Source organism: Pholis gunnellus, assembly GCF_910591455.1.
Source record: "Pholis gunnellus genome assembly, chromosome: 18".
Taxonomy (NCBI): domain Eukaryota; kingdom Metazoa; phylum Chordata; class Actinopteri; order Perciformes; family Pholidae; genus Pholis; species Pholis gunnellus.
This window is the reverse complement of record NC_136545.1, coordinates 7,572,402-7,860,759: the sequence shown is the minus strand read 5'-3', so window position 1 is coordinate 7,860,759 and position 288,358 is coordinate 7,572,402. Positions and strand designations below refer to the sequence as shown.

The 288,358-nt window shown below is 42.5% G+C and overlaps 2 protein-coding genes across 2 annotated transcripts; both read left to right on the top strand.

Moving 5' to 3' along the window:
• The first annotated feature begins 67,518 nt into the window (after positions 1 to 67,518).
• cntfr (ciliary neurotrophic factor receptor) lies at positions 67,519 to 267,997 on the top strand. The gene is made up of 11 exons (XM_079179221.1): positions 67,519 to 67,746; positions 102,254 to 102,294; positions 151,749 to 151,830; positions 185,726 to 185,959; positions 236,788 to 236,905; positions 237,922 to 238,088; positions 244,644 to 244,807; positions 257,868 to 257,936; positions 258,204 to 258,318; positions 264,882 to 265,008; positions 266,430 to 267,997. Coding segments are annotated over exons 3-11 (1,077 nt in total). The 5' UTR covers positions 67,519 to 67,746; positions 102,254 to 102,294; the 3' UTR covers positions 266,431 to 267,997.
• Positions 267,998 to 274,124: 6,127 nt separating this feature from the next.
• tmem267 (transmembrane protein 267) lies at positions 274,125 to 277,040 on the top strand. The gene is made up of 2 exons (XM_079179588.1): positions 274,125 to 274,569; positions 274,672 to 277,040. Exons 1-2 carry the CDS (start codon positions 274,162 to 274,164, stop codon positions 275,005 to 275,007), a joined length of 744 nt encoding a protein of 247 aa, XP_079035714.1. The 5' UTR covers positions 274,125 to 274,161; the 3' UTR covers positions 275,008 to 277,040.
• Positions 277,041 to 288,358: the final 11,318 nt, after the last annotated feature.

Below are 288,358 nucleotides of genomic sequence, written 5' to 3'. Positions count from 1 at the left end.
ATGCGCCAGCCTCTATAAATAATGTATTGTCAGCATATATTGATGCGGAACAAGATGTAACTTGGTAATTTATAAACATTTACTGGATTATTAAGGTTTCTGACCAATGTCTGCTTTGTATGCATGTATCCCTTTGGATCCTAAGCATCCCAGTGAGACCCATCAATCCCTAATTATGAGCAGTTATCTTGACAGTTGTTTGTTTCATTTTGCCAGACATTAGTAAAAAGCTATCAGCATACGACTTTCAATAACATGTAGATAATCATATCATTTGTCATCGTATTGTGTGTGTCTGTTGAACAAATGCATCAATGGAATGCAAATACACCAAAGAATGTTGTGTGTCTTTACTTCTACTTGTCACATTACAACATTACTGCCATCAAAGAGGGACTCGTCACGATACACTTTCACCTACAGAGGAAAGTAACTCGCAAGAGGAATGAATTTGCTCAGGCAGCGTCCCATCCACGCTACGAGTCGTGGGGATTTTCATTAATGATCTCACGGAAAGATGGAAACTCTACAGTTGCTATTGGTAACATCTCCTCCTCCACCATGTGAACAGTTTTAAAGCTAGTTCATTTCTCTTGGAGTGACATCAGAAAGCACCGTTGTCTTCCTCAATGTCCCATTATCCCCCGAGCACGATAAGCATTTCACTGTGATGTTCTTGAAAAAGGATTGCAACCTAATAATATAAACATAACATAATTGATTACCTCATGTTCCTCGGTAAAACAACAAAAAAGAAACCCCACAACACTGATAACCATTATAAGCATTTACAAGTCGTAGCATTACCCGTCCATCCATCCCAGTGTGTCTCCTCGAGATGACATTTATATACAACTAATGTGCAACAGCTAAAGGTTTTCTAAGAAACTAGGGACCATAATGCTGCTGGATTACATTTTCTAATAATATGTTAATGTTCAATACAGGGAAAGTCTGCAGTGAATTGAAGCACAGGACCCAACGTGTTTACTTAATTAGCATTTCCAATGAAACCGTGACCTGTCCCCAACCTGAACTAAAGTACTGTTGTTGCCTAAACCGAACCACACACAGGGAGCGAATGCTTGGCTTCCCTGTCACTTTTCTTTCCACATCAGCCTTTAAATCTTTATACAAAATCTGACAAGTTGATCTCAGCTTTTCAAGAAACGTACTTCACTGACACCTGCTTCACCACCTTTTATATGTTACAGATGAAAAGATGATGAAAAGGAAGCAGAGGATATAGTTGGTTCTTTTTCTTTGTAATTAATAAGAAGTTTTTGATACAGTGAACATTTAAAAAGCCAACTGGGCTTCAGAGTTCATATTTAAAGGGCAGGATACAAGTTATGGATTTTGTGATTCTCTATCTCAGCTGAAATATATGAAAAATGAGGCCCAACTACAGGGTAGATAAAGGGTCACTTCTTTCGTTTTACAGTTCAATCCGAAATTAGTACGACAGCAACACATTTGTCTTTGTTTTGGCTCAGGACTCCAGCACACAGGATATGAAATGAAACAGTGACTGAGGTTAAAAGACTGACTTTATTGCTGACTGCAGCTTTTAGGATGTTCACATCCATATTGAGTGAACAGTGTAGAAATTGTAGCCATAGTCCTCCAATTGTATGGTCAAATATAAAACTATAGATATAAACTGGCCAAGTCACTACTTTCTGGATAGATTATTGCTGAAAACAGGCTTTAGATTAAAATAAGTGGGTCTTTCTACAACAAACATTCATGAAGGATTTAGTGCCGTGATGTTGCTCCATATTACACTTGCATTAGATTTGGCAACAGCAGGTGGACCTAATAATCTGGCAACTGAGTTTACTTTGTTTGAATATGTTTCATGCTGTTATTACACTTCTTACACTTCCCTAAGCTCGCTCAAAAACAACACATTTTGAAAATGACAACAGTCAACTGCCATATTAATGATAATACAAAACAGCATGCTTTGGCATTTCTGGAAGCAAGTAATCTGATAATGAGTCTGATAGGATGCCTACAGGGACTGCAGTGTGCTGATCAGGGAGGATTTTGTCCAGCGTCACTTCATTTTGGGTACTTTTGTGAGCAGATGGTTGCATCTTTCAGAGCAACATGAATGTACAATTTGTTTTTATGCATACCAAATGACCATACAGCAGCACAACAAATACTCTTTTTTTTTCCCCCCTTCATTCTACCATTTGTAATTAAATATGTTAATATTTATATTTACTTAATACTGCATCCTGTCATACATCACCTCAACAGGTGTTGCAGTAATACAAGTTTTTTTTGCCATTTCTGGTCCAAATCTAACATGATAAACATTTTGAAAACATGCCGACACAAGTTACCTTTTGGCTTGTGGGAGCAAAGTCAGTTTAAACTCAAACCTTCAGGGGGTAATATTATTACCTCCTATGCTTACGAGGATGAAAATGCCTTCGTCTTTCCATTTAGGGATGACTCAAAGGTAAATTTGTTTCGGTAACAGTGTGCTGCCTTCTCACCAGGAAAGGAGAACAAAACTGAAGCTTCAAGCTGTCGGCCTAACTTTGCTCTGGGGCAGTGTGCCTTTGAAACTAGCAGGTTGTGCCTCGTCATCAGCTTTTGAGCCCTTGCATATGGCATTCATGCCATGACAAATTTGACTGACACCCAAAAAGAGCTTGTCCCTAGAATGACATTGCAACTTCAATGCTTGCCTCGGACAACAACGCCTTACTGTATATGTGTTTTATTTCTTGTGCATAGACATTCTGTGTATTGTGCTGTTTTGAACCTTTTTACCTGCATTGATGTGATTACACATTTGTGTCATTCATCACCACACCTGGCATTTCTTGCAGATTGTTGTGAGATCAAGAGTTAGATATGAACTGATTAAATTGCCCTTTTCAGCTAGTTGATGCAGTCACGATGATTTTTGAATGTCATTCCTAATGCTCGCTCTCTCTCTCTCTCAACAACTCCTGGTGTTATCATTCAAAATATCTGACTTCAACATCTCCCAAAGCCATCTGATCTATGAATCCAAACAATTAGTCATAGGGTGAATAACCTTTTCAGCCTAGCTCTGTTTGCTCCCGGGGGTGCATTTCGTTTGTTCGCTGGCTGGCTGTGCGTCTGTTGCCAATTAGCAACAAGTCTTGCTGAAGTTTTGTGTTTAGCAGCAATGGACCTTTTGATTCTTATGATTCAAAAGGCAAAAAGGCCTTTACACACTGGGCAAAATACTGGCATGCAAATGTTTTGCAAGAAAACCACCGTCATACCGGCAGAGATGCAAAGCTGCAAACTGCAGCACTTTTAAAATAAATAATTCCAACAATGTAGATTGATTAAAAAAAGAAAGAAAATGATTTGTTGCTCATCTTTACAAGCAGAATATTGTGATGAGCATCCCTGGCAGCCTGCACTTGACCGAGACGATTATTTCACTGCAGTTGAATATGCCACCCTGAGTACACGGAGCACATTCATATCATTGAGCTGCTGGGTAATCTCCACATGCATCTCTTTATCCCCCTCTATGTCCATAACTCAGAAAAGCTGTGGTTCAGACACACTGACGGTATCAACACTGTGACTAGCAAAGAAAGGCCTAATTAAGGTCTAAAACATAACTTTTTCATGGCAATGGTTTAATTTTTCATGCGAGCTGGCACAAAATGAGGTAAATTACATCAGCAAAGACAGCTCATTAGTCTCAGAGAATGATGAGTGCACTGCTCAGGGCTACAGCTTAAGACAAGGCTCTGCTAAGTGATGTGCAATATTGAAACCAAGTGAAAATAGTCCCTTCATAAGCCACTTGATAGCTGGTGACATTAACAACCGGTACATTTCACAGTGGTTACGTTTCCTCAGCGACGCACAAACATGTTGTAGGGCTGATCCATATTTCATATCCACAAGTGCATTTGCAGCCCACGTTACCCGTGTAGCTTCTGTCTGATTTAAGCATATTTTCTTTGACAGATAGCAAACTACAGATTCGTCATATAGCTCAAAAGTCCCCATATCAATTTGAGATTAACATGTTTTTTTTTTATTATAAAGCAGATTTAGGTGTTATATATAAATACTGTGAAAGTATGAAAATGCTCAATCCAAGGAGAAAAGCATGCAGATCATATTCAGAAAGCGTGCCTTTAAACAAACTGTCAGGACTCAGGTTGTGATGTCACAACGTCACAGTTACCGGTAGAAGTTCTGCTAAGCTCGGTGTAGTTGACACACACAGTGAGTCCCCAGCTGCAGTGACGCTGAGAAGGCTCGACAGCGAGATGCGGAGGAAGTGTTGACCAATCAGAGCAGACCCGGCTTTATCGAATACAGGTATATTGAGAAAAGGGAGTTGAGTTGGAGGGGAAAACTTGATGATTTTAACATTTCATCACATTAGAATGTTAGGCATTTGATTGCTGTGATCCTGCATGACGAACCGTGGAAGTTTGGCACAGACTGTCTGGCTTGATGCCACTTCAACAGAACACTTAGCTGTCAAACATGTTTGCTGTTGGTTATTAAACGCTACATGCTAATGACATGGTTTCTATCGTTGATTATTTCTCCTTTTGTTTCCAGTGACGGGATAGATGGGAGGAAAATAACTGCATATAGCATACTGTCACTGTCAAGAATGAAAAGGGAGCAGACTAAATGCAAAACTAAAGACTGCAATCAGCCCAAAGGGCACCCATCAATTAACAAATGAATACAGGTGAATTGGAACCAAATGTATTTAAATTTATTCACCGAGCGTAATTGCATGTACCAGGACTTTGACATGGCGGCTGGTGCACACGATATTCCCTCACAAAAGGGTGCTACAGAACATTAGCTGGTGTCAGTCACTCAATTTTGTGCCTGCACTGTGCATTCATGTCTTTTGTGGACACTGTCATCCATCTCCTGTTCTCATTTTGTCACTTGCACCAAAAATCCTTTTCATCTACCTGTGCAATCTAATTTTTTGTTAAGAGATGCAAACGATAAGGCATGAAGTGCACAATGAAAGATGGAGGAAAACAGTGACTGAATGAAAGCAGGACTACATGAAAGAGATAAAGAGAGGGTAAGAGTGGGTAAAAGACGGCAGGAGCAAAAAGTGATTTAAAGGGTTAATATCTATGGAGGTGCAAGCTGAACAGTGACATCGAGGAAGGTAATGGGGGGAAACAGATGGAGGGAATGAGGACAGTTAAATTAGGAAGAGGAAGAAGAGGGACAAGGATGTAAAGAGGAAAAGACAAGAAGAAGGAATGAGACAGGAAGAGGTGCATGAAAGAGGACACTAAGCGAGGGACTAGGAAGGAGAAGGCAAAACAGAACCAATAAGCAATAGAGTAGAAGCGAAGAAGAGCAAGAACATCTTCCACACAGGATAGGAAAGGTGTAATATACCACAGTCTGCTGTTAAGTAGCCATATAGCTGTACCCAGTTGCAAACTCGTTAGCGTTAATTGGGCCGAGTCTATCACCTACACAGAAGGGCTTGGACACAGCCATCGCCTGGACATATGGCCAGCAGCATGACACAGAACGCTGCCAAAAAGAGGGATTACTTTCACAGTGATATGGGTAATGAGCGAGGATTCTTTCATAATAACAGTACGGACATCCGAAGGACTTACCAGCACAGGGAAATGTGCATTGCCTAATATGTAAAATAAATGTAACTATATAAATAAATATATTTTGAAAATATTGCCGCAGAATAAAGTCAAAACAGAGAATAAGCAACGGCGGCAGGCAACCTGTGAAGGCAAATCTGTTAAAGAAAAGTGTTGCAACAATTGCTGAATTGAATATTTAAAAGAAACAAAGAAACTGCGCCATACAGGGCATTTGAGGTTAAAGCAATAGTTTGACATTTTGGTGTCTCCGCTGGTCGTCTGGCATCCTCACAAGATTCAAGGAAGTCGCCGTGCCTGGCGAAGAAATAGTCCTGCAGATAACCCCCGGTGAAGCCACAACTTGTCCTTTTTACTTGGCTAGCTGTTCATCCCTTTTTCTAATCCTACTGCGAAGCTAAGACAGCTCACGGCGGAATATAGCTTTGTGTCAAACAGTTTAAACTTCATCGTATTGCAATGCAGTTTAATTTGAACGGTCAGATAAAATGGGGTTTTAAAACTCATCTATATTAACTGTGGAACAAGTGACTATGTGTGTCATGTCAAAGGGCCTGTATTCAATTGACTGCACACTGCCCTCCCAGAACCAAACGACATAACTAGCTGGTGAACATACAGCAGTAGCACACTCAGCTGCTAAAGAGACAGATATTAGGAGATGACAGGGAGCAATAAAAGAAGAAGAAATATTCCTTCCTTACAAACACAAAGCACTAAATATTTCTTTTGTATGTCACATAAAGACATCACTCCCATTGCATTTCTTTGACCTGGTTTAGGGGCCACCCAACGCTTTCTTCTCTTGCTCCATGCTGCTTCAATGTCAAACTCCTGCCGGTGTCTGGCTGCATCTCCTCCACATAACTCTTGGTGTGTGTTATTATCAGGGCAGGAAATATCACTTTTGGAGTTTATAGTTTGTGGCATTCTGTACTTTTTATAGCACAATGACTGTTTTATATACCGCCTGAGCTTTTGTCTTTTCGCTTTTTTCAACAAACCTACAAGACCAGCAGCCTATTGATTCTATTTTTTTAATTGTTAACATAATAACAGTTCCATATTGTTCTGGCCTGTTCTCACTACTTTCATCATGTGGACTAACTACGCCAAAAATAAGAGCTTCTTGATTACAGAGAATGGAAATGGCCTCTTTCAAATAAAGATCTTAATCTACAGGAAAATGCAGATGTAGTCACTAAATGAAACGGTACTTTTTTTTTTTTTTGGCAAAAGGAGTGGAGGTTTCCATGGTCGCTCCTATTTCTACGTTTAGATTTGGGTTTCTGGAAGAAGCATTGAGGGAATATCATGACACACACACACACCACAGTGGGAGAGTTATGGAGAAGAGGTGGTTTATTTACAAACAGATGCTACTCCATAATGACTGTGGTGGTCCTTGGCGGTCGTGGGTCCAGCCTGTGGTTCTCTTACTTTGTAGGCTGCATACTGGAGTCGGCTGTCATTGATTGCTAGGTTAGAAAACCATGGACCACACAGGATCAGATGGCAAGTGTGTGTTTGTGCTATGCTGCGTATACGGTACATTTGCGTGCGTGCTCAATATACCAACACTATATTAAACAACTGTTAAATGACCACTGCATTAATTCAAACGCTGAATAAAGGCTTCACCTCCATTATTTTCACTGACTGCTGTTGACTGTTGACACGTTGAAAATAACTTAAACTTGGCAAGCATTTTTTTTTTCCCTCTACAAAGCCTTTAAAAGAATGAGTGAAACAGGCTGTTTTTTTTTTCTGCGTTTCAGCAGGTGTCAAGCAGGCACTCTGGTATCAGCTCATTATTTCTGCTGAGCTTTGAAGAAAGACAGAAAGACTGAGCATGAGAGGGGAGAGCGAGAAAAGAGGGAATTTTGGTTTCGCAAGCTATTTTCCCAGCTAATGAATTTTGACCTTTTGAATGTTTACTCGTCCCTTATTTTTATTTTTTTTCAAATGAGCTGTGTTTTGAATAGAGAAAAAAAAACTGAGAAAGAAGTAGGGATGGAAAAAGTGGAAATAAGTTGTGTTTTGGGGTTCTTGCTGAAAACCTATCATTAGCCAGGAGAGGGGTTTTTTTCTGCATTCATCTCTCTTTTCACTCTCCCTCTTTTATCTCTCTCTTCTCAATCTATCCTCTTCATCTTTTCATTAGCTCGCTCAACTTTTTGTTCCACTTTTTTTTTTCCTGAGCCTGGCTAACAGATGGGAGACATTGTGATTTATCTATCTGGCAAAGATTTAAAGAAAGCACTCTAAACACATATGCCGCACATACTGTTATACACAAACCAGACTAACTACTTTTAGCACTATCTAATCACCTCTCCCCGAAAGATAATTTCCTCTTAATGACCTCGACTCACTCAGTATCAGTAGCGCTTTTCCCTTAATTTACCGTTTTAATTCACACTTAATGTTCTTAGCTCACCTTGATGTTAACCTGCAATTATGTGTTTCAGATCGTATGTGTTACATAAGATCTGCAATTAGCTGTAAACTACTTTTTCTGTTGAAAGCTTTCGTCTATGTTTTGATGCAGGTTCAACCCTTAATGAGAGGAACACTACAAGTTACTTTTGGCTCTTTCTAATGATGAGTTCTGCCCCCAGGTGTAAAAAGAAAAACAACCAAACTATTATACTAAAAAGGCAGCTGATTTACTGTTAAACTCAATAGGTGGAAGTGGTCCAATCTTAATGGAATAACTCTGTTCTGAGTACCAGAATATAAATGAGGAGGTGCATACTGTTTTACGCTTGGATCTTTAAAAGCTTTGTGGGCTGTCAATGTGTGTGGCAGTAACGTTTAAACTGCCCACTCAGGTAAACACAACATCCACACTAAGCGGATGCCCTTTCTGTCTGAGCACACAGTAACTTATCAAGCTGTCTTGGCATAATATCCAACAACAGAAGTATATTGTAAACATAAAGTGCAGGTTCAAGGCCAAACAGCCTCTCAGTCTCTGGTGGTGGATCAGATGGAAGACTCTTTTTGAACTTCCTCAACGCTCGCCTGCGTACAATGCCTGCATCAAATGCCTGCATCAAATGGAAACGACTTCTATCGGTGTCATCACTCAATGGTAAGAATGTCTCTCTGCCCGACATGTGTTTGTGTGTGAGGATCAAACGCCATCCCGAGGAAGGGCTGGTGGTGAGGAACAGTAAGACAATTGATCTGCACGCATCCCATTTCCAGTCGTGCACTGTTGTTTTATCCCCACACCGCATCACTTTCTCCATTCAGAACTTTGACTGCGGTGTTGCTGAAGTGAATGTGTGCTGTCCTGTGCATGTCGTTTTCTGAGGGTGTTTCTGAAGACCAATTAGTAAAGAAAAAAAATAAGAAAAATGTTTTAATTGAATTCTGAGGGTGTCTGTTAACATCTGCTCAGGGACTAGATGAAAATGAAAACGGCTAGGCTAACTCTGGCTCATTCACAGTTGTACTGTTGATCAATGGGTATACTCTCTGAGAAATAATTAACAGAAAGAGAATCACAGCGGCTTGACTGTCGTATGCATGGATACAAATAGGGTTGGAATAATGTTCTTATTGGTGATAAATGCTTCCCAGTGTTGTGCTTCGGTGTAAATGTCATTGACTTAAGCGATGCCCACATGTCCTACAGTGGGCACATGTTTTTTGGACCGCACAAATCACTTCTACACGAGAGCTTTCATGGCCCGCGACCAGACAGGAGAAGCTTCTCTGGCGTACCTCGGCGGGCCGACCCCTCCCCGACATACAGCAGGTGCAGGGGGTTGATGGTACATGTGTCCTGCTGAGATCGAGAAAAGCATCCGAATGAGCTCTGCTCCTCCCCCGGGGTGAGTTTGAGCCTGCAGGTTGCATTCTGACTGAAGCCGTCCCGCTCATCCTCACAGATGGAGGGGCTTGTTTCCTGCGCCAAAGTGCCAGAGCATGTTCATGTGGTCCGCGAGGTGGATGGCGCGCCAGCTCTTAAGGTAGTGATGCCATACAGCCCATGGCCTCAAATTCTGCCTGCTTGTGTGTGAGTAAACAAAAGGAACAGATAGAAACTATGCGCATTGATCGTTACATAACCATGTGTTTGTTGTTGTCTAGCACCGTCTCATTCTCATGGAGCTAAAACCTAATATGACCCCATATACATGTATGACACATTCGCTGATAAATGAGCACTGGGTGGCTAGTTAGCACTAGCTCGGACTAGAAGTAGTTGACAAATGAAAGGCAACGGACATCAATCATTAGGCATCACTCATAGGGAGAATTTCATCCAAATCCAACTGGTAAACATGGTCCGCACTAAACGTGGAATTAGCTAATCCAATGAAACTAAACAGAATGCATACCTGTGCTTTGGACATGGTATGCAAGAAAAAGCTAAGATATTAATAACAATGGTAACATTGCAGACACATCTCTACAATGCATTGTTGCCTTTACATATCAGCATACACGCACCCAAACTGACACTCTGCCATCGTTTGTCGTTCTTGTGTCTGTAAGGGTCAAGTGTGAAGGTACTGAAGGCCTCTATTTCCCACAATATTTTGCGCATGCTGTGCAGCTTCAGTTCACCGTAAAATATGCCGTGGTGTGAAACTGGCACTACCAGATCACGCTGAGTACAGCTTAGTCTCACTTCGCCAACTCAAAGCCCCGCCATCTGCCACGCTCTGTCACATTAATGTCAGAGCCCATTAACATTTCTTCCTTTTGTTCGGTCCTATTTCTATTTGTGCACGAGTGTTGTCCTTCACAAGTCACCACGAGGCTGTTGTTTATCCTCAGATGTATACATTTCGGGCCATCACTTCATCTTTTTCTTTTAAATCCAGCGTGATCTCAAAGCTTTGTTTGTTGACCGGTGTGGCGCCAGGGAAACGCCTGCAGGCTGTGTATACCAAGCAGGTGTGTTCCAAGTTAAGAAAAAAAAAGGATAACCTTCCTATTTGATGCAAGATCAAGCACAAGCCAGTCAGACAGTCAGTCTGCCAGACAGACATGTGGGGCATGGGGGTGTCAATGGAAGAAAAACAAAGAGAAAAGGAGCTGCTGTTTCAGCTTTTCCCTAAAAGCTCGTTAATCCCAATTTAGCTGTCACAGAGATGAGGCAGGTGTGAGTTTGTGTGGCTGTGCGTGTGTGTGAGAGACAGAGAGAGAATGTGTAGCAGAGAATAACGTCTTCTTGCAGTCTCACACCTCGCTTCGTAAGCCGTCACATCAGCCGGCCAATTAGCCTGATGGCCAATGAAAAGTTGATTTCCTGCGGTCTAGCAGTGCCGTGTGTTCGCTGGGGCTAATAAGACTTTGAGGCACACTTTTAAAAGTGTTCATTTTCATTCTCTGGGACAGTGGTTCTAGATGTTAAATCTTAGAGAGCATGATTCCTAATTTATGTCAAGTGGATCGCCAGATATGACCAAGTCATGTGTGAAAGTGAGAATGTCTACTTGCTGTGTGTAGAAATCATTCAATAAGTGGACTGTTGCTTAGTTTCAACTCACCCTGAAATTACAAAATGGACTTTTCTACATTTCTGTTCATGTTTGTGTTAAACAAAATTATATATATAGCTTTAAAGGGTGAAGGGAGGAATTTATTTTATTTTTACATACTGAGCCAGGCCAGTTATTGTCTCCTTAGACCCTTTTCCACTGGACAAAAAAAATCACCTACACGGGGCATTTTTCTTTCCTTTAAGGTTACAATAGACGTTTATTCCAGAGAAAATTTGACTCCAGTAGCTGCGGGTATGTTATTGACGTTGAAAGTGATACACTAGAAAGAAAAATATACCTATTTGTCTACTGGCAATGGGAAAAGAGTCTGTTGGCTACATTTATGAGCTAATTCTGCTGGAAAAGAGGCATTGGTCTCAAAACTCTGTGCTGAGCTCGGCTATATTGGCTAACATTTTGTCTTGTTACCATGATCCGGCTGCAGTTAGGTATAGGCAACAACACCACTTAATAAATTAAGAAAAACATTATGGTTGGGCTTAAAATAAGTACGTAAACTAACACATAAAGAATGTAGCATAAGCAAGGAAAACCAACCCAAACATCATTAACATGACGTCAAAGTAACTCAACGACCCGATCCCAATGTCGCCCCTAAAGCCTTAAACCTTGAACCCTCAGGGACTTACTGACGTCACCTGAGTGTGAGAGACTGTGAGGGCTTGAAATGGTGTAAATACAAATGGGACAGTCCTTTGCCTCAACATATCACATAACCATGATATAATCAAAATATATGACGTACAATTATGGGTATTTATGTTATAATTTTTACTACCAAATTGGAAAATCTTCCATTTTTTTTTTACGTCTCTATGTTTCCACTGGTTACCCCTTGTTGAACGTCCCATTGCAATGAATTGTGGGTAATTCCCTTGGGCAAAGTCTGCATCTAATGCTGACCTACGGAGAGGGTTCATAGAGGGCTCAAAACGTCTGCCAGAGAGCCCTCAAAACACTCAACGATGTTGACGGTGGGACAGCCCTAAACCCTCACGGACTTTGCAAAAGCGCGCCTCAAAAGTCTGTGAGTCCGTGAATGTGGAGATTGGGATTGGGCCGACAACTCTTTTGGACAAACACCGGTTGCTAGATTGACCCACTCACCATGGGTAGTCTCTCACTTTGTATACCACGTCACGTAGCGTAGCATATCCACAGGTACGCATTTGCATTGTAGTCAGCACAGATGGGCACGCTGTAAAACAGAGGGACCGGGCTGGAGTGGAGATAGACAGTTGAAGCTGCCTGTCAGTACCAAGATGGCGGTATAGATTACTGTTCTCCCATTGCACAGGCCAAAGTATCAATCAAGCTGCAGTGTCTTCTTAATGCCGAGACCAATTATCCTCCTTCTGCGAGAGCCTGCATATGCTTTATGCACGTCTGTCTCAGTGAGCGAGAGAGACTCTGCTTCCTCCTCTCAGCTCCTAATTGGAGCTGAATGTAAGGGGACTCAAACATTGTGAAGCATGCACACACGCGCACACCTGCAACGGTTTAATCTTTGAGATGCACCTGGAGGGCTGCCAGGAGCAGGACGACCTCTTTTACACTCATCACCTGTGTCGGAAGCGCACACACATACACACACATTCATGCACTCTCTCCAGTTTTCCAAGAAGTAGCTCGCGCTTTTAATTTTTTAAAAGGAGAGTGTACTCATTTTAAAAAGGCTTCTCCCTCACTACCCCAATGTCACATGAAGGGAAAGGAGAACAAAAGTTTAACACGCAACAGTTGAGAATTTAATCTGTGCTGACTGCGTATGGATAAGGATTACTGTGTGTGAGGTGCGGGAGAAGACAGTCTATGAGTCTATAATGAGTCGGAGAAACCACCAATTGCACTTAATTCCTCTTCATCTGCCTCTTGCAGTCACACGACTCGCAGAAGTTCACATCAAGTCCCACCATTGTCAGCTATCCTTGTACAACCCGCTCTGCTATGAATAACTTCCGCTATACTCTGCATTAATGATTTACATTCGGCTGTGGTGCTCAGTGCCAGAGCAGGAAAGACTGTGATGTTCATGGGTGAGAGAAATGCAAGACGTTCAGTGACACGTTGGTCATTTTATTTAACTATGACAACAATGTTTCCAGAGTATAAAGTCAAGCCCTCGCCGTCCCTCCTAGTTCTTTGACATAGGTGTTGGATCAATGATGTGATAAGTGAGAAAGGTTTGTGGTAAAAGAGAACTGTACTATTCTGGAAAATAGCAGCTCAGTGTGGTATGCTAATGCGGTTTTACAGTGTTCCACAAATGTTTTAATAATGTGTCATAACCAATGTCAGCTTTCAAGCCCGACTGCATTCAGATACATGTTTTGTATACTTCCTTCACAGTCAGCCTTCAACACAATACCCAGATTAAAGTAACCTCACTCAGATTGAATTTTCCCCATAAAGTCAACATATGGATCAGTCATGACTTTTTTTTTTTGTTGTTCTCTAACTGCTGTAGTAATTCAGTAAGTCACTTTAAAACCTTTTTCCATCGGAGACTTGCAAGAAGACGTTGAGTAGGTGTCACGGGAGGTCAAGATGAGGACCCAATAGCAAGACCACAGGAGACAGAGTCTGGCAAAACAGATTTTATTGTACCAGTATTTAAAAAGGAGGATGTGTGGAGCCCGTGGTCCGACACAGGTAGCCAAATCGACGATGTGTGTCCCGTGGCACGACACCGGAGGGCAGGCAGATCGACGGTGTGAGATCCCGTGGTTCGACACCGGAGGCAGGCAGATCGACGGTGTGAGGTCCCATGGTTCGACACCGGAGGCCAGGCAGAACAGCGAATATTCTACAACGTAGTGGAGAGGAAAGAAGTTAGTCCAGGGAAACATCAACAGATAAATCACGGAACAGAGGTAAGACTACCGAGGCAGAAGACGAAACGGACTGACAACCCAGGCCTGCAGGGCCAGGGTTGATAAGCAGCCAGGCGGTGATCAGTGGAATCAGGATCAGCTGGTAACGATCCAGATTGTCCGCAGCTGAGTGCCAATCAGGGGTGTGGCCATGGAAATTGTCTGGAGGCAGGTCCAAGAAAACAAACACCGAGCACATGACGTACAATAACAAACAGGGGAATGACAGACACATGAGGAGAGGATATTGGGGAAAAACAGAGGTTAACACACAATGGTTCAGACAGGAATCCTGACAGTAGGCAACGACTAAACACAGCAACATATTGACTAAACACAGCAACATATTGACTAAACTTGTTCCTGACTCAGAATTGCTTACCTCTGACTGATATTCACTCCATTCAACAAGGGTATAAAACACCACAGTTAAGACTGTAAAGGTTGATTAAATGCGACGAGGTTTGTGAGAAATCAGCTTTTGGGTCGCAACAGAGAAAAACAAGTTTTATGTCCTTTTTGAGATTTAAAAAAAATCAATACAGAGAACCGTATTCAACTCTCAATCAATGGTCTTTTATTTTTCACATTATTAGCAAGTAAAATGCTCCTCGCAATGGGGCTTCTTCAGTCCATGCCAGTTTATTCTGTCTATTTATTTTTCTTTTGTATGGCTTCACACCTTTCTTCCCTGCTTTTCAAATTCTATTGCTTTTTTTCCTTTCAGCACATATGCCTTCCTTATCGCATTTGGATTCAGTCACCTCCCAGAAGCCGAATGCTTAGCGGTTCCACTAATAATTCCATCAGTCATTAAATATTAACATTATGAAACGAGTGTCCCGAGCCGTGAAAAGTGATAAAGGAGTGAAGTGGAGAAGCTGTAGGGTGACTAATGAAAATGAAATATTTCTGTAATAGTGTTTTGAGTGATATTTTCATTATTCCATAATGACACTGGAAAGTCCCAGTGGTTGGTAATTAGCCCCCTACCCATATAATCATTCGGTCTTTTTTTTTTCGTTTTTTCTGTCTCTTTATTCTATCAAATGTCATAATTAAGCTCATCAGTCTTACTTTGGGAAATTAAAACCCCTTTGAGCTGTTATTTTACTACAGCATTTGTGGTTTTTTGGCAAGCCGTGTGCCGTATGTGCTGACGATCAGCCAGCTGCCAGTGTTCCCTGATCTGACTATACCTGGATATAAAGTGTCCCACGAAACAGAAAGCACACATTCCTGGAGCAGGCGCTGCCAGAGGTTTAACGTTCATCGAGTCATGTCAAGGTGAGCCTGCCACAAAATGAAAATGCCAACGTGGGGTTTGAGCTCAGAGCGTTCAGTTTATCAGATTTGAACTGCAATGGAATATTTTCCGCCGAGAGAGATACTGTTAAATATCACGTTTGATATGCATCACCACCCTATAATTAAGAGCCACTTCACTCTTATTTTCAAAATGACTCCAATAAATGGAGTATTCAACCTGGTAATTTTAGAAAACGGTATGAAAGAGGGAGTCTACAATATATAAATATTTGTATTTTTTTGTTAACCTAAATCACTTACAAGACTGATGAGCTTTGCCCTGACAAGCCCAAAGCCTACAACAAAATAAATCCCATAAAGATCTCCAGGCAGCTCAAGTAGGAGCTGGACGATGGGCATCGGAGCTACGGAATAGAATCACATTATCTGTTTCAGATAAAACTCGAGCATCAGTGTAAATGAACTGACAATCATAGCCAGCTCACCTCAAGATGAGTCAGACTTGTGCATAGGCTATATATATATATATATATAGATAGATGGATGACACATCACCATTCCCTCTGACTGTACAGAAGTGAGGCCAAAATATCCACGACAAAGGGGCCGTCATCTTGAGATATTGATGTTATTTGGAAACAGTGTCGGCACAGAAGTGATCGGGCAGCACATTTTTGAGAATCTTGGAAAAAAAATCTACTGTGTTTTGTTTAGTATAGCCCGAGTCCCATCGGCTAACATGGAGGGGGTTTATGACCTTTAATGCGGGGATATTGTGGGTCACTAGGTTTGATGGACCGTTTTACACCAAACCGGGTTCACGCCTGTGGGATATCACCAATTACTAGGAATCCCCCCCCCCCCCCCCCCTTGCTCAAAAGATCCCCAGGTGAAAAACAACCTGATAGAGCTGAGGCTCTGCAGGCCGTGTCCAGTCCTTCCCATCCCACTTCACACTTCACCTCCAGCCATCTGCCCGCACCCAGCGTCTGGATCTGTCAACACATCTGTGTCCCAACACGCAAATCCTCAGTCACTTACATAAATGTACGTATAAGCAGGTTACTGTTAGGTTGCAGTAGTAACCTGATTTTGTAAAATGTCACGGCAGCAACAACCCTAGTTGCTGTCATTGAAATGAATAATTAGGGATTAGAGAAACCAGATTAGCACGGCGAGATTTCTGATGAAGTAACCCCAGTTTCTGAAATGTTTTTCACACGTGTGCACGACAAAGACTTCAAACAGTACCACAGTGTCTTACTTCAGTGTAATTATGCTTAATGAAACTAAACCATTGTCGAAATATGTCTGGGATAAGACATGTGATCGCTGACCTGCTGCAGATTTCCCACATAACATCATGTCTCCGAGAACCCTGATGTCTGAAGTCCATGTAAAGATGTTGAAGCCGATGCTACACATGCTGTCCCGACCCTGTCTGCTTTCAAATTAGGAAGAAAACGGGAAAGCCTCATCGCCCTGACATCTCTAATCTTTGAACGGCTTTTGCTGGATCGTCTCAAAACCCCCCTCAGCTGGACCACCTGCATCGCGCCAGCCACGCTTAACAGCCAGTGGATGATGCAGCCAGCAGGAGACTGCACTTCACCCTCCAGCATGTAGAGCATTTGAGGATTCAGTTTGTGGAAGCTCTGACACAAGCTTCCTCAGTTGATAGTACCAGTATCTCTCCGGTGGTGGATCTGCACTCCCTGACAGACGGAAAACACAGCGCGATGCCACAAGAGCTCCTCTCTGACTCACTGACTCTCAGCACAGATGTAAGGGTGGCTCAGCTTGAAATAACTGAAGAGATGTTCGAGTGGAGCTATGTACAGAATTGGTGTGCTTGAGTATGTGTTTGGGGGACAGGTTGGAGTGGTGGTGCAATGTTTCATGCACTTTTCCTTCCCGTGGGACTAAAATAGTAATGTACATTCAGTTGCCACTTCATCAGGTGCGCCTGTCCAATAGAACTCAATACAATGCAACAGCTCTGCCATGAATTTGACCTTTGTGAAGCTCATAATGCAGTGATATTGGTGACAGCATGGTGTTTCTATTGTTCAAATCGTTTTGAATACGTGAAGCGTGACTCACACGCACATGGATACACCTTTCTTAACAGGTAGAGAATACTTTATTGTGCGCTAGATTATGTATTTCGCATATTTCAAACAAGAACATTGGGAATACATGCATTGAAAATGGTATTTGAGGAAAGAAAAAAAGATCTCGAATTCCTGCTATGAGGCGACATGCTGCTGGCATAATTCTGTATCCTCAAACTGTGATTAAAGACAGATGCTTTTCTAATTGCTCGCACTAAGGATGGTGATGTTATTTGCGGCTTCGCGATCCACTGCTTGTAATTATCGACAATGCAACCTCTCCTCGTCCTTCACGGAGAGTCGATGGATGCAGTCTGGCATATTGGAGAGGGGATGTTAAAGCTGTGGAGTGCGGGCGGGACGTGGCGCGGGGTCGTTGACATGGATTGACTAACAGTTCGGTGTTGGCAATATTATGATGTAATCAACACACATGCATTCACCCAGTGAGGTAGAAGATTGAAAAGGTGAAAGGAGTTTCGCCATGATGGCGTGTATTTTCATTCTCATTGTGTCGATTCAGAGTGGGATCCATCTTTATTTTCATAATTACCTTACTCATAGTCATTTGTTCACTTGCTGATTTTGGAAGTTTAACTTCACAACCTAGATGGTTTGTTCCGTAGAAACTTTCATTTGAAACGGTTTAAAAATACACTTGCAGAAAAATACTTGGATGATTGGACGTCATCAGTGCCATTCTTTGCCATGCTTTTCATGAAGAAATACTCTCAAGTTCTGATATAACTGATGCTATTGCAGCATCTACGCTAACGCCATTGTCGTTTTGAACAGTCACTTGAGAAACTTATTTTATCCCAAAAGCATGTTCCTCATCTCCGTCCGCAGAAGTCCGCATCAGGAGGAGGTCAAAGTGGATGTGTAATTTATGTAATTTACGTCCGTGACTCAAATAAACCATGTAAACCTAACACTTCTGTTGCGTTTTTGTTTTGTTTCAATTTACAATGTTAACACACGTGTTTTAAAAGTGCCAGCCGTGATCTGGCGAAAATACAAACATAATTCTGTTGGAGAAAGGGTTGCCACATCACATCCTGTCTGTAGCTGTTCATCTGTGATAAAACCCAATGACAATGCATCGTTACGAAGCGACAGGATTGTGTTGCGATGCGGCAGTGATTAGTGTCATCCATCCATCTCTCTGTAACTGGCAATATATCAGCCAAAATAATGATGTGAGTGTCGTTGTGCATGTCTGCGCTAAATGGCCGTGCATGCGCATGTCTGCGCGCGTCAACAGCTTGACCCTCAGTACATTAATGGCATCAATTAGAAGAGCTTTTAATTACTGCTGCCTCAATTACGCCGGCCTCAACAGGGCTGTCTGCTTGACCCCACGCAATACACACACGCAGGAAAGCAGACATACAAACCAGGCAAAGACGCACACACATAAATGCTGGTCTCCTGTCTACCTAATGAGCCTTTCAAAGCCTCAGAGGGCCTGATAATGATCATGACGCCGGCTTCGTGAGCTATTATGACATACAAATCTTAGGTCTGTGTGTGTGTTTGTCTCTTGATTTTCCAGTCATATCCTGAGAGGCAATGTGAAATGCTTTCACTTCCTCCTTCGTACCGCAAAAGCAGTCAACCGGTGCATGTGCACGCTTGCATTTGTTCGTTACTGTGGAAGTGAAAGCGTCAATTTTGTTTCTACCTGGAGATCTCTTGGTTTGCATTTTGAACGCTTTTGTGTGTGCGCGTGTGATAATGTAAACTCATATTACATTTTCTTCCTCAGTCTATCTACATCAAACAAGGTGTGATTACAGCAATCTTTGGTTCACTGAAGCCTGTGTTGTACCACTGAGGAAGCCCCCCCCCCCCCCAAAAAAAAGTCGTATCCCGACTCCGTCATTATACTTTTATTTTATTTCTGTGCATTCTGAAAAGCTTTAGAAAAAAAAAAAAACGTTTCTAAGAAGTTGTAGCTTCTGGCAGTAAACAGAGAAGAAGAAGCTGCGGTTTGCGTACGGGGAACAAAACAAGTTTGCTCGGCCGTATCCGAGAAGACACCAAAAGCAGACAAAAGCTGATCAGTTATGTGAGCTAAATGTTCGCTACATCAGCATTAATTTGGTAAAGGCATTTCCGTATCCCATTAAGCGCATCATTTCTTTTTCATTAAAGGCAAAAGAAAAAAAACTCAAGTGAGCGTAATAAAAAAAAAATGTCACATTTGAGGATGTTTTATCACATTTTGCCATTTCCATGCAGCGTTTCCAATGCGACACTTCTGCATCAATATGCGTGAAAGCTCTTGTCGGCCATGATGACAGATAGGAGGAGACGGACTTTTAACTTTGTTTCTATATCGGGAAGTACTTGTCCATGTCTGTGAAGGTTAACAGTTAAGCATCAGTGCGTTTGAAAAGCTCCTTTTAATCTCGGCATTCACACAACAATGAGACGCAGGTCTGCTTTTTCAATTTCCTCCACTTGACAGGAGGTCTGTGAAAACGTCAACCGCATAAATGTGGACACGGCCTCAAATAACAAGCCGATAAGCCAATGTGCAATCCTCTATCCATAGCTCTCCCTCTTTTATTTTAATGAAAATGAACACCATCTATCTCTGTCCGCCACTCCCTCCTTCTCTCGGCTCTCTTCCCTCAAACCATTTGTCCCTCAGCCAGGGACGATTACTTCTCCTCCCTTGCTATAAAGAGAAAATACTTCCTCTCCCTTATCTGCATCTCTTCTCTCTCCTCCATATTTTGCTCCCGTCCTAATCTCCCCCCCCCCCCCCCCCCCATTCCTGAGTTGCTCTCAGAGTTGTTCTCCCCGTTTCTGGAAAGGCGCCACATTCCCTCCCCGGCCCAAACCCGCAGCTATTAATTCTGCTAATGACGGATAAATGACGCATGGAGATGAGGAGGCTAGTGCAGAGCCTAACGCACACAGAGACACGCACACTTCAATGCACACGAGCACAAGTGTTACGCATACAGAATATACATGCAAGTGTAAACACACACACACACACATACACGGACACACAGAGAGTTCACTCTTTTCGCCGCTAATTGACTTTGATTGAGGACCATCTCTATTTTTCCTCCCGACCATATCAGGATGAGAGGCTCATCTGTACACAGTGTGCCACGTGTGTGTATGTTGTCCAAGAGTGAATGGGAGACTGATGAGAGAGACACAATTTGGGGTTTCGAGTTACTATATAAGAGGATTATCTGACAGCCAGGGAAAAGGGAATCCAACCCGTGTTGTGATTAAGCTCGTACTGGCGGAGAGAGTAGCTGAGAAACAGCTGGCATTGTTGCAGCATCCTGAAACATGAAGCATCAGCAGTTATTTTTGAAAAGAGTACAAGTAAACTAAAGAAATAAAGGAAACGTTACAAAGGGAACAGCATTTTGGAAAAGGGATTATAGAGAAGAGTGGAATACAACTAGATACAATAGCAAATTAGTGTAATAAAATTGTAGAGACTTAAGGACATTTTCTTCAGACGGTATAATATGACTAAAAAGACTGCAGGGTTCAACAATCCTAACTATTTACTCTCTTCTTAAGCCTTTAAGGGAATAATTTACATCCTTACAGCCTCATTTGAACAGATGTTAGCTCTTCAAGTACTTTGTTTAAAAAGATATATACATTATTTAACATTCACAGCTCACATAAATCAAGCAGTACTTTTTTTTTGTTCCTCTCATTACCATACATTACGATAATGAAGTATATTACAGCGCTGAGTGTTTTGCATATAATGGGGATGTTCTTAATTGGGCTAATGACTGTTTCACTAAAGTAGATGAAAAGGTCAACACTCCATTTTGACTTCAAAACTCTGCATAGCAATTTCAAACCGCCGCCTGGCTAACTGTGAAATATATTCCGCCTGTAGATTATCATTTTAATTAATCTTGCTTACTTGGTCGTGTAATTTAAACATTTGCCGAGTGGAGAGAGGAGGAGGAGGGTGATAGAGGATGGTGGGATGCGGGCTGTGACAGGGAGAAGAAGGAGGGAAGCTTTGTGTCAGTGGGTCTGTGTGTGTGTGTATGCAGGCGGGCAACTTGCAAATTAGTATCACCTTCACAGAAATGATGCTATTCTCTGCCTGTAAATGCCAACGAATTTAGACCCATATGCTTTGAGGAGTAAATGGGTAAACTTAACATTTAACAGGATAACAATTACCAGTTGTTGCAAAGAACTGATTTCACTCCCCTTTTTTACAAGTGTTGCTTTTTACAAGATCTACCCATGGCAACTACAGTATGGTTTATGTCAGGGAAACAAATACTCTATGGATAAGGTATAAGGAACTTGTGTTGCGGTTCGAGACAGATCATGGGCATGGCCAATAGAAACCTGAATTTGAATTGATCCTATCCTCTAGCCTGACCTTGTTTTCCACCTTGCTACAAATATGGCACACTATGACCTCCACTGGCACTGAAATGTCGGCAGTTGAAGCTTGAGTTGCAGAAATTGTGAATTGGAGCCTATCTTTATTCAAGAGCGCGTTCTTTCAATTTGGGTGAATTACTTATTGATTTCACTTGAGATTTTGTAATGCTCTCCTTCAACACCCTGTCCTCTCACTCAAATAGCCCCCCGCTTGTGCTTGGACTTCTGCTCAACCGGTATGCTTGCACTCAGATATCATTGCCCGCACAGGTTTCCTGCCCTCCAGCTTCAGCCCTTCTCCTCACACTTGGGTTGCTTCCGTGTGCTCGCGAAACATCTGCTCTCCGATTTCTCTTCTGCTCTTGTCAAAATCCAAGAATGCCAGGTCTTGTGTTGACCAATGAAATGATCTGTGCCATTGTTGCGGGTGCGTTCGCTTTATTAAAGCGTCTTTGACGAGCAGTTTCACTCGGCCCTGACAGGCTTTATTATGTCCTCCCTTGCTTTCTTTACAACTTTTGCGACCTTTCGCTACACTAGATTGAATCGTACCTAAGTGGTATGATTGACAACAGTGTGTGCAGATAAAAAGTAAATGATCACCCCTAAAAACCTTCACACAAGGAGAATATATATATATATATATATATATATATATATATATATAGTCCACTCATTTCATTGGGCCCAAATGTATATTGGACGAGCTACCTGCCTGTCTACCTACTAGCCTGCCTGCCTGAGCATATTTTGCCCATGAAAGCTGTCAGTTCCAACAATAGACATGTTCGTTGTTCACGTTCATGATGATAAGTTTACATTCAAAAGGATAATTTTGGGGGAGTGGATTCGGAGGGAGGCCTGTAGAGACTGGCTATCAGGGTAGTCAATTTGGCGACTTTCTTGTTAAATTTTCAGTTGGATAATTGAACAATCTAGTGTGATCTTGTTAGTTTTGTTAAGATTACGATTACTTCCTATTTGCGTCCTTCTTCTTCTGTTTTAAATAATACAAGTAAAAAAAAAAATAAGCTCACACAATTAAATAGCAAATTATACAAAATTAGATTCTGTACTGTGCCTTTCACTGGCCTAAAAAACATGATGTATATATATATATATATATACATCATGTTTTTTATTCATGGGTTGTTGAACGAGCAAGGACAATGAACACACAATCCCTCATGCATATTAATTAAGTCTGTAAGATACACTTTTAGCCTTGCTGTGTGATTCCCTTGAGGTCCCTTCTTGCGCGCTGCTGTTGCCTCCCTACACTCCTTTGCCTGAAATCTTGAGTTAACCAGCAGCCCCGCTTGTTATAGGCCCTTTTTACAGCAGACAGTTTTACATGCCAAAGACGGGTAAACACAGGTGTGATTGATACAATTAATTATAGGCCCATTCTATTAAATGTGTTACAGTCATTCCAGTGAGCCAGCATGCCCAATCCCAAGGCCTTGGCCCACCTAAATGAAACTGGTCCATAATTAATGTTATTGCGTTTACCCTGCAATGACATGTCAACGTGGCTGCTGTGAAAAGGGCCTATAGTATTTTTTCATCAAAAGTCTAACCAATCTAAAGATGATTGACTAACCAATGTTGGAGATACAATGAAGTTGCATGCAGAGGGTTTCACACACACAATTTACACAGTATAATGTCACTCACATATATCATTTAACTGGCAAAATGGCGTATTGCAGTTCTGAAAAAACAGTCAAAAGACTGTTGGTGAGCAGTACCGTCTCTCTTCCAAATGTATTTGTCCTTTTGTATCAAACCTGTCCTCACATATCTGGTATTAATCACAAAATAGTCAGATTTTTAGCGCTCCTGCTGTTTTTCATTACAATCCTGACATGTTTTGAAAGCCTGCTGTGAGCCTTATTTGTCAGAATTTTGTAAACGCCGAAAGTGGCAATTACATGACCCGGTGACAGTTGAGTCATTTCCTCTCTCTCTCTTTCTTGCCAGGTAGCTACTAAATGAAGCATAGTTATGCCAGTAGCATGAAATAATCTCATATTGAGGTGGAGGCTAATAAGAAAATACTAAAATGTTTTCAGCGCACTTCAGAAAACAATGCTATCTTACCCTGAAGCTGTGAATATCGTGTTTGTCTTCAAAATAGTATCCCTCACCCCCACCCTTGGCTTCTGTCCATTTCTGAATTGTTGTTTTCACCTTCACAGCAGGGCTGAGATAGAAAAGAGAACATTTGTTTTCCCATTGCTGGGTAGGTGCCACCATTGATACAGGACTACCCTGCAGTGTATTAGCATATACAACCTCATGCCAGACAAATCCTATATATAATTGACATCCCCTCCATCCCCCCCATATGTATCGAATAGGTCTAAAGGCAAAACATTTTGCCAAAAAACAACACACTGGGGGTATTTGACAGATGCTGCAATATACCTGTTGCCATGCAGCTTTGATCAGCCCATGCTCTCTGAGTCCTGCTGTGGATGTTGCTGCTGTCTGACAGCAAATACGTCCCAGTTGGAAGTGACGGCGGGGGGGGGGTGGGCAGACCATGACTGACGCCTTACATCCAAGCACTGTTGGGACCTCGGATAAATTATCCAATCTGTTCTCACTCCCAACGTGTCAAATAATACATGATATCTGGTCAGTTTTCTGTCAGTCTGACACCCAACGCTCGTTTAGCGCGTCTATGCGACACACACACACACACACACCTGCAGCAGCAGGAGGCCGCTGCTCTTGGCTTGTCCCGTGCAATACTAAAAGTACATTTTGTCACGCCTGTCGTTAGTCACGTGAGTCATTAGTCACTCACTAATTACGAGACTCGCGTTAAGTCGCTAGTAATGTGAGTCGTTCGTCAAGTTAACGCCGACCTAGCGCTTTTCCTAATCATAACTAAGTGGATTTGTTGCCTGAACCTAATTTTCTTGGAAGATTTGATCTGAAGGTTACTTACCAAGCTGCGTATCTGTCGAATTGGTGTGAGCAAGGTGTTGAAATTATCACATGACATTTTTTTTTTGCTATTTGTACGCTGAGATGTATTCGCTTTTCCATTTCAGATTAATTTTGGTCACACATACAGTCCTTGTCCTTGTTACTCACGTCGAGATGTACAGCATCCCTCGAGCCACTTGTGTTCTTTCGCCATGGGTTTGTACAAACAAGAACAGGCAACAATCGATACTTGCTGAAGGAAGGGTCAATCCCATCTTCTCTCATGAATGCAGTTTATGGATGTGCAAGGGCAGCTAGTGTCAGTAATTTCAAAGGCCGTGTGTACAATTTCAGCCATCTGATTTTCCTCCTGGGCCACAGAGCTCCTGAACCTGCGAGGATCTATAAAGCCGAGTATGAATTAAATTACACATCATGATGAAACACTGTGAAAAGCCGCACAACTACTTAAATACTAATATAATTTGATCACTGCTACGTGTGGGTTAAACGGTCAGAGTGCTTGAATTTTCAATGCAGATGCATTAGTAGATAGATATATAGGCTATAAAGCCTACTTCTGGTAGTTGTCTTCTCATTGTGGCACCTATACTACATCTATTTTCCAACGGTCATTTCTGCCTGCGAGACATTGAAAGGACTTCTAAAGAACATTCATTTTTCAACCGCTTTTATAAAGAAACCTCTTGTGCATTTTGACCAAATTAACACCAGAGCTAAAACGGCAAGTCTGTCCAATCCACACCAATCTTGACCTTCAGCAGCACAGACAGAAACCAGTCATATTAAAGAAAATGACTCTGATGGATTAATACAATAAGTGGAATGATACAATGTTCAAGTAACATTTCCAAAAATGTGATCTAATTGTCTAAAGGATTTCTACTCCTCAGTTTTACTCAATAAAATCAACATCTGAACATATGACAGAATTCACCAGTTTCCCTTCTTGCTCTGAGGCACAAATACAATATCTTATGCCTTCCAATTGCCTGGGATTTATTACGGTAACCTGGTTTATCACGTGTATATAAATACCCAGTAAAAGTATTGCAATATTCTATATTACATATACTTGAAGCTGGATGCAGTGTTAAATATGTTTCAAAGCATTGCATTACAGTCACCTTTATCAAGTCATACATATGTGAAAGACAGGTTTGATTAAAAGGGCATTTCACTATTTTATCATTTTATCATTCAGAGCCATTATTCCGCTTGATTAATACCTTTTCCAGTCCTTAAATCATTGTTTCTTCCTTTAATCCTTACACTGATATTTGTTTGGCACAAAGTAATATAAGATATAAATGCTTATTATTTTTGGAGGGTGGTGCTAATGATGATCACTTAAAAATCCTCCATGCTGATAGGATTTAAGAAAAATAACTTAATATTAATAACTAATAGTATTAATATCTCTGTATATATATATCTACTTTTTATAATAAAAACGGGTTGCTGACTTGGATTGCTGCAGAAAAAAAAGACATTTTATCTCATGGGGCTACCTTGTCTGGATTGAGATGGAATTAAAATTAAATTTAGTGTGCAATCCATTATTGGGAGACCTTGTGAGCCAGACAGTCTTGCAAGTAGATCACGTCCGTGCACCGGGTCTGATAGCAGACTTGGGATGGAGCCACTTTGGGTCAGTCGGCTTAAAGGCAGGGCACAATCTCCTTGGCATTTTTCCATTTTCATCATTTCCCCTTTCACTCTGCTTTTGACAGACATTAGATTAACCTCAATAATTTGAAGTAATATGTTTCAGCGAATGGTACAAGGAAGCGCCAGCCATCTTCTGCAAACTGCTATATTATTACAACCACCGCACACTATTGCGTTCCCAACACAACCCTGTCAATTATTTTGAATCAACGTTAAATCTGAAATGCAGATTAGGTTTTGTGGACACACTGTGAAGATGACGCTTTACCACAGAGAAAAGAAATTCTGAATTTCAAGGTTTCCTCCTCCACAAAACAATTGTCTCACAGCAAAGCACATTCTCAGTTTTTATACAATGTTATGTATAACAATGAATCATTCCTGTACCTGCTTAACCTATCCGAGTACAACCATTCGCATTATATCTTATTAAAAGTTATTTGTTATTTTTTGTGCATTCTTCAAACGAATATCCAACAACTCGAGCATTCGGCGCGCCTGTTTACGTCACAAAACTGCTTGATTGGATTTACTTAAAGATCATGCTACGTGACAAAAGTAAATTAAGATAAGGAAACGCTCACTTTTGGTTTCGCCCGGGGGACATCAACAGCAGCCGCCTGGGTGAAAGCCCTGTGTTTGTTTCACCCATCCACCGACCCCGACCTCCTCCCGACGTGAACTTCGCTGTTCTTCTTACTACATCACCTGACTTCTTTAGTGGCAGTCCTGCACGTTTGCATGGGTTATCTACAAATGATAGCGCGTTACTAAGTACAAACAGTGAGGGAGGACAGTCTGACCCTCAAGCCTGTGATACATGCCCTAAAATGAAACCCCAGAAGTGTATCTCTACACAACACCATGTAACATCACAAAGCCTGGGTCAACAACACGGGTCAAAGCAGTGAGCTGATTTCATGCCACAAAGATGCTCTTCAGGGGGACGGGGATTTTCCATTCTACAAACATATGTTTTTACTTGCAAGCTTTAGACAACGTGAAGGAATCGTTCACCTATTCCTCCGTCTAATGTCTGAAAAGGGAACAAGATATAGGCCTCATGTTAACACAGTAGTGGAACAACAGTTCGGCAGTCGGGCAGCAAGCAATCAAGACATGTGAGATCTCAACATTGGCTCTCATAATTAATCACGGACAGGTGGGAACTGCACAAAAACAAGGAGTCCTATAAGTTGTATTATGGGTTGTGGTGTTGGTGTGTGGTTGCCATGTTTCACTCACTTTATAATGAGAAACTGACAAAGGGTACATGGAGTAGCACAAAAGCGCGACACACTCTCATAAACGGGGCTGTAAGTACTGTCATAATGCTGTATATGTCAAATAAAAGATGTTGGGTTATAATTATTGATACATTTCAAATCTGCTGTCAGACCAGCCTAAACGAACCAAATGGGCACACACATGCGATAGTTTGACACACCATACAGGTTGGATGATGTATGAGATTGATATAATAAATCCCAAGTAACGATTCCCTTTTTCCAAATGCAAACAGAAAAGTGTGTCATGGTTCAAATAAGAAGACAGAAGTAAAACAGTAATTTGTCAAACTCTGCTGCTTGCCTCACTGTCATTCATCAAACGGGAACTAATAGTTTGGAAACCTGATTTTGACAGGATAATACCTTTGAAACTGATGCTGAATGGCAGAAGACATTCTGTGGAAATTACAGTCTTTTCATTTGTGATTTTGATCTGGATTTGGCAAGATATTTAGGGCGATGAGAAGCATATGAAATGTGTTACATAGCCCCGAAGTCCCTCTCCCTGTAGACGTGAAGCTGAGTAGACTCCCTGTCTCTTACACACACACACACAAACTTAAATACGCGTTCAAAGCAAACACACAACACCACGCTCACAACTTTATCGCTCACTTTCACAAACACAACTGTGTCTCTTCTGCTTCCTCTCTTTCTCTAATCATATTCATGACTCGGTGAGGAAAAAAATCACAAGAGCATTTTCCTCACTGCGTGTCCTTTTCAAATGCAAACCATCTCTCCCCCATTCAAGGCATGTTTATGATGAGATAAGTCAGAGCACACACCAGCACGGAACGCAAAACCCCAAAAAAAGTCCTTCCCCCATCTGTGCTCATTTCATAGTAAATACAAATTGGCCAAAGAGTCCACCAGTGGAAGCATTTGTGGTGTCTGCTGGGCCGGGCTATTTGATTTGGACGCGAGCTCTTGGCAGCCCAGAGTTTATACTGTAAATGAGAGTTTTGGCTGCAGCGGCCAGCAAAAGAAAATTGGATGAGTTTCCTTCTTCTCCCTCATTCTCTCCCTCTTGGCACCCTGGCTAATGGTGGGTTTAGTTTTCAGAACAGGTTTCATCTTGTTTTGGGGACATGTTGACTCTTGAGGCAGTGAGAAAGCAAAGCAAAGCAGAATGATAAGAAAGCAAAAGACATCATTAAATTCATCATTGGCACTAGGTCCACGACCGCATTAATTAGCATGGCAAACCGCATGCACATTCTGAAACAGGTGACACGGTCAACCTTTTTTTTAACAACAATTTGATAGGATTGACAGTAGTGCAGGACCGTATAGAAAGCTCATTTTGTGCTTCTTCTTTAGATAAAATCCAAACTGTTTTCAATGTTTTGAGACAAAGTATCTGATGGAAGAAAAACTTTCATATTTTATTTTGTCTAAATACTAAGAGAGATTATAATCTGATCCATCTGTCCAAACTATCAAACAAAGAAAAAACACTTTTGTGATTTAGGGCTATATAGATACAATTAGTATAAATTAACTTAATCTGGAATTGACCAGATTGTCGATGACAATAATAACTGTATATGTTATCGGCACCAGGCCTAGGGGAAATCTGGACCGGCAGCAAAGGTTACACAGGCTAGGAAGCACTGTAGCCAACTGATCTCACTGTGGATTAATACAGAGACGGGATCGATGTTAGCGTCACGCTCAGGCCAGAGCTAGTTTTATTCTCAGCTGCATTGCAGATCATAACATTTCACAATTTACTTCAACATGGTGTGAACAAATACAAATATATTCCACCTCCAGTCCTACTAACATTTAACAACTGCGGTGTAACACTGAAGTTCACGGACGGAACTAGCTAGGTAGCATTACAACGTTCGTCAGAACAATTAGCTACAAAATATAGCTAACTACATTCATCACACATCTCTAATCAGGTTACAACATTACAAAACATTTAACTGTATTTACATTCGATCACAACCCAAGTTACAGACAGAAACAAGTTTAGCATACCTGTGGATTAATACAGAGACGGGATCGATGTTAGCTTCACGCTCAGGCCAGAGCTAGTTTTATTCTGAGCTGCGCATGAGCGGAGCCTGTAGCTACGTTCGTCTCTAATGGATCCACAGCAGCACCAAAGCGCTATTAAATCTACTGACGTGATCGTGTATTACCTTGATATACCTTGATATAAAGTCTGAAGAGTTAGAATAGTTCAATTATTAACAAAACGTGTGTGGGGGGGGTCTGTTTTAATACAAATTAAACCTGTAGCATTTCCAACCTACTACATATACAGCACAAGACAATGCATAGATCAGATTGAAATAAAGTCATTAGTTTATTCAATGATTTAATGTCAAACCGCAATAAAAGAATAGAGAGAAAGTTATTGTTTCTTAAAGGTGCAATGTACGAGATTGGGAGCCTTTCTTCTGCCTCTCGACGGCTGTCTACATGGTGACGGCTGAGCCGGCGGCTTGCAGCTAACGATGCTAACAGTGTAAACTACAGAAAAGTGCTGACGGAGCAGACTAGAACCCTGCCCTTTCTCGTCCGTCTCTCAACAATCTAAAAGGATTGCTGAGAAGCTAATCTAGCGCAGCCTTTTTAATTTGCTTTGATTGTAATGCCACTGTGTCTCATTAACCTTCTATCAGCTTTTTCGCGGCACAAACACCCTTCCTATCATCTTGTGGTTCAACATTAGTTCACTGACTTCGGGCTATACTCTTACCCTCTTTGCTGCAGTTAGGGCCATATTTTGGGCCATTCTGATTAGAAATGTGCCAGTGGAAAGGTTTAGTTACTGTTGAGACGTGCTATAGCCAGGGATCGTTTGACTTTTTCTTTTCTCACACTTTTGAAGATTTGTCTAAAAAAAACTTCTACTTTCTGCATTCACTCAGGAAACAGCGGCCACAGCTCTTCCCAATTGTCCAGTTTAAACATAGTGATTACTGTTGTGCAACGCAAAATAGCTGCATACGCAGCATCAGCAAAAACTTTGGCATCGGTCAACTGGCTCGCACCAGCCAGTTATTAGTGGAGAAACAGGCATTGACTGTCCTCAGCTGGGTTTTTTTTTTTCTTTTAGTACAACTGCAAACTCATTTAAGGTTGCCGTAGACTAGAGCAACCGGAGTGACAGCATGCTGGATTTCTCCAATTAATACTTCTAAAGCCATAAATAGAGAATTTAGTGTGTGACGAATCCAAATTCTGATTTACTGGATCAGTCATTTTCTGACGATTAGATTGACACACTTCTAACGTATCTGCTTCAAAGCTTTGTTGTTGTTCTTTTGCCTCGTTGATCATTTATAGACTCGTGTATCTGCAGTGAACTCACTGCTGATTCACACGCTGGCTTATGTAATATGAATAGTGCTGGTGTTACATGATATTTTAAATCATTAAACTTTGCTTTCCTTTCTTTGATCATGGTAATCTTTATGACACAAGGCACGCCCTGAGGACAGCGGTTTTTCAAAAACTTAATCCGGATATCACATTTTCAAACCTTCCAATTTCCTTCTGTTGACAAGGCCCACAGGGTAAATTATATTTGTAAGTGGAATGGTAATAAGCTTTATTCATCATTTTGTATTTTGAAATACATTCTCTGGGATTGGGCCACAAACACATGTGAAATCATCTTGCTTTAGGACCCGCAACACAGTCTGACAGACAATTTGGGTTTTTATTATGCAAATAACTCTGTTAGAATAAAATAAACAAGCCTTCAGGCCCACTGCTTTTCCTAAATGTGTGTTTTTGAAGTTGTCTGAAGCCCAGAAGGTACAAAGATAAAACACGCAATATTTCTGAACATTTTGTCTTCTGACCGCAGTCATATAGACCACAGCTGCCATATTATACATTATCACTATCTGAAGTCCATTTTCAATCTCAAATTACTCCTTTAGTACCATGCGTTTGAGATCAGAGCTGCCACACAGCTAACACAGCCCCTGATTGGTCGACAGACTCAACCAAAGGCATCAGGAATTTCTAGCGGACGGCTAACAAAAACAATAACACACATATGGATGAACAATCACTGAAAACATTCAGCGTTGGATTTGTTGTTGTGGATTTCTCAAAAAGAACCTGTTCTCCCTCCCAGTGTACACACTTTGAGGACATTTGATTCTAAATTGCATTAATTATTATCATGGTGTTGACGACAATCATGATGACTTTCTTACAGGCTACAGAATGTAATGAGAATTCCAATCCATCGATTTTCTTCCGCTGGCAGCAGGCTATAAAGTAGGTGGTCCAGACGTCCCTCAGCAACGTTGGAGAATTCATCAGAGAAGATTCAAAGATGCTTGTCTCAGGGCCAATTAAAACATTAGAGGCAAGGCAGGATTACATTAACCTCACTTAAATCAACAACCGTGGTGCTTGGAGAAAATGCTAAATGTACATGTGTGCTTCAACATGAATTTCCAAAAGTCAACCGCCCTAGGAGGAGAGGTAGGAGAGCCAAGATGCCGAAACAAATTTCGAAACAAATTTCTCCAAAAAATGCACTACAGGAATGCATTACTGTTTGTGTTTTGTTTTGTCATGTTTTTTCTTTTGTAGCAAATGGGCATTTTGTTGTGAAACTATGATGCATAATGACAATAAATCACCCTTAAACTTACGATATTCTGTTTAATTTATCATTTGTTTAGGTGTAAACAAATCGATGCAGCAGAATCAGAGATATCATGTCATGTGTGTTGTACAAATAGTAGCTAATATGCTAATAGTGGATATAATATAGCCACGAGCCTCAAGCAGGGATGACGAGTGGTTACAAAGGTTCGTTAGCTAACTTCTTTTTAGCTCCGTTTTTTTCATTTCCAGACTTGTAGTCTTCAGTCCCAACCGACATTGTTGTGACATCACTTGAAGGAAGCCATTTATCACATTTTGCACAGCTGACACAAAAAGTTTTAAATACAACTTTTTTTTTTTTTTTGACACATATGAAGTGGTACTCCCGTAAAGCTGTAAAGGCATTTATGTTTAACATTGGTGGACTTCCCCTTTTAGAGACTGGGACTGTTTGGTTTGTAGCTGTCACGCAGTTTGAGAGGAAAGTCCCAGTACAACTATTACGTATCTTAAATGAATCATGCAAATGACTCTGCGGATTTCCTTCACACAATATTGACTTAATTACAGATATACTGTAATTATGCACATGCATCCCTGCATTTTCATCACAGCATGATTGGTGAACTTTAATGTGTAGGTCTGGATTTTATTTTTCCTCAAAGTCTTTCAGTGTCGTTTTTGTGTGTTTTTTGGTTTCTCACACTAAATCAAATAAAAGGTCTAAATGTCCGCTTGTTTGCTGATTTTATTTTGGTTCCACCCAACTCCTCCTAGCAACACAACTGAGTATTAAAAGCTAAAAGTGGAGCCATAAACATATGGCACTGGTTTCCAAGTGCGACATAACCAACAGTTTAAAACACTTTTTTTCTTAGAAGGCCACTTCAGTGCTAAATCTAATCCAGCTAACATGTGGCCAGGAATGTGTTTCGGGGGCCAAGCTATATGTAATGACACACATGTGTGAAAGGGCAAATCTAACCATGGGGAGCTAAACGAGCAAGCTTTAGGTGGCTTGACCTTTGAACCAAACCAAAGGCTGGTGTGAGGGAGCCACCTCTAATGAAGGGCTTCAGAGTGGAAACCGCTCTACCTCCTGTCATTTACAGAAATCACACTCAAAATGAAAAACTGTCCTTTTCAGCTTTTATTTAGTCAACGGAAGTTGTTTGAACGCACATGCTCCTTCTTATTGAAAGAGCTGACCGGTTTTCTTCTATTGGCCATCAAACAAATCCACTGAGGCAGTTGGAGGTGAAGGACCTCATTTTAGGTTGAGTTGTTGCAAGTTAGCATTATCTAGCATACATATTTTAGTTAACAGCAAAAGCCAAACATAATCAAATTCCTATTTTGATCCCGTCAACTGGAAACCAGACCTGTATTGATGATAGATGGTTGAATTCCAAAATGGGATGACTGGGTGTTATGGCTGATGGATCACGTGACAGGGGGACCAATGCATGGATGGATGGATGGATGGATTGACCAACAGTATAATGCATGAGTTGAGTGCATAGAAAAGCAGCAATCTGAATGACTGCTGGCTATTGGTGAAGTGACTGTGAGCTATTGGATAAAGGGCTGGATGTGGGATTATAGCAACGAATAGATTGGACTGGAATGGACAGAATCGACTGATGCATCCAAAAAAAAAAAAAGTTGAAATATTGCTCTGTCTCTGAAAAAAGTAAGAAGCCCTTTCAAAGCGAGGCGCAATCTGAATTGCTCAAAAATCTATTTCACTGCTGCGATTCTTGTTGAGAAAAGATAAGTGAGACGTGGTTCAGTGAGATGAAAGCTACTGCAGAGACATCTTATTTGTACCTGCACACACACTGTCGCTGTGCAATCAAATGTAAAGGTAGATGCAAGGACAATCTAACCTTAAAGGGACTGCTCACAGATATAAATCCAATTTCATTACAATATTTGAAAACGCTCAACAGCTATGTGTCTTTCCTATCCCAGATCAATGGTCAACTCTCGACTCATCACGCTGTGGATAAGGAGACAGTGAGACACTTGTTTTCTTAACTCAGGAGCACACTGCATCGACACAGAGTTCCAGTACAATCCATCATCTCTTCTGCCTTTGTGCTCTCTGATCCAGCAAGGGCAGGAAAGAGACTCAGACTCTTCTGAGTACCGGCATGCTAACAGTGTGTCTGTGTGTGTTTAATCTTAATCACATGTGCAGTTAATATCATACCAACCAGTTCACATAACCATTTTCACTCGACTAGTTTGGAAATAGAAGTAAATATAGCCCGTCATTTGATTTAATTAACATTTGCTAACCTTTTGTATGTAACCTTTTTGATGGAATCATTGATGCAGAGTAACACATATCAGGTGACATTTTTTGTTGTTGTTGTTTTCCCAAAATGACACATTTCCAATTGAAAAGTAAGGTTCTGCCATCTGCTCACTACAGGAACGGTTGCCTCTGGCTCTTTGAGTCCTGCTGAACTCGGAGGACTCCACCTGTGTAATTAGTGGTAGGAGTATAAGTCTGCCTCGGCCTGTCACACCGACATTTCAGTCAGTTTAACAGCTTTATTTTAAGGTAGAGAAAGAAAGTTTCACTGTAAGTTAGTTCATGAAGGTCACTGAAATGAATAGCTAAAGGCATTGACAGATCAGACCACTACCTGTATTCTCCTCTATAGTCTATGGACGTTGAACAATCTGTAGAGAAATGTTCACGTGATGAAGTCTCCAAATCAAATTAAAAGAAAAACTTAAAGCATCTACATTTTTCCTTAAATTTGCCTAGAGGGTGTTTAGGGTTCAGTCTGTTCCCAATCACGACACAATGACATGATGACACTCTTGATGTGTGTGAAGTTCTGCTTGTGTAGGTGTGTGTGTGTGTGTGTGTGTGTGTGTGTGTGTGTGTGTGTGTGTGTGTGTGTGTGTGTGTGTGTGTGTGTGTGTGTTTGAGAGAGAGTGGGTGACTCAACTCTTTCCCAATGGTCTCGTTCTTTCACCTGATGTGAAACCAACAAAACCGATTGTTCCTTTTCCCAGAATTCCTTGGAGAATTGGCAGCAGGAGAGCCAGAGAAGGAAAAAAGGATTCATTAGGCGATGGAGATCAGAACAGGGAGACAAAGGTAGAGAGGAAAAGGGAAGAAGAATAAGACTTAACATGCGACTGAACTAGAGCGAAGGGATGTGAAGGGTTTTTTGTTTATCACAGAGAGTGGGAGAAATATTAGGTTAAAGAGAGTTTTTAAGAGCATTTGATGTGGGAGTTTAACACAGTGGGTGAGATCTAATAATCAATACAAAAGTATGATCTCTCGCTCGTCTCTTGGCCTTTTCCTCCTCTCTTTGTGTGTTCCATCCAACTCGTTTGACTTTAAAGGATAATTCACATGATTAGCTCTTACCATAGAGAAAATCAGACTGAAGGTATCTCAAATTGCCAGGAGGTGAGACCCTTGTTTAAAATACATTAACCACATCAAACTATCCACAATACATTGTCTGAAACGTGTGCATTATGATACTGTAATTTTGAAAAAAGCTGGAAAAAGAAACCCTCCCAGTTAAAAAACACTACTTTAGGTCCAGTGTACATAAGATATCATGTACACCTGCTATAATGAAAAGGCATATATTGCAAATGCCAGAGGTTCAGATGGAGGCAAGGGAGGTCAACCGAAAAAATAAACAAAATAAACAATCAACTCAAAAACTGATGTTTACAGAGAAACACAATTTTACAATGTCTGACACCCAATTCGCAAAAATAAGAAATGAAACGCATCGTGCAATATTTATAATGCAACCCACAACTCTCTCTGGTGAAAATCCCTCCAAGAGAAAAGTTTCATCGCCTGCGCCCTCCAGGCACAGCTTTCTCCAAGATATCCAACTAATGTGCACATTGTGTTCGATGTGGTTTTTACGACTAAATGCATCCGATCCTCCCCCGACAGTTGATCGAGATCAAAGGGGTCATCTGCTCCAATCCCATGCATATGGTCTACATGATGACGTGGCCGTGTGGAAAAGCATAACTAGTTAAAAATCTGAAAATGTCTGAAAACAGAAGCTGCATCCTCAATGACTTTTGTATGAATCTAGTCGCAGCAGAAGTCTTGTGATGTGACACCCAAGGAACACTAGTCCTGAAGATTGTCTGATACAATCAATGTATATATAACCTTTACTTTTATCAGTTTAGCATCCTGTTCCTATTCATCTTGCAAAGCATTCTCATACAAAGTATGTCTGTAAAAGTATGTTTCCTCCCTTCATGTCCATTGGGTCTACTGTAGGGGTTGCAAGGACATCAAAAGAGATCAGAAGGATCCGGTCAGGTGAACTACACCCAAGAGATCACACATTCAGGAGCCAAGACAGAGTCTTGCCATCTTGTAACTTTGCTTATTCGCCTTCACCCCTTTGTTTTAAAACTCCTTCACAAGGGGTGAAGGACAAATGCCACCTGGTAAATTCAAATGTCACAGGCTGGGTTTGTTACAGTGTTAGAGGCGTGGTTAAAAAAACTATATATATTTTCTTACATATCCAACCAAGCGGCAACCTCCAGGTCTGAAAAGTGAAGCCAATGCAGAAACCTGCATTATTTGTAATAGCCATCAGGGGGCGACTCCTCTTTTTGCAAAAGAAGTCTATGAGATAATATCCATACTTCTCACTTGATTCATTGCAAACATTGTAAACATGAGTTAATGGTATATTCTTCTTCAACACAGCATGATGTTCATTTGTAAATTATGATCCCATTTAGAGTAAAATAGATGATAAAGCAGGGTTAGCGTTATCCAGTCTGCTAGATGTTTTCGTCTTACAACTTTAACAACTTGTATGCAGCTCCCCTCTCTCATGTCACTTCTGGTTCCAAAAAAACAAGATGGCAAAGATCAATAACCAAGATGGCAACGGTCAAAATGTCACCTCTTGTTTGCAGTCTATGCATCCAAAATGTGCGTAATGTTGATTGAAAGTCTAAGAAATGCAGATGCATGTCTTTTAATTCAGTTTGAGTCCTATTTTCCATATTATATAAACTCCTATGAGTAATCTCTTACTTTTAGACTGTGTACAGTGTAGGCAGTGAGCAAACTCTCCTCTCCCTTCCTCTTTCCTATGACGAAACACTAAAGCCAGTCCACCTCCATATCTTCCTCCTCCTCAGAAGGTGCAGTGCATGTTTATCTGACTCCCTGCTCCTCCATCTGGCTTGCATTCTTTCTGTCTACATGTGTCAGCATCTCTTTTTCTTATTTTCACCCTACTTCACTTTTCCTGTCTTCTGTCATATAAACTATCGACAAGTCTAAATTGGTTATCCTCTTTGTACCTCTCCCTCATAAAATGAATGTCTCTTTTCTATGTCATTATGCCTCACAATCTATCCTCTCACTCAAGGCCATGCTGGGTCTTTCCTATTAACAATAACCCATTTCTTTCAATACAAAAAGTGAGGGTTCCATCGCCTTGTTAGTAAGACCTTGTGAAATGACCCTCTTTGCTCAAATGAAATTTATTGCTGCTGTTTGAAATAACCAAAGACAGGAAGCTCATTTTACATAATTCCTGTGATTGATTCATGTAAATTTGAACGACTGAATAATCAATCATTGTTAATGTAGATTCCAGTTCTGTGGTGTAATGCAAATGGCCATTATTAGCCAATCGATAAACTTCCTGTCCGGATTCCAGGCTTCAAGAACGGGTTTTCAATGGGAGTCATTAATGTTGAACTTTAAAAAATCTGCTGTATGCATGACTTGCTTATGTTCTGAGAGGCTGTACATCATAGAGAAACACTTAAAGATACAATGTAAAATATAAACCACCTGCCGTCCAGCCAGCTGAGATGAAAAGGAGGATAATTTGATTTCCTCAAAGACCGGTTTTTCTTCCTTTTATTAAAAACTCAAAAAAATCCCTAACCCATAAAAATAAAAAAACCTGGACATTATAAATGACTACAAAAATAATCGACTAAATATGATTTCAGATGAGCTTTAAGTAAAACGTTGTTGATAAACCTGTGGAGACCGTGCTCATCAGAAAACAAGAGTCTACGGACACTTTTGTGGTGCTCATTGGAAAGAATACTGTTTAAAAGATATAACAAATTATTGGACACATTGACATTTTTATCTGATAAAAGGGATCACCAAAGTTGAGAAAACCTGTGATTGTCTGCCCCAATGTCTGCCCCAATTCATCCACAAACGTGAACTTGTGGGGGTGCTGGACACTATGGATCACCATTAGGATTCATCCTCTGAGGAACATTATTGTCGACCAACTTAGCAACACATCCTGTAGTAGTTGAGATATTTCATTCCGGGCCCAAGTGGTGGACTGATGGATATTGCCATCTCAAGTGCCAAGCCGCTAGCATGGCTAATAATAACAGCTTTGGTCAATAATGAGTGCTTTTTTGTGGATGCTTGGCAGTACATAGCAACACAGACCATTATTCCCCTACCCTTCATATTAGTGAATATTGGTTTATTTGAATGGCAACTGCAATATTTTCCTAACCTTGACAAAGTACATTTTGAAGTTCAGATTGGTTAACTCAACCAAGTCTATTCTGGACCTGGCACATCTACAAACACCCATTTGGAGAGCACTGACAAACAACATTATTCTTTAATTAGGTTGGAGAATTTCTTGAATCCGTCTGTTTCCAAGTTTGCAAAGTTATCCATCGGGGAGTCAAACAGCAGCACAAATACATGACTGGGAATTAAATCAAGCCCAAAAACTCACATTCAGTCTCCAGTGAATGCAATTTTTGGGGAAAGAGTGTCCTCTTTTATTCCGCGCTCAGCAGCCAATAGCTACGATCTACCGAGACAGTTGGTGCTCAGCGGGAGTCTGAGGAGAAGAAGAGCGCCAAGCAGAGCTCAACCACTCTTTAAAGTCTGTATGTAGCTTCAAGATTCACAACCAACCGCAAAAAAATATTTGGTAGAAAATCAGGTTGGAGTGGTGACAATTCTCACAAACAACTTTCCAATTTCTTAAAAGTTTTGGTTCACGTGCCGGTGGGCATTTCCTGCTTTACCACTGATTACATTTTTCTTTCTTCCATTTGGGTCACAGCAGAGGTAGAACTTTAAGGGGGATTTCAAAAAGCCACATCTCTCCTCTCAGTCACACCTTTCAAAATAAATAGACTCCAAATCATCAGTGAGAAAAGGGAAAAGAGGTACTATGCATCAGCCCTTGGCCTATTTCTTTTGGCTTCCTGCTGATGTGAAAAGATTCAGGAGTGACAAACAGAGTTAATTCAGCAACTCAAACATCACTAACAACAATCTGCCTTTAATTAAAATAAAATGGGGGAAATCGTTGTGACAACTAGACAGGGTAAAACATCATTTAGATGAATATTTAATGGTGAGACACAGAGAGAATAAAATGGCATTTGTATTTTACTTTCCTTTTTAATGATTTCACTCTATTTTTTAGGCTTTTTAGTGTCTGGCAAGATAAATTATGTGTATCTCAAGCACATTCAAAGAATGATTTCTTCGTGACAGGATCAGCTTTTTTGTCAAATGATGAAAGTGTTCCCTGAAAAGGATCCAGCCAAGACGTGAGCACTTAGTTCAGACAAACAGATTTGCTGCCTCTGCAGCAGTTGTCCTTTTGCAGTATTTTTTTATCTGAGGTAAACTGAATCCTGTGGGAAGACGCTTTCAAAAGATAATTATGTTTGAGTAATATGTACATTCAGACGGTGAGTTTAATACAAACATTCTTCAAACTTTACGACTGTCACTACATTTGCTGAGAAAGAAGATAGTGTTTTTATTTGTCTGCTACTCCTAAACATATTTTATGTAACGTCGGTGGATTACTGCTGAAAATATATTCTAACAAGTGCATCCCTTCCTTTAAAAGTGGCAAGTAGGAGATCTGGCCAGAATTTGGGTTTAAAAAATAAACATTATCTGCAGAATGTGAAGAGGTTACAGTGTTGAGGTTATGTCAAAGATGTATACTTGAGTTGCAGAGATATCTACTGAAATGAGCATGCTAACCGGCTAGCCTCGGCCCTTCCTGTCTTGTAATGCCACTCGTTCCTATCATGGCATGTCACAGTAATATATTTTAACACATTCCAAAAGAAGAGTACAATTAATATATTGAAATAATAGTATGAATAAGTTTACTTACTAATTACACTCAAATACTACTTAAAATAAACCGAAAAATCGGTATATTTAAAATCTGTATTTATAAAATGTGCTTTAAATACATTGTTTCAATGGTAATTTAGAGCATACATTTTGAAATATACAAAAAATATGTTTGAAAACAAAGAAGTATGTTTAAGTAATTGCACAGAACTTACACTTAAAGTATATTTTTCTTATAATATATTTTTTGAAAGTATACTAGAGTACAATTATTTTTAAAGTGTGTTTAAAGTAGATTTTTGAAAATAGGTGAAAGCGTGACTTTTGTATACTTTTTATATATTTTCAGAAATTCTTTGAAAGTATATTTGAAGTGTACTATTGAAAATGTTAGTATATTTTAAGTACAAAAAAGTACACTTATTTTTCACCTGGGATACTACACATTGCACCTTTTTAAACCACTCTGAATTATGTATGTACCTCAGGGCAGAAATATCTAGGTGGGTTTTTTTGTACAAAAGTAGCAGGGTGTAATGTGTAGCCCTGGGAGATGGAAGCTTATTAGCTACCAATGAAAACATTCTGTTAGAAAGAAAAAGCTGGCAGTATCTGATCTGTTACCCTGCCAGCACAGAGAAAGACAAATAATCAGGTTTGCACCATCGTAAAATGCACACAGACATAAAATAAAATTGCACAGGATGTGCCATCGTTTCTGCTGAACATGTACACGCTGTATTTGTAAGGAAGGGGCGGAGAGGGTCAAGAGGGAATCCAAGCCAGCAGGAGAAAATAAGACGCAGGAAGCATAGATGAAAGGGGTGAGAGGGGAGAGAAACAAGGGCAGAGTGTGCACCCCCTTAGTGGTTTATGTTGAGTTTCTTTATTTACATTTCAGACATGTGGTCAGATCTCACATCAGTGTGACCTACCGTCCTGCATACTGTTTCTTCTTGAGAAGGTGTGACCTTATCTTGGCAAAAGCTAGGAACTTTGTTTTCACAAGCGTGTGCCCAGAAAGGTTCCGGTCCGATTCCTGGACTTGCAGAATAAAAGAGCAGCAACCTCACTGTCACCACTCAGGCCCTTAAACATGCACTCCTTTAGCTCAGTGGGCATCTTCCTAATGTGACCATTTAACAGACCCAAGAGGATGGTGAAGCAGAGTGTTATTTTGAACGAAACCTCAATAGACGTGCTGTCACTGGCCGCCACATCTCAAGTGGAGACGTCAGGAAGTTAAGTACCCTTCGAACAGCGCTCGTTTTAAATTCAGATGGCGACCGCCTTGTGTCCGCCTTGTGTTCAGATACAGGATAATCAACACTCAGGGCCAATGCAGGAAGTAGTGTTCTGGAAGGGTGTGTAGCAAATCGGATTTTCATGCAGGAGACAAGTGTCTAATCACACACCTGCCATCAGCGTTCATCTTTTGATTAACTGTGACCACGAATTTTCCCTAACTTTAACCTGAAAGTGTTTTAGTTGCCTAATTTGAACCATATTTTATCTGCCACAGTCATGATATCTCTCCATGTAAAAAAAAAAAAAAGCATTGCCACTCAACGTTCTCAATGGTTAGCTCTACCTATCCTGTGCATCTCATTACAAGCACTTCATTACATGGAGAATACAGTGTGAAGAATCAGATCAAGCTGAACATCTGCTGTGTGTACCGCTGGTGCAGGTATTTGCGAATGTCAGCTTGGACCTCAGAAATGTTGACCGTCACCGGCTTCCCGTCTGGACCCACTAGAATCTTTTCAAAGTTCCACTTGATGTCCCAAATTGATGTCCTTCTCTGGCCATTAAGTTGTGTATTATACAGTTAACAACACATTAGAAGGTATAAATAAAGCAGAGCTAAAAACAGCAGCAACTGACTTACTCAATACAGTCTCAAAATCGAATGTCTAAACAAGGCGTCCCTCAAAATGAATTAATAAATGAATAGAATATATATATATATATGTTTTTATATATATATATACCTTCCAATTCTGTCCCTCAATTGGAAGGTATGTTGGTGATGCAAGACTGAGCAACGATTCTGTCACATAAGGTAATGTTAAAAGCATCTATAGGTCACAGTGAGTTGGCACATGTCCGCGAAGAAAAGGATGAGCTGTGCTCTATTATCTCTGACATTTATAAACCGTTATTCACCAGGCCTTCTTCTGCGCCGGGTAATCGAAGTTGGTGGGTGGAGTTGGAGATGCTTCACCCAGGGGATCTACCCAACCACAGCATCATAAAACTAAAACACACTAAAGGCATTTTCTACAGATCATAAACAAAACTTTTCAGCTGAATCCCTAATGCCATCTAATGCCTTCTTCCTCGTCACTCTTCTGCTCTCCTCCTCCTCCTCCTCCCGCTGGCTCTGATCCTCTCCCTCACCTCCAACCCCCCTTTCCCCGTCCTCTCCCTGTGCTCTGCGATCGGGAAACTTGAATAAAACCATTGCAGTTGGAAACCGCTGCCAAATAAAAAAAACCTCAACGTGTTACTCTTAGAGGGTTTTAGCTCCTGCCAAATAAAAAGCCCCTGCTCACAGGCCTGTAGGCAGTAAAATGTGGTCACAGAAAACCGAGGCTTGTAAATTACATCTTGATTGAAGGCTATGAATGGGATGTGACGCACTCAAAACACCGTCCCACTACTCTCTGCCCAGTCTTATTTTTCTACTTTTATGTTTTAGATTTTCACTTTTTCTGTCTTCTATCTGCTGCTGTCCTTTCTGCTTGGTCACTCCTCTCCAATGCAGTTGTCTCATCTACCCTCTGATATCTCATCTCTCTATGTTTCTCTGTCTCAGAATCCATATTCCTTAACACTAGGACCGCCAAGCTGGTCTGACAGACCCTTTGGGTTTTTATAAAGCAAATAACTCTATAAAACTATAGGCCTTTCAGCCCACAACTTTTTATAAATGCGTGCTTTTGATGCTTTCTGAAGCCCAGAAGGTACTAAAATAAAACACACAAGATTCCTGAAAATTCCTCTGACCGCCAGCGCACTCATGTAGACCGCAGTTGCCATATTTTACATTGCTATCATGTAAGGTCACTCTCCGATCTCATGTTATTCCTTTCCGCAATGCATTTGAGATCAGAGCTACCGCACAGTTGGGAACACTGCCTCTGATTGGTCGACAGGCTCAACCAGAGGCTTCGGGAATTTCTAGTAGACAGCTAACAAAAAACTCGATGGGTGCACTTAGTAAGGTGCAGATCTCTGCCAGGTGTGTCTGCAACGACCACCGCTGTAATATTTGATGGAATGAACATAACCGACAAATCCATAACGCCCCGTCTAGAAACACAACACACCGTTTCCCCCCCCCCTCTGTGTCTCTGTCTGACAGAGCAGCATCGGGGGCGGCCGTGCACTCAGTTGTGTGATCCCTTTGCCTGGTTAAGAGTAGTGAGCGAGGAGTCAACAGGCAATCAATGGCAGAATAAAACAGACGAAGAAAGGTGTTTTGAGAAAGTGTGAATCACTGCAAACCACGAAATGTCCTTGAGCATACTCACCCACGATATTATCCAGCTTGCTGCAGCAGTATGCTATGGACGGACACGCAGATGCTCACGCACGCAGACACACACACACACCTGACCAATCTCATGATCCTTGCGGAGATAACAAGCGTTTTCAACACATAAAAATAGCCAATAATCACAGAAAACATTCTGTGTTGGATTTAGATTAGATAAGAAAACTTGATTAATCCCCAGTGGAAACTCATTTGCCACCAAAAGCTCATACAGACAACAATAGACACAGTGCACAGCAGACAAAAAACACATTACAAAGAATAAATAACGCCAGAAAATGCCATATAAAACATGATTGACATTTCTGAGGTCTGATCATTTATCGTTATGGATTTATTTTTCTCCAAAAAGACATTACAGTTGCAGGCTGGATTATATTGCTCCTGAGAGAAATACATTTGCACCAAAACGAATAGCTTCTCAGCTAAAAGTAAGTCTCTCACATGCAGCGTCTCAGAGATATTAAGTGCATTATATACGACATACTTTCACCTGAAGCCTGCATTATAGTATTACAGGTTACATATTAGTGTAATAGTATTCAAGATAATATTGGAGATATTGAACAAGTTTCTGATTTAACTCACAGCCTCTCAAAATGTTCAAATGGAGTGAGGAACGGCATGTTCTTCCAATCAGGTGCCGGGAAGGTTTACATTATGTCCCAGCACAAGGAGAGCACATGTCAATCATTTATTCTCCAGGCTGTTTGAAATTAGACCTGTCTCTACAAGGCCTGTTGAGCCTTGCCAGACCACAATGAGCATTTGTGGGTTTGGCTTTGCAAGGGTACGAAGAAAAAAAGATGGTGGATGTGGGCCACAGGATGCTAAAGCACATGCCATGTAACGGAGTACTGTACACCACTGAGAGTTTGGCTCATGTCTGACACGGCGCCGTTCATTCTGGTTGGAGTCTGACAGCTAACAGTATTAGAGATCAGCTGTTTCAGATCTGCATGCTCACCATTCCAAAAATTGTACCTATTTAAGGTATAAAGGTATGATTTTTTTATCAGATAGCACAACACGTCTCAGATTTGAGTGTGAAGGACACACATCAATTGTTTAAAAGTATGGCGCTCTCTTTCTCATGTGTGTGATGCCCCATCTTGGCCTTGTCCCCCCAATGTTAGCACATTTAAAATTGACTTTTGAATTTGTCTCTCCATGTTCTACGTCTCTCTTCGCTCTCTCTCTCTCAGACACACACGGCTGGTCAAGGCATATATTGATTGGGAAGGACTGGTGAGAGAAAATGGCTCATTTTCACTGTCACTGTTTCCAATCCTTTAGGGGAATCAGGGAGAGAGAAAGGGAGAGAGAGAGAGCTCTCTTCTGTCATTTTACCAGTGAGCTGCTCTTGAGGGAAGTGCTTAATCCCTAATGCTCCAAGTGGAACCATTCAGAGCCAACTGTGTAATGCTGTGGTTGTACTCGGTAGCTCCCAGGTGTGAAAAGTGTGTAACTGAGTGATTTTGAAGGAGCTGCTGAAAAGAGGCATATGGACACTCAGCTCATCTTCTCTGGGTGAAGAGAAGTGAACAAAAAAGGAAAGTCACTTACACTTACCAGTCTTCTCCCTTTAACTGGCAAACGCATCCACGGGCACACTTTCTTTTTTCTTCGCTCTGTCCCACCACCGTCCACTGATCGTTATCTCTATAAAGGCCGATCGGTCGAGTCGATCAAGGCAATTCATTTTTGTGTGGCAGTGATTGTTTAGGAACCAAAGTGTGAGCCAAAGAAGGCTCCCATGCATCTTCCGCTCCATTCTCCTCCCCTTCCGCTATCTGCATTTTCTATTTTTGCGAGGGCACTGTTGCTGCTTTCTGTGCTCAGCACCACCAAGATGATTGTGATTGGTTTAAAGAAGAAAAAGTGTCTCCGCTATAGCAGAAAGGTAATGTGTGGAGTTAGATCTTTCTTTTTTTAGCGCTGACACAGCGCTGTGGAGAACGGTCTGGCAATGTGAGGACCAAATGGGAAAAAGGTGCCTTTTTTTTTTATTATTCTGACCCACAAGTGATGGGTCTTTCAAGCTAACTGAGACTCTTGCTCATGTACAGTTGTTGTTTTTCTCTGCCCACCAGTGAGCACTATCCCTGTAAGAAAAAATAAATAAGAATTAAATCAAATTGTTTTTGCGCGGAAATGTTACAGGGTAGCACCCTATAGCATTGTCATAGCACATGTGCACACCCATCTGAAACATGACTGCAAAACACAATATAATTAGACTAGGAAGGCAAAAAATCTGTCTTACCACACAAACATTTCTACTGTAACAACAGCAGTATACAGTGAGGTGTCCCATCCATGTCAGCAGGTTTTGCACCTCACTTGCCGATGTAGACAACAGTGTCATATAACAAGTGAACATAATCCAGGGCTGTGGAGTTGTTCTATACAGATGGTCTTGTCTGCTGATAGGGATGGTGTATTTACATTCTCAGCAAGGTCTCTTAGACGTGAGGATATGTCTTAATATGAAATATTTAATGGATATTCTTATTTCCCCAAGAACTATGAGCGCATATTGCAGTTGTACTTGTGAGTGAATTTTACAGAGATAGGAGACCTGTTTATTATTTTGTTAAATAAATGTATTTAGCAGAACAAAAAGAACAGGACCACAGAAGTCCTTAAAATGTCACCTATTTGAAATGAGTTTTCCTTTTGTTGATATCAAGCCCACACTTTACTTCACCTGAGTTTTGAAGTTCTGAATTGATGCAGTTTAATCACTCAAATTGATTTGAAAAAATGTTTCGCAAAACCTTTGCTGGAATTTAAATGAAAGCCCTCAACAATAACCCAGCCATTGGCTCAACTTCCATTAATCATGGCGATGGCGAGATTGAAAATTCCCGCGGTCATTCTATTGTACAATGACCGAACCCTTTTCCATCAAAGACTCACACACGCGAGCACACACCCGAGCACACACTCCTTTCAGCGCTCTCGCCCTAACCAAGGCTCCCTTTTTACGTCCTGGTCGCTCTAACCAAAATATTGACGTTCATTAGTCAGATGCATGTCAAAGGAAGCCAAAGGATTAGATTCAGATGGTGGATGGGAAGCCAGAGGGCTGCTGATGAAATCTGGACCGCAGAACCAAGGCAGAGGGATCCGAGGGAGGGGAGTGTGCTGAGACGCACGCACACACACACACACACACACACACACACACACTTCACACACGCTTCTTTCACGTATTACATGAAAGAATCCACAGGCGTTTGAACACACATGCTTAAGGACTCGTTCCTATCCCCAGACAAGAGGACCGGTGCATGCACATGGACTCGCACATACATGCACACATTGAGATCGCCGGGACAAATGTGTTGACACACACACACATAGTGAGGCAGAAGACCGCAAGGCTCTGTGGTGAGGTTAGGCTTCGTTTCATCTCTGGCTGAGGCCTAAATCTCCTCAGACAGGGGCCTCGCTTTGACACATCCCCGCCAGCAGCCGAGCTCTCACCCTGGCATGTGTGAAGCTCTGAAGTTGCGGTTGACTCTGGGCTTTCTCTGCATTTTACTATTTTCTTTCTCCATCCATTCTTTTCTTTTTATCCTCTTTTCTCTAATAAAAGGGCTCTTTTTTTCCCTTTAAGCGTTTCATCTGCGTGTCTCTGGTGTATCTCATTGTTAGTCTTTATGTGTGTTTGAAGGGGGCTGTGTGCGTGAATCTGTACATGTGTGTGTGTGCGTGTGTGTGCCTGTTTATGCGAGCAGTGTATGTCTAACATGTATCTCTCTCATTGTTCTTTTGTGTTCTCTTAGTCTCTCTCTCGGCCCTAAACACACAGCAGGATATTGAACTGTGGCGCTGGCTTAGAGAGCAGGCAAACTGATATTCATCTGGGATAAATATAGAAAACAGACACTTTCTGAGGCCGCAAACTATGAAAGTTTATGAGAACAAGAGGGCTTTGAAGCGGATGGGCTTTGATTTTGACAGCTGATAGCGGTGTGCTGTCGTGTTTTCTTCATAGCTTAATAATGTGGCTCCTTTCATTTTGCATTTTGCTGATAATTGGAATATGAGTCACCCCAATTGCCGTAGTTTGGGATAAAAATTCAGATTATGTTGCCATTTTGTACACACAGCGTTTTTCGGTTTAGTAATCAGTCACTTGAGAACGATGTTACTCCGCTGAACTCTGTTAGAAGGTCGGACTTAAAGGGTTAGCTCATGCAAATTATAACAAGACACAAAACTCGAGCATCTTTTGTGAGCAAGCATGGCATCATTGGGGGGGGGACAAGATTTCAAGACTGTCAAGGGGACAAGGACAAAAGTGAATGTGATGGCCTAAAGATATTCATGGGATGAATTCGGTATCTGAAGCGGCTCTATGCCAAAACACAACAGCTGGCCTGCAGGTAACACTCTGGGTGCTCTCAGGGTCATCATCCCCAGCCGACGGGAGAAGCTTTGTCAAACACAGAGTGTCAAACATTGGACTATTTTTTTTCACTCGAACGTATTTCTTCTGAAAACTGTTCACAGTGAGGTTTCTGAATTTCTCCGATTAATGAGGACGGTGTCTCTGGAAAGACACACCGTGAGATCTCTCCGTTCGATTAAAAACCTGGGCAAATACAACTCAAATGATCTGCATAATGTGACAAAACGTGTCTTTTGTAATTTGGGTGAGCAAATCCTTTGATAGCGCAGTTCTAGCCTTTTGTAAGTTACCTCATACGTAAGCAAAACACCAGCTTTAACGTGCTGAAAAGACAGCTTGTAAGAAAATGCAAGTATTCACATTCTTTATCCGATTAGTTATCAATGGCAGATAATGAGATGAAAATGAATTTTGCAGTGATTGCTTTGCTATCTAAAATATGCTAATGCAATCATCCTTATCCAATTACTTCATTTAGGAAATCAGTGTACCCTTATTTATCCAACATTGTGCCACTAATAGGCTATTGCATATGCATTGAGCACTTTATATTCCGAGATGATTCCCGCAGCTATTGCACACAGCGCTTTACTGTATGTCCTCCTACTGCGACTGTGTGTTGACACTGCATGCGGTAGGCCAACATTTACCAAGCCCCGTCTGGATGTTTTTGGATGCTTTTTGTTTTTTTTCCAATTCTAATTGGAATTTTAATTGCAACGAGGATTAAGTCTGAGTGTTATGGATAATTGAAGCTGACAAACAGAGCACGCGGCAGGCGACGCTCGCCGGACTAATCTTGTTCTCTGTTTTGCTTCAACTTCAGCGGGCCCGCTTTGTGGTGACACATTGAGTGTTTAGGGCTAATAAGAGGTTTTGATCTTTAGTGGTTCGGCGGCGGTAGGCATGGAGATTGTGGAGAGGCTCCTCGTTAGATTGCCGGTTCAAAGTGGGACCGCACTTTGAGTTCTCTCGTGATACAGGAATAATTAGGAGTGCGGAGGATATTGTGGTGAAACGGGGATGACGAATCGATGGAACAGAGTCGCAAGTTCAGCCTCAAAGATGGTTTGGTTTCAAGCGCTCGTCATTAGGCTTTCTGCAAATCTGGAATGTGTTCAAGAGAGAGAAAATGTCATGCTTCATTTGACATGGCGCACTGAAACCAAATGTCTTTCTCTCCGCCTGCTGTCTCATTGGAGAATGGGTTCCTATTACTGTATTTTTTGAACACTTGCATCATCCAGTGATACCTGCGACTGTTACCAAATTGAGACGATGTCTGTAATAGCACGGTTAGCTGACGAGTGTGTTCACTTTACTGGATAAGACGTGAGACTGGCTGTTAAAACAAACAAGTATATTTGCAGGAAATACATTGTGTGAGTTCAGGCCGAGCGCTGAAGTCGCACTAGCACGGCTGGTATCATCTGCTTCATTCATGCTTCGAAAATCAGTGTGCTCATTCATCTGTTGCTTGGCGACTAGCTGACATCGAATCATATTCATACAGAGCAGCCATTATAACCGGACACCTCATACCAATACCACCATCCCATCTTCCTTCTTGTGTGTTCAGCTTTTGGTTTTGCTGAGTTTACTGAGATCTAATGCTTTTATATATGTGTTTAAGGTGGAATGGTTTCTCCCTGCAGAATCTTTGTTGCTGCTAGGATTCTTGGAGAACTCCTTCAAAGAGCTGACCTTTTTCCACAAAGTGTATGATTACTTGCTAACAATAGCACTAAAAATACATATTTATGCTGTAATGCTCATCGTATTGAGTGTTTAACACTGTAACTCTGTCAGTGGGTCCACGAAATAATTTGCTTTGAATTATAAAACTGTGCTGTGTCAATAAAAAGTGCATATCTACAGATATGCACCAATAAAACAACAAGTGCATTACTCCCACCCACATTAGCTTCGGGCCAATAGAGACTGTGATATTATTGTGACAGCAATAAATGTATTTCTTTTAAGTTCAAGCATTCACTTAAAGTCAGCTTTAGACTAGTACGTTTAAATGTAATATCTTGATTTATTTTGAATGCAGTCTTGCTAAGCTGAAATATAGGCTATAAATGCTATCAAGTCCAAATGCAATTTGAATAAAGTCCCTCTCTGTTTATTTTAAAGGTATATAAAGGGTATTACCAATATATAACGTGTACTTTATTTAGATTAAATCTCTTTTATAAGGGGGCCCTGGTCAAGTTGCAGCATACCTTCAAAACACATAAAAATACATAAAGTTGAAAACTACAAAAAATAGCATTGAATATTAATGTAAAGAAATAACTTACAAGACTTAAAACAACTTCTGTTTTAAAGCTCAGATGGGCGGACATCACAGAGCCACTGTTACATGTTGCAAACCAACACGTTTTGGCACTCGCTTGATACTTAAAATACCCATGAACTAATCTGCTGTAAGACATCTATTCAGAGAGTAAGCATATCCCATAAACAAGCAAAAAGAAAACATTCTGCAGCCAGCTGGCATCCAACTTAGTCACTTTTAAAGAATGGTGTCACATCATCTGTTCTTCCGGAGCTTGTTATGCTGCTGGACAGGTGGTCAGGGTGATCATAACTGAGCTGTTGCTTTTATATTTTCCGTGTAATAAAAAATGACTCAGTGAGGAGCAAAATAACAGAGCAGTTATTTGACGCAATGCAGCTGAAGCCACGGTATTTAAGTACATTGTCATCGGGGACGTATCTTCAATGGCATTGCAGAAAGGTCACCGTTGCCTGGAAAGCCCATTTTGAAAATGTCCCAAATTTCCAGTCTTTTTCACTCTTTTGAAGCTTGATGTGTAATGCCAGTTAGATGAGATGAGTGACATCAGTCTATTAATTAATAATGGCAGCTGTGATATACGTCTCTCAGGTTTTATAACAAGAGAAAAAAGAAACTGGGCACCTGCCTCCCCTTTGATTGGCAGTAATCATCTTAGTCATCAAAAGGAGTCTAGAGAAAATCTTCCGCCAGGAATAATTGTCAGCTCGAGGCGCAATTTATCGACGCTCCAGCGTTTGTATCATTCAAATCAAGGTTGCAAAAGACGTCAGTAGTTAAGTCAAAGCTGTCTGCCCTGTTAGTGCCTCGCTCATTCAACAGACACTCGGCAGGGTGCCTGCTATGCTCCCAAAGTGCACAGCGTCACATGAAGTGATTTGTCTTACGTGACGGTTTTCATTTTACTGATACGCATACACAAATCTGAACTTTCTGTTGTAATGTACACGACTGGTGCTGTCAGCGGAGAGACAACTTGATTGCATGTAAATCCCCTTGATGACATTTGGGTTAGAATCAAATCATGTTGCTGGGTGTGCAGGGTGAAAGCAAAAAAAAAAACACCCTTAATCCGGTTAGTATTTAACGGGATGATTAGACTGGTGTCAAATTAGGAACATCACTGCGTGTGGCCGTCGGAAGGCACATGCCAACGCTCACCACGGCAAAGAGAGGAGCCTTGGCAGAAAAGCCTATAAGAAGGCTGCTTTGCTGTAAAAACTACAGAGGAGCTTTTTTTTTTTTTGACATAGGTTCGCCCTTTACCTTCATCAGTGTGTGTGCGCTCTTGTTCTGCTATCTTTGTGAGGACCAGGGGTTTAGATCTTGAGAGCAAGGACATATTTTTCAAAGTGAGGACCCTTTGCCAATCTTCCAAACGGCAGTTTTAGGGTTAAGATCGCAATAAAACCTGTTTGTACAATAATGTTATGGGGTCTCACCTCACATCAGGACACCAGGAAAATACAAGGTTCACCTTGTATTTAAGGATGAAGATAAGAATCAGGTTTAGGTCAAGGTTAGGACAAGGGCTGATGATGGGCATGCCCTTGTGATGGTCAAGGATGGGGTTAGTTATTTGGTTAAGTTCATGGTATTGACATGTTGGATTGTAAGTGAGTAAAGTTTCTATATCACTCTTCTGCAGTAGATGTCACAGAATACTTCACAATAAAAGCAAGAGACATGAAATAGATACAAAGGGTGGGAAGACAAAGTCTAAAGGGATTGGTCTTGAGCTGCCTTTTAAGGGTGTCCACAATGTCTACAGATCTCAAAACCAAAGGCGCTGAGTTCCAAAGTTTAGAAGCCAAAATCTCAAAGGCACAGTCTGCTTTAGTTTCTAACCTGAAGTGAGGTACAACCACAATGCCCGTAGTTTCCTGGCCATACAGGACTCCTAAATTGGATCCTGAATTAGTTTGGAAGCCAAGATGACGAGACATTTAGAATGAAAAGTGTTTCTGTTCCTTTGTCCACTTTGTGTATACCTGCGAGCCCAGTTGTTTCCCTCCTTTTCCTCCATGTAGCTACAATGAGCGCTGAGCCTGTCGGATATATCAACCACATTAGAATATGGGAGGACATAAAAACATCCAGAGGGCCAGATTTGTCTCCGATGCCTTTTAACATTTTTATATTTTGACAATATTTGTATCATATAAGACTTGTTTTGGGGTGGAAAAATCATCCTGCTTCTTTTGTCTACAGGGAGCAACAGCGAGACTAACAGAGAGCGGAGGAGACGGAGCAAGAGAGACCAAATAATGAGTGTCATAGACAAAGGGAGGGAAATAATGATGAGGACCAGGGAGATAGCAATAAAGAGAGCAGGTGAGAGAGAAAGGGAAGGAAAGAATATAAAGAGGGCGGTGAGGAGGGGTGATGAGACCGTAAAAAAAAGAAATGAGACGACAAGAGGACCAGACAAAAAGACACAGACTCAACAAAAAGCATTAAAGTGTCACGTTAAATATATTTTTGGTGCATTCAATATATTTACTAGCCCAAATGGAAAATGTCAAGCATGCCACATTGTGAGGATACCATTTTTGCTTTATTTATGTAAAAAAGAAAAGTAAAGTTTTATTAGAACTTTTAAATGACACATCTCGGCACGGATCGACTGGGTTGACAGAGAGAAGGATATAAAACCTTCTGTACCGTGGTTAAGTTAAGTAGCAGTAACGAGTAATGCACATACTTATTTTAACCCATTTCACCTTATCCTTAACCAAACCATGTAAAGCTTAAAATCTAAGTAAACCTACGTTGGAAGTTTTTCCATCACTCCATCAGTGGTTCCTTCCATTTAAAGCTGCACATCAGTAATTCATTTTGCATATGAAACCAGTTTACTTCTCAGTAGATTTTGATCGATCGTGGTGTTTTTGATTTTAAATCCAATTACATTTACTCAATGGGATAATGGATTTTTAATGAGTTTTGACCCACAAGGTTTAAAATCAACATGTTGGTTTTATGAAAAGAAAAGAAATAAAAACACGAATCCCCCATCTTCAGGTTAAGTTGTAAGTCAATAGGAAGATGCAGACAGAGGTTTGACATAATGACACCCGGTGCACAGCGTGCTGCAATATCACTGCTAAAGACTTCCAATTTTCGGAAGGCAAACAGTCCGACAGGCAAACAATGACATTTTGTGTTCGTTTTATCAGAGCAAATAAATATTGGCTTAGCGCCGATGGAGACTTGCGGGCTGGATGCTGTTTGTGATTCAGGGAATCAAGTGCTACGGGGCCCAAACGCGTGTTGTTGCATTCCATCCGCAGTCTCCCAACGAGGGGGAATCTATCTCCCTGACCTCAGCTAACACCCCGAGACATGCTGATAAACACTGAATATTTATCATACACTCTCTCACACACACACTGTCTCCCTCTATCTCTCCCAAGGAAATCCAAATACACATGTGTGCTCAGTCTCACCCTCACACGCTCTTTGACTCGAACACATTTTGTCGAAGAAAAGACACATAAACAATGTGAAATGTCAAACATGAAACCACATGCGCGCTCTCCCTACACACACACACACACGGACACAACAGCAGGGAAATGTAATATTTAGCGAAAGATGATGCAAGTCTGTTCAAGGACTGCAACAAAAGATGGACATTTGTTTTTTTTTGTTTTTTTGGGGGGGGGGACTTTCCAGAACAATATGTTGCAAGGAGTTGTGCACTGAGGAAATGACACAGACATATGAGTGATTTCAGTTGATGCTCACACACATTCTAATTGTTAATGTGACTACAAGAAAGTGTGAAACAAATAAATCATACCTGTAACATCTAGACGAACATTTTTCGTCTAGATTGTATTCGTTGTAGAGCAGCGACTCCCTTCTCAGAAACTTTGACCAAGTTCCAATCAGTCAAAATGCTTTCATGTAATTCCAAACCAAAGAGTGATTGTTTGGACTACATATCTGCTCAAGGGAAACAGCTCTACATTCCTCAGGGTGAGAAAAAACTCACGAGGGCTGTTTTTCATGTTCATAAAATCTCATAATTTTGCACAGAAATGTAAGGGTTGGCCGCTCCGAGTCTGAGGCCGTGGTTCTCTGTCAGAAGACGATGGATTGCTCCCTCTGGGTTGGGAATGAGTTGCTGCCCCAAGTGAAGATAAGGATAAGGAGCACAGACGCCCGGAGGAGTTGAGCCGCTGGGCGCTCGCCGGTAGAGTTGGTCGGGTCATCTGATCGGGACGCCTCCCGCCCACCTCTCGTTGGATGATTGATAATGTTGCTCCAGGGCTAGCGGATGTGCAAATAAGCAACCCTCTGCTGAGTTCGCCGTATCAACTTAAAAGGTTATCATGTCTCAATGTTGCCATATACAATACAGACTTGTTTGAAACACTTGTGATGCACGTCAATGTGCTTTCTGACGTTTTCAGACTTGAGACTCAGATTTGAGAACCAGCTGGAGATGAGAAACAAAAGGAGAGGCTGACATATTTTCCTGTTATGTCCTTGTCGGGGATGCATCAGAATGCATCAGAATAGTGTGTTTACACTACAAAACATATGTGGCCAAATGCATCCCAGACCGCTTCGGGAAGTGGTTTAAATGATCGGATCACAGTGTGTCTCGTGGGCTTTACACTCGTATTGAGAGCTGTCCAAATTGTGATCAGATCAACCAAGACACATGTTTATGCCGGGTGTAAACAAGGTCTCAATATATTTAGTGTTAGTGTGCGTGTAAACTATAATGACTTATAATTATTATTGACGACATAAATCATCTTCTTTTTCTAGTCCTGTTTCTTCTTCTTATCCCCGAAAGGAGTCCTTTAACTGCATGTACATAGCGTGATAAGAATAATGATTTCAGTCGCCACAATCAATACCTTGTTCACACCGACTTTTCTGTGCAGGTCTGCAGTCGTATATTGTCCGGTGTGTCTCCCTACAAGGCGATGGGTTAATTAAGTGATAGCGTGGAGAGACTTCCCCTTTGTTGAGTTAAAAGAGCTTTGTCCCCGGGTCAGTTGTCCTGTTCAAGCTTCCAGTTCTACTTCTCTCTGCCTCTCACTGGGAATTGGTGTGTCACAGGCTTTTCCATGCAGCACGTTTAAATGTAGGGACCTGAGAGGTGCCATATCTACAAAGTTCATTGATGGAAATGAAGAGATTATTAAAACTGTGTAATGCAGAGTCTCAGATTTCACTGTGCAGAAATGGAAAAGCGAGGGTTTAAGCCTGAGGAACCTCCCCCACTGGCTCCATATTTGATTGTAGAGCTGGTGTTACAATGTGTGACCTTTTGATTTTAATAATTTTGTATGTTCGCAAGGTGAGATTTTATATTGTGCATAATGTTTTACCTTTTATTTTAATGCCAGTAGTCATTTTGTCAGATTTCTTTTTTTGTGTGTTTTCCATCCACTCCAACAATCACCTTCACTAAGCCTATTTTAAGGTCATAATTTATTCACATTTTAGCATCCACAATGCTCTCATTAAGGTGATTATATTCAATGAGACACCCATCCCGAGGCAGAGTTTGGCATCTGCTGAGAATTAAAGCCATACAAAGAAAGACGGAATCAGTTTTGCTCAAACATTCATTTTACTCTGTTATCTCCAGGTAGGATTAGCACACGGCAGAGAATAAACTCATGACCTGAAATTCACATTGTTTAATTTTAAACTCAAGTTTACCCCACAATAGTCCGGGGGACTTTGTTCAATGTGAATTAGTTACTTAATTTCAGCTTAAATATATTAGGATGACATTTCGGGACTGAGGGCAAGATTAGCATTCATCTGATGTTCAGCTTTCATGTGTCGTCCACAGAAGGGACGTGTACACTTTATTGTAGCTAATATTGTTAACAATCATTTTTGTGTTATCATTGCAAGAAAATGTGGCAGGGATTGCAATTTAGAGGACTTTGCACGGCTCGAAGGTGACTGCCATTTTGAAAACTCTGTTTATCAGTGGGGAGCAGGCCGTTACTAATCCCTCGACCTGACCGGTCAGTTTTCCTTTTATTATTTTTGAACTGTTTTGGTATGCAGATGTCAACATGACAAACTGTTCAAAAGAAATTAGCAAAATTGCATGAGTCATATTAAAATAAAGTAGCCTTGTAACAATTCAAGTTAAGTTGATGGTAGATGAAGCATATGGGCACAAGATTCGACTTTAATTTGTCATTTGCTCAGGTAGTAGTGTACAAGGACATTAAAATGTTTGTGGATGTCTCAGTCAATTAAAAAAAATATGTTAAATACAATAATAAAATATTTACATTATATTACATAGACATTGGTCAATGTAGTTTTTACGGTTACATTTTAAAACCAACTTGCAGCAGTCAAATAGAAACATACATTATTTTTGTAACACAGGTTGCTGCTTTTGGCAGCTTTTAACTCCTTTATATTTATTGTTGTCTCGTATCAGTCCATATGGGCAACTCCAAGTGCCTCTGCAAGTGTGATTTAGAGCAGTGATTCTCAACTGGTGGGACCCGTTTGCCTGAAAAAAAAAGAAATCATGCGCTTTTATTTTGAGGGGGATTTTTTTATGCAGCGGAGTTTTTCACACTCCTTCACAGTATTTCAATCAGGAGAGACTTGTTTTATAGTTTAACAATGATTTATTACACATGCATCAAATATGAAAAGTGCAAAGTCTTTGGCGATTGGTCCTCCATCCTGAAGTACTATCACCGAGGGTATACTGAGGTCCAACAGGCCTAATCCCCCCTGGAGTCCAGACACTGGTGGTGGTGGTGAAGCGAGTTGCTGCAATCTGATGATGAATCAGGAGCATGGCTGTGATGCTGACTGGAGGTGACTGGGGTGGAGGAGGGTCGCGTCTGCTTAGCTGAAATGACAACTGACAGCAGCAGAGAGAACACGTTTAAAGTTGACAGCAACGATACGATTGGCTGAAGGAACCCGTGTGCAGAATCTGGTTGGATACTTAAAAGTGCACGCCCCCAATCAGCTGATAGAGTAATCCCAAGGAGAGGAGAGACAGAGATTACGAGTGAGTGTCTTCCTGACTGAACTTGCACTTGAGCTTCATTTGGCGTTAATGCCTTGTAATGCTAATATACACCCGCCATTTCACAGTATAGAAGAACACCCACAAAGTTTGTTTTCATGTGCTAATTGAGCGAAACGCAAGGACACCAACTACATGAGATATGAATTTTCTTACATTGAGGACAAAAGAGGGCAAAAACCTCAGTGTGTTTTGTGTTCTCCGACACCCTTGGAGGGGGAGGGGTGAGCGGAGGGTCACGTTGTCTGCAACGTCACCACTAGATGGCACTAAATCTCACACACTGTCCCTTTAAACTTACAAATGCAAACAAACACGCACCAGTTAAAACAGGTACCTTCCCAGCCTCCATTTTCAGGTACACCTGGCACGATGTATCAAGCCAAATATTATGTTGCTGAGATATAAGGATGACTAAACCACACCCATAAATTATTTATTTTGCAAACAGTGGAGAGGGTTACCAGAGGGTGACATTCCTCACTGACTTTATGAGATATCATTAAGAATATGAGTGCCTGCTGCTGCCTTGCTTTGTCCCAACTTGCCACATGTAAAACAAGGTTACATTTCTCACTGAATGATGCAGTCATGAACCTATATATACTGTATATATATATATATTGTACACCTAAATGTACTGCAGCACCTCAACTGCAGTACTTTAACGTGTTCTCAAAGGCTTTCATAGGCTCAATTAGGAAAGCAGTTTCCTCAGTCAGCTTCCTGAGTACCACCATTAAAAATACCCTCAAAACAGAGGAGAATATCTACAGAATAATCAATACTGCCTATCAGAGGAAGGTTTTTCATCCAGACACCAAGGACAGTCAATATTTCACAGCAAATTTATGGGTTATTTTCATCGATCAATAGAAAAAGAGAATCACATCTCCCATCGGAGCTCTGGCCTCAACACTGTCTAAAAGCGGATGAAAAGACTGATCCAGCAAAGCCCTGATGCACAACCACTGTGGCGATCAGGTCTGTTGTGGATGGGCAAAGAATTTTGATTTATTTTTTGTCACTTCTGCAATCTATCTGGAGGTTTTACGTAAGCATTACTGCTTGATGGCCCGGTGTGCTATCAAGGGACATCACAATCCTTGTTTAATAATGTTATTAACGTACGATGAGTTTTCTTTGCATTCATAATGTGAAAATGTGTTTGTGAGTGTGGACTCCAGCTGCAAAATCAGCTAGGAAATAAAAAACAGACGATCTGATAACAACCCCTCTCTCGGCCTCAGAGGATATCAAATAATGCAATTTGAAATTGCTCCCACAGCTTTTTATACTTCCTGATTTCAGAGTGGATTCTCGTGCCACATAGTGAACAGTAGGTGGGCAGCTTTATTTAGCTGATAATAACTGGCATGGGCAAACTTTGACACGTTTTTGGAGGGTTTTTTTTCCGCAGACACTCCTCATCGCTGCCGTCAGCTCACATCTTCTTGTATACAAGATAAAAACCGAGTTGCAGCTCCTGGCAGTACAGCGCGATGTCTTTAAGACCAATTCGCCTGAAACCCGAGCAGCTTCTCTCGAGAGCCACTGCCCGACATTCAGGCAGCTGATACAACTGCAGACATTCCAACGTCCTTTTATGCAGTTCATCAAACCTTTTCTCACATTATACCGATGTGTCTATTTCAATGCTCGACGTCAAAGCGGTGTGAATAACTGTTATGCCCTTGCAACAATGTCACACATCTTTATGTATCTATTCCATACCATAATGTCATGTTATGAGTGAGTATAATGACGGACACAGCTGTAGCATCGTTTTTCTTTGTCTTTTTTATTATATCTCTCCTCCAAAACTCGGGGAGAGGTCTGTAACAGGGTCAACCGAGAGCATTTCGGATTCATAAGGAATTGCATGTCATGGAGGCCGCCAGAGCGCACGTGAACGCTGTGATCATATCGCACCCAACCTACGGTTTAACAAGCTGGTCACAGGCAAGTAGTTCAACCTTGAGGCCGCTAGAATAATTGCGTACACAAACCATGAAAACCCTCGATAAGAAAACTAATACCTTTCAACGCCGTGTCATACCTGAAAGAATATAACCCTCTGAGCTGTGAAAAACCTGATCAAACATGCAAATATGTGTGTCATCTGTAAAATTGTTGGTGGCATGGCCCCTCCCCCTCCTCTGTGGCTTTGTTAAGCAACTGGTAAACACAAATCACATTACAAGAGGAGTCACAAGAGGAACCTGCTTTATATCCCACGAAGGAAATCTGCTTTGAGTGAATCTGCATTTTCAATTAAAGCAGCACATGAATGGAATGCTACGCCGTCCCACATGTGGGAACTCACCACTTATAGGTCCTTTAGTTCAGAACATGGCTAACGAGCCACCAAATCTGTCAGCACTAGTCTGGATGCCTTCCCATGTTGGACGTCAATGTCTGCCAATACACAATTTGTATGCTGCTGAAATGCCCAGCTTACGTGACTTATCTGTCTGTCATTGATGTTTTAGCTTTCTTGATTTTGGGCTGATTTTAGGCTGCCGACTTCACACCTGACCAGGGACTACGGATGAAAACCATAGCCTTCTGGCTAATTCTGGCATAGTAAGGTTTATTAGCATGTCCCTGAGAAAGAAATTAAATAAATAAAACAGTACACGTTGCTTTGGGAACAGCTACTTTGCCTGTGGAAGAAAAATATATATTTCACAGTGCCTTGGAAAGAGTGTTTTGAATTTTCTTTTTCTTTTCAAACCCAATTTGGGACTTCAAACTAGACATTCAGCAGTTCAAGAGGCCAATGACTCTTCCATTCGGGTCAATCAACCCAGCACAAGTCAGGTCCTGATCCTGGCTGGAGGCAAGTGTGTGCAGCTCAGCCGTGATGCCTCTGCTTCCCACCACACAATTCAGTCTCACACTACTGCCTTTTTCTCCATGCAATCCCTAAGGTTTTGTGCCACCATTATTTTTGGTGAAAGAAGAAGATGTGCAGGCCAGAGCAGGCTGTGGTGTGATGGCGCTAATGATGGTTTGATAATAAGACATTTATTTTTTTGCTGGGAGGTCAGGGTCAGTGAAAGAACAGCAACCTCTGAAAATGTTAAGGAAACGGTATCGGCCTCAAGAACACGCTATTCTGACATATCAGGATTTAGACAGCCTTCTCTTTCCTGGTGGGAAAATGTTGCCCGTGCAATAAATCAAGACGCCAAAGAGCAAAACACAGTAAAATGCACAAGTCGACTTGAACCAAATTAGTTTTGACTGTGTTTTCACAAGAGGAGAGTAACTAACATTTAAACTGCTTTACAGTCCTGGAATATGGCACATGGTCTGCCTGGTATTTAGAGATGGGTCTGCAGAGACTATCTGACCTACTTGCTCTAAATGGACCCTGACGGTGGCAACTTTCATTAGATGCCTTCCATCGGCCCTTGCAGTGCTGAGCCAAGGATACTTTTCAAAATTGAGCGATGGTGTTTGTCTGTCAGGTAGGACGTATGGTAATTTGTTGTTGTTCACCTTTGGAAGCATTTCAAGTCAGTCAAACCACTTTGGCTTGGCCTGGAGGCAGAGCTGTATAGTTTCATGTCTGGGATCAAAGGAGCAAAACTCTCCCCTGTATTTACTGCCACTCTGTTCGATCTGACAGATGGGTTCGATGGGTTGCTCTCACAGCAACTGTAAATTGTAATTTACAAAACACGAGCCTCCAGCTCAGCAAATGTCGTAAATTCTGCCTTGGAATATGCTTGTTTCCCCGAGTCACACTCTGGATATGTAGCCTACTATAGCGGCAGCAGTGATCATAGCTTTCACTGGCTGATAAGTGTAAAAAGTAAAAGTCTAAGTTTAGCCTGTATTTTGACTATAATGGAGGAAGACTATTCAATTGTGGTACTCTGTAACAGCCCTGCGGGGGTAGGGCCCATAAGGTAATGGCCCTATTGCGAAGTTATTGCTAAATAAAGTGAAAGCTGCCACATTTTATATGCTCAAATAGTTAAAAAAATAATGCAATTTTTAAATTTTATGTTCATTGATGTTCATTATGTGCAGTAGGGTCGGGCCAAAGTGGTACCCGTTGGACCCTAGCATACTAAAAAGACTGTAATTCTGTAACTACAAGGTCTATTTTAATACATTTGTTGATGTTATATTAAAGGGAACACTTGTGAGATCTGTTCAGATGTGTACATATTGTGTATATGTTACTGGTTAATAGTAAATGAAGATGGCACACAGCTCAAATTGAAAATTGTCAGGTTCGCCTGAAAAGAAAAGCACTGAAAGCATGAATATCTTTTTTTAATGATGCATCTGAAAGTTTAAACCTCTCCCAAATCATAGCACAACACATCAGCAGTCTCTCTGCACATTTTTACTTTGAAAAAGTGAAGAATGTTAGAGAGGTTTCAGTATCAGAGAGGTCAGGCGAGGTCATCATTTTGGAACCAGATGTTCCAGCTGTTCCAGCTGTTGCAGCTGTTCCATTGTACTTTTATATACTATATAACTATATATTTCACTTGTTTTATCACTAATAGTGTTCAATCTATCCAAATACAGCAGTTTGGCATCATTTTGAGAGCCTGAATCCTCTCTCAGGCTGTAAACCATGGATGATTCTAGTCTGAGCTCCAGTCTTCATGTGTGTATTGGAAGCTCAGCCAGCCTTATGATTGGTCAATTTTAGAAAATGACACATTTTTAGACTGTCAGAGACATAGGAATGTGGTAGTAAATCCATGGTGTTGATTGACAGAGTCTTTAGCCAGTAAAAATCGAAAAAACACCTTTCACCCCTGTGCGTAAAATTCCATTCGCCAAAAGTCTGACCCCTCCCCCGGGGTCCCACAGGTTAGGTTGACTGCCCCATTCTCCAGGAAAGAGATGAGAAAGACACAGGACATGCATAGGAGCAGTATTTAGCAGGCAAACGGGGAATTATGCCGGTCTTTTCGTGATTCAACTGCAGGTGAGGTGCTGGCTGTGATTTGTTTTCGGTGAAGCGGTTTGTTGTTCTGGCGTTTGTTTGCTTGCAGCTCTGTACTGGTTTCACGGAGATAAATTCTGAAGATATCGCTGGATTCGTTGCAGCGTGCTTTCTGGTATGTTGGTTGGCGGCGTTAGCCATTAGCTTTTTGTCAGTAGAGCTTGCCGGAGTGCGTAGCTCGCTGAGTCATGGCGAAAAATACGTGATATTGTGGTACATCTTCTTGTATATAGTATTAGTTTGTGTATAATTGTGTTTGCAGTGTGTAACATGGTTATGTTGCCCAGACTTTTTTCTTTAACTGAGTATATAACATGTGTGTAACATCATTATATTCGTTTCTGAAAAGTGCTTTGTATGCTGTAAGCTAAACTTTTCTCCATGGCCCCCCACCGGGGGCTCTCGGGTCAGGAAGGGTATAAGATTCAATTAGCTTGCAAACTTTTTTCCCCCTAGTGACCGGAAGCCTGCGCGAGAACTACGACCATGGACTGTGACTACAACGCGGCACCTGAGACAAACATGTCAGCATGTGTGACGTACAACAGCAAGTGAGGAAAACCATGCGAACAGCTGACGTCGCGGCCAAACACTTGGCGAGGTGCAGCCCCCCCCCCCCCCCCCCACCCCACAGGTGTCTTTAATAATGCAGCTCCGCGAGGACCGCAGGTAGGACTGACCGCCACCACTGCCCCTGTCAAACCGTAGTCGACCTGTTCATAATGCCACAGACGTTTTTAAACAGTCCAATTTATTATTGCGTAGTGCGAGAACTAGTAGGGAAACAGCATGAAGGCGGACGCTGCGGTTGGTGTTTGCTGATAGTTAGCCTCGGCCCCGGGCGTCAATTAAGTGGACCCAGCCTTCACTGCGTTAACACGCTTCCTGACTTTGGTTTCCCCCTATTTAGGAACATGTTAACGGAAGATGGGGACCCACGCAGGCGTAAGCGGAGCCGAGAAACTGGAAGGATATTATCCTGAGAAACGCCAACTTCGGTTATTACAATGGTGAGTTAACAGTTAACGGCTTTTTTGTGTTTTTGTTGCGCCTTAACGTTACAGGAACTTGCAGGCTGCCTCGTGCACACCTGCAGCTGTCATTATCGCGGTCTGTGCTGTTGAATGTACGCTGGAACTACACAGTCTTGTCATAGGTATACACTCAAACACACGCACACACACACACACATCTTTCATTTTATCGCGTTTTTGCCGTTTTGTCGTTGTCTTTTTGGTTCCTCCACTTAATGTCCATCTCCACTTGTTATGCTTGTCCCCAAACCAGCTTTGTTGACATTTAAAAGGCGGGACCACCTTCCAGCTTCTTAATGTCAGTCTCCCTGTTGACCCTTAAGATGGCAAAGGTCTAAAGAGTGTACCACAGACACATGTTGTTTATTTATGTATTCATTCATTATTCAGGGTGTATCTCTTTTGCACAATAGAACGCTCTTAATCCAAGGTTTGTGCTCATGCTTTCTGCAGCAACAGGTTAGAATGTGGACCGGATCAAAATGTGTATCGTGATGATAAAGTCCCAGTGGCTGTATTATCCAGATGTATGTTTGAAAGACACCACAGATTTTGGCAAAAAAAAAAATCCATATTGTGCCAACATCCTGTGATTGATTAAGAAATAATTGTTTTATTAAAAACTAGGATACGAGTATACAACCACCTACGAATACAGGTGCTATCAGTCGTAAGTGATTTGAGGGACACGGTACATTCCGTTTAATACTAAATGGCCAAGCAGGCGTATTCATCTCAGGCTTATTCATTTCATGGTGTGTGAAGCACATCCTGCAGTTGTGTGTAATGGAGATTCATTTGTGGGAGCATATGATAATAAAATGCATTGGCGTTCTAATAGAAAACGGGTTATTGAAGTTAAACATTTAGCCTATATTTTCTACAGATGATAATCTATGATTGTTACTCTTTTTTTTTTAAACAAATTACCTTTGATTTTTTTCTGTGCTATAATATTTGTCTTTTTAGAGTGGGTTGAATTGGCCTGCATCGGGTCACCAGACTAAATGATACGTGAACAAACCGGTGGGTGGACCATGGGTATGTAGGACCTTTACACACATCACCAGTATGTCTACTAACGCGATCATGAGGACATTATTCATTATTTTTGATGCTGATATACTTATCCTCAGGGGTGGGATTATTTATGAATGTTTCTCATGTGTTATTGTTGTTGTTTTGTTTGCAGTCATTTCCCGTACGGACATGTGGGGAAAACTTCATAACATAATGCATAAACATGTTGGAGAGGAGAGTGGGCAAAGTATTCGTTTTGACTTTCACTACCAGAGGGTGAGTGAACAGTAGGCAGACAGCTTCTGACAGGGTTACACACAACACATGGGACTCATTGGAGTGCATTCTTTAGACGAGGAGACATGAGGAGGCGTTGCTGGTCGTGCTGGGTGATATGGCAACGAGAGATTTGTCAAGGAAAACGTAATAGTTCCGGCCACAATCTCCATCAGTTATGAGAAAAGCTATACTCGCCGGCGTAATCGTTAAGATTTGGGAGGCGCCGCTATAACTACAGCAACGTGTCACGAAACCTGAGCGGTGAGATAATTAGTTTAGCCAAATTGTTTCAACCTCTTCGTTATTATTTATTATTAATCAGTAATCACATTAAGGATATTGACTGGGAAAACTACAACTCCGGGAAGTATTGAAGTCAGTGCATGAACTGTGATGGAAGTTCACAACAGACAGTTTGGGTGATAACTCGACTGTCACATTTACACACAAATCAAGTGACGATTTTACGGAGCACAAATCGTGGCACAGACATTAACACCACTACCACACACACACACACACACATACACACACACACACAGCATGCACTTAACACACAGTGGCAGCTGCGGCATCATGTCGTCAGTGTGGAAGATCTTCCGCGTGAGTGAAGAAGACATAAAGCTCTGAAATTGTAACACCTGCGAGATCAAAATCTGCCTGGGAGGAGGTGACATTAAGTGTGATGTTTATAGAGATATCGCAGGTGTCGCACCTGTTGTCTCCTGGGAGAGTAAAACTTGTTCCATAAAGTGGCATATACTGCAATTAGTTTTCAGTTGGGCTTCATACATTAACCTGGAGCACTTTTATTTTTGAGATTTCTTTGAGTGAGAGAACTTCATGTCACAAGGTGCAACAAAACGATGGATTCTTATTTTCTTTGAAAGAAAAGTTACACAATGTTTCGGTACGCTGTCAAGTTATAGTTCTTTAGAAAGAAAGAGGATCAGAATTGGCACGTGAGACTTTAGAAGAAATTGGAGATATAGGCCAACACAATTGCATATCTAGTCTTCACTTCGGTAATGTTGCCGCATTCCCAGATCGCAGCAATAAAACGTGTAAGACATGTTATCTTCACCGATAGTAATGATGGCTCACACTACCAAAAATACGATTCAGTATTTTTTTTAAATGTGCCTACGCCAGGTAGACAAACCAGGTAGTGGAGTGGGAAAAAAGAGATTACGGGGGGGGAGCTGCCGGTTAACCATGCAGCTCACATAGCCAGTTGAGATTAAACCACTGAGTCAAATAGCTTTGTATGGGCTCTGGCACACGGCCGCCCCCGGGCCTGGATGTGTCGACATCAGGAGACGCCCTGTTAAACTGGTGCTCCCAATGGCGCCTGTAATCACAGAAAAGACTGCCCTCTTGGGTATTATTGCGATAATAAATGACTTTCAGGAGCCATTTATTTCAGTTCAAGGTCCTGAAATGTGGCGCTGAAAGTTCCTGAACATTAAATGATAAATGTGTCAGGAGCTGATCAACTATCCATTGCACAAGCAGCCTGAATGCCATATCGGCCGCATTTGTTAGAAAGAATAATGGTGCACCTGTGGTGTTTCGTGGCCTTGGCGAAGTGTGTGCCCGAGAATATTTTCCCGAGAGACAATCCATCATCTTCTCAATTCCCACTGTCATGTTGTGCGCTGGCTTTAAATATTTGAGAGTGCGCGTGCGGCTTTTCGGAAAAGAAAGTTATTTCTCCGCGGCTGCCGACATATATTTCACTTGAAAACACTTCGTCTGTGGCATTTCCCATTGTTTTTCCTTAAAGTGTAATAGCTGTAATGCAATGGTATCAGCTCGCAGCAGAAGGTCAACTTTAAAAGGTTTTTCATTACTGTAAAGGTCAGCGCTTCCAGGTGTGAAGCATTGCCGCGGCAGAGAAGAAGCTGGGAAAGTCAAACACAACACAAACAACAACATTTAATTGAATGAATTGTCTCCAACTGTATTAGACGTATTTATTTCTTTGTTGTCTTTAAGTTTGGCTAAAGGTGTGCACACATTTATCGTAAGAACACCCATTGTTGCTATACTTCCTCTTGTATGGGAATGTGTGTGTACATGCTGTATTTGTATGTATGTGTGTGTGTGTGAGCGCATGCTGTTCCTTCCACTACCCTGAGCGGTGGCTAGGGGGTGCACTGTGGACACGGTGTGTGTATGGGCAAGAGAGGGAGAGATGGGGAGAAAGAGAGGGAGAGAGAGAGTGTGTGTGTGTGTGTGTGTGTGTGTGTGTCTCAGTAATGTATTCCTGCCTGTGGCTGTGCTGGTCACATGGGGAGAGCAGCCTGTTTAAAACAGCCTCAGCTCGCTCACTCAGAGCAGTGCGAGACACAGAGACAGGCGCACACGTTCTCTCCCTCTCTCCCTCTCTATCTCTTTTACGCACGCATACACACACACACACACACACACACACATGCTCATGCACGCAGACGGCAACTTTCCTCTATCGGACTGATACAACACACACGCCGGGATAGACGCACTCCCCTTGCTACGGTGGAGAAGAGGATAAGGAGTGACAGATCAGAAAAAAACAGAGATACAGGAAAGAAAAAGAGAGGAGGTTCCCCTGTGAGTAACCCATTTATTTTTCTTTTCTTCTCATATTTGTGTTATTTAGATTTTTTTTTTTTTTTGGGACTTCTTCAGCGCTGTCTGACCGGGAACTCAGAGAGGGGAAAAGAGAGTTGGATGGAAGGGACTGTGAGGGTACTGGGGAGGGGGGGGGGTTAAAAGGAGGAAAGGTGACAGAAGAGAAGCGGGGATGGGGGTGCTAGTGCAACGCCCGGCTGCCTCTCCATCAATATGTCCCTCTGTCTGCGGGATCTAATGCTGTTAATTAGCAGCGTGCGCTTGGAATGAGAGGAATGCTGGCGGCGCGCGGAGCTGGAGTGGAGGTTTTTCTTTGCTTTGGGACTCTTGCGCTCTCCTGTGCGAGCGTCTGTGCATGTCCTCTCTGTTTTTTTGTTTTTTTCTTGTTGTGTTTTGCATGCCGGCTGCATCGTTGTTGAGCAGATTCCCGCGGAGACGCACGCCGCTCTGGCTGTGACTTATAGAAAGTCATTGATATGCAGATGGCAGGGTGGGGGGGGGCGTAGAACGCTCCGCTCCGGCGATATGAGTGATGTCTCGCAGTGGACAGTCTCTCCTCCTCCTTATCTCCTCCGTCCACCCGTATCTGTCCCTCACTGTCCTACCGACTCGCTGTCTCCTTTCTCTTTCATCCTCCCTTCTCTCTTCCCTCCCTGCTCCTCTTCTTGTTGCCGCCGCTGATCTGTTTCTCCCACGCACTCTCACTATCCTTCCCCGTCTCTGTCTTTTCATTAACTTTTCTCTCCCCGTCCGCAGCACCCCTCTTGTTTTTTTTCCTACGGCTCCTAAGCCCTACATGCTCTTTTTTTTCTCCCCCCCCTGCTCTCTTTCCCATTTTCTCCCCCACGCTGGTACATGCCGGTATACATAGTGGATTCCTCGGTTGCATAGAAAGAGAGAGGATCGCAGCGTTGTGAGGAGGGAGAAGGGGGTAAGAAGGAGAGAGGAATGAAGTGGAGAGTGGAAGGAGGGTAGGGGTAAGGGGGGGGGGGGGGGGTTGGGGGGGGCATTGAAAAGGCTGACACTGGCTCGGACAATTAGCCCGGGGAGTCTGTCCTGGGGTGCTATTCTGAGAGAGGCTTTGGGCCCTGGGCGCTGGGTCATGGGATGCCTTGACCCCTCCAGTCGACAGCTAGGCATGGGAGCCATTATCACGGGCCTGATTGATTAGCACTGAGCGGAAATCCCTTTTCTCTTCCCTCCTTGGGAGAAAAAGATGGGAGCTTTTTGTCCTTTTGCTGCTGCTGGTTTAGTATCTGCCCGCCTGAATGTGGAAGGCTCTGGCTCTTCTTTTTTTTTTTTTTTACTGTTGTCAGTTAAGGAGGTCTGGTCTCTATATATCTTCTCTCTCTCTGGGCTTGTCTTTTTCTCTCTTAGGCTTTTTTCTTCTTCTCCTAGACAGCACGTGTGTGTGTGTGTGTTGGAGTGGATACTATACTTATTGAACTAACAAGACAGCCAAGTTGCCCTCTGTGAAAGACGCTGCAAAGATTTGTGGGGGGGGGGGGGGATTTCCAAATACACAGACCTGATTGTGTTTTCACATTTACTTTTTTTCTGTTTCATATTATGCACCTGCAGAGATTGTTAGTGGTGCACATTAGAGGCTACCTGGAGGTTAAAAGGAGAGAGAGAGAGAGAGAGAGAGAGAGAGAGAGAGAGAGAGAGAGAGAGAGAGAGAGAGAGAGAGAGAGAGAAAACTAGGTGACAAAAAAAAAAGATTTGAAGAAAAATGTGATAAAAGACGAGTGGTTGGGCAGCTCGGGAAATCAAGCTCCTCTCTTCAGTTTGTACGTTGCCCTTTTTACGGTGTCTCCATCTCGTTGCACTGTTTTGACCCCCCCCCCCCCCCCCCCCCCCGGTCCCATGTCTCGCTAACTCTCGCTACTTACGCTCTCCCTCAACACCCCCCCTCCTCAGACTGGGAGTTTAGCGGGGTGTTTAGCCCGGCTCACGGCTGATCAAAGCGGTGTGTGTCAGACCGAGCTTAGCCCAGGCACTCCTAATGGAGCACCGTTTTCATGCCTAGTTGGTGGTGGAGCGGGAGGGAGAGGTCGGGAGGAGGAGAAGAGGTGAAAGGGGGGTGCAAATAGAAACACTGACATAAAGAGTTCAAGGGAGGGAAAGACAGACAGACAGGCAGGCAGACAGACAGATGGAGAAGAGGGGGTACAAATAAGCTAAGAGCGGCACAGGCAAGCAGATGAGGGCAGACAGGCTAAAAGGGGAAATAGTGAAAAAGAAAGTTAAAAAAGAATACCGGAGGCAAAGACACTTGTTGTCAAAAGCACACAGAGAGGCGCAAAGCCCGAGACGGGCGCATAGCGAGACAGAGACAGGCAGTAAATGTCTCTCCATTTTTTAATGGAGGGACCTTGCACCAGTGCATACAGTTAAGGCCAGCACAGGATAGCTCCCACACATGGTTTGGTTTTAGGCTGGAAGCAACAGCAGACGGGAAGAGGCCTGTGTGTGTGTGTGTGTGTGTGTGTGTGTGTGTGTGTGTGTGTGTGTGAGAGAGATAGAGAGAGAGAGAGAGAGAGATAACGAGACAAAGAGAGACGTGTGTGTGTGTGTGTGTGTGTGTAGGTGTTTGTGTATGTGTGTCTGTGTGCATGGCAAGCATCTGTGTGCCCGTCTGTGTCCGCTCATAACCCACCAGACAGGCATGCATGTAAACCGTATATATTGATTTTTAACTGACCATAAAAAGCCGCCCGGGCTTCTTGGACAATGACCCTGAATGTTAACGTTTTTACGTGTTCTTATTAAGACATTTTTTTCCTGAAGAGGAAAGTAATTTCATTTCTCAGTGGACTAAGGAGGGGTGAAAAAAGTGAGAATCATAACCTTGAGAACGGAAAAGTCCGTACACTGGAGAATGGGACTTCCGTCTTATCAAGGGGCCGGTGATGATTGAGAAAAAGACGGTGGTGACATTATAAAGTGATTCTCAAGGAACTGTGGGGCACAAATTGATTGAGAAGTGATGTCGGGGTTGATTAACTGTCACTTAAAAGGCTGCCACTCAAAGCGTGCGTGCATTCCTGTTTCTACTGTCGATACTTCTGAACTTGTATTCTTCTCTCCCCCCGACATTCTTTCTCTTCTATTTCTTCCTTTCCCTTTTCGTCCACATAATCCATTCTTTTACTCATTTCTCTGTCTCCTCTCCTTCTCTCATCATCCTTCCAACTTTCCGTTCCCTTTTCTATCCCTCCCTCCCTTGCTCACCCTCCCTCTCTATTGCAGGCTTCCCACCCTGCATCCTTCTCTTTTACTCTCTCAGGTCCACTCTGTTTTACCTTCTCTTCACCCCCCCCCTCTCTCCTTGCCTCTCCTCTCCTATCCCCACCTTGCAATGCTGGTGTTTATGCTTCAGACAGAAGAAAGGTAAGGTAAAACTAGGATAATATTTCCCCTAACATACTTACTGCCTGGGTAAACATCCTCGGACAGATGTCCGAGCGTGGGCCTGATCAGAGGGGGCGGGTGGTGCGAATCTCACTGCTGTAAAGTACACAAAGGCAACAAATTGGAAGCCGGTGTGGAGAGGGAGGGAGGGAGGGAGGGAGGTGAGGGGAGGGATGAAAAAGTTTTTTGAGGGCACAGGGAAGGTTGGGTTCTGAAGCTTTTTTTTTATAAGCAAAGAGCAATGTAGGAAACCTTCACGGGAAGTTCGCAGGCTTCTTCCTTTTAGCAGCCACTGACCATCGCTATCGAATGACAAACGTCCCTTTATTATAAACAATATGAGCTTTTGGCTGGTGTCTCTGCGAGCAGGTGTCTGTACTGGGCCAAAGATTGCATGCTGGCGAAAGAACAACTAATCTACAATCGCAGGTGGACTGTGAGGTGGACTGTGAGCGTTCGTCAAGTTGATAGCGCTCAATTTGGATCTCCAGCAAGTAGCTCTATAAAGTAAAGTGTGAAAAACTAAGTGGGCTAAACCTGCGTTCACTTTGTCAGACACATTTAATCAACATTTCATAATTCATGCTGCTCATCTAAGTTGCAGTTTCATTCAGCTGCCACTAAAAACTGTTACGTCTTTGCCGCCTCAACCAGCTAAAAGGAGATGACAGATGTCAACTGAATCTTTGAGTTTGAGATAATTATTACTTTAGATACTTGTAGATGTTAGAAGCTGAACCGTATTACATCTGATAAAGGATTTGGATTTCATAAGGCTGCTTCACTTAATTTGTGTTTTAACGAAATATTTTCGAACCCCATCCCAAGGATAGGGAGAGAAGGCTAGAGGGGTGAGGAAGGGAATAAATGAATATGTGGTTATGGTTAAGTGTACTTGTGTACAGTATTACTAGCACACACAAAAAACTAATTTGCATGTCTGTGGATGGACTTCAAACATTTAACTTACGACTTGTAAGATTTAAGACTGGTGTCAATGCTGTAATGTAATTGGCTAACCCCCCCCCCCGTCTAGACTGCAAGTGTATCAGACATATTTTTCACATATGTATGACTCACACAATGCCCTTTAAAAATGGCACGGAATAACTGTCTCGGGCTGCAAAGCAGCGGCTGAGCGGCGATAATGCAGTCAGATGTATGTGCAGTTCTTTTAAAGCTGTTAGCCAAACACACCGTCCAAAACAATAAAAGTGGGGTAAACTGCTTTCCCCACTGTGTCTCTGGCTGCAGTGCAGCGGCTGGGGGGTTGGCGATGCACTCAGCTGTGTTATTCCTACCGGCGGCGGGGCGGTTAAGAGAAGTGCAGTGAGGAGTCAGCGGGCAGTCACAGTAGCAGTATAAAACTGAAATGAAAGGTGTTTTGAGGAAGTGTGAGTCACTGCATCCACAAGAGGTCCTCGAGCATGCAGGTGTGACTTGGCTCCTAAAATAGTATGCAGTCTTCTGCGGCAGAATACAAGATAAGCCGTGGACAGACACAGAGGTGCACACTCACTCACGGGCACACGCACGCACGCACGTGATCGTATTAGTCTCCTGGCAGAGATTATAATTATTAAAAATTGTTTCGGTTTTATATGTAACGAAAACGTACTAAACCGTGAACCCAAAACCAAGTACTGAATTTAGGCCGCCCTAACAGGCACACATATTACCTCAGTGGAACAAATCTCTGTAGGCAACGAGCCTCCAAACGGCAGCGAAGACATGAGGAAGCCAGTGCTCCCGTTCAGCAAACGCACAACTCCCACACTTTCTCCGTCTACCCTCTCTCTCTCTCTCTCTCTCTCTCTCTCTCCCTCTCTCTCTCTCTCTCTCTCTCTCTCTCTCTCTCTCTCTCTCTCTCTCTTTAGTCAGATATGCCACTTGCTGTGTGCTTTTATCTGAACGCACCTAAGGGTTGAAGACATGACAAGATTTTGTTGAGATTCGGTCCCAATTAAGCCGCCTCAAATGTATTTCAGAGAACCGCATTTTGCAACGGTTTCCTCTCTGCACCCTGAGCTGGAAGATTTGGCTCGGAGGGGGGGGGCTCGTTGTGTAATTATTTTGGTAATACGAGAGAACTCTTGTGCTTTCTTTCTGCATTTTTAATACGGGGAGGACATAAAACACCCTCTAATGCCATAACTCATACTATACCCTCTTATTAAGCACCAGGACCTCCAATTATGGAAACCTATGAAATGGGTTTTTTGGTTGCAACTTGTACATTTGTGCTCTTTTTTTTGCCGTCTTCGTGTTCTATTTGTGAAAGTGCCTGTTTCTCAGCTTGTGAGTCAGCCTCTATCAGTCTGCCTTTATGTCCGTCAACTTACTGTGTGTTCTAGCGGGTCAGCTCGCGTGTTTATCTGCTTGCCTCGGCTGCATTTCCATCCTTAGACAGCTCTCCTCAGTCAGGCCCTGTAGCAGTCTTGCAGCCAAATAGCCGAATAGAAGAGTACGACTCCTCTTAACTTTTCTTGATCAAAGCAAATGAGGGATGAAAGGAGGGAAATGGATAAACCCTATTATGAATATGCATCCCCCACTCAAACTATCCGTTACTCCTCTACACACATGCACACCCACACGAACGCACAAAAAAAGCTGCCCCGTCCAGTAGGGGGCGCTTCACCTCCTAAGTTGTATTGTAATATCATATTTGTAGTGGATACCCCCCACACACAGCGATTGGACATCAAATTAATTTACATTATTTTAACAAACCGATGCAGCAGCAGGCCGCTCACTTTGATCTATCTAATGTAATACTACAAACACACTTGCTTTTATATTAATTTGACACATGCAAGACTTATTGCTTGCTCAGTACATGTGAAGCTATGCTGCATTCAATAATGCCATGTAAGCACGATATAGGAAGAATGGGGAAAACCTACTTTTTTTCCGATTTGCGAACATTCATATTTTTCCGTGGTAACAAAAAAAAGGCCAGGTTTCATTATGTCACATTTGTATAGCTGTCTGCTTACCGTTTGTAACTGATACAAGCCATGTATTGGCTGAATCGTGTGAATCTGTGTTTATTTAGATGTAACTACCAGTCGCATTATTTTTTTTAACCAATTTTCTCAGTAACTTTATATGTTAGTGCTCATAAATAACCAATACCTCTTACTTTTCCCCACACAGCAGCTCATCTGTATGAAAGGAAGTGAATGTGACATTAGCCTGTACGAAAATCAATTATTCCCGCAATCATCTGCTCCTTTTGAAGAAATGCATGGCCGCACAGTATGACTGTAAAAGAGCAGAGGTTTTATGGTTTGATCCATACATTAATCATTTAAATATCCTTTGATCCTTGAGGTGCTATTTTCTTTTAAACTATGCACAACTTTTTGTTAATACGTCTATGGCTCTCGTTTTTTGTGAAATGTTCATAATCTTAAATTAATTAATCAAAATAAAGTTATGTAGGTGGCGGTCTCATCGTCGTCCGTTCATCCGCGGCATCTATTGCTGGTCATGCTGCGGTTCTTCTATTTATTTGGAAATAACAAGAAATACATCACTGCCAGTGTAGGAGGGAAAAGGTATTTTGGAATATGACGTCCTCATTGTGAAATTACCCGGTGCTGTGAAATGTTGCCTGCTTTCTGCATCCTAAGACAAGGTGTGAAAGGGGGACAGGCAAGACTGTGGCCACTCTCGAGGGAGCGGAGAGACCCAGAGGTCAGGAGAAGTGACAGCAAAAGTTGAGTCGAACAACAGGGCGAGAATGCTTTTACCTGAGGGAGAATGGGGGGGGGGGGGATACAACGGACACAGAAGACCTGAAAGGACAGAGGAGAGGCATAGATTGCAACATATGTGACTTGTTGAGGGAAGGATTTAAAGAGACAGGAGGACTGGAGAGATGACTCGAGAGGTTAGGGGGAGGCTGACAACAAAAGTGATTGTGTTGTGCAGAAGAGAGCATGAAAGTAGAAGAACACAGGAGATTAAATTACGGAGCAGGAGACAGTTTTACTGAAGGATACCATCAGGCGTGATTGGGACTAGAAGGATAGTGGCACAAGACTGGAGGCAATGAGAGGGCTGGACAGACCCGGTCGAGGCTAACAGCAAACATGATTGCGGTCAAATATGGTAGAAGAGGACTCGAAGCAATGGGAAGGGGTGTGGAAGAGAAGGGAGGAAATTAGCGGTTTGGAAAAAACTATCAACAGACAGACTGTGATCAGTGTGCAGCAAGAGAAGAGCATAAGAAAAGGATGGGCCCTAAACGAAGGAAGGTTGGTGAGCACACGGGGAAGCCCTGACACCATTAGGGCCGCTTGCGTGATTGAGGTCAGAGAAGAGGAAGAGGTGCGGTGATTAGAGAAAATGAAAAGGGAGGGGACAGGTTTGGGGTCGAGGTGATGCTCGGGGATCAGTGGTCGCTGTGCGCAATACAACCGGAAGGAGAGGTGGGAGATCAAACGCGGTGAGGGGAGACGGGACACCACAGTACAGCAGTAGAGACGGCAGGTCTCCTACAATCACACGCCGTCTTCTCCGGACACAAGTGTGTGAAAGGCGGTCGCCGGTACAGTTTGGAACGGACAAAATAACCTGGAAACATTAGTTAATTGGATTTCTTTTGTTTTTTTCCTGTTGCTGTATGTGCTGTTTAGGTCTGCTCTCGAAGTACATCCCCAGTGGGATGCTGAAACACAGCCACCCTCATTTATGTTCATGTTTACTTCTCATTTTAAACTCAAATCGAGACCTGACACCCCCGCCCGTGTAGGAAATGTTCTGGGATGGAGACGCATTATTAATAATGCAATACGTTCAAAATTATTGGATTCTTTTGAAGAGAATATGCAGAGATATCTCTATCTATTTTGCGGGGGATACTTCAGATCTATTTATTTATCTCAGCTATGAAATATATATAGGCTGTTGAAAGGCTCAGGGCTCTGCCGCTGGCACTGCTGGCTGTGTGTGTGTGTGTGTGTGTGTGTGTGTGTGTGTGTGTGTTTGCGTAACTTTATGGACAGTCAATCCAAATAGTGCGTGAAGTTGCTGTCTGTACATGAGTGTTACTGCTTATGTGCATCTCTTTCCACATCCGTCCATATATTTGCTGGTTGATGTGTATATAAGCTCGACTTTATGCACAACCGTGTGCGTGTGTGAGAGAGTGAGTGCCTCTCTCTGAGCCGGGGGCTTTTAATCTATTAAAGCCTGATCCTTAAACACTAATCAATGCACCCTTTTACATTTCCATTACAGTGCAGATGCAAAGGGATAAATAAAGCATGACAGTGGAACTCAGTTGAGGTCACACAACGCTGGAATATCCCGATGGTCGTCCAAACGCGCAGGCTTAACTTACCACGCGATAGACCTATCTGTGTCAAAAACAGGTTGCAGCGCTGCAAGCAACTCGTTTCATACCAGATTTGGCATCGAAATAATGATGGCGGCACGGCGGTGCAGTGGTCGGCAAGTGCTGTTTTCTCACAGTAAGAAGTTTCTGTGCTTTGGTTTCCTCCCACGGTCCAAAGCCGTGCAGGTTCGATCAGTTGGCCGCTCTATTGCCCATATGTGTGAATGTGAGCTGAGTGGTTGTCCGTCTCTATGAGTCAGCCCTGTAATTCAGTGGGGACCGGTCCAGGGTGCAGCCCACCTCTCGCCTTCTGGTTGACCTTCAATATTTTAGGGACGGTGTGTAGGATTTAGCGGCATCTGGCAGTGTTGTTGCAGATCCCAGACCCCCCCCCCCTCCGCTCACTCCTCCCTTTCCAAGTATGCGGTTATGTAACCGAGTGCAAAACCGCGGCAGCGCCGTCGGTCTCGCTCAGAGGCCATCCTTGCCATGATATCACTACTTTTTGAGCAACGGATGCCAGATACCAACTGGCGGTCCCATCAGTTTGGCACTCTGTGGCTCTTGTTGCCGCAGTTTTTGCAAGAGTGTCAAAGAACGGTTGTCCTACAGATAACGTTAAAACGCCCGCTCTAGAGCCACTCTTTGGTTTGTCTGTTCTGGGCAACTGTAGAAACATGGCGGTGCAACATGGCAAACTCTGTGAAGAGGACCCGCTCCCTATGTAGATATGAAGGGCTCGTTCTATATATTATGATATTCCATCTCTGCTAAAAGATCCCAAGCATACTCAACCAGTAAATTAAATGATCTGTATTTGTTTGCGTCTAAAATGTGGCATCTACAACCGGGACCATCTCATCTGTGTCCCCGCATTTAAAAGGATGATGTTGCGTGCACTTGACACTTCCTCTTTTCATTAAGACGGATAATTGCCTGTGCGTGCATGAGAATCTGTGTCTTTTGTGCAGCGTGCTCTGTTCGCAGCCTCATGTCGTCGTCCTCCCACCCCTCTCTTTCTTCTTTAAACGTAGTGCTCCTCGCTCACTGCATTGCATCACGTATTCCCTTTGGACCGCGTTTAACTGGTGATATATGCACTGTAGCATTCAGCTGTCAGGAGAGAACACTTTCAAGCTATGCAGCCGACAACATGCGCTCCCGTTTTAGGGATGATTTACAGCAAATGACTGCGGGGCATTTAAACCCACTGAACTGACAGTATTCGCCTCTTCACAGAGCACACTTTATTAGCTACGTCTGCTTGTGTACGTTTCCCTCAACCCCAATTAATTTAGTGTACTTAAGTGGCAGATTTGCCTTAGACTGCGCTAGCCCTTGGAGTCTACTTTATTAGTGTTGTCTGGGTAACCCCCGCCCCCCCCCGCCCCCTGCAAACCCCACCCATCCCCTCAGCTCCAACATGCACACGCACACATTTATTTTGCCACACTTAGCATACACACTAACATCTTTTTTTTTTTTTTTTCTTCCTTCGCCGGAGAGTGTACGTGTGTGTTTTTCCCGCTCCGCTGTGGTAGTTTATTAGCGATGTCTCCTTTGATAGTTAGGGTGCACGCTTGATTATGGCTGAAAGGGAGTGGGCCGGGCGCTGGGCCGGAGGAAGTCTGCCTAATGATATTAACAACATCCTTTATTGGGTGGCTACTGCTGGGAGAGGGAGGGAGAGGAGTAAAGAGGAGGGAGGGAGTGGGGAATAGAGTGAAAGAGTGGGGAGTTGGAGAGGGAAAAAAAGGGAAATGGGGGAGAGAATATTTTTGGTGAATCAAAGAGACAGTGTGTGGAGGGCAGGGGGGGGGGGGGGGGGGGGGGGGGGACTTTGTCACGGGATTTAGCCAGAACAAAATAAGGAAAAGGTCGATAGAGAGAAGGCAGAATTATGAGGGAGGGATAATCTCGACACTGACCCACAACGCTATGGTGGTAGATGTTCTCACTCCATCCTGATATATTTCACAAAACTGTTACTGCCTCTCTGCGCCACTAATAGAAACTTGGCAGTCGTATCAAAAATCGCCTAGAATCCCCATCCGGCTCCATCATGGAGGCCCACTGGGGGGTGAGCTGTGTGTAAATAATGGCTGGGTGTGTAACAGCTGCGCAGGACAAAACAGAGATACCTGGGAAAGAGATTGTTGCGATGCCGATTGTAGTCACAATCTCGTGCAAAACGCTTGGGACTGGTTTCTATGAAATGAAGTAAAGTCTAGTTTTAATTAAAGAAGGAACAAAAGTCAAACTTGGGAGGCCAGAAAGTCGTAGCCGATTTAACCCGACAGCTGAGTCTGAATGAGGAGCATCTGTGGGTTGCATCAGGGAATATGAGGTCGGTTGTTTTTCGCTGTCAGCGGTGGCTTTTAAAATTCAATTCCATTGTAAATTAGCTTTTCATTTGAGCCAGTATCTTTTGCATTGTCTCGTTTACAGTCATCACTTCCGTTAATTATCGTCGCCATATCCGTGTATTTGTTCGCAAACGCACGAAGAAAATACGCACATTGTTCCTCTACTGCATCATCCACACATGGTCTGCGGTGTTACTTTCCAACACACATTCACACATGCACACGCTAGATCCACTGCCGCGCACAAAAGACACAGAGCGAATGGAGCGGGATTATTTACATAACCGGTTTATGTGCTTTTGTGTTGCTGAAAGACATCAACAGACACAAAATGAGATTGAGGTGTCTTTTGTTAAACCAGCATTGTGTGGTAGAGAGAGCTGAATGCACATGCACTTACAGAGTGATGCACGCTATTACCGCATGGAAGTTTATTCAAGACAAAACTACCTAAGTAGCGATAAACAGAATTTACAGTCTGCAAATCGAATTCACACAAGAGATACATTTTTTTTCCCAGATTCGTCAGAGCACTTGAGATTCCCTCGAAAAAGACACACAAGGTCAAGGGAGGTAACCCGAATCTCGCAGGATAATGCTGTACTCTAAGGTCAAATGAAATGGATCTGATTCTGCTTGTTCCTTTTTTAGTTTAGATACAAAGGCTACAAACGCTTTGAACATAGTGTGCAGAAGAAGCCTTACTGCGCTCTTAAAATCCAGAGGCGTCACCCAGCATGAACGGAAAGGACAATCTGCGTCTTTGTCAAACTTCAGCCACTTCTACAAAGAAATAGCAATGGCGCAGCTTTTTTGGAGAAAGCCATGCACGAAACGCCATATGTTACCGCGGATGCAATCAAAAGACAATGATCTACCCTGTCTAAACGCAACCACCGACACTCGCATAAACACGCACACACACACACATGCGCAGACAGCAAAAGACAGTGTGTTGATTGTTAAGCAGCACCATTCCACATCTCCCACAAACACCCAGAGAAAGCTGTCACCTTGAGAAGCCACACCAAAAAAAAAGTCAGGGCTGGCAATTTCCTCTGTTTACTTTGGCGAGGTGCCCAAGGTCCCATACTCCTCCCAGATGTGTGTGTGTGTGTGTGTGTGTGTGTGTGTGTGTGACTGTGCAGGCATATTTGCGGGCATGTCAGTCCCTGCAAGAGTGTGTGTCAGCTATCTGGCATTTTTGTTTGTTTGTCTCAGATCCTGTGTGTGTGTGTGTGTGAGAGAGAGAGAGAACGAGACAAAGCGAGAAAGATAAACTCATTCTCTTGCACCGTGTCTCTCACTGCAAGCGGCGTCAGCATCTTTCTGCACCTGTGGCTAAGGGGACATAACAAACGCGCCCAAGTCAACAGTCACACTCTATCACACGGCACACAAGCAAACACGGACGGATGCTCGGGCGCGAGCCAAATGCACCGACGACATTTCTGAAATCCACACATCCTCAGTTTGCAATAATGGGTGTCAGCGCGTAGACGTGTCACCCGCGCGCTGTCTGTCGGAGTATAGGTGACATTTGAATTTTCCCACGATCCTCACGCTGGTAGAACGTGAATGCCCTCAATTTCTACGTGTGTGTGTGTGTGTGTGTGTGTGTGTGTGTGTGTGTGTGTGTGAGAGAGATGGCACTCGCCCATGTAGAGTTCAAAATAGTGCCTTATCGGGAAGGAGTAGAAAAGCAAAACACACTCACGAACTTTAAATGAAGTCTTTTGACCTGATTTGCAGGCGTGTGATAGTTGCCTTTTTAATTAGCCTCGCCGCTTAAATCAAATACCGTTTTCAACATTAGAAACTTGGAATGCTCTTACATTGGTAGCGTCCAAGTGAAATTGCCTGTAGGTTTGCCTTGGAGAAGCAGTTTCCCTCACATCGATGTCCTCCAGCGAACCGACACTGTCAATACAGAAACAACCCTGGCAAAGACAAAAAGCGGACAGAGCGTGCAAACTGGCGGCTCGAAGCGCCACAGTTCTCCGGCCAACGAATTGATGTTTGGTGGATAAAAACCCTGGTCCAAACAACAGCTGAGCACACCATCTGTTTCCCCATGATGCCACTCTTTAGGGATACCTATTTTGATTCATTTTTATTCCCCATGTCCTTTCATGGCCAATGCTATCATCCTGCGTTTTACTACCGCCTTGTTGTCATTGTCATTGCATTTGTGTTATTGGGTGCAGTTTTGTCAGAGCTGGCCATCTTGTTGGTGCTTATTTTGAGGTGAGAATTCTTTTCTTTTTTTTTTATTGTAAAAGCTCTTGCGCTTTTTTTGTTTTTGTGTTGAATGCATCTCCTCTGCTTTTGTCAGCACAGCATTTAGTCCTTTTAAATAAAGGTAGTGGTAGTGGTGTAACGGATCCCCAGCAGCAATATACAATACATAATAGAGAGGGACTTAGGACCCGTTAACCTCCTAACGCTAGCTCTGAGCAGCCTATGATACCTAAGAAAAAATACTAATGCCAAGAGTTTTTTTTTTTAAATCAATAAAAAATAAAAATTTCAATTAACCACGATAGATGACTGTGTCAAAGCAAGATGATAACATTTAGAATTGTTTATGGATTACACTGACTTTGGGGTGGTTGAAATTATTTTTCAGGACGTTGTTGACGAAAAATAGTCTGGAGCCTTGTATGCAGGCTGTTATAATAAAACAACAGAACAACAAAAACGATCTATATCGGCCAGTGTGCTGAACAAAATGCTGAATTATACCCGTGGGTATAATTCAGCATTTTGTTTGTTGTGATTTCTGCCACTGTTGTGTTCATTATGGTTTTCAAATGTGACTTCTCCAAAAACAAAAAACGTAATGAACACAGCGGCGGCAGAATTGTGCACCAGCAACCTTCAGGTGCTTTCTCTGCCACTGCTGTGTTCAGTATGGTTTTATGGACCGGGCCACATTTGGAAACCGACGGAGCCGTCAGCAGAGAGCCCAGGGGCGTCAGTCCTGCTAGCCTTCTGCCATCTTTCCCTCCAGATGCAACCTTTACATGCTCCATCTGTGGCTCTGTGATCGCTCTCAACAGCCACCTGCAGCGCTGCCATCGCTGACAGGCACCACCACAATTGGTCTCATCCAACCCAATTTCAATGACATTGTCTTTGTTAATGACAAGCCTTTGTCTGTTTGAAAGACTGTTTCTGTTTTTATTTTTCCAAACCTGCAAACACAGTTTTCTCTTCTTGTGATCGTGTACAAGGTAATTGAAAATTCATAGTGAATCTGCCCATTAGGAGGAGGGGTGACGCGTTGAAATAAACATATGGCGTGTGCTCTTTGCACACTTTGCATGGTGTGTAAATGTACGAGCGTGGGGTCTGTACCGGCTCGTGAGCGAGAGAACTGGTGCGCTTGGATACGTGCTCGCGCGTGTGAGAAGTGGATTTGATTTCACTGCGAAGGCATGTTGAACATGACGGTCAATTTCCTGCCGCACGTTCAGCCCCCCCACCCCGATGACAAATTCCTCGATTTCCTCACAACACATTCCCGATGCATTATTGGTCGTGGACATTATAATGTCCCAGATGTTCTGCCTCTCGGAGTCTGGGGAAGTATCGAATTGCCTGTGCGTCTTGTGTGAGCGAGTGAAAGACGGAGTCACATGTGAGCCAACAGTGTTTAATCCCCCATTTGGAGAAGATTTAGTGTCTTGTTAATGGAGTTTTCAAAGAAGTAAGAATTTTGGCTGGCTTTATTTGAATTTCATGGCTTTTTGTTAATCGTCTGTTTCTAGATCAATTAGACAGAGTCAGGTTTACTTTGCTGCTACTGTTAAAATAAGATAAGGAAAACGTTCCTGCAAACAAAAGATCCGTTGGCACTGTGAGCCCGTACTTTTCAACATTGTGGGTCTGAAGGTAGCTTGTGAAAAGATGTCGTGCCATTTCCTGTCTGAATCCATTAAAGCGAGATACACGATGCCACATAATGACGGTAAAATATTCCTCAGACCTTTCATAAACAATGTGCTAAGCAGGAGGGAGAATGTGCGTCTGTGGAGCATAAGCGAACGTTTGTAGTGGCAGTGGGGGAACTGACATGGCTCGAGGCGTCCATATTGTTGAGGAAAGTTAAGGAGGTTTAGCTCAAGTGTGAAATCCATATTGAAGCCCTTCGGTTATGCTCGACTTGACGGGTTGCGTGTGTCTGTGTGAAGGCGTGGGGGTGTTTTCACATCTGTCCGCCTGTGTGTGTGTGTGTGTGTGTGTGTGTGCACACGCGCGCACGTCTACTTCCATGCTTCCCTTCGTCCTTGTGTGCGCTATGCTATAGAATACATGGCTCTGTGCATTGGTGTGAGCGTATCGCACCGGTATTTCCATTTAGATGTCTGTGTGGTTTAATTCATGACCCTCCACTATAGCTTCAATCCATCGACTGGTAGCTCAAAAATGTCAGGAAAAAAAGTCCACATGGTACTCATCATAAGCAGCCATATTTCTCCATTACTAGAAGCAATTTGTTTTAATTGCCTACTTAGAAGTAATAAGGCCTCAAACTAGCTTTTATTTTTCATATAAACCCAAATGAAATATGAGAATGCCTATTAACTGCCACGATTATGTTATAATAATCAGAAAATTGAGTTGGAAATCCTCTTTAAGTAGTTACAAAGCATATGCTACGTTTGTCTGTATGTGTGTGTGTGTGTGTTGGGGAGTCAAGCTGTGGTTACATGCTGGATTCTGTATGAAATCATGCCACTTAAAATCTAAAACACAAAGAATGAGGACATGTTGCCACTGCATGGTACGTCACTACTCAACTGTTTCTGTTTTTCCATTAGCAGAAGTTGTGTATAGTAGTTCAGTTCGACCTCGGTCGAGGTTCCAAGAGAGCTGAGCTGAAACCTGCACAAATCTTTTTTTTTTTTTTAAATAGCCAAGTTACCATCAATAGCGACCACAAAAGGGAGGCGAGTTGAGCAGAACGTGTATTGGAAGTTAGGCTTTTTACAAAAAAAAAGTTGATTGTTTACACAGAAATCTATTTGTAAACTTAAAGGAATCATCATATACGCTGCAGAATGGTACATGGCTGCCCCTGCTTGCATTACTACCATATTCACAGTGAAGAACATCCTCTCAGGGATGATTCCTAAACAGCACCGTGACCTCTGTGTGCACTCCCCCCTGACTGGCTGCAGGGCTGTTAATTAGTTTGAAATAATCCCCAATGTTCGGTGCAGTGGTTTAAATATATAAAACTTCACAGAGGTGGACAAATTCTGCTGCTTCAGAGTTCACAAGTGACTTACGCTGGGACTCAATCTCCCTGACAAATCACTGAGAGTTAAGCTTATTGTGCAGAACTGAATTGACTGAGCATGAGTTCCACATTTTTTGCATGGTCATCACCACGTCATCACTCCTTTGATGTCCATCTCTGTTGCCTTTTAAAGGCGTCACGAGCCGAGTAGTGTCAACCGCTTCGACATCACCGGTCTCAACACATGAATAAATTTGCTTCGCTATCGAGACAAGCCAGTCTTGGATCAGCATTTCAAGATCATTTGTGCGACGAGCGACGGCGAAAAGAATGGAGAAATGAAAAGCTAAACCCCAGAAGAAAAGGAAAGACCTTTGAAATCAACAGTCAGATAAAGAAAAGAAGGAAACGCTAAGCACATTCTGCTTTCAGTGGGTTGACATTGTTCATATTAAACTGCTAATGCACCAAAGGCTCCAGCTATTTCCTTTCGATGTACAGTACACGATAGCGTTGTTTAAATACAACGTTGTGCACACACACACACACACTACAGATAACCCCAGTCTGGGAGGATTATGAATATTATTGCAATGAAAACACATCTTTTCTTTTTCTAAAAATGATTCCCACTTTGTGCTCGGGGCTGTGCTTGACTTGGCTCTTCCAATCGTTTTTCATGTGCATGAGGCTTTTAGAAAGCTTTATGTTCAAAAGACAGGCATAAGGGATTCTCATGGGGCTGTGACACTCCCATTAGGAATACGATTCCCACAATGCAGCACACACATTAACTCAGAAACACACACCGGCTCTGTAGTCCCCGCCTGCAGCAGCGTACACACAGATTGTGCTTACATTGTACCCCAACATGTCGAGGGAGCTCTGACTCAGCGTCGCTCTTGTAGTCTGAACATCGAAACTGGATTTGGCGTCACGGCTTCTCGGGGTAGAAAAAAAAACCAACTTGTGGTGATTAAGCGGTCGAGGAAACGGCTAAGAGTCTTTCTCATTTTCGAATGCAAATGCCAGGTGATTCTTCGAGTTCTTCGAGCTCGCTTTCTGCTTGCCTCGATTTACATGGATCGGTAAAGCTGCGTATCTGCACTGTTTTGGAGCTTCCGGTACCATGCTGCAGTATGTAAAGTTGGTTTTAAATAGATTTTCAAGGGCATAATGGTCTGCGCTCTGACATATTTTCATGCTTCTTGAGTCCTGGCCATCATCGTAATCTCATTAGACAAACTACGAGACCTACATGGGGGATGTAGGGAACTGTTTTCATTATTTAAGGAGCAGAATACACCTGTGGCACGTCTGGAAACACATCTGCAGTGTGCATAAATCATGGCCAATCAAATCAGCTCCTCTAATTCCCTTCAAAAGCAGCGCTCCCCCTGCCATGAGGCACTGACTTTCACTTTGGGGAGTCCAGAGCGTCTGGACGGGACATACTTGTCTTGTTGCAAGTCGCAAATGTATAATACCCTAGATATGAATATTATGTATGTATATTGTGGTATATGAATATATGGTGCTGTAAATACAAGACAATGTGACGATGTGTCTTGTTGTAAGTTGAAACTCTGAAAGACTCAGTAAATATTAAAACATTGAGTCCGTGGCATTAAGCGCTAGTCATTTGAAACCATGATAACTCCATGTTGATATGTATTATTCATGTATCCACAAGAATTTAAGAATTACACCATCCCCTGTTGAGACAAAAGCCCCTCATTTCATTATGAAAACACACCCTCGAACACACAAAACATTTCATTTAGCTATAAACAACCTTTTTTATGATAATGAAAGCCTGACATGTTGGTGATGCTGCTGATTTGAGATGAATCCACTTCATTTCATTTCCACGAGGCATCGCACAGGAAATATTTAATTGCAACATAAATGTGAAAATATCCCTCTTGGCCTTTTGTTTGAATGGGACAGACTTTCTTATAGTCATACATCCTCGCTCTCTCACCACAGAGGTGCCTGTAAGCAAGGCAGTTAACCCTTATTGGCCTCTGCAGGGTTCCCTTGTGTCGATGCATTTAAAGCCAGGAACACATAGAAGATGCTGCCAAAAAGTAGCCTTTGTGTTCAGTTGCCTTTCCCCTGGATTACTTAAAAGTAAGTTATTAAGGCATGGCAGTGTGGCCTGACAAAGCCAGAGTACCAGAGTATAAATAGCCTCATGTGGATGCTGGACTGTTGTCTTGATTGAATGTGCACTGCAATGAAGAAATACAACTTTGTATATAGTGTTCATTTTGATAAAACTGTGCATATGTAAGTATTTTGATGAAGACAGTCTGCATCTGCTTGTTGCCTTTTAAAGTAACATCTGATACGTCTGTTAGAAAAGACTGCCGTGGCCCTTCTAGTGAAACGGACTCTGTTGTGTTTGGACCTGACAGAAGCAGATAGACAAGATTCTTCCTGCTGTCTCAGAGGTGAATGGACTGTGGATGGAGATTACACCAACCTTTTGTCTGCTATAGATTTTGCCGATAAAAGCAAAAGGGAAGAACAATTTTCCTGCCCACAGTCGGAAATTGCCCTCTCTGTTGATTCTAGCCCTGCATCGAGTTACACATATTGAGTCTTTCTATGGTAATGGGGCAATCTTTGTTTTTTTTTCCAGGGGGGTGGGATCGACATCACTTTATTTGAGAAAGTGAGCAATCCGCCGTCTCCTTAGAGAAAAGCTGCGACACGGAAGTATCTCAATTGTGAAAGCACAAGTTAATTTGGGCCCTTTTGACTTCGCTTGTTGGACTTTTCCAAGCGTCAGTAGGAGTCACGAGGGCTTTTGGGATTGATCGTGAGAGGGTTCAAAGAGCAAATTATAAATTCAGAGGCAATGACAGCAATCAATTATCACAGATAAATATATGCTGACAGTTCAAAACAGATCATGCTCTACCCTCCGTATTTCCTGCAGAAAATAGCAGATATAATGTGAAATTACATACATTTCTTAATACACTGACGCTGAAGCACTTCTTCACCGTGCACATATTGTGTGTGTGTGTCTGTGTGTGTGTGTGACGTTACTGTCTGCACCACTATGTGCCGAAGTAAAACTAACACATGTTTGTAAATGTAACTTTACATTTTTTGGGTGCAAACATGAGACTGATTGGCCGGTCAGCAGCCATTGCCGGTCAGCTGAATACCAGCAGGTCTCGATCGGTAGCCGATCAATCCGTGCATCTCTAATTGAGATGCAGAGAAAGTCTGTGAAAGATGGGTTTTTTTTGTGACAAGCCAGACGAGCTTGTTACATCGTATTGATTCATTCAGAGATAGAGAGAGAGAGCTTGTGCACACCTTCTTAAGCTATGTCTGTACAATTGTGTGTGTATTCATACATATAATGTGGGTTTGCATTGTGTATGGACCCAGCTCCCATGTTGCTGAGATATAGCTGGCTGATTTTCTTCTTTAAACAGGTGTTTTCACACGAGTGGTTTTAGACCTCTGTTAATCACGGAACTGTACATTAAATGGGACTCGGATCTCGGGTACAACATCTCCCTTGGATGATTAAATTGAAGGCATCATTACATTCACAGTTATTGTGACGGCTTGCCTTAGCTTCAAGCAAAGGCAAATGAAGTCACTTAACGAGACACATACGTCAGTGGCATTTTTCAAACGCCTAGTTGTCATTCGGGACATGAGGAGAATGTTAATGTTAGTCCTCTGTTCTTACCATATTAATGCCTTGCCTATGTGCTAACCAGTGTTAATAAAAATGCATTTTTTAATTGTGCTGGAAGGTCAGCTTCAATCCAACATTGGCGTTTTGCATGCGTGTCCACACACGACCGCCAATGCAACTCGCCTGATCGGATAGTTTGTGAATATATTTCATAGTCAAAGGAGCAGCTGTAAAACGGTAGATAAACACATTTTATTTCCTATTAATTCTTCACAATAAAATCCCCTGTTATTTTGTGCTGCTCGTTCATCCTCCCCTGCATTATTAGAAGACTTGTTTTTATAGAAGAAAAACAAGTTTGCGCAATTTCATTTCCTGTACATTCTTCACAATAAAAGTCACCCGGTATTTTGTTATTTAAAAGCTTTTATTCTGAAGCTGAAATAATCTGGACATTTCTGAAAACAGGGCTCAGACATCAGGTCTCAGCGGTGCTCCAGTCCCGGTGTTCCTCCTCTCGTCCCTTGGCTTTCCTCGAGAGATGGGTTCACATGTGGGCGGGAGATGATGCGATGCAGATCGCGCCCACATGCTGTCCTCACCTCACTTAGATCCAAACGCAATGCGAGCTGGGTCACCTCTGCATGTGGTCTGGCTCATCGGATCCCAATGCAATCAAGATCCCATCTCGGAGCGTACAGACTGTAACCACGGCCAAAGTACGAGAAAGCTCAAAGATGCCGTGTGCATCATAACACCTGCAAATGTTTCAATAGGCCTTATTTACAGAGGGTTAATGCAAGGACATCTTTAGCAGCATTTGTGAAATTCTGAGTATTTGGATGAAACCCTTTGTGATAATTACAGCAGCGGTGAAGCTTTAATTTAGAGGGATGTTGACCCCTCCATAAATGAGACTCCATATCTCTCCAATTAACATATTGGAGCACCAAAATGGCTGCATACATCAATGTGTTTGATGGATGACTTGGCCACGGGCAACAGGCTGTGAGGGGTGGCAAGAGGACGAGAGTGAATGGAAAAAAAAAACCCCAGTAAGGGTAAAGATGGAGATCCACTGAGACGAATATGCAGAGAAATAGAGAGGCATGGACTGAGCAGCACAAGGTGGCAGACAGGCAGATATGGAAGATAGAGACAGACACATGAGAGGAGTCAGGCCACCAGATGGTCTAATGACCATAGGAAATATTACAGCTGGCAACCGCACTCCAACATTAATGACACCATCATTTAAGAGCCCTGAGAAGACTGTGTGTGTGTGCGTGTGTGTCTTCCTAAGGGTGTATATGTGTGGTACATTTGACTGTATTTGCAAGGAGTGGTCCTAATTATCTTATAATTACTAAAAGGGAATTTTAACCTTGCGTTGTGGGACGAGGCAGCTGTGGGTTAGGCTTCGGGCGGGGCTAAGTTTAATTTAGGTGAACGTTGACCTGCAAATTTGTGCCACTGACCAATAGCACGCCTAATGACGGTCAGCTGCATTCGTAGTGCATCATCTCTGTGGCAACGTGCACTTTAATTTAACCCTTCGTTGTCGTCGGGTTCTACAAAAGACGAATGGCTTGCAGACAGTTACGAGACAGGAGTCGATGGTTCAAAGGCAAAAGCTGGTGAAAAAAATCATTTCCAGCTTGCATGAAACGCTGGGGCGCATGCTCTGTGAAGCTCTTTTGTAATGGCGCAATTGAGATACGGTTGAAAGGAGGAGATGTTTGCATCAGCAGGAAAACACTGATGATCAGCGCACGACGTGAAAGTACACAAATGTGGTGTTTTTGATAGCTTACAGGCTACTGACTCCTCCCCTCATGGTAGCATCGGTTACAATCACCTCAGGTGAAAACCAAGATAGCAACGACTGAATGGAAAACATGTTTGTGAACAATGTAAGACGTAAATCCAATTTATTCAAGAAAATGTCACTGATTACACACCTTAGTTCTACACATACCTCCACATCTTTCTTTCTGTATACTGTTAGCATCTCTTCATCCACTCTCTGTTTGCGTCTCTATCTCTTCATTGCCTCTCTGTTTCTCCCTTCCTCATTCCTTCCATCCTACCATCCTATCTCTCCTATGGGTCTATATGAAAAATTCTGACCAGGCTCCTACAGTGAACACATAATTAGAAACCACTGAACCTTGACTCCAACATGGGGGCTTTTCTCGTATCTGTTTTGGGAAGGCGGCGAGGAGGGTTGAAGAGCAGGATGAGGAGGGGAGGCAGGGTTAGCCTGTAAAACATCTTCATGGTCAGAATATTACGCCGGCCTGAAATGGTGGAGTCCTTCAATACAGATAAGAGGAGAAAGACAGGGAGAGAGATGGACTTGAGGATGAGGCAGCATGGATAAATGGATTGATAGATGGGGCATGGGGGAGAAGGGAGAGGAGGATGGGAGGCGTCGACAGTGAGATGGAAACCCAGAGTTATGGCTCGCCTCCATTAGCTCTGTTTTCCACAGCCGGGGCGAACACTGGCACGGATCATTGTTTGGGTTTTATCTTCATTAATTAGCCAGCGACATCAAACAACACTTCAATTTTAAAACAACATGACGCGTGCAAGTACAGCCCAAATAAAAATTACACTACCAGGTGGTAACATGCGCGGTACAACCATTACAAATAATGCTTTCATTTTGATGCCCACAATGATAATTCTGTCATTAGCCATGTGGAGACAGAAATAAAACCATTACACCATTGCGCTGTATGAGAAATAGGACTGGGTATCGGCACTCTTTACCAATGTCGACCGAAATGACCCAGTACCAAGTAGTATCCACACTTCTCCAGTCAAACATTACCGGCAATCGACCATTTTTGTGCCCAGATCTTGAACAAAACGACAAATAGTTTGGTTTGGCTCGCAGCCAATCACCGCTAAGGGTCTTCGATTTAATGCGACGTGCAATTGGTCCACTACCGCAGCACCTACAACCCAGGATTGCCTGCCTGCACACGCCTCTCAACATGGGAAGTTAACGGTGCTAGCAGCTAACGGTGCTAACAGCGCGAACAACGGCAACAGTGCTGTCAAACTTGGACTGCTTTTTTTTCAATTAATTTTCTGTCAGTTAGTATCTCAACACCTACTGCTACCATAATATAACTTCATAATGCTGATTTTACCTTTAAACAGCTCTATTGTGAAACTGTTTGTTGAATTATAGCCCTCACACAGCTGTGACATGATGTTTGCCATGATGTCACTGTGAAACCTTCACTTTATTGTGTACTGGATCATACAATAACTCGGCTTACTGTGGTCAAGTATGCAGTATTATATGACAGTGTAACCTTTGTCTCCATTTGGTCATGTGCAGCAGCATTACAATGTCCCAGAGCTGCAATGTGATTCCATAGGGCCGTTGTTACTTTTCCTGCGTCCTTTGCTGCTCTTTGCGATGTCACAGTGCGCCTCTCTCCCGACATAGTGTGTGTGTGTACACCTCTAATTTGTGGCCTCGGCGTGTGACTTTTACCTGACTTTGTCCCTGTATAGCTTTATTATGTTGTCATGGTGTGACTAGCTAGTTATGTTTTTTTGTGCTGACGGCTTATTGCCGTATTAGAAAAGGACAGAGGAGCCTTTGGGACAGTTTTCATCATTGCGTGTCCTTGGAACACGCAGACGTTCACACATTGTCACACATGATGCTGCGCACACACACACACACACACACACGGACGGACAGACACTCACTCACCCTCGCGTCCACACATGAGGACATGCACGCGGTAATGTGCTCACACACCCACATGACACACCCCACGCGCACCCTATTTTTTTTTAATGGGCCCTCCCTTTCGGCTATAGCAGGAAATGAATGTCCAGCAGCTGAGGCTGTTAATTAGCATTTATGGCTGGAGATGACCGTTGAATCGTTAGACTGGCTCTCACAGCCTTCACGTCAAAGCAACCGGGGTATAAAAATCCAATCTCTGTCCCCGACTCTCTGCCAAAGTAATGATGGCGGATCATGATGTTGATTTGTTTTATAATAGGGACCTAAACGACACTGATCTCCTTCGGGGGTAAAGTATATGTTGGATTATTTGGTCGCAGCGTTGAGTGGCTCGGTTCTGACACCCAGGTTGCCGAAATTTGCAAAGCTCCAAAAAGTTGTTCAGTTTAGTTGAATTGGAAAGTCTGTCTTCGCCAGTGTTTCTTGATTATACAGCGTATAATGCAATCAGTCACCAGCTTTTTCCTCATCTCTTTGATTCTGTCATAATGTTCTTGCTTCTTTTCTCTTTTCTGCCTCTCTTCCTATTATTTCTCAATTTCTCTCACCCCAATCTTCTCAGTCTATACTTCTGCTACTCCCTACAGCCCCATCTGCCTCCCACTATTACTTACAACGTGTACATCATGGAGGTAGCAAACAAAGCAAACGCCTCGAATGATCGACGTGACATTAAGACATTGAAAAAACGCTTGTATGGATATTTTCATACATGCCATAGAAGTGGGCGATTTGAACTTCGGTTTCAACTCATCATATTCTACCAAAACCATAATAACTCCTGGACCCTTGCTCGGTTTACACAGTAAAGTCCCCTCACATGTCACATGCACAGTATAAACACATATGACAAATCCACACACAGATGTTGTTTCACAAACCACACGGACTTCTGAATCAGTTCCAATCACAGCCCCAAACACCTGTCTGCCAGTCTTCTAATGGTCCATGTCCGCTTTCCCCGGACCAAGGGAAACTGTGTGTGTGTGTGAGCGGCATGTGTGTTATTTGTCTGTGCAAGTGTTTGTGTGTTAGCAGTCTGACGACCACAGATAAGGTGGCAGTTATCTTATCGTGCTGAGCCAACCCTACCCTAAACCCTCTCAGACCTCGGGTGTCACAGCGAGCTGGCTGTTCCCCAAGCATCCCCTCATTTTCATGTCAATTTCACACCACTTTCCTGTCTGTTGGTCTCTGCCCTCCCTCCCCCTGTCTATATCCGTCGATTTGCTCCCTCCCTCCTTTTGATAAGCATTTAAAGGCCATTTTGGTCCAGTTTTGCTCCTCTCCTCTACCTTCATCCCTCTCCTTTTCTTCCCCCCCCCCCACACTTTGCTCTTTAGATTTTTCTTGGTATTCATCCACTTGGCCTCGCGATCAATCTCTCCCATCTTTGGCCAACTGACAGCGTTTGCTATCCTGCTGAATCCCTCTCAGCCCACATCTGACACACTTTTTGTTTTCCTCATTTCCTCTCCCTTTCTTGCATGTCTAAATTTCCATTCCTTGTTTTACCCTTGTCGCTGACCCCCCTCTTAGTTAGAGAGTCGGTTCCATTTCTCGGTACTCATTATCTGTGGCCAGATAACGACAAATACCAGGAGGTAGCAGGTTTTCTGGTAACTCAATAAAAAAATGTGTCTCTATCAAAGAACCACATGGTTTTTAGACTCTTGAATTCAATACTTGATAAATGGAAAGTTCTGAGATGTACTTTAGTTTTAAGAACTTTAGTGCTAAGTAATCAGATGGTTCAGATACATTTGAGTGTGCTTGTTATTATCAATGTAGCTGAAATAATTGTGTATCACGATATCTTGAAACTGTCCAATCCAATTGGAACTGCATGCCTCCGAGGTTATTCCTTTTATCGATGTCGGCATGTTATTTCTGACAGTTGTGAGGCCCGCCCCAGAATCCAGTAGTGCACCGAAAATATTTATACAAACAGAACCGCATTTGGCATTGGTGTCAATAAGATCTTTTGAATTCCCATCCCTACTCCCCTGTTTGACGTTCCGATACCACCTCACTCATTCTCAATGTCTTTCTCACTTCCTCTCCTTCACTTTCTAATCCTTTCTCGCCACACCTTCACCCAGTTATTTATTCACAGCACAGTGGAGATGACAGCCTTTTTATCAGCCTGCCAGTCATTTTATCTGTCACTCTTTCACCTGCCAAGCTGCAGCCCTCAGTCCTTCCCTTTAGCCTTGCAAGGCCATCCTAAGTCATATCAACTCAGCGACTCGCTGACAGTCCCCTGAGGCGTACAGCTGAAATCTGAGCCAATTGGTGAAATGTAGGGAGCGATTCGGTGATGACGGGGATTCAGTTAGTCGATTTACATCTCTCAACTGCTGACTTTTAAGGACAAGTTCTAGAACTATGCATCCCAGATCTAAAGCTGTAACGATGCAATCACCCCAAAACAAGAAGCAAACAACCTAGCCAGAGCCGCAATGTCGTGGAATCGGGTATAAGCACGTTGATGTTTTAAGCTAGTGGGACCAGTTCTCGATCCTGTAGCAGCTGGTTAAAAGGCTGATCATCTGCATGAGGTCCATGCACATTAAAGGTACCCATGTCCCAAGCCAACGTCTGGCTGCCGATGCCAGACCACAACGAGCAAAGTCAGATGTTCAAGCTACCTTCCTCGTTTTCTTTCTTTTTGCCTTTTTTAATTAGTTTCTATCTTTAAATTCAACCTTTTCTGTGAATGGCCACCTGAATGTAGTTGAAAATAGCCCTGGTTTAGGATATTTACTTCTATTAAATCCCCCCTCGCTCTCTATTTCCCATCTACAAATATCGGTCAATCACATCAACAGTCGCACATTCTCAGTCCTTCCCATTAACTTCCATTTCAAGTGAAACAATCTCTGTCGAATGGTCTCATTGTTCCTCCTTGCTCCATCTCCCACGCTCCTCTCGGAACAACACTTAGCCCTTCTGAGCCCTCCCAGCACCTCCCCCTTCTCTGTCTTCATCTCCCCACCAAATATGACCATCTTTGTCAGCTGCCCTCCTCCTCCATCTATTAGATAAAGCCTTTTCGTTTCATTTACCTTGTATCCCTCCTCCCTTTTCTCCCTCTTGCCCAATCTGAAACCGAGTCAGACAGTTGTTATCAATCTGCCAGAGGAGAGAACACTTTCTACGTGTTTCTCTTCTTTCCCTCACCCTTCTTGCCTCCCTTCTGCTTTCACTGCATTTACATCTTGCGGTGCAGAGGTGGACGCATGCAATAATGAGAGGAGTGAGTATCTCCTGAGCACCCCTCTGGGCTTTCACTCTCCCCTCTCTGTCCTTCTCACTGCCTTGAGGGTTCATTATTTTTTCTCTGTTTGCTATTCTGTTTTTGTCTCTCTCTTAGCTTTTACGATGACACCTCTTTTTTTTTTTTACTCTCTTTTGACACATCGCATTTAGTTTTCCCCACTTGATTTGCAGGAGGAAATAGCTTTTAGACTTTCCACTTTGTTATCACAAAAATGCGGATAATAGAAATGCCTCATCCGTATATATCGGGCCCTATATAATCATTATATATGAGCCAGAATAGTCAATAATATGAGATGAAACCCTTTTTGAAGAGACTGTGTTGTATTTTCTTATGTTGAGGCGTCTGATTTATGCACAGCATGGTTCATGATTCTGACAGAAACATCGTGTTACATGGTAAAATAAAATATACCATGAATATTTCCCACTAAAAAGCATCGACAGCCTCCTGCCTTAACATTCATATTTTCTCCCTGACACTCCGAGCATAGAAAGGCTTCATGATTCTACTTCTGATCTGTCGAATGCTGACATTAAATGAACTATTTCAGAGTTAGGGATGAAGTTCGGTTGGCATATTTTATTTTTTGCTTTACTTCGGCAGATTCTTTTCCAAACACATCTTTTCCTCGCTGGGATTAAATACTGGTGGTTCATGGTTTATGGAAGCCCGCCTTTCACTTACTTTCATATTCAACATGCAATTATCACTCCGAATCAATCCAACGTGCTTTTTTAAGAGCTGACATCGAAAGGTTCACCTCTTCCTGTTGTATTATTTTCTTATTTTGCCTGTCAGTGTAATTTAAACACAGTTTGAGCTCAAGATCTGATCGTGTTAATGCCACTCAGTTGTGAACAAAGACGCATTTGGGGTATTACAGATAATGAGATAACCCACGGTCATCGTTTCCGTGCTGGTGTGAAATTACAGGTTTTTCTCATTACATGATATTCTAGTAAGAAGTTACAATGTCAGTCTATTTCCAGCATAGAACACAGCACTTTCTATTCTTGTTCTGCAAGTCAGCTGTCAGCATAGTGTATGTATGTGTGTGTGTTTGTGTATATCTTATGTGAGACTGAATTGTTTTGGTAAAGGCCTTGACCCCCCCCCCCCCCCCCCCCCCCGACCTCTTTACCCTGGGTCATTCTGGGCAACATCTGTAAAGCCTCCTAGTTCTGTCTGTGTGTGAATCCAAGCAAGACACAGTGAAAAAAGAAGAGTTTTAGTTACTCGATGAATAGCAAACCACTTTAACTTGAGCGTGACCACAGTTGACCACTAGCCCAAAGTGATGCAGCTCTTTGGAGGTATGAATCCATAAAGCTCAGGTCCACGGCAGACATTGAGCTACACCGAACACTAAGAGCACTGAGATCGCTGACTGTTACAAAGAAACAAAAGGGGGAAACATTTACACCCAGAAGAAAACACAAAAGGGGGTTAGTTAAGGGGAACATACAATACCACAGTAAAGCTGTAGATAGCTTCTCAGTTTAATCTAAAATATGACATTGATCTGTGCTCTTTTAAAACCCAAATCATGCTGAATATCACACATGAAGCTATGGATTAAGTTTTGTGCTCCCCTATGAATCCTAAAGAGTTGGTTCAGACCAATTACCCGGCCCGTAGTATAAAGGTGGCTCTCTTTCTGGGCCATTGGACCCGAGGACACAGGTAACCAGACAATACAGAGACTCCCAACATACGGGGAATAAATTCAGCGTGATGTGTAAAGCAAGGTGTCCCTGTTTTAACTTGTCCATGACGACACAGATGTAAAAACAAAATGTTTTGAGAGACGTGCAGCCTAATTATGCCTTCGCACGTCTCTCTCACACACTCCCACACACACTTCACAAGGTTGTACTCAACATGCCGTTATTTATACAGCGTGATCAGGGGAAGACTGTGTGACAGGAGAGCATCACACTCCCTCAGATTAGCTCTGACTGTTGACCACTGCCATATGTCTGTCTGTCTGTCTGTCTGTCTGTCTGTCTGTCTGTCTGTCTGTCTGTCTGTCTTCCTGAAGTAGCTACGCTTTACCAATTGCTGGCGGAGAATTTGCGCACGTTACGAAAATGTGGCAAAAGTGTCACTTCGAACTTCGACCATCTCGCCTCTCGGCCAGCTCTACGGGGTAATTGGAGCACAGGATGTGTAAGTTCATACAAAGCATGTGTGGCCGCAAACATCCAATCAACACATTATGTATGCGCTTTAGGGCCTATTTACATAAGAGATTAGGTAGTGTCACTTTTAAAAGCTTTGTAAAAGCTGCTCTGCTGGCTGCATTCTAACACATATGCAAACACACACAGTCACACCCTTCTTTTCTTCATGGACCCCACTCATTCTAGCCCCATCTCCACGGTGTGGGCCGTACTAAACCGTCTCTTGTCTGTTGCCCCTTTGTCCTGTCCGTTCTCATTAGATTACAGTATGACAGAGACCCCCGCCCCTTACATTAGAGCGGGCAGAGATGAAGAGATAAAGCATCTGCTGCAGTGATGTCAGATGACAGTTATGAAGCAGATCATGAGGCTTACAGTCCGAATGCTCTGCCTCCGCTTCGCTCTCTTAACCTCTGACATCCGAACAGCGCAATCCTCCTGAGTCTTGTTGTCACTGTTACATTTCCTTTTATTTGATTGTTTCCGCCGTTTTTTTTTTTCATTACTTGTCAATATTCTCGTTTAAAAATTGTGAGGACTTGAAATGTCGTCTCCGGTCGCTGTTGTGACTTTACAGATGCTGGTTCAGCCCCCATCCAGATGTTAATTCAAGGTAGACAGCTATTCACTTGAACAACTAAATGGGGCGAGGAGGGGACTGATAATATCTTCAGCCGAAAACAGTTACTTATTTATGACATTTTCTCTTGGTTTTACCTGCTTCCTCTTCTGCTTTGTCCTCGCTGTTCTCTTTTAGATGTCGGCATCAAGGAGACATTTAAACAAAACTGCACTTTTACAAAAAAATGAATCATTAAATATTAATCGGCAACTTCCTCGCCTCCATTAGATTCACGCTGTGCTGTGATGCATGGAAATATTGTATTCTATTGAATGTTCTCGCTCGGCTGGTGCACAAATTCTCCAAATAAATGGGCAGGTCGAGCGGGTTGTCAGCGGGTTTACCCGTCACTGTGCTCTTAGTTAGATTCTCTGTCTCTCCGTGATCTCTCAGCCTTCATCTTCTTAACCCGATCCCCTTGCTCGCTAAGAATAGCCCCGGCTTTAATAGAACAGCCAGGGAAACAGAGAAGAAGGGGAGTATTGGGAGGCTGCTGGCTGGATTCTCATTGGATTTTGTGCAATGTGCAGTTCAGTGGCTCCTATGACTCCTTTCAGCCCATTGATTTATAGTACCTCTGCCGGGGTAACCTTTTCATTTTCTGTCTTTATTTTTAGTTTGTTTGAGCAACGGGATGTTTTTAAACGCCAAAAGTTTTCCTCATCCTTTTTGGCTGTCCTAGAATGTAGAAGTAAAAGCCACATGAGAAAGAAATCGAATCGCAGTTAAATGTCTGTGTGGAAACTTTTCGGCCAGAGATTAAACAAAGCGTGTGAAGCTGTGTGAGACCGATGCTACCTCATGTTTTGTCCCTCAGATGGACAAAATGAATCAGATGCAACACAGGCGATGATAATGAAAGTGAAGAATGCAATTTGACCTCATTCCTAAAAGCTTGTTACGTGCTGAAACGACCAGAAAACCAACAAATAAATTCAACCCCAGCTTTTTGGCTGCTGGCTGCTGCGAATCCCCCCTCTTGCTGCAATCCTTTATCCTTGCAAACAAATCTCATTGACATCTGTTTGCAAAGTGCATTATGCGATGCATGGCACACTGCCACGTCTGTCACTGACTGAGCGAGCTTCATAACAAAAACAGTGGGACACGGTAATTTATAGGGAAAAAGAAAATCCTTTAATTAGCATTTAGTATTAGCACATGTGCTTGTGGGGTAAAATGGACACAAAAGTAATCCGGTGTTTGATAGGAGACGCATTAACAGCTTTTCTTTTGCATTTCAAATGAAAGGAGCCGTGTTTAGAGGGCTACCTTCGGTGAATGTTAGTGCCCCACTGATTGGCTGCGGGTACGGTTGATAACAGCGCCGTCACGGAAGCGTGGCAACCACCCTCCGGTTCCCCCTCCGGTAAACACGGTTTGCTGTCAGCACTTTTGCTGTAGTTTCCACCTTTTTTTTTTTTTAACGCTGTTGTCATCGTTAGCTGTGAGCCCCCGGCTCGCCGTCGCCACGCCGAGAGCCGTCGAGAGGCAATGGAAATGCCTCCCGAAATCTCGGATCTCGCTCCCTTGAATGCCCTCAAGGTTGTGTGGTTCAACAATAGTTGGTCAAGGGTCAAAAAGGTGGAACGTAGGCCACACACCTCAGCTAGAAATGGACACTCGACATTTTGTCCTAGGACCCACAGTTCTTGCACAAAGAGACAGACGGTTAGTTTGCAACACACAAAATTAGTTCAGTACTGTCTATATAATATAGGTAGATAATATTGGTGGATCTATCTGTTTTCAATTTCATCGTAATTTTAAGGCAAACTACGATGTTCTTTTTTAAATCATTCGTCAACCACTTGTTTGTGGTTCCCCACAAAACGTGATTGCGAGAGCGGTTTACTTGAATGTAATTTTGTTGACGGGGTTGCCTGAATTAAGATGTTGCCTACAGCCATGACTTTAAGATTATACAAGGAATAGCAAGAGAACATGCTGTTCCAGTGTTATGGTTGGATATCTACGGCTGAGGATTTAGGGTGATCTGCTGTCACGGGGGTGTTAAAAGGACACATGCTGAGTGTGTAATTACCTCTCACTGTTCGCATTCACATCTCATCTAATTTAATCCCTCTCTCTGTAGTAGCTACTGTATATTTAGCTCTCTCCCATTATTCACTTCTGGTCTTTTCTTTATTTCACTCTCCAGTCTCCACATAAGTAATTTTAGCCTGGCCTGCTAATACTGTCAAGCTCCCTATCTGGAACTGCACAGAGGCCTGTGGGAGTTGTTTTTGCTGATTTGCTTGGTTCTGTTCAGCGTTTTTATTTATTTATTTTTTATCTACTTTTTTTTTTGCTTTTTTGTTTAGCGTTGTTATTATTTGTGTGCTCTGAGCTGGCGTGAAATCCTGTGGTGTCATCTGGAGAGTTGAGGAACTGCTGAATTGGAAAAGTACAGCTGGTGTGGAGGTCTGGAGGAGGGAGAGGCACAGAGTTGGTACGGCAAAGACACAAAAAGAGCAAGGGAGAGCGAGTCGAGGAGAGAGGCCGAGGAACAAACAAGAAGAGGGAGAGTGTGAGCATCTTAAAGGTGATGTTTCATGTGATAGCACATTCTGCTATGTCGCTGCACGGCAGCTCAGATTTCCCTCTTCCTTTCTCTCTCTCTCTTTCTCTCTCTCTCTCTTCGAGCCAAGCAGGCAATGGTCTCTGGAAATAAATAAATAGCCGTTCGGCCACTGATGCCGCTTGAGAAACCGAGCTGGGCTGCCCCGACTCTGCATAAGAACGACATATAAAACAGGCAAAATAATCCAACATACTGAGGTATCTCTGATGGAAAATGTAAGGCAACACGATATTATGCAAGACACCAAACTCCTTTTACAGAACTGTAACACCATAAGATGCAGCGAGGAGGCAAAATGGTACTAAAAAATATTTTACACAACCTCTGCAATTCGTGCAGGAGGGAATCCTGTGCCAGAGCTAAGCAATTGATGGCTGTGATTAGAACAGGATTTACACGAGGACGCCATAGGATGTGTTTTCCTCTCATCTATATTAAGGACAACTATTTATAAGCTTTCTGGCTTTTAATGCTCTCGCTGTGGTTAATGCATCGGGGTGAGTCGTCCTGCTGGTGCGCTGATCATCACTTTTTAAGCCCGGAGTACATAATCGTTATCTTGTTGGCTTTCGACCGGAACCTTTGGATGGCCGGCGGAACGTTTTCTCTTCCACACAAATCCATGGAATTTCATTCACTCTAGTGATTAGATAACGACAGCCTCATAATTTCTACACATCATATAACTGTCAGTTTAGAAGATGTAATTCTGTCCGCACTCAAGCGTCGGAAACTATGTTGTACTACTATCCAATTACCAGCTGCTGTATACTTCTGTTTAAGGAAACACGATAATAGCAGTACTGACTGACTGACTGTTGGTCCCCTATCTGTTAGCAGTTAAGTTAGACTGACGATGTTGAGCTGTGGGGAAGTGTACTTACTTGCACTCTCATGCATGTTGTCCTCGGTCCAGTCCTTGTAAAAGTTGACTCAATTACCCGTAACATTTCAATTTCATTCAGTTAGTTGTACCTATCCAATTGTATTCTCTAGTATTGTATTCTTTATTTATTTATTTTTTGCAGCTTTTATGTGCGCCACTAGAGCACTTCATCAGGAGCGTGACGTTGGCTGTGGTAACAGCCGTTTTACAGCACAGCAGATTTGGATGATGTGCGTGGCACGCTAACTTACCATGAAGCCGAGCGAGTGGGGTTTTTGTGCGTGAACCTATGACTGTGTGTAGTCGACGGTGTGTGTGTGTGTGTGTAGAAGCGTGTAATAGGCTCACCTGTCCCTGGCTGCAGACTGATGGGCAGGTGGAGAGAAGTGAAACCAGATGGAAAGAAGGAGCGATGGAGGAACCAATGCACAGAGTAGATAAGGCTGCACTGGACTGCCTGTGGGGTGCATTATATGTTTAGATTTTGACTTTGACACCATGAACATAAACACCATTAGAGAATAAATTGCTGAGAGAATGAAGCTAGGTGAGGGGAGAACTTTAGGAGATTACATTTTCATTTTTCTAAGCAGGTTATTATCTCTTTACAAACACAAATACAAACCAATTTAACTAATAATGTTTTTTGAAGGATGCTGAAAAGATGGGGTGGTTATGACAGATGCTATTCTAAATATCCGCATAGATGAGCTTTCCTAATGGGCCCAGATCATGGACCGTGTAAAAGAATTGGACGTAGTCAACGTGACGCCGCCCTTTGGTATGTTGTCTGCCGTTTTGTGGCCTCGAAGTTTGGCATTTGGGCCGTCACCATCTTGGTTTTTGTCCGTCGCCACCTTGTTTTCTTTGCAACCAGTAATGACAGGAGAGAGTTTAATAAACTGAAAGCATACGGTGTAAGGGTTAAAGTTGTGAGACGAAAAACGCGGGCAACTCCCGGACTGGACAATGCCAATCACAAGGTAGCCACGCTGTGGCAGATGTCTGAAAAGCAAAGGAATCTTTTGCCGAAACTCTGAAATCCTCTAGTGCACGTTTTCTGTGAACGCAGTGACTGACTCTGGGTTGTTTTTGACAGGGTGAAGAGGAGGATCGTGCTGACGTTTCGTCCTGTCCAAGGTAAGCTCACGAGAAACTGTACATGTCTTCACTCCCGTTCAAAAAACACCACAACTCAATTGTTTTTCAGCTTTTCACTTTCTGTCTCGTTGTATTTAGACCGCTGCTTTTGCTATTTGTGCCGAGTACGCTTCACAGAAGCCAGGGGTGCGTGAAAGCCATTTCATTTTCCGTGTAAATAGACATAACTGTTGCTCTCATCCTTTGTTTTCCCCCGCTCAAACATTAAAGCAGTGAATCTGCATGATATGGTAAATGTGTCCCCCCCCCATCACATGACATCTTTGAAGATGATGGTTTCAGTGCCACATGTGTGAAAAGCCTCATAAATGCTGTGAACCTGTCGTACATATATGGGAACAAGGCAGGCTTTGTATGAGATTACATTGTCGGCCTCTTGAATCAGCAATAAGATTCCCAACGAACTGCGGTAAGTTGATGCGTTTTGAGTTCGAGCACATTGTCGGAAAAATTCACATGTTGTGATTCAACAAGCGATCCCGGCGGCTGACCTGAACCCCACGACGAGAACCTCTGGCCCGCCAGTATGGTGGTCTGTGCTCCTCTGTCAGTAACACGTCTCTGGCTGTATCTGGTTGCCGTGGTGACATGCGCATGTCAGCAGCAGGATGTGTGTGTGTGTGTGTGTGTGTGTGTGGCGGTGGGCGTTGAAAGGACTCCATGGAGGCGGATAGAATTCCTCTGTCCAGAAATGCCAGCAAGACACACACATGTCGGCGCTCAGATAGGGAAACTTCAGACATGTGGGCACGCAGGAGGCGCACACGTCACACAGAGGCACACACACACACACACACACACACACACACACACAGGTACAGGAAATGAGCAGACGGAGCGGACACACACGTAGACAGATATCCAGATTCCATGAAGGCCACGGCCATGCATTCATGCTGACAGCTCAGGGCTCTAGGGTTTCATACAGGGAAGTCAATGCCTGGCGCAACGCTTTGAACACTAATAGTATGTATACACACTTTTATTAACGCAGAACTGAAGCTAAAGTTTAATGGCACTCAAAAAAAAAAGAGCTTGCGTCCGATCTTTACAGGTTTATTTTTAAGCGTGAATGACAGACGATATATGCATGCAGAATTAGCGAATGCAAATCGTTGCTCACACAGCAGCTGCACCAGAGGAATCGTGGGGTTAAGGGCCTTGCTTCGGGGCAGCTTTTATGGCCGATGAGGGAGGGGAGACCATTACTCATTTGCTTTCCCCTTAGCCAGACCAAAACGTCCCCAGCCCGTGCCAGTTCGGGGATTTGAACCGAGGACACAAGCCCGCCGAAGCCTCGGGCCTGCTGCTGACAGCCAGGTGTAATGCGCTGTAGTTACTCCGTCATTCTGTTTTTTTTCCGCCAGAACTGTAATTGAGTGTAAGTTCAAGAAATTTCTTCTCCCCCGTCGGGACGTTTGCCTCGCAGCAAGGCGTATGTCATGTGGCATAATCATGATAAACAAAGAACTGAGCTTCAGAAACACATTCAATAAATCGTAAAGAGGGAAGACTCAGGGGACCGAGACTCAGGAGAGGAGCTCTTTCTGTCCAAGATAATAATCTTTCCCTTTGAGGACCTCAAATGTTTCATTTTGCTTTGAGCAGAGTATTTGTATTGACTTTTGAGGACATCAAGGAAGGTATTAACCTGGTGTTTACATTGGCCTTTAAGTCCTCATGCATAGTTCATCCTTGTACAGACATTGTTATATGTATTGTCTTGATTTATAAAGTTCACTTGTCCGAAGTACTTGTCCATGTCAGAAGAATTCGCAGGTTCACGACTGCACTGAGAGTGGGACGTCGCGTCTATTTTTTTTGTGTTTTGTGATTTTTCTTGACTCGTTGACAACACTGTTTGCCACAGAATCAGACTCGCATCGAGCCTTTAAAGGTCGCTGTTAATTCGGTCAGAGGCAAGGGTATGCAAAAGTAATACATTTTATTCAAATGATAGGAGATTGTGGAGTAAAAGTTATGAACACAACGGAGGGCACGACCTTTTTAAAGTTGAAATGTCAAATTCTCCTCCACGCCCACGCCTCCCACACATATATGCGTAAACAAACTGCATTGTGTTGGTGTTCCAACTGTTTGGACGAAGGGGTTTTGTAAAGTTAGTTACAGAGATGTTGTGATGGATGGTTTTCTTCGCAATATATCAGTATAGCGGTAAACAGTGTAGTGATATCCAGCCCAGTATGGGTAATATGTATGAGTGATATAAGTGGCACTGGAGGAAGCGTATTCCACACAACCTTTACGCCGAAGATGTTCTCGGTGGGAGACGAACACTAAGTGGTTTTGCAGCTCTGAACTCAACACAAACAAAACAAAACCTCACATCATGCAGCCTGCTCTACCTTTTCTTTTTTTTACTCGGAGGTCGGGGCAACTAACTGAAATGACTAATCCACAATCACGAACTTTAACCCCGATCAGCGGTGCGTTCGAAGAAGCCTCTGCCTGCGAAGTGGCGCACTGGTAAGACGGTCCGTGACGGCCTTTCTGCTTCTTTCTCTCTCACACTCTCCGGCTGCTGCCATTGGTCCCTGTTGGCATGCAGGTTGACAAATTGCTTAGCAGACACCACCATGTCATCTACACTTGTACAAGCGCACCGTGCGTCTGTGTGTGAGGTCGTCGGTAATGTGAGACTGTGTTTTGATCCCTGGGGGTCGCCTTGTCACCAGAATCTCCCTAACACACACACACACACACACACACACGCACACACATACACACACACGCAGCTCTCTCGCTCTCTCTGTCTCCGGCAGTACACACACACACTCACACTCACACACGTGCACACACTTGGGTATTCTAGATCATATCGACACTGATTTGTCCACAATGTACCCTCTACCGGTGCTTGATTTATTTTGCAAATGCAGTTCGGTGCAAATTGACTTTGAAATTGACTTTCATGTTTTTTACAATTATGACAAGTTGTTTTTGTCGTTTTCCGTATGTGTGTGTGTGTGTGTGTCACCTGAGAGACAGTTCTGCACTAATGGATTCAATATTATCTGAAAGGTTCTCCAAGTTCACACATGATGTAAAACATCAGGATGTGTTTTAGTTCCCCTTTGCAACATCTAATATTCTATAATTTCCCCCACAGCAGCTCTTAACGGAGCTTAATAGCCATCATCGGACAGAGGCAGGTGTTACTAGGATTTTTATTTTAGTTTTTAACACAACCCGCCTTTGAGAGGTGAAGGACGCTATAATGTAAAAGATAACTACTTCATCTCAGAGATATTTTAAAAACGTTAAGTTATTACAATACAGTGCGTCATTAAAAAATGAAGGGAAGATATTGTTTCATCTTGAGAGTCTGTGTGTCAACATGTGGTCCAGGAGACAATTACTGTAGCGGGAACTACCGTAGAGGGAGTTTAGAGTACTTTGCCAGGTGTGTTATATTCTGTCTGTCCTTGGACAGATTGTATCACTGGGATAGCGTTGTGAAACTTTACAGCTGTGTAGGTGAGATCGAAATGAAGGCCACGTTTGTAGATTAGTGCAGTCAGGGCAAGGGTTGCCGAAAAGTAGGAGGGTAGGAAGTGGGAAAGGTGGCGTTCGCCATGGCAGATTCTTACTTCTGAAAGACAATAGTTGGGATGTCACGGGAAACGATACTTCGGTACTAAGTCGATGCCGAATTAAAAAAACGTGACAGCACTCATTTCTCAAGTTACAACAACAAATCCGTGTTAAAGTCTTCTGGGAGGAGAGCTAGATAACGTTAGCTGTTAGCAGCCAGTGAGCGGCACGGTGCTGCTTGGCTACATAAAGGAGCTAACAGCTAAGATACGGAGGTTGCATAATGATGTGTCCGATCTCTTATTTCCTCAAAATAAGTATTCTGCAAAGTTAAATTACAACCTCATGGCGTGTTAAATGCAATTGGTAGAATTTAGTTGTTGAATGATTACTAATACATTTGCAAAAAGCAGTATGCAAATGGTAATAAAGGTGTGTATGTTCAAGTATATGGGGTTTATATTTTTGTTTTATACCTTGGTATCCAGTTAGGTTTTGAGAATTGTGGAATTTCACTGGTATTGATGTCAACTACAACATTTCTGGTATTTTGACATCCCTAGACAACAGCATGTAGTGTTCCAGAGCCGGGATGGACGTGTTTTTACGCCTAGTCTGGACTAAAGCAAGACATCAGTACGAGTATCACTGTTACCATCTCTGACCTAGCATTGCTGTCAAGGCAAGGAACAATACAGCACCAGTGTTGTCCTGACTGTGCAGACAAGGCATCCTTTAGGCCTCTCTCGCTGTCTCGTGCATATTTCCAGGCCATGTTGACAGTCTAGATCTAGCTATGCACATTGACAAGGCAATATTACGATCAGCGCCGGTTGCCATTCTGCGTGACCTAGAATTGCTGACAAGGGATAAGCCAAGGAATTGTATTAACCCAGCCGTGTCCTGATCGTGCTGACAAGACGTTATTCTCTAGCCCTGTTGCTGCTGTTAGACAGCTCTGTAGACAGTGCGAGCGCTACTGAGAGCAGTATGTCTGCTTTGTAAGATACCATTGCTGACAAGCCAGTGTACTGTGGTCTTAAGCACCGTTGACCAGGGAATAGTAAGGCACGGAATAGAATTAAGGCCGGCTGTATCGGCTGCACGTGTCGACAAGGCAGGAGTGAGCGCTGCTTTGGCCTGGTGTTTGACACTGGATGCCGGATGATAAGCTCCTTGCTGTTCCACACCCGTGTTAGCATGGCGAGGGGCGAGGGTCACATTGACTTCTGCAGTCCGGGGGAACTTGAGCCTATCTTTCCAGCAAACATTGTGAGTGTCGTGCATGTGTTCCCATTCATAAGGATTAGCCAAGATGTCCTCGGATGGCCCCGGTTGTTGCTGGAGGTCAACGCATGTGCTCTCTAATGTCCATGAGTGTGTGTGTGTGTGTGTGTGTGTGTGTGTGTGTGTGTGTGTATTTGCCAGGCGGTGGGGGGTTAGGCCTGCATTGCAATGACAATGGAGAGGAATTTAAATGAGAGAAAAGAGGGGGATCAGGGACGTTTGCAAGGAGGATGGAAGAGGCTTTGGCACCATTGTTATTCTTCCTCTTTGTCATTCTGCCACTCTATCTCTCTATTACCAATCCTCCACTCTCTGGCTCTCTCACTCATGCTACGTTTGTCACTGAAATTACTCCATCTCTTTATTTGATCCCAACTTAGCACTATCTCATTTTTCCCCTCGTGTGTCAACTCCCTGTAAGTTTTCTTGTCTTCTTCTACTTTCTCTCAACAGTCATAAGTGCTTCACACGACTTCCCAAGTTGGGAAATCCAGATCAAGCTTTTTGCCCCCGATCCTCATTCGTGATGTAGAATCCCTGCATTTTGGCCAGCGTCCGACCAGATTATTTCCCTTCATAATACAGCTACACTGCTAACTATTACTTTGTTTGGCTAGGTAGCTAGTTGGTAGCTCACTGCTGATGTAACTGCAGTGCTGTTTGTCAGTGACAATGAAATCCAAAATGAGCTTTGGTTTTAGTTCCATGCTGAAACTATTAATCAACAACCAGGTGTAGTGACGGGAATCGCAAAGTCTTGTCGTCATATTGGGTTGCCAGGTTTGGCACCATTTTGCGTGTATGGAGACAAAGAAAATCAAACCTTTGAATGAATACAACTACTAACAAATTTAACATCTAACAAAGCAGTCTTATTTATATGACATATATTGTTTGTTAAACACGTATATGAACTGAAATCTTAGAATGACTTGGATTAGATCTGGTGGGTGAGCACTTTGGACGAAGTGTCCAATTTCTATGGCTGCCCTCGACCAAAGTAATTCTTAGTCGACTAACACCATTTTGTTGACTGATCGATTTGTTGCTTTAATCGACAGATATGTAAACAATGACGACAATCCTCTCCAAGAATCGCACTAAAGCGCCGCTGTAGCTCTGTAAAACCAGAGATGTTCTCATTGGTTTTTTGGAAACAAGTCATTATTAAAAGACTTATCGACCAAAGAAATCTTAGTCGCCTGAGATCAAAACGACCGATTAGTCGACCCTTCGTCTAAGAGTGCATCTGTTAATGTTTTTTTATTCAGTGTCACTCAACTCCCTCCCATCAGCAGTGACTCGCTGTCTCTCTCTGTGCCTCTCTTTGTCTTGTCACTCCCCTCCGTCTCTTGTGTTATTACCTCAGCAGCCTGTGGTCAAATGTAGTCCAGTTGCTAATATAACCACTCTCAAAACAGGCTCATTGATTTTAATCTCTCTCTCTCTCTCTCTCTCTCTCTCTCTCTCTCTCTCTCTCTCTCTCTCTCTCTCTCTCTCTCTCTCGTACACTTTCTCTCCCCATCTCTGTTTGTCTGCCCCCCTACCCCATCTCTCTCTGTAGCGGCTCTAATTGCGATCAATTAGGAAACTTCAGAAGGCTGAAATAGGAGCTGTGACAAGGGGCATCCGCTGAGCTGGCAGGGGGAGAAGGGGAGGGAGGGGGGGGGAGTGGACGAGGAGAGGGGACAAACGGTAACATAGGGGCGGAGAGCGGATGGGAGGGGCAGCAGGGAGAAGTCCAAGTCGGTGTCGAGAGATGAGCTAATGGTAATGGCGTGATTGATGTGGCCACAGCAGCTGAAAGTCACATCGTTTTTCATGCCAGGTATTGATTCCTGACAAGCTCTTGTTGGTTTTCGGGGGCGCAGCGGACGGGGCACGGCACTAACATCGCCATGGTGAGGAGTTGTATTCCCATCTGCTGCTGAGGTGCTTTGGACAGAAGCATCATACTCTATATTCTGAGCATGCCAGCTGGATTGCAAACTGATTTCAAGAGACAATTTGGTTGTAACACGAGAAATTGTTTTGGTTTTTTATATATATTGATTTTATACAATTTATTTTGTTTGTATTATTTCAAATATTAGGTTCGTCTGCACGTCTAAACCTTGGGGCTTTGCCTCCCTGTTTTATTTTGATTCCCACGACACTTTGTCAGCTTTTGTGTTCTTTTTGCAACTTAAGCCCTTCAGAACGACACTCCCAGTGAAGATAATGAGGTCCAGCGTTTCAACTTCCTCACTTTCAATTTATTTATAAATGTATTACAGACTGACCCCCGAAACACAATCTTCAAAACAGCTTTGCTTGAACAGTGTTTTACAGAAAGACGAGGAACTTCTCCCTCCCTCCCCTCCCCTCCCCAGGCAAAGTTTATAAATAGCATTATTATCCGGAAATATTCCTTCAGAGACTAGAGCGTGATGGTTGCCTTAAGCTTTCTGACGCAACCGCTTAAAAATGTTTCGAACATCGCAATTCGACAAGATTCATGTTGTTCCACGCGGGGCTCGACTTGCAGATGAAATAAGCTTGTCATAAATAAATCTAATGGGCGTTTTCCGACGGTTTCCTGTCAGAGGTGTGTGAAATGTGCTCACAGCCCTGGGTTTGTTAAGGGTCTCTGTTTTTTCTTTATACATGTCCTAAAGGCTGAGAGCCTCTGGTCTCATGTTTGGCTGGCTTTGCCTTGGGGCATACAAACCCTTTTATCTTGTCACCCTAATGCATGTGTACGTGTGCAAGACAGAGAGAGAGAGGGAGCATGTGAGGGAGATGGAAGGATCAATACTAAGCCGTCAGGAGGTCTGCTACTCCGAGAGAGAGAGAGCGAAAGAGAGAGAGAGAGAGAGAGAGAGAGAGAGGGAGGGAACAGGACACCCAGAAGAGAGTGGAGAGGGAGAAAGTAATAGAGAGAAGGAAGAGGAAGAGGATAAGGAAGAGACAAAGGAAAAGAGGGGGGTGAGATGGCTGGACAGTAGAGAAGTCACAGGGAAGAGAGCTATATGGGGATGGAGAGCAGATGTGGCTGGTGATAAATGAGCAGATGCACTGGACAGGAAGAGCAGAGAGGAAAAGAATAATGCAGGTGGAAAGAAAATGGAGACGGTGAAAGAAGAGGAGAGGAAAAGGGCAAGTGCTGGGCTACAGGGAGTAGACTGGAAATGGTAGTACTTGTAACAGGTGAAAATGCAAGAGGGGGAACTTAACCTTATGATGTAATGAGAAACATAGTGCACGTGGGGGCAGATAGTCAGCAAAGCAAACAATTAAAAAGTTCAGTTCCAGACTTTCTCCAAACCTGAAACAAACCCACCCATCAACATGTTTATTTTCCTAAAATGAACCATATAGCATTCTCAGTTTTGACCACATGGCATTTTTAGTTTGAAAAAACCCTAACCTGCACATTATTCTAACACATCTCTGAATCCTGTGCAAGTGTCTTTGAGCAGGACAGTGAAGATCTACTTGCTGAGCCCTGAGGAACAGAGCTTAAACTCCTTAAACGCGATTGTTTGACTGAAGAGAGAAATCCTCCTGTAACTGAAAGCTCACAAGTTTGATCCTTAAAGCTATAGAAAACGTGTCCATCAAAATGTCAGGTGTCCTGTTAAAGTGTCAGGCAGCCAATCGTTGTGCAGTGTGCGGGCTAAATGCCTCGGACGCAAATGTCAGCACTTCTTTGTATTCCCTGTGTCTATAGTACTACAGAACGAATAGATCTGCTGTTCAGTGCACGTTCTCTCCCAGTGTGCCGTAGAGTCTGTGCACTTTTAACTATAGGGGACTCCAGTGGGATTCAAAGCTCCATCTCTGGCAGTGTACGTGTCACGCAGGAGCGTCGGCTCAACCAAAAAAAACACAAAGAGTATTTATAACATTGGTTTTGATGCATAATTCAGCCGACATAAACATCAAATGAGGAGGGGTTAGCGAAACTGTATCCCACAAGATCTAAAAGCTTTGACTTGACACCCATGATGAATATTTAAACCCTGACGACCTTACCCTGCGTTCGTCTGTAAATGATTTATTGTTCTGCCTCACGGATGTCTATTTTTATGCCTTTTGTCTTTTTTTTTTTTTTTTAAATATAATTCCTGTTTCACCTCTTTTTATCTTCTTCTCTTTCTTCTTCTGACAAGTTTTTTTTCCGGCTTCCCAGTACTTTGAAACCCTTAACCAAGACAGATAGCATTGAGCCTGATGGCTGCAAAAAGAAAGCCCAGAAAGTAAAAGAAAGGGGAGAAAAAAGAAGAAAGAAACCCATATCTTGTGATCATCTTTGACTTATCTGTGAATATCATCAGCTGTAATCATCTTTCCGCAGTATATTTCACCCCTCGATGATTAAGCTTCTTAATGGGCCCTGGGAATAGTATTATTTAATGTAGGGGAATCGGATGGAGAATAATACCCCATTATTATTAAATGTATTCCAGATGAAGAATTTCAATTGTGAGTTTCGTTATACTTGGGCCAATAATGACCCGGGTTCCTTAATGAAAGAAACGACTCTGAGGCATAACACCGTTTTTCACAATGAAGCAAAAGGTTGCAATGAAACGTCTCTTCCCCACTAATGCTTTATCTGGTTTGTAGCGTGATTGGAAAAGGAGGATTTCATGCTTTAAATACATAATGTACTTAATGGTTTTCTGATGCCAATCAGTGGGTCACAATAGTGAGTAACAGGAAGCAGTTCTTCAATTGTTCTGCACTCGTAATCTTTGTCTAACACAAACTGTAAACAATGCTGGCGTCAAAGCAGATAATGATAATCTGACGTGTGTGCCAAAATTATGAAAATCTACATGTTTTACATTTTCCTCATGTGACATCGGCCAGTTACTTTGACAATATGGTTTGTTTTGAGTGTCAGCAATGCACCTTAAAGATGGCGCGGCTGTAAAAAGCTGACGATCTATTCATTTGGTCATTTATGAAGCCCTTAAACGTCTGTGTGGCGTATGAAATGCAGCGCTTTGTAAAGCATGCGGATGTCAAAAACTGTAAACCGCATCGCAAACTGTACCAAAAGCAAAAATGTAGTTTTCTTTTTCTCCTAATTAGATCCAAATCTTGCCAATTTCTGACTCTTTTATTCAGGTTTTTGAACATTTTGGGATCTTTGTCTTCCTTTGGTAAATAAAGTAAAAAACATGTTTTTACTTTTTACAGTAAGGTTCAATCAAAGTATCATATTGGCACTAATATGGAAAATAATTGTCGACAAAACCCAGCCTTTAATAAGGTTGATATTCAAATCAACATTAAGATTAAATCAATAATAAAATTAGATAACAGCCACTTAATGTGTGTAATTCCTAATTCTAAAAATACACCAGACATTTGTTTTTCATAGAAATTGTGATTTGGTGCATTCTCAGAAATTGACTAATAGCAGCAAAGTGCAACGAGTCTCACATCACTTTCACATGCTAGGCTGTCTCGGATTAGACACATTCAGTGATGAAGACCAACAGCCTCATTTACAACGGAACTTGGCTCCGCAACCTGCATCTATCTCTCTGTTTGCTCCAAGGTTAGGGCTCACAGGGGAGGAGAGGCATCAGGTTACACTAATGCATCATGGCTGCTGGAGGACACACATGCACACGCCTCGTCACCCGCTGTCTCACCCTATCTCTCTTTCTCCTTCTCCCACACACACACACACACACACACACACCCACACACACACACACAGACCCCGGTGAGCTGATACCCTTGTACCGGTCCAAGGCACATCTGTGGCCTTTGTGTTATTGTGCCCTTGCAACCTGCTAGCAGTCTGCTGTCTGTCTGCTGGGCAAATCACTTGTCTCTAAAAATAAACTGAAACCATCACTTAAGGCCTGACTGAGGTTAAACAGTGGCAGAAAGAGAGAGTCCGATTGGATACATATATATATATATAAGACCACTGCAACACTTTGAAGTAATGTACAAAAAGGGGGAGCGTCACTCACAAATCAATTACCAGTTCATCTTTTTCGGGAGGAGGCGGCAAGGAGCTGATGTGTCATTATTAAGGCCCACCTGTACTCTAGATGCTGATGCTGCATTCCTCCTGCTAATAATGAATTTGGCCCGCTCCATCCTCTTTTCCAGTGTTTGTCACAATGTGCAGCGATTGCACTCGTGTTCACACTCGAGTCTCTGAAAAGCAGAAGTCTCAATCTCCATCTGTGCATCCATCATCCATCCATTTAGCTTCCTTTCCATTAGTACGGAGATGGTTAGTCAATTAACGCAGTTATTGATTAAATACTTTGCATTTTGGACCGTTGGTCAGTTAACACAAGCAATATGAGGACATCCACAAGAGCTTTTTCCTTTTTTTATTACTTTTTTTTAATGTTTAATATAGCTAAATAATTAATCAGAGAAATAATTGGCAGATTCAATAAATTCCATTATCCACCGTTCAGCGTCCTGTGAGAACAAAGCAGGAGGTGGAAGGCAAAGAAGCGCTGTTTAGTCCATATCGCATGGAAAACACACTGACAAACACTTTAACACTCGCATTCAGCCGATAAAAACCTACGGGCATTCACGCTGACAGAGATAAAGGCCTCCCTGCACAGATCAGATGCTCTTCCACGAGGCCCTGCAAGCAAGCAGCGAGTTAAATTTCCCTCAGAAGGCCGATCATTGACCTCTAATATTAAGAAAAGACTAGAGTTCATAGGGGTCACATCCCCTCTGAATGTCATTCTCTCCTCTGCACACACATGCACTTATATACACACTCTCTATATCTCACACACACACACACACACACACACACACACACACACACACACACACACACACACACACTCTCTCTCCCTGGTGTAGTGAGAGGGCCTTATTGTGTAAGCCAGAGGAAATGCAGACACAGCAGAGGACAGGGCATCCATTGATCCGAGCATAGACTCCTCTCCTACTCAGCCTCTCTTCTCCTTTCTCTCTTGCTGCCAGCCCACACCGTCTCTGCCTTTTTTTTTCTGAACCCTTTGCTTTCTCTGCTCTTTGTGTTATCTGCACTCCACTCTCCTACATATAGTTTTTGTTTCCCTGTGATCTACCACCCTCTATATTCTCGCTTTCACTCTTGAGGCCGTTTCTGTTGCTCCTCTCTCTCTCTCTCTCTCTCTCTCTCTCTCGCTCTCTCTCTCTCTCTCTCTCTCTCTCTCTCTCTCTTGTACCATGCTTTCTCCCTCTCTGCTGTCTGCGTTTCTGGTACCACATCTCTCTTTATTATCTCCATCCGTCCAAAAACCCATCCTTCCTCTTTCCTATTCACTTAACTTCAGCTTCCTGTCCATCTCTTAAATGACTTCTATTTTTTTCTCTGTTTCCCACCGTTCATGCTACTTTGGGAGCAGACACTTAGTTGGAAACAAAAAGTGGTAGATGGGGACCAGAATGATCAAAATAGCAAGAAGATGCAAGGAAATGAGGCGGAGGAAAGAAAACAAGTGAGCAAAAAGTAGGTAGTGAGGAGGAGCAGAGGGGAAGAGAAAATAATGAAGGGATGACAAGAAACTAAAGGATGTAAGGAAATGAGGAAGGAAACCAGTACAGAGATCAACGACAGGTAGTATATGTTTAATGGTGTTGGAGCTTTTCCGTTAAAAACAGGCGCAGAGCTGAACAGGAGGAAGTCATTTACACACACGCACACATTCAGTCACACACAGCGCGGCTTCAGTGATGGTCGAAGCAACCCTCAGGTGACTAGTAATCCTCAGAACTCTCCCACTTTGTACATCCCTCCTCCTCGCTCTCACTCCTTTGCCTCCTCTCTGTCCTTCCCTCCCTCGCCGCTTAGATGATTCCTTCTTCGCCTCCCTCCATCACCTTCTCCCACCCTTCCTCCACCTCTGCTCCGACACTTTCTTCTTTCTCCCTCCTTCCCTCCCTCCCTCCCTGCCTCCTCCCTACTTCCTCTGTGCCCCGCTCCCTTCCTGCTGGACAGGCTTTTATTTGAGCCATGTGGAACTCCCTAATGACATGTGGACCTGTATGTGTGTGTGTGTGTGTTTCTGTGCGCATGTTGAAGGTGCTGACATGTGCATGTGTGTCTGCGCGTGTGTATTTGAAGTGCTGATGCGTATGTGTGTGTGTGTGTGTGTGTGTGCGATGGAGGTGCTGACATGTCTGATCGTCGTGTGGTTCTCCTACTGAAGTTGTGCCGACGGCCTCTTACCTTTGAAGAGGCCAGTGAGGAGGGGAGAGGAGAGGAGGGGAGAGGAGGGGAGAGGAGAGGAGAGGAGAGGAGAGGAGAGGAGGGGAGAGGAGAGGAGAGTAGAGGAGAGGAGGGGAGGGCAGGCAATGGGAGGCAGAGGGGGGCAAAACGAATAGAGTTGCATGGGACCAAAAGGTGAAGAGAACAAGAGGAACGGAGGGAAGAAGAAGCTGAAATAGGTGAGAGGAGGGGTGGGAGGTCATTACAGTAATTAACACAGATGAGAGAGGGAAAGAAGGGGAAGGAAAGAAAAAGAGAGAGTAGGGGAAAAAAGCGAGTGGTGCATGCGGCATGGCAAGGTGCTGGAGAGATAGCGCGTTTCAACCTTTCAAGTCGACACTGAGATCAGAGAGACTCAGGTAGGAGGGTGGGGGGGGTCGTGGTGGTGTCACAGTGAAATGAGCCTTCTTGGAAGATGACAGGTCTTAAAGGGCCCTGGTTAGGGCTTTAAGTGTTTCCTGAGGACTCTGCTTCACCGAAACGCACCTACCAACTACCCATAGACAAAGGTACTTCTCTAAAGTCACTCATGCAGCATTTTGTTCCCGGTGGTCTTCAGCACTTCCCCCAGTGGTAGAATGTTGACGTTTCATATTTTAGGGACTTCTGTGCAACGTTTTCAAAAGACTTTACCCCCAATTAGTGGCAGTCCACATGTAGCAGAAAGAGGAAAACCTGCGAGCAGTTAACAGTCCATGCATATGATTTCCACATTACTTTATTTCCAATGAGAACTACTAATTAGTTGCAAAAATGAGAGATGTTCTAAATCTAAAAACAGAGTTTCACCCCCAGATTCAGTCATCCACACACAATTTCATCTCATATTTTCAATAAGTAGCAAAAGGTAAAGCATAGATTATTCCACAAAGCTTCTGTCTGATCAATGTAAAGTCGATTCTTGCGTTTGTACTTGAAGGAAAACTCATCGCACAAAATGACTTGTATCCATTAGACGAGGTTAATGAGACTTTGATCATACGGCACAAGTTGTGTGAGCAGATATAGATTGATATCGTTTTGCTGTTGGCTCACATTTACTTCAGTTCATCAAGACTTTTCTCCGTTTTTTTAATTCTCCATTCAACGTGGAGGCTCGCAAGAAAAAACAAGTTTAAAGGTTTCAAGGTAATACGCGGTGAGTGATTGATATACAAATGGTCATTTGGTGAATAAAGTATTCTTTGAAGAATCTTTTTAAAGATCTGTTTGTAGAGTCACAAAGGCCAGGGATCTTGTGAAAGCGAGGGTTAAAACATACAGATCTGGTTTGTCTGCAGTCTTTCCAGTCAGTTATTATCGATGTGAGAAAGAAAGTCCATGAAAGACTGTATTGAATGGATTTGGAACAGAATGCAAAGATCATCGAACGAGTGTCCAGCAGAGGACGTGAACCTGAGAGGGAGCAGAGAGGAGAGCTCACCTCTTATTGGGGCATGTTGATTTCCTCCGAGGTTGCTGATATTTGTAAGACGGTCTCACTGGTCTAATTTAATATGGATTGCCCCATATGTTTGTCAATTTGCAACATCTGTCTTTTCACTATAATCTATCAAGAGCGACACACACTTGCAGGCATTATGTTAATACATCAAATTAATACACAGTAAAAGCTACAGAATACAACGTGACTTTATTTTCTCAACACATCAGGTAGAGCAGTTTGTCTGAAGCCGTCACGGCGCCGTTGGGAGTTTGGTTTGCTGTGTGTGCCTCGGAGAACGAGATGGCTCTCCAAAAGACAGCGCAGTACGGTGAAGGTATCCAGTTGGCGTCCTCAACTGCCCTCTTTGTGCGATTGTGTATTCCCAAGGATTGATCTGATGAAGTACCATGGCATCTCTTTGCAGTGCCAGCGTCCCGCTTTGAAAGATTAAAGGAAAGGAAGAAAACAGAGACGGCTTGTCTACTATAATGGACTCTTGGACAACAAAATGCAATATAGAGCGTACAAAACACCCCTCAAATGCACACCACACGTCAAGCCTTGCAGCCTTTGTAATGCTATCTGAAAAGGAGAAAAACAAAGAATGTGTGTGTGAACTGGTGTATTTTTAGGTGTATACTTGTATTCATCATCATCATTGTGGGAACTCATCTGCCTTCTGGGGGCGAAAAGCTATTCCATAGTGTTTACCTTCAATGAATGTGGCTAAAATTTCAGGCAGCCATTTGTTTCCAAACTTGCTTGAGGTTGGAGGCAACAGATTGTTTGTTCAGCCCATTGAGTGAAGGTGCCTGGCAAATGCGCACTAATCGCATTTTGTGCTAGGACACGCTGCGAGCACGCGTTCATAGTGTGGTCTCCCTTGATGTTTTTGACGAATAGAAACGATTTGTGAAGAAGACACGAGCATTCGATCCGGGGCGATGCAAAGTCCCGCTTGGCCCCTGTTGCTCTCAAGCGACTGTGGGGTCCCAGAAGTTGGTGTAGGAAGTGTTTGACAGCGCGGCTAGTTAAGAGTGATTGATGCCCGCAGCCCTCTCAGCTGTTAAGGAGAGATGAGGGGAAACAAGTGATGCAAAGCGGATTGGAAGCCGCCTGCTGGCATCTGACTTCAGGAATGGTGATTAAAAACACATTATGACAAAGACAACATCTGGTGGTGCATTCAAAGCCTCAGCCGAACAGTAGCGTAGTGCGACATTACCCTGGCAGAACATGCACAGTGGATGAAAGGTGTGTCGCAAAACTCCATTCCAAACAACGAGGAAGACGTTTTTAATTAAAATGACATTTTCACTGCTCGATGGAGCTTTCAGCAAACAAACAATCACCAAGTAGGCTACTTAGTTTCATTATCATGGTATTCTGGTATATGAACTTAGAGTTCAATGTAATATTTGTGCTTTGTGTAGTTTATAATATCGTTATAACATTTTAGAAGAGTAAATTATTTCTGCAACTTGGCAAAGGTTGATTTTTCTTCCCATTGACGTTCATGGAATACAACGTAATCTTTTGGTTTAATTTGTTCCCGAGGCAAAGATTATTTCACCTATCAGTTACATGGAAAAGGGTAATTAAAAGCAAAATAAACTATGACTAATGGGGACAATTTCCTTTGATGGCACGCCCCAAAAGACAACATCTGTTCTGGCGCTGGTACCCGAGGGCTGTTAGCTCAGTGCGCCATCCTGGCAAAGCATGCATGGATGATTGTCAGGATGAGTTTTTCCTCTGGATCAGATGACTTTTTGTTAAGGTCAACCGTCATGTCATGAAATACATGAAGAGAATAAAGTCAATAACAAATGGGCCGTGGATTTGTTGTTTTATACAAGACATTTCTCCAAAACTGCTGGTTTTAATGGGTTTTACAACCTTTGAGATAAAGTGAATGACTTACCATAACAACTAAGGGCCAGGAAATACTAAGGGCTGTGTACAGGACTTTCACACTGTTGTAATGCAGCAAATATCATTTTGTTGTTAAGCACTGGCACCGTGACATTAAAGTTGGACAAACTGAAAGTTTCACTGCAGTAGAATCAAAAGCTTTGACACGGTTACACAGGTTGATAGATGCCCTTTGTCACGCTGTCAAGAACAAGGAGTTTTCACATTATATCTATGGTTCTGTGCATGTATGTCTAGATGTGTGAATGTTAAAAAGGTTTCATGCTATTCTCATGCTACGTCTTGCTGTTTTAACTTCACACCCATGGTAGTAACGAGGCCAATATCAAACTAAGAAGAACATCAAAGGCTGTCTGATGCTTCTGACGGAGATAGAAACCGAAAAAGAGAGAAACACAAAGATATAGAGAACATATAGAACGACCAAACTACTCTATTTGATGCATTCGGATGAGATCGTTTTCTATGAAGATTTGTTTGACTGAAAATGCAGTTTGAAGGAATGAAACTGTGAATGAAATGCCAACTTAATGATGCGTTTCTCTTGTTGAGTGACAATGTATCTAAGAATTTTGAGAAACACAGTGACAGTTTTGTCAGTGCTACTCAAGCGAGAGGCGGTATTAAGGAGTGACATTTCTTTCCTTCAAAGCTTGAGATGTTAAGACTCGTCAGTGGGCGACTGTCGCTCTCCCCGCTGTGTTGAATTTAACCGGGTTTATTTGAAACATTATAGTCCTTTTCTACAAACGCAGCGCAAATACAGTGAGATACAATCTTTGAAGACGGGTCCTCTCATCTCAATTTGACCACAGGGATTCCCAACACTTGAGCCGTTGTTGTGAATCTGCAAGATAGTTTTGGTAATCAAATGTTTTGGTCGGACAATGATGCAAGATTCACAAACAGTTGAAGCTAATACACAGACATGCAGGGAGAATTGTAAACCCCATGCTTCCCAGTGTCTCCAAAGTTAATTTATAGTTCAGATTGTACTCCTCTCGACCTCTCGTGTGAAATAGATCTATTGTGTCTGTCGGCCTATTCCTGCGTCACACTTCTAATTTAGCGCCTTGACTCAAATGCCACTTCATCCATGAAGATATTTTACTGCCTGAAAGGAAAAACAGAAAGGAAATGATTTTGCTCCATAAAAATGACACCGGCCAGATCATGTCGACCGATTGTAGCTGGAGATTTTCCGTGAGGGATCAAATGCAGATGTAGTCGTCTGGCAGAAAAAAAGAAGAAGCAGTAAACGGATGAGATTGTTAAATGTTCTGAAGTATAACAACGATCCGAAGATATTTAACCCATGCTAAGCTTTTTTATAGGGAGCAACTAAGGGTTTCAGTGATTTACTCAAGGACACTCTGACATGCAGTCAGCAGGAGCCGGTGATCGGACCGCTCTACTCCCTGAGACACAACCACCGAGGCATTGCAGGCCGCAAAGATGTTGATATTTATTGAATCCGTTCTGCCAAAATGTTAGATCTTGCAAAATAGTTTCCACTGGTAGTTACTGCAGAATTATTAGGCCCTCGCAGCACTTTGTTCAGGTCTTGGATTCTGTGCTTTTGGACTGTTGGAGGGACGAAACGATCACGGGACGATTTCACTTCTGGGCCCTCGGAAAAAACTCACTATATTCTCACTATATTCTGACTTTTCATTGACTTTGTAATGATTAATCCAAAACAATCATAATATCAATGTGACTTTTATGAGAGAGCTGCAGCTGTTGGAAATTAGGCTGAAAAATGTAATATATAGCACATAATGAATGTTTCGATCAGCTCGGAGATACGTGGGATGCAAAAAAGAAAGAAAAAGAAAAAGAAAGCAATTGCCCAGATTGTTTGTCTCGCTGAGCGGAGACGTTTAATTTGTCATGGTCTCATTGAAGTGTGCGCACACAGGGACACAACCGCACACGGTCACAGCCATGAAAACATAATGATATGGATTTGCGAGCACACACACACACACACACACACACACACACACACACACACACACACACACACACACACACCTCTGAGACCTGGCCTGGCTCTCCATTGTAAATGCTGCAGTCCGTCTGTGTGAGCTGTAGCTGAGTTAGTAGCTAATTAGTTTGGCACGCCAGCGTTCTTCCCAGGCCCTGTGTGTGTGTGTGTGTGTGTGTGTGTGTGTGTGTGTGTGTGTGTGTGGTGTGTGTTGGGGGTGCAGTGGAGGGTTTAATCCTCTTTACTTGTTGTTCTACACCACTGCACCCCCCCCCCCCCCCCTCGATTCTTTCTGCTTTCTGTCCCTTTCTCCACTTCTTCTCGCTTTGTCTTTCACCATGTACGCGTTTTGTCCCCACGCTGCCCGGTCCTCCCTTTTTTTTTGTCCCCTCTTTACCTTACCTCTTCACTCCTCTTTCACTTCCTTTCCAAGTCCTGCACCTCTCTTCCTCCTCCCATGCATATTTATTTTAATTTGACTTCCCTCTCCCTCTGACCCTTTTATTTTCCCTCTCCATCCATCCATCTCCCTCACCCGTATTTAATGAAAGTCCCTGGCATTAGACTAATCCAGTAGTGGAGTGTTCTCAGTGTCTCTCCCGCTTCATTCCTCCGTATCTCACCGCTCATCCTCCATCTTTACATTCCCCCCCTCACCCTCGACTAATGGAAGTCCCCCCGCTATCTTTGTAATCCAGTGTCCCTCCACCTTTCTGTTTCCCCTTCCCCTCCGTAGACTAATGAAAGTCTGTGGTGTTGGTCTAATCCCCTGGCTGTGTGCTCACAGCCTCTTTGTTGGTCAAATCTGACTAATGCCCTCCGTCTCACTCCGCAGCACAGGAGCCTCTTACCTCAGCCCTCACGGACACACACTAACTCTTTCACACATCACAGACGCCTTGGGGAATTATATGATTTTGCAGAAAATGTCTGTGTCTTTGTCTGGTTTATATGAGTTTGTGCACACACACACACACACACACAAACATGCACCCAATGGCACCCTCATATGACCTGCCCTACTGGTTTAGTGTTTCTTTGCACATAGACACATAAACACACACACACACACACACACAACACTGTCTGTTTCTATATTAACACTCAAGCATATTGATATTGACAGTCGAAGCAACACAGTGAAGTTCTGTTGTAGTTACTTCTTTTCGCATTGTTCGATCACAACTGTTGCATGATGTGCAAGCATGACTAGCAGTGAGCTGTTTGAGCTCAAGATGAGTTTTTTTTTTTTTTAAGGTGAAGCTCATGAGCAGAACACAGCACAGTCGCACGGCAACAATCCCGAAACTCTTAAAAATAATCAAGGAAGACAAGACCCTCTTCAGGAGCAGCAATGATTTACTGCAGATGTCTGGTGTCTAGATTTTTACTTCTGGACATGGATTTTTGCCGCAGGCTACACATTTCATCAGGAATGAGCAACATTTAGGAATAACACGAAATCTGAACTTCACCATTTGAGTGTTTTTACCGAGTTATCTCCAAAAAATGTGACAGAACCAACATGGGATAGTTCTTTTCATAGTCTTTGCTCCTTACTGCACCACACAAGTCTACAAAGGAACTTTGACAAGCACCGCAGAATGCGGCTCAACCATCAGTACAAGCACCTACAGTAATCTCAATTTAATTTGGTCTCTGTAACCAATGCAGGGCAGGGCTGTACCGTGCAGACATATATGCCACACGTGCTAGGAAAAAATGGTTCCGTGTTGTGATGGAAGATTTCTATGTTAATCGGGAGAAGAGAGTTTTGTTCACAAATCAATAATAGGGTCTTCAAAAGATTCAAAGTTGTCTTTGTCTGTTTATTCACTTGCAAGAGGGAAGGAAAAACAACTACTTGCTCAACTTTGAGTCGGTTGTAGTTTAAACTGCCCTTCCGAGAAACAGAGTCGGTCTTTATGTGCTGACGTCTGTGTCTTTCAGGTCCTGTTTTTACTTCTCTATTATACTGAGATGTCACACTATGTTAGTTAAAAACTTGATGCTAATACATATTTTTACCGTTACAGTGTGATGAATGAAATTACTGCAGTAGTGTGTGTGGGAGGCAGCGCCGCTCGTTCGTTCGTTTTATCCATACTAGATCTGCAAGGAGAGGAAGAGAGCATGATATAGATGTGATCCAACACCAGATCATCATATTTGTTTTATTAAAATTGTTGACGATACGGCCATTTCGTGCAACCTGCGCTGGACCCTTTCCAGTCAGCTGTGAACCTTTGTCACACCGGAGAATCCGGTCTGCAGTGGAGCTTCACTGATAAACCAGAACATTGTAGAGTATCATTAGGTTTCCTGGTCAGTCCATATTCTCCCCCTCTCTCTCTCTAGTTTCCAAATCTATTTTATAATCAATAGCTACAACCAGATTGCACATTCTATTGTACAAATTCCCTGGTAGAAGTGTACAGCGGCAGTGAGAGCAGTGACCTTATGTGCTCTGTAGATTGCAGTCCGTCTGACAGTCCGTTTGTTTGATTCAGTGGAACACATAAACCTCCTCTTAAACACCACAGTGTTTTTTCTTCTCGATTGAGTCTGCAACTCATGGAATGGAATGGACTACACAGATAGCTTCTATCCCAGTCAGAAAGGGGAAACACTGTCGTTTTTACACTACGGTTAAACTCTTTTATCAATTCCTTTTTTTTTTTATACCTGATTAAAGACGTTCTACAGTCCCTCAGCTCCCTTACCTCCCATGCTATGTGCATAAATAATGATAATAAATAAATACATACAGTCTGCATTTGCCACAGTCTTGCAAAATTAAAGTTCAAGCGTGAACCTCGACTGTCTGAGGGTAGCATTGAAATTTGTGGTTCAAAAAGGTTCGCTAAGAGTAAAGTCAGCATCCCTGTTTCTTGCTTAGAATCAAAAGCCATTCCCAGAAAGCAGCGGTCTTGCGTTGCAGAGGTCACCGCGTGGGCACATCAAATTTGTTGAGTTAAATTAGACCTTCGTCTTCGCGACAGGGCTCAACAATAAATCTTTGCGCCCATGAACTGCCGGCAGCATTGATTTGACCTCAACTCACCTGCGTTGTAGCGACACTGCTCCCGTTCGCAGCAGACCGACCCTGACACCCAGGCTAAGGCCAAAGCAGATCATTCTCAATCCCACCGTCATCACTCATAGCCGTGACTTCATTCAGGCAAGCAAGCTGATTGACCCTCAGATGACTGCTCCATTAAGGGGCAGACGGTGACCTCATGCAACCCCAGTCATCCTCTGCGATGTTAATGGTTTTATATTGACGTACTGAAACGCTAAACAGACGCGAGCGTGTTTTAGTCAATGTTCCTCGGTACCGCGGAGGGGCCTGTCCCAAATATGAGCGCATGGTAAATACAGTGTGTGCTGCATTGTGTGTTTCATATTGATTTTTAGGTTGTTTCTTGTTCCTGAGCACCATTGACTGTGGATCCCGATGCGGCTGTGCGTTTCTGTAAGGAGCGTGTCTGGGAAATAGTACGCGGGAGCGCGCGTCTACTTTCAGTGCGCGCGGGTTGTGAGCGCGCCCTCATGTGCGTTAAAGGGTTCGGTCTTACACAATCCTGACAGTGTTTGTAATATTTTGCGCTCATTGCATCGCCTGTTTATGGAGACCGTGCAATAAATCATAGCAAAACATAACCAAACACATGTGTGTGTTTATCAACAAGGGAAAGCTGTTTCGGGCCTCGCACATTTTCGGCTGTGGATGTGACGCCGAGGTTAAATTGTTTCAGTAGTGCTGAAACGACGTTGAAATTGAGCCCTAAAGCACATTCAAGGTCGTATTGTATAAAATATAGATATGTACGGAGTTGTGTTTTGGGAAACAGTGTAATTGGATTTGCAGAGGGGGCAGGCAGACCGACAGCATGGACAAGTTAAGACCGGTCACCGATTACTGCCAGGTGAAAAACAACAACATTGAGGTGTGCTCACATGCTAAATTCAGCATAATGTATTTCCACAGCACTAGCCTAAACCCATCAGAACAACAATATAGTCATATCATACTCATCTCTTTTTAACGGAAATACTTTTTTCACACACATTGATTTCAATCGCTTCTACTTTGCAGTTTTACTGACCAGGATCAAGATTGTGACACTCAACACACAGTGTAGATGGTTCACAGTACGACCGTGCCAGGAAGAGGAGCATCTGTGCAGTGTTTATTTAGCTAACAGCGATACAAAAAAAACTATTTGCGAAGTAGATTGGAATTAAGTGAATAAGAGCATTTGTTCTATTTGTTATCCTGAATTTGTCAAGATAACAGGTAAACATCTAACAAGTATTGATCAGCTGTGAAATCCTACAACAGCAAATTAAAATTGTAGCAGATCACAACAGGAGGGTTCTTACTACAATGTGAGTAAAAAAAATACACTTTAGAAATTGAACATTATGATGTATATGTACATCTCGGATGTGTATCTGGTTCTAACAGGTCTATCAGAATCTAACGCTGGAAGTAAAATGGGCACACAGACAAGTTGACAAGGTTAATTATCACAAACACATCTACTGAGAGATAAAGCAAATACAGTCCGGAGGTAGGAAGAGACACGCTGGTCAAACAAAAACAACCTCCACATGCTATATCAGCTATATTTTGTTTTTTTCTTGTGACATTGGCGCTGACACAAATCAAGTTCACATCAGAGAAATCACAGCTTTTAAAGTGCAGACACGTACCGCAGATCTTGTAATATGTCCCCAGGCGCTAACACGCACGCACAACACAAGACAAATGCTTGACAGTTGAGTTGTTTTGTTTTTTATTTCGCTCTTGAAAATTAGACATCATTTGGAAAAAGCGACACCTACTCAGTTTTTGAAAGCACAGACAGAAAATAAATTAGACACGGCGCATTTTAAAGAACAGCCGCAATTGAAGTCTCTTGTCAACATCAATAATGTTTACAGCCTTGCCCCAGATCCACTAGCTATGCTAAATTATCCACTTTAGTTAATGGTTTCCTTTCTAAGAATGAATGTCAAACATCCAGGGATTAAGCCCCCAGCTAAACATGGCCTTGAGTTTGTACGCGCCATTCATTTCAAACATCCCAATTTCACATCAGCTCTTATGTTTTCGAACTTTTCTATCCTCTGACTCTTTCTTTGTGCTCCCAGTGAATGTAGAAGACAGAATTTCAAACCGGATCGTCTCATGTGGGAAGTTAAACATGTAGAAGTCAGCCAAAGGTTGAAATCCTGCCCTGCCAAGGGAGATTTCCAGCTTACAGGGTCTCAGGCAAGACTCCTCTGATTCATGAAGGGTGTGCAGAGGGAGCCAGCAAAGGTCTGTAAGTGTGTGCGAGTCTGTGTGTGATCACCAGAAATATACAGCTATAAGCTGTCTCATCCTTTGAGGCATCGAGGGATCCTTCTGTTTTCCCCGACACTCGGAGACCTTGGCTGAAACATCCTGAGGAACTGGTTAATAATAATAATACATTTTTTTTTATTAATAACAACAGAGAATTCAAACATGCAAGCTCCCTAGAGTTGAACTCATGGTGGTACTAAGTCAGACAGTGAAAGGCAGAGAGAGTAAGGGAAAGAGAGAGGAAGACCTCATGAGGGGGATGTGGAGAGACAAGCGAAGTCACCTGGGACTCAAAGGGTGGAACGCACGAACAGAGAACAGCGAAGGACACGAGCCCACATGACGTGGAGAGCGTTAACCCCCCCCGGGGGACAGTATAGGAGGGAAAGGGTGAAAGGTGTACCCACCTCTCTTGGCACCCCTCTCCAGCTTCCTGTCTAATCCGACTGAAGCTGCCATGAAATCAGCTCCCCTGCTCCTCGCCTCCTGCCTTGGGTGTAAAAAAAAAAAAAAAAACACGGTAGAATGAAGCCGAGAGAATAAACGGGAGAGCAGGGGGCGCTAATCCACCCCGACGCCCTGCATGCTCGGGGATTTGGGACTATCACTTACTGTGAAGGAGGAGGAGAGGTAAGAGTTGGGTGCCAAAGAAATGGCAATGTTCTCCCTTTGCATCACATCCCTCGCCTCTTTTCTGTCAGTCAGGCCGTTAATATTGCCTTCCATTATAATATGGCACATTTTCGACTGGCCACAGTTTTGGTTCTCGCTCCCTTTCTATCTGTGTTTCAATCTCTGCAAGCTCATCCTCTCCTCGACCAACTCCGTCCCTCCTCTGTCTTTCTTCGTCTTGCTCGGGCCTCTTTGTGTTCTCTCTGTCTCCCCATCTCTTCCTTCCCATAGTTCTCTGCGAGCTTCGTTAATGCCCGTCTATCTCTAACCTCACAGTGAGCCAATTTAGCTCCCCGGAGCAAAGCTGTGAACTTTGTTGCCGCTGCCAATCCACAAAAAAAGACATCCCAAGGAGTTATGCTGATATGGCAGTTAGCAAACTACCCATAGGGGGAGGTTTCATAAGAGATTAGAGGCTTATTGCTCACATATTGATATATTTAGTGCTCTAATGAAATTATTAATTCATTTCAATTCTCAGTAAAGTCTGTTTTCGTTAGACAGTCTGCAAGAGGAGAGTCTAGATAACATGCAAGAATGGTCCTCAGCTCCAATTAAGGCAACCGAGCAATTAAACCAATTTTGACCGCTGGACCGTAAAAACCCACAGAGCTGCTAAACACAGAAACAAAGTTCAGGATGCTCCACTAGATATGCGGGCTTTTCTAATGCTCAAAGGAAATATGCAAGAACTGTCACAGTAGTTTGTTTTTAGAAGTACACCAGAGCTCTTGTATGCACGCTCAATTAGAAGCCATTGCAGCAGCTAGCTAAATAAACCTTCAATTGAAGGTAAAATGGTTTGTCAGGTTTCTTTCTGTGATGCTTAAACATGCATGTTTGGTGAAGTCTACATTAGCCAAAGGTAGTGGTGCAACGGACCACTGTCGACCCTCACGTCATGTGAACCGTGGATCACACAGTTTAACGTTAACCATCACAGTGTGAAATATTGTTTTACTGACTATTGTTATCCGCCAATATTTAGTCAAATATGCCATCAGGACATCATTTATGGTTTTCTACTCGCCGATCTCTGATAGTGTTACATTGTTAACGACACTAACGGCTTCAAGGTTCCATTAAGTTCCATTATGATGCGTTCAGGCTCTTCAGTGAATATGAGTATTGGGCAAAGGTAAATTCTAATGTTATCATGATGTGTTTAAATGTAATCGTGTGAATGCAGTGTTCGTGAGAAACTTGAATGCATATAGTTGTTTGAAGGAGATGTTTTCACAGTAACATAAATAGATGTTAAATGTTAAATATGAGCTGTTTACACTAGCTCTAATAATACATCATGTTTGTTTTAATCCATAAAAGTACAATCTTTTATTTTCTAATCATCTTAATTAAAAACAAACAACTGAAATTTGAATTGTTGATGGTTTACACTGAATTTAGATGACCAGCTGCTATAACAAAACAAAACAAAAACGGGATCTGTATCTGCCAATATGAATCATCAATGATAATTAGTATCTGCAGCAAAAAAGACGTGATCAGGGATCTCTCCCTGCTGATGTAAACTGCGATCCGATCCATGACTCTGGTCCGTGATCCGATCACCACTAGCCATAGACATGACTGTGTGCTTGTAAACCTGCTGGGACAGGCTCCAGTTCCTGCTATTAGAGATACGTCAACATCACTGACCAAGTCATGGATGGAAACTACTGTTGATAAGGCATATGGTGGATCAGGCTTTAGGGAGGGTCCATCTGGACTCAATGCTGGATTATTAGGATTGAGCCTATAATTGCTCAGTACATGAGTCCCAGATTGGCTATCTTGCCACTGATTGTGGATAACGTCTTGGTGCTGGCAGTGGGTAGTTAGTAGTTAGATGCTGGCATCGGTATGAAGAGCTGGAGGCAGAATGTTACAGAAGCAGCTGATTGGATTAATGAGGAGCATGCTGATGAGTGATTGGCTGCTACACGGGCAGACGCGAGCCGACGCCTCGTGAATCCTAAAGTGAGGGTGTAATGAAGGAGTAGAAGAGAAAAAAGTAAGAGAAAACTAATCCCTGTGAGTTTTCCAAAGTAGGAAAAGAAAAAGTGCGAAATGAGACTATAACTAACGTCTTCAGCCCGCTCTGTCTGTCCAAAAGTTGGAGCCTGAGATCGAAAACTGTTAAGGCGGGGAGTTCTACTCACCCAGAAGAGATTGAACCTGTCACTTTGGCTCAGAGTAAATTAGCCAATCGAAAAGGAGCGACCACACCTGACTGAGTAACGGGGGAAGGAGCGGCGCGAGTGGCTGTTAACATTGACGAACAGTATTATAGAGCAGAGCAACAACATTGCTTCAAAAGTGGCATGCATCGGCAGCTCCAACACACCCTTTAGCCTTGTCATGCCTACACTGTTAGTCAGTATACTGTATTTATGTTTTTGTGTCAACTCTAGTTTAGTTTCTGTGCTGTTTTCTATGAGCTATTCTACTCCACGGGGCGGATAGAAGCTAATTGACCTTGCAGAAGCAAATGTGTGCGTTGGATCCAGCATATTGTGAAATAGCTGAACCGTGTGGTGCACTGTAGAACTCATCACAGAGCTAATTATTATCAGCCATCTGCTAAATACACTTGCTCCGCCATCAGCCATATTGTGATGTTTTGACAGTGTCTCTTCTTCTGTATCGTCGCTGTTGGGCCAAAATCTCATACCTCCATATTTTAGTTTAGAGACGGCCGCTCGGTGTGGGAGACTCCTCTCGCGGGACCTCTTCTCCGCCGCTGGCTGGCCTTTCCTCAATGAGCCGCCGCTGGCCTTTTACAGCTCTCCTCGGCCGGACCTCTTCTCTCCCTGGGGCCGTGGAACTGCGTGCACAGAGAGCAAGAGAGAGGGCGCAGCTCGGATGTTAACATTGTGATCGCTGAGGAGACCAACGTATAGCCAGCTAGCCAACGTAATGCGATGCACTCACTGCCTCGGAGACGGGGATTTTAACCTCGGTATCCTCAGTAAAAAAAGTGTTCATGGTGAGGTCTTAACCAGAGCAACCACATCGTTTTCTGAAAAGACACAAGCAGAATTCTAAGCACCTCCATTTTATTGGGAAGGACGCAGAAATCTCAGACCTCTAAAAAAAAAACCTGTTCATAACACTAAAGCTGAAATACCACGATGAGTTTTAATAAAACTCCTTTTACTTTCCCCCCCCGACTCTGTCGTGCTTTATTTCTCATCCGCTCGGGTAGAAGAGGTTTCCGGCACAGCGCTTTCTTTTCCACATAAATAGGCAAACACAACACGTGCACGCTGAGATGGCTCCATTCAGCGGGCAGAGCACATGGTTGAAGTGACATTCCGCAACAATATCGGTGAGCTACGACATCCATTATGCCACCTTTATGAAACAGCTAGGCAGTTGTATCCATCACACGAGAGGCTGTTTGGGGGGGGGGGGGGGGGGGGGGTGTTGGGGGTCGATGCAGCGAGAGGATTGTGCAAAGAGATGGAAGGAAACCAAACCAACGATGAAAAAGAAGGGATTACGCGTGACACGCAATTTGTTTATGAGATGCGAAGAGTCGAAGGAGGTCATTGAAAAAAAAAAAAAAATCACTGGAAGAACAGAGAGAACTTGATGGAATAAGACCAGAGAGTTAAACTCTGCTGCTCTCACCGGAGAGCTGAGACAGTCAGCCAAAATGGCCGTGATCGGGCCCGAGACAGAAAACATCAGAGTTTCTTTGATTGCCTGCGATTACAGATAAGTGCAGTATTTTCACAAAGACCCATTTGTTTTGACAAAGATCTATCCCCGTCCCCAAGAGAGAGGTGAAAAGACGGAGCGAAATAATGGAGGGGATGAGGGAGGGCTCTCGATGGTATTAGACGCGAATGCTAAATTAATCTCTATCTCATGTCTCTCTTTTCTATCTCAGTTTTTTCATTAATGTCGCTGTGACTCTAAACTCTGCTTTTTATTATTATTTTCTCTCGTCTTTCATACTTTCCTCTCTTCTCGCTTTCCTCCTCCGTTCGTCTTTGCGTCTTTAACTGAAAACTGAATCAGTCCCGTGGCGTGAATAGAGCCAGCTGCCTCGTAGACGGTCCTAGCAATAATAAATAAACGGATGACGAGCTCATGCTGTGACTCTCGGTTTTCTTTGTTGATCGTGTTCTTTTATTGTAACTATCTCGCTCCAAAGAGTTCGACTGTATGGACCCAAACCGAATCCAGTCTCATCCGGAGCTTGACTAAAGCTGCACATGCAACTACAAAAAAAGAATCTACCTTGTCAGCTGAAAGCGGGGCTGCAGCAACGTTTCCAATCCTTACTTTTCATTCAAACCGTTTGCCCAAAAATAATCACGCATAGACGGGCCTCATTCTCGTCAAGCTCACTGGAAACTGGAGGAACATCTCGTCAAAATGTTTGCATAATGAGACTTTCGGCAATCTAAAGTTTTAGAACCAGCCGCTCCCGGGAACGGCACATTTCATACATAAGGAAGTTTTCCTCAAACCTTGTGTGACCTTGCCAAGGTGTAGCTATCCTAAGGAATTAAATGTTGAGTACCGTTTTCAGCCCACAGGACAAATCAAATTTGAGGCAAGTCTTTAACATTTTATCACCAATGTAGGCAGTTTTTAATTCAGAAGTTAAAAGATTATAATATTGTCACACAGTAAAGGCCCTGTTGCAAATGTAGGGATTCATTCTATTATTTTTGGAATGATCCCGCCATATAAAGATCGATTTTCTGATGTCATCAAGTGACTTATTTGAGATATTAGTAGACAAAATCACTCTTTTCTTTAAACTATTTAACCAGGTTAGTGAATGCAAATCAGTGAAATGGCCATGATTTGTTTCATGTTATGAATAATAGAGGGTCAAACATTCAATTTATGTAAATGTTCTCAGTAAATGACAAATAAATAGATTTAATTCCTGCTTGATGCTGCAGAATAATGCCCCGTCGAGCCATTATATAAAAGCAACATGATGGCCAATTATCATTGATGAGAGCCTGCATTAGTCTCTGGTCACTGAGCCACTTGTTTCCACTGGAATGGCTTTCTTTGTCCGCTTGGGACATCCCATTTAAAGAAAAACCACTGGCTGAGCGTTACACAGAGCTCTCTGAGAGGACACACAGAGGGACGGCCGATGGTCAGACTCTCCGTCCACTGGTCAGAGGACAAACCCAAGGGAATCCGTGAGGTCATGTGAAGTTTTCTCCTCTAATTATGTGCTATTCATCATGAGGTCCTTGATATAAATCTGTCCTGTAGAAGTGCTGCAGTAACTGTTTCCGTCCAGTTCCTCTGTGACCTTCTGGCCGTGGAAAATCTGAATTCTAAATCATTCTCTTTGGGGAAGTTGTAGCAAAGCGGTGCATGACAAATATAGAATGAAAGCCAACTAAGTATGTGGTCCCTACTTTTGCAACTAAATGTGTCAAAACTGAATTTAAGTGGATTTCCGTTAACGCTTAACAGGCTCCTAAAAGCCGAGGAAGCCCCTGGTTTCCATGAAATGATCCTGCAAAGAGTAGAAACCTGTTTAAGAGGGGCATTTCATTCTCACTTCACAGAGGAGCCTTGGGTGATCGATAACTTTGGCTTATTCACAGCCTGAACTAATGACTACTAATGCTAATGAAGTACCAGCCCAATGCCCTGTAAAGTTCTGTAAAGAAGCTTGAAGTGACAGTAGCTTTTTGTGAAGCAAAACTTTTCCAAAATGCAATGTGTACCACGGCATTTTACTGTGAAAAGAAGAAAACAAACACATGGGGTGAAGGAGGAGGAGCTAGGATGGCAGAGGTGGAGCATGTGGAGCATTTTTGCCCAACGTACATCATGTCTTTAAAAATAATGGAGGTGTTTCCATTGACGAGGAGAACAGGGAGAGCCCCTTTCACCTTGAAATGTGCTGCGTTTCTGTCTAATCTTCTTTCCTCCTTTAAAAAATTACCTTTCTGAAGGGCGCTGGGGTTCAGGGAATCAATAGATCACTCAGGCTGCAAATGTATTATCTTACAAAGGGGAGGGGAGGGGAGGGAGGAGGGTTGAAGACAGGGCGGGGATGAATGGCGAAGGGATGTATAGAAGCAGATGAGATGAGGTGAAGATGATGGAGGGAGAGTGGTGGGGAAGATGAAGGGAGAGCGGAGAAAGCGGAGAAAGTGGAGAAAGCGACGGATGCGGGGCAAATAGGGTGAGGGAGCTGGCGGGGGCTTGATGGGTCATCCAAGGGAATGATGGAATCAGAGAAAAACGAGGCGAGGAGAGGGAAGGCGCAGGGAATCTAAAGAAAAGCAGGAGAAAAACACTGAGAATTAGGGAGATCAAGGACATCGAATAAACAAATAGTAAATGTGAACGATTGCAAGAATACGATTAAAAGAGACAAGAATAAATACCAGAATAAAATGCTTCTGCACACACATGTTGAATCTCGATGTCTCTGAACCAAAAACACAAATATTATCAACATTGATGCGTATACGTGTGTGTATAAGTATATCATACTGTGTTGAACCGATCCATCCACCCTGCCCAACTCCCGACACAGACTGAAGTAAACTCTCATTAAAAGTGGTTTTGTGATCAATTAAAAGCAAATGTAATCCGAGAAGGAAAGTATGTTCCCTCGAAACGTAGTTGACAATACAGTATCATAAAATGGGAACGTCATTTTAAAGAGACCAGGCTGGAGTAAGAGGAGTTAGATGGCAACAAACACTGGATCACAAAGATTTTCAAGAGGAATAAAAGTACATTATGTGAAATCAAGTTCTAGATGACAATAATTACAACATCGTTAAGGCTATAATTCGGCCTCTGCGTTTGTAAATCGGCCAGCTTGTTTCCCCGCAATTAACTGCAACTGTCTACCTCTGCCGTAAAAAAAAAAAAAAAATCCTTAGGGTTTAATCATGCCTTTTTAGGAGGATGGGTGTTACAGTGACTGTATATGGAAGTAAAACTGCCCCCATTCCAGCCAGTGGACCGTACAGGGATTTGTCACAGTTCACTAAGGATAGCAACAGGATGTTGGAAGCCAAATGTGGACGTACAGGCAGAGAGTAGTTCACTGAGAGGTGACAGGCGTTGTGTGCGGAACAGACGAGCAGGCAGAAATGACAGGAATGCAATAATGATTTTGGGGGGGGAATATCAGTGTGAGCGATTAAACAGCTGTTTAGAAAGGTGGTTAATGTTTACCTCATTTATAACTCATTGCCACATTTTATGCCCGTTTTTGGGAGTCAGAAGCTGCAGTACTTTGGCTGCACCAAAGTAAAATATGTGGTCTGGTAAGTAGGAGACGTTTCTACTTTACTGCCTCTTTGATGCCATTTCTCACAGCGTTTGTCTTCATCTGCTTTATTTCTAAGGCAGCGCCATCGTATGAGTTCATTTAATGAGGTTGAGTGAAGTATCTTTCAATTAGGATACGATTAGGATGGATCAACAGAGCCGCATAGCTATGATATAAAAATCCATGCCGCCAGAATTTTGATAACTTAAACACGCTGTGTGTGTGTGTGTGTGTGTGTGTGTGTGTGTTTGTCAGTGTCAGGTCATTATTGTGTGCACATGCACTCTAATAAGATGAAAAACAGACTTGCCTAAAGAGGACATGGACAGCAACTCTATCTATCTCTCTATCTCGCTATCTGTCTACCTCTTTCTCTCTATCTATCACACTCACACTCACACACACAAGCGCACATGCAAACACACACCCACTCCACACTCCGGCAGACGGATCAATACGGTCTCATTTCACACCTTGTGCAGCCAAAGTTCTCCATTGCAGAGGCTGCAAAACATAGACAGACAACATACATACATAGTCCAAAAAAAACATAAAAATTAAAAAAAAGCAAGATGGATGGAGAGAGAGGTAGAAAGGTGCGAGGTAGGGTGAAAGAAACAACCTATTCATAGAAAGCTGCCTCCCAATAAAGGTTGAAAAAATTTCAAACATGTCTCGCTGGGTGGTACGGAGCATTTTGGCTCCGGGCTAAATGGTGGTGGTGTGTGTGTGTGTGTGTGTGTGTGTGTGTGTGTGTGTGTGTGTGTGTGTGTGTGTGTGTGTGTGTGTGTGTGTGTGTGTGTGTGTGTGTGTGTGTGTGTGTGTGTGTGTGTGTGTGTGTGTGTGTGTGTGTGTGTGTGTGATTTGGAGTATGAATGATTAGACAAGTGTTTTGAGTTCAGCCTCCGCTGTTACCCTGTTTTCTTACACTGACATTGATCTGGCTCTCGATTGCCCCCCCCCCCCCCCCCCCCCCCCCCTATGATTTTTCTGCTCTCATCTTCTTGTCTATTTCGTCTCCCCTCCTCTTTCTACATTTTTGACAATAAGCCTCGAGTTTTATCCATCCGCGGCTTACAATAAATGCAACAGCAGATTAAGCTTCGAGTCTCACTGTAGATCACCACCAATACAAGCAAATCCCCCCCCCCCCACAAAAGTCAGAGCTCATACAGCAATCCTTTGACTAATAATCATCTGAGAGGGAAGTCTCGGGCAGTTTAACAGAATAAGTTCAAATAAAGTGAGACAACAGCAAGCATGTGTAATTGCCCTTTAGTGTAATCCTTGTGACGTGGGGGTTCCTGTGCACGTTTCTGCGTCAGCTGGAAACGCATGCTTCAGATCTGTCCTTGCATAGCCCCTCTGTTCCACTTTTCTTCTTCTTTTTTTGATGTGCATACACCGCCTCCCTCCCTCGCCCACTTCACATTGGCTCCACTCCACAGGCTGCAGAGTTTAGCAATCGATATATGAGTGTGCGCGCGCGCGGGAGTAATGGAGTGGAATCTGACAACGATTGTCAGTCATCTCACACGGCTGCGAAATAGAATCTAAAATGGGTCTCCAGGAAAAAAAAGCCTGCGCATTACGCCGCCGCTGTTTTTTTTTTTTTTGTACGTATGTGTTTGAGCGCTGGAAGGCGTTTGATTAACATCCATCTCTGCATCGCCTCTTTCTGAGCAACCGGCAGACAATAAAAACCATTACGGCCACTTTGCTGCACACCAGTGGATGTTTGTCATCCCATTGTGCTGGATAGCAGCGCTGCGAGATTGCGTTTGTTTAGTCATTATTCATCCTTTTTATGTTTCCATTCTTTCCACAAAAAAAAAAGAAAAAAATGGCCCCGTAACTCAACTTTCATGAAGCGGAATCCCGTCGGTGTTTGTTTTCATGCCATTAACAGGTTTGTTGTCTTGTTTGGTTTACTGATATGAGCCGGATGTTAACCACAGCGCTTGTGCCATTTAGAGCTTGAGTTTATGTGCTCATGTCTATAACTGTATTACAGCCACTCAGTCATTTTGCCGTGTGTGGAATTTGTCCTCATCGATTTATACATTTAATCTTTATTTTTTTTAATTAAATACCAACATTGTAGAGTCTAACCTCTTCCCAGCTTGTAATGAACTGCTGTCACAACCAACAGAGACCTTAATACAGGGAGGTAAATAATGATTGCGTTTGTGCAGCAGTGTGTTTCGGATGGATTATTTGCTGGCTGAAACATTCCTAAGTATAAGCTGATTGAAGGGACGGAGAGTGGAATGCCATTACTGCAATTACGTTTCATATTTAAGTGAAAACTTTATTACGGCGAATGAGCTTTGACATGTAGACCGACTGGCTTCGCTCACCCGATCGGAAGAGCAGGAATCATATTGTGGACCCTCCTGAGATGTCTCTGAATGTGGACACAAACAAGTGAAATCACTCAACCTGGTCACAAGGGAATAGCACCAAACGGAGACATTAGACAAGGGCCAACATGTTGTATTGTTTGCTGTGATGGATCACCAAGCTTGGGTAATTTGTTATCATTTACGTGAAAAAATGACACCACCATCAAGAAGGGAAAACAAACCCATTGAACCAATATGTGAAGCTAACTACTTGCAGACACCAGCAGGGCGTATTGAATAAAAAGGGCAGCACACAGCTGATACAACAGCCTACGTTTCTGTAAACCACGGGGTAAGTTGAATGTCGACGTTGCAGAAATACATGCGTTTTATAAATGACTGTCTTATCAGCCTCGTATCACGCTTGCAGGAACGCACAATGCCACGCGGTTAATGTTGTGAAAGGTTAAGGCAACAAAACTTCTTGGTGAAGGTTCGAAAAAACATCATGGTTTGTGTTAAAATAATAATGTAATGTAACAAAGTAGCGTAACAACTACTGTTGCTACTGTAAATAAATAGCCACCCTCCGTTATCGGGCTTTCAACGTTATGAGGTTTCACACGGGACACAAACAGCGGCCTCCTGGGTGAAAGTCCTGTGTTTGTTTGATCTCCCACTGGGCCTTAGTGGACTTACTGACTTGTTAAAGGCTGCTCTTTATTATACCACGTAACTTTGAATAATGGCCGCTCGATATGCTAGTTGACTTGCTCTGACCAACTTATCCCTGGTTTGCTCAAACGTACAATGCAAATATTTGTTAGGGTTAATGATTGGTTTGTAATGCTGCTATAAGCCAACAGTTTTCACACATTTCACCAATTAGTTGGATTATGGTTTTGAAATGTGTTAACATTCACACATTCAGAATACGATGAAATATAACTGGTGAGAATAAATGATACATGTGTATTATCCATAATATGTCTTGACTGCAACTTTTCACATCAAATCTTTATTTGTATCCGACTCGGCTTAGTAATTCCCGATAAAGAAAAGGTGCAGAACATCTTTATTTAAAACCAAACCAAGACAGTTTGAGAAGCAGATACATGAAGTAATACAAAGATGCAGGGTTTTTTTTGGGGGGGGGGGGGGGGCCTGGGACTGAAAGGTTCAGCTCATTATCGGGGAGTTAAAGTTTCCTCTTGCACTTGAACCTCATGTGAACCGATTGATGGCAGATTCTTAAAATGGGTCGATTTCTCGAGTTACACCCATGTTTTTCTGTGAGTCAACGATGCATCTCAACATGTTGGCTCAGCTCCAGAGTCATTAAATGTTTCCCCACTGGTGGGTGACAGTTATCAGTTGGTTTGAAATGAGATATGAAAACAGAACAAACCCCCAGGATCCCCACGATATATAAATTATTTTTCGTTTCCTTGTTACCCACCCACCCACCGCTGCTGTGATCACACATTTAGGGTTCAAGTGTGTTTTCACTCTCTTACTTCTAACGTGTGTTCTTTCAGTCGGAGTCGACTTCTTTCAGCTTGGGTGGTTAGATATTCGGCTGAGCAACGCGGGAGACCAGAGTTTCCAAATCCCGTGTGAGAAAGACGATTCTGAATGTTGAATATCTAAGTGATTGCAGTTGCATAAGAGTCTTGGGTGAGTTCATGATAATCGGTAGACAAACACAGTTACATAAACTGCACACATGGCTGTGTGTATTCGTGCGTGCAGAAGCGCTTGTGAATATGCTTTGTCCGCTGTATGTGTGTGTGTGTGTGTGTTCTCTCGCAGCAGCATGTATAGAGTAGTCTGGAGTTCGGGGTCTTTCATCCACATTCAGTATTTTCACTTTACTTTCTGTTTTTCTTCCATTCAGTCATTCACCCCCCCCCCCCCCCCTTGCTCCTGTTGTCTTAACAATTCCTCATCCCCCTCCTCTTTCTTCATCATGTTTCTTTTTCTGCACTTTTTCCTCATCTTCTTTTTGTCCAACTTCATCTCCGTCTTCATTTCCCCCCCCCGTAATGGTACCACCTTTTTGCTTCTCTCTGTCTCCGCACCTCTTATTCTGCTGTTGTGTTTTGGCATTTATTTAGTTCTGACAAGCGTGACCGCTACCTTTTCAAATACCGTGGATGCGATATTTCCAAACAGCGGGTCATTTGGATGCAGCCGGGGTGGACGCGACGTGTGCCTGTATGGGTCCAAACATTTATAACGGATTGCATCGCTAATAAACAATGAAAGGGCAGCAGCAAAGTGATAGGAGCGCAAGTGTGTGTGTGTGTGTGTGTGTGTGGACAAATGGGAATAAAATGCTTATAGCTCTGTGAAGACCTTGATGAGTCAAGCGTTTGCTTAAAGGAGCACACACGCAAGTATGTGTGGACACACACACACACACGCGCACACATTCAGGTGCAGCTTCAGTCACATCTGTATCTCACGGTAGTGATGTTTGATGATTTTCTTTAGGATTTACTCTGCCGCTTCGTGTTTGTTTCCATCGTTTTCTTTTTCATCGAGTTCTAATCTCCACTCTTTGCATGAGCGATGAAAACAGCCTCTTATTCGGCAAATTACGCAGCCACTTACCGAGCACTCACAACAAATAAATACATTTGTTGCCTCCTATAATCACGGGCTGTGCAGGGTAGAGCCAATTTCAACAATATAATAAGAATTCAGATGATTACTCAGAAACCGCCTCTGGCGGAGTGAAATTAAAATATGTATTTTAAACCTTTATTTATTCAGGTTGTATTGACTGAGCCTGCATATTTCTTTCAGCAAGGCTCTGATTCACATTCTTGCTGCCATGAATATTAACAACTGGGAGCTGCCTTGTGAATTAAGCTGTTGACCACAGGGTAGCTCCGCTGGAGCAGATGGCGGTGCGATGCCTTGCTCAAGGGCATCTTACAAGTAGCCCACTGTGGGAGGGGGACCTGTTTGCCTCCCACGTCTTCGGGCTTAAACTGTCAAATTTCCTTTTTATACGAACTCCGTTTTCTCTCCGATGTCCATAATTTATTATTTCTTTGTACTTAAACTAAGTCAGTCTGTGTGAAGCCAAATATAGACATGGCATTATACACTCAACATGATTTACATTCAGAGGTTGTCACCGGCCCTGCTTACTCATTGGCGAATCATCGTCATGGCACTTCCTCCGGGAAGTTCAGGGCTCTCTGCTGTGTGAAAATAGGAAACGCTGTCATCAGCGTTTACTGGAGGACACAAGAGAGAAGAGAAGACAGAGGGGAACGGACTGGAGGGAAAGATAGTGAGTGACAGAGGTGACACCATAAGAGAAAGGTGAACATAAAATGGTGGAGAAGAGGTGGAGCGGATGACAGACAGGAGAGCAGTAGGTGGAAAGAGAGCGCTGGAACGAGAGAGGGAGGGGGGGGGGGGGGGGGGGAGACAGGCAGCTCGAGTTAAATTGTTGAATTATAGGATCACTGGGAAAGACAGAAATTAAGAGAATGGAGGACAGCATGTGTGCCCATAGGGCTTGTGGTGAGTGGAGTGAGATAATGAATGACTCGCTTGCTCTCCATTAGACACACACACACACACACTGTCACACACTTGTATAGAGGCAGGGTGAGCTTAGATAATGACATCAGTGTTAAGTCAGCGATGACTAAGTGTAGTCCTCCAGAATAGTGCTGCTCAGCACTAGATGACTCTTCCTGGGGCTGTGATGTAGTGTGTGATGTAAGATGACGTCCTGAGTGCTCAGCAGGTTTTGGTGCACGCAGTCCGCTCATTATGTCCCGGGCTGCAAATCTAGTTTATGACTATAATGATAAGCCGTGTTTTTTTTCTTCTTTCTTTCACATCCTAAGCAGAAGTGTCAGGCTCACCATGATGAGATGTCCTTAAGCAAGGCACTTCAAGACACATTACATCATTTTGCTTTACGAGGAACTTTACATTTGTGTTGATTTTGGCGGTCCCTGTGGACAACGGTGGTAGTGTTTCCGAGCGCCACACTCCGTTTGGAAAACATGTCATTTTACTGCAACGGGGGTTTTTACAGTCCACCCAGCGCAGTCCTGGTTCTGGCTCTCCAGTGCCTACCTTCCCTCCAGCGGGCCCGGCAATGCAGCCTGGGTGGCCAGCGACCTGGTTGTCATGCGTTGGCTCTCAGCGGGGGGGGGCTGGCGGAGCAGTGAGGCAAAGCTTTGCCAGGGGCCGGAGGAGGAGCCGCTGCTGCTGGGCGCGGAGTTCTCCTCCTCCCACCAGACTTCTGAGTGCAGCTCGAAGGCAGCAGGGAAGCAGCATCCGGCTGTGTCGCTGCCGGAGGGCCTCGCTGGAGTCTGAGCTAAAGGAGTTTCTGGTGAACCTGCAAGAAGGAATCCGACCCGGTGGCAACCATGACAAGCATGAAGAATAACAATATAGAAATAGACAATCTTTTTTTTTTTTTTTTACTTCTGTAGGTAATATAGAGGCATCAATATTACAATTCATAACCAGTTGAAAGTTCCTCACTGTAACTTTAAATAAGAGAAAGTAGTAGTTTTTGTACATTTTAATTTTTAAAAGGAGAGGTCGTTTTTTAATTGTGTTTGGTAATAAAGTATATTTCCGCCTGTAAATATTCCCACCAAAATGGTCGTTAGCTGTTTCTTGATTTCAATTTAGTGTTCTATTAGGACTCTTATTATTTTCCCTGTTCCTGAACAAGCTTATCACTTAATTATGTCCCAGACAATGAATATTATATTAATATCATTATAACAGACAGAAGTGTTCTCTCTAGCCTACTGTCAGCTCAGTGAAGACACAAATGAAGCATTTTAGGAATATTTCATTAGATGTTACGACTTTTCCTGCTTGCACTTTGTGAGTCCTTGGTCAGTTCTTGGTGATATTTATAAATATATATATATATATATATATATATATATATATTTACCATTGGAAATAAAAATTGCACCATACAAACAATTACAATATGAATAACTCCCATTTTTGTATTTTTTGTATCAAGGTAGCGAGGCAAGGATGTGAATGCCCTTGAACACACACACACACACACACACACACACACACACACACAGAGGACTATTCCAGTCATGTATTTGCACAGAAAGAAGCAACAGGCACTTAAGTGTACTTTAGTGAATGCTCCAATATAGTTAGTGTGTTTATCTGGTTCCTGAGGGTTTGGGCCACCCACCTTACAGTGCATGTGGATTCTGTGCATGCATACCTGCAGTCTGAGGACGCATGAGTGTTTGTGCTTCAATAACACAGCGTGTTCAAGGTTTAGTACATATGTGGGCGCATGTTATCCACAGCCTTTATGCTTTATCCGGTAATGTGCATGTTTGTGTGTGTGACCGGCAGTTGTATGTGTGTGTGTGTGTGTTTGTGCATGTGCTTGAAAGGCCACCCAACTGATGGACAGACCTACATAAAGGCCATAGGAATCAGCTCTACAAATAGCCCCCTGTGGTAAAGACCAATGGAAGGTGTTTGTGTGCATGAATGTGTGTATGTGTGTGTTTGAGTGTGTGTAAGCCCGGTCTGTGCCGCTACTGTATCCTCTATATTTACTAAAGAGGATTGGCAAACAGGTTGAGTAAACATACTGTTTTTAGTTTCCGACACACGCAGGGAAACACTCCGTTCACACACGGGCGCACAAAGTATCTTTCTCACACGGACACATACACACCGGCGCAATAAGACGAAAGGGAAATTGGCGTTCGTCGGTTCCTTTGCGCTTTGTGCGTCTCTCGCTCCGTCTTTCCTTTCTATCTATATCTCCGCTTTCTATCCGTGCTTTTATTTCCCCCTCTCTCTCTCCTCACAGTGTTCTTCTCTCTCAATACTCGTCTGTTTCTGTGCGTCTCTCGCATTCTCTCTGCAACTTCAGGCCTCGATCACAGTTGCAGTTTTCGTCTGAGAGCTCGGTTACCTCCAGTTTGGGAGAAAAAAAGCATTCACAGATATTCCATTTTGAAAAGATGCCTCTGTGTTAATATATTGGAGGCAAACACTGGGATAGATAGTCATTTTCACTTTTGAATAAGTCCTTATTTATCTGTTTGTTTAACATCAAAATGGGCTCAAACAAGTAGACACCTCATGTGTTTGCATTATCTTTTTTTCTAGTTTGTGGTTTTAGAACCTCTTCCTCTGTCCAAGATCCAGGATCTGAATGCTATGTTTCATGTATAGAAAACGCTCCTTTTCATGTAATAATCTTAAATGACAGTTTCCTTTATTGTGAGGTAACAGTGCTAAGCCCTGTTAACCAACGACCAACATATGTGCACTGCAGTGGTGCAAAAACACTTTCCCAGACTAAGCGTTGAACCTGCTGGACCCGGTTAGATCCTCAAAATGTCTTTCTTTACTGAAGGAAGAAATGCGTCAGTATTTCAGGTCACGTCAACAAGAGGCAGGCTTAATTATTCCCCATAGAACATCAACTGGTTTTTGAAGACAAACGCCCTTCATCACTTTGGCTAAAAGCAATGCTCGAAGAGCTCATTATTCCTTCTCACAGAAGGCTTTGTAGATGTTAGATATCAGTGTTGTACCGTGGGGTCACATTCCGACTCTGCGTTGGTGATTAAATTGTGATTCCATCGCAACGGAGCATTGCGCCTTAGAGCAGAAACAGAAATAATAGAGATGTAAGCTAGCTTTATAGTGACAGTGAGTTCATTACATAAGTCGTTGTTCTCTATCGTGTGGACATTTCATTTGTGGTGATCTTTATTACCTGACAAACACTGAAAGGGGAACTCCATTGATTCAACACATCATGTCTGTTTGCAAGTGTCCAGCAGCACTAGTGCAGAGGCGGATTCAAAGCTGATACATTACTCCAGAGGGAGCCGTGTGAAGTCTGATGAAGCAAGTTCACACTACAAGACTTTCAAAGTCATCAGATCTTTGTTCTGTTCACACTACACAACTTGCTGTCTTGTGTTGAGGTCGTTGCACCGGGAAGAGTTCCCAATGATTCCACATCTCGGCTCCAAACCACGTTTTGTCACGAATACACACCATCGAGTTAGGCATTTGGCTGTGGGTTGAGATAAGCACAACCCTACGCTGAATAAGACTTTTTTTAGGTGACCAAAAAAGTTACAATTAACTTTTGTTTACTAAAAAACACTCTGTATAAAAGGGTTAAATTTCTAAGACGAAAACACGGATAACTCCCGGACCGGACAACGCCGTGGTAGCGACCTGTCAATCACAAGGTAACCACATCCTAAAGGATCCCCTGCTTTATGGTCTATTTTACTCTAAATGGACCAGCAGTCTCTTAATGAACATCAAGCTGTATAAAGACTAAAAACTAAAGAGTGAGACCATAAACTCAAGTTTACAATGTTTACTAATAAATCAAGTGAGAAGTAGCATCATTTTCTCATAGATTTCTATACAACCTGACTTCATTTTGCAACCAGAGTCGTCGCCCCTTCATATTTAGCCTACTATATATCTGGAATGTGTGTGTGTGTGTGTGTGTGATGCATAAGCAAGCCTTTCAGCTCGCATCGGTGAACAGTTGACACGTAGCCCTCAAGTGCCTATTTTCTAAGGCCGAGCCAACGCCGATCAGACGCTGATCTGGTTTCTTTTGACGGGGAGCTTCACAAACTGTCTGCGAGTGGAAAACCAGGGCTTAAGACGTGCAGTGTGAAGTAGGCATAAGTGGTGTCTCCTGAGTCAGTGTCGGTTGGGGCTGATGGTACCAGTTTGAAAAGCTTGAAGTGTGAAAGAAGTGAGCTCGTGAGCATCTCCGTCCTACCTGCATAACGGTCCCGAATCTCTTGCTTCATAAGTTATAGTTGATTGACCGATCAACAGAAAATGAACAGACAACAATTCTTCTAGTTAAAAGTGCCAACCATTCATTGGTTCGATCTTTATGAACGTCAAACTTTGCTGATTTCATTTGTTTTACTTTAATCAGAAGTTAACTACTGCACCATTGGGTTTTTGGACTGTTGGGCTATTTTTAAAAAATGATTAATGGATTCATAATCAAGACATGAATTGGTGATTTAAATGATCATAGGTTGCAGCTGCAACCCCATTTACTTGTTATTCCATTTCAGATGTACAATACGGTAGCAACATATACTTTAAAATGTAACTTGTAGTGTTAACCAACAGAAACTGCAAGTAGTATTGAGTTTGGGAAAGGCAGGGCAGTGAGTGTGTGTGTGTGTGTGTGTTTCTTCCACAGTGGACAAGGCCTCAGCTCTGGTTCTGATTAACTCCCTGTAAAAACACCTCTGTTCAGAACATCACAGCCCGTACATCACACTCCTCAACACACACACACACACATGCTGCGCAGCTCCTGGAGGCTCCCTGTTCACAAAGGGGAGTCTTCACCCATCATTCAAAGCCTCATAGGCTTTAAGAATGCTGACACACACACGCTCACACACACACACAGACGCACCTACACACACACACAGACACACCAAGTGCTCTGTTTTCTTAGCTTTGATACACTTATAGAGTTCAGAGGTGAGAGGGCTGGAGGTAACACCGTGTTTTTCCAGAGCTTTCTAACCACCTATATCTGCTTCTACATGCACAAGGAGGTCCAGATGGCTGGGTGGAGACAAAACACACACACACACACACACACACACACACACACACACACACACACACACACACACACACACACAGTCCTGCTCGAATGCACAACAACCAACGCGATAAGCGCTCATACTGTACACCAGAGATCTGCTACCTGACATAAGTGTGATGAAGCCCAATGAGCTATCAGCTCTCATCTAGTGTTTAGATCCAAGTTAATGACCCAGTCTGCCATGTTTAATTATATTAGGCTTTCGTACTAATTCAAGTCTGTGCACAAATACCACCGGTAGATTATTAGACGCAGCATCCGCCCGCGATGAGCTCAACACGCTGCCCCATGAGGTGTGTGTGTGTGTGCCGTTTGTGTGCTGGCTACTTGTGTAAAACCATCACAGGTTTGATACTGCAGCTCTGCGGTGTGGGACCTCCACACTGCTGACATGATGCATAGTAGCCGACGTGTTCGGGTCTTCTAAATCTCAGCCAGCTGAGAGCAGTCACATGTGATCAATGGCTGAATTTATCACTCACAGCCAAGTGGCGTCATTCCTTGTGCATGTGGTGTGTGTGTGTGTGTGTGTGTGTGTGTTTATGGGCACGACCCCTGCTACCTCTCGAGTCACGATCGACGTTGTCTTTAGAGAGCAATTATAGCCAGAACGACTGAGGAAAAAGGTCACAGCCGTCCGGCTATCAACAAATGCCTACTGTGCACATCAGCATGTGTGTGTGTGTCAGTGATTATGCATGTGTTTGTGTGTGTGTGCGGTACCCAAAATGCCAGCAGCCACATTACTTGAACCCCACTCCTCACCCCCACCCTTAATAGCTTGTGGGTAATCTGCAGCGACCCTGCATGATTGATGAGAGAATTATTGTTGCCGAGCAAAGAAAAAGCATTACGGGGATGAGGAAGTTATTGTTATTATTGGATAGGGAGCATGACATTAAAGGTTTCGATTATGTGTGATGATGTGTTTGCATATGTGCTTAAACGTGTGTGTTTGGTCGATCATCTGCAGGACAGTTATTGAATGAACTCATTTCTCCTGTTATTATTGTTGTCTGGGTCACTGGCACGCTGAACTTCTATATTAACGTTTAGTTCACAGTCACCGTGGAGGCTTAGGTAAATGTTCATTCATTTCTTAAACCTTAGAGAACAAGATTGCTCTGAATTTTAGTTTTTTCTGGGTAAAACCTGAAGTCTTAATACCAAAATACCAAAACAAGACAATTTTCTTTTCATCATTAGAATAAGAACGAGTCAAATCCTGCACACGTCTCTCTAACTGCTGGAATATTTAGCCTATTCGTAACCTTTAGTGTTTGTATATCAAAATGCATTTATACATTTTTTTGGGCAGCGTTTCTTTTTCTTCTTCTTCTTGTGGACACTTTAGTCACCGACTCTCCTCCTCCCCCCTGTCTGTCTGTCTCTCCACTCGGCTGAGCTCCCTGTGTGTGAAAGAGCAGAGCGGAGCCCCGCCCGCAGCAGAGCACCACTTACTTATAAATGACAGCAAAACGCACGATGCAACTCTTTATACATCTTCTCTAATTAGTTTTTGAGCACTTGTTTCATTTCATTTCCTAACGTCTTGCTGTCATCCATGGTGCACTTCATTACACCGTCGGTAGCACGGACAGACAGCGGTGGAGAGCCGACGACAACCACATCTGGCACACCACTGCAAGTGCAACAAAAGCGCTGTAAGAGTCATTTATTAATATAATTAGGCTGGTAGCGGTATTAGATTTTCACGGTACCATATGAGAAAGTATCACGCTTTCACAGTATCACTTATATTATTATTTTAATTGTATTATTATTATCATCTCTATCAGTATTTTTATTATTATTATTAAAGGAGTGAGAACTTAGAACAAAAGAAATTCTACTGACAAAAGAGCTTGTCTACAATACCTCGGAAGAAAAAGAAAACTTTACTTGTGTGTCATTGCCCCGAGGTAGGACAACCGTGTCAAAAGTAAGTCAGTCCGTCAGTTCATTGTGTGGTGCACATAACAGCAGGCTTATTTCTGCTGTGAGGATCCTTTTGATGTACAAGTGTTCCCCCCTGTATGGGATGCCTTTCCTTGGAGTTTCAAGGTTTTTACTCTTCATAATGATGAAATTATAATATTCTCCCTGAGAGTATGAAGACTTATTCAACCTTTCTCCTTGTCCTAGGCAAGCTTCCTCTTTGATTATGTGTCATTTAAGACATTGTTCTAAATAAAGGGACTACTCCTTCAGGAGGCTTTTAATAAGTTTTAGCTCCAAGAGAAGTGTTGTATGTGTGGTTGTTTTGTGCTCTGTCTGGCTGCTGTATTAGGCACTTGTTCCTGTTTCTATTCAAGGCCCTTTGTTGCAGATGAGGAGTTGTGCTGCTGTGAGTCAGTACATAAAGCAAGCAGGCAGAAAAAGGTGTCATTGTACAGACTTTTAACGTGCTCTGTGGTGCCAGACACACTGGTTTCAGTATCATAAAAGCGGGCGACCTCCAATTACGTCCCAGCAGGATAATGCTCCACTGTCTCAGCATCATATACACTTTAACTGCCCGGTACATCCATAAATCTACATTGAGTACATACCCTAAAGGAGTTACTGAATGAGATGACCTTTAAAGTTAAATCATTTGTTTTGATATCAGTTTGTCAGAGCAGGTGTCATTTTTCTTACATGATGGATGTCTCACATTGACAGAAAACTCCTTTTCCTGCTGATGAACATAATGGACAACAATTCAAGTCATCTATTGTTAGCTTCTCTCGTGTATTTTGATAGCTGTGGTTGATGTTCCTGAGGGCCGTAAACTCTACTCTTGCTATAAATCAGAGAGCGCATTTATTGCCCAGGAGGATGCTTTACTTTATTTTCTCGACAGAGACGTTAGTGATGAACTATTCTATTCATGGCAGTTGGCTGTCAGAGGGGGGATCTGGGCGTTTTTTGGGAGAAAGAGGAAACTTACTGATTGAACATATGACTGTTCGCGGGCACAAAGCTGTTATTCCAAGGGACAGACCTCCAAGTTTCCCATTACAGGATGTTCTCTGGTGCCATTTGGCCAACCGATTTTCTTTTCGAAGTTTCCCATTGTGAGAGAAAGAAAGAAAGAAAGAGAGTACATATGTGCATTTCTTTAAGAGAAGGACTGGTGCCTTCTATTTTCTCTCAAACACACACACACCCCGGCCCGCCTAGTGTATTTCCCTCCTGGCTTTCCAATTTAAATGCAAATGTTCCCAAATCGGACTCCACAAAGACGCAGAGGCAAAATCATTTGACGCGGCGATGAATTATATATTTTAATTAAGCAGCCAAAAGAATCACGCCTATTCAGCCCTTTCCTCTCCAATAAGAAATGAATAAATAAATATGGATGGAGGAGAAGAAGAAGAAGAAGGAGAAGAAGAAGAAGAAGAAGAAGGGAGTAAATGGGAGGGTCGGGAGGGGTGGATGGATGGATAAAGGCAGGAGGGTTTGTATTGAGTTTGTGTGATTTCAGCGCTAACCGCCCGTGGGCTGTCATTATACGAGCGATCTGAAGCTGTCAGATTTCAAAACTGTATTGTTTGCTGATAGACGGGCTAAATACCCCCACAGTTTCATGCACACACGCACACACACACACACACGCCTATACCAGAGCTTTTGCACCCAGAGAATTGCAAATGCATGCGAACACACACACACACACACACACACACGCGTCATTTGGATTTTGAAACCAGCACTTGAAGAGCAGAGATGGGGATTGTGATGCTCTGACAAGGGATGCAATTTTAATTTCACCCCCTGTCACTCTCCCCAATATCTTCTCAGATGAAATACATATGAGCTGCCAATCACTCACACATAGACAACACACGCACGCCCACACACACAATCTAACCCTCAATAATATGCATTCATGCAAACTTTCAGTTATTATACTGAAAAGTCAAAAACAGACTCCAAAGAGTTGCCACTACAAACGCTCAGACCAATTAAAACTGGGAAGAGAAAGCCAAGACATGGAGGACTAAAATGATGCGGTATGGTTGGTAATTTATGTTTTTCCACCTCAGAGATGGTTTGCTTTTAAGATAAATTGTTTCTCCGCTGAACACATATCGACATAATCAAGTGTATTTAAAAGAATCACGTCAGTAAATTACGATAAACACAGTTTAAGTTGAAGTATTTGCACTTTAAATCAAACTTAATTCATGGTAATCCTGGCTTTATTAGCTCACGCTTACGTTGAAGCCGCATTACAAAGCTGTCCGCCACTGTCTGTTTTGAGCGATGTTGTCACCGTCGCAATGCGTTGGCAGACTGTGGCTCAGTGGTAGAGCAGGGTCCTCCTTCAATCAGAAGATCGACGGTTCGAACCGCGGCTTCGCTGTTCCTTGTCCATGTGTCCTTGGGCAAGACACTTAACCCCAAAATTGCTCCCGCAAGCTGTGTGTAAATGGTTAGATAGTCCTGATGGGCACCATGCATGGTAGCCCTTACCTTCAGTCTATGAATGGGTGAATGTTGACTTGTAGTGTTAAAGCGCTTTGAGTGGTGAAGTACAGACCATTTACCATATTTCACCGGTAATAGTATATAATTCACATACTATTGGTTTCGTACGAAGGCTTTGGACTCATTAAAAGAATCTCATATCCTGTTTTAGCGTACTAAGTAGCATGTTGGTATGGAATTTCAGAAGCAACCATGGTCTTTGTAGAAAGGCTACAACATAGGCAACAGTGGCAGCGTACCCCTTGTGGACTCCTCGTCTTCTGTCTCTCATGTTAGTTTTCTACTTTCCAAACACTCCTTCAGTGCTATTATAATAATGCTAATTCTAATGAGAATAACGTTCCCTGTTGTGTTGCTTTGACATGCAAAAACCAAACAAAGCAGAGAATCTATGTTCATATAGATTTGATATAAAAAACCCTCGTATTCTTCACTTAATGATGAACTTACATGTGAAAGTTGACACAATAACTTCCGCAGTGTAAGAATATGTAATAAGCTGTGTGGGTGGAAAAGCTTCTCATCTTTCAAACATAGTTACATCGGTTTCATTGCCTTGTGACATGTCAGTGGTACTATAAAAGCTTTTTCATGTCCTTGAATGTCGGCTCGGCGGTACTTGATGTGTTTCACCTTTCCGAGACGCTTAAACGCGGTGTAGTGAAGTTCATGCTCAACTTTGACGAAGACAAACGGAAAGAGCGAAGGACAGAATTTTGCGAGAGAGGGGAAATGGAGAGAGTGAGGATGACTCGGGAGTGATTTCAGGAAAAAGAAGAGAATTGAAAAAGTGGAAGAGAGAATGAAGAGTAGAAGTGAGTAAGAGAAATGAAAATGGTGAACCAAGGCCAAGAGGTAATGGCAGACGACAGTGGTTTGTAACAGCTGGAGTCGTGCCTCAAAAAGAACAAGGAAAATCGCTTTCCTTTCTTTGCCTCTATTTCGAGCGCTCACTCTGTTCTAACACATGCAGACACGGACACCTTACTCACCGCAAGTCTTAGCAGCAAGCAGACCCTCAGACAACCTTTGCTCAGAGAGGAGAGATAGTTGGCTCTCTTACAGACGGAGGAAGAGCCCAGAGAGAGAAGACGGGGGTTCACCTTTGAATGGGGGGGATCTGGGTTCAGGCCTCCTTTTTTTTTTTTGCCATCCGCCCTGCTCAAGTGTCCTTGAACACGACGGTGACTCCTTACGAGCCCTAATAGTGTAGTTATGTTAAAGCTGAGCCTGACCTCTAACCTTTTACCTCCTAGTGGTCTCATTAACTCATTAACCAGCCCGTTCTTTGACTGTTTTTGACTGCGATCTCGACTAGAAGACTTCCAGTCCCTACGCTAAGCTAAGTTAGCTGACGTCTCATCTCGGCAGGAAAGGCCAATGAATATTCCTCAAAATCTGGATCTTTTCCTTTAACGAACGTTAATCTATCATCTCGTCCCGCTCGCCAAAATGTTGAACTGTTCCTTTTAAAATAGAAAAAGGAATGGATGCTTACAACGCAGGGAAATGACGATCAGAAGGAGCGATGCACTGAGATGGGGAACAACAACGTCAAGAGATGAAAGTATGAGAAGAGCAAGAGATGAGAGCGCCTTTCACCGCTTCCATCTTCAACTCAGATACTTCAGTGTTGAACTTCAGGTTGTAAACGCTTTATGCGAGGCAACAATGAGGCGACGGGGATGCCCGCGAGGCATTGTTGTTGTACATGAAGGCCGAATGTTTGTTTATGGTGTGCTATACCTTTAAGAGCTGCTGGCCATAGCCCATCCCAGGGAGGATGGACCCATTAGGCTGATGAACAGAGGGAAAGGGAGAGAGGGAGACACATAAACACAGAGAAAGAGAGAGAGAGAGAGAGAAAGGTTATACAGTGAAAAGGATAACACCAGTGAGAGGAGTAAAGAAATAACAGAGTTAGACGAGTAGGAGGGAAAACGGCAAAGGACAGAGGAAAAGGTCCACAGAAGGGGAAGTAGTCGTGAAAGGAGACAGGGAGACACTGAGGAGACACGGAGAGAGGACAGGAAGCAGCTATCCCTCCATCTCCTCCACGGCGTTGTAGGCGTCTATGGGTCTGTCAGTCAATCACGGACGACAGGCGGACACGCTCGCTCGCCGGCTCTCTGTCCCTCGCACGCGCTCACGCTGATGACTCCGCTGTGTGTGTGTCCACAGATGGCAAACCTTGTGACATCGCTGTGCTGCGTAGTCCTGGCCGCGGTGGTGGTGGCGTACGCGCAGAGACGCAGTCAGCTTGGTGAGTACGCATTTTATCTTCTCCTTCATGATACTGTGGCTCTTCTCAGCTGAGGCCTACTCTGCTCCTTTCATCTCGACTGGTCCTCGTGCTCTTCTGGGATCTCAGAAAGTGAATTGTTTGGCTCTAATTTATCCTACTTTGCTCTTCTCTTCTGTTCCTCCACTCCACTTTCCTGTACTTTTTTCCAACCTCTCTCAAACTACTGTCCGACTCAGCGGAAATCATTTCACATCTGCTGTGCTCAAAATGTCCTCTCTCAATGTTTCCCCGATTGACAAAGCCAGTGATGAACCTTGTTTGCATGAACTTGATTTTATGCTGCTTTCTAAGCTTGTTTAGATTTTGCTCTGGTTGCTCTGGTAAGCCGCGCTTTTTCCTGCGTAGGCCATTTATGAGGTCAAAGGTGAAGCGGAAAAGTGTAAATGTACCTGTGAGAAAAGAGTATTCGGGATTCACTTTTCCTCTCCCACAAACAGAGGAACAATAGCCGATCCCTCACTGCATGGCGCTGATATTTTGGCTACCTCCCTAACAAACGAGGGTTCAACAAAGGAGCCAGTCAGGTCAGCGGATGATCATGAGCGTGTTTCAAATGACTTCTGCGCCGAGGTTTTGAGGGAGAGAAGAGAAGCTACAAAAGACCCACATAATGCAGTGACTGCTCTTCTGAGAGTTCACACAAGAGGCATGACCACAAATTAGACCGTGTGTGTGTGTGTGTGCGTGTGTTTGTGTGTGTGTCAGTGTTTAACAGGGAAGTCAATTTGTCACTTGACTTTTAGTGAAGAGTTGCCTTGGCTTATCAGCCAATGGGGTCGCGCTGTTTAAGTCAGCTGACCCAAAGAAAGAGTTTAAGGAAGTCGATAAGTCCCCGGTGACGTGCATCACTATGTCACGAGGGTCAGACCCACACACACACACACACACACACACACACACACAAAAGGAGCATAAATGGCTCAGGAAAAAGGAATGTTGTCTTTGGGGATTAGGTGAAAGCTGCAGAGAAGGTAGGTGAAAGAGGGAGATGGAAAGAAAAACAAAAAAGGGAGAAGTGGACAAAGACGGGAAGAAATTGAGAAAATAGATCGGCGTGAAGGCAAACGGAAAGAGGCAGACTGAGAATGGAAGTCAGGAGGAATAACAATTGATGTTTGATGGTGAAGGAAAAAGCGCTGGATGGTTAAAAACCTACTTCTTTTAGTGAAACAGTCCTCAAAATAATTGCGAAAAGCAATTCATTCAGAAGCAATAATTAACTATAAAGGGATTTTATATCACTTATTTGATTTTATCACAACTAATTGTTTAAAAAAAAAAAAGATAGTCATAGAAATCAAGTTAAACTTGTTCCAACAGACTGACTTCTATGTGTATTGTATTCAACACAAGCTGTATTCTACTGATCACTCCTTACCTAGTATTACACACAGATGTTGTGCCGTGCAGGAAAGCAGAAAGGAAGAACGGTAAAGTGAAGAGGAAAAAAAAAAAAGAAGTGAAAGGGAAACACTTCAGGGAATAACAGATATGGATAGAGGGAGGAATGAATGACATGAGTAGAAGAAAGAGAGCTGCCAGTTTGGTCTCTGGGAAGAATTGTGTGTGTGTGTATGTGTGTGTGTGTGTGTGTGTGTGTGGTTGTGTGTGTATGTGCGCTGCTTTTCTTTTCATGCTACATAAAATCAGCTGCCGCATCCACACGAAACTGTTTCCTATATATGTCATAAGATATCATACCACAGATGCATGAGCACATAAGAGCAGAAAGTATTACCGGTAGGCACACACACACACACACACACACACACACACACACACACACATATACATATATATATATACACTCTTAAACTCACACAGGGACATGCGTATATACATCTGCCTGTCTTGGAAAGTGCCTTGTTTCTCTGACTAATTGCAAGCCGATTTGATTGACAAGATTCCTTTGGGTATATGCCAAGAGAGCGTGCAACACACACACACACACACACACACACACACACACACACACACACACACATTGATGCATGTGCACACACGCATACGTAGTCAGTAGAGAGGGATATAGACGGACGGTGAACTTTCTTGTTAGGAAGGCACACACTGTCTACGTTTGTACTTGAGTGTGTGCGCCTGACATGGAGTGTATAGGAAATCCATTTGGGACTTCATAATTAATGACAGCAGCGCACAGCCGAACAAAGACAACGAGAAACACCGTCAGAAATCATCCGCGGACTGAGTGAAAGGAATAGCTACAAGGCGTCGTGCGTAACAAAGTCAATGTTGTCCGGAAGGAGGAGAAAATGGACAGTGAAAGAGAACCAGGCGAGCGAGAGGGGCGGAGGGACAGAGGAGCAATCATGGCAAGAGCTCGGAAAGTAGAGTTATTATGAAAGTAGTTACTATTAGTCAAGCTGTTATTATCCCCTCTGAGGCAAATAAATGCTGAACATATCATGTGTTTTCTTTGAAATATTCATTTAAAGATTAAAAAAACAACTGATTTGATTGTGAATTCCGCAGTAATCAGCGTAATTGATGATTTGATGGTTCTTTTTTCAAATATGACATGCTGATTCCAATTATTGCTGATTTTCTTTCTTTGAACTATAATTGGCAGCAAGGCACCAAAAATCTCCCAAAAAAATTATTTGAATTGGCCTGAAATCACTGTAAACTGTTAAACAATCTAAACGTTATCCTTTTACTTTGTTTGTTTGTCATCTATAGTGGTTATGTGCATAAAAACCCATCATTTAAATGATGAAGAAATACATACAAACGTTGTATTACAAGCTGCGTAGAGCGAGTGTTACCAAGTTAAACAGGTCATAATTACCGCTCTAATATCTATTTCATATATTATACTGTCATTATTATTCAATTATTATAAGTTTCTGGCCAAAAGCTACATTTTACAAGATTTTATCTAAACACATTATGACGGCGTTATAATTAACTGAGTAGAGCTGTGACCTTACTGTCTAGGACTAAACTATCACGCGACAGCTGCACAGCGTATTTAAATGCAGCCGACAAAAAATAAATAAATATGAGACAGACTGGCCGTGGCCAATCAGCTGAAAACCGTCCTGTTTTCATCATCATTAGTCGAATGGTGTATTTAAAAAAATGCTACAAATGCTGCTTCTGTGACTTGTAATTGAACAGATATTTAATTGACAAAGTACAATTCTACACCAGCATTGCATCATTTCTTCAGCAACAAGACTTTTCCCAAGTAGGCAATCTATTTTCTTCCTCATACAGAGGAAAGCTCATTGACTGTGCCATTTCCATTCAGCTTTTGTAATGTGATTAAAAAAAATAAATAAAAAAAATCTGAGATTGAAGCCTGAGCACCAGCAACGACAACCCCTTAATGAAACATCACTTTAAACAACACAGGAAAAACAAAATAATTGAAAGCTATAAACCCCGCAGAGACGCAGAGAGGGAGACTCCGAGGTCATGCCAATTAAGCTCCCTTGAATATGAATTAGATTTTTGATTGCCAGCGAAAAACTAGGCGATGGGGCGGTTAGAAGGGGACGGGGAAAAGATATAATGTGGGTGGAAAAGACACGAGTCAGATCCGGGGAAAGACATGAGAGAATACTTAACAGATGACAGATGAAGGGACTAGAGAGTGAGAGCGTGGGAGACAGACACGGAGTCAGATAGAGGCAATGCTGATAACAGTCAGCTATTCACATGGTACATGGGGAGTCACCTCAGGCAAAAAGTATTCTTTTTTTCACGCACCAGTCGATTGCAAAGAGCGCACTGTTAACAAGCATTTCCTGGAATATGTACAGGTTCTAGCATCTTGTGTTGACTATGAAAAGGCTCCCTCGCTAGTTCTCAAGCAAGATGCTGAATGTCAACCAGTACCAGACACGCCGTGTAGCTCTGTTGACCCCCTGACCTTTTGATCCTCCCCGTGGTCGAGGAGGCGAAAAACACATCATTTTTTTTTTCATATTAGAAAGGAAGTCAGTAGAACAAAAGTTCATGAAAAGTACAACATGTTTGAATGCGAGCCCATCGGCAGCGCAGCATCAGTATCTGCTCGTTGGACAATCACAGTATTTAACATTAGATTGTCAAGAACACATCATGTACTCTCTTTAGCAAACATGACAACATCAATAGCGTTGCACTAACTTCAGCAAAGTCAACACTGCTTTTGGAGCATGTGTGAACTGTAATTATGATATTGAATTTGAATCAAAAGAAGCTTTAAATGTAAAAAGAAGTTCTCTTTTTTATTGGATAAGGTCTTTGTGCACATTGGTTTTGCGTAGGTTTTCCTCTGGTCTGTTTGGATCAGGTCCAACATGTTGGAACTGTCAAGACCTCTGAAATACATTTGCATTCACAGCCGCTTGAAAAACTTTAAAATGATGCAAGCAGGCTACACCCATCAGTTGAGCGCATCATGTTGTGTAGACTGAACAGACTGAAACACCAACCAGTATTTGGCCAAATGAAAGAGTCCCTGCTTATGGTTCATCTTCACACATACACACAAGTTTAAAAACTAGATTTTTAAATTAAAACCAAACACATTACTCATGCCCACTCTGGATATCTGTTTCTTCCTGATTATCATGTGCCACTGGTGATACAATCACTCACACTACCAGTTGTCAATGCAAGCAAAGTGAATGCATGCATTGCGGAGCTGAAGATTGATCGCATACATGGCTGAAATGAGTCTTGTTTTCCTTCTCGCTATTTGTCTTAATCTCCCTTTGTCTCTCTTTGCATCTTTTATAGTCTCTGTTTTCCCTGATTCCTTCTTCATCTGTCTCCCCGCGTGTTTCTCTCGGTCTCATTTGTATCCTGAGATACATCAAAAAGTCCTAGCCGAAGCAATACAATGTCATTACCAGGGGTGCCTTGCACAGTAAATACTAAGAACAAGCGCAACATGAATACCAATGAGCAAAGTACCAGAGCATATTCAGTGGAGGAGGAGAACAAAATGGAATTCGATACAGAATGAGGAAAATCTGGTGCAATTGAGATTGTTTTCTTTGAGTTAGAGTGAATTTTCGATGTAGTTTCTTTTTTTCTTTTTATGACGGCAACGGTTACATTTGCTCCCCCCCCCACACACACACACACACACCGGCGTCTCAGCCTTGCAATGTGTGTGAGAGCGAGAGAGTGTGTGAATGCGGTGACGACATGCTGTTGACTGAGAGAGCATGTTATTTATGGGAGTCCATATCCTGATTGAGAGCCAAACGTTTCCACTCATAATCATTCCCTCCATCGTTCTCGCTCCCTCCCTCTCTCTCTCTCTCTCTCTCTCTCTCTCTCTCTCCCTCCCTCTGTGTCTTCATATGCCTTTCTATTTCCCCTCCCTCCTCCCGTCTGGTCTCGCTCTTCCTCCACTTCACCGTCCACATCATCAAACACTTGTCACCTTCTCTACTTTCCTCCATATCAGCCGTCCCCTCCTTTGCCTTCACTCTCTAATTTCGTTATATTACTTCCTGTCTCTGGATGCCCCCCCCCCCCCCCCACCTTTTACTCCATCCCTGTCTCCATCTCTCCTCTCCCATCTCACAAATCCATCCCCCGAGTGGTCAAAAGCACATTTATTGCCCATGACATCATCTGCCGCTGACGCTACACCAGCGTCACTAAATGTTTTTGTGTGTTCCACGTCTGCGCTTCGCCGAGCTCCTCTGCCTCACGCTGATGCCGTCTAATCACAGTGGACAGAGGAGCGAGAGGCGGAAGAGAGCCAGAGATCAGGGAACAGACTGGCGGAGGGAAAGGGGGAGCGAACGAGAGACGGCGGCAGAGTGGGAGGTTAACTCTCGCACTAATTCCGTGGTATTACAGCTGTCGAAGCTGTATTTATTTCTTGTGCATTCGACACGTGCTGCTGTGACTTTCCAACATGCCTGGGCGTCCGCTTTTGCTACACTGCAGCCTTACTTATCCACACCCCTCGCCAATGGATCATGTTGACTGTTCAAATTGAATTAATGCTTCTTCTTTTTTTAAACTCCCCCATCTAATCTAATCCACGTGCAGATGCTCATATAGGCGGATGCGATTAGCGGTAATAGCTACAGCACTCCACAAAGCATTGTCTATTGAACTTGGGTGACCAGGCCCAACCGGGCTAAGCTCACTAGCATGCTACAGCGCTGCTACAGCTGATGGTGGCGTACCAAAAAGGAAGCACGGAACAGTCGGGGGCAACTACATATCCACTCCTAATAATTAGATATATTATATCATAGTTTCTTTTCCAGGTAGTTATTCAAACACGGTCTATGCATGTCAACGATGCGGGCATTCATTTATCTTCACTCTAGCATGAAGTCTAAATGTAGACGTCGGATATCGTGTGCGGATGAAAAGCAATTCCTGTAATTGCAGAGACAATTATAGTAGTTATTTCGCTTTTTCATGTACTTTCGCTGAAGTGGAGCTTTTTGCAAAGTGGCCTCTCGTTTTGCTCCTTTGACCCAGTCGGGGAGGATGCTTCATGTAGGTTTGTTCTTCAAGTCGTTTCCATAATAAGACCGGAGAAATGGAACAAAAGAGACATAAAGAGATATCACACGACCTCGCATATTCACAAGGCCTATCCATCCGTAAGTATAGGGAAAGAAATCTCAGCGCAAATATGATAAAAGTCTTTGGGATTTACTGACAGCGTGAATTCTGTTGGGGTGTTTGGGGGGGGGACATTAACTAAAAGTTCTTATGATGAAAACACTTGAAACATCAGCAGATGTTTGTGATTAGTTCGTCTCTCCACTTTTAGAAGCACAAAAGACAAATGGAGACAACTAAATGTGTTCAATTATTCATGAAATTCAACCGCTCTCTGATGTGTCTTCAGAGAAAACAGACAGCTACTGTAAATAAGTGAATAAGCACAGAGATTGATGTCTGTGTGTAGTGCGTCTGCCTGTCTTGTCTTTGTATGTGCGAGCCATGTATGTATGTGCTGGCAGGGAACCTCGATCGCACTCATTACCCTGAGTAGCACTCAGGGTAATCAGTGCTCCCTCTTTGGCACGCCGTTTGTATTAAATTCAAGATGGGGCTCAACCAATTGATTGACTGACTGGATTGGCAGATGGATTACTGACTGGATGACTGGCAGGGAGGAGGAGTGAAGCAATACTAATCCCATTCAGTCAAGGTTTTGAAAAGCAAGGGGGAGAATAAAAAACGCTTTTTTTTTGCCTAAAAGAAGAATCAAAAATTAAAAAGAGCTATAAATCACCCAAATAATAACAGCTTTGAAGCGAAAGCAAAAAGAAAAACATTCATTTAACTTATAACAGAAACGTAATGTGTTCACATGCAATTATCATGAGCTTTGCATACTTTTATAAATTATTTCAGTACTTTATGGTTCTCAAAGGATCCAAAAGGAGCTGCAATAATCTGATTATGGAGTTTGTTTGGCACATACTGTTTACACTTTTGACCAGGGTACGAGTAAGTCATTAAAAGTGCTGTGTTTTCAGATACCTGGATGATCATCAGCCCTATTTATACCATTACGGAAACCAATGCAACCCCAACATACTTTGTCTTAACATAGTTGATTCATCCGCTGATTGGCTGAGTAGTCGTAGATTTAGTCAACTGACAAATTCTCTTTTATTTTGCTCTACCTAACAGTATTGCATCCCTTCTGTGGGACCTACAGGCGGGAAGTTTGAAGACTCAGTGATTAGTTGGCCGGCTGATTGCCTGTCTGATTCCAGAGACACTAAGTGAATGCAGCAGCTGATAGGGAGGTTATGTTGTTGCCTTTTGATTGGCTGGTTAGATCACCGTACTAGATGTTCACCTGAAGAGCTGTTGGCCATGTGAGAGAGGAAGATAGTTAGTCAGTTTGATAGCTAATGCATTGCACTTTAGGAGGCATGTGGAGGAGGAAGATGCCATAATATATAATATGAGCTACTTGGAGCTTTATAAGTATTAAAAAGGTCTTAGTTACAGAGAGGCGGATACAAGAGAAGCTGTCTCTAACGTAGTGTGCAAGTTTGTGTGCACATGGATTGGCATGTGTGCTGGCACCAGGGCTTCCATTGAGACGTGAAAAAGCATCGGTGGTTTTTATCTTCATCGTCATCAAGTTACTCATGGAATTAACGCAAATTCGGAGAAGTGTGGATATTTTAGTAACCTGAAACTGGAACCGGCTATCAGAATCAACTTTAATAAAGGTTCCCCCGCTACACACACACACACACACACACATACAGAAACACAATCATCCACTTTGCCAGTTGGCCTGTATTTTCTTGTGTGTTGTATGATACAAATCTGTGTAAGAGATAACATGAGATATAAGGAAACAAATATCCATGGAATCCATTATTGTTTAGTAGTGAACGGTCTGTAATTGGTCCAGTAGAGACACAGGGTTTCCCGACTGTCAGATAACATCTGTCTGGTAATGGACCATCTCCAACCAATCACGGCCCTTTATGCTGAGATATGGAATCTCAGAATCTCCCTGTCTGAGCCGGAGTGTTTACATGTATGTGTGTGTGTACTGTCTAGCTCCTTAAACTCATGAATTTACTCGAAGGGATTCCCAGTAGCGCTTTGACCGAGAGTCTCCCTCTGTCTCTGATGGCTCCTTCTCAAACATCTGAAGCAGTTAAAAACACTGTACATCAACGTCAGCTTGCAACAGGCTGTTACTCTTTGATCTGTTACTCTTAGCATCGTAATATACAGTGAGCGATACTCATTAAATTCAAGAGTAAGCTAGATTTGAAAACATATCCAACCGAAAACCCTCGAAAGTCTCGAAAATCCACAATACTGACCCTTCAGGCCTCCCTCCAAAGCCACTCCCCCAAAATGTCCACAATGACTTTAAACAGTGAACGCAGCTACTGTTGGTAAGCGTTTGTCAGAGCATTTGATTCATTGATTGCTGTCAGGATGTTAAGAGAATTTTCAACAAACGTAGAAATATTTCTGAAATACATTAGTGTGTTTTCAGCACTGTGCTCTCTTCTTCCTGACCCTGGAGAATTGACAGATTATATAGCCGGAGTGCTGAGGAGATGAAAGGAAGATTTAAAGCGAATGTTTACTGACATTACCAAGTCTTTTTTTTCTTCTTCTTCTTCTTTTTCATTGAGATGTTTTGAGAACGTCTCAGCTGATTATGGATGCAAGGAGGATCTTATTAGTAGAACTGAGATGAGTTCAGAAGGTGTAAAACAAAACTAGAAAGAAGCCGCTGATATTAATGACTTGCCAAATCAAGCTTTAAGGTCACTTTCCCGTCCTCATTGAGTAATTACCATCCTTGAGCAAATGTTGTTGTTTTTTTAAAAAAAGACTCAATTTAATTAAAAAGACTGATTGACTCATTCAGCACCACTAAAATAAGGGGGCGGTGAGGATTTTCATACCTTTGTTGAAGGGTCCTTGTACAAGACAACCTAAACAACCGTCTCTCTCTCTCTCTCTCGTGTGCTCTACATGGGAGTTGGGCACATGAACAGAAATGAACGACGCGTTTCTTACTGCCTTTTGCGTTCTCTCTCCGCACCGCCGTCTGTCTTCATCATCTCCCTGTCCTCCTGCTTCCCCACCCCTCTCAGAATCACTTTCATTAACATCATTCAACACAGCTCCCCTTGGTCTTTGACAATCGCCACCTGAAAGTGGGAGATTTCTTTTTTTCTTTCCTCTTTCGTTTCGTGCCGTCTTTCTCTCCACCTGCACACCCCTCTTTCAAACACACTCTCAGGATGTAAGTGGACGTGGGACGAGGAGGAGGCACGGGTGAAACTCTTCTTGAGCAGCATTTTACAGCGTCAGACTGCCTACACGCATACTCTCACAGCGGCTAGAGCAATTCATCGTGTGTGTGTGTGTGTGTGTGTGTGTGTGTGTGTGTTGCCTAATGTGAGTCATTAAGGGAAGTGTATTCTAATGAGGCTTGCAGCAGGTCAGAGCCAGCCGTGTTTAATGAAAAATAAATAGTGAACAGAGTGCTGCCGGGGCTTTAGGGTCAGACAGCATTTAGCATTTTGGAGATAGAAGAATACATTTTGTTAGTTAGTTTTATTCTCAGTCATGATCACACACACACACACACGCACAAATACAGAAATGTAGCACCTTAACATGCCGTTTCATGCCATTGTGAATGAAAGGATGCCATACTAGTGTTCCATTTTCTCTACCTTTATTAGTAACTGTTTAAGCTAACTCCTATGTGAGTGTGTGTGTGTGTGTGTGTGTGTGTGTGTGTGTGTGTGTGTGTGTGTGTGTGTGTGTGTGTGTGTGTGTGTGTGTGGATAGGATAGGATAACACTGATTTGGGACCGATTCAGTGAATATGAATGTTGGTCCGAAGGTGCACGGACCTTTGCGAGTGTGTGTGGTTCAGTGACCTTGTCCATGTGGTTGTCGTAATACCATGATTAACTTTCCAGTACCCTGTTGTGCTACTAATGAGTGTACGTGTGTGTGTGTGTGTGTGTGTGTTTCTGCCCGTTTGCATACGTGTGTGAGCACAGTAGTAGCAGCACACGGGGAAATAAAAGCAAAGGTAAATATTTAGGGAGATTAGGGATTTTAAGTTTCAAGTTACTTTGGAGGAAGCAGCAGTTCAAACATAGTGTGTTTGGCTCCAAGGCTTTCAATATATCTCCAAATAGAAACCTCAGCTCTTTTGCTCACCATGCTGTATATCACACTGCGTGAAAGGCCTCCTGAATAAACACAAAGCTGCATTTTTGGGATAGTTTCTTTGTACTGAATTTATTGTGTTACTCTTTGGCTTTCACAGTGCAGTTAATCTTCAATGTTAAGCTTTATTTAAGTGTAAAGTCACTGCTTATGAGATGAAGTCTATATATATATATATATATATATATATATATATATATATATATATATATACTTTTTTTTAAATCAAGCCATAATCTAGCTTTATTCTTCCTTCCTTTTATGTTGAAGCAAATTCATTTGGTGTTCTTTATGCATGCTGCTGGAGAGCTACTGTCCCTTGTGTGGCAGATAGTTGTAAAAAAGATAGTTAAAGGGTCCAAGCTAATATTTTATTTTTCAGATGATATAAAGAAACACAATCCCAGACTCCCGGTATATATACAAGAGTCAATATGGCAAACAAAAGAGCAGCCGGCACTTTCAAAGAAATCAACTTAACAAATCAATTTATTTGAGTCATTAAAAAAAACATTTCATTCGTAGATGAACAGAATGTCCCTCCACTGAATTGAGTGACCATTTGCGAGATAGATGTTCTGTTTCCGGGGCCATTTTGTTGATTCCAACCCATTAAATCTCAAGTTGTGTTTTCTCGTGCCATTAAAAATCACTGAGCCCCCACTAGCTCCCCCAACTCCTCCTGATAGACTGTTCAATAAGTTGATGTTGCCAGGAACTTAATGTAATTCCAGCCAGCATGAGCTTGAGTTTTTTGGCTAACGTCGCTTTGCAATAAAACTTTGTTCCAAGACATTGGAACTGAATCACCAGAGGCTTAAAAGGGGTCTCGGACCCCTCAATGGTGCAACACGTCTAAATATACACATTCAACTTGATCTATCGTGAACAGAAGGACCTCAGTGTGACGCATTGTGGGGGGAGTAGAAGAGTGGCAGGGGGAAAAGAGTGCCATTTCTCACATTGAACTTCAGTTTAATTCAATCCAGCTCTGCTTTATTATCATTCCTCCCAACTTCAGTCATTCCACTGAACTCCAGCGCTCAGAGAAAACAAGACGAGACTAGTGCGGCGATGCAACGGAGAGTGGAATTAAAACAGAACAATAAACGCACAGATAGAAACTAGAAAAGAAGACAAAACAATGGAACCTCATATCAACTGTAGTGTGAAAGTAACTGGGGCATGTGATTTAATAATAACAGTAAAACCGTGTCTGGGTTGTAGCTGCTAAGGAGCTGCTGAATATACAGAACACGAATGTTGCATTTAAGCCAAACAATACTTTAGTTAGAGTCCAAAATGGATTGGTCTTGCTGTATTAACTGATGATACACGGCTTCTGTGTATTATGATTGGAATATTTCAAGTGGAGCAGATAACCGTGTATAACGAATGGAAGCCTGAGGAAACTTATTTGGCATATTAAAATAACATGAAGAAGAACAACCTACCACAATGTCCCACACCAGCCAGACTTTCACCTGCCGGGATCAGAATGAAATTTACACTTTTTTGGTTCTTTTTGATGTATTTAGTGTATGTTCTCTTCGGCCCAGACATCAAGCAGAGGACCAGTCCTTTACCAGCGTCCATGTCGACAAATGCCTGCGCGGGCGGCCTGCGTTTTGGTTCATGTCCTGCGATCGGGTCGGACAATGTTCCTCCTGCAAGCGAACTGGGCGAGTGTTTGCCGGTGAACAGTCTGACACCACCTCTCGCCCGTCGTCTTTGACCGGTTGTTTTGGTCCTCATCGGCGTGCGATTACTGCGTTCGCAATTGCCAAAACGAACCGCACCGGACTTTGATTAAAATGTACGAGATATTGGCTTGTGAAAGCACCCCGAGTGTCCTTTTGAGGAAGGACACATGACTTTCAGCAAAGGCAGTATAACTGTAACCTGTCGCATCTTGAAGTAGGATCACTCGGTGTAGTAACAAAAGAATGTAATACATATTGTTGGGGAAAATCTGAAGCACGAGAAATGTTACCTGGAGTGGATTCTATCTTTGAGTGCTTGTTTTCTTTCAGGATGTGTGCGTGTGTGTGCGCGTGTGTGTTTCTCTGTGTGTTTGTGAAGTCTGAATAGCAATGGTTTGTCTTGTGTTGTCACCTTGTGTTTCTTTAGACAACTTTTTGAAAAGAGTTTCTAGGTATGTGACGGCGCTTTAAGCCAATACCTGTGTAGCAAAGAAAGAAAGCCACACTGACCGAACTTTAAGAAGGAGGGGGGGGGGGATAAAACTGAAAGAGCTGTTTGTCCTTGTAGAGGAGAGGCAACAAAAGAGCGCAAAGCAGAGGAGAAGTGTGTGCACATTGTGTGTGTCTGTGTGTCTTTTTTGCCCATGACATTGTGCAAGGACGGCCCTATCTCTTTCAATGGAAGTGTGATTTCCTGCGTAGGAATGGATATATACGGAAAAACATCAGCGGCCCCAAACCCTCACACCATATTGTCTGGGGACAATAGCCTCCCTGCTCTCTTTTCAAATTCAAATCCAAAGCTTTCTTGTCCATCATGCTGACAAAACATTGACTACAGCTCAGAGATATTGAAAGTCCACAGAGGCTTAAAGAATTGCGGCGGTGACGGGAAACTCTTTCTTCCCAGGAGAAAATATGCACGTACATATAAAACCCCGCCAATTTATGCACATGCATACTCATTTTATTTACTAGAACTAATTACTATATGGGCTTGTGCTTTGGCCATAATCCATTGGGGAGCCTTTGAGTCACTGGATGAGGAGTATTAGCATTGCAGAGCAGCTTTTTTTTTGATGCAGTGTTTGTGAATTTTGCAGTTTGTGGAGGTCAGTGCAGCAGTGAATCAGAAACATGTTTAGTTATTGCTGCAACTCTCAACCAAACAAATAGGTGAGACCAAAACTGCTGACTGCGTCTAACATGCATTACTGCGTTACTGCATGCAAACAAACAAACAAAAACAATACGAAGAAAAAGTAATATTGATATACTACCTCAAAAACACAATGCGACTTTGAGCATGAAAAACGGGCGCAGAGTGGCCGTTTTTGTCTCACGTTTTTTTTTCTTTGCAAGTGGCGGCGTGGCCTAATGGTTTTGGGAGATTGCACCATTATTAATAGATAACAGGCCGGCTCCTGCACAATAACGGCGTGCCCTTAAGCAAGACACAGAAGCCCAGCCCGCTCCGTCACTGTCAGCCACGCAGCTGAGGCGCTGCCTTGGGACACCGCGTTGCATAATCCACCAGGGCTAACAGGCCATTATGCGGTGTAATGTCCTGTCGTAGTCTAGGTGACCAGCCATGAGATTATGATGAGGTATCTCATTTAGACACCAGCGACGTGGGGAATATCGGCTCCACGCGGAGAGTGCCAGGAATTTCTCAACGAAGGCAAACGTGTGGAGGTCAGTGCGTCGTCGGGGCAGGCGCACACAATCTTGCCTGTACAGTGAGTGTGTGTGAGTGTGTGTGTGGCATATTTCTTTAGTGGGATAACATGAAGTCTGATCTGTCAAATCGATAACATACCATATTTGTCACAGCAGCTTACACACACTCACAGTTCAGGTAATCTGGTAGAGGTAGCATTAACCTTCTCGCTGAAGTTCTCTGTTCCTCTTCCCTGCACACACACACACAGGCGCACCCACAAAACCCTATATGTCAAGACAAGCACAGTGATGAATTGAGGCAACGCCATTCCATCACTCACACAAACACACACACACACACTGCAAAGGTGGTTTTTCTAATCTTGCGAGAGAGTGTGCGCTTTGTGTCTGTGTGCGAGCGCCAGAAGGGAACGACACAATTTCACACCGCATATCTCAGTCCCCGCTATTGTTTTGCTCCCGTTTCTCACTCTGCTCAGCACTTATTCTGAAAGGTTAACTCTAATCCTAAACTAATAACAAGACAAATACATAGCATAGGATTGGTTTCGTCGTCAAACAGGCATCCTGTCGGGGGACACAAAGCCCAATTCACACGCATTTGGCGAAGCGCGGGCGGAATAACGGAGTGAGCGGAAACGATTCGTGTTTTTGTTTTACCTGTATCGAAATATTGCGACACTATTTTATTTGATTTGTTTCGGAAAACTAGATGTTAAGACTAAAAAAAAAGAAATGAAAACTCATCTTCTCCTTCCCCTTTAATTTCCACATGCCCTACTGGTGCCCTTTGATGGAAGCTGTGGTTTCTATGGATGAAGCCTATAGCCTCGGTTGTCCATGTGAGAATGTGTAGGGGATTTAGGCTTCTTATCACCACTGGCCAGCATTGCTGAAAGCCACCTTATTCACATGTCTTGCACAAACACACTCACGCACACACACACACACACACACACACACACACACACACACACACACACAAACACATATACACCTGCACAAGAACCCAATACGTTCACGATGGGGAAGAGAGCATATAGCGTGATATTAATGTATAATGTGCTGTCATCCCTGAAGACATGTGTCTGCATCTGTGTGTTTCTCATCTATATTATATCGTGTGTGTGTGTGTGTGTGTGAAAAAGAGAGAGATGGGGGGGGGGGTTGGACATAAAGATTCTCTCTCGCAGTAAAAAGCTTAGTTGCAACATGGACACACAAAGGACAATGTTAAAGTGGCTCCAGCTTAACTCTTTCATATTGATTTTTGCTCTTTTCTTTGTCAATCTGCCCACTGCTGTTTGTCTGACCAACCATTTGTTTACTCGACTTCTGCATGTCTGTGCGTTGCGTCAACAGTGATTTTAAAAAGTGCGTGACGTGCTTTCGAGCGTCAGTGTGGCATGTGTGCGGTGAAGTAAAGCCCTCTGCCATACCCTCAGAAATAACCCGGTAAGTGTATAGTTCATTATTTCTCATAACGCCGTGTGTCAGAGTGGATTAACTTATGCCATGGCAAAACACACGTACCGTTAAGACATATCTTGTAGCGATATTTTCACATTAGTCATGTAATTGATTCCTTATTTCACATTATGTCATGACACCAAATAAGCACATGGAGCAGCTGGAGCCTTTAGATCAGAGGTGTGTGGTTATACGATCAATGTCACACTAGCCAGTAGATGTACAGAGAGTTAGCAGTTTTTAACTTAAGTGTTTTAATTTGTGCCAGAACTTCAATAGATATCTCTTTGGTTTGTCTTGCCCTTTGGACAGACGTGGGGTGCGATCAGGTCCGCGGCACACTTTCAGCCTTTTCTTCATGTGCAAATTCAGCCATATAATGCTCTCCCCTCTCCCACATATCGTTATGCAGTACATCCGCTTCCACCTTTTCCGCTTCCTTCATCTTTTCCCTTCCATCTCATGCATTATATTCATATCTCTGAGAAGGTCATGAGCTCCTTCAGGAGAAAAGGTCCCAAGTTTAATCCCGGACTTTAACTCCCCCTCACATCCACCTAAAAATACAATAAAAGAAAAGATACAATAGCAGGCGTGAGTGTGGAGCACAGCAGTCCCTTTCTTATGGACACTTTGACATTTAGAAGCAACAGCTGTGATGTGTTATTTCTTTGACACAGAGCAAAGTCATCTTTGTGTAACTCCTTTGACTCATCGCATTGTCAGTGCTAACTGCACCATTTATCTGTCAATGGCTATTATAGGAACAGAACACGTACAGTTAGTTACTGTAAGAGCTTTTGTCTCTTTGTTGCGCTACCCAGATTGAAGCAATTACTGCACACACAATATAGCGCCTCAAGCATTGATATTTTCTACCAACCAGAGCAGTCATCTCTTTGTGGTTAAAATGACTAGACCTGCATCAAAAAAAAAAATATGCCTAACTTAATGCCAAAGTGTTAAGCCTTATTTATACTTTTGTGGAAAAGCTTGAGAGCGAGACGAGCCGCGCACCTCCTGAAAAATGTGACAATGCGCCAGTCACAGTGGACGCACCCGAACATCCATTACAACAACAATAACAAGCTAATTCTAGGCAAAGGAACTCCTCCTCATCATCTAACTCTTACAGTCTAACGAGCCAAACTTAAACTAAAACTTTAACTATTGAATCCCACTTATCGAGTAAACCAAAGATTGCCTGGCAAAGGATTTTAAAACCACGGGTCATAATTAAAAACGCATCACGCTGCAGTACCATGTATGCCTGACGCTTATGAGAGGTGCCCTCAAAAAAATGCTTAGACGCACAGCCGCAGAAGAATAGATAATACAGGTATTCTGAGGAGAAAAGTGTGTTATGAATTCAAGGATACTTAAAGAAATTTGGTAAAAAAAGAATGCAATTTCTGTATTGTCATTTTTGACAAAGATTGCTCACTCTACTTGTCATTGTTGTGCATTTTGGAAACGGTGGATTTTTTTTTTTTTTCTTTTTCATTTTTCAAAGAAAGCTCATCACTCACAGCCAGACTTTCATCAAGAGCGCTCCTGTCTATCGTAAAAAAAAAAAGGTCAAACATGCGGCCTCATGTGTGCTCAAGAGGATGGAAATGTTGAATACCCCTTCCGTCAACAAGCACAGGAGACGTGAATGCTCCTGTCTTCACCTACATGGCTTTAAGACACGTACGCACTTGCCTTCAATATTAGAGGTACAGTGTGGAATTGCCTTTCAACGGTGGCGAATGTGCCCAGGCTTATGAGCACCGGTGTTTTGTAGTGTTTGCCAAATGTCACCTGTTGTTATCAGTGTTATTTCTCGTCATACATTTACTTGGAGCTGGATGAGCCATAGCCACACATTTATACCATGACAATTCCCGATTGGCATTGGTTCTCAGGTGAGGATTAACTGTTAGTAACCGGACATCTTTGAAGGTGGTGTTTGTTTTGCAGTTTTAATTGAATGTGCCAAAATGAAACTGTAGGTAAAGACAGTGACATTGAGGCTTAGCTGGAGAGCTGTGAGAGAGAGACAGAGAGAGACAGAAGAAAGGGAGAGATAGTTGTTGTGTAGTTACTGTAATGTCGTAAAGCAGCAGTCAACAAGCAACAGGAATAGTAGACATCTTGTTACCTGGCTCATTAACAATATGCAGTGCAGTGCACGCTCTGCTCCCGTTGAACCCGAGGATGAACTCCACGAACACAACTGCGCTGATGGAGGACAGGCTGAACTTGTACATTCATGTCTAACGTGCGCTTTCAATGAGAAGGTATAGCGGGTAGAATACGGTATAGTATGTGTGTATGTGTGTGTGTGTGTGAAGGCAGGTCTGTTTTGAATGAGAGGAGAGTTTTAGAGCAGACGGAGAGGCCAAGCTACTGGAATGTCAACAAGCCGGGTAGAGGGCTCTGTCTACGCATGTGGGAAAAGTCCTGCCCGCACACACACACATGTATACACACCGACAAATACACACGCCATGGCATGATTGGTTACATGAGCTCAGACACATTGGAACAGACACAGGAATATAGCAGAACTGCCACACAGATGTGCACGAGGACACCGTGATCTCTGTGTGTGTGTATACAAACATACCAGTTTGAAGCACAAACACGGTGCCGATGGCCTGTGTGGAGCTGCGATGAGCCGTGCAAAATGAAGAGCAAACATACCTGGATGTCATTATAGCTAGACTTCAGACAGGCCTGCTGCTGAAGCAGAGGGGCCTGTAACTAGCCTTGTGTGTGTGTGTGTGTGTGTGTGTGTGTGTGCAAAATGTGTGTTATTTATACATGCATCCACGCATACAGTATGTATTTTTGCACCTCTGTGTGCAGGTGCGTTATCAGTCCATGTAGAAGGTTTTCACACAGAGATACACACTCGGACATCCATACGTTGTCACAGAAACACTCTGCACTTCCTTTACTCAGTCACTTTTTTGCCTTTTCCTATAACAAAACAGCAAAATTGTTGACCTATCTGTGGCTACATATCTGTGTGTGTGTGTGTGTGTGTGTGTGTGTGTGCAGTGTGACGACTGAAAAGACATGCTTGTATAAATTTGTTGTTCTGAGCCAGTAATCGTGATGATAACAGTGACGATGACCTTTAACAGCTGACACATAAAAACAAGAATAGTGGCACAGCCCTGCACCGGATGTGACCCATGTCCAGTGTGTAACCACCTGCCCGACGGAGAGAAAATAAATGAATGAAGGGATAAAGAAAGAGGAGAAAACGACTGATTTTTGGGTACATTAAGGGAGAAGTCTTATCGATCCTGGCTGTGTCTACTCTTGCCGGTTCTTTCCGCTTGTTATTGACCGTCGGTTCTCCACCGTTTCCCCAAAGCTGCTGCTGCTCTATGTGCTGTACAGTTTGAATATTTAGCGCATCAAGGAGCATATTGTAATTAATTCCCATATATCGTGATAAAAGCAGGAGATGCAAATTATTTACAGTAAAGACGAAGCAAGAGCAGGTCTGTGGATGACAGGACTCCCATTCCCCCGGTCCAACGAGGAGATTATTGCTATTGATTCAAACCCACCTGGACTGAGGTAAAAGCAGACAAATGACCTTTTGTTCCCGAAAAACCTGCGCGTGTTCCCTGGACTGCATGTCTGTATGTAGTCTTGCATGTTTCATGAGACGCACGGATGCTTTTGTACATTTCTACATATGATTCTTCAGACGTGCACTCTCAGCATAAGTCCACAAATGTATTACGTGAATCCATGCACACATGGGACACGATGCATACATTCCCAGCGATACCCACGAAGCTACAGAACTCACATTTGTAGTTGTGACGTCTCTTTCTCCGCAGTGTGCGTGTGGGCTGTGTGTGCCTACGGCTTAGTGCTGCTTTCTTTTCTGCTGGTGTGTGTGAGTGTGGCTTGAACTGCAGGTCCTTGCTAAAATACACACACACACACACACACCCATACATACATTGTCATTTAATTTGTCTCAAAAACCTGCACGTTCACGTGATACGAGCGCACAGGACAGTATACGGTCATGGAAAGGATTTTGATTTTTTACTAAAATATATGTATAGGCCTATAGAATACAGGTGTGTGATTATATACGTTGATTGAAAACGTTTTCAACCCTGAGAGAGACACAGGTCAAACATGAAAGTGAGCAAACGAAGGAACAGAGACATCAGCGACAGATTATTCCGTCCCCCCCCGAAGTCTCAAAAAGTCAACTTGGCGAGTGTCGAGCAGTTGCCAGCTCTCTCGTCAAAACCCCGCGGTTGTGAAGTAGAAATGCTCCGTCGCGAGGATGCTTCTCTCCGCTCGCAGATACTGTTCTGTCCGTGCGCTCGTACCACGTGCATGCGCCTGTTTTTTTTTTTATGTGCGAGGGTTTTTAAGCTGATTCAACGCCGCGGCTCACCCATTGACGAATGTCTCTCAAACGCTCTAGCTCTAGTGATCTGATTAGAGGAACAAAATGCTCTTTTTGTATGTTAGAGTTGTGCTTTCATCTTTGATCTCCATGGCTATTGGTCATTACTCGTATTCATTATTATAACCTACAGCATCGATTAACCTACATTCCTTTGAACTCGTAATAAACCGTGCACTGTGAAGTCTCTCTTTGAAGTCGAGAGTGTTCATGGGGGCTACTGGACAGAGACGGCGGACTGTCGGGGAATGCTGATAACGATTTTCATTGTGCCAAATGTCGTGCCATCATTAGTCTTCCTCCGACAAATGACGAGCGTGAAACTGAAAGTAAACTTCGGCTTCAAGGACGGAGCAACGGCACTGCGGGCTCTGCTCCAGCTCAAATAAAGCTCTGTGCGTGCACCGCTGGGCTCCTCGAAAGTTATTTGTTTTATACTTTTCTTTTTTTTTCTTTTCCCCCAGTCCTTCATAACACGCCGGCTGAAGCTCGGGAGAGGTAGTAGTAATCTGTGCTTTCTCGGCTGCTTGGATTACAGATGCGACGGTGTGTTTTGCAGCCGCGGAAACCTGACAGCAGTTCTTTTCCCATCGCACCTCGCTTGTTGTGTATCTGAGTGCAGGATCAAGAGGTGGACATACACATATCTAAGTATCTAGGTGTGTGTGTGTGTGTGTTTGTGACACTCTGATTCTGTGCACACCGGTGCGTACCTGCACTGTGTGTGTTGTGTGCCGCATGTGGTTGTTACATTTCCACAGTCACACATGATTGATTGCAGCTTCAGACCTACTCATGTGAGGGTCCCTCGGGTACCTACCGGTGCTTGGAAAACAGCCACACAGCCGACACGGCCGCGGATAAAATCATCCTTGAATATATTTCTGAGCCTCTGTGACGACGGGGAAATAGCCCGGAGTCCCACTTGGAATGGTGGTCCTCTGATCGCTGACTGAAATAACAATGGAAATGATGCTGGATGCTACGCTGGTGTGCAGAGGAGTTGCCCCACGCGCTCCATTTAGCTGCCGCAGCAGCGGCTTGACAGGCCGAGCTGATTGCATGTTATTTCTGTCCTGCCGCTGAACTCCAGTGTGCAGTAGCTGCCACGGATCCATCAATCACCCAACACTTGGAACAGCAAAGTTTTATGATATACACATAAATATGTTTTCCCCACATTGCACCCATATATGACACTGATTTAAAATGTTACTCCTTCAGCTCTGCAAAGACAGTTTCCACCTAATCACCTTTGAACTGGACCTGCTGCAGATATTGAATATCAATCTGTTATGAAGTAGAGACATTCATCCATTCACCAACACTCACTTAGCTCTTTATCCTTAACCTATTTTCTAACTACTTCCCGCACACCACAAAAACAAAAGGATTTATTCTATTATTTGATATGTGTTTAATTTCTTGTGAAATAGCTTGTCTGTTGTCAATGGAGTTCAGAATGGAGTCATGGTTAAAGGGATGGACAAAGGCTTTAGGAAGAAGTACCAGCATCGGCCAGAAATACAGGCCAATACGATGACCTGAACTGCCGACTAGGCTGATGCAAAATCAAGTTTGTCTGTGGTGTGTCCGAAACGGAGAGCAAAGTGTCCGTTTTGCAGTGATTGCGCTGCGTCGGTCATGCGAAGAGGAGCCAAATCGCATTCCTGCAACACTTCAAATTTGATCAGCCGTCTGAAGAGACATCATCCACTCGTTATTTGGCCAGATTTGACCTGGCTGTGCCTATTTCTACGGGATTCTCTCAGCGACAGCATCATCCAGGCCTGTTAAAGTAGGATGGATTTCTCCGCTCTGTTAGAACATTATTACTTGAAAAATAAATATGAAGTCTATCACATTTTGGCATTGTATTTTATGTGTGTATCTGCCAGTGGGCCAATCACGATAACAGTGGGCATAATGCAATAGTAATTATACTACTGGAGAGACGTTTCCTATCGGTACCAGCATTGACAATCGGACAAAATGAGTTGGAAAATCTCGCCGTAGTGGATATCGGTAAAAATCCAATATCTTGCAGAATGGGACACAAACCCAGAATGTCAGTGTCAAAGACACAACACTCAAGATCCCAAATCCCTTACTTTCTGCTGAACTACATGATGTCAAACTACTTCCTGTGTGGCGCCAATTGCTTTTACCAGCAATATGTTGGTATAAGTAGATCAACATATTTCCTATATATCGGAACAAGAAGGATAAGGATCTAACTCACGTGTGACCGAATGCACTCCTCTTTAGTTACAGAATATATATATATATATATATATATATAAATAACTGTCAATAATGTGTCAACTTGGTGAGCCAAATGCTACCACTTTAAACAACACATTTAGCTGGCCTGGATTCTGCACAAGAGTGATGGCAGCAGATTTTATGGAAGAAAAAAAAAAAAAGAGACGTTTTTCATCAGCCTCTTTCATAATTGGAGCTATCATAACTTTTTATTGCAGGCAAGACACGTTAAGTTCCTGTCAAGGTTATCATTATTTCTTTCAGATTTCCCTGCCACTTCAGTGCCTCTGTCAAGGTCATTGTATATTTGCACAGTGTGCCCGTGATGGAGGCTGTAATTTCTGCTGATATTATCTTGGAACCCAGGACGAGTGTCATATATTACAGCCCATTAATTAAGGCGCTCGTTCCGTATCCGTCCCTCTCTTCTCATCTCTCCCTCTGAAACCATTACCTTCTATATCTCCCATTTCTCCCACTTATCACTTCATACTTTGTCTTGCCCCCTTATTAACTTCCCTCATGACCCCTCTTATATGCCCTTTACTCTCTCTCTCTCTCCTCTTACCCTCCTTTGCAGTCCTTATTTTCCCTCTGATTCTCTTCCTTTTCCCACTTTTATCATCCCTATCTCCGCATACGTTCTTCTGCTCTTTCTTTTTTTTGCTCTCTCTCTCTCTCTCTCTCTCTCTCTCTCCTCCATCTGGTTTAATAAATGAGCGGCCTGGTATTAGCGCTGACCTTCAGAGTTTGGCACTCTGGGAAGGCTTAGGGTGATGTTAGCCATGTTATTAAACAATAAGATAAGGACTGCGAGGGAGGTTTCTGCAGGCTTTTGTGTGATTATCATTATCATACAGTCGTGCCAAAGGGGAGTCAGAAAACGTTTATTAGAAACACGATTCATTATAAAAGCAGATATGCTGCCACTGACAGTTCACTACGTATCATTTTAGAAGCAGACTCACATTCATTTCACTGTGGAAACGCACCAGAATAATGATGGGTTGGTATATGCCATCGTACCTCAGTACCTTGGCTCTTATGTCTCTTCCAAAAAACCCGACTGATTACAGTCTGCTGTGAGCTGAGACAGCCAGTGTGGTTAGAGGCAACATCCCCAACTAACGTGGTGGTGGCTCAACAACATGTAGATTAGATGTTTACACCTGCTTCTTTGCTGATGCGACAGAAAATAATGGAGATGCGATGCCATGGTGGATTGCCTGTGTCAAGCAAGACAGAAGTCTCTGCAAGTTGTCTCTCGTAGCGTAGTGGAAGTAATGGAGACCATGCAGCGGCAGCCTGGATGGGAAATCAATTTAAAAAACCGACGGTGTAATTTGGGAAAAGGTCAGCAGTTAAACACATGCACAGCCCTCCAGACTACGTATGCATGTAGGACACATTGCACTTGGTGTTGAATCTGCTACATTTTGGAAAATAATGATGATGCTGCTTCTGGTTTTAAAAGAACGCCATTTCCTGTGCAAACACTTTGTAGTTAAACCCTTCATTATATTTATTATTCTTTTACTGACTTTTCACTTTCTATTTCCTGAAGACTTTTCTTAGTTGACAGCGTTGCACAAACATAATGTTTATTGTGAGCTGTGGACGTCAGTGTCCTCCTGCAGCAGGAAATGTGAGTGAAAAACATTTTAAACCGATCAGCACCTTAAAAAAAACATGCAGAACAACAAGAATGATCCTTTAGGAACAAACTTGAGGTGATTAAAGAGAAAACGAGTCAGGCTGAAACTTGTCCAGACAAACAGACGAAGCAGGATGCAGTCATGTCTCTCCTTCCAACCGCTGTTGCTCTCTCTCTCTCTCTCTCTCTCTCTCTCTCTCTGCTGCAAAACCTGCAGATGTTTCTGATCAAAGCGGTGTTATCCAGCTGTCCCACTCCTTTTCTCTCCTTCTCTGTGAATCCTTCTCCCATTCCTCATTTCATGACCACTCTAATCCAGGCTTGTAAAATATTAACTGCCCTACACGCTCTCAACAATCCTTCCTCCCTCCCGTGCCGTCCCCCTTTTCCTTCCATCTGCTCTCTCCTTATCATCTTTCAACTCCATCTCTCTTTCCCTCCACTCCATCCTCTCCTTTTTTTTACGCTCCCTCTTATCTCCCCCGCATCCATGTTCCTCCCAGAATATAGACATCTAAAATCTGAAGTATCAATTAACCCCGTTGCCTGCAAATCTTCCTGTCCTCTCCAGTGGCTTCCGCAAGCCAGATGATGAGGGCGATGATCAGACTGACACACGCACACACACACACACACACACACAACACTGTACATTTACATGTGCGGCGGGGCCGAGATAAGATGGCAGGAAGCAGGAAGTGGATTTATTTGAGTGTCGGTGCCCTGACTCATGCACACACATGCACAGAAAACACACACACACACAAACACTTACACAGCTGCAGCTGCCTCAGTGCTTACATGAAAGGAGAGGCAAATGCAGAGAGAGGGAGAGAGAGAGAGAGAGAGAGAGAGAGAGAGAGAGAGAGAGAGAGAGAGAGAGAGAGAGAGAGAGAGAGAGTGAATGTTAATCTCTCTGTGGGAAAAAGACAGGAGAGGATAAAGTGATAACTTAATTCCAAGATGTTTGCAGAGGAAGTGTATGTGTGAGAGCGTGCGTGCGTGTAGGTGGGTGGGTGCACAAGTGTGTATGTTTGCGCATATTTCTGTCCAAATGTGTTTGTTTTTTGGCGCCTGTGTGGCCCCTGTGTGTGTGTGTGTGTGTGTGTGTGAGCATATCCTACATGTGGACCAAGAGCTACAGAACATCTGCATCAGTGTATTAATATGTGCATGACCGTGTCAGCAGCGGTTTATTGCCATGCTTACTATGTCATACAGTAGTTAATCTGAATCTCTGTATTATAAATCACTGGGGGGGGGGGGGGGGGGGGGGTTAGCATTTTGCTGTGTCATACCTCACGGAAACATCTGAGGAACCTGCCCAACTAGCTCAGCCACATGCTGACTGAGGCAGGAAAAGTCTTTCTGATTGTAAAAGATGATTATAAAACCCGGCGAAGGAAAAAAATAAAAAAAGATACATGACTCCGCCTAGAGTATGTACACATCTCAACCTCCCCTTTCAGGGGAAACTAAATTGGAAGCTACATTAACATGCATTAGCAGGGCTGCAATGTCAGGACTGTTGTCATTAAACTCTTGATACTTTTAAATATATTAATTCATCGCTTATTCTATAAAAGGTCTGACAATAGAGAAAAATGGCAATACGAGTTTGACAGAGCAGTGATGATGATGATTCCAATTTATATCACAGTGCTGTAGAACTGGGGAGAGCTTCATTATCTGCTTTCTTTAAGTGGTCACTCATGCAACATATCTTTGGAAAGCTTGTGATTCGATTGATGCAAACCATATCGAGATACAAGCACAACAGCCAGACCACCAACAAGCAAACAAACGATAAAAAAACCTACCTATAAAGCCTCATCAGTAATCCACTGATCAATAACATTTGATGAAAAACGTCGTGTTACAGAGGATCCTGTCCAGTAAAATATTTAGACCAAAACACATATTTACTGAAATACCAACGGTGGATTAGTTCAAATTAGCCAGCAAATGTGCTAATTGTCCGAGTGTTCTCCGTTACTGCCAATAGCTTGGTAACAAAACGGCAGCTGCACTCTGACCTTTTGATTGACACCTCACGTGAGCTAGTAGGAGCGTCCATGTTCTGTCCACAGCCTGCAATAGCCAACGGGAGTCCGTTTCGAAAGGTAGTGCCTGCCCCTCCCCTTCTTTCTTGTAAAGTCTGAGACAGTCGCTTCGTATGGCATACGAATACGGTGTTTCTTGTCAAATATCCGGCCGGAAAATGAAAGCCCTCTCCTTTTAATGTGTTCAAACTTCTATTTCTCGATGCCAGTATATCTTACAGGGATTGTGACTATACTTGTTTGTTTGATACTATCTGTAGAACTCACTTGTAGCTCAAATAGGACTTTGCGTTTGCCTTGTTTGCTCAGCACATTGATAGCAATCTTAAGGACAACACTGTATATAAGCGCGCTGTGAAGCCGACAGGGTTGCAGGACCACTTCCACCTTTGAAATGTATTAACCTTTCGCGTGGCTCTGTCTCATAACAAAACAATTTGCAGACGAAAGGCAGACTGCGATAAGAAGAAACCTGCTATGAATCATGGGAAGTGGCTACAGAAGTAAACCCTCTTCATGCAAAGATCTTCTTGATTTTCTCTTTGGCCTTTCTCTGGTTAACATTTTTAACTACATGATTAAAGACTAACCTGATGACTTCCCCCAGTATTATGAGGTTATTATTTCTGCTTCAGAGCTTCTCTATTCAAATTCAGACCAAAGTTGTTTTGGAGCAGCTCGTGAACTATTATTTGCAGAGAAATAATGAATATGTATGGTTTAAGGCAGCTTAAGGATTTAAAATGGTCTTGGAAATAATCTCGATAGCGGCGTGTCCGCGCTCACGAGGCAATGGAAAGACAGGCGAAGGCCAAAGCCGGAGGAAAGGTGGTGGATCAGGGGTCCTGAGCAACAAGCTCCTCAGATGTGAATAACCCATGTGGGATTCCATTACTATTGTGTTTACTCTACTTACTCTTCCTATAGTGACAGTAATTCACTATTGATCTTACCTATAACCTAGCTGTAGCATCTCTTAATGTATTAACTGATTTGTGTCTAATGTTTGTTTTTTTAAAGCGACTCCTTCGACAGAGAATCAAAATGGAAAAATCAGGTTCCTCTGCCTTCTGTTAGTGATTCTAAAGGCAATTGCAAGAATCCACACACGCCCCCAAAAGAAACCGACCAATCAGAGCCGAGGAGTCTCTAACGCTCCGTCGATAGCTGTTTATGAGCTCCGACTCCAATATTCAAATATGACTCAAGATGCTGTCACTGCAGTGGCTATTTCTCGCTCCAATGTATTTTCAGACGCATATTTAATTGAACTGTTTAACTGTAAAATGAGATCACGCATTTGATGATAAAAGATGATCCGTTTAATTCAGCTTTCAATTTTCAGTTAAAGTGAAAACACAGAAGAAACGTATCTCGCTGCAGACAATAAAATCGATAACCGCCGCTCCACCAATCACTGTTCAGCTGTGTGCATTTTATTTCTCCACGCCGGTATAGGCGGCATCTCTATGTGCAGCCACAAAGTGAGAAAAAAAAAAAAATGTGATCCTCTAAATGGATAATTCTCCCAGGGCTCCATCTCTGTGTGTCAGCCAATCCAATATTTTACTGTTGGACTTTCAAAAGGCACGGCTCCCCTTAGGCATACGAATGCGATTCACTGATAAATGCGCTGGTGAGTTACAGCCCCGGCTGGAAAGCGACACGGTCGGATATGCACATGCCAATGATTTCGCGAGGAGGGGCTTCGACACACGGAGAACTACACACATTGTCACAGACACACTTCCACACTCGCATTCACGCCGAAACACTCACGCACCGGCGCGCGCACACGCACTGTCACGGACACGGGGACGCGGGGAATATCACACTTTGAGATGGTAAATCAGGATGCCAGCGCTGAACTTCAATTTCATTTCACGCCGCTGTTGTGGAGTCGGATCGTAACTTACAGCTTTTTTTTTTACACACACACACACACAAGCACACGCATCGAACACACACACACACACACACACACACACACACACTCACACACTAATGCTGGCACGCACAGTGAAGTCACAGATGCAGCAAGCAACAGAACCACTCTGAGAGGCAGTAAATTAAAAGGCATAAACGCACACACAGGCTCACAGAGCTGGTTGTCCACAATTAACATTCATCAACTTTCTAATCTAGTGTGTGCATTTGTGTTATAGGTTATATAGTTGCTTGGTATAGCTATGCATATACCCGTCTGAGTATGTGTGATTGTCCGCCTGTTTAGCTGTGGGAGACTGTTTTATCTTTGTGTGCCCCGATGTTGCAGGGCAGAGGTCCCAGTTTTTACTCTGCTGCTGCTCCAAAACTCGGAGGATTAACGAAGCACTGAGCTCTTTTTTGTGAAACCAGTAAAACGGTGATGACACAAGGATGCATACAACGACTTATAAGACCTGCTATTGATTCCTAAAATTACCCATATGTGTGTTTGGTGATCCAACACCCTTGTTAGCTGGGCCGTATCGTTTTCATTCAGTGCCTTTCAAAACTTTCCATGAGACCATTACAAAAACGTTTCACATGACGGGTTTCGGTTCGGCTACCTCTAGGGTTTTAGCTTTTTTTTTGTTGTATTATTTGACATTTTGAGGAGGAGTGCATTTAAGCACAAACTGCAAAAATGTCAAGCATGACTCAATAAAGTCCCAAATCGTTTTACATTGTGGTCCTCGTTGTCAAGATGGCAAAGATGCAGGAGTCCAGATGACCGACACAATTGATCCCCGTATCATCGCCAATAACAGCCAAACGTCTAAAGTTCTACGTCATGTGCTTGCCTTGATGCTGCCTGTGTTTCTTTTAAGTATTTGTGTGTGGGCATTACAGCACTGCAAATGACTGCATTTCTTTCAGCTCATTAATCCTTAAGCTAACCTCTTCCTCCCAAGTCAATGTCCTCACTTCATCAGTCGACGTTTGATGATGCTGCTGCTGCTGCAGTGGAAAGGTACGACACCGTTGTGCCCGGTGGCACTCGATGTTTGAACAAGTAATTGCAGCAGTGTGTAATCAGCTAATCAAACTGGGGCCACTTGTTCTCATGAATATCCTCTCTGACAGTTGGCTAATGATAATTTGACCTTAATTGATCTTTCTGCTAGAATTACGGTTAATCAGGGCACAAAGGATAAAGACGAGAATTTTGCGAGCGTCCCTCTGTTCACATAAAGCGGAGAGAACACAACGTCGTGTCGCGACTTCTCTTCGCTGTATCTCACAGACTTCTTTTCTGCTTTAAACCATCGTCATCAACTCTTCCTCTCGTGTGCACAGTTGAAATGCTTCACTTTGGCAAGTATGTGCAGCGGCACGCGTGTTGTGTGTCCATCACTCATGTCAGTTTAGCAAGCAGCCCACGGACCCTTACGTATAGTGCTCGTGGTATCACGTGGATGCGTGCATGTTAATTCTTCTGGATATTGCCTCCCGTAGGAGATGTGTGCTTTGGATGTCCTGCAGCTCTTAACACCAATGACCTCAAAACATGACATTATGTTGGCTCTTTATGGTAATGAATCTGCTCTGGGAAAACACCACAGGGCTGCATAAGAAGTGCAACACCCTCAGTGCCCTGCATAATCCCACTATGAATAAAACGTCCATCTTCCCTGTAATGGCGAAGGTCTAGTTGACTCTATGGTAACCCCTCCGAGCCCCAGTGTCCCCTATTGTTGTTTTTTCCACCCGAGTACACACCAGACCTCGCCGGATTTGACTCACATGAGATAGCTGTATATCAGTTGCAGCAGTTGTGCAGTGTTCCCGTCATTTTTTTATCCGTCTTTAATCCTTAAATGATCGCCGATACGACTTGCTTCTTCTTCGTTGCAGAGCCCAAAACTTCAAAATTACGTCAAGTTGTGATAGACGGTTTAATCATGAGGGGCCCCGTCCCTTGTCATCAACATGAATAAGTAAAATAATGAGTACAAATAGTAGAAATGAAGCTCTGTGAAGGACATAGATAATTACCATTCTCATTCGGTTGGGAATAGCGCTGTTCCAACGCTGCTTACAATGCCATGTCTATTAGCAAGAGATCAATAGCACTTGAGCTGAATGTCATTATGGTTATTAGGCCTGCTTGTGTGTGTCTGTGTGTGTGTGTGTGTGTGTGTGTGTGTGTGTGTGTGTGTGTGTGTGTGGTGATGAGGCACGAGGACATTATACAGGGTGGTGCGATCGCCTGTGCATAGTGATCACATGAGTGTACTCATTATCGTGCCTGCTTGTGTTTCCGCTGTTGCTACAAGGCGCATTTTGCATTTGCGGCGTGATCGGTGATTTACCGAGCACTCATGAATGCTGAAGTTTGAGAGAGAGGGGGGGGGGGTTTCAAGGTGAGAGGGGGAGAAATTGATGCAGATTGGAGAGGGAAAGGTGAGCAGAGAGAGAGAGAGAGAGAGAGAGAGAGATATACCGAGGGAGAACGAGATAAGGGAAACGGAGACGGTGAGAATAACTCGCAGGAGAACAGACAAAGGCAAAGATGGAAGGTAACAGCAAGTGATTGCCACAGCTGAGATGGCACCTGCATTTGCAGTCACACGTGACGCGTGTACCTGAACCGAACCAGAGCTGTTAAGTTAAAGGGTGAGGTTGGTAATATTATACATCTTTCTTATTGTCAACAAGTCTCATGAAAAGACCCAAACCGACGATGAATTGATCTTTTCATCGAGTATTGCCCTGTGCAGCCAAAGCCTGATAAAGCTTCTTTCTCTGAGCCACAGAGCTCCGTCGTTGTCCAGAAACTATTAAAAACCAAATCAATGAGCGTCGCTGTATCAGTATACAGCTGAAATTAGCCCCGGACAAATGCACTGTGTGTTCCTCTTTGACTTATGTGCCCAGCTGTTTTTGGAACTTTTGGACTTCAATATGTGTATGCATCCACGTCAGTGACAGCCATGGCTAAGGGCTAATTATGACAATTCAACACAAATGTGTAATTCCAGTTGAAAATGAAACTATATTTGTGTATTTAATCTGTTCTCAAAGATCAACTGTTACAGTGAAAAACATTGATATTGGAAGTCAGAGAACTGAGAGATGAACTAATGCTATGCTAACTGACGCTTTATTTTCAATGCCAGCCAGTAAGAAACACACTTTTCTGTGGCCATTGCATGAATCATAAGTCATTCCATTACTGGTAGCCAGAGACGTATCCATCTTTACATTTAAGTTGCAGGTGAAAAAGAAAGTAGAAAGTTGTGTTTTGTCTGATAAGCTCGATAAATCAGAAGAGTCGGCCTTGATGGCACTTAGCTCCTGCAGAGAATGTCATTGTGGAACATTTGGCAGATAGTTAATAACAACCTCTCACAACATGTCGGCACACATGCAAGTATATTTAACATCAGCGTGTGGCTCGTTAGCCTGGTAATGTGTTTTTTTTTTAGTTCAAACTAGCTGACAATATGGGAGTGAGAGAAAATACAGCACAAAGAGGCAAAAACATAGAAGAAAACTAAATGAGAGAAATATGTGAAGAAGAAAAAGAAACGAGAGCGGGAGAACTTTAAAGTTCAAAGCAGGATATGGGTAGAGGCAGATGGCAGGGAGGGGAGTGAGGAGACAGGGGGAGGAGGACTCGAGATAAAGATAGGGAGCGACTGCCAGAGTGAGAGGATGAGGAGGAGAGGGTGAACTTTGATACGACGCAGAGAGAAAGACGAGGAGAAGTTAAAGGGAGAGGACAGAGATGAAACGCGATGGGGCAACGGCTGGAGAGAAGAATGGATATTGGAAGGGACAGACTTAGAGAGGGAGTGATGCAACCCCGAGAAGATAAGGAGCATGGGATGTGGCAGCGGATGGGGGGGGGGGGGTCAAAAGAGGAGGTCAAAGAATCAGCGCTGTGTTGAGACTCTCAAGGACGTTCACAGGAAAAAGCTCCAAAAAGGTCATTTCAGCAGAAATGTTCTCAGGGGGCCTGCTCCTGCTTATAAATACTGCTTTCTGATAACATCAGTGGGACTCTCCTCCAGCAGCTTAATGCCACCTAAAGACGGGTTAGGCAGGGACCTTTTCTAACTTTTTAATAATACAGTCTCTCACTTTGATAACATAGTAGAGGTAATAACACTCTGCAGCATGCCCGGTAGAATTATGATTTTCTCACAAGCGCGACATGAATGCTCGCCGACTTACAATGTGTAACGCAGGAAAGTTTCTCTTCTCTTCTCCCTCCACTTACTTGTCACATAAAGCACAAGGGCACAAAATCATCAAAGCTAACATCAAAGTCAAACTTTTTATATATATTTCTTTCTTTTTTTTACTGAGATGCAAATAACTTTTTTTTTCTTTTTTTTTTATGTAAATAAAGTCACACATCCGTTCAAAGTGACTCTACAGAGGAGGAGATCAAAGAAGAGGGGCATTTCTAGCCACAAACATGCATTATGCACGGGCTTTAGTTGGACGCGGGGAAATGGCGAGGCCAAGCGAGGAGGTAACTTGGATGGACAGACAGTGGCGGGGGGGGGGGGGGGACAGAAATACAAGAGCAGACAGACGAGGGTTGCGGAGGAAGAGGGGGGGGGTGAACGACAGATAGAGAGGAAGACGGAGAGAGAACAAACAGTGTCGGGTTAATGTTAATGGGGACAGGGATCTTGTCTTATTAAATATAGATGACCCTGTTATGGGACATGAAATATACATGAAACACTACGTTTGACATCCGTACCAGCTGCGTTAGATCGACAGAGGGAAGCTCGATCAAGAAAAAAACCCTGCAAAATGAGAGGCATTGTAGTGAGAGAGCGAAGGGAGGGAGGGGGGGGAGACAGAGGGACAAAGGGAAAGACACGGAGAGAGACATCAGGGTAAGACAAGGATCTTGACAGCATCTGATCCCAGGCCAGCGGGGGCACTCTTCTTGTTTTTTTGTCTTCTCTTCATAGACGAGGGCTTTTCCTGAGACGGGGATCAATATTTTATTGTTGTTTGTTGTTGTGCTGTTGATCCTCAGTGTTTAAGCGTTAATCTGAGGTCTTCACTCCGTGTGGTCATGACAGGGCCCATGGGACTTCTAACCAGAGCAGGGCTACTAACCCCAGTGTCCTGGCTACAAGTCCCATCGGGCCCACATATATCCCTGAGCCCCCGGGGGTCACGGTCCCTACAACTTTTCTGACCCCGTGGACAAAGGCACTGTTTCTGTGTCGGCCTGTGAGGTCATTCATAGAAGGATAAAGGCCACGTGGGTAACACAAGACTTTTTCTAAATTCTCCCCGTTTTGGAAAATAAGGATAGCGTTTTCCTCCAGCGCCTCTTCTATAAAGCCAAATCAGGCACAGTGTGGAACAAAATATGAATCTTTTTATTCCCATTCTCAATGTCATAATTATCCAAAGTAGCCTTATTATAAGCTATGACATTGCGAAACGATTGGTATATGGTCCCGTAGAAGCCACAAGGACAAAACGAACCAACGTTGCATCTGGTTTGGAAACTTTCTCTGATATTAAGAAAACATCTGAGGCGAGAAATAAGCCACGCAGCTGCTGAATCTGTTTTCATGTTAGACGGCTAGTTGCTTTATGCCACTGCCCCTACAAATCACAGGCTAAGCATAACCATCATATTAATAGAATTGAAAAGTTTGATGTGTCAGATAATAAATTAGACCTTTTCCGTCTGTTTCTCGGTGCTAGACACTAGAATGAATACGCAGGAACGTCCCCACACAGAATATCTTGCTTGTTGTATGTGGTGATATAGTTGTAAAGGTTTTGGTTTTTTACCTTCTGCTCCCATCTGCTCGGTCAGAATGCACACAGGGCAGTGATTTGCCCACACAGATATCTGACTTATTGGCTGTTGATGTCACTTACACTTAACCTCTTTCTCTGTCTTTGTTTCCAGTTGCTAGGAACCAGTATGAGCGAATGGCCAGTGATGTAACCATGCAGTGCGGCTCCCTGGACAATGACGCATCGGTGTCATGGAAGGTGAACGGGACAGACGTGAAAGCCCAGCACCGTCTGGAGGGTCCCAGACTGATGCTGACCGAAGTGGACCTGGGCCACAACGGACTCTACAGCTGCTTTCAGAACCCGCACGGAGAGAGACGTGACACCATCTACCTCCACATCGGCAGTAAGTACCCAGACAATTGCCTGCCGAATGTCGTTTCACACAAGACACGATGAATCTTTAATCATCCCAAAGGGGGAACTGGGTAATTGCAGCAGAATAGAAATGAGAGAGAAAAACATGGTGCCACTGACCATGATGCAATTCCCACTCAAAAGGCAAAATAGGATTTATTAATGAGACATGCTATACATTTTTTGCCTGTATATATGTGCAAAAGCAAAGGCAACAACTATGCATGTACACATAGAACTGAACTTACAGGTGTAGTCAATTGCTGTAACTTCAAGCCACATGGAAATGTTTTGCTCATGATTATGTAATGGCTACCCTGCTGGCTGTACGCTTCCACTTGGAACTCACAATAGAACTTATGGTCAGCTAGGCGCAACAGGCGGCTGGTCACTGAATTTCACCCGGTGGTTCGAGAACATCAGCATGTAAATCAGGTGCGAACCGGCCAAATCCGCAGCAGCTGTTGAGCTTGCTCTATAAAAGAGACTGGGGGCATGTGATTGGCTGAGAGGTGAAAGGGCGGCGACCACACCACTGGTATGAAAAGTGACATTCATCGAAATTGACAGGATGAAATATAAATAGCCTAACTTTTGAATAGTGAGTTATAATATTTGAAGGGCTGAACATGATGATAACAGTTCTTACAGTAGGAGCCGCTGCCGGCTGACAAGCTAATGAGTAGTTGTTCAAATTGACATTTGGTCATTTTTGCAGTTATGGCGGTGAATTTTAATAATCATGCGAAAGCGAAATGGGCGTCAGTTTAACAGCGTGTCACGGTGGCGTGCGAGTTGGCATTGGTTTCCGTTGAGATCCATTATTCTGATGGTAGAGGTTTATACACTGTGCTTGAGCACAATGATGCTGAAATAGGACAGACTTGTAAATGACAAGTAGCCTTGAGGATCATTGGAATGAAAAACGTCTTAATTAAATATGGTATTTAGCTAAAAATCAGTATTCATGCGTGAATTCACTTTTTGTTTAACACTTGATTAAGCATGGTTACTTACTATAAGCAACTCATATTTAAACTACAACTTGTTCTCCAAAGGACTCTACATAGTCAAATATGTAGCGATGGTTTTATCCAAGGAAAAACCAAAATGAGTGTGTTTTCAATTCCTTTATATTGCATCCATTAATACCTCAGATTTACTGTGACAGCTCCCTCCTCTAATCTGCCTCCTTCCAGTTTTAGCTGTTGGAGTCCATCTGTCACTGCATCAATGCTCCATGTTTGATGCCTGTGTCCATTCTGAAATGACAGATTTGAGGAAAAACATGTTCTAGTCAATCGCAAATTCATGCTTTCTCATTGTAGCAGGGGGAAAAAAGAGGGATGCACTTCTGCGTTATCTCTGCTGGCCAGCAGCTCCTCGCACACAAGCGATCTCGCTCCATTTCCCTCCATGTGTGTCTGTTGCTAATATAAGCAATAGGCAACGGTTTGAATTGGATTCCCGCAGGAATCGCGCTGCAGCTGGCTAGCTGGATAGCAGGTGAAATTAGATACATTTCTTGGCATCAGTCATGGCAGACCACTTCAAAACAGTGCCAAAAGTGACACATTTTGATACATTGCCGTAGAATCCCCGTCATTCATCATTCCCGTGGCATTGGTGAATGGGAGCCCACACCAGATTTCTTATTTTTGACACCGTTGTACTCTAAAGTCCCCCTCTGGTCTAAATCGGACAAAGGTAGATTGAAAGAAAGGTAGACTGGTTGCCCTGACTGAGCTGCGTCCAAAAATGTCACCACAGTGTAATTCAATGTAAGGCATTAAACAAAACAGCATGGGGACTAGGTTAAAAAGAGGTCGGAACGCATCCCCATTGGCGAAACAGGAAACCACACCTGTATGACTCCTCCCACTTATCAGCACGGCCGATAGAAAGCCGAGCACACCACCCATCGAGAATGTATCCCAGGCCCAAGTTGGACGCAACATTCCCATGCAAATTTATGATGAATGAGACTGTACGGGAGTGTGACAGTTTGGTTAATCATATCGGCGATGATGAATTACTGAATGCTGAAATAATACTGAATTAATTAGAGTTTTATGTCAGGGTAGGTTATGTCAGCCGGGTTGAATGATGCAATGCATAAACAGACTAGAACGTGTGTGTGTGTGTGTGTGTGTGTGTGTAAGACAGAAAGAGATGTGTACCTCATGTCTGTGTGCATGTACTCCTTTTTCAACAGCGGCCATTTTCTGCATCATAATGACACTTTAGTGGTCCCAAACAGTGTGTGTTAGAGATAGAGGGAGATAGTTACACTGTGTAACCACTCATCAGGGGTCAATCGCAAGTTATCCTCACAGTGGATATAATTGTCTTGATATCAGTCGGTGATTTTATGCGAGGCACACACTGTGGCGACTTCGACATCAATTCTGCATCCTCATCCCTTACACTTTTTTTTTCTTCTACCACTTCTGTACTTTTCTCATTTGTTCCTCTCTCTCTCTCTCTCTCTCTCCCCCCTCTCTCTTTCTCTCTCTGTCCATCTCTCCATTTTTATCTGCTTTTTCATTATGTTAACTGTCGCCTACAAAACTTTAAAGTGTCACGCAGACACGGCGCTAACGACATCATGACAGGCTACACTTCTCGTGATTACCATCATGATGATAGTTTGATTTTATGCAGTGTTTATTGTGCACACCGGGGGCTTGTTGTGTTTTACATGGATGTAAGTGTTCTCAGGAGAACAGCACAGAGCCATCTGTCTGCGCCATTTTATTATTATTTATTTTTTAATGTTCTCCTTCGCCCTTTGTCTCTTTTCACCTCAAACTTTTTGACCTTCTCATCCGACACACTCTTTCTCTTCGTTACGCCTTCTCGTCCATTCCTCGTCGTCCATTCCTTCTCGTCCATTCCTGCTCTCCTGCCTGTCTTTCTCTATCATCATCTTTGCGTCTCACTCTCTCAGTGTCCGTCTCCAGATCCTCCCGTACTCCCCCCCTCCATCTCCCTCTGCCCCCTCTGTGTTTTGGCTTCTAGTTTTGTGGCGGCATCTGTCGGCTGTGTGTTTACACTGGTTTGCATTAAGATCGGAGGACGTCATACTGCGACCCCGGGACCCCGTCTGTGTGTACGTGTGCTCGCTCCACCTTCGCGCCAGTTTTATGGAGCTTTTATGATCTTTCTCCGGGAGCGCGTCGACATAATGTCAGCACGAGGAGACCGCGGTTTGAGCGCGTCTTTGACTTGTATTTTCATGGGAAGGTTTAGTGCCGCTGTCTGTTTCTTCTCCACTTTGCATCATTTCACCACTGTATATAGCTGCAGGGAGTTTATATTTTGCCTGTCACTTTTGAGTCATACAAAGCTACTGAAAAGAAACTACATGAATACGGTATTATGTGCTTGTGTATGCTGATGGATAGAAGAGAGGACTTGCGTCTGTGACGTTATTGCGCTACGGTGGTTAAAAAAAGGTCAATCTCATCTGTAAGGGATGAGAGACACACACCAGCACCAGAGCGCTGGAGGACATCTCTAGACACGATCGTCTGAAAGAGTGGTGTTGTACAATGATAGAGAGATAGAAAGTGACAGACCAATATCGAAAAATGAAATGGCACGGACAGTAAATGTTCATTATAATTTAATAAGTAAGAGGTCGTAAAACTCGAAAGCTCTTCGGTGAAATACAACATCCCTTTTCCTTTGCTGTCAAAAACGGGGGGAAGTTATTGCTGCCCTGCCCTTTTCTGGCTCCGTCCATTCTTCCGTGTATTGCTGTCTTCAGTGGCCGTCAGCGAAACACAATTTATAGCTAGCCAACATGGGGCTGCACCCAGCCAGTTATTTAGCCTCCCAGCAAACACAACATCAACTGCAGTGGTTCATGTCTCCAGCCGGTCACCCGGGTGACCTGAGACACCGTCAGTCTGCAAGACGACTGGCCGCCAGTGGACAGCCAGTCCTTTTCTTATTAACTGTCATCACACGATGATGTTAAATGGACAAAATGTATATATTTTTTCTGACCGATTATTCAAGGGACAAAGAGGGCACCCTAGTCCCAGAAGGCCCATCACCGCCATGACGAAGGTTTTCAGCATTTATGATGAAAAAAACACTTACATTATAAGCAAGGGTGGCGTCTGCTTCGTAATGATTTCATACCATAAATCACCACACAGGAAAAAGGGGGCTCTTCCTCTAGGTTTGGCATTGACTCATTGTTGTAAACAAATCCATTCTGAGTCGCTCTCAGATCCCAGCGGTGCCATTATGTAAACTGGGTTGCGGTGTAGACTTTTTTTTTCTTTTTTTTCTCTAAACGCTACAAACGATAACACATAAGTCCTGACCGCCAGTGTCGTGGTCATGGGTAGAGGTTGTCAGGCCACGTCCATTTGGCTTTCTAGTCTTTGTCTGCAGTCTTTCCGTCACCGTCTTTCTCTCTCAATCTAACAAGTGTTTAAATAATACTGCTATATTTACAGTACGAATCACCAGCACAACAGATATACAGCTGGAGAGGAAAACCATCTGTCTACCGTCAGAGATTTTGCCACTCTGTTTTGTTGTATCAATCAGTATCTCGTGCACATTAGGGCTTGTGGGCAACGTTGTCAAATTGACAAGAAAGACGGCTTTATTGGACATTTTTAACTTTTCGCATTTTCATTTTTAGCGTTGTGATCTTGGTGCTTTTAGACTATTTTGTGTTCATATCTCGACAACATTCCAAATATGAAGTTGTTTTTTTTGTTAAGTAAAAATAAAAAATAAGATTCTTATGGGAAAAGAATTGATCTTAAAGTAAGGTAAATATTAGAATCGCTTAGCTTACATTGCGCCGACATTAATTGTAGCCAATACATGTGTAGCCCCGCCCTCTTCTTAACCCAAGGATAGAATATAAGTAAAATGAAAGCGGGCCCACTAATGAAGGTCAAACCTGATGAATCCATTCCTGCTCAGCTGGTTTAATCAAATGTTTACCCCCCAAATGTAAGACCACAAAACACGCACGCACACACACACGCTTTGGGTTGCCTTCAGCCTCACTAAGGATGAGTTAGAGGACGAGTGAGTTCTCTTGTTAGATTGATGTGCATCTCTTACCCTCAGGCAACTTATCTCCACACACACACACACACACACGCATTCCAATTGGTATCTATTTCCTTTCAGTGGGCAGCTTGTTTTTATGTGTATCCCCCCACACACACACTCAGGGGACCCATGCTACATGGCTGGGTAATGGAATTGTCTTGTCTCCTTGCAGACAGATCACTATGGAGGAGGGTGAACACGTAGAGCTTCATCTCTTCTGGGACTTCCTGTTCAAACCAGGAAGTATTTGGCCCCACATGTTAGGGCACCGCTAAAGCTACTCAGCTTCCATTTTAATTACTCTCCTTGCTCGTCCCAGTACTCGGTCTATCATAATAAATAGCAAATACCTGCACGGAGGATTTGCACGGCTTTAGAATTTAATTCAACAGTTTGTCAACCTCGACTGGTCTCTCGGGTTTCGTTGCCGTCAGCAAGAGAAGCAGCCCAGCTCCCTGGAACGTTGTGGAAGAAGTAATTTAAAGTCTTAAATACTCAAATGGAGGATGGGCAAATACTTCTGCTTTTATAAATAATGATTTCATCTGAAATAGCCATTTAAATCATGAAAGTAAATCTTAATGATAACCTGTCAAATAATGTTTCTGACACATGTGTTGCTTCTTTTATCCAGAGAAAGGCGACGGCTGCCAAGACATTGATCTGTAGAATGTTTAAAAGTTCATTTTTTTTAGGGATTTTGTCAAGACTGTCGTTCCGCCAGGCGCCCTTAAGCATAACCTGGACTCTCTGCCGCTCCAGATGTATTGTGCTCTCGCTGACCCCTGACTTCTCAAAACGAAATAGGACTTTCATGCAGAAATCAATAAACCATAAACTGGACTGGTGTGGATGAGAATTTTAATGCTCAGCATAAATTGAGCCACAACACAACTGTCCAGTTTTATGTTCAGTAACAGCTTGGAACAAACTAATATACCTTTGTTAATTTCCTCTGCCTCGTGTCCTCGCTGTCTTCTGTATTTTAATGGTGTTGTACTCAATATCTGAATATGCATCCTAAGCATCACTGCCACTGCATTTCTCTCCCGTTGTCTCTCTTTCTCCTCTTTTTGTTCCGCTCCATATCGCCCAATTTCTTGCCTCTCCATTTTTTGCTCTATTTGCAGCACAACAGCAACTCCCATCACTTTATTGTAGCAGACAACCATAACAAATGGGAGAATGGACCCGCTTTAAGAAGTCAATGGGAAGCCATGAGGGAAACTGAAACATATTAAAAGAACAAAAACAAAAAAAAACAGTCATTGTGTGCTTTGGCCTCTTTGTATCCGTTGGGTATCAGGAGTAATCTGGCCAGACAGATTGTTTACTCTCACAATGCTGCTGTGGCAAAGAGGAGATGGCGTGGCAAATATCCTGAGCAGCGTCAAGGCCTCAGAAATATACTTTTGACTGTTTGCGCTTTATAAAGTAAGGTGTTTTTTCTTATCCATAATTTAAAAGTATATGTAGTTGTACCTCAGATGAATTCCATAGGCTTTAAAGGTCAGCCAAGGTCGTCTTTTGTGATCTTTTTTTTCCCCCCTCCACAACACCATCACTCTCACCCATCACTCTCACCCTTGTATCATTGCCCCGCCCCTGACTGCTACTACTTTTTCTCTTCTCACATCTTAAGATTATGGCCCGATCCCTTGGTTTCCATCTCATTCCATGTCTGTCTATCTCCTCCGCTAATCCTCTTATACCGCCCTCTAGTCCATCCCACATCACCCATTACTTTCTCCTTTTCTTGTCGTCTGTCTCTCTCTCTCTCTCTCTCTTTCTGTCTGTACTTTGGTGTACATACGCTTCCTGTGAAAGTGGCACACTGTGACTTTCCACTCCAGTGTCCTGTCCTCACTGGATATAATGCACATGGGTATGTATATAAGCTCCATCTCCAGTGCAGGTAAGCACAAACAGCTGAATGCTAATCAGTCAGTGGTATCTCATGACCGCATTGTGCTCTGGCCTGCTGAGGTTACACAGAAAGGTATCATTCTACAAGAAAAGTTATTATCTTATACGGTATAGAAAGCTGTTTGATTCATTCATTTGCAAATCATATATATATATATATATATATATATATATATTTATATATATATATATATATATATTTATATATATATATATATATATTTTGAACATGTAACAAATAAAACATAAAAAACTGAGTTCATGCTTCTGTGTAAAAAACACAGATGGGTCAGATAAAGAAGAGAAAGCTGCAAATGCAAAACAGTGTGAAGCTGAAGTTCATAACAGGGACCCGTAGATCAAATTGGCGAGGTGCAGTGAAAGTCTCCCCGGGGAAGAAGCTGAAGTGGAGGGAGACTAAGTTAGATAAAGCACAACTTGAGACAGAGGAGCTTAGGTTAAGCAACGGGAGCCTAACGCAGGAAATAGTGCAGGTAGAAAGCAGGATTCAGGATCTTTGTGGGGATTTGGCAAAAAAAATAAAAATGAAATTGTGCAATGTGGTGATGAGAAAGAATGAAATAGGTGCTGCACTTCCTCTGCGGGAAAAGAAATATGAACCCTATTATTTTAAAAACATGGTCAAGTGATGGCTTCGCCAGTTGAAACTGTAAGAAGACACGCCAACACAGTTAATTGGCATCTGGGTTCAATACACATGGTAAAATAGAGTAATGCAGATTGGGTTGCCATACAAGACCGAAGTTGGTGAAACTGGAGCATTCTGGGAAGGGCACACATCCGTATCAAAAACATGAGGCTCATGGTTTTGTTTTTCGGTGGCTTTAAAGCCAATTGGAGCAAACTTTAGCGGCTGAACTTGAGCAGCTGGAGCATCACTTCTAGTCTTCTAAAATGCTGCTCCTTGTTCCAATTAAATTTGCAATGCTCCAGCTCCGTTCCACTCTGATGCTCTGCATGAAACAAAACCGTGGAAGCATATTTGGTAATTGGCAGTGTGAGATGGGTGTGCTGTTGCTGTCCTAAACCTTCTTTGCTTGCGTTTGCTAATCCCACACCTTCTTCCTTCCTTCCTCCGTCTATCCAATCACAGTTGACCCATCCCATAGCCCGTTCCCGTCCTCGCCTCGGCATTATTCTTCTCCTCTCTAAACTAACAATACAGCGCACTAATCTTGCTCTTCCCTGTCCTTTTCTTCCTCTTATATCTGCTGGGATTGTGAAAGACTTGAGCCCGCGATACGATGTAATCACGATGTAATCACGATGTAATCACGATGCTTATGTCACACTGCAATCTCATTGCGATAACGTATAATGCGATAGGTTTAGTTTTATGACCTTTTTTCAACTGCAAGTTATGCAGTTTGTCAACATCTGTTCTATCTAATAAGATAAGATTCATTTCACTTCAATCAATCTGTCTTTATTGCAGCACAATGGGTTCGTCACTCAAGCAACACACTGACAACACACTGTTTTGACCAACTTTCTGCCAATGCCACTGACTTTAATGACTGCACCATGAAAAACTCCACATCAACAAATAAAATCTATAGTGTTAATGTTCTACGTGCAGTATTAATAGTTTATATAATCAAAAAACTATACTTGGCGTCCGTGTATCGATACAATATTGACACCCATAATAACGCAATGCTGTGCTGTGATGGTGTTTTTCCTCCATCCCTTATATTTAGACACCCTGCTCGATTCTTCGTGGATGACTCATCATGGCATGAACAGATTTAAAATGGTCTTGGGGTGAATAAATTAACTTGGTTATCTCTGAATCAAAAAAAGCATTTAAACCAACTCTTGATAAAAAGAAGAAATTATGTCTAAATTGAAGTGATCCAGGGTTCATTGTGTTCTCTCTCTCTCTCTCTCTCTCTCTCTCTCTCTCTCTCTCTCTCTCTCTCTCTCTTTTCCCAGTGTCTCTCTCCCTCTCTCACTCTAATTACCCGTCCAGAGGTAGTGAAATAAACGTACTGACTGTGTTATTATCTTGTCTCCTCTGTTCGCTCCGCTTTCCTGCAGTTGATGTGCAGCAAAACAGAAATGTCTTCGGTTTGTCTGTGGGTTGCGTATGTAGGTGTTGCTGCTTGCGGCTTCCTTTTTGTTTATCCTTCATATTAATTTGTCACTCTGCCTTTGCGGGTGTTTGTTTATGCCAAGATTTGCAGCTGCATATCTGTGTGTATACGTGTGTGTGTGTGTGTGTGTGTGTGTGTGTGTGTGTGTGTGTTGCTGCTGTGGCTGTGGCTGTCACTGTGTGTTTTCTGTGTGTGCCAAGAAGGTAAAGGCCTGTTCCCTCTTGACTAGTGTCCAGTGAAATAGAAATTTCTGGGCTGTCTCGGCCTTTTTACGGTCCTGTGTGTGTGTGTGTGTGTGTGTGTGTTTGTGTGTGTGTGTGTGTGTGTGAGAGGGATTGAGAGAGACGGAGGGAAATAGGGACTTTGACCAGAAAGTATTCCCCCTGGCTCAGTGTCCAGCAGTGAGGTTGAGCTGTTTGCTCCATTGACGTCAAGCAACTGAGGAATGGTCAGATATCCATAAAACATGCTCATTGGCTGTTTGGAGCGTGCACACTGTACGTGTGTGTGTGCCCGCACAAAGAGATTGAGATGTGAAATATCTTGAGAGGTGAAACTCTCCACTCCTGCTGACTCCTCTCAGCCAGCGCTGTCGCATCCATTCTCTTTAATGCGTCCCAAACCACAAAGCAAAACTCTACAAAAGCTTGTTGTCAAAGCACAGGTGTAGAAACGGTTCGCTGCCTCGTCTTTTGGGGATTTTAATTCCCTGAATGTCTGACTGAAGATTTCACCATTGATCCTACTCGTAGTCCTGAGCCAAAATATAATAATCAGAAGCTAATTCTTAAGTGATGTATTGCATGAATAGTCATATTTTTTGTCACGCTTCCTTTGCTACATCTTCTATAATCTTCTACAGCCCCCTGTGTAAATGTGCTGCCGTCTAACACAAAAAACAAAGGTACTTGTTTGGTGTGGATTCATCCTCCCATAAAACAGTGTAGACAGAGACTCACTTAAGTAAAGCTATGTACATAGTAAGCAAATAACTCATTGCTGAGCCAATCCGTGTTTTGGAAGATACAGTGAGAACCGGGTTCATATCATCATGGGTGGATGTATCACTTCTAATAACCTCATCTCCTGAAACCAATCCGGTATTCTGTGTCACATTTCAGGGGAACTCATCAAAAATAGATTGTCACGCATCAGCATTATGAAAGTTTAAAATCCACCGCAGCCCTTGGCGAGTTTTTCATAAAATATGAAGTCTCGTATAGAGATTTTTCTGTTTTATAAAGATGTACGATATCTTATTTCTTTTCTTCATATTTCATAAATGACAGTCTTAGCTTCGTTGTACATTTCCATCAGAGTAAAAGAACAGGTTTCCTCTTTATTATTTCGGTTTCCATTGCTGCTTAACAGCAGTTAGTAAGCATCCATTTACTCTCAGCAGAGACCAACACACACATATAGAGAGTGTAACAAACCTGTGGTGTGTGAGAGGGTGTGACCGAGAGAGTCAAAGGGCCTCATGAAGCCACATTCTCCTAAATTGCTCTTATATTGTCTCTTGATTTTCCATCCAACTCTGCTCTTACCGAGGTGTGCTGGATCATAAATTGCAGGCGTATGACCGATTGTTTATTATGAGGTAAAGAGGTAAAGCCCCCTAAACACTATATGTAAGGGCGGGTGTTGTGTTCTGTGCAAATATTAAAGATGGAGAGATGCACCAAAAGATGCTGCAAGAAGAAGAATGACTTTAAAATAGACTTTAACAAAGTAAACATGATTTTTTAAGAGCGCCAGTGCCTGAAATACAGGAAAATCTAAAAGCATCGAAGAGAAGACATTCAGAAGCTGAACACACGCAATATCATCCGGGTTTTTATATAATATATAATATATATATATTTAATAATCCAGTCATTATAATAACTCTGAAACATATAATAATCTAAATTTGATTATGTGATTAAGTGTGTTTTTTTATAGTCCTCATTTCAAACACTAGTGTTTACTGGCATGAAAATACAAACAGAAGTATTAAGGAAATGTGTTCTTATACCACTTCCTGCACGAGGCCCAATGTGTTGATAAAAAGAAATAAAGAGCAAACAAATGAGAGCGTGAGGAAGGAAATTAATGCATTGAATGCAAAAAAACGAATGTGAGGCTGTTTATGTAGACTCACGACATGATATCACATGCATATGTGTCCCTGCATGCTCACTATATATATACATATACTATTTCTCCCCTCATATATCCTTATATGTGTGTGTAATGGAGTGGGCCCTAACGTAATTTCACGCTTCAAGATAAAAGTGACTTCTCCGTTTAGTCTCTTCAGGCTTTTCTATTTGATGCAGCAAACTAATCTGCGCCTCCAAAAGGAGGTTGTTTCCCACTCACTAACTGATGTATTAGGCTGATGATAATATACAGGCAGACTGCTTCGCCCCCTAAGATGTGCCTCGGGAACCTATTGTGCTGCACCAAGCCTCTATAGGAACAGAGAGAAACGCCCAAGAAACGGTTAATATCGTGTCAATAAAAAGTGTTGATTCAGGCAGTTTGTATGGCCTTCATGAGGGGAGGCTCTGTTGCAGGACTGTTTCATTAGACTGCATTTGTCTCTGCCAACTGTGTGTATGTACCTAATGAATACTGGATTTCCTTAATGCACAGTACATACACTTAGCATATGAATTAGGTCTCGTAGCAGTAACAGAATCAGCAGTCGCTGTAGTCGCTGTAGTCGCTGTACTCGCAGTAGTGGCAGTATGTACTGTATTTGTCTGAAATAAATCTTGTGTTTTGCAAAGACCCAAGAACTACTACTACCAAGACATAGCTGCAGCAGCGCTGTCATCCCGGTGATGTCTCAGTTACACCAGCTTGTTGGTCCACTCTCTCGGGGCCCAAGCAGCTGTGAGCCTGGACTGTGGCTAAATGGACGGATATACCCACAGAACACAACAGCATGGGAAAAAAGAGAAGCAGGGACAGGGATAGACAGACGGAGAAAGAGGAGGAAAGTGTACAGTAGAAGGCAAGAGTGTGGTTTCCTTGCAATATGAAGATATGTTTACAAGACTGTCAGTTTAAAAAAAATAAAAGAAATGGGGATGGCACTAAAATATGGATGAAAACAATAACTTTTACAAGCTCTATAGGAATATACTTCGCATAAATGTTTCATTAAAAACGAAAAAAAGGGCTGAGAGGGCTTGATGTGAGAGAGTGGGCCATGGGAAGTAGAAACTCTGCTTGTGTTTAGGATAAACAAACATGTTGGATGTTCGGACACACGCATGCTCTCGCACACACACACACACACTCACAGACGCACACACATGTTGCGGTGGGCGGATGAAAGGAGTCTCGCGCAAACATAGCTCCTGTGTCGAATGAGCCGCTCTTATTGTGGAAAAACACAGAGATGTTGGTCTTGGCCGGACAAGAATGTGGGCTGTAGTGGTGGTATGTGTGTGTGTGTGTGTGTGTGTGTGTGTGTGTGTGTGTGTGTGTGTGTGTGTGTGTGTGTGTGTGTGTGTGTGTGTGTGTGTGTGGTGCATGTGTGTGCTGCAATGAAAGCTCAAGCTTCCAAGTTATTTGTGTAGGCTTTTGCTTCAAACAGTCAGCACACACACACACACACACACACACACACACACACAGGGAAAGACAACAACATAGACACACACACACACACACACACGTTAAACACGCTCATAGAAAGTCTAATTATCTATTTTACAGTTTGGGAAAATGTAAAGCCGGCTCTTTTTAGCACATCTTGAGTTGTACATCTAAGGGTGTGTGTGTGTGTGTGTGTGTGTGTGTGTGTGTGTGTGTGTGTGTGTGTGTGTGTGTGTGTGTGTGTGTGTGTGTGTGTGTCTGTGTGCGCTTACTTCCTCTTTCCATCATTCCCTTCCCTCTGCTCCTTTATCACGTTGCATTTCTCCTTCTTTCAACTTCACACGCTATTTTGTTGGGGGTGCTTTTATCGATGCAGGCATCGGCAGCCAATGCCATTCGTCCATTTCCTCACGTTATGTATGGTACCCGCTCATCTCATCTGCCTAACCAGCCCAGTTAGCTTTCAAGTGTTTGGGAGGGCAAATCACACAGAATCCGATCAAATACCGCGCTGCTGTGAGGTGAAATCTTTGCAGCTTTCACTGACTCAACCCTTCAGGAACTGCAAAACATTCAGGTATTTATTTTTTGTCTTGGATTTCAATGTGAAAAGCATTCAGTTAGCCTTGGTAGGAATCGGTTTCATTTATTGTGGGTTGTATAAGCTCTTGGTGAATATTCCGTTAAGATCAAAGTTTTAAATCAGTTACATTACGGATAGAGACACATTGTTTATTCTATACACTCATTCAAATAGATAAAAAACCTTGACATACAAGCAGTGACAAAACAGTGAATGAACGAGTGAATGATGAACCTCCACAGTCAAAAGAAACTCATATTATGATGAAGCATGCTCAATAATTCATTACAAGTAATCCTTCCAGTTTAGAGAGTTTTTGAGGAATACCCTTTTCTGTTACCCCAACGTCTTCGTCACTAACCAAAGGTGTAAAACTGGTCTTTGATTCACGATTGGGAGTCCGAAAAACATTCAACACATAGTTGATATTAATGCTACTACGAGGATTCTGGAGGTGCACCGAGATCCCTCCGGAAAACCTCTCTTACTGCTAGCAGGGCCTAAACAGTCTTCCCCGTGCGGTCCCCGTTCTGGTTCTCCCATGCCTCCCTTCTCTCCAGCGGTCCCAGCAACACGGCCTGGGCCTCCAGCAGCGTGTAGAGGCCCTGCCTCTTTCTCAGCTGAACGAGTCTCTGGTGAACCTGCATGTTTCCATCCATCCACCATGACATCTTCTGCCGTAACGACGCTAATGCGACTGAATAACACGTGTGTAGAGCCTGTAAGAGCCAGGTGACATGTGTTACTTAACTTTTACTTCTTTGTAAATGTTGAGAAGAATCTGCTAAAAGGCACGAACATTGTTAGATTGAATGATGTGCGGTACAGACTCATGAAGCAGCCAACAGGCAGAATCCCCAGCGCAAACCATTCCTTCAATACATTGTTAGTAAAAAAAGACAATTATAAATAATTCATGTATTTGTTAAGAGGCACACACACACACACACACACACACACACGTCTGTAGTTGTGCGATAACGCGAGATTAACTTTATCAGAAAACTCAGAAGAGAAAAGAAATAATTTCAGATTTCTTTCAGCACCTCTGGAGGGGAAAGTTATTGTGTGCTAATCAGAGAGAAAGATGAAATCATCAAAGCAATATTACAGTCTACTGAGTCCGCCTGCATCTCCATGCTCAGTCTGCTTTCTCATTTCTCTCTCACCCTCCCTCTGCTTTCTGCCCCTGTCTTCTCTCTCTCTCTCTCTCTCTCTCTCTCTCTCTCTCTCTCTCTGTCAAGTCCTCTTTTCTTCCTGGCCTCGCTCTCTTAACACACACTCCTCTTTGTCATTCTCTTGAGTGTCCTTTCTGTCAATGGCTGTCAATGGCTTTGAGCTATAGTTGAGTTTTAGGTGCAAAATGAAATGCAACTCTTACATTTCGTAAATTTATGAAGAGAATAGCCCAAACCACGACAAAGACAGTGTCTGTTCTGTTGTTGACGTTGTTGTTGTTGTTGTTGTTGTGTGACACACTTCCTGCTGAGAGATGCCACAAAAATAAAAAAACACACACGGTATATGAACGTCCTTGCTAATAGGGTGTTGCTGGATTGAAAGCGTGCCCTTACACAACGTTTCCACGCTTGAGTTGTTACTTTGACAACCAATGTCACCGTGGCAGCAGATGTTTACTCGGTGTAGTCACACAGCATTCAATGTTGTTATATGCAAATCACAAATAGATATTTGGCATCTAAGAGATTAGATTTTGAAATACATATTGCGTTGGTTGGCTCTTTATGCACATCTCTATGTGGGTTTGCTCATCCCCTTCTTATCTTCCATACAGCATCTTTATATTGTCTCTGTCCTTCGCGTCGGCCTCATAATTATTTTTTAATATTATTAATTAGAATTATCATATTGTATGCAGTTTTTTTTCTTTTTTTTTTAGCTGAAGCAGTCAATTGAAAAAGTCTGTCTCGCCTCTGCGGTCCTGTTGCAGTATCTTTTGTAAAGCTTATTAAGAAATAATTAACCTAATTCACTTCTGCTTCGGGCAGAGTATCCCGGTGGTTTTTCCTAGTTCTGACTTACAATGAAAAGAGAGATAGTTGACAGCGTGAAAATGCTTTTGGGAAATGAAGACAGAATTATTAATAACATTGCACTGTTGCACTGGGCGTGCAAGTCATTACTGTGGCATGATTCGGTAATATTGCTTATTTGAAATACCAAGCCAAGCGGAAAAAAATGAGTAGGCAAAAAAAAATAAAAATAGGCCTCTGGAGTTTCGTAGAACCTTGAGGTTCTTTTGTGTGAAAGACAATTAGAGTCCTCAACTATGCTTTTTTTTATGTGCATGTAATTTCAAGATAGGAACAGTTTAGCGTTAATGAAGCTGTAAAACAAAAGACTATACAGTCAAACATTTATTAACGTTTGAGTTCAGGTGGTTAGATATCAATAAATTAGATGAATGCAGTATGATTGAGCTGGAGTCAGTGACAACGGGGGAACTGTTGTGCTATTTGTCTAACAGGACAAAAATGTGTTTCCGCTGCTCCTCCAACCAGCCTTTCATTTCCTTCTGTCCATCTTTGCTCTCTGTTGATAATGATCTTGGCAGCCCACAATGAATAATGTACACTTACCGTAATGGTCGGAAGAGGTTCAGAGAACACACACACACACACACACACACACACACACACACACACACACGAGCGCACACACAGAGAGACATGCAGTGACATGCTTAGACATTTACAAGAACAAAATACACACACACGCTTTCTCAAAAGATGCTTGAGTACACCGAAGCAAACGCAACCACATACACAATCATACGAGCACAAACACACAAACTCACACACTCACACACATACTTGTGTGCACACAGCTGAAGGTAATTCCCTCATTTCTTAATGATGGGCATCAGAGAGTAGGTAATGTAAATTATTAAAGCACACAGCAATTAGATACATCACACTCCCTGAGAGACATACACTCACTCACTCACTCTTACACACACACACACACACAACAGAGAATGGACACACACACACAGTGAGTAAGGTGCATGATCACAACGCACACACATGTTCAAACTGTTATAAATATTGTTTTAGGCAGATATGTGTGAACTAATCCTTTCAAAGCCGTGCTCACTGTGAGTGCACTCGAGCATGCAGCCAGCGTGTTATGATGACAGTTATGATATCAGAGCTAATTACGGGTGTATCATTCACCTGCAACTAAATGTGAGGGTCGGACTTAATGTTTGACTCGGAAATCTAATCCCTCTTTGAAGACGAGTACGTCTCAGACATTCCTAAAAGACGATTAGAGAATATGTCCGCGGTGTGCACACTGTGAGTGTGTGTGTTTGTTGAGAGGTCTTTAATTAGGATATTGATGCATTTTACACTTAGGTAAAAAGGTAAGAAAAAAAAAGGTAAAGTGGCCACAATTTATTTAAGTAAAAGCAGCAATCTCACAAGGTAAAAAAGAAAAAGTAAGAGACATTCAAATTTAATGAGGTCATATTTGGATGTCTATTTGCAATCTGCAAACTGACCACAGTAGCTATATCTTCAAAATAAAAGCAGTGGGGATATAAATCTATCTCTCGTCACGCTGACAGTGTCCCCCGCCATGTGCAGGAAAATTCCTCCTTTGTCCTCACTGTCTTGATCCCGTGACCTCCAGGTTAATGGCGGGCTAACGTCAAACACCTCGAGCGTCAAATACCCTTTTAGAAAAGGTATTAGAGCAGCTTATTAGATCTGGACGCTGGTGTCATTACAGAATTCAATCTCAACGGTCGAACTCGTTTCCAGACACATTTCCTGGGAGACAATGTCCGCTGTCCATTGCAGTTTGAAAAAAAAGATGAATTATTCATTCGAGGTTTCTACATGACAACAATTTTTTAGATCTTCAGAAACCCTTTGGATACAGGAAGCCGGGCAGACGACTATTATAAAATTCATAACGCATGCTGTAGCAATGTCAAGGGCAATGTGTAGGGCTTTTGAAACACATGTGAGGATCAAGCTTTTGTAGAACATTACTTACCCTTCTGTCATTAGAGGGGGAGGGTATTACAGGCTATTGAACATGAATTCAGATGCAAAGATAAACCGTTCAATTGGGATTAATGGCCCCATGGGTAAATGGTACTTAAGTTATTCGATTACCTGCTGGGTCATAGACTGAGGGCACCAGGGTGACGTTATGCAGGATGTCATCATTCATCTCATTTTAGGTTAAATGGCTATTCAGGCTTTCATGGAACACAGTCAAGATGTATTTGTATTTAAATATAGCTAACGTAAGCTGGGGCGTGATGATTGGTAAGCTGCTTTGCATTGGCAGAGCCATAGATTTATTTTAGATGAACTACCTTTTGCGGAGTATTACCTATTTTTATATAGGATATACTTATTAACTGCAACTCATCCCAAACGTTGGATCTCTGGATCTCTCGTGAGAACTGCTTACTGTTTTCCAAAATGTGCAAATTCCATTGCTTCCCAAAAATGTGATAACCCAGCTGAACCCCTTCCTGTAGTGCACCCTCGTTGTGCAGCCCGCTACGTTTAGCCCTTGGCCCCTTTGAATATTGAATCTTAATGTAAGGCTGCCCCCCCCTTTGTGGATTAGTCGACTATTTGGTTGATTTGGTTGTTTTTTTTCATCCTTATTGACTTATTTCCAAGAAACTTGTCCTCATGTCTTTAGCTCTCTGACCTGGACAAAATGGCAGCGCAAGATAAGTGTAATGTAGTTGCATAGGAGGGCACATCCTTCATTTACAGCAATCACAAATAGCACAACAAAACCGGACCTGAGAGACATTTGAATATTCGAACATGTGATGCTTGAATGCCTGATATGAAGGCAGTTTCCAGATTAGGTTTATACTGTAAATCCCACCTCTTGATGACCACATGATTGCACCCTACCTCACCTTTAACTTTTTTCCAAATGCTGCCCTCAGTATCAACCTTCCCTCCTTCCCTCCAATGCCTGCTGCCGGCCCTCTCGTGTCAAATTGAAAGCCCCGGTTGAGTCATACAAACCTTTGTGAGTTGCACCAGTGTAGTGCATCAAAGCCCCACTGTGCAGCCTGCGCACACTTGTGTCTCCCTCCCTTGTCTCGCCACCGTGTCACTGCTCCACCTCTTCTCAGCTTCTGCTCTCCAGCGGGGGAACGGCCCGCTTGCTCCAGTCCGACTGACAGTCGCTCGCTGTCTTTTCCCTCATGAATAGAGAAACACAGCTCTTGAAGAATCACTATAAATTCTTCTCCTCTACCTTCCGTTTCTCACTGCACCTGACCTTGCTTTTGTCTTTAAAGAGGAAAAGGATTTTTGCTCTATGTTGCACCACGCTCATTATAAGTCACTCCGTACATGAGCGCCTGCTAAATGTACGGAATGCTAATGGGGAAATGTAAAGCAGTTATCTGCCAACGTAAGGGATTAGTCTTTCCTTGCACTTAAGTAATGTTGTACAGTATCTCCTGTCTACCACATGCAAACGAATATCTGGAAGCCGTGGCAATTTCAGAGTGTGTTTTTGGTAATCATGTTTACTTAGCTCATTGATTTTTTTTAGAAATGGAGGTCAAACAGATAACCGTTGTCAATGACACAACAAAATACCATGCAATGACTGTCATGGTGAAAGTAATCCATTTAATTTGTTGCGTGTGTGTGCGTGTCTCTGTGTTGATATTCGGGTGTTGTAGCTGTGGTTATGCGCATACTTGTGTGTGTACTTAGGCAGACGCAATGATAAATGCATAGCAACGTCTGACTACCCCTAAAACCCACATGAAAATTGATCTGTGTATAATCTAACCCGGGGAATTTCCCTTGGCAGCATCAAAACCAGTCATTTACCCTTCAGACAACGGTTATGTGACGTGCTCGCAAACACAGTGAAGCTACGCATTCTGATGGCCGCCCCGCTGGTGTGTGCTTTCTGGTTATTGGGTCACGCTCAAGGCTGAAGTGTTTTGCCTCGGTGTTGTCGACCGTTTATAAACGGGATGTGTTCGGACGCCTAATCATATGGGTGCTGCCTTTGGTGCCGCCACACACAAGCGGCCAGCCGCAAGCCGGAGGAACGAAAGACGGATGCTGCGTCCAAAATCGCATTCTCAATATGTGATACTTTTGCATGAATAAACAGTAGAATGAATCTTTTTCGTACGCACAGAGCAGTAATTACGGCGCTTCTTGATAGTGTAGTTGCTCTACTCTATTCTGATCTGTTCTGTTTTGTTGTATGTAATTCTAAGTTAAGTGTGTAATACCTTATAGGGTGTGGTACTACCAGTGTAATTGTAAATGAGATATTAACAATATTTATGTGTTATTGGGTTGTTTATGTCGTGTTTATGTAACGCAGTGACAGACATGACTGAACCCAAAACCAACCACGTTGCCGTCTCCACTGTGGAGGAGTTGTACAATAAGCTATGGTAGGCAGTGCCAGGAGAAGGTAACAGCAATGGCAGCAACACAGTCAAATTATTGTATGCAGGCGTGGTTCTCTGCTGCTGAAATCAACAATGTGATATGTTTCATATCATCATGAATATTGTTATTGCAAAAAGACACCATGATATTGTTTCAAGGAAGAATCACGCATCTCTATTCCGTTGTATTCTGTCCCGCGCTGCTCTGCTTTGCTTATAAGAAGCAACTAGAACGGGGTTATCGCCTCATCTTAAAGGTCACACATATTGTAATACGCCATCAGCGCTGCTGTGAGCTGGTATCACAAACATGTTAGTGCACGAGCCGAGAAAAAATGAATAAATAAAGAGGTGCGTGCGTGCGGATGTGCTCGTGATCTGTAGAATCAGTGTTATCATAGTCAGTTATTGATCCCCAAATGTGTTTCTCCGCTCGCTCATGTCTCTCACTTTCTCATTCATTTGCACTCTCCTTGGTCTTCTATCATTTTTCCCCATTTTCTTTCTTCCTCTCTCCCTCTCCCCCTCCCACTCCATCTCTAAAGTGATTTAGTATCATGTGATTAATGATGGCCATTAGAAGCTTCAATATCAACGTGTCTTAGAGTTCACCAGATACGGCCCATGTAGCATCTGGCCATCCATGTGTGTGTGTGTGTGTATGTGTGTGTGTGTGTGTGTGTGTGTGTGTACGTGCACATACTGTATCTGTGTCGCCCTGATTGTGTGTCCACAAATCACCGTTTAGCGAAAGCAGAGAAGCAAACAAATACACAAGAAATACTTTTCCTGGCGAGTAATTTGTGCACAAACACACACACACACACAAACTTCCATATGCATGCATGTCAGGGAGTTTATTAAAAATGTAATTAAGGTTCAGATACCTTGAAATGGCGCCACAGTAATTTGTTTACCGTCATCATCTCCAAATAATGAGCAGAGCTGAAAACATATCCTTTGAATTTCTGAAATAACCTGAAATACGCTGACACCAACTGAATTATCAACATGTTTCTTTTCAGTGGCAGACAAGCAATAAAAGCACAGTAAAGGAAAGCTGGCAGCTGTGTTCAATGTGTTTAATGGCAGGTGAAATTTGTTTAGGTCGACGTCAAAATGATTTCCCTCACATGGTTTTGCTACAATTTCTTACCTTACCGGTAAATATATTTGACAGCAGACACTTTGAAATTTGAAATACGGAGCATTTATATATATATATATAGCAGCAAACAGCTAATTGCTAAAGTAAACATAGTGGAGTGATGTCTACCCGAGCAGAGAATTCTTCCTCTCCTTGGTTCTGACTGTTGTCATTGTTTGCACTGTTAGCACCGTTAGCTTCTAGCCGTCTCCATGTTGAAAGCCGCGCTCAGGTATGATGGATATGTTCTGAATGCTTTGTTTAGAATTTTTTAAGTTATGGTGTTATTGTTTATGTATTATGATAAGTGGTGAATGGTATTCCCCTCATATTTAAACTTGATAACGCTGCCTGACTCCACTGGACACTTAGTTTCAATATGTTCCTTTTAGATTAAATTATAAGATTCATAGTTTCTCAAAGAGACATTTAAACCTGCAGGAAAATAGGCTGAATACAAATACACTGAAATATCTCTGGCAGTAAGCCTGAGAACAAGATAAAAAAAAGATCACTAAACTTCCCAGCGACAGTGTATTATAGCCTCTTTTTTCTTTTTAAACCTCGGAGGCTGTTGTTTATGCGTCATAAAGAGCAGTTTTGTCCTCTGTGTGCGTCTGATAAGAGGATTTGAGAAATAAAAGGCAACAATACTCAGCACGTTCTGTAAGCCCCAAATTTACTGTTCACTTTTTTACCGTCATCCCACTTTGCCTCGTCACTCTTCATTCATTTATTTATTTTCCCTTCTGTGATCACACAGAAATAATTAGCTGGATTTGAATAGGACAAACACTGTTGTTGTTTTCATAAGACAACTGTGCAAATGGAAGATAGAGCATCAAATGTGGTTCGTTTATTTTATTGTTTTTATAGAGCAATCTCGTATATCTGCTGCTTTCAATTGGTTTGCTCTCACCGCATGGAGATTATATGAAATGGTTCAACCAACAAGAGAAAACAACTGAAACACAATTATATCACGGGTGCTTATTACACATATAAATCATCTTATCTTTTGCATGAATTATGTTTTCTAATAAACTGATATGCTGTGCTTAAAAATGAAAACTTCAATGTGAAGGGAAGACAAAGCTACAAAGAAAAGACAAAACTCAAATTCTGAATGGTGTTTTACTTACTTGGTTACTGTTAAAAGCCAGAAGTTTGAATGCGTAGTCTTTACTTCAGTAGTAAACAGGTTGCTGCCGATATGAGCATGTCAGCCCACCACACCGGCCCACAAGCTCAGACAAGATTAGCAGATAGTGTTTTGATTTATGTCAAGTCTCCTTTAAAAAAATCCTCCAAACTGTCAATTCGCAACATCAAGAGGAGCCCTGTTTTAACATCACACAGCTGCACAACGCTTTCATAGATGATACCACCTGTCAAGAAATCACATATCCTAATCACGCTCGAAAATGTAACAGGCCATGAAGTCAGACGCTGCCGTCTGAGAAAACACTGTATTTGTCGAGCTTTGCGCGTGATTTCCCATGATGCATCGGAGGAACAACTTTCTCTCCTCGTCCTCTGACGGCGCATCACTCTCCTGCACCTCCTTTTCGTCCCTCGCCACTCTCTACTTTTACCGGTGATTCAGTCTGTCATTTATTGTACCATCTGTTGCATGGACCCGTATTCACATGGCAATGAGGTAATGCACTGGGCACTTATCTGAGCAGAGTAGCCCTTATCAGAACTATTACTACTACTACTATGAATACTATTTATAATATAGAGTATATTATGTACATATATTTATAATTAGACACTGTATGGTGATTTTTTATAAACAAAATGACAAAAATTGTTGCTAGAACTTTGCAACAGTCTCCCTATTGGTCAACTGCAATCTATTTAATCTTTATCCCATTCCCTCTCCTCTTGCCGAGAGGTCGCTAACCCTCCGTCTCCCTCTTTCTTTCCTTCTGTGTTGATCTATCACTCTCTGGCCACGGACTGTCACCTCATGTTTAGTGTGAGGAGCGATGGAGAAAGAAAGTGAAGGGGAAGCTGGGGGGAGAAGGAAGCTTTGCATGAGGGGAGGAAAGAAAAACATGGGAACAGTATGGGAGCTCGGGAGGGCGGTTGAGATGGGATTTGGTGTGTGTGTGTGTGTGTGTGTGTGTGTGTGTGTGTGTGTGTTAGTTTCTGACCAATATGCACAAAAAGATGAGATGTATGCAGTTCTGTGAATGTCAATTCTCTGTGTTTGAGCCAACTTTTGTGTCTTTGTGTTTGTTTGTCTGCAAATCTGCTTTGGTGTGTGTGTGTGTGTGTGTGTGTGTGTGTGTGGTGTGGGGGGGGGGGGGGGGGACGCGCCCTCAAAGAGCAGTCCACTACAGGGGGTCATTCATGATTTCATCACCCAAGCGCTACATAAAGCTCTCTCAAACACTCCTCCTTTTCTCTCAACCCCTCGTTGCTTCTTTCCCATGCTCCCCTTCTTTTTTTCATGTCTTTCCTGCAGCTTCCTTCACACTGCGTTTTCTCTGCCTTTCTCTGCTATTTTACAATTCTCTGGTACTCAATGCCCCCCCCTCCCTCCCTCCCTCCCTTCTTCCTTCCCTCCTCTGTGAATTTGCTCCTCTTTTGCCCTTATCTCCTCCTGGTTTTGAGTTTATCTCCATTCTCCTATGTCTGAATGTTCGGTCTATACTGTTCACGAATTGAACCTTACATCTAAAACCACCATTGTCTTTCAATAATAGATGCACGGGCATAAATACACATGCTCACAATCACGTGTGCACACACATGTGGGAACATGCACGCACGCACAAGCACACGCTGTTGGTGAAGGACAAAAGCATATAACAAGTCTAACTTAATCGTTTCTCTTTTTATGAAAATAAACAGCAGATGGTTTTTGTTTTTTTTTGGTCTTAATCCTGTGACAAATTAAGTTATTTAGACATCAGGTTATGTTGAACATTTCAGTCAATCTAGTCTCGCCAAAACATTATTGTCACGTAAGATTTTATGTTTATCGTTACCTGAGGAAAGAAATGCTGCTTTGCTCCACCGTGATGCACGGGTCAGCGATACGCTCACTTTCATGGGTATGACCGTTGGATAGTCATCATCTCTAATTTAGTGGCCAGAAAGGTCAGTACAGCTGGGGTCCAGTTATAACTGAGATTGCACTGGCTGTTTCATAATGAAAGAATCCAGACTAACTTTACTACTACTTATGGTTTATTTCAGCGGGTAACCTTCATATAATACCCCTCTGTGGTAATGGCAGCCGTGGCGAGCCATGTGCTTTTGCACGGCGCTTTGAGTATGTGGACCTCGTCCCTTTAATTAAATGTCACAGATGCAGGGTACCATTTTGGCAGCTATCAGACGACAGCGGGGATGCAATCAACGGAAGGGGAAAGCTTTCATATATTCTACAAACAGTTTTTTGAATGACAGATATTGGAAAAAATCACCTCTTAACCTCCCCCACTACAGACTGTGTTACACTCAATGTATTAGCTTATTTCCAATGAAATTGCATTCCTGCTGTTGCATACAAACATGTCCTATGGTTGAAGAATTGTGACAGCGTGTGATTGGAAGCCACAGTAGTAATAGAGGACACCTGCATCTGTGCCAAGATTACTTAAGATTACTCTGAGGCTGAGCAGGCGGCGTCACAAATGTTTTCCATGCTAAAATTCCGTTCAGCCGTCTTCTGACACTTTCCTTTAATGCACTCCCCTGTCTGCTTTGGCATACGCGCTCTTACGACCAGAAATTGAATTAGTAAACAGGCATAAACAATCTAATCCTATTGCGTCCAAAAAGGCTTTTTTCCATTTTAGTAACCGTGTGCTCGATCTGCATCCAAGCAACCAAGCTCCCCCACCTATTCAAGCTGGAATATGAAACAACATTTACAGAAAGTATTTTAAAATGAAACAAATGAGAAAACCAATGAGTCTTGCAAGTTTTAGAAAACTCAATTAACTCACTGGTCAGAGAGAAATCTTGAAATGTGTTTACCTGGCCCTCCAGGATGTGCTGGTATCTCTCTCCTGGAGTTGTGCACATTTGTGATTTTTCTTATTTGTATATATCAAACTTAATGGTCTGTTGGGAAATGGTGATAGTACTCTCTCGATGTTATATTTGTGAGCGGCATATCCGAGAACATACTCTCACAGATGATGGCGTCCTCCGTTACCTCCCATTGTTAATTTCGATTTATGATGCTCTATTTTGAGAAGGAGTATGGAAATATAGGGGGGCTCTCTTCTCTGGACTGTAACATTACGTGACTGTCTGCTCGGAAATCTGTAACATCTGCCTCTTCTCTCTCAGCATATTGCACACACACACACACACACACACTAAGAGGACAATAGGACTTGTAAATGATGGACTGGCTTCCTTCATCTCTCTGCAGTAAATGCAAACACTCTCTCTCTCTCTCACACACACACACCTCATTGGCATGCCTATATGCCTGCACATGTCCTGTCAAGGCATTTAAAACACCAACAAGGCCTCTGTTCACTTTGGCCTCATGCCAACCGGCGACACACGCATACAAGCATGCGTGCACGCAACACACACAGAGAACCCATTGAGCCTCACAGACGAGCGCTTGCAGGTTATGCAGATAAAATGAACGCATAAACACACACACACGCACGCACGTGCACGCGTACGGCTCCGTGTGCAGAGTTCTACAATTACACAGGCATATTTTGATTGACAATTCCCCAACACCACAGGTGACTGACCCCCTGGTGTTGAAAAAATACACACTCCCCCCTCACGCACTTGCACATACGCGCGCACACGTTTCCGTCAGCCAGATGAAATTGCCCTTCAAAGTAACCGCACAATCAACAGCAGCACAGTCCTGACCGAGGACTCTCCACAGCTTTCAGACTGTTGCTGTGGGATTCTTACTGCAGTGCATGTGTGTGTGTGTGTGTGTGTGTGTGTGTGTGTGTGTGTGTGTCGTTTACGTGTATTTCTTTGTGACTGCATGTGTGAATCTGCAGACGGGAGAGAAAAGGTCCTTTACGCATGTGACGTCGGTGGTATTTGTGTGCCACAGCACGCAGCGGTTAGTCGTGTCACATTCCATCCACATCCAGCTAACACCGTAGCCTGCCCTTTGATACTCTGAAACACACAAAGACACACTCACACACACACACACACACACACATGTGGTACACGTTGATAGATTCAAACGGCATGACTAGGTCACCTTTTTCCTTCAGCAGAAATACATTTAAAAAATTGTATGGAATTCTGTTCACCATTTAAATTGGCCATTTACTTTCAAATAACATGTCTTCCTTATCTTCCAACTGTCCAGTATTGACATTAAATAAACGATACAAATACGAACAGCCTCGGAAGTGAATGTCATGGGAAATGACTTGTCATTCCGTTAAAGAACGACAAGCAACAAATGTGCTCAAATTCAAGAGTCTGTGCTCTAGCAGCCCACGCACGAGGACGCACATACAACACACCAGCAAGCAGATGATGAAAGGCACATCGCTGTCCAATGTAAAGGGCAGTAATGCAGATGTGTAGTGTGTGCAAGTCACGATGTTCCACTAGTCTACAGGTGGCGGCAGTCAACAGGTCACCGTAACTAGAAGACTGACGATTTAAACATGGATTTAAATGATGCAGGAATCAAAATATGTAGATAATTGCTTCCATACTTTTGCTGTTGAATCTGCTGTCCCTGTAGCCTTCCTCACCCCTCTCCCTTTTTTTTTTTTTAAACCTCTTCTTCACTGTCAGATTAAAGCTTTTGCAAAAGTACACTACGAACATAAAACATCCTTGAGTATATTCTCCCTGCATTTCAGTGGACTTGAGAACAATAGTTTCAGTGTAATGGAGAGCAGACACAGGCCAGCTCTCAACCTGCCAGAAGAACACTAATGTGTTTATAATGAGGAGCAAGTACATTATGACGAATGTCGCAACGAATGAATTTCAAAGCGAAACTCCTATTGCACTCCTTTCTAGTTCGCTCCCATGTACGAACATTTTTGCAAAGGAGCCTTTGCGATGAAGCGGATGCAACATTTTTGTTTTGTTGTGACTGAGGACGCCGCCGTTGTTACATTTCACATTTTAATTCTGGACCAAAATAAAGAGACTAAAGGTGGAACAAGTGAACTAACTAGTGTGCAAATGGGATAGTGCGTTGATGTAAAAAGCAATCTGAAGCCACTAATGTGTTTTTCTATTTAACCACCAAAGCCTGGATTTCAGAGATGCTACGAGGAACTCGGGGATAAGTGGAAAATGAATGAATGTTTTTTTTCATTTGTTTAGACTGAGAAGAACTCCTGACCACAGATATCCTGTGTGAAGCCAAAGAGTAGGTTGTGTTGTTATGACAAGCAATCTGGTAGACCCGTGGCCTCGGCTGGGTCTGCCCATGGCCTTGTCCAGTCTGCCCGCTGGATGGTTAAATGATTGAACAAACTGTACGCGTCTGCATGTGAGATGTGTGTGTTCAACTCCAGTTGTACTTAATGGTAGCAGGTAGTGTTTATCCACAGGGGCACTGAAACCATAAACCTCAATGTAGTCAAAATCCAGTGCAGACTTTGGGACGCTGTTATATTGTTATTTCCCAAGAAATACGCACGCAGAAAAAAAATGTAAATCGAATGAAGGGTTAGCGTGATTAAAATACACACACGGTCACTTCCTGTTGTATTGCCAGAACATAGTATTTGCAGTTATAAACAAGCGTAGCAAGGGAAGGGGACATTAGTTGGAATTCAGGATTGAATAGTTGTATGTTACACCAGTAGCAACTGTTAACAGTTACTGAGACCACCAATGTGAAAACACTGGAGCATTTCCACACTTCTTCTTTTCCCCTGAGAAGTGAGACATTTTTTATTTTTTTTCCCCCAGACCTTTGCTGTTTGCACTGAGGGTTTGGTACATTTGGTGAAGTGTGACGGGTGTTTTTAAATCCAGGTGCAGTGCAGAAAAGCTGCACCATGTCCACCTCCAGACAGTGATCCTGGGCTTCACTTCTATCCCCCCGGGGTTCACACCAGATGTGAAACCCACTGCACATGTTTGAAGGTAAATAGTATGAGTTAGTGAAATGTGGTACATTAAGATCGTCCATCATTATTTAAAGTACATTTCCGTTACTTTGAAAACATATAATCGTGCTGGACGTTGTCATCATGACGTTATCCATTCGTTTGAGCGCTGCGGTTTCGAAGCCTCGAGTTTGGAATTGTGGCAGTCGCCATCTTGGTTTTTGCAACCAGAATTGACGCAAGAGGCTGGAGCTAAGTACGCTAACAGCATGCTGAATAAGACATATTTAGGCGACAAAAATGTTTTGTTTTCGGTACAGCCATTTGTCTTCTATCTCGCTGTTTAATTTAGTCGATCTCATCCTTTCTGTCTGTTCGTTTTCATCGTTTTCATCGAGACAGCCATGGTGTAATCTACTGTCTAATCTGTTAATCCCATTAATTATCACACAGCCATTATTCTATCCAGCTATAATCCCCCCAGAGACCTCCACCACGCATACATACATATGGGAACCAATGCATGCCGTCTGCAAGTCTGCACAAAAACCACACAAACATATGAAAGCAAATTAAACTTAATTTAGATTGCTTCACATAGAAGTTGCTAAAACCATCAACAAATAGTAAAACTAGTAAGAAAGTAAGAAAGATGACCACAGTTTGTCAGAAAATGTGGTGTTTGAGCCCCGTTTTCGGCATTCAGTGAGTGTTTTCTCCCTGTTAGCATCAACAATATTTGGAGTTGCATCAGTTTGTGGGCAACATAACTTTAACGAACTTTAACGATGATGCTTTTTGGAGCTGTTAACAGTTGTGATGAGCGGTAGATTGGCGGTTTGATCCCCGGCCCCTCCAGTCCAATCAAGTGTCCATGATACTGAACCCCAAATACATTCGATCATGAATGCCCCCTTTAGTCTGTGGCTGTGAATGTTGACATGTGCAGACTAGAAAGGCACTATATGAATGCAATTGCGTTTTGTCGTAGGGATTTTTCTCTTTATCAGCAACCATTTTTGAAAAATAAGCTTGTTTTGTTTGTTGTTTTGTTGGAACCAAAGATGCTCTTAAAAATAATTGAAAATGTCAAGGCAGACGAGCAATTTAATGACCATTAACACTCAGCCTCCCTGGAGTTTCTCTTCAGCATTTCCTTCTCCAAGGCGGCGGATAGAACTGTTGGGATAATATCAGTGGAAGCCTTCTGCTCATTATGGAAGCTGTTCTCTAAATGATCACAGGAGGAGGGAAGTGAAGTTGTAAACGCCTCGTAAACATCTCTTCAGAGTGGGATAATAAGTAACTAAAACTATTTATTTAACACTCTTGAAATGACAAAAAAAAAAAATGGCACGCATTTTGCAATGTAGCGGCATCCATTCCTTTGTATCTACAGAGGAGTTGATACCGCATTATATCGGACTGGGTGTCACTTGAACTTGAATGTGAGTAAGACACGTGCGAATACACGCAGTCAGCACATTCCTAACATGACCTCTAGTGGGACATGAGCATGTGAGCATGTGTGCATAAATGTACTCAAAGCTTCAAAAAGCAGCTGATGCGCCGACCATAATTCATTTGCCCAGACCACTTAGCCTTATTAGTCCACAACAAAAGATTAATATTTCAAAACCATAAACAACCAAAACAAATAGAGAAGCCACCGCTGCACCATAACTCAGGCCCAGGCCACTTAACGTTATTGTAAACCAAATATTTAATATTTCAAACCATAAACTAAAACAAACAGACAAGCTCTTTGTCCAGCCGGAGTGCCATCCATCCTCTCCTCCTTTCTTTGCTCTCGCTTCCGTCTTCCCCCGACTTCACGTCATCTGCGCATTGTTTAGTTGTGTGTTTTTGGTTTATCGAATTGTTCAAATGCCCTAAATGGAACAGCTGTCGGTCTGCGCGGGGGGGGGGGGGAAAGGGCTTACGGAAGCGGTGGGGATGTAAAGAGAGACTAGATGGAAAAGGACAATGAGAGAATCTTGACGACACGGGAACGAGGCAGAAAGGGAAGGAGAAGAAAGGACGAGCGAGGAAATGAGAGGAAAGCGGGTCGCAAGAGTGCGAGTGGGTTCGAACGGTTTACAAAGCGCGGCAAATACGAGATGTGAGAGGGACGGTGAGGGAGCAGCAAAGCAATTAACAAAAAGATAGGCAATAAGTGAGTCAGAAATAACACATGGATATTACATTTTGTGTGTGTGTGTGTGTGTGTGTGTGTGTGTGTTTTTTTGTGGAGGAGAAGCTGGAAAAGAACACAAAGGAGGGGAAAAAGAGGCTATTAGTGAATGTCTAGGTGATCAGTTCTTGTTGCTGTTATTGCATCTTGGCCCTGATGCAGACCAGAGTCAGCTCAAACATAACACACCATCAGTCACACACTGATGTCTAGCTAGCTCAGTGTTTCTGTGTGTGTGTGCGTGTGTGTGTGTGTGTGTGTGTGTGTGAGAGATTGTGTTGTTGATTTGTTATCTCTTTGCGAGGTCCAGCAGTCATCACATGCCTCTTTCTAAGTCTTTTTTTTTAAGTGAAAAGAAGCATCGCTCTTTAATGTCCGTGGCGATTGGTGTGAGGCTTTTATCTTATGAGGAGTGTTCTCTTTGTGTTCTCCTTTTCGCAGTACTAATACCGAACATTTTAAAATCTTAAAACTACACATGCGTGCTCACGTTAACCTTCTCAAAGCCTGCTACTCGGGACATCATATGGCTGATATTGATTCACCTTCAGCCCGTCTATTGTAATACCAGATGTTCTAATTGACAGATTGGTATTGTCATTCTTCTTTCCTATGTAATTATTGTTATCGTATAGTTGTCCATACGCCATTTTTTTCTTTTCTGTGTCACCCGGCCAGAGCCTTTATTGAGATTTTAATGGACTGGAAGTGCTATTGATTGGAAAATGGAGGGGATCTGGTTTAGATTATTCCTGCTGAATCTGGATTTCATGGACCGTCTTGGTTCTTAATTTCATCCGCAGATGGTGTGCTCGCTATGGGTTTTGTGTATGTCAACCTCATCTGTGGTTACACACACACACAACCACACACACACACACACACACACACACACACTATCTTATTTACCACTCTCCTCTTCGCTTGCATTTGACAGAATTCTCCATAATTAGTTTGGCCAAAGCTGCTCTGCTGTTATTTTAATGAGGTGAAATGATTTCACCGCATCAGCACAGAGGTTTGGAAAAGTTCATCCAACCACTCGATATCCCCAACTCTGTCTGTGTGTAGATACTTTTGCGCGACTGCCCTGAGTCCGTGTTTGTGTATATCTTTGTGTTTGCAACGTGTGTTTTTTTTTGTCTTGATAATGACTTATTGATCTGACGAAGCGAAGTAATTTGTCACCGTGTGAGCGTGCCTGATGATTAGTGCGCGACGCCTTTCTTTCTCGCGCTCACTTTGTTTAACTCCAACTTTCTGATGCCCCCTCCAGGCTTCAGTTTCACTCGTCATCCCTCCGACTGTCTTCCTCCTCCTCCTCCGTCATTCTCCCTCTCCCTTTCTCTCGGTCGGAATAACAGACTTTGCCTTGATGTGGCTGTGCTGTGATATCCCAGGGAAAGCAATCTGTCTTGTGTGATTTTGCGGTCAGAAGTTAGAGTTTCATACAGTGTTATCCATTGTAGAAGTCCCCACATCCTGCGTCTATCCCACTTTTCTCCTCCTCGCCATGTAACCGCCGTGGAAGGCCACCATCTCCTGCAGCTATCCTCCGTGACTACCGCAGCTGTTTCCAAATGGTTCCTCATGAGGGTGAAGTTAGGAGGGAGCAGGATTGCATTGAATAAAGCAAATCGTTGGCTTTCAGTGTGACTGCTTTTTATTTTTATGATGTGTATTTTATGTGTGATCGTATGGCATCCTTTTATGTTATCCGCCCATTTAATAACATGAAGTGCTTTCTAACAAAGTTGTTTTTGGCCAAAGGCACTATATAAATAAGTGGGTCTGACCTTCTGATGGCACGTACCCACCTTGAACTTGCACTTTCTGTGTATGAAGTATTTATTAGGTTTGCTTTCATTCATGCTAATGTGTTCACACAGCGTCTCTTAAAAAGCCTCAGTCTCTCAGCATCATGTTGAGAAAATCGTAGGAAACTATAACTATTGAGCAGCGTTTTGTGAGTGAAACAGCATCAGGCACCTCTGAACACGTTGGAGATCAAAATAGCAACTGTTTGACAGAAACTTTTTGATTTAATTCCTACAAAAAGCCTGTAATCTGTAAGCCTGATGTCAAACGCGTTCTCTCTCCACACTTTTTTTAAGCTTCACAAGGAGCTGCTGCTGACGGGTGGCTGGAGACGGGCAGAGACGTCCAAACGCAGACAGCTGTTTCAATCACACATGTGGCGGCGTGGATTGAATGTTCAGAGTGAAATGCTCCCACGCTGTGGAGATTTTTGATTGCAATCCGTGAGGTGATGCCACCACGCGTCCCCCAACTTAGAATCGATAATTCAATTTGTTGGTCATTGATTTTTGACAACTACTTTGAGTATTCTTTGCACCCCCGCACTCAAAGTGCCCCACTAGCGTCACTTTTGCACATGACAGTTCTCCACGTGTCAATATCAGAGATATTCATTTCACCGTGAAATTCTCTGTCGATTATTATTTTTAACATATTTCTAAAATATTTCACATTTTATTTTATGAAATAATAATTGTAATGTGATATTATAACCAGTCTAAAACCCCCAAAGGTATTTACTAGAATAAAACCATAAAAAGCCATTTGAAAAGCTGGAACTACAATAGTAACATATCACTGTTGGTGTCGGAGCTGCTTATAAGTTCAAGACTTGCTGAATTGCACTCCTTGACTCTTAATTTGTTACTTTAAATGAATGGAGCGTTTGGTTGCAGTCCAACTGTACGATTAAGATCTATGACACAGGTGTGTTTTTCATTAACTCGCTCAGTACAGCTTTTATCAGACCTATCGGGACACGGTGGGTCTCGTGCTAACCGCTGCATGTGTGAAAACTTTCTCCCTCTGCGTTTTGTGGAGGGGGTGCTGTTGTCTGATTCCTCTAAAGGAGATTAATGAAAGGAGTACAAACAGAGAAGGAGGGGAGAGACTGAGGGATGAGAGAGAGGCCGGGAGGGAGGGAGGGAGGGAGGGAGGGAGTGGACGTCTAGGAGGGTTGTAGTGGTGGGAGGTGTGTGTTGGTTGGGGACTCCTCTGTGAAGTCCATTCATGCCCCGCTGAATCAATGGAATTCTTTCTCCCGCTCTCTCTGGTTTTTCTCTTTTTCTTTCACATTTTCTGATTCCCTCGCAGACCCTCTCTCTCTCTCTCTCTCTCTCTCTTTTATGGTTTCTATCCCTCTCTCGCCCCGCATTCCTCCTGTCTTGCCTGTCACGGCCTTGTGTCTGTGATGTCATTCAGGACAAAGAAGCCAAGCTTGCCTGGAATGTGAGACTGACTGAGAGCGAGTGAGACGGTGATCGGGGGAGAGAAGCCCGTAATGGGCAAGAAAAAGTCAGAAACGGAATCATGGAGATAAAATAGTAAAAAAAAAAAAAACATTAAAATGTCACAACGCAGTGAGTTGCATGAGACAGAATTTGATGTCAGAACGTTATGTTTTCTCTGGAAACGCTCCAGTAAATATTTGAGTTAATGACAGAAATTGGTTTCTGCACATTGTTGAGAACATTGTTGATTTGAAAGGATTCAGGAAAGCCGCATGAGAGAGACATGAGGCGAAGATACTGCGTGAGGTGAAAGGGACAGGTGCATGGTGTTCTAATAAAAACTTGAAGTTATTGTATTTGGTGTGTTGATTTATCCAACTTACCAGCTTATCAACACAGTCAGCAGTTGAACCTGCAGGAAAGGTTGTGAAACTCAGCCCATCGTGGTTTTTAAGATACTTTAAAACCCTAAGTGTTTCAAGTTATAATATAAATCCTCCTCAGAGTCATAACTTCAGTCAAATATGAACATACAGACATATGTATGATTCAGTGTGACTTCAGATTTCCATCATTTTATCTGTATAAAAGTCCATCGGTCCACCTTTAGGAATCATTGGTAGGTGTCTGTACATGCCTGGGTAGATTGCTAATTCGGCTTAATTTATATGGAGCCAACATGCCAAAAGGTAAACAACTGTCAGTAAAATGAAGAAGAAAAAGAAAAACAGCTCAAGTTGTAGACCCCAGCTACATGACTCCATGGCAACATTTTGACTTTCTGTTTGCAGCCGCCAAAGCATCATGTGAACTGTAGTTTTAAACGTGTATTCTGAATTAAAATGAGTATAAACTATTTCATGTTACACTCTCAATATAGGATAGAGGACAGTGTCAGTCACAGTGTCAGCCCTGGTTTAGGATAATGAAGCCTCTTTAGGAGGTTGACTAGAAGGTGCTTGCTTTTTAAAATATACGATAATATATTCTTCTATCAAGAAACTGTCAGTAGTGCATGGTGAGCACTAACAAACAGACTGAGCTGGGATGTAAATAGCACATTACAGACAGCTTTTTTAGACTTTTACCCAATCTAAATATCTTGAATTTATTCTCTCTTTGTGTCTTTACTTTGTCTTGTTTCTAATAACATTGCTGCAGCTGCCCTTTAATCATCAAACAATAGATGACAAACTTTGTTCTCTAAATTAACTTTGTTTTCTCTGACACCTGTGCGGATTCATATATATTCTAAATATAATATAATAATCATCTTTATTTGAAAAGCACTTAAAAAATTACAGGTTGCAAAATGCTTCACATGAAGTGACAGATTAAACACAAATGATGACTTAAAGGTAGAAGGAAATGGAAACTGGATTAATATATATAAGATGTGAATTGGACAGGAATAAAATGAGCTTAACAAAATCACATGAAATAAGTTTTCGAGACAACTAAGCCCTCAGATGAAAGTGGGTTTTGAGAATAGGTGTAAGAGATCGTACTCAAACAGCCAGTCTTGTCTTTTTAACTTATGAATTCATTTCCCTGAATAATGTCACCAACATGTGGTAGCAATTTGTTGTGATTTGGCACAAAGGCAAATTCTGCAGGTTGGGGTCGTTGGAGTCGGAGTTGTTGGCCTACGAAGTATTTGCGATCGTTAGCTTGCGTCTCTGTTGCGTTACTATGAGACCAGATAGCGATGTGTCAGCTCTCCTTGAAGGCATTATCTCGCATTGACAATGACGTGACTGGTATGAATGCATCATGTTCCCATAACAAAGTTGTCTGTGAATAGGAAAAATGCATTGAAAGATCTTGAAAAAATGTAGGGGTCATTCTGTCCAAAAATCGGGGGTCAGTTTCCTCTTTACTTCCTTCGCTCGGCTCCTGTTGCCAGGGAGCACTTCCCTGTTAGCTCTTTGGGAACTATTTTGATCGAATGGGGAAATGAGTGACAGCGGTCTTTCTTCCTACGCCGCGCTGGTATGCACGTTCTCACATACCGGTGTTGTCATTTGTGTGCTCCTGTGGATGAATGGATATGGAATATAGCAAAGTTCCCAAGGTTGAACCGCTGAATGAATAACTCAGCACTCCAGCGGAGCCAGTGGGAGCGGCACGGAAATGTGTCCGCATGTGTTGACTGTGTTTTCCCTCAATCCTCACTTCAACTGATTTCAAGGTGAGAGAGAATGAGGGAAACAAGTGCGACGTGAAAAGTGGTGGAAAAACCAGCCAAAGAGGAAGATAAAAGGCATGATGGACAATGACAAATGAGAGAACAAAGAAGAGGTTAAGGACAGGAAAAGAAGACAAAAAATGTGGAGAGGAGAGGAAGATTGCAGACATAGGGAGGAAGTAGAGGAGAGACAGAGAGGGAAAGGGGAAAAAAGCAGAAACCGACCAGCTGAAAAACAGAAAATGTAAAGTCAAGTGTGAGCAGAATATGCCATTGATATTCTGACTAAGGCAGAGCGACCATGTGTGTACCAATTGAGGGATGTGTGTGTGTGTGCGCGTGTTTGTGTGTGTGGAGTGGGACCTCTCTACACAGGCCTGTCCGTCAGACGTACATGCTGATGGATGAAGCTGTCACTGCCTGTGGGTCTCGCCTATCAGGCAGTCAAATACCCCTCACTATAGACCACACACACACACACAGACGCACACATACATAGGCATGAGCTTACACACATTCAGACACTTGCAAAGTGGAGGGAATAGCCAACGACAGATAAAAGGTTGAGAGTTGAAGGAGTCAGTAGGCTGGAGAGAGGAGAATGTGTCTCTCTCTGAGCTGACCACCTGCCACCATTGTCAGACGAACTCAGGGATTCTGTTTCGTGTTGATCAAAAAGAGAATGACAGAAGTAGTGAAGCTCCCGGCCTGGTAGACTGAAAGTTGTACCAAACAGAGATCTTTGAGATTGTAACTTTGAACACTAGTGGCATTCTACTGAACGCATTGTGCGTTTCTGTAACCGTCATTATGAGGCTGATACAAAACTGGCTGATTGTGAAACGTATTGTTGGTTCAACAGCGTTGACATTCAACTTATCCATGCATACATTTGTTTGTCTGCCGACTGGATTGGTAAATACCTCCTGTCTGCATGTTTGTGTCTCTTTATTTGTAAAGCACAGGGTATTTCAAAGTGCATGAGAAACCAATGCTTAAGAGTAAATGACACATCTTAAGTCACACAGAATAAATAACGTCAAATTATGCAAAAGTGGAAAATGATGGCGCTTACTCTGTAAATGTCGCGTGTCATTTCATGAATTTCCTCTGCAAGTTTGAGGTGAGAATCAGGCGGAATCACGGTTGCATATCTACAGGGCCGTACTTCAAATGTTTCACAAAAATGAATAGCTTGAGAGGTAGTGCATCACATCAACATTGAAAGACCCTATATGTGCAGGGCTGTAAAAGGTCTGGCTTCAGATACTCCTCGGTGTCAAAGACACCGGTGCAGACAGCGAGTCGCACCAATTACACCTCCTCTGTACTTCCAGGAAAGAGTTCTCGAAGGAGCGAGCACCTGTATCTTTTAGGATCAGATTGTCTGAAGAGGGAGAGATTGCAGGTGTCGTCCACGTACATTTATTCACTTAATCCGTTACATAAGTCACTCCCTCACGCTTCTTTCTCGTCACACAGTGGAAAGTGGTCGTCATGACAGAGCTCACAGATGACACGTCGGGCAGAGATAGGCTCATCTCTGCAGGACACTTCGCCTCTATCACTGTGTCCCTGTTTACATCCACCTTGGGTTAATCTCTCCGGCTCGCAGTTTGCTTTAACACATATTTATTCAAGGAGACCGAGAGTTAAGCATCTTACACATGTGGTAAGAAAAGACTCTACGCTATAAAGTAACAGTATATAGCACCTGTTTCTCTATGCACAGTGTATTACGTGTATATATAGACTGTGTAAAATGAAGCATCATGAGTGATGCCCAGAGAAGACGGCAAAGCTCTTTCCAATTTTCCAAGCGAGTGTTTCTTGGGAGAGGGGGAGCGAGACTCAGCATGCTCTCATCCTCACTCTCCTTTACGCTCTCAGGTAGTTGGCATGGGGCTGCGTGTGTGTGTGTGTGTGTGTGTGTCTGCTCTGGTATGCATGCCTGTGTGGCTCACCCACACAGCAGTAAATTCTGTTATCCTTGGGGGTCCGACTGTGCGAGGATTACACTGGCATCCCACTCTGGTTTTTAAAACACAAACAAACACAGGTACACACACACACACACACACAATCGTGCGCACAATAACACACTTAGACACACATTCCAAAGCGCACCTGCACAACACACACTCATACGTACGCGCACAGCAGCCTGGCTTTGCCACGGCTCCGCTTTTCAATTTTCAGCTCAATTACATTCCACTGTTACCTATTCTAAACCAAGATTCATCTTTTCCCTCAGGACACACACACACACACACACACACACTTATTTAACGGTACTGCATCCCACTTAAGCCTAAGATTGTGTGGCCTCCTCAGCTTTCAGTGAAAGTGAGAATCATTCGGTTCTGTGGGGACTTTGAGGAACTTCTTCGTTCAGCTTTTGATTGAGGAAGCTGACATTTCAGAACGCTGCTAAATGTAGAATACGTCTTGTGTTCTGTTCATACAATCATAAGGTGCAGAATGCATTGACCCCAACAGCCATATGATCACAGAAAATGCGCCACATCACGGAAAATCACAGAAAATGAAATCCCCTAATTGCTAAACGTTGCACCAGAGTAAAACCTCCTGCTATTCCAGGAAAAGGAGCATGGATCATAGTCCAATATATTTTAGATTAAAAAAGTAAAAAAAAATAATTTTCTTTTTATTGACAAACCACAACTTTAAAGAAGAAAAAATAAGTATTGTGGCACAGAATCAGTAGAAAGACGATATGACAATAAATCTCAGACTGAAAAATATGTTTTAAATCCAAGAATCTTTCATTAAAACCAAGCCAGACGTGAAGCAACATTTTTTCATTTTAGTCTGCTTTTAATCAACTTCTCATGATGGAGTAAATGCAGCTGCTGTCTCTGCATGGCAGGAGAAGGACACAGTGTCAGTAAACCTGGCAAGATTATAGCTATATTCCACAAAAATATGTTTAAAAAGAAAGAAAAGTCATATGACTTCATGATGAATTTGTATTAGTCTCCCATTTACAAAAAAAAAAGACTACTGGTCTGAATATGCGCACACACACACACACACACACACACACACACACACACACACACACACACACACACACAGTCTGCGGCCCTAATAGCATTGCAGGAGAGCGTACAAAGAGAACAAACACCCATGTAATGTGGCGGTTCCCTCTCATTGACATCGGGCATTGGAATGCAACACGAGGGGGGAGCTAAGGGACCTGGTGTGTGTGTGTGTGTGTGTGTGTGTGATTGTGTGTGTGTGTGTGTGTGTGTGTGTGTGTGTGTGTGTGTGTGTGCGCATGTGTGTGTACCATCCTGTCAGATTAGCCTAATGATTAGCATTACTGAGAACTGACAGCAAGAGGAAGGAACAATGAATGTCATTTATCCTCTTTTTCTCTCTCTTGCCCACTCACTTTCTTTTTTAGCTCTGTTCCTTGCTTTTAATCTCTGACCCCCCCCTCACCCCTCACTAACTCCCCCCACCCCCTCCCTTACCGTCTGCCTACCTCCCCTCTTAATGTTTTTATTCCCACGTAGAGTAGATTTGGCTCAGTAGAAGAGGATAGAAATAAATCGGATAAGAAGACTTTTTATTATGTTCAAAGTGACACACACACGTGATTCTGCAATCTGACGCCATTAAAAACAGTCTGGCTGATAGAATATAATGACAGGTTGCTACCTCAAAGCCCTGTAATATAGTTGAGGCGCCGTGTGCCAATAAAATAGTTTGTAATCAACTAATGATAGGTCGTGAGTGTTGAGGCCGCTTGATGATATGAACCCGCCGCAGAAGAAGGAGGGTTGGGAAGAAGTGAAAGAGATGGAGATGGGACGTGTGTCTGAGGGATTAAAAACAGTTTTTTTACTCGGATCTCTCCCGAATTTTGTGCTATCACAAAATCCACTTCAAGAGTTGGCTGATGTCCAAGACGAATAAAAGTAGGGCGGAAAAAAATCTTCACAAACTGAGCCATCAGTTTGTTTGTTTGCTGTTGAATCCAAACGGGACTCAGAGGAAAGAGGATAGGTGCAATGAGAGCATCCTGTGATGGTTGTGCCCGTGCCAAAATGCGGCTGAGGCAATGACATCACCGTTTCTTCCTTCATTTAACCATTTAAACCGACTGCTACTTGCTTTATTGCTTCAATTTAGCCCAGCGCTTGCCCTCAGGAGTGAAAAGTTAGGGACATTTTCTCTCAAGGACGAGGGAATTGAATTTTAAGATTGCCATATCTGCTTTGGAATCTTCCCAAAAGGATGCATTATTTATTCTTCACGCTATCGTTTCCTTGCTCGTTGACGAGCAGTAAATCACATCTGCGATGCTCAGTGATCAGTGGTCGTTCCACCCTGAGCTGAATGTATCAACTGAGGGAAAAGTTCACATCCAATTTCAGCATCAACACAGTGATATTCTGTCTTGCACATGATGTAAATAGTCATTTTACTTATTTTAATGATGCACGTAGGATATGTATGCAACGCTCTGTTCCACCGTACTGCCCCGAAGTCAAAACAACCCTGAACAAGTATAAAGTTCAAGCTTCAGTTACTCCCATTGTTAGTTTGTTAGTGACACAATATAATCCCATCACCATGGGGACGGTCCTCCCAAGAAGATCAAAAAGCTTCATTTCAGCAAGCACCCCAAACCGTCACCTTCATGTTGAGGTGGCAAAGCCCTCTAGTGGCCGTAGTAATTATGACGGAAGCAAAGAAGGAAGTCAGGTGATGTTATTATAAAGTCCATAAAGTCCATACAGGAAGGAAACGTGAAATTACCACAACCTCAGAACATCACATTACGTAATGTTTAAAATGATGCCGCCACCAGGGAAACAAGTGAAGGTTAGCTTAACATAAGTACATGAACGAAGTCAATTACATAAACATGTCACAAATGTTGCTTCATAATAACTCAACAACACTTTGGGACACACACACTGGTCCCAGAACACCGATCTCCTGGTTGAAAGTCCCGTGTTACTGCCTCGCCCTTCCTAGAAAAATCATGTTACAGATGCAATACTATTTGAACCAGGTCAGGTAAAGAAAGCTTCAGCTTCCCCAGTGGATCCAGGTTGAATATGTCCAATTCAACCAGCATGCCAAATCTAATTTTGTGCTCAGCCTTAATCTCTCAAAGCATGCGTCAATTTTCCCATCAGAGTAACGCCACACCAACAGTATCATCAGCAAACTAATTGACACACTCATTATGTAAACAGCACTGGTGTACGCCATTTCTTGTGGATACTGCTGTGGTGAGTTACACTTTGCAGGCAGTTCATCTCTCTCTCTCTTTCTCTCTTTCTCTCTCTCTCTCTATTATGTTGCAAACTGTTGAGATCTTCCAGCATGGCTGGTTGGGGGCCTGGGTTAGATTAGCTAGTGCACAGCTGCTGTGTGGAGGACCTGATGTAGCTTTAAGTCTCATGCAAACATTCCATTAAAATAGCATTACAGAGCTACCGAGAATAACTGTTTTAATAGCCCCAAGGTGTACAGAACTGCAGAAAATACTGTCTCTCTGTGTGTTGTTTAGTTGTGTTGGTTGTGGAATGTATGTGTGCTCAAGCCTTCACTTTTGCATTCAGACAGTCACAGTGTGTGTGTGTGTGTGTGTTTGCCCTCTGTCTATCAGTAGATATGTGTATCTGAAGGTTTCACACTGTGCAGAACGACACCTTTCATAACTCCATGAAGAGAACACGGTGCATGTAAAAAGACAGCACAGAGTGCTCCCGCACAAAGCAGCTGGCTGAATTCACAATAATGGCCTCAAGCTTTACAGGGCAGACACTTTTGATTTCTCTCTCTCTCTCTCTCTCTCTCTCTCTCGCGCTCTCTCTCTCTCTTTGTTGTCCTGTCTATCTGTCTTTCTGTCTAGCTTTGAATCTGACAGCTAAATTTAAAGCAGTCAGCTGTTCCGTTTCAGGCGTCGGGGATCCGAGGTGGTACCTGCCCGTCTCATCTCTCTCCGTGTGTGAGTGATGGCAGTTAGCCGGTTGTGCACGTGGCAGACTGACACCTCTGATTGGTCAATCCCAGCCTGTCACTCACTTCACCAGCGCGGCCACCGCAGCTGAGAAGCAATTGTCGCAACAGGGACAGAGCCTCAGGCTATTATTGCCAAGTTGACACAGAGATTTACCTCTTAGTGACACTAGAGACATCTCAACTCAACAGCTTTAACACACTCAAATTTCCATTTTGGTAAAAACGCTGCTAGTACTGACTGGAGTTTCTGTGATAAAATGGCAATTTCTAGTTTCATTAGTGTGCTAGCGTTATCTCAACCACAATAGCTTTCCTCCTTGTTCCTTCACCCACAGCTTTCTCCAAGTGTCCTGTCCAACATCAGTGTGATGTTCCCCGCATTTCCCCCTCACTTGAAATCACTGAAGTTGTTATTGAGTTGGTGCTGAGGCAGAAAAAGAGTTTTGTGTTTCCTCTGTTAAAGGTGCAATGTGTAATGCCTAACTACACGGTCCAAAGGTGTGGCCTCGGTTTGAAGTTTACGTTAGCCATCTTTGTATTTACAGCTGTACGTTTTGATCCCCTGTGCTCTGGTTTGCACTGGGGGAATTCAAGCTAACCGCTAACTCTCCGTCTTCGCATGCTCTGCTCGTGGTGAACAACTCTCCTGGCGACGGGGAAGAGGAAGCGAGGGTTCGAGTAGTTTTCTCGTGTCAGCCACTTTCGGTTAAATACAGTAAACAAACTTGTGAAAACACACACGGACCGTAGGATGTATTATTGATGAGCCCTCAGTGCAGCGCTACTTATTTCTCCTCTCATGTTAGACTGAGGGCAGATGCTACAGTGACTCACTATCACCTCAAGAAGCAAGTCATATTACAAGACAGAACGGGCCTGTGCTAGCTGGTTAGCATGTTCATTTCGATAGATCTCTATTGCAGCACTGCAACACAATACAGAGAGGTCTTTGACATAGCATTAACACTGTAACCTCTTCACATGCTGTTAAAAAGGTTAGTTTGTCAATAACAGGTGACAAAGAAAGTGTTGAGGACTCAACCGGCACCTGACACAAAAAGTGGCTGTCAAATGTGGCAAGGGAGGAGCAGAGGGAAATAATTGGTCTGACCTCCATCCTCCACTTGGAAAGTGTAAGATAATTAGTATTGATGCCTTAGGTTTTGAGTGTCACCCTGGATTACTCACAGTGTAACACGGTGCTAGACTCCATTCCCTGTTTGACCCGCTGCAGCGCCTCTAACAAAGGCAATTTAGCCTTAACCAGGCCCTGTTCTGAAGGAGTTCAAAACCATTGGATCCCTAGAGTGACCATCAGTTATTTATCACAATAACAGAAATCTGAAACCTCTCCGATGATTTTGTTTGCTTTTGGTTGTCCTCGGGGTGGCTGATGCCAGATCTCGTGGACTAAAAAAAGAGGAATTGAAGCAAAGTGCGGAGAAAGGACCAGGCGTCTGAGGCCACGGCTTAAAAAGCTCAATTTGCTGTTTCACAAAGAAGATTACTTTAAGTGAACAAATCGCTCATGAGTGGCACTGTGCTGTTCCTCGACTCTCCTGGCAATCCTCACTGTGCTGTCGAGACAAATAATAATGAAATATGGTAAGAATGAAGTAGCACGAAAGGAATGCCTGGCCCGCCTCTCATAAGCTTCTGGATTCAATGCTACTAGTTTGTGCAGAGGTCTGGGGAAAGCTAAGCACACAGAGGACGACCAAATCACTACTCTCAATTTAAAATGAGACAATACAGTGAATGCCTACATCTTTGGCTTATAGATTTTTTTTTTTGTTTTCCCTTATTCGATATAGAGCCTCTCTCTCTAGCTGCAGTAGAATGTGAAACAGCCATTACCATGAATATTGAACATTATAGATGAAGAGAAAAAGGCAGAAAATGAATGGAATTAATTGAAAATGGCAGAGATTGAGAGGGGGGAAATGAAGGAGAGACAAGTGGGAAGGGGCAGTGAGAGAATTTGCTCTCCTGCGAAGAGATAATAGCTGTCTCTCAAAAAGCAATCCAATTCATATTCCCATAATGCAGTTTGGACTTTGCAGCTATGTTTTCTTTTTCTTGTTTTCCGTGCAATATCAAACAATGCAACAGTATGCAATCATTTAAGTATTTTTGGATAGTTGTGTCATCATATCAGAACTCAGATTTATGCACCTGCAAATTCAAATTATTGAGTGGATTCACGAGTCGGTCGTGAAACCTAGTCGGTCGTCTTTTGCGTCAGATGTTTTGCGCGAGGAAGCGAGCGGTGGAGAAGTCCAAACGAGTCTGCTTGAGGTGAGATTGTGTGAAGAGGTGCGAAGCCGCTCGGGAATCTTGTTTTGTTTCCTGTGAAACACGAGATGTTATTCCCGAGCTTTGAGACAGATTTGTGGTGTCAGGTGGCTCAGTGAGCATCTGTGTATGAGGGAGAGTGAGAGACAGGCCCGGGGGGGGGGGGGCGATCCAAGTGTCCAGGTATAATGGTCGTCTTCCTGTGTCTGACCTCCAGAGCTGTGCAGGTCAAACCTCTCAACAATTCCTTCCCTTTATACCTCTCTGCTGCCTTCTTCAAGGATAATTGCTGTTCGTTACATTGTGGATCCTATTTTTTTCTTTTATGTAGATCTTGCCATCATTTCTATTGGTTATGTTATATTATATTTTCAACATATTATTTATCTATTTAAACTAACCTCTGTTTTTCTTGCCTTTTTTGGGAGCTCTCTCCATCTTTGTCTCTCTCTATCTCACTTATCAACTCCTGATGCTCTCATAAGGTATTCATCCTCCTTTCATTCATTCATCTCTCACACGCGGCTGTTTCCAATTGGCCCAGAGACATTCCTGGAATGCCAGGGCGTGATATTTTTTTTGCAGTGTGTGTGTGTGTGTGTGTGTGTGCGTGCGTGTAGGTGTGTGTCGCTGCCGTTTTCACTCCCTCATGTTGAAGAGAAGCTCTGGACCAGTGGAGAGAGATTGGATGGTTGAGAATAAGATAGCTACAGGAAAAAAAAGTAGAAAAAGGTGCAAAGTAGAGAAAAGATCACTTCAGTCAGAAACTCAGCGTTTGTGCAAACAAGACTGGAAGTTCTGTATAGTGAAATAGCGTTGCAATAAAGGTCACACCCTCTCACAAATACAAATTCTTAAGTCTCTGAGACAAATCTAGAGATCCCAAAGTGGTATGAAGTGATGCTTCTACAAAGGAAGCTAAAGTTGATGTAAAGGCACTCTTTGGATACACTTATTATAATTGGCACTCAGACATGCACATACTTCTAATTAAACATGCAAGTCCCCATACTGTGCAGACAAATGTGTGCACTTTCAATTCAATTAGTTATACATAATATTGCATATTCGCATTACAGTACGCGCACTAATCTTACACAGTCACTCACACACACACACACACACACACACGTGCGTTCGTGCTTTGGGTTAGCTTCAGAGCACCGGATAAAAATATTAAACCACAATTGCATTACAGTCAGCCACGACAGCTGGTCTGGACAAAAAGGCACCACAGCGTCTCTGTCTCCGTCGCTCTTTGACTCTGTCCTACAGATTTATTTACATTCCTCTTTCTTAGTCATGTGTCTCCCATGCCACATGACTGAGCTAATCTAAAATGCAGGGAGCCCGGTATTGGCAGGCCGAGCCAAGCCGAGGCCAAAGCCATCTGCCTGAACGAGTTATGCCATTCAGAGTGGCACAGAATCCAAGAGGACCCACATCTTCCCTGAAGAACTTCTAATATGACGGAAGTGATTTTTAAACCAAATGAGACGTGCGTGATGGATAGACAGACGGGCCCGTAGATGAATGGATTTGTTAGCTATTGGCAGTCCCTTGGTTTGCTATTCAGAAACCTAACTGTGTTCAGCAAAGACTGTGGTTTGTCAAACTGACTCCTCATCACCGAAGTGAAAACTGACAGACAGCATGAATAGGGATTCGAACCCAGGAAGGTTTTGTAATTTTGTGGTTTTGTCGCGGCCAAAGACGGTCCAGACTGTTTGAACATCATAAGCCGAAAGATTTTTGTCTGGAAAAAAAAAAAAAAGTGAAAGAATGGAGAAACTGGAAGAAAAGGCATTCATTCTTGTTGTCATAGCAGGAGAATTCACTAGAAACACACACGGGCACAGAGAGACGTGCGCACACACATAGTGATGCATACGGACAAACACACACAAAGCAACAGGGAGGCTACTAACACAAACAAATAGCAATTACTATAGCGCCTGCAGCCTAGCAACCAGGGCCACTGGATGTGCTTGTCCCTCATCGTGCGTGCGTGCGTGTGCGTGTGTGTGTGTGTGTGTGTGTGTGTGTGTTTGTGTGCGCCGTTCTGTGACAAAGATCCTCTTTTGCGAGTCCCAGAATTTTTGTGTGACAGGTTTAGAATAGTGGGACAGCAGAAGAGAAAGTATGGCTTATAGAGAGAGAAAGAACTGCAACATCACTTTATTTAGAGCAGAGCACGGTAGCGAGCGGGGCGACAGCGGGCTGGTGTGACTACGCGCTTTTACAGGATTTATTTGAACTTTTAGACGCACGTCTAAAAGCCTTAAATCTCTTGAAGGGATTTTGCATTCCCATGTAGAACCTCTAGTAGTATTGTAGTCAGAGTGGAATGTAACACCTTCGAGAAGGATTTGGTTGAACGCAGGTGAACAGTGGAGAGCAAAAGACTGTCGTCTGGAGATGATTTCACTTTTTACTGGTTCAAAATAAGCTGGTAAACTGGCTACTTGTCGACGACAAGGACGACGTGTCATGCTGCGTATAGCGTGAAAAAAACAAAACATGGAATTTTGACAAGTAACTTAAAGAGATAGACTGCACTTAAAAAAAAAGTGTCTGCTTTAAAGCCAGGTGCCAAACCAGGGCTTGTATAGATTTCTCTGCTTTGGTTTGCGATTGTGATCTTATGAATATAAAGTGTCTCTTTTCTTCTCTTGTTGGTCTCAGTATTCATGAGCCACAGTCTGCTCTAAGTTGTGTCTCTGACCTATTACCATTTAAAAGTAACCCCACGAACCACTTGGGCATGCACACATGTGCACACTTGCAGGTGTGTGTTTCATGAGGATCACAAAGCCCCACGAAACACATTCAGTGTTTAGCAATTCAAACCACATGATGAAAGTGCTTTAATTCAAATAACATTTATTCATGAGCGGTGTCCCGTCTGCCCCTGATTCAGGTCAGGTGGTTCGCCAATAAAGAGCATGCACAATGACATTTTAATTAGAACTATTGTTTTATGTGCCTTAATATTCATACAGTCTTTGTTCTCTGGTTTGTGTACAAGCACACTATCTCTTGTCCCGTCCTGATTCAACCTCTATTTTCATTAGATCCAAAGACAGCTTTTGATGTTTATTGTTGTTGAGGCAAGCGAGCGCCATGTGCACATTAACGCGTTGTGTGTCTGAAAGTTGTTCAAGGTTACATGAGTCAAGTCCGATGAATGAATGCTGTCTTGTCTCATCTCATCTTTTTCATGTATTTGTTGTTTCTCTTTTCTTCTCTTCTCCCTGTTCCTCGCCTCCTTTTTACCATCCTGTCCTTATTTCCCTCCTTTCTTTCTTCTGCAATTTCAAACATTGCAACTGACCCAACAACTTTATTTCCTCTTCAACTGTTTGTTTTAGTTTATTGTGTTTTATTATTCCAGTCGCACAGGTTCATAGCAGCACTTAAGTCAAGACACTTTCCTCAAACTGACCGATTACTCACTTACTGAAGCAATGCAGGGCTTGTAAACTTAAATCACATGGACTTCCAAGTAACTTCCACTGGGCGAAGTTTTGATAGCTTGTATCAGCAGCAGTCCAGTTTTTGCTTTGCCCTCGCCTCTTTCTATTTTGCTTGAGTTTCAAACGGTGGCATTCTGATGTCCACATCTGTCTCCTTAAACACAAACACCTTTGTGTTATGGGGGACGTTTTACAGTCGTATTCATGGTGCGGATCGTGTTCTCCCTCTTAGCAAAGCACACACGTTTAGTCCCCTTGGAGGAGCCCAACGGTGCACTGCCAGTGAACTGCAGTTCGAGGTGTCTCAGCAGTGGTTTGATTGAAGCCCCTCACACGTGGCAACTCAAACTAAATGAAAGGAGTAAACACTCCGGAGTGCAAACAGACCACTCCAACCATAGCTGGCATCAACACACATCTATGCTCATCCTCTCCACGCCTGTAGCCCTTCACCTTCCCTCCGTTGCTTTTCTCTCTAAAACCGCAACGTTATCATTGAGCTCCTCCAGATCCGTAATAAGCTGGTTTGATTGATCATGGCTAATTCTAAAAAGCCGATAGGAATACCTGCAGCTCTCTTTGTGTGTGTGTGTGTGTGTGACTTTGACTGAAGCTCTCAGATGAGGAGCCAATTGATTGAGATGGCCCCAATTAGTCTCTGTGATTATTTGAGTGTGATTGGATGTCGTCCTGGGCACCTCCTCGTTGACGTTATTGACAGGCTAATTAGTTGCCGTGGTGACCGCTTAAACACAGCTTATTGTGTGCGACTCTGATATGACCCTATAGCAGCCAATCAAGCCTACCCTCTTGCTTGTGTGTGTGTGTGTGTGTGTGTGTGTGTGTGTGTGGCCAGATACTCCTTGAGGGTCGTTCTGATATCATTATTATGAAATAATTAGACAGGATGCTGCTACAATTTGTGGAAATGTTATTATTGTTTAATTTAGCCATCATAAATACAAAACATAGGATTACTCGTATTCATGTTTTTCATCAAGAACAAGATTATTCATCCAAGAGAGAAGTTCCAGCGTCCAAGAGGAAGCAGACAGAGATAAAGACGGAACCGCACCGCACTTACTTAGTGCTGAAATTACAAAACATTACAGGATAACGTCTCTGAGACTGGATGCAAATGAACCTATATAATCATCAGTGACGAGAGGAATACTTGAGATGTGTTGGATGAATTGGGCCTTGGGTATTTTTTGCTGGCGCTACAGAGATATAACACATTGTGGCACTTACATGTGATGTCGACGGGAATTGTCCCATCTGCTTGTTGTAAGTCCCTCCCTCCTGAGGGATTGCCTTTCCACTCGCGCTGTTGTCCTCCCTCTCTCTTTTTAATGATTTTATTTATTTAGTATAGATAGATGTTTAAAGGGCCATATAGTAATCATAATGCACTCCAAATATACGGTATAGTTATAGGAGAAACTTCTTCTGGCATGTACAGTTCTTAGCCTTTATCTCATCAGTGCTAGTTTCCAATTTGGAGTCTCACACACACACACTTTGTGTGCTTTTACATTACTTTGTGCAGCACTTTATACGTCATTGCATCTCTATCTAGATCAACATTCAGGCCATTGTTGAAAGGACATTCAGACTACGACTGCACACACTACTTTATCAGCCCCGTTTCAGGGTCGCATATGTAGAAATCCCTTGAATGTAACTCTCTAAACTTGTCAAACTACTGAAAATAGCTGAACAGATTATTTGAAATAGTCCATTTCTCTCTATGCTCCTTAAAGTAGTGTAGGGTTTCCTTTCATCACTGTTCTGTAAAAACCTTTTTTTTCTCTGGCCACACCCTAGAAGCCCTGTTCTGCGAACACATTGGGTGCGATCCTTTTTCCCACAGGGGACAGACATCCTGCTCGACTGAGCAGCTCATGCACTTTTTCCCATGTCCACACTGAATGGGTTAGTGGCTCTTAAAGACAGGACGACCCATCCCACCCATTCAACTCTGGTGTGCTTTACTGACTACTATATGAAGAATCAAAGTGTGTGAATGTGGCTGTTATCGGTCAACATATCTTATCAGGAGTATATAATGCTTACTGGCTGCGATCCAACATTTAATAACTAAAGTCCGACGCCAGCCCCATATATTATCAAAGCGATATATACTGCAGCATGACCAATGAAGCGCCATGTGTGGATAGAAAACGCTGCAATTTAGATCAAGAAAAGATAAAGAAGAAAGCGAGGGTGAATTTGGGAACAGAATAAAGAGTTGAAAAATGATTTATAGGTAAAACATAACTTGAGGAAATGGGTTTTTGTGATGTCGCACTGTACACTCACTGTATGTCACATGCAGTAGAGATAACAAGGGTAACAGGGTAAGAAGCTGTGGGGAGAAAAAGAGGGAGTGGTGGACGAGTGCGCGGTTGACTAGCCGTGAAGAAGAGACCCTAATCTTGGAGGAGGCCAGAGTTGGCGTAACATCACTTTTTCTGTCCGACCTCTTTTATTCTTCTGTTGCTCCACCACTCCAATATCCTTCCTTTCTCCACACACCATCTCCCCTCCCAGCGTCTTTTTTTTATTCCTCTGTCTCTCCAATTTCTCCAGATCTGTTCTCCATCGCATTCCGCTTTAATCGTTTTCTTAAATAATTTAAATTTGATTGAATTGTTCCAGACATGTGTCCTGGGTGACACATATTTCACTAGAAGGTTTTCACTTCACTTTTTCTTGTACATCCAACATTCAGGCAGCTTAGGGAACAAAAATCAATGCAAATACAGTCAACTTCAAAATAATTGCCTTCAGTCCCAATATTTAACCCGGCTGCAGTCATTAGATAAAAACAAGAGGAAGTAGATACGCTGTTTGCCCAGTGACAGAGTGAGCAGGAATGATACATTGATTAAAATCCGGTGTTGAATCTGTCCTGACATTTTCCTAACAACGTGGTCTCTCAATACAAATTGAATCAAGATATCAGTTTTAACACTTTTAGGTTTGCCTAAGCTTGAGGTTTATAGAGAATAAGAAGTGATACTGTGAAAGCTAAAGGAAGTGGTTTTAGCTTGCAGGTATATAATTGATCTAGATCAATCCCTCTTAATGAGTAACTTTAATTTGTGTGTGTAATAAAAAAATGAATTACACAAACACAAGCAATCACAACTAAACACATTAAAAGCATATCTCATAAAACACAGAGGCGCAACTTAATTAAAACGGTGACGTCATGTACGTATGAAATACTTGATGAAGAATGAATAATTCAATGAGGAAATGTGTAATTAGAGGCAGCTGCTTTGCATTTAATTCATGGGAGCTGTGTTACTTTGATATCTCTCTGGTATGTCTCTGTTTTTTCTTAAAGCCTCTTTCTCAAACTCTGCATAGTTCTTAATTATGTAATGCACTCTATATGTTAGTTAACATGTCTTTTTTTATTCTTTCTGCAGTTCCCCCTCGGGAGCCCACAGTCACCTGTCGATCCAACACCTACCCGAAAGGCTTCTACTGCAGCTGGCACCAACTGCACCCGACGTACATCCCCACCACCTTTGAAGTCGACGTGCAGTAAGTGCATTGGTCTTGTGTCTGGGTGCAACTTTTAGAATGACATGCTGAAGTCATTATTGGTGTGTCATGCAAAGACCCAGCTTACATTAAGTTTTACTACAGTGTATGCATTATTTACCTGAAAAGGGGGGATGAAGCACTGAAGACACCCAGGGGGTTAGGGTCATTAATAATGTTGCAAATTTGGTGTAATCTAGAAATTATTTCACTGGCAGAGGCACCAATTTATGATTTTAAACATTTTATCATCAAAAAGTATGCTTTTAGTGATGAAGGATTCCTATTTCTGACCTTACTGAACAGAAAACTTGCTGGCTACTCATTTTAACTATTCAAATGTATTTTTAAATGAGAATGACTCAAATATCAAGGCAACCAGAATCCACATCAGTCAGTAAAACGAAAACAAAAAAAGGTTGTTTTAAGATTATAAATTGGGTTTATAAGAAAGATAATATCATTTTGGTTTCGCTCTGTAGTTAAACACCTCTCTCCTGCGGGCATGTTTCAACAGTAGGTAGACCGTAGAGACTGTGTGCATGGAGACCCAGCGAGTCCGTCTGCCTCAGGTTCTCTTTGATGTACCCTGATCACAGAGTCCCACAGCTCACACCACAGCAGGTGGACTCTGCCTTCACTCATTTTGTAACGCCGACATCATTCTGTTTGAATAATGTTGAGTAGTAAAAGAGAGAACAGTGAGAAGTATAGACGAGGACAATGGAGACACTCACAGCAGGAGTCGTTGGTAACTACTGTATAGTGTCCGGCTCAGCCAGTCATCAGGTGGCGCTTTGAGTGATTATTTACTGTATTTCTATGCCAAAAGCTCCTCATTCTTCTGAACAGCGTTTTTCTTTTGTCCTTTTTCCCCAAAGAATATTCACGACTTACTAAATAAAGAACAAATAAAAACTAAGGAGGTATAATCAACAGTTTGAAGTAAACCATCCCCTGCCTTACTCACATCTGTCCTTGTTTCTACTCTATCTGCTCCTAACTCTGCTCTTCAGACACAACCAGCGTTCACTGGAGGTGCAGAAAGATCCCGACCACAAGAATCGCTGTCGTGTACGTTTCCCCGAGGTCTTCTCCAGCTTCCCCTACAAAGTGAATGTGACGGCGGTCAATGCTTTGGGGAAAGCCTCTACCACCACTTCTTTTGAAGAGTCCAGTATAGGTGAGATAGACGCCATGTGAAGTGTTATTATGTTCTGGTGTTCTATTACATGTTTGTAACCAAAGTTGATACAACATGATGCACGTTCATGGTGAAGCACTAATGTTTACTGAAGAGGTTTTGAATGGATCATTTATGTTTTCTTCTAACTCATTCAGGCTGCAGAGCTTACAAGCAGCTCTTTATTTGAACTTAGTTCAGGGACAAGTCTAAGATACTTTTCCCACACAGATTGACACAAAAATTGGCAATAAGAACTAAGATGTAGAGTGTCGAGGCATCTCTTTGAGGATGCCAACCCTTGAGCGATGTTAACGCATTTGTTTGACCACAGATGACTGATTTCATTGACTTCTTGTTCCCTTTGGAGATTTGTTGCACACACAGTTATGCTCGGTGCCAGAAAGACAAAGGAAATTGGAATTTCAATGGCCAAATAAATGTCACCCAGCTGGAAGGAGAGTGCACAGCTTTTTTCTTTTTTCTTTTTCGCTTTAACCAACATGCATAGTCCATTAGCAAGAAACCCACTGACTGTGCACCCCTGTCATTACCAAAGGCACTATATAATAAACATGCTACCTCTGAACCTTTTCTGCAGCAAACATTATTTAATTGAGGCTTGGACGGGATGTGACAGTCACAAATCAAAGGTCTGGTTTCTCACTGAAAGTACCAGATAATCCAAACAGCAGCTGCAATGGAAGCACATTTTATTCATATTTAATGTAAGAATTAACCAGAAAAGTTACTTCGTCTGCTTTTTTCCATTTTAAATTATAACCTTCATTAATGTGGTAAGTAGTTTGAAAAATAAATACAGTTTGGATTGTGAAGTTTTTGTTCACTTAGGCGGCAGAAGGCTACATAATAATAGCAAGACTCTTAGAATTCATAAGCGACTCTGGCTGGAAAGCAGTGAAGAGGAGAAATTCATTTTAAAGAAGGAATGAGAAGTACTTTAATAGATAAGGGAAGTGCTGCCAGCAGTCTTCAGCTCTGTTGTAATGCTCAGAGCGCGATACGGGTGTGCATGACGCATAAACACACACACAGACACCAATGGGGCTCTGAGCGACTGTGTGGAGTGTGTCGGCCGAGAGGGCGAGGTATTGAAAAAGAGGGAGAGTGTGTGTGTGTGTGTGTGTGTGTGTGTGTGTGTGTGTGTGTGTGTGTGTGTGTGTGTGTGTGTGTGTGTGTGTGTGTGTGTGTGTGTACATAAGTAACCAAATGAGGCAGTGACATGCTCTGCCAAGCCCCGGACACAGGACTCATGAAAATGCTAATGCTAGCCGGATTAGCGCCTCGGCTGAGGAAATATCCCTCAACTATTGGTGATCGCAAAACACCCCACTGCTCCTTTCTTTCCTTGTGCTTTCTCTTTTATGTCCACATTCCCTTCATGTGACTTTGTACTTTTTCCCCTGTTCCCTCCTATTCGCTTCTTCCTCCGTCTCTGTCACCAGCCACATCTTCTCAAATACCATTTGTGTGACAAATGTCGTCCGTCCACACTATTATTTTTAGATTTATTTCTTAAAGTTTGCTTTTAAGCCAGGCGGCAACCTCCCATTCTGAAAAGTAAAGCCAATACTGAAGTGCCTGAAACCATTCCATGCATTCTACCTAATAGCCAGCAGGGGGTGTCTCCTCTAGTTGAAAATGACTCTGCTTCTCTCTTGATTTATTACCTCAGTAAACATTGTAAACATGAGTTTATCGTCTTATTCGCTAGATTCAAGTCTTCTTCAATACAGCATGATGTTCATTTACAAAACAGCAGCCCACAAACCAATGGGTGACGTCACCGTGACTATTATATACAGTCTATGTTTTAAGTCGACATTTTGTCTTTTTGTCTAAATCGTTTAGTTAAATTGCAGCTATAGGAAACAATAAAATAGTGTTATATCACCACATTATATCGGTAGACTTTATGTACACTATATGTCTTAGCAGGCTAAAGCTTGCTTCCTTTGCCATCAATGCGCTACATGATCGCTTGCTTTTTATTTTATTACAACTAATAACACAATGCAGCTGCTGTGATTGATCACAATGAGAGTTGAAAGCAACAGGAACCTCTTTTTTTATTCAGACTTGAACACAAGAACAGTATCTTGCAAATAAGAGACTTTGAAAAGATCTTTTATTTTTATTTTTATAATTGCTAGTTGAAAGCCAAAACCTAAAAACGTAGTTTTCAAATTTAGCAAAAACGGTTGTGAATGGGGTCTTCCCCTCTCCCTTGCTGGGTTAATCTGTTTTCTAACTTTTTCTAAGTGTTTCAAATAGTTTGCCTTCTCTCGCCCCTCTTGCTCTCCTCCCCTCATCTCCTCCTTGTCCCTGCATTGTTAAAAGTATTTCCCATGCCATTCTAAGTTGTAAGCCACATTCATTATCAGGGACAACGAGGCAGATCGTAAATAAATAAAACAATTTCATGCTTCCCGGTGCACTTCTGAATTCTGAGAGGGAGTAAGAAGATTCTCAACTGTCCTTGTTCATCCGACCAAAGCTGGGATGAAATTAGAAGAGATTGTGTGTGTGTCTGTGCGTGTGTGTGTGTGTGTGTAGGTGTGTGTGTGTGTGTGTCCTCACATGTGCTTGCTCTGGGTACAGTTACAAAGAGAACCCTCAAGGAAGTTTCAGACTCATCAAATGATAACTTAAAGCTTTCCTGTGCCAAGATCATCAAACAATGATGATCTTGTCTAAAGTGTAAAGACTTCTAAAGTTAAAGCTTGTTTTACTTACACTGATTTTCTAACACTAGCCCACCTGAGCATGATTAAGGACTACATCATTTATTCTTTGTGATTAAAATGAATATAATTTCAAAGGGGAGATGTAGCTGCAGTGGGTTTCTTCCTATACCATTAAATCATCTGTCACTTTCATCCTTTCAATTAATACTTAAAGATGGAGGGCTTATATTCAGGTTTCTTTTGTGGCTGCTTTATGGTGGTTTGTGTGCAGGTCCCAGGAGGAGCCAGTGAATGTTGACTTCAGTCAATAGAAGTGAAGTTAAGTTTCAGGGGATAATTACAGCAGTGTGAAATACTTTAATGCAACACCGTGCAGCTATTTTCAGTTGCTGTCTCATTTTTTTTTTGTCTCTGATATGTTCAAATAAGGAGCCCAGACTGCACTGACAAGCTGGTTTGTTGTTCAAGATTTAGCTATTTAAAGATATTTGTTGTCATATTTTGCTAATTTCAGCAGATTCAGCGAGGAAGGTCAGATGTCAGCATTGTCTACAAAAAAAAGCAACTAGACAACTAGAGCTGGCAGACTTTTAGAGGCTTATTTACTAAGAGATGCACTGTTTACTACCATGCACCAAACGTAACGTAAGTCCAACCGTCTCTGGGACAGCAGCAGATTTCTTACTGTTGCAACTTCCAACTAAAAATACCGAAGGCGCAGGCATTGTCTCAAGAGCTGCAGATCTGCTTCATATTAATAAACGGGTATAGTGCGACTCTCCGTGGTCTTAGTTTTCCAGATATGAGAAGATATGTTGGAGTATGACTGTCATCTATAATTTATTTAGCAAGAGAGAAAACCTGACACAGAACTTTCTGATGTGCTTTTTAGAATTCACATTTATTCTCTTTGCCTGTTGTAGCTTTGAACAAATAGGACAGCAGCCATGTGAATTAAGGACGTACGTTCTAGTCATTTCATGATGTGAGCAGGAGATTTTGTTTTAGTGAGTCCATGAAAGGAACCCAATTCGTGCTCTACATTTACTGTACACCCACAAAATGTTTGTGCACATAGAATAGCACATGTCATGTATTGTAGAGTTTAGTCGGAATTACCTCCTAATTAAAATACAGTCTGCTTCCAGCAATGAGGCTGAATGGAAGGAGGAGCTATTGAGCCGTACTTCCACAGCAACACTAGTTTAAAAAAAGAGGACATTTTTTACCCTTTTTGTTCCATTTTATTTCTGTAAGATTTCACAGCGGATCGAAGCACTCTATTTCTCTCTATTTTCCCCATTTGTTAAATTGCAGCATTAGATGCTGTCATCAAACATCTGTTTTGCTTTATAACGATTCATAGATTCCACTTCTTTCTTCGTCTTTTTTTTTTAAAAGCCCATTTATTTGAAAGGAAATCTGGTGTAGTGTAGCTACAGGGTTTCTAGATGTCGTGTGTGGGGTTTTTTTAGCATGCATACAAACCTCGCTGCATTAAGTAAAAGGACTAGATGCTGCACAGTAATGGTTTTAGAAACACTACAATCAGATATTCAGGTCATGTACTGCATTGGTAAGCGTACATCTACAAGCAGATGTAGCTTTTGCAGTTCTCTTCTGTTTTACTGCTTTGATTGCTGCACAGTCTTAGACACCTGGACAGCCTTTAAGCTACACTTTTTTCTTTTTACAAAGAAAGATTAGCCACTCTCCCTCCCACTCTCTCTCATTCCATTTTCGGCAAGACAGTGAGCATAATGGTCTCTCAAGTAGCTGTTTGAAAGATTAGACTTTTATGTTACGCTATACCTGTTCACTTGCATCATCACCAGAGAGAAACCAACGGGCTGCAGTGAATGTTGCAACATGAGACTTAAAGGAGGAAAGAGTGACGGTAATGTGGACGCAAATGTGAAGGAACAGAGTCAAGGGAGTCATGACAGCCGAGCAGGGACGGGGCCGGCACAAAAATGAGATCTGATAAAATTATAACCTCATGATCACACATCTTTGTTTTTCTTCGCCTCATTACACCGCCTTGTTTTTTTTCTATAATGTATTTGTTGGCAATTGACAATTTGCAGAACAGAATTGAGAAAGGGTGTCTTGTGTCTATCTAACGGCAACATTCCTTTAAGTTTAATGGACACTGTGAAATGCTTTGAGCCCATTCATTTGTTCCTCGCCATGTTTTGGTGTTCTGGTCGGTGAAGTCCCAGACTCTCACTGTCTCACTTTTCATTTAAGTCCTTTCCGTCGTTCAGCGCTAGTATTATTAGAAGTGCTTCAAAAGAAGGATGTGTTCATTACTCATGCAACACAAAGCTCATACTCCGTTTCAAGTCAGATGAATACTTTAAAAGCCTTTGGGACTCCCTACCCATACAGATTTCTCTCTGTTTTGTTCCGTCCCTGCACATGTTTCCTCCTGTTGGACAAATCGGATGTGGACAAAGAGGATGAGTTTGTGATCTCTAGTCTCCACTGACTTCACTCTGGTTTCATTCTGCCTGTATGCGCTGTTCCTTCTTTCTTTCTCTCTCTCTCTCTTTAGTTCTTCCCGTCCCTATTTCATCTTTTCACACATTTACTTGAAGAAGGTCACAATGAGATTAATATGTCTTTCTCAAGGGAGAAAGCTGTCGGTCTGCTTTTATCTGTCTTTTATCATCTCCATCGGTCTTTTATATTTTCATTATTCATTCTATGAAGGTCATACTGAGAGAGATGCCTGTTTGTTTGTCTGTGTCTGTATGTGCTTTGAGTGCTGTCTGTTTAGGTGCCTTACCGCATGTGTGTTGTTGCGGGTTTCATCCAAATTGAGTTCATCCTCTTGTACTTTATTTGTATGTGTATTATCGTTCTGGTTGTTACTGCAGCTATCCATTCCCTATTGTAATATCATACGTGTGTCTGGCTGAGAAAAGGTTTCATGTAGCTGAAGTGTCAGGCCAGTGTGTTCCCTAGTGGGAGCGATCCAACAAAGACTGAGTCATTCAATATCTTATGAAAAGCATTGAATAGAATTTGCTCATTTTCTCTGTCTGCGTGTCCTTCTCAGTTGACAGGTATTCAGAAACACAACATGTATACATGCATTCATATCAGGGACTCGTAGGTTTCCCGTCTTCAGTTCCCTCAAACATTGTCAGCTTCTGCCTTCGTCCTCACCGCTGTCTTTCACTGGGAAATGAATAAATGTCATCCTCAACCTCCCTCTGAATATTTATTTTCCATTGGAGTACACGGTGACCTTAAGGACACCATGCAATAATGATAATAATAATGATCCTTAGTCATAAGAAGAAAGAGGCGTAGAGAGAGAACCCTTCTTATAAATGACTTCTTAACCTTAAAAGGTTAAGTAAAAAATTTGAGATTTAGCATTAGAGAGTGAAATATCCTGACTTTTAGTTCCTAGTTTGAGTCAAGGTTCAAAAACTCTGCATCATGCACCTCAATAGCATCTTTCATGAGACCTTCTCTGGCCTTCTCTTCCCTCATGTTTCAGACTCCATGTCCCTAGTTTCTAATGTTTTCTGTCAAATATTTAAAGTCGCAAGCGAAAAAGTCGTATTCACATTATCGCAGAAACACTCCTCCTGCATTATTGTGGTGTGTTGTGACGGTACCGAGTGGAGCGGGGGTGCGGCAAAAGTTCAAATTGTGTTGAGCTGTGAGCCAAGCAGTCGTGACCACTGCTTGAACTGAACAATGGACGAAAACAGGTGTTTCTCAATTTCCAGAACTGCACAATTACAAATTAGCTTGTTACTGTATTGAACTTGTATGTGTTATATCGGTGGGGTGCCCCTTTAACTGATTGTTCTCATCCACCACACAGTTAAACCAGACCCCCCGGAGCGCGTGACAGCGACCCCGATCCGTTTCAACGCCCGGAGGCTGGAGGTGTCCTGGCACAGCCCCGCCACCTGGCCTGACATCGACAACTTCCCTCTGAAATACTTCCTTCGATACCGGCCACTCATCAAAGAACAGTGGCAGCATGTGAGTGGCGCTGCTATGTGTGTGTGTGTGTGTGTGTGAAACAGAGAGAGAGAGAGAGAGAGAGAGAGAAACAGAGAGTTCACACAACCAGTTTGGCATTTGGTTTTGAGGTCACGATTAAACTCTTGTGAAAACTAAACACATGGACGTTAATCACACATTGTGAAAATGAGCTCCTCACTTATGAGTAACACAGCTTGCCCTGAGAAAAGTCTGACACATGTAACAACTATGCAGTAAGTGAAGGGAGTTATAAACGGTCAAGAGTGTTTGTCCAGATACAGCTCCATTACCAAAAGCTGTAAGTCAACATTGAAAAACACCTGTAAGATTATGATTCATTATATGGTATTTGAAAACCTCTGGTGAGCACGTATTCATTTTTTCTCTGGAAATGGTCTCCCTCCATTTTGCAGATTGAGTTCCACCTCATTGCAAAAATATTTCTCAAAAGGAAATGGCACATTTTCCAGAAGAAAGATAGATTGTCTTTTAACAATGAAAAAAATCAAATTTTGCACCAGTTTTTGTCATCTATAGACGTATAAGGATATTTTTTTAAATAAAGAAAAATAGACTATAGTTATTTGTCCAGAGAGATTCCTCTGAGACCAGTTAGACGTGAAATGATCCAACCTGTATCTGTTTGAGTTTGATCCCTAGTCCGACAGACATAATCGCTCAGCTTCTTTGGTGTATGTTACTGTATCTGACTCTTTTTTTGTAAGTTCAGATCCCTCAGGGCTTCGTATAGTAAAAGCATATGTGTCCACTATAGGATTCCTGGGATGAATGCTCCCTCTCCTAAGGTCTAGCATTGCAGCGTTATTATCATGCCCGTCAATGGTTCGCAATGGTGTTGTTCCAAGAACTTGGGTTACAGACTCTCACATGGAAAAACACACATTTTCTTTGTCAGTCGTCCTCTCGCTCTTTCCATTCCGGCATGTATCCTTCAACAAGTGTCTCTGTCGTTACCTCACTCTGTCAACATTTCCTTCCTTTGTTCTCACTCTTTCCATTTACCATAACAGCAGCTCACACGCATTTATGTGGCGGGTATCTTCATCTGTTGTTTGTGTCATTTGTTCAGTGTAATACACATGAAATAACGTGTAAAATATCAGTGTATCCAATCATTTTCACTGTGACTATTTGGCACCGCTTGGTGTTGCGTTCTCCAAGTTCAAACACTGCTGAACTGCAGATGTGAAGGCACCTGAGATGAGCGAACCCTCAAGACATTCTTGGTTTTAATTATTCTCCTAATTAGGCTGCTTGCAGTCCGTTACCAGCAATGAACTGGGGGCTTATTGTTTATATTAATTACAGCAATTAGACTTATTGATGTAATGTTTCAAGTGATTCATCAAGTACAAGGATTAGCTGATTCCTGCTTCTCAAAAGTTTTGATCAGTTTTATATTATCAACCACTGAATTGTTTTTAGGTTTTTAAGTGTTGAACAATGTTATTTCGGCCTCGGTGAACTACTGACAGGTATTTTTGCATTATTTTTCCTGCAATCTCAAAACAAGAAATGGAACAATATGTCAGAGTAAAACTACATTTAGTTATCCAACATGCACCACAGCTATCATAGCTACATGTTAGATCTATGCTCAGACCTTCAGTCACACAATCACACACATACGGTTATTATCCACACACATTTCCATTCACTCTCTCCTTCTCATTCTCTCAGCAGTTGGCATGAGGAAAGTTATAATTACGCCTCAGATCTTTTGTGGGATAATTTGATTATTAAACTTGACACACACACAGTTCACCTTGGTCCCCTCAACACTAATCAATCAATATGTGAACTGGTGCATAACGGGAAAGATGGGAAACCTTAAGTCAATATTTGGATTGGCTAAGAACACATAATTTGTAAATTACACAAATAGGGTGGGTGACAGCTGAAAGACCGCAGGGTTTTGGGCTTTTGCAGTGTTCTTTGATGAATGTCTTCATGGTGATGCTTTTCATTTTTGCAGCAGAAAACGTGGTTTTCAGAAGGGGGAACCACTTCTGTACCGTGATCATTCTATGATTGCACTTCTGCCCCTTTTATGAGGGGTTGGCTCCGAGTGTTAGTCCTCAATCCTGCAGAGAGTGCTTGTTAATAGATATATAATTGTCATGAACATGAACACAGTGTCATACTGTGCAAATGAAATGACAACTTCGTCTGATTATCAGACCCTTTCTTCTTAATGGCCGTTACAGTCATTCCCATGGTTTCTGTGGGCTGGACTTAATGCTACAGAACAAATCAAAGCTGCCATAACACTAGCATGTTAGCACGTCTGCCCCTCTAGAGTGCCTGTGAACAAACCCAGCCCACCCTTGCATGTGCAGTTTTCATATTGACATATAATGGTGTTTCCATGTTATGAGCAGAAAACTCTACATATCTGTTGATTATAGCAGCTTCTCAGTGGCTACTGCCATTAGAGCCGATCATGGCCGAGTATACTGCAGACTGCATAGTTAATGACTAAAGTAGCACTCTTGAGCAAAACATTTAGGTTTAAAGCTGTGACATACATCATTAGGTAGAGTTAAATGAGGTTGCCAAAATAAGATGCACTGTTTATTGGCCCCATATAAACCTCATTAATTATAGCCTCTGAGGTTGAATACTAATTTAAGTGGTTAGTATTGTTGAGGAATTCACCTTAAATGTGGTTGGACAGCAGAGCTGGGTGAGAATGGCTTTCACGTGTAACAATTTGAAATGTGTTTTGAGTTAGAAATGAAAGCGGCGGCGGGATCAGATTGATCTTTAGAGGAAAGCATCCATCCTGCTGAGGAATGACGGGACGACTGGCCCAGATACTCAGAGTGATGGAGATTCAGACGGAAGGAGGAAAACGGGGGAAAGTTCTGAAGTAGAGATGAATGGAGTGCATCAGAGAGGGAGAAGAACGTGAATGGATAGCAGACTCTGGGAGACAGATGCAGTATATATAAGTGAGACGGACATTAATAGATAGGATTTGGACTTAAGTTATAGGGTGACAATCCACAAATGAGTGTCAAAGAATGGGATTGAGAAAAGGAAACTGAGATGTTGTGTTAAATAAAGCATACAAGCCTGAGACTAATTTGATTCTGGAAGTTGAAAGACGATTGGATGGTGGATGAAAGAGGTGCGTAGAGGAAAAAAAGAGAAACGCTCATATGGGGAGTTGGCCTCAGATAGACAGATGCAGAGATGAAAGTGTGAGAGACAAGAGGAAAAAGGGAAGACTGCATTAAAAGTAAAGTTTCAAAAGCGATTGAATGTTGACTGTTTCAAGTTAAATAAAGATAGATGAATGGTTCAAGAGAAGGAAAAGAGAGAGGAATGACAAAGAAACGTCTATCTTAAGCCGAGACAGATAATGAAAGAGAAGCAGAGACTTTAGATCTAACCAATATAAGACCTTGTTCTTCCAATTACAGAGATTTAACCAATACGATACCTCTGACATAACTCGTATATTCAATTGGTTCTCACTTTATTTGGTGTGGTGTCAATAGGCCGGGACTGAAACGTAGATTGACCAAGAATGTTACGATGCTCAGTAAAGATAAGCTCAGTTTCAGTACATAAAGGGCAACACACACAGGAAGTGTATGACACTGGAACCTGGACATGCGTCATGCTCGTTGACATTCATTGACTCGACACAACACCCCGTCTTATTTCCGTGTGCATTGTTGGTCCAAAAAGAGTGGCAATTTCATCACATCTCTGCCACCACACCTCGACTACTTCTGTATTTAGTGCTGTGTGTTCTTCAGCCTTTAATTGAAGCAAAGCAAATGACGCAACAGTGCATGCTATCGTCCCTGTCTTGCACTTGAGTAATCAAAAAGGCTAATTTGGTCCTTGGACTACCCGGATCATCCGCTCCGTAAAGAGTAAAGACGGTGATCTCTTTCCTTGAGGCTGCAGCTTCAAAGAGTCCATAACATAACATGGCAGGCCGGACTCATGTAATTCAGTAACATCTGCAATAAAGAGGCGACAGAATCGCCATATGGAAACACATCTGTATGCATGTAAATGTTCAGTCAGTGAATTGTTCTGTTTCCCATGGCCTCGTTTCGTTTCCATCCCGCCCTCAATCTCCCTTCACTGAGACGTGAACTCAAACTCTCACTGCAATTAAAGCAACGGTCCAGCAACTATGATAAGAACAATTTCAGATTGCTCAATATTCTCTCCGTTGTGTGGAACTGCGTCTGCTGCACTGTAACTGCCCTTTGGGGGTGATGCTGAACTCAACTGAAAACTTGCACGTTTCAATGCAGGCACTCTCATGAACGCAAACAGCCATATACAGACGGAGAGGAACACATGCACATGCATACACGCTCCTAAATGCTGGTACGAAGATGAAGATACATGCAAATGCTATCCGAGCACTCTAACTCGCATATATATTGAGTATGCATGTGGAAACTGCAAGAAATGCACACAGTCACGGATTAACCATATTATGTAAACAGACATTCAACACATGCACATATATAGCTCACTGGAGAAAAAGAACAAACATCTCCATCTCATTAAGTCATTACCGAGTCCTAAAAGTCTGCCAAAAAGTGAAACCGTCTGCCTGTGCAGGGAGATCATTTCAATGTTTCCAATGTTGTTTCAGGAATTTTGGAAAAAAATTATAATAATTCTAAACTGTAATGCAGCTGTCAACCTTATTCTCTTGTGTTTTAAGGTATTAGCACTAATGGGAAAGTATCAAAAGTAGATCTTTTTTTAAATATACTAAAATAAATAACAAGGATTTAAGATAACAAGACTTTAAAGGCTAAAAGAAAGATTCTGTTTGTTGCAGTCCATGCGCAGAGCCCCACTGTATATCTGCATTGTCCACCCATAAGCTGCCCATGCACTGTCACACCCACACATACGTTAAAAAGAAGGGACACAATAAGTGGAGCAGCCGGCGCAGAGGAAGGAGGTGGAATATGTGTCAGCATCGTCAACACGGCTTAGCCCTTCGTTCATTTATTCATCCCACATTTATTCTCCTTTGTCCTTCTGTCTGACATGCTGCGTCTCCCTCCTCCCATCCATCCATCTCCCCCCCCCCACACACACACACACACCTCACTTTCTTTGTCACATTTTCTCCCTCTATCATTTTCCTTCTCTCTTTTTTCCTTCATCCTCACCTCTCCGTCAATATTGCCCTTCTTTCCTATCACTCTTCTGTTCACTTTCTTTATCTCTCCGTGTGCTCTTCTATGTAATAATGGCATTTGTATGTTTGCCAAAAGTCACTTTCATCCTGCAAGCACTTAGATGAATCAATAGTGAACCAGGAGCTGTGTTGTGTGTGTGTGTGTGTGTGTGTGTGTGTGTAGTTGTAATTGTGTGTAGATTCACGTAGATATAATGTATGTAAGTGCATGTGTGCCCGTGTTCTTTTTTTCCCTTTCTTTTGCTCCTTTTTTTCTCTGATTTTCGACATTTTTGGCTCTCATTCCGTCCTGTTCCTCTTTTTCTACACTCCTCTCACCTTTTACCCTTTCTTCCACTCGCTACCACTTTTCCCTCCTCTCAGCAATCGACAGCTGTACCCTCTCCCACCCATTCATCCATCCATCCATTCATCCATCCACCCTTCCCTCCATGCATTTAGCCAGCTATCTGACCATCTATCCCGCAAGCCATCCATTTGTATCTATGTGTGCACATGATAAATGTTTAGACCTTGTTTGGGGAAAACATCCCATATAAAGGACACTGCCACAGACAGATCATTTATCAAATCCTTCTAACACACACACACACACACACACACACACCAGACAGTTTCAGTCCTTTGACATGGGAAAGCTATCATCATTTAGCTCTGCTGTCAAAATACATTAAAGTTGAATTGTATTATTTATATTACGCACACACAGAGATACATACTGGAGATTTGTTATGGGTTGTGCTTTGACAGAATCTAATAAAAGATATACTGTACATCATTTTATATAAATCAGATTTTTGTACTTTGTGTGTGAGTCAAAGGGGAAGTAAAAAAAAAAAAACTCATGAAAGAAATATATGAGAAAGAGGCTAAGACAAAAAAAAATACAAAAAGAATATGGTCATACATGTCACCGATCAAAGGAAGAGTCTGTGTTATTCTGTGTGCGTTTCCCAGATTGCAGTTGTGTTGTCTATTTGTGGAGCTTTGGAGGTCTTACTGTGTCAGGGACTCAGGGTGAATGAAGATGAACAGGGACGCTGACCTCTCCTCGGCCTCGAGTGATGTCTGTATCACCATGTCAATCCTTGGACACGCGCTTAAACTGGGGGCTTGTGTCTCACGGCCAATAACGTTTGGATAGAATGAACATTTCAGTCGCCAAATGAAACATGGGAGTCTTGTTAAGATCTGAAGATTTGATTTGATTTCCCTAAGCAAGCAACTTAAGCTGAAATAAACTAAAGTAGCTGCCTGGATGGGAAAAATGCATTGGTCATTCAAACAAACACGGTCTGCCTGGGAAAAACTGTCAGTATTGGTTGAAAATACTAAAATGTAAAATTAGAAACTTTTTTTTTTTTTGCCCCAAAGGCAACAGCTTCTGACGAGCAGTGCCAGCTGCCATTGAGCAGCGCAGCTCGCTTGGGAGGACTGTGGTTCAGCTGGCGCGCAGCAGCTTCACCACTCATCGCGTCCTGTCAGGTTCAGCTTTTATCAGGCATCGTTCTGCGGGCTACAACTCGGCGGTCCATCTGATCATTTCAGTGAGTGACTGATGATTCAATTAGAGGCTTTCCGACAAATAATTGAAATAAGGGGGCAGCCTTCGAGAGAGTGTCGAGCAGAAATAATCAGTGAGCGCTCGCTCAGCATACTATGCAAAGCTCACTGTGCTGTAGCTGGCTGTTTTCTTTGGACAACCTACTACACGGCAAAGTCTATAACAATTAATGCTATTTGTCATTTTCTGGTCAAAACGTCACTTGATTCTATCAGCCACTTAGAAGACTTGGATGTCAGACTTTCTGTCCAGCACATGAAGTCAACATCCCATAATGTTCAAAGCAAAAATAAGATATCTAAAGAACTTCCAGTCCGAGTCTAATACATTCCGAAGGCAGTCTGTCCATCAAATATCAGATAAATGTTTTAAAATGTCATGCAGTCTGAATTTCTTTTAACTCCATTGTCAAAGCTAACAAATCATACGATTGAGCATTGACAGGTTGACAGGCAGAGGTCACAGCACCTTAACAGTTTCCTCTTCCAACTGCATGTCCCTGAGCAAGGCAGTGTAACTCAAGGCTGCCTCCAGTGTGCAAATTAGGCGTGTATGAAGTTTGAGTGGGTTAATGGGAGACTTTGTGAAGTGCCTTGCAATGTTCTCAGCATAAAGAAGCTATATAAATGCAGTCCACTTACCATTACAAATCACTGACAAAGAAACCAAAATCCCCAAAAACCCACTTATCTTTTGGAGGGTCATGTGGGGTTGAGACCCATCCCAGCTCACATTGGATGAGAAGCATGGTACAACGCCGGGCAGTTCGCCAAGAAAATGTGCATATTTCTTTTTATTCAAGCTTCATATGTTCATATATCCATCTCCATGAAAAAGATGTGGGTAACAAGACAGAAGGAAGTTGTTACGGAAAGGGGAAGAAGATAAGACGGGGATTCATCCTGATTCAAATTGTATCTTTCAGGACTTGTTCATTTTTGGCATGCCGACATGACAGCATAAACCCGAGTTAATGTTGAGACACCACCACCGCTTTGTTGTTAAAATTGCCGCATGCTTTTTTTAAGGGTGCAAGGTCTAGTTCTGGATTTTCGATTGGCTGTGGGGGCGGGGGGGGGGGGGGGGCTTAGCTGCCTTTTACAGTAATTGCTGCTATGGCGATTGGGGCTTCAAAGAGAGAAATACTGTCTGAGAAATTACCCCTGGTCTTGGCGTTTCTGTGCGTGCGTGCGTGTGTGTGTGTGTGTGTGTGTGTGTGTGTGTGTGTGTGTGTGTGTGTGTGTGTGTGGGTGTGTGTTCTCAAATGGGAGGAGTGTGCGGTGGAAAAATGGGAGCTGTCAGTCAACCTAATGAGACCAACCTTCTCAGTGCACACACATACACACAGAGAGCGCCATCGGGCCAGTGGAAGTGCCATATAATTGGGTTTCCTTTCCAGGACAACAGACATGCTCACTGGATTAGATCTGACCACCGACGCCAATTTTCTCCATGTCTCCCTCTCTCTGCTTTTCCTTCTATCTTGCTTCATTCGACTGTCTCTTTTTTTGCTTCCCTCTGTTTCGTCAGTCTCTTCATTCTTCCATATTCTTCTGTCTTTACATATTTTCCCTGTTGTCTGCCTACTGTTCTGCTTATGTCATTGTCATTTCCGTCTCTGATCTACAGTACATGTATGGTGCTTTATTCCATAGCATATGCGTCTATATTTGGTATGTATGACTATATGTATGATCGCAAGTATAATCCCCCTGATGAAGGTTATAATGAGAATATTTTACATATATTTATTGGATTTATTGGACCCCTAGTATGCCCTGTTTTTAATGGTAATCATAGGGATCAGCTGGAGTTCATTCCTTACTTTTCATTTCCACAACATCACAGTAAGATTAAACTTTATTGATCCCAGTGGGGAATTTGTTTGAGGTTTTTGCAACAGTAAACACAAGCACAAGATAGGATAATGATTGAAGAAGGCACGAGAAAGAAATGTATTCAGTAGGAGTTATTAGGGCGCATGACAAAAAAGAGAGGGAAGAGAATAGGAAGGAAAGGAGAGGAAAGACGCGCGGAGGAGAATGGGGAAATAAAGGATGTGTGAAAAATAAAGGGTCACTTCTTTTTCTCACAGTTCCTTATGCAATCCCTGAGGAATGTTCACATCTCCTCTCTCTGCCCCTCTCATTGTCTGGATTTGTGTAGAGGCTCTTGGGGAGTGTGTGCATGTGTGTGTGTGTGTGTGTGTGTGCTTAGTAGCACTAAGCTGTGTGTGTGTGTGTGTGTGTGTGTGTGTGTGTGTGAATTTCTAAGCTTCTCTAAAACAATAATTCAAGTTAGTAAAGTTACTAAAACTCAACTCATTATAATGAAATGTCATTTCATCATTCTTACGTTGTTTTTATTTGATTTTATTGTCTTTTTTACGGGACTTTTTACTTCATAATGTCACTTTCGATTTCAAAATGACGCTTTTTTTCATAATGTCGCTTTCTAGCTAACAGTAGCACTGACAAAACTGAACCGAGAAACCAAAATCATCCAAACTCACAACCCAGCTAGTTAGCTAGCTAGGTAGGTAGCGTTTTGGCGTCCATTTCTGTGTTTACTTACGGCAGCAGCTAGACAGTTGGTTGATCAGAATGACTTTGGCAATGCCGTTGCTCTCGCTAAGAGGAGCTAGCTGGCACAAACTGATAGCTGCCGTTGAGTGTTAGGCCAAGTAAAATGTTTATTCAGCACTCATCTTAAACTGTGGCGTCTGCGGTTTGGGTTGTTTTTGCTGTAAAGCAGCTGTTGAACTCGGTTTAAGGAGGAAGCAACAATGAGTTAGCATTTCCATACATGTTCAAAGGGTTAGAAAATCCAGGTGTGCTGCCTCTCTTGTGGCTTCCTGCAATAATACCAGGCCTGACATCTCTGTTTTCTCCAGTTCATCGTCAAACATTCATGCTCACATATGCTGTTTACAATGAACTGACATATGGTGTTTATGCAGGAAATGAGGAAATGTCTCCAAAGTGAGGACATTTAGGGATCATTGCTTTCAAAGTAGACCATTTTGTGGTCATTCCATTTGGGTAGAATCTTTATTATTATCATTATCGCATTATATCTTGGGGTAAGTGAACACAGTGTATTTACACTGAGTCGATGGAACATGATTGTGGCAAGGTAAATATTTGGGTGTTGGGAGTGACAATGTGTTTGTGCTGCTTTCCTTTGTGCCAGTGAGTGTGTATGAGTCACTGAGTCACACGCACATACAAATGCACGCGCACAAATTGCACTCGCTTTTTTCTTTCAGGCTGGAAACAGCTTAGTATACAATACATCAGCCCTGCAGACACATGTAAAGCATAAATTATCTCTCTCTCACACACACACACACACACACACAAGCAACAAGTAAATATACATCCCTTCACCACCACTGCCACAACACACAGGCTTGGTCTTGCAGTGTGAAAGATCTGACAGCGTTTTTTTGGCAGCAAAAGCAACAGCCTCTCCAAAATGCATCTCCTCCTCCCATCTATCTCCCCTTTTCCCTCACGCATTCTCAGTGCATCCTCCCCTCCACCTCCCCCCTCTCTCCCCTCGTCTCTCTCCGTCTCGTACGTGATATAAAGTGCTGCTCACACTTCTCCCTATTTAGCCACTTGGCAACGCAGCAACACATCCATCTCTCTGGAAGTGTTCATCTGCAAGCTGTTTACTCCATATACAGTACTCCTTCACATATAAACATATCCGTAGTTCACATACATGTGCACACACACACACACACACGCGCACACGCTCAAGCACTAGTTCCAGATCAGCCTTGTGAACAGAAACAACAATGCATCAGACATGGACTGACTTGAGAGTAAACATGTGCATACAAAGAAACACAAACACAACTGTGGGGAGGAAAACTTTCCCAAACTGGTGTTTTCTTTTTTTCAATCATATCAAATGCAAGCACACACAGAAACACACACACACACACACACACACACACACACATGCACAGAATTACATGAACACGCGGAATCAAACAGACGTACGTGTCTGGCTGAACTTTCACAAGCTTTCACACGGTAGACATTAGTATGCAAACACACACACATCAGAGTCAGAAAGGAATGCTGATAGAAGCTATGGTTCGATACGCTGGTTGGGCTACACATAAACAGTGGACGTTTTAACCACAAAGGCTGCACACACGTCTGTTAACGCATACATGCACGCACGCCAGACACAAAGTGTATCCACACACACCGCACTCATCGGGAACATGTAACACGCACACACATGCTTGGACTGTTGCATTCCACTAATGAAATTAAGCCTATAAATGTAGCGCTCGGTTAGGCAGATAAAGCCTGAACTTCCGTCCGAACAGAGGGAGAGGGGGGCGAGAGACAAAGAGTGGGAGCAGATAGAGAGAGGCTGTGATGGCAAAGTTGAAAACATAAGGGTCAACTTTACAGAGAGGGTGAGCGATGGGAGACCGATTACAGGAAGACAGAGGATTAGTCAGATCGACTCCAGATTTGCACATCCTGAAGAACTAAAAGGGAAACTCCAATCGGAGGCTTGGTTACGGCTGGTGGTTAGCAAAAATGATATGGTGTGTGAGGGGGTTTTAATCACAAATCACAGACTCTTCTGAGCAGCCCCGGAGATATCAAGAACAGTTCTGTTTTATTATAACTTTTGGTCTTATTTTTGTAGTTTTGGCCATCTCGTCCATAGTTTCTGCAGAGTGAAATATACAGACTCACAACGAACTGATTTATTTAGTGTCATCAGGATAATTTGATATAAATTGTCTCTAAAATTGTCCATCAGATTTTTAGGTTTACAAGTTTACATTTTCACATAGATGTGATTGTTTGTACCATTCGTCCAAATTTCTTTCACCATTACTGGCAGACATTACCATAAAAACAATTTCAGAAGATAGATTGAGCTAGATGTGCACCAACAATTCAAGATTGCCAAGATGACCGCGCTCAATCTCCCGTTTATTACGTAGAAGAAAAGAAGATTTACTCTGCTGTCGTTCTCTAAAGATAAGATGCCATTCAGTAAGAAATGTCTGCTCTTCCAAAATGCTTTGGTAGTATTGTTGAAATGAGGTAAATGAATGGCTTAGTACCAAATTTGAGTTTATGTTTACAATATACTGCACAGTCAGGCCAACACAATAAAAAAACTTGTTAAGTTAGTACAATAAAGAATTACAGATAACCTCAAGCTCTAGATTCAGTCTGAATCACCTACAGTAGGTGTGTGTGTGTGTGTGTGTGTGTGTGTGTGTGTGTGTGTGTGTGTGTGTGTGTGTGTGTGTGTGTGTGTGTGTGTGTGTGTGTGTGTGTGTGTCTTGTTGCACTGGTAGACTGCAGAAGGCAATAGGCCCATAGGCAATATGTCCATAAATCATTTAATTCAACTTTAGGAGTAGAACATGTATCACCCTCCTCCTCCCAATTTTTCCTTGAGTCTTTCAGATACAGGCCGAAGGCAAACAAAAACACACATGTACATACACACGCACACACACACAGACACACAACTAACCGTGAATTAGAGAGGCAGCAACTCATTCTCTCATCCACTCCCATGACTCAAACCATTTTTGTTCATTCATTCATTGCGCTCTGCAAATGAAAGTGTGCACAAAAGGCTTTTCAAATGTTGGCATGCATTACATTATGTTGTAAAATGATGTGGCATTGATGCCAAAGCATTCTGGGGATAATCATCAATTATGCTACTGGTATTTTTGCAAGTGTGTCTGACTGTTGGTATGCGTGTGGAGGCTGGGGGGCATCCAGGTTCAATCAATTCAACAGTGAAATGTAAAACACCGCAAGGATAAAGCAACAAAATTGACCTATGCACGGAATAATGATGAGAGAACGGTCCGTTATAAATAAATAAGCACTGAATGAAAGTTGTATACTGTATTGCACAGCTGAATCTACGCGTCATTAAACATGAAAGGCTCAGGCTAGGATTGCGATACTGAGCACATATTTTATAGGTAGACCTAAAGGTGGAATGGTATGACATTCTGACCAAAGTTACTTGTTAGCTTATGACTGCCTCTTGTAGCTGAGGATTTTCATCATTCATCATCTTGGAACATTTGGTATCACTGGGGCAATATAATCCATTCAGACAGAAGGCATATATTTATACATCTCTTTTGTTAACTACTATATGTATTGATTTCAAAAATTACTTTAACTCGCTGAACATACCCCAAAGTGTGCTGGTCCGTCATCCAAACTGACCACCTGCTGTCTCCTTTGGCGGTTTAGGTGGAGCTCTCTGACAGCACTTCCCACACCATCACCGATGCCTATGCTGGGAAGGAATACATCATCCAGGTAACATCTCCTGTCTTGCCATTTTACCTGACTGATCATTTTAGACCTAAAACAATCCACCAAAAACAATTGGATCCATCAGAAACCAATAAAATATAAATATATACCTATAAATGTATTTATTTATTCATACATATATGTATTGCTCAATGCTTCATGTTTTTAGATTATACAGCCTGTTCTTGCACAATCTGCCTTTTCAAATGATGATCTAAGCTTATTAATGAATGCCTCTAATTTGCTAAATACTGTCCTTGTGTTCAACAGGTGGCTGCCAAGGACACAGAGATTGGAACATGGAGTGACTGGAGTGTTGCCGTCCATGCTACACCCTGGATTGAAGAGCAAATTACTTCCACAACCGAAGTGGACTTTCCTACCGGTAAGTTACAGCCTCACTAGAAGCCCGTTCCTTTTATTCTTACCTGTTGGTCGCTTTCAGAGTCGGTGACATAAGTCAGCTACATGGGTATGTGATCGGTGTTGGCACTGCACTGACTGAGATGAACATTTAGTTTCTGAAAACACTCTGTAATCCACACTGTCAAGATTGAAGTAAAGTGTTCTTGTGCTGAGCTTTCTCTGATTAAGGTTTGCCAATGCATATCGTACATTAAAAGACACACTCCATCAGTCAGAAACACATTTAAAAGTCTGACTGGCCAAACTGGTAAAGCAGATTTCAATTTATGAATGAATATATTTGGTCATAAACCAAAGTATTGATGACTCAAAATGTTGACCTGATGATGGTGCGAGATGGAAAGTTGGAGGATCACCAAAGTGCTTACAATTCCTCCTGTGGGAGACATGAATGTGTTTACCAAATGTCATGGAAATTCATCCACTCGTTATTGAAACATTTCACTCAAAACCACAAATACCAACCTCATGGTTGCACAATAGAAAAAGTCAAAGGATTACCAAAATCATTAGGATACATAGACTTGAAACTACAAATGTTTCTCCAGAATTTAGTGCCAATCCATCTCGTATTTCACTGGACAAGTAAAAACCTTGAAATGCTGACGGCGTTAAAGGAAAAATAATCAGTAAAGTCAATAGGGGTCATCCTCTGGGTACCATGCACGTCTGTACAAAATTGAATGGCAACCCACCCACCCAATAGTTGTTGTGATATTTTAGTCTGGACATAAGTGGTGGACCCCTGCTGACTGCTAATGTGGCTAAAAGGTTTGCAGAATAAAGATGAGAAAGAGGCTAAATGCAAATTGGTGTCTAACAGTAGCCTGTAATGTTTTGAGATGGCTTGTTATGAATAGTTAATGATACACTTTTTAACTCCCCAAATATGCAAATTGACCAGTTCAAAGAGAGTAGGAGAAAATGGAAGATAGAGTGACTAAGGGCTTAGTGTGTGACTGTGTATGTATGTGGAAGTATTACAATAGTATTTCTATAATGCTGTTTGGTTCTTGTCAGGTGTGTAGTCCATCAGGTGAAGAAATCATTAAGATGATAAAATAGTATTCCTATAATGTGTTCTTTCTGCCCACGGCTGTCACGCAGTACATTTCCTGAACCAGTTAGGTATGAAATTAAGTTTGGTTAATAACTTTCTTTATCATTAAATTGAGTACACTATAAGCGTGTGATACCCTTGAACTTTTATCGCAGCTTAAGCTACAAGATCCAGCAGCCTCAAGACAAATCCACACGCATCAACCTGAGCGCCCGAACAAGGCCTCAGGGAAACACTGTGCCATCTTTTTAAAAATGCTCACGTCCGTCCTACAGCCTCAGATCACTTTCTCGGTTTTATTTATGCATGAGAAATGATCATTTGACGTTAAATTCACTACAGATTATTATATTTTGTGTGTCCCTTGACACACACACACACACACTCGTACACACAAGGACAAAAACTATCTCTAGGCATTATCTTGTTGGCACCCGTTCCACGTATGGCAGAATTCAAGGATGGCTCTCTTGTCAAGTCAAAATATCTCAACGCACTGATGATCTCTGGACAACAAGACATCCATTCCAGGTCTTTGCTACTGTTCTCTCTGACCACGCTGGAATAGCAATGCACTAACGAAAGGACACATTTTAAATGAATAAACACTGAAAAAGAGTGGACAGAACTTTAATGCAAAATCTTGTAAATGAAGGTGTTTTCTTTGTGGTCAAAAGCTACTTTGTGTGTCTGTGTCATCACTTTGCTGTCTATTGTGACGCACGGTGTGCTTTTGCACCTACAACCAAATCCTATAGTGATGTCACGGTGTACTGACCACACCCTAAGTACACTTCTGCATCACTGCAACAAGCTGACACCTTTAAAAATTAGAAAAACAATATGGATTATTCAAGTGTCAACGGATTTGCTACAGCTCCTGATTGGAGTACAGACCGTACCAGGTAAAAATCACATTCATCGGACTAATACAGTTCTAGGAGCAATATGTCTGACAATAAAACGCTCCCAGCAAGTGTCCAAAGAAATCACCTCCACCACAGAGGAGAACCTTTGTATTGATAGGTTACTGCCCATGAACAAACACCAAATGTAACTATAATGCACAACATAACTGGTCTATTACATAGTGTTGCTCACACAAATTCTGTCTTTTTTAACCTGAATTTTGTCTCAAAGGCCACGTACATTTGGGCCGAACCATGTGATCGGTTGAGATTGTTGCACCCTGAAAGAACAAACACTGTTCAGGGCTAAAAACACACTACCTCCACCTCCTCTTTATGTTTTTAATAACAATAATAATAGCAATAACTGCTCTGGTCTGTGCATCACCTTGGTCCATGTTGGTAGCTTTTAAACGCTCTTTATGAATACATTTGATTGATTTATAATATTCTCCTAAAGCAGGTCTCTATCAAAGTGTAAAATGTGCATTTGAAAACGATTTGGAAATTTTTTTTGGAAAGCATTTTGGTTGAACCCCTGACCTAACTTAAAGTCCTTTATCCAAACCTACGCCATCGCATGTCAACATATTGATAAATTCACTTGAGCAAACTTTATTTATCACCCGTGCAACATGGCTTTTACATCCGTCAAGAAGAAAAAAGCAAAGAAGAGAATTAATATCCTAAAGCTGTGATTCACTGACAATATGAACCCAATTTGAAATCCTTCTAAGGAAAGATTCAGTCTGTCTCTCCATCACGCTGCCCGTCCGTTGACATTTCTCAACAGTTTTACAGTCCAACAGTGACTCCTGCTGGTCACGAATCTTCACAGTCAACACTGAATGTGCTTACGCATGCCTTAAAACACACAAACACATGCTAAATAGCACACATAGAACACATCTAACGGTCCCTCTCACACACACACACACACACACACATATAAATACACACGTACACAGTACCTTCCTCTGATAACATGCTGTGTGTACACACACACACACATAAACACTGACTCAGTACACAGTGTATTATCCTTGTTCCTGAGTAAAGAACAGGAGGTTATTGGGATTCTCCTCATGCCTCCTCTCAATCCAGCTGCAGCTTCACTGCTTCCCTTCGCTCTCTCCTCGTCCCGTTCTCTCATTCTCTTTTTTTTTTCTTCCCGGTCTCTCTTTCAGTCTTTTTCTTTCTCTGTTCCTCTCACGTTTCTGTCCATTGATCACTCAACTCTCTCCTACTCTTATCTTTCGTCCCCTCACCCTTCATACCTATCTCTTTTACCACCCTCTTTACAGATGTTACTTGCTGGACGACTGATTACATCTGTTGTAACTGCTTTGTTGATACCAATGAAGTGACTACAGGGTTTGGCTGTCATTCCCATTGATGCTTACCCCATTTCTCCATGTTTTTTTTTATTTATTTTTTTAGTTTGTCCTCTGGTGTTAAAAAAACAGTAGGTACACCTGTTTTTATGCTCATTTGTGCATTAAAAAGGGTATCCTTAACCACAACACAATTCATTCAAGTCCAGACAGGGACCCTTTCATACATTTTAAAAAGTCAAACAAGTTCAGTGTGCACTCTCTAATTGGAAAATTGCACATTAATTTGAATCCCATCAGCAGGGAAACAAGGAAAATATCATATTTCCTGTTCACAACAGGACCCATAAACACAGACGGGGCCAACTTTTTTTCCAGCTGACCAGCTTGTTAACGTCTACGCACTGACCAATATTTCTTGGCTGCTCAGTCGAATAGGAAATTAAATGACTTCCTGTGACTTATTGATTGTGTAGCTCACCGTCTAAAAACACAGTTGTGCTTTCTCCATTTCCTTTCTGTCTTTCTGCTGTCTTAACGTCCGCCACATTTTTTTCTTCCTTCTTTTTTCTGTGTTCATGCATCAGAAGGAACAGGTCGCCCCTACCTCATGGAGGGTTGCCCTTACCTGTGCCTGTTCTGTTTCCGGGCATCAACAGCCTAATCTCCCTCCAATAGGATAGCCCAGTGACAGACAGGCGACATTTAGAAATCCCATCCTCAGCGACCACATTCCACCAAGTAAAAAGTGGATTCAGTCGTGGCTTTAAAAAGTTGCAGCCATCTAAGATTTAAGTGTCTGCCTCGCCCACTCTGTGAGACAGAAACTGGACACTGTCTAGCACCAAACAGGCAACACTAGATATCACGTCTAATATCCCCCATGTCTAGATCTATTTATAAATGCTTACAGGTTTCTGCTTAATAAGCAGAAACCACAGCTAAATGTTGAAGCAAATGCTGAGGTTCTTTAAGGTCCTCCTCTGCTAAATGCTGGCTCCACTTCACAGGAAAACCACTACGTATTACCACGACATTATTATGCCTTTAAGGTGACACAGTGTTAACAAGGGAGGTGTCGTTTCATGCGTTCAGGGTTCTAGAAGTAAGGATCACTCATCAGTCAGTTTCTCCGTAAACAGTGTTGGGCGATTGACTTAGTTAGAGCGCTGCCACGGTTGCAATGGACACGAAAAAGAACCAGCAGTATAAACATTTAGTATCTGAGTTAGAAAATATCTTATAAAAAAAAAAGAAGGTACAACTCCCAAGGTGCATTTGGATACAAAACATAAATCCTAAAATTCGGGTGTGTGCCCAAGGGCACGCAAAAGCTCAAGCGTAGGCCTTGTAGAAAATAAATGCAGGTTAAATCAACTCCCTTTTGGAGCAGAGGTCAATTTTTTTTCTCGTTTATTTCTGTTTTGTTTTCTGCGAAAACAAACCATTTTGCATTTACTGCGGCTCTGAGTGGCGCCTCGTACTGGCTCCTTCTTCATACAGTAGCAACGGTAATTGAGGCTCATGGGCATAGAGCTATAAAACCTACAGCCATAAATAAGATAAACCTACAGTATTGTTTATCCAGGAGCCGTCTGTCCTGTGTGTCTGTGGTGGGTATGTTATTAAGAGAAAACTTCATAATGGGAACAGTATGTTTGATCACAGATGTTGATTTTCTTACAATCGTCTTTACAGTTGAATACCCTAAAGCCTCAGACTTCAACTGTACGTTAAAGGGAACTTAATCTTATTATCTTGTCCAATCTTCTTGTTTTCTCCTCCTCGCTTCACCTGTTTCTCTTCCCCACTGTTGTTCATCTGTCTCCTCCTCACACCATTGTCATGTCTCCTTGTCCCCAACTACCTTGTTACATCAACGTACACCCCATAACTGTCTCTCCTCGTCGCCATCACATTATGTCTGCATAATTTTTATTTCCGCCGCCACTCCGAAGCAGAATGTTGTGCTGCAGGCAGGAAAGTATTGCACAGAGCTGCTGAACATGGCTAATGTGTCATAGTTCTCTCTCTCTCTCTCTCTCTCTCTCTCTCTCTCTCTCTCTCTCTCTCTCTCTCTCTCTCTCTCTCTCTCTCTCTCTCTCTCTCTCTCTCTCTATTTCACACCTGGCTGCCTCTTCCTGACTGCCAACACAGTGCTACACAAAAGTCATTAATTAGAAGGAGAGGGAAATCATATTCTCTCTCCAGGAACAAAAATGCAGTGGGTTCAAGACTGAGCTACAAACAATATGCATGAGTTAATATATCTACTGTGCTGCCTGGTCCCGTTTAATAAAACATTAAACTGGGATATTTTTATTTGTCATGTTATGTAAAACCAAAGGCACTAAAATAGCTTAAGCACATCGTCATTTCCAGCATATTTATGTTTGCCACAAGCTGTTAAGAACCCGCCCCATAGACATTAACATAACCGTATTCAGCTGGAAATGGCAAAGGGTTTCTTTTTCTTTTATTTTCAATTATTATTATTGTTTTGTTATTGATTTGCTGTTCTGAAATGTTACCAGGACATAAAGGTTATTGCTTTCAAGTCTCAATTCATGTGAGTCAAGTCAGGAAGTCAAGTCTCAGCGCACTCAAATGACTTAAAGGGGACTTAAGGCGGTCGAGAGATCTGCTTATGTTCTGTAAAATCTAAATATACAGCATATTATGGGTGTGTAAATGGGTAGATTTTCAAAGTGTGTATTAGACCGTCCCTTATCAGCAGTATATTAACTTTACCAATGCTCATTCCCCCTTTTCTTTTACTTTATACACCTCCTGCTCCGTTCACTGTCTCCTTTACCTCATGGGTGTTTTTTTCCCCATTCTCCCTTTCTCCTATTTGTGTCTCCATCTTTTATCTATTTTGCTCTTCTGTTCTTCTCTCTCTCCCCGTTTCCCTGCGGCTTCAGTGTGAAAGAGATTTTTTTTTGTCCAGTTCACTTCATAACTGCTTTGACAAGTCCCATATTGACTGCGCTTGCAGAGTAGAATTGATTCCACTCTGCACTGTATTTTCCTTTCTGTTTGTTTGTTCCCGGTGTGATGAGTGTACTTTCCAGTGTCCATTCATCAATACGACGTTTTGTGTATTTTGCCCCTTGGGAACAAATGATTGTGTCACACTCAAGAAAGAAAACCAAAGAAAAAGAGTTAGGATTAAATATGCTCAGTAAGGTTTATTGTGTTTTTCTGATTGTTTTTTCAGAGACTAAGACCTCCCCCATTCCGTCCTCCAACGCACCACAAAAGGCTGAACCTCCAGTGGGCCGAGCTGCAAGACTCCTCACATTTGTCTCCCCTTTGCTGTTAGGAATGCTGCTGCTTTTCATGTGGTGAGCAAACACACACACACAGACACGCACACACACACACACGTCTTGTAATGAGTCTACAAAGCCCTCAACTTTGAATTCATTAACTCAGTCATTCAGTCACATATTGGCAAGTCGATGCATATCTATTGATGTCAGGAGCTCGTTTAATAGAACGAGAGCAACAACCATTGAGTTTGTTTTATGACCCAGCGGGGTGTTTTTCGTCATATTTTTCTGCCGAGCCCCTGAAGGGATTGAGGTAAAATGCAATGCAAGGCTGTCCCATTTCATTAATTTTACAGGTTTTACTCTATAAATCAGGCTGTAATAGCACATCTCCTGTCGATGATGTAGACGTTGAACAATGAACGTTGAAATGCTGAATGTCATGGTTCACAGAAACGCACACTGTAATGGTTTTTGCACTCGATCTGATCCAAAAAAAGAAAAACTGCCAAACAGCACTCCTCTAATAACACTTTAACCAAATAAAGTTGGCTGCATCTCTAACTGAACACCTGCAGCTCATTTTGAACCACTGGGGGATGAATTTCTTGGTCATTCTATCATAAACTCTACTACAGCGAGTCCAGCTGTTTACACACAGTACTAGCTCTCAAGATCTTGAATGACAGATCACAATTTGTGTTTGTGCTACAGGTCAATGCTAGTTTATAAAATAAATATTTGATGATTATATGAAATATAATGCATAGTTGGGGAGTATACCAGTGGTTCCACCAAAGAGACATATCCCCTCTAACCTTCTCACATGGTTTCATTTAGATAACTGTTTAAGGCCCCAAAAAATGAAATGTTCTGACACAAAGTCAGGCTTCAAGTAATGCGCTTGTGTCTGGACCAATCAGCATCCTGTAAAGGAGTACTGGCCGTTAAGGTCGCGGTTTAGATGTGTGTGAGACGACAAAGAGAGACAAAACAATTTCTCTTGTTCTAAACAACAATGGTGGTCCCTGATGAGGTTAGCGCGGATGCTGCAATAGGATCAGTTATATCTGAACTGGAGAGTATTTCTTCAGTGAAAGAAGAACAACCGTGAGGGCTTTTCCCGTCTCGCTTCAGCAAGAGTTTGATTGACAGATGGTTCATCCAACCACCTGCCAAGTATCTTTTGACAGTTCCTGCCCTTTTCCAAACAGTTTCCAATGACGGCTTCTCAGATGGTTCTGTGCAACAAACCTTCTGGCACGTCAGTTTACCTTGAGATGGCCCTTGGTTTGGAATTGGTGCTTTTACTTTGGTAAAAAGTGAATGACTGACTGTTAGAAAGATTATCTACAACCAGTACATCTACTAACTAATAAATGGCAAATCACAAGGGATACGCCTAAAACAAGATCGACAAAATAGATGATTCCGTCGTTTGTTGAGGTGCAGCTTGTGATGCCTAATTTGTGCTTTTGTCCGTTTCTTTCTAGATGTAAATGTCTTATTGCTGAAGAGAGTAGGAGGAAGAAGAAGAGGAGGAGGAGGAGGAGGCTGGTCTTTTTTCTATTTTGCACATGTTTCCAGGATACAGTGCATTGATCATTTCTGTCCATCACTCAGTTACTCACCGAGATTACTTAGACATGAAACTAGACGATGATAATGCCATTCAGCATTTTTGATAAATGGAGACAAAGAAATTCTTCAGAGGAGCTTTTGAAAGCGGCTCCATCATCAACAACAACAACAGGAACAGCACCAACCACCACCACAACAACAACTACAGCAGTGATATCAGCATAAACAGTCTTATATTACCCCCTTGTGGCTTTGGTTGGCCACAGCAGACTTTGTTTGGCAGACAACAGTTTGGTTTGGGAATCTCCTCTTCAGATCAAGAAAATCGACTCTTCAGATGACAACAAAAAAAAATCTCCCCATTTCCTTTTTGTCCTTTTTTTTTTATTGATTATGAATTGATTTCCACTTTCTTCTGAAATTGCAGCACCGTACAGACGAACACACACATATATCGTGTGTTTGTTTGTATAGTAACCGTAGCAGTCCCCATACAGCTAAATCATCATGCCAAAGACTCAACTCACCCCCCAAACTAAATGGTTCCCAAACGATTCACGGAGCTTCCTGAAGCCCGTGTCTGCCTTCGTCGTGAGGTTGAAAACCCCAGAAAGTTATATATATATATATATGTGTGTGTGTGTGTGTGTGTGTGTGCGCACAACACCAAATTGATGGCAACTCAAACAGTACAAAAATGAAACTTGGGACGAGTCCGAGGAAACCTGAAGCTCCCATTTGTGTAAACCTGCCATTTATCAAAGAAGCCAGACAAATACTCAATCAGACTCTGAATCTGCCAACGACTGAATCAAACCCACGGAGCGAGTTGTTTTGTTCGATACGAGGACTAGCACTGAAGAATTCAGTCACGGTAGTCCGGGCTTATTTACACGATTAGCTTTACACTCTGCTTTCAACGACTGGCAAAGAGGACCTGGATTGTAAAATAAATAAATAAGTGGATTTGAGACTGAAGAGTTCTTTGCCCGCCCGTTCGACGACGACGAAGTTGGTTATTGAAAACATCGAAACGATCTATGTTGGTTTTCAGTTCTGCTCTGTGATTTAAGATAAAATAACACAGAACAGTTTGCTTCCCGAATTCTGACGCCTTTACACACATAAAAAAAAATGTCTTTTTGCAGTTTACATTTCAATAGCCAATATCACCAGTTAATATTATGTTATTCAAAGGAATATTGATGTGTTTTATTGTATTTTTTTATCTTATGGACAAATAATACAAACACACATATAGGATTTTAGTTGTTTTCTTTCAGACATTAATAATGGCTTAATTCTCCTTGCTCATATTTTGTAAACTATGATATGTAACTTTAACATTGAAGAAAAAGTTTATTATTTAATAATAATAATAATAATGTATGTATTAGCAGTAGAATGTCGTAACCTGTACCTGGGGTCTTTTTTATAGATGTATATACAATGACAGGTTTCAACCATTAAATGTGACCATTTCACAATGAATGATGACACACTGGCCTCATATTCATTTCGTCCTTTAGAACTAACACAGTGAGAACACATTATATCACCGTTATTCTATCATCACGGCTCTGCAATAGACGAGTCTGCTTCCTTTCTAGTTTTCCAAACCAATGCTTGTGGCCTCGCAGAGAATGTTTGTTTTTTTCTGACTTTGACTTGATTGACTTGAGATGAGATATATTGGTATTGCATGGACTACTGTTTGCATATATGATGCATCGCTCTCTCTTCACTCACATTGTTTTATAGGCACACATTATTCTTGACACTTCAACTTTATCATCAGGTGGTTTCTTATTACAGGGGATTTGTGTCCATGGATTTCATTGATTTCCTTTTGCCTCAAATCACATCAATCACATTATTGCAGACATTATCATATTTTATTATATTGCATGTCAAACACAGATGCTAACTGGGAAAGGCACTGATTTGAGCAACTTAAAATGCCTTTTTAAGAGGATGTCTTATAGTTTCGCTCTCTCCCTTCCCTAGCAATGACTTGCTAGTTTAGCGTGTTAGCATGCTAGTATTTGCTTATTAGCACTAAACATCAAGTACAGCTGAGGCTGCTGGAAATACAATTAGTTTTGCTAGTCTGCAAGTATTGGGCAAGTCAAAATGTGGACCTTATTATAGCGTTAGAGGTAAAGTCACAGGGTCAGTCTAATCACAATGCATCCTCCTGGGAACATGAACGTCTGCATACCATGCATATCTGAATTGATCAGACTGACATTACCATCCTTGGAGCCGTGCCTCTAGCATGTCTAAGAATGAAATGAGTTCAGAAACAGACACCTGTTTGATCCGTCTGCTCATGTTTAAAAAAAAAAAAGAAAGAGATAAAGTAACTTCATCAATGCAACAAAACTTCTGAGCAACTAAAAAACAAACAAACACAAGGACTTGATTCCGTTTGTTGAACGTGAAAAGAGGTTTTAGTCATTCTGCTCCCACTAAGCCAAAAAAAACAACCCATTCTGCAGCTCGACCAATTTCCCCTCAGTGTTCAGGTTCTCAGGTCTGTACAGAGAGAGTTGTTTGAAGAGATTAAAAACCATCTTTAAGCGAAGTCTTGTTAGTCATACAGACTGAAAAATACAAGGAATAGGTGACAGCACTATGAGGGGGTTTTTGCGGTTCCCATGTTTGTGTCCCAACAGTTGCAAAAAAACAGACGCGTGTGTCTCTTGGAAATGTAATGTTATTTCCCTAACCTTAAAGTAGCCCTATCATTTATCTTTATTATGACTTGGGTCATACTTTTGTAGCTTTGGCCATCATTGCTATGATAACACATGGACTGTTAACGGCAGTAATTCTACCCTTCATTTTCTCTACCAAATACGTTTTGGCCGCAGTGGGGTTTCATTTAAAACTTGGATGATCGTCTTAACAGCTTGTGTTTTCCCACCCTATCTGACATCAGATCTCGGTAAGTTAACTTTCTCAGATAAATACAACATTCACATTCAGATGGATAAATTCAACGGCAAAATAAGAACAGAGGAGGATTTGGTTGGTCAAAACCCTCCTCTTGACCTTTAGATCTCACTCTCCGTGCCTCCCTCTCTCTTTAATCTGTCTCACTGTCTCTCTTGCCTCTCTCAAGCGCTCTTTCTTTCAATATTCTGACAAGTTCTGGCAGGCCGACGTGCAGACGGAGGACAAATCAATACACCATCTAACAGCTGTCAGCTGAGTCCTCTTTGTGTGTGCGCGCAGACGAGAGTGTATCTGCTGCCGTGGGTATTGCATTCATTAGTCTTTCCTTCCTCTCCCTCTTCCCTTGCTTGCCCCTCCTTTTTTGTGCGTCGATGAGAACCCAATTAATATTTACAGTGGCAGTGCATGAAGTGAACAAGGAGGGTAGAGAGACCACCGTGACATACGACTGGTGAGGACTTAGTCTTATATTGTCCTTGTTGTTCTTCATGTTGAAAACAGTCGGAGTAAATAGCATCAAACTGATATTTCTACCTGACTTTAATTAAATGCAATTGAAATGTTCAGCCATGCCTTTGTGTGCAACCACGATGTGATCCACATTAACCTCTACGAGTGTGTGTGTGTGTGTGGATATTTCATCCGGAGACTGGCAGTTCCAACAGCCTCGCTCTGCTCTAATGACTAGCTTGACCTTTCACTGATAAGTGGAAGAATGACACGATCTCTCCTTCCCCTCTCAATTCTGCCCTGGCTCTCGCCTCTTTAAACACTCAACTGGCTGCCTCCCTATCTTTGCTCCACGACTTATCTTATCTCTCTGTTTTACAATTCCTGTCTGTTTGTCACACAGTGTTTTAACTCCCTCTTCGTGCTACTTATTTACAGTATAATCACACTCTTCTCTCACACATTTCATTCATCTTCTTATATTTTGTCCTTATTCTTGTTTTACTCAGTTTTGAAGCCATATATATACAGTACATATACGTTTAATACATGAAAACATGTGGCTCGTTGTGATGTTAACATTTCCTCACTGGCCCCTTCATGAGATACACCTGTAAAATACAGCTCTGCCATCAATCTACCTTTAGGAAGATGCTAATGATCAGTTTCGATGGGCACTGTCAAGGTATTCATTTAACGGTTAACTATTCATGTTTATTATTGAGTTTGTAGTTTGCACTGGTGTTGAACTGGACTTACATGCAGCTTAATTAAACTCGAAGCTAACTACCTTTTTTTAGAACTTTGGACGGCCAAATTCAAAACTTTGTTACTTTAATTAAAAATCTCACACCTTTGGAGAAAAATGAAAAAAGAAGTAAAAGTCCTCCATGTGGCCACTGGAGAGCAGCAGAGACAACCTCGTTCACTGTGCGCTGTCTATGGTGCTGAAACATCCCAGCGCGGTCTCTACCGCTGTTCTTTCTTGCTTCTCTCCATGGTGCTGAATTATTTCATCACTCCTCTGTCCTCATGCGACTTGCAAACTAATGAAGTCCACCATCGTGATGGACGGTCCAGCGCCTTTGCTGTGTGCAGAAGAACTGGGTGGAGCAGAACATCAGTATGTCACAATGCATTAGTAACCATGTGTTAGTGAACACTTACGTGTAAAAGAACAAGCAAACCAAAAAAATTTTATTCTCCTCTTTTATTCTGGTGGTTGTTCCAACAATTGCTTGTCAGGCGTAAACACAACAGAACACACTTGTTGTCCCTGACGTCTATGAAGGACTTGAGTTGTGAGTCAGTGCTACGAACAGTTTGTGTCCTCAGTCATGTTCACCACAAATACTGCTGGAACATCCAGGATGTTTCCCACTGCGGATGGCAGCCTCGTTCTCCAAGCTGTAGTGCTTCTCGTGATTGCATTGATCGTGTCCCTCTCTTCAAGAACTGACCACATTGCCATACATACAAGCTCGGTGAGTCAGCAGAGATGTCTTTTGAATTGCAAAGCAACTGTTAACACTGTCACTCCATTCAAGACACAGAAATGGAAAAAAGAAAAACAAATCAGAAAATGTTGAGCTCATTTCTCAAAAATAGAGAAAAAGCAAATCACAGATTGAATTTGAATTATGAATGACTACTGATTAAGTCAATTAGAAGGAAAAAAAAGAGAGCCGGGCTCATCAGATGCATCCCACTTAAAGGGATTAAACAGATATAATCGTGGATCTTTAATAGAGACATTATTAAAATTAGATTTGACATGACTGGTGAAATGTAAATGTATTGCATGTCAAATTTCAGCCTTTGAACTGACACACGAACCCTCCACTTTGCCTGATTCGTAATACGGGAACCTATATTTTGTTCCAGTTAGGGCCTGCCATAATCATATAATATAAATACTATCTTAACATAACCAAAAGCAGCATTATTTGTAAGACAACCTGTTGGTCTGGTTTATAAAGTGTGCCGCTCATCAGATTAGTCTCAAGCCCATTTTGCATCCTAAAACAGTGTAAACTATCGTGAATTGAGAATTATTTGTACATGTGTGAGAAGAGAGCCAGGCTGCAGACAGTCATTCACTTCACAAGTCTTTCATTGGTTTTCAGTCTGTGGTCTCTTTAGCCCTCTAGTGGTGCTCAGAGAAACTGCAGCCACTGAAGGTGAGATCTCTTCTGTGACAGCCTTGATCAAATGATTCTCTGCTGTAGCACTGACAGTTTCATTCACTGTGTTCACGCTATGTTGGTGATACACCAGATATGACGGTGTGTTTTTGCAGAATAGAGTTGTACGACAATTTTTTTCAGTATATAGTCAATCCTGCGCAGGTTACATACTTTTTACTGGAGGCTTAAAGTACAGGTGTAATAATAACTTTGTTGGGTCACCTCAATCTCTCCATTTCTAGCAATAAAGTTAAAGACTGACCAGTAAAAAAGACGGTGTTCATCAATGAACCTCTGGCAGTGTAGTCCTAGTTTGTCTTAATAATGATTAATCCAAGTCTAGGTCACAGTACCAGTCAGGGCCTGTAATGCCAAAGCAAAACCACTGTAGAAATATGTGATTAAATATATTAGACATGACATGTTAGACTAAATACTGAATAGGCTTAAAATTGAAATGTAAATATTTAATTTAAGATTGATTGAATTTGCAAAAGTTCAAAACTGGACATTTCAATTATTTACAGTGTTATACAGTGTCCCCCAAAGATAGGAACGGGTACCCAACCCATACCCAACCTATTTTTTAATTATATTCCGGTTGGATTCTTAAGAAGTAGGTTTGATATATCACCAAATAAACGCACAGAAACTGTGTTTTCCTTTTTTTTCCTTTTTTTTAACAGAGGCTTTAACAGAAGCAAAAAAGAAAAAGACATGTTGGACATGGATACATATTCGTGTTACATTGAATAACTTCGAAATAAAACCACTTAATGTACTGGGAACAAATAAGATCCTCCTCAAAGACGGAAGGACATTCCTCTGGCGATATCCAGCTGTTCCACCCATGACCTGTGGGTGGCAGCAAAGCGCCGCCGACCATCAGTACTGTACTACCGGAAAACACCACAGAAGAAGTATCAAGTCGGTAAACCAACCCAGGGCGATGGGGTGAGTAACGATATCGTTACATGTATCGACCAGTTGGTCAGATCTGACTTAAAAAAAACACTTAAATTAGACAAATATACAATTGAATTACATGTTTAGCTTGAAAGCAAAGCGTGTCATATTGTGCAATTCACTGCAGTTATAGCAGAGCTAATCGTGACAGCTGCTGTCCGCCTACACAAAGCGGCATCATCTCATGTCACTGTTAGCCAGTTAGCTCCTAGTTAGCTCTCATTGTCAATGATGTTATCTTAGCGAGGTAAGAGTAGGTTATACCAACATGTCTTCCTTTTAAAACGCCCTCACGTTAACTTGTGAATGCCGGACGAACAGAAACGACGTTCACCACTGTTAGCCTTGCAGACATACAGCAGCATTAACTACAGTAACGTTAGCTAGTAGCTAGCTAATTAAACATTCATGCTCATGGGCTTAAACGTTTGAAAACGTTAAATGTTCAAAGCAAGAGTCTCATGTCACACCAGCAGTCTATAACGATGATGTAAATGTCCTCCATTTCACTCAATTGCATGAGAGACAGAACTAGTTTTATGTGTAAAGGAACCTTTTATAAATGTGATACCACAGTATTATGCTTTTTATCATAGTGGAGGGTGAAGCCCCACCTTCAAGTCATTCATGCTCAATACGTGGTTACATTTAAAGTGGCAATATATAGAAAACATATTCATTATTATAATACTAAAACCACTCACACTGGAACGTTTCATACCATCTGTATTACCCAATGTGCACTGTAATGTTTGTTGTATTTATTGTCTTTATTTGTGAGACTATATCTATATTTGATTATATTCTTTTCTATTCTTGACGCATAGTGGCAAGAATAGAAGTGATATATATGGGAGTACATGGGAGGTGTATTTATTGAATGATAACAAAACAATTAGTATTTATTTCTTTATTTCTCATATGAGTCCTTTGTGTCTACACATCGACCCAAAGCCAGACCCCACTCTTCTTCTCCTCTTTTTATTTTCCCTCATTAATCCCTCTCCTTCCTTCCTCCTCCAGTCTACTTGACTGTTGCTGACCTTCAGTGGCGATTGGCCCCACACAGCCATCTGTCAACATGCAAGGATTCTACTCCAAGCTGGACTCCTCCCCCTCCTCCTCCCCGTTATTGGGGGCGGGCCTCGGGGGAGAAGGTGCCCCTGTACCTCTCAGCCTGGCCGTGGAGACGGAAAAGGCTCAGGCTCTCCTACAGACATTCAGCTCCGCCTCCCTGCTGGCGTCGGCTGGACTCGGTATGTTCTGCGTGGTGGCGGACCACGCCCTCCAGCTGTCCGTCATCCAGAACCACCTGTGGCTGCGCGCCGCCTTGGACAACGCCACGCACGGATTGGTGGGGCTGTGGTCGTGGGCCGTTGTTATTGGACTTAGGAAAAAGAGTGACCTGTACGAGGTGCTGCTTGCCGGTCTTCTGGCGTCAATCATAGACCTGGACCATTTCTACATGGCTGGATCCCTGTCACTCAAGGTAAGTTTTGATAGAAATGTACTGAACATGACAAAGTGCGTAACAAATTCATATTGATCACGGAGAATGGCAAAGGAAAACACTCTACCCCTGTTCTTCCAGGCTGCCGTCTCGCTCCCTCAGCGTCCTCCTCTCCACTGCTCCTCTCTCATCCCGGTCCTCTGTCTCTCGCTCCGCTTCCTCATGTGGATCGGACGCCTCAAAGACGCTTGGTGCTCCTTGCCGTGGATGCTTTTCATTTCCATGGCCACGCACCACGTCCGCGACGCCGTGCGCCACGGCCTGTGGGTGTGTCCGTTCGGCAACACGGCACCGCTCCCCTACTGGCTGTACGTCAGCACCACGGCGACGCTCCCTCACCTGTGTTCGGTGCTCATGTATTTGACAGGAACCAGGGACGTGATCTCCACCAAACACGGCGTGGCCATAGATGTTTAGAAGTCACCGATCCGGTACGGATCATCTCTAGGCACAAATGTTGCTAGAACGGAAACTAAGAATCTGATTTGTTTTTCAAGCCACAAGGACGAGGAAACCGTCACTATATGATGTTGGAAAACAAAGAAAACTTACCGTTTTGTTTTCCATGGATTGAGAAATCTGTAAAATAGCTATTAGCTGTGGAACGTTCCAGTATGTGTAATAAGGAAATGTATAAGAATCTTCTTCACTTGTATCTGGAGAAGGATGCGTATCTCTAATAACTGTCTTAAGTGTAATGGAGCGACCCTTTAAAGCTTTGACATGTCGTTTTGCAGAAGCTCGTCTGCTCATCTACCCAGACCGGAGACTTTGTGTCGTTACTTGGCCCCTGAACTCTTAACCAGTCGTCACCTGAACTATCAACTGTCTGTCTACGTCCTCAGAAGGAACACTCAAGGAAAAGCCCACCAAAGGTCATCCACTAGCTGTAAGACACCGACTCTCACCCTCAGCGTGTACAACAGTATGCTATCGCTGTTGTTCCACTGTGCTTTTACAAGTGCTGATCTGTAGTGAAGTGTAATGTATTGTACATTCATTGTAGAGTAAGTCCAGCATTAATCACCACAGAACACAAGTTATCTGTCAGCTGTCACCACTCTGCCACGTCAGCATACTCTCCTGTTGCTGCTTGGCTGAGCCTTATTTTTGAGATTTTTTGCAAATCAGAAGTTTCAGTGCCAAAATTATGGATCAGGAGTCGTTGCCTGTGTAACCTGCTGGTAGTTCCAATTTATTCAAAAAATATATATATAAATATTTTTTTAATTAATTGGAACTGGCACATATAGTGGTGTTTGTGTGTGTGTGTGTGTGTGTGTGTGTGTGTGTGTGTATATATATGACTTTTTTTTCAAACTTTTTTTTGCATCGACATTGACATAAAAACATCCTCATTCCAAAAGTTGTGTACACTGTGTGCATGAATCACTCTGGGATGGTTGTGTTCCCACTGTACTAATGACAGAGAACTGCTTTTATTTTATTACAATGTCAAACACCGTGTGAGAGGTGATTGGTGTCCCACATGTCCTCGATTTTACAAACACTCACAGGATCAGGGACCTGGAGAGATGCGGGAACGTTTCAAGCATTCAAGGAATTCATTTTTTTTCAATAGTGTGTCTATCGCTAGTCGTATAACGTATTGATATACAGAAATATAAAATGTAGTCTAACTGCTGCATTAACATGCTGTATGTTGGTCTACTGCAGGTTTTGTGGTGTTACTGTTATTTAATTGAATGATCGATAGAGTACTTATTGAAGTTCCTCGTGTGCTTTAGAGTGGTGAAACCATGACTATTCATCTCACATGAGTAATATCATTCACTACGACACAGAACATGTAGAGGCAGGAAGTCATCACACTGTTTTAGATGTAGACGGATCACACTGCTGTATTATTTATTACATAGTGTGTGTTAGTACAGTGCATTTAATGGGTTTTAGGAACTTGTAGTTATTTTAATATAATTGCTTTAAATATGAAAGGGATGTTGGGCTCATCAAGAGCTTTCTGCTTCTATCTTTTTGATTTGGGACATGTTTAGTTTAGCATTTATGACATATTCACAGTATTCTCAAATAGCCATAATCAAATATTTTATTATCCATTTAATTTGTTTTAATTTATTTTTGTATCTGTGTTCTTGTGGAGCTGCTGGTGATTGTTGTCCACTAGGTTGCTGCAGTGAGCTGTGTAGGGATTTCACAATTTGCTGATTTGGCACATATTAGTGTGTGAGAATTGCCCAGTGGGTTGTAAAAAAAACACAGTCCATGAGATTTTAATTTATTTATGTGTTATTATGTATTAGTTGACTTTTAGAAGGAGAGGCACAATGGCTGCCGTCCCATTCGAGTCACCAGTTTCTCTGTTACTGCTGCTTATGTGACCTTCATTAATGTAATATGTTGAATTTTGCACATTGTAAGACTTTTGTTTAAATTATGTTTTCTATTTGTGGATGTTTTTGTATGACGAACGTTTGATTTTAATAGTAATAAAGTATAGATATTAACAGGATAGTTTGAAAGTAGTGTTCTTTTTATCTCGATAAAATATATCCTGTGTATATGTTATATTATTATTATTATGTATATATTATGTTTGTGCATCAATACATGCTTGATCTATATGTTTTGGTGATTCAACAAACTATACTATGACTTTTTCATGAATTGTTTTGATTACTGAATGATTACTTTTTATGTTATGCAACTTGCTATATTATTTACATACTTAATACTTTTTACGACACACTACTAAGACTTTCTTTCGACATACTATGCTGCTTTTTTCATAACTCTTTCAACATATTGTACTATGACTTTTTGCCCTTTTTTAGACGTAATATACTATCCCCTTTTTTCACTTTTTGTGAGCTAATATACTACGACTTTCTTCACCTTTTCAAACATAATGTACAATGACTTTTTAAAAACTTTTTGAAATACTATACTGTGACTTTTTTCTACTTTTTCAACATATTATACTATGATTTTTTCAAGCAAATGTACTTTGATTTCTTTCGACATACTATAGTTTGACTTTTTAAAACTTGTTTCTACATTCTATGCTATGACTTTTTTTTAAATTTTCGACATACTATACTATGACTTTTTTCGACCTAGTTTGCCATGACTTGTTTCTACATGATATACTATGACTTATAATACATTGTCATATTATTTCCAAAAGTTGGTGCTCAACAAGACTTTTGGGAGAATATGATGCAGAATTTGACCAATTTCACCGACATAATACTGTTATGCGTGGGGGTGGGGGGGTTATAGTGCATCAGCTGGATGCTAACTGCTGTTCAACAACACGAAGAAGAAGAAATGCTCCATTCATGAAACAGGACTTGTGTAGTGACAGTCCACCGACCCTTCTGCAGTGTGTTGTATGTCACTAGCTGCGTATGATCTGTAGCTTTTCTATCTTTTTACAATAACCAAATAAACCGAGCGGCTTAAAGTGGTCCTGTGGACAGAACCTCAAATCCTCCCTGAGGACCTTTCCAGCTCTTTAACGGTCATCTTTGGACTCTTCATTGCCTCTCTGATTAATCTCCTCCTTGTCTGGTCCTTGGGGTCTGGCCCTCTCTTTAAGGTTTGTTTTGGTGTCATATTCTTTCCATTTTGTAATAATGGATACTGATGTTTAGTAGCTATGATTTTGACCACCAGTTAGTTTCAATTAAAATGTTGCACAGTGTTTAATTGAATTCCTGGACTCCAGAGTAGTAGAAGTTGGGGTCATTTCATTCTCCATACAGATGTTGAACCGTTTGATCTGAGTCACTGTACTAGAGTCAGTGTAGTGGTTTATTTTGTGTGGCCTTTAGCACCCCCTAGTGGCGATTGTGAATAGCTGCACTGAAGAGGAAGTGAGCGAATATCTCCTTCCCTTTTAGTTGTAATATTCAAAATAATTTAATACTACGTGTTAGGTGACGTTTGATAGAACATTTCCCAAAAAATGTTCTTTGTCATTACCAGAAAAAAATGTAAATATATATTTGTTCACGATTTGACAACAATGTCGTGTAGTTCGCTTCCTTTCCTGCCCGGAAGTGATACAAAATCCAGCTGTCATGGCTGAAAAGAGGAATGTTTTAAGGCTGCAACTGCTTCTTTTATTAATAACTGTGGCTCTTTTGCATTTAATAATGTGTCCGTTCACTAAATTTGAGGAAAGCTTTAATTTACAAGCTGCACACGACATTCTGTATCACAGAATTAACTTTGACAAGCTAAGTTAAGCAGGCGTAATCTATAGCATCTCTAGATGCTCCTACTGGTTGTGCTAACAAGCTAACTATGCACAGCACCAGTGTATGAAATCATAATTATTATAAATCACACAGTTGGCACAGTTTCTATGTATTTCAAATTAATTAACAGATAAATTCATACTTAACGCATACAAAGCCATGAGTAAGAAAATAAATAAATATAAGCTTGCATTGTTTGTAGCTGTTGTGTAGTCAGTAAAATGAATGCTGTAGTATCCCTCCTATGAACTATAATTTAGCCTTTCAAGTATTCAGCTATCACTGATATAAATGTGACTGTGGTACTAAGCTGTTGCAATTAGCAACAGTCATTAGTGGCAAAAATATATTAGTGAATAAAAAGTGAATGAAGTTACAATACTGCCATCATGTGGAGGTTGTCCAGGTAACATACATGCATCATTAGTGTCCCTTGTTTTTAGAAATATGTCGCAAAATGCACCACAAAGTGATCTTCTCACTATGTGCATATAAAGGTGAATATTAATAACAATTCAATAATAAAACTGTGATTTTATTGCTTCACAAAGCTTTTTGGTGACCGTGGACTGCTCGGTATCATCCCAGTGGCAAATCAAAAGCCGCACATGGTACTCAAGGATCAGGAAAGACAAATTCACTCAGTGAAAAAAGAAAACCCTTTGCAGCAATTAAATGCAATAAATGTGGGATTTATAAATTGCGCAATCTTCGCATGATGTTGATGGAAGCCTACAGTGATTCAAGTTTAATTTAGTTCATGTCTACTCGTGTCTACTGCCTTTCTATTCATTATTTTATATCTAAATCAAAAACAACACAAATGAAACTGCTGACATGTTTCATTCTTGGTTGAACCTTGTATGTATGCTCTGGGTCAAGATGATGTGAAGTGTATCATCACAGATCATCACACACATCACGGGTTTATGGAAACACCTATTGTAAACACACACACACAGTCCAAACTATTTACATTTACTCAATTAACTATAAAATAAAATCTCTCTCACACACGCATGCCTGCGTTTGTGGAGGGGGCGTGGCCAAACAATAGTGACGTCATCGAGAATCTCTGAGTTGCACTTGAACCTAAACAAGTTTACCTGTGTCACCAAGACGATTGAGCTCTCAGAGACCTGATCAGAGAAGAAACTGTTGGAGAAGAAACTGTTGGAGAACAAACTGTTGGAGAACTAACTGTTGGAGAACTAACTGTTGGAGAACTAACTGTTGGAGAAGAAACTGTTGGAGAACTAACTGTCAGAGAACTAATTGTTGGAGAACTAACTGTTGAATACCTACAGCAAACCCTACCTGTTGGATATAATGGCTTCCCGTGGACCCCCGTTGGAGCAACAGCTGAACAGAGTCAGACCGACCTTGGCAGGTACATGTCTTTTTTTAATTCATGCCAAATGTGTTTATTAATGTTCCTGGACTCCATAAAAGGTCATTTCAGTACAAAATGTGCGTTTAATTACGTTAAATTGTTGAATATTAAGCTAAAGAATCTTCCGAATTTAAGCTAGCAAATTAGAAAAACACAGATTTTGAGGCCACTCACATTTATATATGTTAAGACTGGACTGTTTTCTTCTATATAGGTGTGGAATGTGTTAACACATGTTGAAAACACCGTTATTTTAGTTTGAGGGGATCAAATCTTCTATTTTTGTGTTGAAAATCTGTTTTCAGAGACACGCTCAAAAAATAACTTTTCTGGCACCATGGCAACGATAGAGCTAAAAGAAGAAACAAAATGGCGCCCTACACCATTTTCAGAGACTCGCTCAAAAAATAACCTTTCTGCCACCATGGCAACGATAGAACTAATTGAAGGAACATTTGAGAGCTAACTTTAAGATATTCATTAAAATGCACCAACGGATCAATATTGTTATGAGCCTGAATAAAAGAGATGTAACGTTAACGTTAGTGAAGGTAAATGTCTGACAGTTAATGGACCTAAAAACCAAAGCATTCAGTCATCTCTCAGTCATGTTTGTGTCATCATAACATTGTGATCTGTGGTTCATGTAGTTTTATCTGTAAAGTGGTTTGTCATGCAGTGGACTAAATAAAATTAATTCGTTTTTTAGGTGCCAAGACACACATATTTCGCTGTGGATATTTTGCAGAAACCATGTTGTTACTAGCGCGTGAATTAATGGCAGGGACCCACGTTTTGGCGTGTGTAATTGCCTGCGTAATTGCGCACGCGGGTTTCTGCGCATCAAACCTTTTGGCTTCATCTCAGTATTTGTCACAGTTTATTGGAAACTTTAGACAGTATTGGAGGCAGTGTCATCTCCACTGAATAGAGTCAGAATCACCACAAGGTCCAAACTATGATGCAACACGCTTTGTTCTGACTTATATTCTGAGTAGTCTGACTTTTATTACGGCTATACAATGTGATAAGGGTTGTTATGTAGAATTGTGTTGTGCAAACAAGGGTTAAACTGATCCATTCTTCCCTCACCAAGTAGAGACAGAAGTACTATATGCCAAATAACTAAATCTGACTGAATACAACTCCACATCACTTTAGCTCTTTAGTCCTTCATGACTGCTACTGTGCTCTTTAAACAAACGATAACAAATGGAAATGATTTGGATCCATTCATCACAATTTAACATGTGTTTATTGCACAGCACCCCGGTCAAAATGTTCTTTAAGTGACGAAACAGATGCTATAAGCATGATGGAGTATTTGTGTGTAGTATTTGTGTGTACAGCGTGGTACAATGGAGGACAACAGCTTTTACCAACACATCTCTTACAGTACAAGGTTGCATATACACTATGGAGGAGTGGAAAATAGTTTGGGCAAATGTTGTCTGATTATATTAGTGTATGTGAATGACGTTTTCTGAATCCAGTTCCAAATGTAAGAGCGTTTTTTTAAAAGTGCTCGGCTGGTGATAATGTGCACACTGGCCTTTCCCTATAGAATAAGTTTGGACCGTGGCCATGATCTCACATGGAAATAGCATTTTCATAATTTGCTGCTGATAAATACTGAAATAGTTGCCTTTTAAAGCCGACTAGCGGTGGCTTTGTGTTAGTTGGTGGCTTGTGGCTGTGTGGATCTTTTTTTTCACAAAATGTTTTTATTCCTACCTCAGTCCGCCCCGTTCGACGCCCTGATGCCGAGAGGCCTCCCGACGACCCGGTCCTTCCTGATTACGAGGACGACGAGGAAGAGGTTGGCGTTGTTGGTGCGGAACATGTGGACAGGCTTCAGGAGGCTGACGATGAGCTGCAGTTCCAACAACAAGGCTATGTACCTCTTCTTGTTTACTACCCTGTTTACTACCCTGTTCCCTACGATGTTCCCTACGCTGTTCCTGTCGCTGCTCCTTATGCTTTTGCTGCCCCTGCTTTCCCTTACCCTCACCCTGCTTTCCCTCACGCTGCCCCTGCTTTCCCTTACGCTGCCCCTTACGCTGCCCCTGCTTTCCCTTACGCTGCCCCTTACGCTGCCCCTGCTTTCCCTCACGCTGCCCCTTACCCTCACCCTGCTTTCCCTCACGCTGCCCCTTACCCTCACCCTGCTTTCCCTTACGCTGCCCCTTACCCTCACCCTGCTTTCCCTTACGCTGCCCCTTACGCTGCCCCTGCTTTCCCTCACGCTGCCCCTTACCCTCACCCTGCTTTCCCTCACGCTGACCCTTACCCTCACCCTGCTTTCCCTTACGCTGCCCCTGCTTTCCCTCACGCTGAACCTTTTGATGATGATGCTTTTGAAGCTGCTGTTGAGCGTATTATTGACAGGTACAGGTATGGGCTACCTGAAGAGGAGGACCCTGAAGAAGAGGAGGACCCTGAAGAAGAGGAGGAGGACCCTGAAGAAGAGGAGGACCCTGAAGAAGAGGAGGACCCTGAGATTGATGTTGTCCTACTTGACATCCCTATACTGGATGTTGAAGACATCAGGCCACTCTCCTTGGAAAATTCTTCTGAAGAGCTCGCAGATGCAGTGGTTCCTGGATCTCCCTCAACTTCTGGCCTCGGCTCCTCCACAAGACGACGTAGGGAAGAGAGCGACGACGACGAGGACCCTGCTGCGAAGAGGCCGAGGCGGTCCGGAGAGAGCGACTCGGTTTGACTCTACGATGGGACGGGCTGGCAATCCTCCCAGAAACGTCATCGGAGCAACCACTGAGTCCACATCTATCGAAGCAGGACCAGTGGTTCTCATGGTAGCCTTTGCATCTGGCAGGGCTGATGACACCCCATGTAGCGTCTTGCACTGGGGCTTTTCTATGGTATCTACTCATATATGCATGCTCCATCCTCCTGGAAATGTCATCGGAGCAACCACTGAGTCCACATCGATCGAAGCAGGACCAGTGGTCCTCATGGTAGCCTTTGCATCTGGCAGGGCTGATGACACCCCATGTAGCGTCTTGCACTGAGGCCGTTGGATTGACCCACTTTAACCCTGAGGGCCTCATATCTGCAGGCTGGATCGATCAACCTTTATTTCATCCTGCTGGCCTTTGCGTTAGGCAAGGCTGGAGAAAACCCATGTAGCGTCTTGCACTGGGGCTTTTCTATGGCATCTACTCGTATATGCATGCTGGATGGATCAATCTTCCCGGAAACGTCATCGAAGCAGGACCAGTGGTCCTCATGGTAGCCTTTGTGTCTGGCAGGGCTGATGACACCCCATGTAGCGTCTTGCACTGGGGCCGTTGGATTGACCCACTTTAACCCTTTTTCGTCTGGCAGGACAAGAAGGCTTTAGCTTGATCGGTGTTCGAATGAGCACAATATTTCTTGTCACAGCACCAGTGGGGGGTGTGCTTGAATCACACACGTCATGCATCCCCCTCAGTGTCTGCAATCCTCTCCAGGTCAACACTAAAGACATCACTGAAAGCTGATGTGAGAAGAGGAACTTACCACCTTCGCTTGAAAATTGCCTGGCACTGCACTGGACACCTAAATACAGAACATCCAATACGAGCAAACCTCATGAAAACGTGACCAGGGAAACTCCCCAAAGACAGTTTGGTTAAAGTCTGCGGGTTAAGAGTGCCTTAATATGGCCCAAAAAGGTATAGTATCATTTAAAATATGTTTGTTATGTTTGTGTTCCCTTTGACCGGAAAAAGTAAGTATGAGCTGATAATTTAGTATCTTTGATTCACGCTGACCCTGCTTTCCCTCACGCTGAACCTTATGATGATGATGCTTTTAATGCTGCTCTTGAGTGTATTATTGACAGGTACAGGTATGGCCTACCTGAAGAGGAGGAGGACCCTGAGATCAATGTCGTCGGACTTGAGGACTTGGAGTTGGCGGTTGAGATCCCTGTACTGGATGTTGACGACATCAGGCCACTCTCCTCGGAAGGTTCTTCTGAGGAGCTCGCGGATGCAGTGGTTCCTGGATCTCCCTCAACTTCTGGCCTCGGCTCCTCCACAAGACGACGCAGGGAAGAGAGCGACGACGACGAGGAGGCTGCTGCGAAGAGGCCGAGGTGGTCCGAAGAGAGCGACGAGGGACGGGCTGACAAGATAATTCAAAGATCATTTTACTAACCATTTTTTGTGTTCCCTTTGGCCGGAAAAAGTAAGTAGGAGCTTCTGTTTTGTTGAGAAAGTGACCTAGAATAGTCTACAATACATAAACAAAGTAATATTATGTAACATACCTACAAACTGTATGCTACGTCTATTTGTTCAGAATTCATTTTCAAAGTCATTCAAAGATTATTTGTCCGTCTTACTTACGATGATTTCTTGTTCCCTCTCTTACTGCACCACCTGAGCTACTGCTGTTCACCATGGACAAAAAAGGTTGGTATGAGCGTCAAAATATATTATAAAATATATGAATCATTTAGTATCTTTGATTCAATGAATACAATATTATTTCTCTTACTGTTATTTTTCTCTCTCTCTCTCTCTCTCCACAGCGGACTAAAAGATGAGTATGAGCATATATACTTAATAAATATATATATAAAGTAATGTGTGTTATTGTGTAAACACTGAGATAATTGATGAGGACGTTTCTTTATTTACAGATGTTTCCTGGTCATTCTTCTGCAGGATTGTGTGAACTGCTCCGACTCATTCATCAACTTCACTGGTTTGGTGTTGCATTCAATAAAACACTCAAGTCATCTAAAGTGACACTTTTGTATTGTGAGATTTCTTTGGGGGTTCACCTTCAGTCATGCTGAGTTCATGCGAAGCTTCTTAAATAGTGAATATAACATGTATAGTGGCTTAAAACAGCTTTGCATCTGTCAACAAGCAGCTACACCGAGTCATGAGGATTACTTTGTAGAACACAGGATTTTAAATCAGTCCATGTACAGATCAAAGCTTTGCCACATACCCAACAGCTCTGAGAAACCATCACAGGTCAGAAGATGAACACATAAGACGGATTGTAAACACTTCAGGAATAATAATAAGTATTTCTTTAGGTAATTAAGCATTAAGTTGGGTTTGTTAGACAGAACAATGCTTTCTCCACATATACAACTAACAGGCCAATGCTGGCAGTAAAGATGTGATGATCATTAAACACAAAAAACATTGAAGGATGAAAGATGGAAGAAAAAAAACCATTGCTATTCTTGGATACTACTCTACTGAAGGTGGACCCAGAGGTACTGCCATGCTATTACAGAAAAGGTTCATCAGCTATAGAAGGCAATTTAATCTCATGCTCAGCTTTGGTCAGAATGCTTTCAGCACTCATCAGTCTAGTCTCAGTTTGCCAAAATTCAAGAAGACATTTCCGGGGACCACAGGATGCTCGATGCTTCCTCCTGCAGTGCGGAGAGTGTAAGAGGTCCTCAACAGTCTTCTGATGACACAAGACAGCACAAGCAGAAGGACATTTTACCATCCTAGTCTGTTCCACAAACAGGGTTTCTTTAAGATCTTGCAGTACTTGTGTCTGCACAACCTTATCTACTTCACACATCAGAACACATGTAATCCTTCAGGTTTAAGGACATTTGTACATACAGCAGCATGATTTAACAGCAAGTAGGCATTAAAGTCTGTAAAAAACAAAACAAGCTCGGACTATGATAGATTATTAAACTGTTAAAAAGCTAAATATAACCGAACCGAATTGCCACGTTAGACCTACATCAGTGATTGCCACCGTCGTATCATCCTTATGTAGCTTAGTGAAATACAGTCACATTCTGTAAACTCCACCTTTGTCTTTTCCTAACTCCTCATGAATTCTTTCCTTGACCTCATGACGTTTTCCTTAGAGGTCAGTGAAAAGTGGTGAGGAACAGACGTTGGGAGGTCATTTTTGGACTTTTCGACCGCAGCAAGTGTGTACACATACAATGAATACGACTTATCTAAATGTACATGCACATAGACACACGGCTAAATCGGCAACCATTTGACTACTATAAAACAACATGAGACATCTTATAAATGTGAGAGTAGCTGTGCTCTCCATGTTTCAGTCTTATACAATAACTCATATAGTCAACTCCTACAACAGTGTTCACACACAAAGCACAGTGAGAAATCATTCTTTAGACCCAATTGCTTGCATTATGATGAGATGATTTTGTCAGAGGTGCTGAGACGCTGACAGCAGAGTCACAACAGAACAGGTCAGAGGTTGAATGATGGTGACAGTGATGATATAGTAACGAAGGTAAAAACGGGAAGCACAGGTGGTGCTATGACTGAGTAGTAACTGAGGCAAGGTCCACTGCAGGCTGCTTGATAAGAATAAACCAAACGTTGTCATTAGTTATTGCCTCATGATCAACACATGCTCACTCTTCCATGTATGTATGTTTGGTTCTGAAATTACATAAAAAGAACAAGTAAATACATGATGTTTACAACTATGTTGCAATAACCTAGATAATTAACAAAGACACAGGTAATTGTAACTAAATCTTTGGTTTAAATACACTTATACTGCCATCTACTGGTAGAAATGGTAAACACGTTTACTCTGCGTGTCCTTATACAGTCGATGCTCTGCGTTCACTCGAGCAACAGCACAATACGGTGGAAACTTAAATATCAGTGCTCACAGCAACAACTCTGTTCCACAAACAGCGTTTCTTTAAGACCTTGCAGTACTTGTTTCTGCACAACCTTATCTACTTCACACATCAGAACACATGTCTATCTATCTATTTATTTGTATTTTTCATGTATTTATTTATTACTGTGTGTATTTACACATTCATGTGTTTGCATACGTACATTTCAAACGTAGGTATCGTATACTGTAAATATATATACATAAAATTGTGTATCAATTAGTATAGTAGTTGATCTGCTGTTCAGAGGCAGTTTATAGAATAACAGCGGCAGTGAATTAAAATCACCGGCAGTCAGAAGTGAGATGTGAACCCACGCCTCCATACAAACAAACGCATACTAACTTTACACAGGTTCAGGTGGTTATATGTGCATAGCTACTAATCCTCAGATGAGGTGAGTGAAGGTAGGTGACCTGACTTCACAAAGCTGGTCATCTCGTGGTCTTCAAACTGTGCTCCCTTTTAAAACCAGGTCCCACCATCATTTGTCTTCGGATCGCTGGATCCACGATATAGGTAATGCCAATTTACGTCAGCGTTCTGAAAGAGTTTTTTATTTATTTATTGTTCTTCTCATGTTACCCTGGTATGTGCTTGCATCATAGACTAACAATCGTCTTGCATACGGTCATTCTATTGCCTTGACTTTTATTTTGACATATTCTTACTTCCGGTCTACCTGTCGTGCGTCTCTTTTCAAACTAAAACACAGAAGAGGGATTTGCAAAAACCAAGTAGTCTGTGAATAGACGCTGTAGTGCAGCCCGAGTAACACAGCGGAACCCACTCTTTCTACTGTTCAACAAACAGCTGATACAACAACAACAACGTGTTGACATGTGACAGCAGCTTCTTCACTGCTTCTTTATATTCTAGTTCCCATGAAAACCTTCGGAAACCAGAAGTGTTTGTTTGTCCTCCAGCGCCTCCACCTGGAGGAGAGGAGCAAAGAGCATCAATCACAGCAGTCAGTGCAATCTCTTAAGGTTTCTTCCTTATTTTCTCTTTTTGGGGGAGTTTTTCCTGTACTGATGTGAGGGTCTCGGGACAGAGGATCTCGCATGTGTACAGACTGTAAAGCCCTCTGAGTCAAATTTGTGATTTTGGGCTACACACAAATAATTTGAACTATGATTTCTTTTCGAAATGCTATACTGTGGATTTTTCATGACTTATTCTGACCTAATATGCTATTTAATTTGTCGACATATTACTTTTTTCGAAATATTATATTATGACTTTTTTCGACATACTATAACTTACTTTTACATACTACAATAGCATATTTTTACACTTTTTTCTGCATACTATAATATGATTTTTTAAACTTAATATACAATGACTTTTTATGACATTTCTTTTACATATATACTATGACATATGACTTTATTTGACATACAATATTCATTTTTTACTTCTTTCGACATACTATACTATGACTTTTTACAGTTGTTT

Bases quoted from the DNA above. Each gene is read 5' to 3' on its own strand.
- tmem267 (XM_079179588.1), top strand. From the start codon at position 274,162: ATGCAAGGATTCTACTCCAAGCTGGACTCCTCCCCCTCCTCCTCCCCG. The intron at 274,570-274,671 runs GTAAGTTTTGAT...CTGTTCTTCCAG, and splicing joins CTGGATCCCTGTCACTCAAG to GCTGCCGTCTCGCTCCCTCA.
- cntfr (XM_079179221.1), top strand. From the start codon at position 151,749: ATGGCAAACCTTGTGACATCGCTGTGCTGCGTAGTCCTGGCCGCGGTG. The intron at 151,831-185,725 runs GTGAGTACGCAT...CTTTGTTTCCAG, and splicing joins GCAGAGACGCAGTCAGCTTG to TTGCTAGGAACCAGTATGAG. The intron at 236,906-237,921 runs GTAAGTGCATTG...TCTGCTCTTCAG, and splicing joins ACCTTTGAAGTCGACGTGCA to ACACAACCAGCGTTCACTGG.